Below are 239856 nucleotides of genomic sequence, written 5' to 3'. Positions count from 1 at the left end.
GGAAAGGTCCTCCTGAGGAGCAGACGCCTATGCGAGCGGAGGGACTAAGGGAGACCCAGTGGTGGCTCAGCCAAGGGTTCCGGGGAAGGGACAGAAGTGCCCGGGTGCTGACCGGACGGCCGACATGGCCAGGGCCGGTGGGGGGCGGGGGGGGGGGGGCGGCTGGGGAACCAGCCTGGCTGGGCCCAGGCCAGTCGGGCAGCCCCTGGCAGGCCAGACCTGTGTTCCTGCTGAGTCAGAGTGTGGAGCTGAGGACGGAGCAGGCAGCACACGCTCCAGCCCCCGGGCACCCGGGAGGACCCCGGACTCTGCAAGCGGTCCCCGAAGCAGGGCCTGGCACCCGCCGCTTACACACCAGCCTCCTCCCCGGAGCCCGTCCTCCTGGAGCCCACCATGTAAGGCCTTCTGAGCCATCTCAGCCGCCCCCCTGCCTCTGCTGCGCAGGGGTCATAGGCCCGCACGGGCACCTGGGGAATCCCCCTCCTCCCCTCCATCCTCCCTGCCAGAGGAGCTACGGTGAGCTCCTTCGGCGGCCACCGTGGGTGGCTGAGAGTTTTCCCGTCCCCGTGGCCTGTCTGGCCGCCGACAGGAACAGTGGAGAAGGAGTAAGAGTAAAACAGCACCGCCCGCTCCCGTGCGTGGAGCCCTTCCCGGGCACCGGGAGCTGTGAGGCCAGCATCTTCGCTACGCCCATTTTGCAGATGGACAGACTGAGGTTTCAAGTCCCACATCCGGCAAGGGGCCCATCAGGGACCCCGGCACTCTTGCTGATCGTGTCCTCTCCGTCCGCAGGGTTCTCCCATGATATCTGTCCTCCCCGGAACATGGGGGAGGGGGGGTCTTGTCCACCTCGTGTTCCCCTTGGGGCCGCTGGGATTAGTCACTGCGACCAAGACTTGAACCCAGCTCCACACTGCCCCCTGCGGCCGGTGTGCTGAAGTGCAGACAGGACGGAGCCTGTCCCCGGGCACTGTCTGGAGCACCCGCACCCACGCGCAGACCCCTCCCGCCCCCCCCCCCCACAGACACAGCCGCCATCCCCTCCCCTCCAGCCGAGCGCCAGGGCCCGGCACCCCCTGGCACGGGCCCGAAACTCCCAGCATTTCTGGCTCCACAGCCAGCCAGCGCCAGGGTGACTAATGGTTTCCCTTGGGAGGGACCCCACGGCCAACTGACACAAACACCCCCAGCGCCTTCTCTGAGCCTGGCGGGGCAGTGCCCGGGAGACAGGCCTGCCACCCCCCTGGCTTTGTGACCTCCTGCAGGTGTGTGACACTCCCAGGTGCCTGCCACGCTTCTGCCCCACCCCAGCCTCCACCTGGAGGAACCCGCCAAGGTTCTCCCCCGAGGGACACCAGTGAGCCCCCAAACTCCAGACCCGCAGGGAGCTGCCCCTGCTGCTTTTTCTGCTGGTGGCCTGGGAACGTCAGGAGAGAACTCAGGAGCCAGGGAAGGCTTCTGGGAGGCCCCCCAAGACCCTAGGAATTTGGGGTGAAGAATAAAGCACAGGCAGGACTGTGCTCCGAGTGTGGAGAGCTGTTGGCCCTGGGGGGAGCTGGTGAGGGTGGGCCTCCTGGGCCACAGGCCATAGGTGCCCTGGGGACTCACTTCGCAGGGTCCCAGCCAGGCTCTCGGGGCAGGAACCCAGAGCGCCCTCCCGAGGAGCCTCGGGGCCGCTGTGCTCAGAAGGGACCCACGCTTGCGGCCGTCACTGTACTGAAAGTCTTAATGGTGTTACGCTTGGATCCGTATCCTGGAAGTGACATCCTAAGGGACGAGGGAGCACGCACTGGGGCTTGGAGCCTTGGCTCATGCACGGTCCACCTCCCTCCGCCTCCCCGGTTCTTGACCACCCGACCCCCGCCAGCCCTGACCCAGCCCCTGCAACTGCCTCTGCCCTCGGCACTGGGCGGGGTCCCGGGTACCCGTGAGGGTGAACGCTCATCCCGGGAGTATCCTCGTGCCCAAAGGAACACGGCGTTAAGCCTCGGATAAAAAATAACACGGTCCGTCCGGAGAATCGGGGAGGAAAGAAGCTCTGTCCTGCTTTTTGAACAAAGCCCCCCCCCCATTTTGCACTGAGCCCCACAGATTACCCAGCGGGGTCACTGCCTCCTGGCTGGGTCCCTCCTATGGTGCAAAATGTGCCTGGGCTCCCTGGAGTCACTGTGAGTATTTTGAGCCCCTGTCTCAGATCCTGTTCCCCACTTTGTGGAACCCTTCTTTTGCACCCATCTGGACATGCTCAGCACCCCCAGCCCATCTGCTAGGGCCACCTCCTCCAGGAAGCCCTTGGGACTTCGTTGAGGCTTCTCATGTCGGGCCAGAATGCTCTTCCCTGACCGGCAGCTGAGACCCCACAGAGCGGGGGCCGCTCCCAGGTCACAGGGCATCTTTGTGGGGCCGGCTCGTAGTAGGTGCTCGGTTAACAAAGGGGCGGATGTGTGTGGTGGCTCCTGACGCCAGGGCCCCCTGTCCTCTGAGGTTCTCCGCTCTCCGGAGGCAGAGCTCCCTGCTGGCCTGCTGACGTCCCCCAGGGCCTTTGCCGCATGGAGACCCCACCCGCCACGGGCACACACCATCACCTGTGGGTCCCGGCTGTGTTTTAGGAGACTGTCTTGCCACTGGGGCCTTCTGGATGTCCGAGGAGGAGCTTGGAAGCGGGAAAGCAGGCACATTTCTAACGATGCCAAGCAGGGGTGCGGGAAAAGAGGAGGCAGACCGTGAGGCGGGCTCAGGGAGGAGAAGAGATCCAGGGCACGGGAGGGGCGCGGGGTGCCATGGGGTGACGGGCTGGGGGTGCTGGTGGCTGAACAGTCACACGCGGAGCCAGGCCCTGTGCTGCACGGCAAAGTGTCCAGAGCGGAGCCCAGAAGCATGGGGACCACAGCCAGAGCGTGTGTGAGGCGGGTCCCCCTGCCCCGGCCGCCAGCGGCCTGCCTGCCCTCCTCCTCCTCTCTCTGTCCCCCCAGAGGCGTCCTCGGTGCCTTCTGACAGCAGAGCTTTCCTCAAGGGGCCAGCTTGGAGGTGACCGGCCAGACACCAGAAGAGGACCAGGCCCCCGAGGGCAGCCCCAGCACCGTCATTCCGGAGCTCCGTGAGCTCTGGGGACCCCGTGAGCTCCCTGCCCAGCCCAGGGCAGATGACAACTTTCTCTGCCCCGGGCCCAGGGGCTGGACATTCGGGAAGAACTTCCCCCTGCAGACCACGGGGGTCAGCAGGTGGGAGGCTGGACCACCAAACGGACTTCTTTGTTTCCCTGTCCAACTTTCTCGGCCTTTCTTCTGTCAAGCCAAGGCTCGAGGTTCAAGCGGGGGGACCCAGGAAATGGGTAGACCTCTCTGGTTCTCAGATTCCACAAGAGGCTCCCTTCCACCCAGATATGGAACAGGGAGGGGGCGGGGGGGGGGCGGGTGCATGAGAGGCCCCAGTAGCCTCTGCAACCCCCAGGGAGACGAAGCCCCAAGGCCAGACAGGCGGTCGGGCTGCTGCTCAGAGCTCCACACCACCCGACCCTGGGAGGCAGGGGCAGCGTGGGCTCCATTTTGCAGATGAGGAGACTGAGGCTCGCTGGGCGAGGGGCACACCAGAGCCCCAGAGCCAGGCAGGGGCAGCGTGCTCCGGCCGGCTCACGTGGCAGGTGTTCAGAAGCTGGGGGTGGCTCCGGTTGCTAATTCTCAGCCTGCGGCTGAGGACGACACATGATTGCTCTCACAAGCTCCGTCGCAGACACACAGCGCGGACACACGCGACACGTGCACGGCACAGAGGCCCCGGACAGCGGTCCAGGCTGCGGATCCCAAGGAACGAGCTGGAAAACATCAGAGCCCGGCCCCGCTCCGCAGGTGCGGGCCGCCTCGGTGCACCCCTGCGCAGGGAGCCAAGGCGCAGGGGCCGCCCCGGAGTTCCGGGCCCGGTGTTCAAAGCTGGGAGGACGCAGGCGCAGCCGCTGGCTCCGCTCTCCGGGCGGGCAGGGCAGACAGCTGTCCGGGAGGCGGGGGCTCCGTGCCATTCCAGGCATTTCGGCACCTCTATAAAACCCGCCTGCTCCGAGGCGAGGGGGCGAGGGACGGGGGCGCGGGCGGGCGGCTCCCTGGGGGCCTCCCCCCTCCCCCCCCCCCCCCCCCCCCCCGGCAACCCCGGGCCAGCGCCACCTGCTGGGCGGAGCGGGGATGGCGCCTGGGGCCGCGCAGGGAGACCCCGAGCAGTCTCTGCTCCTCTCCGGGCCTCAGTCTCCTCCCCTGTAAAATGGGCAGCTCTCCCCACCCCCCACCCCACCCTCTAGCAGCTGCCAGGACCCGACAGGACAAAGTAGGAAGAGTGCTTGGCACAGGGCCCTGCACATGGCCGGCGCTGAATAAATGTCTGTGCCTGCCAGTGGTTTTCAAGACACGCACAGTGTGTGTGTGGAGGGGGGGTGGGTTGCAAGGGGGAGCCCACACCCCGCCGGGCGTCAGGAGAGGCTGAGGGCCACAGGGGAAGGCGAGAGCGGCGAGAGCGGCCAGGCCGAAGGAGGGTGTGCGCTCGAACGTGGGCAGATGGGGGCCAGTGGGGGAGGGTGTCCACGGCAGGCTGGCAGGCGGAGGTCACCGAACGCAGGGAAGGGGGGGGGGGGTTGCACATCTGCTGCTCAGGCCGCTGGTTGAGTGGCCCCGTCCCCCCCTGCCCTGCACCTCCGAAGGCAGCTCGACCCTGGAAGCAGCAGCCTGCCTTCCACTCTGCCTCCCCCTCCCCCAGCCCCCAGGCCCATCGCTTCGCCTGCTGCAGGGAGAGCCGAGGGTCATTTCAGTCCTGTTCGGAGCTGGACGCCTTCCCCCGAGCCAGCTGGTCGGTCTCCAGGCGGCCAGGTCTCAGAGGGGAGCCGCACGCAGGCCACCCCCCCCCCCCACGCGGTCCCTGCACTTCCGGCCTCGCTGCAGGGGCTCCTCGGGCTGCCCCCGGACTGGTCACCTGTCCCCCCGCTCTGGGGGCGGCCCCCCTCGGCCCCCTTCTGCCTTAATCACTGCAACACATGTACAAGCGGCCTCACCCTTGCTTCCACCACCTCCCCCTTCTCTTTTTCCCTTCCCCAAGCTCACAGCCCTGGCCCTGGAGTTTACAGCTGCAAAGAAAACACACACACACACACACACACACACACACACACACTCCTGCACAAAACCAACTGTGGAATGTTTTCCTGCTTCTGAGCAGGGTTTATGGCTCCAGAGAGTTCTCGGACACCTGACATCTACTCGTATTTCCACTCCTGGAAGCTGGGGCTGGGGGCTGGGGGCCGGGGGCCGGGGCCGTCCGAGCAGGAGCTGAGGGGCGGAGGGGTGGGCCCGCATGGGGTCGCCTGCCTCCTGCCCCGAGCTGCACGCAGCAGGATCTGGTTTTCCCATTTGGGGCAGGGAACTGGCCGCTAAGTGCCAGACTGAAATGTGCAGCCGCCTGGCCTCCTCGGACTTTCATTCTCTTAACAAAGTCATTCATTCAGCCGGTGTTTGTTGAACTCCGACCGTGTGCCAGGCTGGGGCTCAGCACAGGAGCGCCATCAGCTTGCCTGGGGGCCAGCGCGGGGGGGCAGCCTCCCCACGGATGGCACGGCCCGGACAGCGACCAGAGGGACCAGAACAGGGGAGGGGGAGGTCTGAGAGCACGGTGGGGAGCGGGGTGTGCGGTGGGGGCACCGGGGCCGGGGATGGCCCCGTGGTCTCCCTGACACTTGGACTTCACCCCAACGGCGGTAGATGCCTTGGAAACTTGGCAGGCGCTTACGCAGAAAAATGACACGACCAAATGCATCATTGCAAACAGCAGAAGCGGGCTCCGGCCAGCTCAGGTCAGAAATGAGATTTATGGAAAGGGTTTTTCGGTTGCTCTTCCACAGAAGGAAAAGTGGAGTAGCCAGGCCCCTCTCTGAGACACAGAGATGCGTTGGCAGACCCTCCCCCGGCACCCCCACTGTCCCCGGAATGGTCACACTCCACAGCCCGGCTCCCACGAGAACCAAAGCGTGGCGTACCCGAACAGTAGGACGCTACGCGCCCCGCGACCAAAGGAACCACTTGCCACGACGTGGGCGAACCTCGGGGACATTCTGTTGGTGGGGCGAATGCCAGTCAGACCCACGAGAACGCGTGCTGCACAGCTCTATGTGTGTGGGTTTCCAGAACAGGCAAAATCAGGCAGAAATCAGGCCAGCGCCCGCCTGTGCTGGCAAAGGGCACGCGGGCACATCCTGGGGTGACGGGGACACGGCATGGGTCACGGAGGTGTATGCACTCATCAAAATGCATCAAACCTGTACTTAAAATCTGTACATTTGGGGGGCACCTGGGTGGCTCCGTCGGTGAAGCGTCCGGCTTCAGCTCAGGTCATGATCTCGCGGTTTGTGAGTTTGAACCCCGTGTCGGGCTCTGTGCTGACAGATCGGAGCCCGGAGCCTGCTTCGGATTCTGGGTCTCCCCCTCTCTCTGCCCCTCCCCCACTCACGCTCTGTCTCTTTCTCTCTCTCTCAAAAATAAATAAAACATTAAAAATTTTTTTTAAATCTGTGCATTTTTCATATGTGAATTTTATCAGGATGAAAAAAAATGGAGCAGAAGGGAAGGAATGTTCTTATGCTGACAAGGAATCCATCCATCAGGAAACAAGCGAGCAATCAGACCAGGGAGAAAGTCTGTCTGTGGAGCTCACCACTCCCATCGTTCTTGGGCCAGAGGATAAGGGGGCACCCCGCCAGACGGCTCCCCTCAGACCTCTTAAAACAAGGGAAAGTCACTTCCCAAAGGCCAGCCAAGGGGTGCGGAGAAGGCGAGCGTCAGCCTTACCCTGGATCGTCAGCCTTACCCTGGATCGTCAGCCTTACCCTGGATCGCGTTGGAGACCATCCTTCTCTCTGCTACAGATGCAAGACGACGTAAACAAACAGAAAAAAAAACCGTTTCGTTGGTTCTGTTTTGGGGGAATCTGTGTGGGGCGGGGGGAGAGGGGGGCGGAAAGCAGGCGAGTGAGCGGGACCCTGCCTATGGGCTGGCAAAATATGACACTTGTCTACAGGGTCCTTCAGCGATTAGGATCGACTAAACCTTGGGTTCTCTCACCTCTAGCCGCCAGCGGACATTGGTGCCCTCGTCCGGGGCTCCCGGGTGCCCTGGGGAGAGGGCCAGGACGGCAAGAGGCTGCAAGTTGAGGCTGGTACTCATGGGGACTTTGTCGCCTCGAAGGAAAGAAGGATGGTCTCCTTGAATCAATAACTCTGGTCTCCCAAATTAAAAAAAAAAAAAAAAAAATCCGAGACAAGTGTTGATCACGTGGTATGTCAGCTGTTGGCCTCTGTCCGTGTGCCCTCAACACGTGCACTCAAGTCCCTGCCCCCCTTCGGGGCATTCGAACCACAGCTGCCATCGGAGCCCCCACCGAACGGAGCAGGCCTCGTCCCTTCCGTGTTCTCTGCCCTGGGGACCCGGGCGGCCCGCACCCTCCCCTCCTCCCCAGCCGGCGCCCTCCTCCCCGGCCCATGGGGACGCTCGTGGCAAAGCTGCTCCTCCCCACCCTCAGCAGCCTGGCTTTCCTCCCCACGGTCAGCATCGCTGCCAAGCGCCGCTTCCACATGGAGGCCATGGTCTACCTGTTCACCATGTTCTTCGTGGCGGTAAGTCCGGGCCCCGCGGGAGGACCCACGCGGGGCACCCTCCCCACGGCGGAGGAGAGGGGCCACCTTTCCACCACGTGCCTGTATCGGCGATGAGGAGAAGTGATTTGGAGGTGAAAGAAAGAGCCCGAAGACCAGGAGAAAGGGGTGGGGGGCCCCCCTCCTCCTCCCCGGACCTCAGGTTCCCCGTCTGTGCCGGGAAGTCACTCTGGGGTCGGTGTGCGGAAAACGGGCGAGATCCGGTGGGTCCAGGACGAGCCCCCTCCGGGGTGCCCCTTCTCTCACCGCTGGCAGGCCACCCTAGGCCCCCCACCCCCCTTGTCCCACCTACGAGCGCGGGGCAGCTGAGCCGGGGCGGAGGGGCTGCACCGGGCCCCGGGAGGGGGGTAGTGGGGTTTAGGGAACGTGTAGGGCCTGGGTGAGTCTGATTCCAGGATTCTGGAATTCTGTAGCTGGCCCCTGTTCAGGAGGGCCTGCTCACGTCTGCTTGTCTCTCCTTCTTGGGGCCCACGTCTGTCTCCCTCTGAGTCCCTCTTTCTCCATTTATAAGCCTGGACGGCTGCCTTTTAGTGCTGTCTCTCCCCCCCTCCCCTCCCCATGGGGCTCCTTCCCTCTGCCTTTCTCCTGTTGCTTTCCTCCACATCTGCCCTTCTTTCTTTCACTCTGTCTGCGTCTGGGTCTCTCTGGATTTCTGGAGCTCTGTCTCCATAGAACTCGCCCTCTTCCCAAACCTCCTTGTCTCTCCCTGTCTGGCTTTGCCCCCCTGCCCCTCCACGTGTCTCTTTGGCTCGATCTGTCCCTCTAGTTTCTGTCTGTCTGTCTGCCTATACTCCTACCCACGTGCATCCCTATCTAATCAATCATTGCCCCCTACCTACCCAATCGATGATCCTTCCGTCCACCTGCCTGCCCCCGTCTGTGTCTCATCTCCCTGCCGCCATGTCCCTCTGAGCCCCCCACGATCACGGCTGGCCCCCCTCCCTGGCTCTGACAGTCCTCCTCATCGGCTCCCCTCAGACTCACCCTTCACTGAAGCCCAGCTCCCCGCGAGAAGCACGCACCGCGGGGGCGAGCGTCCCCCCGGACGTGACAAATCGCACGATGCCTTTTGCCGCCGGCCTGGCTCCCCAGCAGCAGGGCCTCGGGGTCCCGGGGGCAGCCGTGGGCAGTAGGTGTGTGAGCACACGCCTGTGTCCGCAGACGTGCCTGCACCTGTGTGTGCACTTGGGCGGGCGCCCCCTTAGGCAGCAGGGACCTGGGGCCAGGGGCTGCCTGGGGCTTGTCTCCACCTCTGGGTGGGAGAGACCCCCGCCGGGAGCCAGCATCCAGGCTGGGGGACGTGCCGGGGGCTCTGCACACAGTGCCTTCTGTGGTCTCCTCGGCTCCCCGTGAGCCTGGGATTGTGACGGGCCCATTTGACGGATGGAGAAACCGAGTCCGACAGAGGCTGAGTCCCATGTCACTGTGAGCACCAGATGTACCTTGGAGCTCCTGGCTCAGTCAAGGCATTTTGTCTCATGCCATTTCATTGGCCCCACAAGGGACCCCTGCTTGGGAGGGCTCCAGGAAGTCGGTTTGGCAGGTGGGAAGCCCAGGCACGGGGCGGACGCGGGACTTCTCTGCGGGTACAGGGGGCTTAGGGCCGGGGAGGGGAGCCAGGGGTCTTGTCCCCAGGCCCAGGTCAGACCCCACCCAGGAACCCACAGACACGGCCAGGCCACCCCTCCCTGCTGGGGCTGGGCTGGCCCCCAGCTGCCTCCGGGCTGACCTCAGCGGCCCGCCCTGGCCCGCCCAGAATGGCAGAGGCAGCTGCCTCCTGTGACAAATGTCCTCCAACCTCAAAGCCACACTCAACCCCTCTCTCCCAGAGCCCCAGGCAACACCACTGCAGCCCCTGCCTCCCATGTGGCTTCTTCTGCGTTCCACCCAGGACCCTCCTGGGCCAGTTGTCACAGGGGGTCGCCTGGCCCACCCCGCGGACCGACAGAGGGGGCCCCAAGCAGGCAGCCAGTGGCCGGGCTCACAAAACAAGGATCCGTGAGGTCGGCCTCTGGAGGCTGTGCGGTCTCCCACCGGGTCCCCAGCTGTACCCCACCCACCAGCACCCTCCGGGCCCCCAATCTGCCCCTGCATTGGAAGACGGAGGCAGGCCTCACAGGCGCCTATCCCTGCTCTGCCCTGCCTCCTTGGCAGGTAGCACTGCTCGGAATCTCACCGTCCCCACCTGCCCAACAGAAATGAACCAAGGGCCTGGCGGGAGAGCCCCCTCCCCCCCCATCTCGGGTCAGCTCTCTTTCAAACCGCTCTAAACCCTGCCTCCCTGACCCTGCATTCACACAGCTGGGATGAGACCGAGTATTCCTGCTCTTGATGGGGGCAGGGCACAGACGCTCCAAGAATCTCTTAGCAATTAAGTCCATAATTCTACACGGTGATCTGTGCTACAAAGGAGAGGTGTGGGTGCAGAGACAGCAGATGATGGGGCTGGGGGGTGGGGGGAGGGATGGAGTTCTAGAAGTAGCAGGAGAATATCCATGTCACTTGTAAGGCCTCGCTCTGCCTGCCGGAGCCACGTGGAGCAAGTGTCCTTCTCCCCACTCTATTCCACAGAGTTCTGAGCACCTTGATCAGGCCTCACCTGAAGCTTCCCTTTCCCCAAACGGTTATGTCCACTCCCTAGTTGTTCTTCTCTATCCTCTCTGCCTGTGTCACTTCAAAGGGTGAGACTCCAAAGTTCAACACAGTCTTCTAGGTGGGTCTGACCCGGACAGAGAGAAGCAGGACTCTGTCACCTCCCTTGTTCTGGGCACTATACCTCTATTAACACCTCCCAGAGGCACCTTAGCTTTAAGACGCCCGTAATTGTAACCGATATGAGCTCTAAATCCACCCCAACTTGCTTGACTCACCGGGTGACCCTGGGCTCCTGCTCCCCCTGTAACATCCCTGGGGCCTCCGGACGTGGACTGCTCTCCTGCACACCTCCTCCCGCCCGCTGAGCTGGGCTCACCAAGAGACGATTGTGCCGGTTTCCGGGCTCGTCTATGCCCGTGGAACCTGTCAAAATAATTACATCACATAATTTAATATTCCTTAAAATGATGAAATGCATATATGCAAAAGGAAAGAGCTGTTTTTGGGAAGAAGTCAGTTGACAGCTCTGAGAATACTCCATAGAGGCATTTGGCTTTAAAAATTGCTAGTAGGGGTGTCTGGGGGGCTCCGTCGGTTAAGCGTCCGATTTCTGCTCAGGTCACGATCTCGCAGTCCGTGACATCGAGCCCCGCATCGGGCTCTGTGCGGACAGCTCGGAGCCTGAAGTCTGTTTTGGATTCTGTGTGTCTCCCTCTCTCTCTCTCTCTCTCTCTCTGCCCCTCCCTTGCTTGTGCTCTGTCTCTCTCTCTCTCTCTCTCTCTCTCAAAAAATAAACATTAAAAAAAAAGTAATAAAAAAATAATAGGTTAGGGGCGCCTGGGTGGCGCAGTCGGTTAAGCATCCGACTTCGGCCAGGTCACGATCTCGCGGTCCGTGAGTTCGAGCCCCGCGTCAGGCTCTGGGCTGATGGCTCGGAGCCTGGAGCCTGTTTCCGATTCTGTGTCTCCCTCTCTCTCTGCCCCTCCCCCGTTCATGCTCTGTCTCTCTCTGTCCCCAAAATAAATAAACGTTGAAAAAATAAATAAATTAGAGGTTAGAAAAAATTGCTATTAAATAAGGTGTCGAGGAGACGACCGTTACGAGTGTGGGAGCGGCCGGGCAAACCGACCGTGCCGTCTGCAGCACAGGGGTCCCTGCGGTGGTTCTCGAAGCGTGTTCCCCACTGGCAGCTGGCTTCAGCCTGAAAAACTCTTAAAAATGCACATCTCCGACCTCCCGCCAGACCTGCCGAGTTAACGACTCAGGGTGGGCTCAGCGATCTGAGGATTCACAAGCCCTCCCCCCCCCCCGGGGGTTCTGGTGCCCACTCAGGGCTGAGGGCTTCCTCTGCAGGGTAGCCCAGTCACGACAGGGGTCAACCGTACAGCAGGAGGGCCCTCAGGCCCCCCAGGAGCCGCCTGGCATCCAGAGAGTAGGCCCTGGCCTCACGTCCACGGCCGCGGGGAACGTGCACCTGCACCCACTGGCGGTAACCCCGGCTGTTGAAGGAACGTGCAGGGCGCGTCTTTGAGCCTCAGCAGAGCGTCGCCCGGCCTGTCTACTCGCGTCACAGAAAGTAAGAGACGCGTCTGAGCCCTCAGCGCGTCCCAGGCTCCGGACCCCGACACGGACTGTTTCCTCGAATCCCCGCGAGACCCCATGAGGGGAGTAGTCGGCAGCACCCCCATTTTTCAGGTGGGGAAACTGAGGCACGGGGCCGTGAAAGGACTTGCCCGAGCTGGTGAGTGGTCTGGCTCAGCTCGGAGTGTGGGTGTGGCTGGGGCCCAGCCCCGGCCCCGGTCCCCGCACCCCCCGCCCCTCCTGCCCTCCCCCACCCGTGCGCTGTCCCTCCCAGCCCCCAACCGCCCTGCGTGTTCCGGCAGTTCCACCACGCCTGCAACGGGCCCGGCCTGTCGGTCCTCTGCTTCATGCGCCACGACGTCCTGGAGTACTTCAGCGTCTACGGGACAGCGCTGAGCATGTGGGTCTCACTGATGGGTGAGTGGCCGCACCCCGAAGCCCAGTTTCCCCGCCGTCCGCGGGCCGGGCCCCCCGAGAAACCCGACCCCAGCGATCCTGCTGCCCAGTCCTCATCTGGAGCGTCTCCTACCCCGCCCCCGGGGCCCGAGCACAGTCTGGTCTAGGAACGCGCAGTCCTCTCACGCCCGGATTCCCATTCTCGAAACCTCTAACGTACACACTTGGTAAAGGCTTGTTGCAACACGCGCATTCTAGAGCAGTGCCGAGGGCCGGCGGAAGGGCTTCCGCTCTCTCCCCCGGGAGACCGCTGTCCCCAGGTCAGGGTTTGCCCCCAAGACGTTTCTTGAGGCTCGCGCAAGCCTTGACGCACGTCGCTGTCAGCCCGGGTCGGTCCGGGGATGGAATCCCTGGAGGCAAGTCGTTCTGCGACTTTGTTCTCACTTAGCGCCGTCTCGCGGCAATGTGAGTCAGGGCACGTGGACCCCGTCGCTCGGGGCTCCCTGCTACGTGCCCGTGAAGGACCCAGATCTTTCCTGTCTCTTAGCTGGGTGTCCTTGTCTCCGTCCCAGGGGTCCCCAGGGGTCCCCAGGGGCGGCCGCGTGCCGCCCGGGCTGCTCCGTCCACGTCTTTCCCTTCAAACCCGCTGGAACAACTCAGACCTCGGAGTGACCGGGCTGGGCCGTGGGCTGTCTCTGGCAGAGGACGCCCAGCATTGGGAGCCCTGAGGGATGCCTCTGGGGGAGCAGTGGCCGGAGGGGCGGGGGGCCCCGCTCACCTCTGCCGGTTCCTCTCCCCGCCCTCCAGCGCTGGCCGACTTCGACGAACCCAAGAGGTCGACCTTTGTGATGTTTGGCGTCCTGACCATCGCGGTCCGGATCTACCACGACCGCTGGGGCTACGGCGTGTACTCGGGCCCCATCGGCGTGGCTGTCCTCGTCATCGCCACCAAGTGGGTGCGTACTGCCTGGGCCTGCCCCCCCGCCCCCCTCACCCCTCCGCCCCAGGCTCTCCAATTACTGCCCGTCTCACCTAAAGCACAGAGGCGGTGAGCACCAGGCACCCCTGCCCCACAGGCGTGATTTCTGTCATCCGCACTCACCGGCTCTGGGCCTAAAACCCAAGTGACGTCACTCCCCTGCCTCAGCTTCCAGGTCTGTGAAGCGATCATTACAGGGACAGTCTCTTCCTTACCTCGTGGGCTTGGTTCCGAGATGAGACAATGCACTTAAAAGTACTAGCTGGCGACTCACTTGCTCAACAAATAGGAGTCGTTAGGAGTATTGCTGTTAATAGTATTGCAGACAGCGACTCCTTTAAAGATGCGAAACCCATCAGAAATGGCCTGGGCTAATCTGGGAAGACTTCCTGGAGGGGGTGAACCTAGAGTTTGGTTCTAGTGAGGAAGGAGGCTGCGGTATGCAGTCGACAGGAAGAGGGATCTGCCCGTAAGCGTTGAGGAAGCTCGAGCTGGAGTTTCTGACGCCAAGAGCCCTCTGCTGCCCACCCCTGGGGGGTATGGCGCCCAGTAGGCCCTTACACACGGCTCCCAGGCCTCCCCTAATCCTCTGTTGTACCGAGGCCCCCGCGGCGGTGAGGCCTGAAACTCACACTCCCCAGGCTGACGAGGAACCTTCGGCAGGATGGACCCAGGGCCATTGCCTGGGGTCCCAGAAGGGAAGTTGCTGAACCTTGCCGGGCCAGAACACAGGTCTGGACTGCCGCAGGCCTGAGGCCGGGCTCACTCTCCAGCCGTGCGGCAGCTCAGGCCCCAGGGGGACGTCCCTCTGCCCCATTTTAGCCCCTCTGGAGCTCCACCTGGAATCTCGGGGTCCCAGCTCCAAGTGCTTGCGGAAGGTCCGGTCCAACCCAGCCCAGGCCACACGTCCACTCAAGGCCCTAAGATTAAGCCAAGATGGCAGGACTTCAGAGAATGGTCTGCTGGGCCACCTGGGGAGCAAGCAGGAAGGCAGTTCTCTGGGAAGAGGGGTCCGGCTGGACAACTGGTTGCAGAAAGTGCCCACCAACCCATTTTACAGCTGCGGGAGAGAACATAAAGTTCTGGTGGCGAGCCTTCCCCACGCGCCCCGGGCTCCTCCCACAGCCAGGGAGCAGAGGGTTTGTTTGGCCAGGCGGTTAATGAAGGAAATAGGGCTCAGAGAGGTCAGCCACCAGCAAGAAGTCACAGCAGCACCGAGCGCGGCCGGGCCTCGACTTTTCAAGCAAGGGAAGGGAAGGAGCCTCTTTCTCACTGGGGCTCAGGGACGCACTGCTGGCCTGGGCCTGACCCAGGAGGCCCCTCGGAGCTGCCTCGGAGGAGGGGAGGCATGTTGGGTCCGCCGTGTCTGGACCCAGGGAAGGACCACATTAATGAACAGGCTGGAATGCATAAACACAGAGCCCTCGATAATGCGCTCACTCCTGGCAGGAAGTAGGGTAGGCTCCTTGGTCTGCCCTGGAGGGCTGTCGTTCCCGCCTCCCCCCCCCCACCCCCCCCCCCCCCACCCCCCCCGCAGATCTTGGCAGGTCTGAATCTGGGCTGCGTTGTAATCCGCCAGAATAGAAGTCACTCCCTAGTGTCCCTGAGAATCCTCACGGGGACTTCCACGGCCTTGGGGGCTGTGGGTCCAGCCACAGGAACCAAGAGGTCTGCCCGGCTCCCTGCATCTGGGGCTCCAATTGTGTTTTGCAGACCATTTAGCGTGGAGTTTATTTTGGATTTTCAAGGGCAGTTGTTTCCTGGAATGACGGTGGATTTTTCTCCCGGAGGCTCGTCCCTTCTCGAGCCAGAGTTGGGAACAGCAACCCTCGGGGAGAGGAAGCCGAGCCGGGTGCGGGGGGGGGGGGGGTGCAGGGCTGGTCAGGCCAGGCCAGGGCACGACCTGGGGCAGCCACGGCCGTGGCCACCCACACCCAGGACGCCTCCAGCCGCACCCAAGCCCTATCTGTGCCGTGCAGGTCCTGATTCCTTATCGGGCGATGGTAAATTACAGAAACCTGAAAACCGGGCTTTGGCGGCCAAAGTTGCCCTGCCCCAGCCCAAGGCTACTCGGGGTCTCTGTGCACTCCACCTGGTGGGCTGGTGTGGGGGAGGGGGGCGCTTCCCCAGCCCCCGGGGGGCCTCCACCGTTCGCAGTGTGCACGTGTAGGCTTGCCACAGGCCTAAACAGCCCGCCCTCTGAAACACTTTGGAACGCCCAAGGGTTCGAGATTTCAGGGTGTGGCCCTACATTTACTGCATGATTTCAGTGCATGTGAACCCGAATTTAAATGCCCGCTTGAGCCTTCCGCTAACATCAGGGCCTGCGAAACCACAGATGTAACGCGCGGGTCAGGCTGTCTCATAAATACTGCGATGGGACACCGGTGAAAGCAACCAAAGGGACTTTTGGAGCACCACACGGGCGCCCCCACCGGCCATACTGGCGGGCAGGGCCAGTGCTCCAACACCACCTTGCTGTGACTGGTGCCCTGGAGGGGTCCCCTCCGGCTGGGGGAGGTGCATGTGGAAGGGTGGCCTTGATCCCGAAGAGGCAGGCAGGGGTGGGGTCCCCATGGGGGGGGTACTGGGCCCGCGGTTCCCAGCTCGGCCGTCCAGGCTGGGGGCTCCCTTGGGTCCTGCAGCCGCGAGGCTGGGCATGTGGGGCGTCTCCCTGCGCCCCAGCCCCTGCCCGAGTGTAGCCAAGGTGCGCATGCCCAGGGCGAGCTCTCCGGGCAGCCCAGGGCGGCGTCCCCCGCATCACCGGCCACTGTCCCCACAGCTGCAGCTCATGAAGGAGAAGAAGGGTCTGTACCCCGACAAGAGCGTCTACACCCAGCAGATAGGCCCCGGCCTCTGTTTCGGGGCGCTGGCCCTCATGTTACGATTCTTCTTTGAGGTACAAGGCCTGAGCCTCCTCGGGGTGGCCTCACATTCCTGTTTTTCTGTCCCTCCGGGTGGGCGGAGGGGAGCCTCCCTCCCTCCCGCCACAGCCTGCTTGGTCCCCAGCACCGGGGCGATCGCTGCCTGCGCGCACCTGAGGCGAGGCGCACAGCCCAGATGGGGCCTGGGGCGGGGGCCGGCACCCGCAGGGAGGAGGGAGGAGGGAGGGGGGCAGGGAGGAGCCCCAGACTCCTTGTCAAAGGCCTAGCGAGTGGGGTTTGACGTCAGGGAAGATGGCCTGGGCCGGACACTGAGGCTCCTTGGAGGAGGCCACTTGGCCACATTCCTGAGTGGGGGCGGGGAGGTGACCGGCAGATGCCCTGGGGAGCCAGGCAGGCCGGCGTGCAAGCAGGGGCCCAGAGCGTTGGGGAGGGGGGCCTGGGGCCCCAGATTGACCCCACCCCCCCACCCCTGCAGGATTGGGATTACACCTACGTGCACAGTTTCTACCACTGCGCGCTGGCCATGTCCTTTGTCCTCCTGCTGCCCAAGGTCAACAAGAAGGCCGGAAGCTCGGGGCCCCCCGCCAAGCTGAACTGCCCCACCCTCTGCTGTGCTTGTATCTGACTCCGCGCCGCGCCCGCCCCCTGCCCCCTGCCAGCCCCTGCCCTGCCGCATCTCCCGCCTGCAGAGAGACCCCCATGGCCCCCCCCCCGGCTCTGAGCATCCGGGAGAAATGTCTCCCCTCAGAGGGATTTGGGGAGCATCCTGCCGAGTGCTGCTGGGAGCCCACTTACTAGGTTTCTACGGAGCACAAACCACCGTGCTGGAAAGAAAAGGACTTCCTGCCCCGCTCCTGCTCCCCCACGGTCAAGGCCAGTCTGCGTCCGCAGGACCCCACAGCCAACATGCGTCCCCCCCCCGTCCCCCTTTCCTCCTCACCCAGCCACAGAGGGACTCTGCCCATGCCCCCCTCACAACACCTGTCTCCTCCTGGACCCTGGTTGTCACCGCTTCTGTCCTGTGCCCTCGGGCTCTGAGCAGACCCACGTAGGAAGCCAAGGCCAGTGGGGGCCGGCTCCGTCCAGGCCTGCTGGCCGTCCCTCCAGCCGGGTCCCTGAATCAAGCCGTGTCAGTAACGGCAGCCCACAGGAAGCTCCTCAACCCTTGACCTTCCCGTGTGCCAGAAGCCGTATGATCATCGCTTCATCTAATTGGTAAAACAGGTCTACATTAAAGGACGACCACTCCGTTCTACAGACAGAAGCCCGAGGCGCAGGGTCCATGGTGTGTCCGAGGCCTCGAGCAGGCGAGTGCAGACCCCGGCCAGGCCCGCCGCCACCAAGCCCGCCCCCTCGCTGTGCAGCTGCCCACGGGCTGGGCGCGAGCACCTGTGTTGGCCCTTCGAGCGGCTCCACCCTGGGCTAACGGCCAGCGTGGGAAGGGGGTCTGGGCCCAGGGACACCCGCGCGGAGGCCGGCGGGCCCGGAGCCGGGCGCACAGGGCAGGCTTGCGGCAGTGCTGAGGGAGGGCGGCCGGCTCCCGCCTACAGCCCATCTGCGCTGGGCCCCGCGAGGGCGGGAGCCGGCCTCCCAGACGTCACCTCACAAACCTGAGCCTCCCCAGCAGCCCCAGCCCACCCCGGCTTCCCGAACGATGTGGGCACATCTGTCAGGCAGGAAGTTACCTACACCTGTCTGGGGCCCGTTTTGTGTTTCCAGACGGTGCACCCCCACCCCCACCGCACGGGGCGGCCCCTTATTTGTCCTGAAGTCACCTCTTGCTCCCCTCAGGGGGCCGGGAGAGAGCTGGGGACAAGGCTGGCCCCTCGGCGAGGCACCCCCGGTCTGTCGGCCTCCCTGACTGTCCAGGGGTCCCACGTGTGGGGCCCGGACGCCCACAGTCTCACTCTGGCTCAGCCCCTTCCTGAGCCTACAGACTGGATGACAGAGCAGCCTCTGGGCAGCTCACACGGGCTCGGAGTCCTGGCCGGGCCCCGGGGAGCAGGCCTCAGCCTCGCTCTGCTTCCCAGTTGAGGAAGCTGAGCCCACAGCTTCGGGGCCGTCCTCCCAGACGGACATGTCCCCGCATCCCCCGCCCGGCGCAGGGACGGGCAGAAGCCGCTTCCGTTGGCTTCTGGTCCGGTTGAGGGGTGTGCACACACAGGTGCCCGCTCACACCGTGAAGAGATAGGGCCCCCCGGAAACAGCATCGTCCTGTCCGGCCTGTCTCCCAGCTCCGCGAGGGGAGACACCGGGCAGGAAGGAAAGGGAAGGCTGTGGGGGCCCGCGGGCATCACTCTGGAAACAGGCCTCTGCCAGTCGCCTCCCTCCCCGTCACCTCCTTCCCATCCCCTCCCCCGTGTCCCCCTCCCACACACCAGGCGAGCACACCCCAGCTCCCAGCTCCGCGGCAGCAGATGGAAAGTTGGAGGCCGCGGGATGCTCCTGAGCAGGGAGGAGGTGAGGGGCCGGCCAAGAGCGTTAAGGACCATACTAACAGGCTACTCACTGCGGCCACGCTGATTTATGAGGCCGTCTGGGAGCCCAGCCAAGTCTGTAAGTCATGGACAATTAGGAGGCTCGCTCCAGCCCTCAGCCCCGTCCGCCTCTGGGGCTCTAGGCCCACCGCGCCCCTCCTCAGCAGGGTCAGCACCGTGGAGACCCCACGGTGCAGATAGGGACACGGAGGGCCGGGAGGCCGGTGGCCGGCCCCGGTGACTTGGACACTGGGTGCTGAGCGGTGGCTGTGCCCAGGGTCTCACTCCTAACCCTAGCGGCATCTTCCTCTGCTTCCAAGGCCCACTTTGACATCTTGGGGGCTCCAGCCAAGGGCCAGGGGGAGAGTGCCCGGGAGGGGGATAGAAAGAGAAGAGGCCACTTGGAACCTCCAGCCCTACACCTCGAGACTAACAAGGAAGAAAAGAAGTCTCATGGGCTTCAGACCAAACACCTCTGAGTCCCAGTGTCCTCGAGCCCGGGGCCTTCGTGCCCTAGAATCCAGCAGTCATGGCACCCGGTGCCAGGAGGGACCTCCGAGGGCTCCCCCCCAGGCCCCCTCGGGCTCTGGACGGGACTCACCTCCAGCCAGCCCTGATGAGGGAAGCCTGGGTCCCGACTCCAGTGTGCGCCTGGAAGCCGAGCCCGAGATGATGGCAGCCCCAGAGCAGCCTGTGCAGTAGAACTTGCTTTAATGATGGAGGCGAGGCGGGGGCGCCCAGGGGGCTCTAGTCCACTAGCGTCCGACCTCGGCTCAGGTCATGATCTCGCGGCTCGTGGGTTCGAGCCCTGCATCGGGCTCTGTGCTGACAGCTCGGAGCCTGGAGCCTGCCTCGGATTCTGCGTCTCCCTCTCTCTCTAACACCCCCCCACACACACACACTCATGCTCTCTCTCTCTCTCTCTCTCTCTCAAAACTAAGTAAACATTAAAAACAAAAACTTTAAATGATGGAGATGAGGAGACCACTCCCACGCCAACTGCCCGCCACACACACGGCCACAGGGCATTTGAAATGTGGCTGGTGCCACGGAGGAGCTGATTAAATGTAAGAAGCCACGTGTGGAGGGTTGCAGATAAAATACAGGACACCCGGTTACACATGAATTTCAGATAAACAAAAAATGATGGTTTCGCCTACGTGTGTCTCACGCGGTATTTGGGACCTATTTACACGAGACGCACTTACAGGAAGACAAGGGTCGCCGCTCATCTGAGATTCAAATCCGATGCAGCGCCCTGTCCTATCCCCGCGGCCGCGGCCGGCGCCTACCACACGGGACGGCGCGCCTGCCAGAAACCGAAGGAACGGGACAGCTCCCTGGACGTGCAGGTTTGGGGGTCCTGAGTGAAAGCCGCGGGCCGAGGGGCTGCAGCGCCCAGGACGCGCCCTCTCCGCTCGCCGCATCCTCCCTGCACCCTGGGGGCTGGGGGTGCGCAAAGGCCTCCCTGCGCCTGGACGTGGCCTCCAGACCCCGCAGAGCAAGGGGCACGGAGCAGTGCCCCCGCTTGAGCACCGGTGCCCCCGACCCAGGCACACACGCGCACACACACATACGCACACGCACGTGCACACGCATGCACACGCGCACGCCCATGCACACATACGTGCACACACACACACAGAGCTCGGCTGCAGGGGGAGCCACACACCCCCAGCGGCAAAAGGCAAACGCAGAAGTATTATAAACACTTACAACCACGCAGACAAAACAGTCTATCGTAGGGGCCCCTCCGCCTCCCTGGAGCTGGGGCGGGGTCCGCCCGGGGAGCCAGCGGCCTCTGTTTGCTCAGAAGGAGGTGTTTTGGTCTGAGGGCAGTCTGTGTGCCCGTGGCCTTTGCCTGCTACCGACATTTCCTGTCTCTGTTATTCTCTTCTTCAGTAAGACCATCTGAAACCCAAAACTTTTATTGCCCCTTTTAAAAAGGCTTTACAGCTCCCCGTCTGCCTCATCCCTGCCGGCTGGCGGGCTGCGATTGTAGTTAGGGAAAGCGGGAAAGCGGCAGCTGCCGCAGGAATTCGCCCTGGGCTCAGCCGCAGGGTCTTGGCCGAGGACCCGCAGGGAGGAGGGCCAGGTATGTGGGCAAGGCCAATTCTGCAGAGTCGGCAGGAAGGCCGTGGGGGCGGGGACGGGGGACCCGGCTGGCCGGTTAGCCGGTGGCCAGAGCTCGCTGGGCGCCCCCCGGGGATCCCTCCCAGCTCGGCGCCCTGGGGCCCGTGTGGTCCCACCTCTGCAGCAGGTTTCCTCACCTCTGACCGGGGACAGCAGCCTCGCCCGCTGCCGCACTCAGCACTCTCCCCGGAGGGGGTGAACTGAGTCAGATGCTGGCTGCCCTGGTCTTGGGAAAGAAAACAAGGCAGAAAGAGGAAGCAGGAGTGTGGGTCGGGAGGTCCGGTGTGGAGGTGAGGAAACAGGCGTGGGCTCCATCTCCCTCTGGGACCCCGGGCAAGCCCCCTGCACCCTGCTGGTCCTCTAGGCCTCAGTTTCCTCCTTCGTAAGGCGCCTGCCTCACATGGGCATTGCCAAGGTTAAATGAGGTAATTGAAAACAAAGCGCTTAGCACGGTATTGTTTAAATGGCGTTTAAAAAACTGGCCTTGTTTTCGTGATCAGTAGTCTTGGGCGAGCAAGAGGGTAGCAGGCAACCAAGTAGAGGGACCCTTACAGTCAGGGGACACGCACCCCAGATATGGCACCAAATGGCAAGAAAATGAAATGCTTCGAACCAAATGTTTATTACGGATTAAGAATTATGGATCAAGGAAGTTAAGCGAGGAAGGCTGCCTGGAAGAGGTGGGTTTGAGACGGAAGCTAGAAAAGCAAAGAGGACTGAACCGTGTGAGCCTGCAGATGCCTGGCTCCTGAGACTCGTCTGTGACGGCTTCACCGGTCCACGGTTCTGAGTCTGACCGTCCTCTAGGCCCGGGCCTCCCCGGGCCCCCTGTGTCCTTCCCAGAGAACCGCTGCTGCCCGGCTGGAGAGAAGGATCTGCCCGGCTGGCCCGTCCCCGCTTCTGTCGCCGGCATGTGACCCAGGATAAGAGGGACATAGATGGGCCTGGCCTGGCGTGCTCAAGGTCCAAAGGTGGAGGGAGGAGGAGGCCGCCCTGGGCTCTCCTGCCCCCCCTGGGAGCTGGGGCGGGCGGGGGGGAGGGCTGCGGTCAACCCAGCACATGAACAGGACTTCAGAGGCAGGCGTGTGCTGGCCTCGGGGTGCGGCCTTGCTCGAGAAAGGGCTGCTGGATGGCCCACGCCTCTGTGCCTCGTCGCCAGTGCCGCTCTGGGGTTTCTGTCTCGCCCCGATGCCTCACTTTAACATCACCCCCTTCCCGGCCGGTCACATTTGCCAAGCAGCTTTCCCAACCTCAGGGCTTCGCGGGGATCTGCCTCCCCGCCTCGCACAAGCAGAGACAGAGGTGAGCAAGGGGGTGGGGGTCGGGAAAGACCCCGCAGAACGTGTGCCGTTCGCCGACCTAAGGAGAAGGGAGCGGTGGTCCAGGGAGAGGGTGGAAGGTCAGCGGGGTCTGTCTGGGCACCGCGGGGGCCGTTGTGGCCGCGAGAGCTAGCGGCGGGGGCCGGGCAGACAGGGCGCAGGCCGGGTGCCCGGGGGCCGGGAGGCTGTTGCTGCCATAGCGGAACGTAAGGTGGGCGCGGGTGACTCTCCACGCACACTTAACCAATATTTGCCAACAAATGGGTGGGCTTTTCCATGTCTTGGTGAGGGCAGACTCCTGGCCCCTTGGAGAGCCCACGCTTGATAAAGGGCTAGTCGGTAACCTGAGAAGCCTCGGCCTTGACCCCTTGCTGACCTGCACACCAGGACCAGGATGTCAGGGCCGAGTGTGGGAAACGGCTCTGGAGCCGTGGGCCGTGGGTCCCTGGACGACCCTCGGCCCCCAACGTCTCCAGAAGCAGAGACCCTTGCTCATCCTGCTGGGGCCATCCAGTGACACAGTGGCCGTGTTGGCACCTCCCCCACAGCCACCAGGCTGCCGAAAACCTGTCCCGCTCAGGAAGGCTGGCAGAGGCGCACGGGACCCTCACTCTGATGGCAAGCCGGCACCACGGGGTCAAGCCGCCATCCGGGCTGGGGTGAGCGGGATCACGAGGTCCGCATCACCACCCGCGGGCGCTTTGGAGGAGGATCCGGGGAGCCCTGGGCAGGGGTCACTGAGACTCCCCACCCAGGAGGCAGCCAGCGATGGCCGTGACCACCCCAAGTTCAGGGCCGGCTGGGCAGGCTGGGCTGTCCGGCCTGGAGGCCGCAGAGAAGGAAGGGGCCAGAAAGTGCCTAGAGCTACATGACCAGGCCGGTCGCCCTCTCTCCCTTCCGAGAAGCCGGGCCCCTGGTGCCTTCGTTGGGGTTTGTTTTCCTAATAGCTCGGCTGACAGGAGTCTGCTGGCTGCGGGCCCCAGCCAGAGCCAGGCTATCGAGTAGCTGCGGCCACATCTGGAAGATGTTTGCAGAGACCCCGGCCCCCTGCCCGAGGTAGCGGGCCTCGGAGCAGCAGGCCTTATCAGCTTGGGCTCCGGGAAGCCGCCTGCCTCAGACCAACAGCCCTGACTTCTGGGACTGGAAGGGGAGGGGCCGGACGGCAGGGCGGTCCGTGGCCTGGGGCCTCCAGCGGGCTCCAGAAATCCCAGAATGGCAGAACCCAAGATGTCAACTCAAGAGACAACCTCAGAGGCCAGCTGATCCTGCTTCCTGCCAACGCTCGCCCTTCCGTATGGGGCCCCACGATGCCCACGTCCTACGAATCGTGTGATCGGCCCCCATGACGGACTTTAGAGCCGAGAAGGGGCTCTCGAACCTGGGATCGCTTCCTCATCCTGGTCCATCGCGGCCACCACGGCTGTCCCCATTGCACAGGTTGGAAAACTGGGGATCAGTGAAGCGTCAGGGTACCTGAGATCTCACACCGACCGAGCTGGGACTCGACCCTGTTTGCGGTGGGGCTTCCTAGCTCTGCGTCCTGTCCGCTGCCCCTCACGGCCCCCCTCGTCCCGCTGTGCGATGGCACAATGTGGCACTGCGCGGTGGACCACCCAAGCCACTGGGCACCGTGTCCTTCCGGGAGCACGCAGGAAACGTGACCGGCGAGGCATTGGTGTCGTCCTTGTTGACCGGGAACTCAGGGAGCCCCCCCACCAAGCCTGGTGCATGACCGGCCATGCAGGCAGCACCAGAACATAAACCGGTTCGTGAGTCAGCAACGGAGTCTGACGGGCAGGGGGCAGAGGGAATAAAAGGCCAACCACCCGGGGCGCCTGGGGGGCTCGGTTGATTAAGCGTCCGACTCTTGATTTTGGCTCAGGTCGTGGTCTTGTGGTCCGTGAGTCTGAGTCCTGCATCGGGCTCTGTGCTCAGAGCCTGCTTGTTTGGGGTCCTCCCTCCCTCTCTGCCCCTCCCTGCCTCTCTCTCTCTCTCTCTCTCTCTCTCTCTCAAAAATAAATAAATAAACCTTAAACATTTTTTAAGTAGGAAAAAAGGGCCAGCCGCCGGCGTGCACGGCGCCTTCCGGACACTTGGGTGCCCTGCTTTGCGTGTCCTGACTCGGGCCTCTCCACCGCCCTCTGAGACAGGCACCATGACTGTCCTCGTTTTGGACTCCTTACGACGCCTTCTTTCCTAATTTTCAAGCTATTACTGACCCCTGGTCCTGAGGTCACTCTGTGAGACACCAGTGTGTAAAAAATGGGCAAAGACTGGCTTTATGCCCCGGCGTGTGGTCGGTTTTTGTAACTGGCCTAAGGTGTTTACCGTCCGCTTCCTGTAGGAGGTCCAGCAAGTTGAGCTCGTTGACTTACTAAGTAGATGCCGTCAGTCACGGAGAGGGAGGTGACAAAACCTCCCACTCGGGAAAAAACAGCTTCTTTTAAAAAACGTTTATTTATTTTTTAGAGAGAGGGAGAGAGAGAGAGTAAGTGGGGGAGGGCAGAGAGAGAGGGAAAGAGAGACAATCCCCGGGAGGCTCTGAGCTGTCAGCACAGAGCCCGATGCGGGGCTCGAACTCACGAACCGTGGGATCATGACCTGAGCCGAAGTCAGACGCTTCACCGACTGAGCCCCCCAGGCGCCCCAGGAACAGCCAGCCTTTAAAACAATGGGTGCTGGCACCAACGAGACGAACCTCAACCCGTTCCTTGCACCACACCCCCAAATTCACTCAAAAAACCCCGAAAGCTTCCAGCGGAAAGCACAAGAGAAAATCCTCGTGACCTTCGGGTAGGCAAACATCCTTCGGAAGGAGAGCACAAGAGTGAGCCATCAAAGACAAAAATTAGTAAGCTGGATTGTATCAAAATTTAAAACTTTGGTTCCCGAGAAGCCATCGTTAAGAAAATTAAAAAGACGTGGCACGTGGGTGGCTCAATCCGTTAAGCATCCGACTCTTGATTTCGGCTCGGGTCATGATTTCACAGTTGGTGAGTTCGAGCCCCGCGTCGGGCCCTGGGCTGACAGCTCGGAGCCTGGAGCCTGCTTCGGATTCTGGGTCTCCCTCTCTCTCTGCCCCTCCCCCCTCTCAAAAATAAACTTTAGAAAACAAAAACAAAAAACAAATCTCCCACTCAAACAGTGAGTTGGTTATTTTTTGTAGCTCTGCCCCATTTTGCTTTCTATATCTTGAGGTTTTTGTTAGCAGGGGCACTCAAGGTAAGAACAGTTATGTCTTCCAATAAATCAAGCTTTTTACAAAATCGTTAAGCAATGGACTGGGTCTGGTGGTTCTTTTGGACAAAGTATATTTTTTCTGGTACAAATAGAGTCTTTTCCAACTTTCCCTGGCCCAGTATTTGCACAAACTTTTCATTTCTAGCCGAACCGAATCCTTTTTATCTTCCTCTTGAGCCTTACAGGACTTTAGAACCCCTTCTTTCCAGTTCCTCCCCTCCTGACTTAAAGGCCATATTACCTTGTATTTCTGCCCTGTCTTCATTCAAAGCCCACACGACATTGCTATCCTCTTTATATGTTCCAATCTGCCCACCTACACAGCCTTCCCTTTGACTCTCTTCCCTTCTGATGCTCCCCCCCCCCCCCCCGCCACCAGCCTGGGTTCATTGTTTTTCCTCCTCAGATATGTCCTTTAGAACTTCCTCAAGTACACGTCATCCGTGGGACAGTTTCTTGATGTTTCTTTGCCTTGATTTTGGCCCCTTTTCCCTAACATTGACTTCTAGCTTGACAGTCATTTGCTGTCTGTGTTTTGACATTATTATTATTATTTTTTTTTTTTAGAGCTCCCTGTTGCTGCTGAAGGGTAAGCTCCTAAAAAGGTAATCTATACTTTCTTTCTCTCCAACTCATTCTCAAGCCTTCTCTGCTCTTGGATGTTCATCATTTTCCTCTGAAGTGATGAGGTGTGGACCCCTTTTCTACTCGTCTTGCTTGCAATACGTTGGGCTTCTTATATTTGTAGGTGGCTGTCTTTCATTAGATCTGAAACAGTTCCCGCCTTAATTCTCTTCAAATGCAGCCCTGTCCCTATTCTATCTCTCCTCAATGGTCAAAACCCCGCTTGGTGACCCGTGTACCTGCTCACTTTATTTTCCATGCTGTTTCACGTTTCCCAGGTCTTTACTTTCTCAGGAGTACAGTTTTCCTAACTTCCTTTGCCTTATCTTCCAGTTCAGTAATTCCCTCTTTGATTATGTTCAAACCGTCCTCTGGTTTTTCATTTCAAGTACCATGTTTTGTTCTGTTTTGTTCTTTGTTTTACTTTTAGGAGAATGCTCGTTCTTTATTAATGCGTTCAAGCCCTCTTCACTTCTTCTATAAAACATGTTCGTTTTGTGTTTTAGGTCGGCTATTCCTAATATCTGATTTTTTTTTTTCTGATCTGATTCTAGCGCCCATTGTTTCTGCCAGCTTTTGCTCGTGGTGCCTTGTTTCCTTGGGAACCATGAATGGGCACCATTCATTTTTTAGTGAATGTTGACTCTGAACTGCTCATTTGCTGTGGAACTTTGTGGAAATTCCCAGAGGCCTGACAGAAAAGCAGCTTCCTTTGGAAAGTGCTTGCCTTTGCTTCTCCTGCACACCTAGCGCTCTCCCAGCCTCAGAGCCTTTTAACCGCAAATCCCTTGTTTGAGGTCGGGGGATACTTGAGGGGATGTGAATGCAGGTTGCACACACATGGGGCCAGCTTGTAATCATGGGTTCCCAGAGCATTTTTCCTCCTCGACCTCGGCACCAGGGCTTGAGATAAGCACTGTCGATGCGACGCCTAAAGAACAGATGGATTTTTCTAGTTTCCCTTACAGCGAGGGGGGACTTGGGAGTCCCCTATTCATGGAGGTGGTCTTCTGTTTCACCCCCAGCATGGCCAGGCTCGGCGCTTCGTCTTCTGTCCCTAGCCCCAAAGGGAGCCAAAACATGATGCTCCAATCCACCTGTGAGAACAGAAAAGTTTCAAGTCCCCATATTCAAAAAGAGAGGACAGGTGCATCTGGGTGGCTCAGTCAACTAAGCGTCTGACGTCAACTCAGGTCATGATCTCACGGCTGATGAGTTCGAGCCCCTCATGGGGCTCTGTGCTGACAGCTCGGAGCCTGGAGCTCCTTCGGATTCTGTGTCTCCCTCTCTCTCTGCCCCTCCCCTACTCATTCATGTACACACACTCTCTCTCTCTCTCAAAAATAAATAAACATGTAAAAAATTCAAAAAGAGAGGACACGTTGCTCTTTGGCCATCAAAACCAGTTAACGCCAGAACCAGCTTCAAATCTATCCCAACCTACTGGTGACAACTTGCTGCGGTCAGCCAATCAGCGGCAGCCAGACTCCTGGGACTACACTTCCTCATTTCAAGACCGTCCAGCCCCCAAACTCCCCGCTGGGGGGGCCTGATGCCACCCTTGATAAAACTCTGCCCCGGGCCAGCAGTTTGCTTTGCTCGGGAGGTCTGTGCCTCCCAGTTGCGGTGCTCCCTGGTTTCACAAACAATACATCCAGGCTTTTGTTCCAGAGGTGGCTTGGTGGCCTCATCCCCCTACATCTCAAAGCAAAACCAGCTTCGGTGCGCCACGTTCCTCCCTGGGGCGCCCCCTTTTCCCATCCTGGCCCGAAGATTCTGCGGCTCCTAGCCAACGGAAGATAGCATCCAACATGGACATCTTTTAGTCTATCCCGAATTTGTAGCGGCTTTTCATACTAATAAGAACAGAAATCTTTTGCCTTTATTTTATACGTGAGAGAAAACTGAGGCACAGGGACGTTAAATAAATGGCCAATCACAGACTCAAACCTCGGAGCCAGGACCCTCTGGCTCCAGGGTCCGTGCACTTAAACTCTGCCATCGTCAACAAATGAGTTAGTAATTGGTGAATTTATTCATTCGCCAGATATTCATTGAGCCTCCTCGAGATGCCAGGCACTGCTGGGGCACCAGACATATGGCAGGGAAGGAGACAGGTGACATCACTGCCCTCAGAAGCTTATATTCCAGTGCGAGTGGGTGCAGCAGTGAGTGGAGGACGTCTGCAGAGGCCAACGGCGGCGGTCAGACGTGCTCCATTCCAGGAGGGACCAGTGCCCACGTTGGCCATTCCGGCTGGACATCAAGGTTGGGACCACTCTTCTAAGGCTGCTGGCATTTCTCTGTGGGGGACCCTGATGGCCATGACGAGGGAGTTATGAGCTCTTCCATTGGAAGACAGGGCCTCCCCTAACTTTACAAGCCTGAGCAAAGGGCATCCCCTGGGCTGGGCCGTGGACAATACTTCTGAGCCCCCGAGTGTACCTGGGAGCCCTCAGGAAGTCAACAGTTTTCCCGGAACTCTGTGAGCCAGGCAGGTCTTGGCCTCTGTCCTGTTACCCCAAAGGTCATAGGTCCCCAAAAGGGCCCCGACACCTGTGTCCCTTGGTCAGCAGAGCTGCTGGGGAGAGGCTGGACTTTCTGGACGATGTCATTTGGGAAACAGCTGGGCACAGCTGTGTCCTGAGGACACTGTCCCAGCCTCGCCTGGAACACAGGCTCAGACGCCATTGCCAGCACGGGCCCTGCTCCAGGAGGCCAGGCCAGGCCAGGGGACGGCGTGTCCCGGGGCTTGGCTGGCCCCCATCCCAGCCTGACAAAGCAGTCCCCCGCCCCCCTCCAGCCCTGTGGGTGGGAGGATATCTCTAGCCCCATACCAGAGGAATGTGTGAGCTTCTTGTCTGGAGGCTTTCCCAAGCTGGGTGACTTCTGTGGGGTAGGGCCATGTGCCGGCGTCCCACGGTGTCTGAGAAGAAGCCTGAAGAGGGGGTTGGAAGCTTCTGGAACCCCCGACCTACTCAGGAGCCACCCCTGAGACCTGAGGACTTGGTGAAGCCTGTGCCCAGCGTCCCGCCCACCGCCCACTGTGCACTGAGACCTCTCTTGGTGAACCGTCCCTCCGATAGCCCCTGCCCAGCGAGATGCTGGGACCGAGTCACCCTTCTCAGCTCAGGTTCCTGCTTCCAAAGTTCACACTGCATCACGCTGCGGGCCTCGTCCAGTCTGCACGCCTCCCAGCAGACTGGCCTCACCTGCTCTCCAGTTTCCCCTCCTGTTAGGTGGCAACCCCACCCCCAGCATATACGGAGGGACCCGTGTGTGTGTGTGCGTGTGTGTGTGTGTGTAGGGACCCGTGCGTGCACACAGGCTGTTCCCTGCACCTGCACACCTTCGTGCACATCTCTGCTCCCCGACTGGTAAAATCCTACACACCCTCCAAGACCCGGCCCTTCCATGAACCCCTTCCTCTGCTCATCGCTCCCTGCTGAGAGGCGTCGTGCACCCACAGATGCGTCCGCACGTGCAGAGCCGCGACCAGTGGAGCCCCTGCCACGCCCCGTCCCCCCCCCCACCCCGGGCCCGTTCCATCCCCAGCCCTGCAGCCAGCTGGCCTCCCATCAGGGACAACGGATGCAGAGTTTTCTGTTTTATTAACTTTTCGTCATTTTTACCACATAGGCCACACACAGGTGACGATTCTAGTTTGTGCAAAGCAACCATTTAACCTTTTCAAAAATGGCCCCCGCCATTCACGCGTGTTGTAGACAAATTCACACGTGCAGATGAGTAAAAAGGCCATCTGAATCCCCTGGAATCTGAGACACCCTCCCCTGCAGACGCCTCCACGGGGCTGTGGCTCAAGGTTCGCGCTCCCTGTGTGAACTCATTCGATCCTCTCCGACGCCCCCCGAGTGGGGGGTGAGAGTACCACCCCAGCTGAGGCACCAGCAGTGTGGGGGAGGCAGGCGCCTGCCCACGGTCCGGGCCAGCTGGAAAGTGACAGGGCAGGACCGAAACCTGCAGAACCCACGGTCTGGCCACCGCGGTTCCGTGTGGGCACCGACATCCATCTCGGCAGGACCAGACCCTCCCCCGACCGCCTCATTGTCTCTCTCTCTAGCACCTTCCGAGCTCTGGGGCCCAGTGTTCTTTCCCGAGCCGTCACATCCCGCACAGGCAGGTCAGCCCCGGGCCGAGACGGGGTGGACAGGAGCTCAAGGAGGGGGCCCGGTGTGGCAGGACTGCGCCCCCAGTCTGTGGCCGGCCCAGGAGCCCTTCCCCCAGGCCAGGCTGCTGCTCCCCCAGCGGCCACCAGGATTGCAGCGCCCTCCCACACGAGGAAAGGCCAGCTCAGCTTCCCAGAGGCGGGAAGTGGGGGGGGGGGGGTGTTCCGGGTCCTCAAGTCTACAGATCAGGCTGGCCGACCTGGGGTGGGGGGAGGGCCGAGCATCAGGAGGCCACGCACAGCGAGGCCGCTGCCCTCAACCTGTCACAGAAGCTGCGGGCAGTTCTAACCGGGCCAAACCCCGCCTGCCCTCCCCGAGGGGGAGCACGAGGTCCTTGGGGTGCATCAGAGAAAGTGCCGGGTCCTCCTGGGGATGCTCAGCCGTCAGCCAGCCTCCTCACTCCTACCAGGGCTGTCGTGGGTGGGGGCGTGGCCTCCGAGCGGCCCAGGGACTCCGTCTGCCAGCATCTGGGAGCTGCCCGGAGAGAGGCGCGGGGCTGGCTCCACCCAGGTTTGGGGGCCACCCGCCTGCCTTTCAGGGGCCAGCCCGCGTGCTCGCAGCTCTTGGCCCCAAGGCATTATGTCTGAGCTTTGAAAAGAAGGAAGAGACATGGCCAAGGCGGGAGCGGGCAGTTTCTCAGAAACAGGGGTCCGGAGGGCACTCAACCTTTATCCTGACAAATACGAGTCTGTGAAATGGAAGACGGCGAGGCAGGAGAGGGCATCCTTGCCCCCCCCCCCACCAGAACGCTCAAGTGCAATGCGGCTCCCCGCCCCCTGGACAGACGGAAGCCGGGTTCCATGTCCCAGCCGGGGGGCAGGATCCCTGAGCCCCCCTGCCCACTCTCAGCCCCACCTGCAGCCCGGCTGCTCCTGGGGACGATGTGAACGTCCTGGATGGCGGGGTGGGAGGGCCCTGACCCCCACAACCGGTAGTCCCTTCCCTCGCCGCCGTGCCCCAGAAGGTCCGAATCCCCCATTTTGTCCAAGCCCACCAGCCAGTCCCTTTAGGGGCAGCGGGAACCGGGTATTCATCCTCCAGGCCTGCAAAAGCAGATCCCATCCTTACTGGCAAGAAAGAGCCCGGCTTCGCAGGAGAGCCACTCGCTTGGGCAGCTGATCTGTCGTCTCCCACGGAGGAAGGCCCGTGAGACCCCAGGCCTCTGTTGGTCTCCTGGGTCACGGAGTTGCTGCGGGCCAAGCTGCGCAAATACACAGACATTCTGGGTACACCCGAGACAAAGCCTTCAAAGGTCAGGGGTGGGTGAGGGCGGGCACCCTAGCTGCTTCTTCCCCTGAAATTGCAGCCGTAGGTCCAAATACATGTGGCCGTCCAGGGCGACAGGACGAGCTGTGGCCGTGTAGCCACAGGGACATAAGATCCTCACACGGGCACACATGCGACATCTACGAGCATCACTGCACACAGGCCAGGTCTGAGCGTCCGAGGCCGGACCCCCGCCCTCCAAGCCTGACTGCTCTCCCTTGGCACCCCCGCTCGGGCTCATGCCGCAGCCACACCTGCTGGTCACAGCCTCCTCCAAACTGGGACCAAGTCACTTCCCACCCTGGGGCCCTCAGAAGGACCTCCCTCCCCATGGCCTCCCCATCCGGCCGGCCCCACATGTTTCTAAGCACTGAGCTCGGGTATCACCTCATGGCCAGGAGGCACGCCTGGTCCCCAAGCTGGGGACCTGAGCCTGCCCCCGTGTGCCGCGTAGCCCAGGTGCACTTCCGTCCGTGCGTCTGTCCTGCCCCTGTCCACCCCGCAGTTTGGTGGACTTTCACTCCCCCAGCGGACCAGGAGCTCCCTCAGGGCAGGGCGGGTCCGGATCCCACTGCCGGCCTGGTATTCCAGAAGCCTTCGGGGTATGAGTGGGCGGGGACCAAGCCAGCCTGTCAAGCAGGAAGTAGGGTCACTTTGTAAAAAGCCTTTTCCTCTCCTGCGAAACAGGAAAAGAAGCCCACCCCCCAGAAGCTTCCAACCCCCCCCACCAAAATGACAGCTGTAAATAAAGTCTCACTCACCCCAGCCCTCCCCCAGCTCGCCAGGCACCCCCAAACGTCCACCCCCGGGGGGCCTGGCCACAGCTCAGCTCCCAGGCCCCCACTGCCCACCCCTGGGATGCCCTCGGGTCTCCCAATGGAACATATTCTACGGATTCAAAACCATCAGCAAAACACGACTCAAAATTCAGTCGTTGCTTTTGGCGGGAAGTCCACGCGGCAGCACAGGGGCCGAAGATAAACTAGAGAGACACAGGGACGGCCAGGGAGGACAGAGCCAGACTGTCGCCTACACACGGCGAGCCAGGAAGAGTCCCCCCGTGCGACCAAATGTAACGTCATGCTTGAGCAAGCAAGGCGGCCGTGTGCTGGCCGGCTGCGTCCCCAGAGAAGGCGCTGGCTGAGGCCGGCAGGGGACATGAACCCCAGGGCGTCTGGCCGGGGTGGGGGACCTGGACTGACCCTTCCTGGCACCAGACAGGGCGGGAGCTCACCTCACCTGCTCAGATCAGACCGTGTCCATCTCCCAGGCAGCCGCCTTCTCTCCCGCAGGCCTCGGGTCCCCGCCTGCCCCATGAGGGCTGACAACAGATGGGCCAGGTGACGAGCGCCCATCCAGGACCCCGGGCGTCCAGCTTGGGGCTCCGCCTGCACCTGCCTGTGCGGACCTCCCCGCTGTCCCCATGTACACATGAGAAATAGAGGCTCACGGAGGGGAGTGGTTCACCAGATCTGCACAGCAAGGACTCAGCCCCAGGCCGTCTGGGCACCCTGCCAGGCCCCCGAGGCCGGAGTGGGTGGGGGTCACAGCAGTGCCCTGAGCAGGGGGTTAGCCGGCGGGGCGGGGAGGGCCTCGCCCTGGCCTTTTCCTGTTCCCTATCAAGCCCGGAGCAGGACGTACCTGATAGTGCGGGCTGGCCGGCACCCCGAGAAGGTCCCCAAGAATATCCACAAGGAGTGTCCGGCCAGGTCTTTGGCGTGGCTCTCTGGGGCCTGGCCCCCAGGACTGGCTGCCGGAGTTATGAAGAAGGAGGCCCATCTGTTCACCTGCCGTCTGCGTGCCCCTCCGTCCGGGCTCCCCCACCCCCCACCCCGCCCATCACCCACAGTCCCCACTGGCTCTTGTGTTGTCACCTCATGGAGGACACGAGGCAGGAGGGCAGTGGCTGGCCCAGGCCCCATGGCCGCGCTGGGTCCCCAGCCACTGCCCGGTTCCCTGTGACCCAGAGCGTCCACCTCTCCACAGGGGGCCCGGCGAAGCCCCCAAACCTCTCTACTCAGGAAACGTGACCCTCCCTGGACACTCCCACCTACAACTCTGGGCCAGAACTAACTCACTCAGTCACCTAACTGCGAGGACAGCTGGAGGACCTTTTAGGAAGGGGCAGAAAAGAACGGAGACAGTGGCGTCACCCCCCCCCCCCCCGGCCCCCCGGCCCTCGCGGGCTGTGTGACCCCCCCCCCAAGGACGCCCGGCCGGAGAGCGGAGAGCGGCCCGTCTCCCACACACTCTCTCCAACAGCAGCAGGGGAGAGCCCCACCTGCCTCGACGGGCCACTCACCCCCTCGCCTTGCAGACCCCCAGCGGCCCTCCACCAGGCTGGGAGGAAGGATGCCCACCTCGCTACCGCACACGCTCCTGCAGGGAGGCCACGGGGACTAAGCACACAGGCGCACGCACACTCACTTGCACACGGCATGGTACACCCATATGCACACTCACATGCATACTCGCACACACGTACACACAGGTAGGCTGCCTGCCCCCAGCGACGCTGACAGCCTGCTCAGGAGCGGTCCGCCAGCCCCACCCCAGGCCCCGGGCCCATCGTGTCACCCTTGGCGACGGGCAACCCACCCAAAGCATATATTTTCTTCACCTCAGGCATCTGGCTGCCCCGGTATCCCTGGAAGTCGGTGGGGGTGGGGGTGGGGGTGGGGGTGGGCGGGAGGCAGGAGCTGGGGCAGGAAAAACCCCAAGTGGAACCTACAGCGTTTATAAAACCGGTCCCTGAACTGGACCCTCCTCGCAGGTGCAGTTCCCGGAGCTTATGGCCCCAGCAGAGCCCTGCCCCTGCCCCTGCCCCTGCCACACGCTGGGCCTGCAGGACAGGAAGTGAAGTGGGACAAGGGGGGCAGTCTCAAAGTCACTGTGCCAGCGGTCAGGCCTCCCGACCCCGGTAGCAGGTACGGGGTCAGCTGACAAGCAGAGCTCCCGAGAGCCGCCCCGAGGTGCTGCTGACAGGTCAGGAAGGCTACTGTCCCGCCCCCAGGCCTCGGCTCCCTCACCCCCACCTGAAGTGCCCACCCCCACTTTTTCAAGAGGCCCCTCCAGACCTCCAGGATCCACCTGCACACCCCTCCACCCGGGAAGTCTCTGAGGCCCCCAGAGCCCCCACTCACTCCCCACCTGCCCTCTCCACTGGGCTGAATCCACGCAGCGGTGGGGGACAGAGGGCATCTGCCGCTCCCGGCACACCAGCCTGGACACACAGGTGCGTGCTTTGACTCTGAGAAGCCGGAGGAGCAGGGGAAAGAAACGTCACCCCCGGAGGGGAAGTCTGTGGTTGGGGCTCGCGCCACAGGCCTTCCCTTCCCCGGGGAGGGCCAGCCCCGAGCTCTCTGGGCGCCCCCGCCCCGTCCACCTTCCCGTGTCTGGCACATGGTGTCTTGATAAGTATTTGTTCAATGAGGACAGAGGGGTCCTGGTGCCTCCCGGTCCTAACCTGAAAGTCCCACGCCCCTCCCATCCTCAGCAACTCGTGCCTTCCTTTGTCAAGGTCCAGGACGGGGCCACCATGGCGCAGCAAGACTCCAGTGACCCCGGGCAGTGTGACCCATTACCACTGCCCCCCCCCCCCCGATGTACACAATTCTCTCCCACCCCCTCCACCCCCTTCCTGAGGATATTTTGGGGGCAAAATTATAGATACAGAACTGAAAGGAACGAAGATAAATAGCAAATGGTAAAAGAAGCTCTCTGTAAGTAACAGGACTTGTGTTTAATCCATAATCTCAAATTTTTTCCAGTTTGAAGAATAAAACACCCTCACCTCCTCTGCGCTGAGGAACCCCCAAAGGGATCGCACCGCAGATGGTGCAATTTTCACTTCAGCCAGCAGGTGGCGGGCCAAGACCACATGGACCGTCACAACCCTTCGTGGACAGAGCCTGGGCTGGAACGCTCATTTCTGGACTCACTTTGATTTCGTTCCACAAATTCCCAGGGATCACCTGGCTTTATTTGCAGCACCCGGATGGTCGTGCAAAGATGGGGACTCCAGCCCTGCGGCAAACCTGGATGAGGTGGATTTGAGCCCCATCTGCCGCAGCACTTTCTGGGGCCCCAGGCTCTTAGCCCACCATCTGCGGCCATCTGGAGGGGTGAGCCTCCAGCAGTGATGTTGGAAAGCAGAGACTAGGGCTCCCCTGGGTTCCCGCTCTCCAGTGGGGGGGCCTTGGGGTCCTCCTGGGGTCCCACGGGGGCTGCCATAGACAGAGGCCACAAGTTTTCCCCACACTCTTACCCTCAACTCCCCACCTCTGCAGACCCCCACCCTCCAGCCCCGTCCCTGGATCTGCTCCTGGAGCTCCACTCCTGACTCCTGCCCAGCCCGGCCAACAGATACGCCACCCTCTGCCTCGGAGGCCACAGCAGCAGCAGACTCAGAGGGGCCTGTGTTACACCAGCCAGGCCAAGAGCAGGAGGAACACCAGGACCAGGGCTGCGGCCAGGGTCACAGAGGGCACCAGGTCCGAGTCCTCGGGACCGAGGACGGCATCTCCAAGGGCATGGTGGAGGGCGGCAGGGGCACCAGACAGCTGGGTGTCAGCGACCTTCTCTCCGGGGGGCCCTGGCCGGCCCATCTGTGGGAAGGGGGACCTGAGGGACAGGAATTCCTCTGGGAGGCGTCCCACTCTCTGCCTGGCCATCCCATGCCTCTCCTCTGGGAGGCCCTCCAGACATAGCAGGTGACCAGAGGTCCCCGAGGGGACCCTGGGCAGTGACTCCCTGAGCCTCAGTTTTCTCCGCTGTAAAACCGAGATGCCAAAGGCCACCAGGGAGGACAGGGACCAGATGAGACAGTAGCGCCTGGGCTATTGGCATCTCCTCCCCGCCGCCCCCCCTTACCTTCTCTCTTGAGACGACTGGGGCTGGAAAGTCAGGTTCGGCACCACAGCCCCCGAGACCTTAGCCCTTGTGCCAGGGGATCTGGAATGCAGCTCTGCTGGTTTCTTGGGCACTTAGAAGCCTAGGACTCATCTGGGGGGAACTTTGTCAAACTGCAGGAGAAGCCCCATCAAGGCCTCCCAGCTGCCCTCTGCCCACACAGTGGCTGGGGCGGTGGGCACCAGATGACATCCATTTTACAGTTGAGAAAACCCAGGTGCAGAGAAGGAAGCACCTCCCTGGAGCAGGGTTCCCGAGAAGCCCCAGAGGTTGGCAGAGGTGGTCACAGCATCCTGGGTCCTCTTGGACCTCAGGCTCTTCGTCTGCACAGGGGCAGACTGTGCATGAACTCGTTTGCTAAGCTCCAGCACCCAGGATCGGCCAGGGATGGAGACAGCCCAGGAGTTGGAGGTGGTCTCCACCCAGCCCCTCCGCACCCCAGGCAGCTCTGCAGGACGTTTACCTTCTGGCCAGGGCGGGAGGCGGCTCCCACGCCCGGGAGCGGCCACGTCCCCCAGTGCAGGGACCTGCCACGTTCCCGAGTGCAGGCAGCGACCAGTGGCAGCTTGATTGGATCAACTAGGGAACCTTCTTCTAAAGAACCCACCCTCCTTGGGGCCTCCCTCGGGGAGGGATTGGAGATGGGGGGCGGGGAAATGAGGGACCGGCCCCTGTTGTGGGTGTGTCCGGGCCAGAGAGGGGAAGCAGAATGGGTGCTCCCACCCCCAGACAAGTGCTCTCTGCTTCTTCTGAGCGGACAACTCCCTGAGGGGGCTGGAAGGGGCTCAGGAAATTGAGCAGGGACCTCTTGGCACCCCTATGTGCCTGCGCCGTGCCAGGCATGGGAAGGGGGGCGGGGGGAGGAGAAGGAGAGCCCCACCCCGTACCGGAGGCCAGGTCCCCAAGCAGCCCATCTAGGGCAGGCCCAGGTGGCAAGAGAGAAGGCCCAAGTGACCCAGTGAGGGAGATGGTAGTTAAAAGAGGTCCAAGGACCAGAGAAACATCCTTGGTGGAGGAAATCATCCTTTAAAGACAAAGATGGCCATTGAATCACTAATTTTAAAAGCAAACATGTTTGAAATAGCCTTAATGCTCATGACAGAAGATTCCTGAACAAACTCGGGTTATATCTCAGTTGTTAAAATACGGTTACAAGGCTTGTGCAACACCAGCGATGAGAGTCACCATTTTTTGGGTGCTGGATCCAAAGCCTGTGTCCTTTACGGCAATAAAAGGCTTAAAATACGTAAAGTGGTCACACAGCGGTATACACACACAAAGAAAATAATGGGAAAATATGAAGATTAGACGCAGGTGGGGAAAGACACGGAAATGCCAGCAGGGTGATGGATGGGGCTTTCCGGAGCCTGTTTTTCCTGTGGGTCTACTAGTTGGATTTCCATAGTAAAAGGGAATTGTACCTTTTTTCCTTTTAACGTTTATCTGTTTATTTTTGAGAGAGAGCAAGCATTTGTGCGTGAGCACAAGAGAGGCGGAGAGAATCCCAAGCAGACACAGCTCGATGCCACAACCCGAGTGTGAGATGGAGACCTGAGCCGCAGTCGAGTCCTACCCTTAACTGACTGAGCAGCCCAGGCACCCCCATATAACACCTTTTTCAAACAACCCACTGTTACAATAGCTAGAACTTGGAAATAACCTAAGTGTTCAACAACAAAGGATCCGTTCAAACATAACACGGGGCACGGCCGGGCAGCAGAAGGGGGTGGGATCCAGCCCCTCCCGGAAAAAGTCCACAGGGGCAGTGGGCCCCAGTGACTGTGCTGTTGTTGGAGGGGGAGCTTCCTGGGATATTCAGTTTCTGCTTTTCTTATCTTGTAATTTTATCTTATTACCTGGATGATTCTCAACAAGCCGTTTATTCCTGCAATCAAAAAAGACCAGAAACGGGGAAAATGCAAGTCTGTGCCGCTGGAGCCACCACCCTCTCTTCTCTGGGTCACACACACACACACACACACACACACACACACTGGCTGTCGGGGATGCGGTTCAGCCCGAATGCACCTCGTCCCTGGAGGGGAGGAAGCAGGGCCAGCGGTGACTCAGGACGCGAGGTAGCAGGGACGGAGTCCTGCCTTCGCTGGAGACCAGGGTTCTCCCTGTGACCTTGGCGAGTCGCTGCGCCCCTCGGGGCTCAGTTCCTCCGGCCTGTAGGAGCCACGGGCGCCGGACCTGAGGGTGGTCCGCCGTCCCCCCACCTGTGCACACGGACGAATCCGCAGGGGCTCTGCCTCCAGGCCCCGCAAGGCTGTCGAGTCTCCTCCTTGGGCGCGGGGTGCCCATCCTCAGGGCCAGCCCAGGGGGTCCTCGGGGGGCTCACGAGGCACGGGTGACGCCCATTTGAAGCCCAGCCACGCCCCCACACCGCCAGCCAGAGCTCCGCGCCCCAGTCCGCGCCCCGCCCCCAGGGCCGCGCCGCCGGAAAGCCCCAACGGAGCCCTGCCCCCGGCACCCGCCCCGCCCCCGGGCTCCGGCCCCGGGAAAGCCCGGCCGAGCCCCGCACCCCGCGCCGTCCCCGGGTCCGCGCCCCGGGAAAGCCCGGCCGGGCCCCGCACCCCGCCCGCGCCCAGCCCCGGCACCCGAGCATCCGCACCGCTCGCGGCTGCCCCATTGGCCCGCGCCCGCTCCGCAGGGCCGCCTGGCAGCCAATCGCGGCCGAGGGGCGGGGCTGCGGCCCGGGCCGGATGCTCGGCGCCGCTGCGGCCCCACGCGCCTCCCGGCCGGAGCTGTCCCCCAGCACCCGGCCACTCTGCGGCGGCGGCGGCGGCACGGACACTGCCAGGAGGGGCCGGCCATGCAGGAGCCGCTGCTGGGGGCCGAGGGCCCGGACTATGACACCTTCCCTGAGAAGTCGTCCCCGTCGCCGGGGGAGAGGACGCGAGTCGGGTGAGAGTCGCTGGGCATGGGGGCTGCGGGCAGGGGCTGGCTTCCGCCTTGGGCCTTCTCTGACCTTCCATGGGTGTCCACCAAGGGTCCATCTGGTCCCCTCCTGCCCCCAGACACCCTCGTTTTATTTAAGGAGCTGCCCCCCACCCCCACCCCCTATACCGGGCCCAGCCCCCAACTGCCTCAGATAGGGTGAGTGAAAGCCAGAGAGGGCGAGGGGCTTGCCTAAGGTCACACGGCAAGCTTCAGCGGCAAAGCTGGCGGCAGAAACCAAGCCTCCTCTTCTAGAGAAGAGCGCTCCTTCACCCGTGCCTCAGCCACCGGGATGGGCTTTGGGGACCGTCCTGGGGAATTCTCCAAGCGAGATGACACTCAGGCTCCGGGAGCTGGCAGTCTGGCCCTGGAGCCAGCCCTCGCCAAGCGCTGCCCTCACAGCCTGAGCAGGCAGCCATTGTTCAGCAGTTGGGGGAGGAGGAACTCAAAGACCTCATCCTTCTGCCCACCCCCCCCCCCACACCAGGGCCCCACAGAACAAGAGGGTGTTCCTGGCTACCTTTGCTGCCGTGCTGGGCAATTTCAGCTTTGGGTACGCCCTGGTCTACACGTCCCCTGTCATCCCTGCTCTGGAGCTGTCCTTGGACCCGGACCTGAGGCTGACCAAAACCCAGGCATCCTGGTTTGGGGTAAGAGCCATGCTCTGAGCTGGAGATGGGCAGGGCAGAGTGAGCAGGGACCCACGAAGCCAGGGACGCCCAAAATCTCAGACGTGGGGCCCCCTCTAGGGCCCTGGTCTTCCCCCTCCCCCATCCACCCCAATCACGCTGGGCCGCAGGAGGGGCAGTGGGTGAGTGAGGCCAGACGGTGGCTCTGAAATAGAAGGAGGAAGTGAGAGCTGAAGGAGAAGGTGTGGGAAGGAACAAGTGGGGAGGTGCCCCTCCAGGTCTCACCCCTGGGGGGGTGGAGGGCTCCCCAGGCTGCCCCCGCCACCCATAGCCGGGCTGTCACAGCAGAGCAGACGCCTCTCTGGATGATGGGGGACAGGGTATCAGATGCCGATGGAAAGAGGGGCCAGCTGGGGCGAGGAGGGTCCCAGGACAGAGTGTGGGCGAGTGGAAGGGAAGAGCAGAGGCCCCAAGAGTCCCAGAATTCTAGAATTACAATCTTTGCAGCCTCAAATGTACAATGACAACATAGTAACTAAGATAATACCCAGTGTGTGCCAAGCACTTAGTATGCGCCAGGGATGTGCTGGATACTTTACGTGAGAGCTGCTTAACTCCCGGGGCCAACCCTAAGAGTGGGTACTCCTGCCCCCCCCCCCCCATAAAACAGCTAACGAAACTGAGGCTCAGATAGACCAAGCAATGTGCCCAAGTCACTGACTGGATCCTATTCACTCCACTCTACAGGGAACCCAAGAATCCCCAAGTCTAAAAATGCCAGGGGCTTTAGGTTATAGAATACTCCTGTCTGCTATACTCTAGACTTTTAAGCGTTCAGCTGAGCAGAACCACCATGGACACACGGCCCCACATCCTCTGCAGAGCAGGCCTCCCTACGGTGGCACCTCTTAAGACATGGCTATGCCCATGCTGCTTGTACACGCCTGGAGATGGGAGGCTCACTACCATTCAGGGCCTGAGTCCTGCACCCCAGGACCCACGGTCAGCCTGGAAAAGCAGCTGCCTCTAGGCTCTGATGGGGGGTGGGGCGGGAGTGCGGGGTGCCCACACATGTCTGCCGTGCACTCCTTTCCTGCAGTCCGTTTTCACCTTGGGCGCGGCGGCTGGGGGCCTCAGTGCCATGGTCCTCAATGACCTCCTGGGCCGGAAGCTCAGCATCATGTTCTCAGCCGTACCCTCGGCAGCTGGCTACGCACTCATGGCAGGCGCCCACGGCTTCTGGATGCTGCTGCTGGGGAGGACGATGACAGGCTTCGCCGGGGGGCTCACAGCTGCCTGCATCCCGGTAAGGCCAGGACCGCCCCTCACTGCCTCGGCACCGAGTTGGCCCCCGTGTTGCTAAAGCCTCCTGACCCTCGAGCCATCTGGGCAGTGGGGGTTATGTTTGCCAGGGAGCCTCAGCTTACCTCCACCAGGGCAACCCATTTCAGGGAAATCTGGCCCCAGCTGACCTCACTCTGGACTCCCCATAGTTCCTACCCCATTTCCTGACAATCAGGCACATTGCTCAATTGGAGAAAATCTGCACGAAGCAAGGGGGGAAGGGGAAGTGTGTGCCCCGAGCCATCCCTCGGACTCCTCCCACAGCTCCCCACGCGCCATGTCGGGCCCAGGGCGAGCCCAGAAGGGGGCAGAGGTGCCCGGGGGCGGGGGTGGAACCAGAGTCTGCTCCAGTTCCCAACCTCAGGCCACCCATTTTCAGAGCCAAGTGCCTCTGCCCACTTGACAGGGAAATGGACTGAGTCCCGATCAGGATAAGAACCCCACCTGAAGCCCCCGCTTCTCACCTCCCGAGGTTCACAGGGCCACCTCTCCCGTCTCGGGCCGGGCCCCGGACCCTAAACTCTCACCAGAGGCCGTGCGGCCCGATGTGTCTTGCAGGTGTACGTGTCTGAGATTGCTCCCCCGGGTGTTCGTGGGGCCCTGGGGGCCACGCCCCAGCTCATGGCAGTATTCGGGTCACTGTCCCTCTACGCCCTTGGCAAGTATTGTCCAGATGAGCAATGAGCACCTCCTGTGTGCAGGCGGGCGGGTAACAGGGCGCCGCTGCTGAGCAGCCGTGGGTGGAAAGGCAGCGGACGTGCCCCAGAGCAAACCCCGAGCTGGGGGACAAGATACTTGCTCAGCCAGCACTGTGCCGTGTACCTCTAGGCAACGCTCTGCCTCTCTCTGGTCACATGGGAAGCCCATGCGGAAAAGAGAGCAGGGTACATCCGGTTGAGGTGGGGTGGGGGTTTGGAGATAGTAGCCCGGGGCCTTGCCTGCTCCGTCTACCCCGCCGTCCCCCTGCCGTGGCCCTTGAGACACTCCGAGAACCTCCTTCAGGCCAAGCCATCCCTGTAGCCCCTCCTGGTTTAGACCACGGAGGCCTGAGGCAAGCAAGGTAGGCTTCCTGTAGGAGGCGGCCCTGGGACTAGCGCTTGAGGACAGAGCAGGTCGCTCAGAGGCATCGATAGGAGGGGACTGGACGTGTAGCCTGGACGCCGGCCGCTCACCCCATCGTCACCTCCAGGCCTCCTGCTGCCGTGGCGCTGGCTGGCTGTGGCCGGGGAAGGGCCTGTGCTCGTCATGACCCTGTTGCTCAGCTTCATGCCCAACTCCCCCCGCTTCCTGCTGTCGCGGGGCAGGGACGCGGAGGCGCTGCGGGCGCTGGCCTGGCTGCGCGGGGCCGACACCGACGTCCGCTGGGAGTTCTCGCAGATCCAGGACAACGTCCAGAGACAGGTGCGGGAGGGTGGGTGCGAGGCCCTGGGCGGTGCAGCCGGCCACTGGGCCCGAGACTTGGCGGCTCATCCTGGGCGGGGGGGGGGGGGGGGGGGGGGGGGGGGGGGGGGGGGGGGGGGGGGGGGGGAGACGGCGGATCCCACCTCCGAGAACGAGGGGAAGGGGAGGCGTTGCCACGACCCAGAGCACGTGCTCTGCGCTGCCGATGCCTGGGCACCCAGAGATCCTGACCAGCAAGCATCTGCCTTGTCCCCCCCGCTCCCCCAAGAGCCTGGGGTTGGGGGGAGGGGGACGGGCGGGGGTCTGTGGCCGGACCGCCTCAGTGCCCAGGGTCTTTTCCTGGAGGAAGGGAGAAGGGAGTCCGGGGCAGGGTGGGGCCTGCCGGAGGGGCGGGCGCAGCCGCCTCAGGAGCAGCTTCACGTTCGCAGAGCACCCGCGTGTCGTGGGCCGAGGCCCGGAGCCCCCACGTGTACCGGCCCATCGTCATCGCCCTGCTGATGCGCTTCCTGCAGCAGCTGACGGGCATCACGCCCATCCTTGTCTACCTGCAGCCCATCTTCGAAAGCACCGCCGTCCTGCTGGTGAGACCCGGGCCCCACACCGCCCCAGCTCTGCCCCCCGTGTCCGCGGAGGCCGTCCCTTACTGAGCACCTGCTCCGCACCTCGGGTCAGGGGCGCATGCGCCGTGTGGAGCCCGCCGGGGTCTCCGCCGTTGTTGTGCCCTGCACCTGTTCTCAGAAGAACGTTTGCGAGTAACCTCACGTGTCTTAAGCCAGACGGGATTGCAGAGGAACCCGCTGTATAGAAACGCAGAGAGAGCCCGGGGGGGAGGGGGGAGCCCGTGGACCCCCAGGTTCAGAGCATCTGCCACGCCCCTGCAGACCTCAGCTTCCGCCTCTGTAGAATGGAGATAGCAGAGAGGGGGCCTCCGTCGGCCGGTCCTGGGCTCAAAGGGAGATGAGATTTAGAGATTAGTGACAGTGCAGTCCCACGAGTCACCGGGATGCCCGGACTCTCTGCTGGCCTTGGGCTCGGGGGCGGGGGCGGCAGTTGCGTGCGCCCTGGCTGAGGGGGCCCGGCTGGGTGAGCAGAGGAAGTGCCCGGCACATGGTACGTGCCGGGCGGCCCAACGCTCCGAAGGAGCTGTGGCCACGGCTTGGCGTCTGAGCGCCCTGCAGCGCCGTGTGCGGGACGGGTGGGACAGGAGCAGCAGGCCAGGGTCCCTCAGCCCCCGGTGGCTCCCTCCCTGCAGCCCCCGAAGGATGACGCAGCCATTGTGGGGGCCGTGAGGCTCTTCTCCGTGCTGATTGCTGCCCTCACCATGGACCTGGCTGGCCGCAAGGTCCTGCTCTTTGTCTCAGGTGAGCACCGGCCTGGCCCCTGCACTGGCCCACTCCTCCCCTGCACTTGCCCACTCCTCCCGCAGCCGCCGCCGATTGTGTGCCGGCCCACGTGACTGGGAGCCCCGGGGCGAGGGCCGGGGGGATGGCTGGGTCAGACCTGCCCTGCTGGCCCTGCCCCCACCAGCGCCCAGCACAGGGCCTGGTGGCCACGAGCTGCTCCAGAAAGACCTGCTGGGGCTTGGGTGAGCAAACGAGCCAGTCGTGAGCCACACGGTGGGTGTGACAGCAGCTCACACGCGGGCAGGGTCAGAGCTCTGCAGGAAGTGTCCGGTCGCAGACGGGCCACGACGGCGGCCTGGATGAGAAATGGGCCGCACGGGGTGCAGGGTGCTGAGGAACCACCGGGCTCAGACGGTCCCGGCCCCTCCGAGGGCCACCGGTCTGTCCACAGCCACCATCATGTTTGCTGCCAACCTGACGCTGGGGCTGTATGTCCACCTCGGTCCAAAGCCTCCGACTCCCAACAGCACCGTGGAGCTCGAGAGTGCGCCCTTGGGGGGCACGGAGCAGCCCCTGGCCACACCCACCAGCTACCTTACCCTGGTGCCCCTGGTGGCCACCATGCTCTTCATCATGGGTAGGTGTGGCAGTGACCCCACCAGGATGGGTGGGGGGCGGGGGCCGGGAGGGCCGAAGGCCAGCCAGAGAGGGGCTGTCTGGGGCTTAGGTGTGGGGGACGTGCTAGGGCACGGGCAGGGCACCGCTGTCCTGGTCTGTCAGGGTGGTTGGGGAGGGGTCTCGGCAGCTCAGTGGAGGCAGAAGAGGCCCCACGTTCCCTGTGTCGGCAGGCTACGCCATGGGCTGGGGGCCCATCACCTGGCTCCTAATGTCTGAGATCCTGCCCCTGCAAGCCCGCGGGGTGGCCTCGGGGCTCTGCGTGCTGGTCAGCTGGCTCACCGCCTTCGCCCTCACCAAGTCCTTCCTGCTGGTGGTGGTGAGTGCCAGGGGCTGAGCTCAGGGCTTCAACGGCACGGCCTCTAAGTGCCACACAGGTCCTCCCGGGCCAGGGCGGGACCAAGCCCAGAAGGCCGCGCTTGTCCACATGGCAGTTTGGGTCTCTCAGCATGGATCTCTGCTGGTCAGCCCACATCCGGCTCTGTGCCCGCTTCCCCCATCACACACACACACACACACACACACACACACACACTTGGTTCAAACCCCTCCCCGGGCAGCTTGGCCGGTGCCTACCCTGGTGGAGCCAGTGGGTCAGGGCAGGGTCGGGGGAACCCAGAGCGAGCACAGCCCCAGCAGACAGGCACAGACGAGCTTGGGGCAAGGCAGGAGGGCGTGTGGAACGCGCTCCCAGCTGTGGTGGCAGCACCGGGCAGCGAGGGAGAGAGGTGGGGGGGGGGGGGGTCTGAGCCGAGGCTGAGACCAAAGGTCCGGGCCCCAGGCCCAGGCCTGGGCAGGCTGCTGCCCTCGAGTGGAGGAAGTCCTCGGGGCCCGGCACCACGGGGAGGCCGCCCCAGACCCGAGGGCCTGGGGGACGAGACTGGGGGGGAATGACTAAAGCATTTGTAGTTCCTGCGGGAGGCTGTGGAGCCCAGAGAGGCCCGCTGGGATAAGCAGGAGCGTGCTGGGAGCCCCCGTGTGACCAGGCATTCCCCCCATGTCCCCAGAATGCCTTTGGCCTCCAGGTGCCTTTCTTCTTCTTTGCTGCCATCTGCTTGGTCAACCTGCTGTTCACCGGCTGCTGCGTGCCTGAGACCAAGGGCCGGTCGCTGGAGCAGATCGAGTCCTTCTTCCGCACTGGGAGGAGGTCCTTCCTGCACTAGGTCAGGGTCCCCACCTGGGAGGGGCCAAGCACTGGACGCCGGGCCTCTGTGCTGGCCACAAGCCTGAACCCCGCGCCCAGGGGGCGACAGCAACACGCCATCAGACGGGGCCCAGGACCAGACAGAAGCACGACAGGCCCCCCCCAAGTGCGCTTCTGGCACTGGGCAGGCTGGGCCCCAGCTCAGCCGTGCCGCACGCTCGTCGGCCAAGACCCGCTGGCAGAGGAGACAGCCATGGGCCACAGGGGAGTACATGGGCCGGGGTCCAGGATGCAGCCGGGGCTGAGCAGAGGAGCACACAGCCCAGGGTCCAGGACAAGGCCCTGCTGGGTGACCCCAGGGCCTTGGCCCTTACTCAGGCTCAGAGGATGCCCCCACACAGGGCTGCAATGAGGCCAGAGCCAGGCAGGGCAAGAGGCATTGGACGGCTCCACACAAGGATGTCGTCGTGCCATTTTGTTCTGATCACTTAGTCACCATTGAGCATCCTAACCACAGGGAGGAAGACAGATCTGCACTTCTGAAAACTGTGGATGCCACAGAGAACGTTCTGGACTCCCAGGCCAGGGCACAAAGCCCAATACAGACCTTCCTCCTACACCCACCCGATCTCTGGGAACAGGGCTCTTAAGTGCCCCTGTCTGTAAACCATGTTCACCCCGTTTGTAAAAATAAATCAGGCTCTCGGCCCTGGCGTGGAAGGGAACGGGGTCTGTCGTAGGTGGGGGAGCCCACGCAGCAGCCAGGCTCGGCCAGACCCAAACTCTCAGCCAAGGCTACCATGGCCTAATGCCCCAGGCAAGGCCCGCTTCGTGGGGTCACAGGGAGGCAGAGAGAAGGGGCAAGGCAGCCTGGGAGGGAGAGCCTGGCCACACGACGGCCCCATCCGACAGGCTCCGCCCCTTCCCAGCTGTGTGACCTCGACAAGCCACTTGCCTGTCTGAGATGCTGCCAGCAGACCTGGGACAGGGCCAGCAGCACAGAAGGTCCTCGATAAAATGGCAGTTCCTCCCAGGACCAGCGATCCCGGCCCCCGTACTTACGGTATCAGAGGGAGAAAGGAGGAGGCAGAGTGCACGAGCGAGCATTCAGACCACAGCCAGGCTTTATTGCTCAGACAAGTTAAACATGGAGCGTGAACGAGGACCCCAAGAAGGCAGAGTCCAGACCCACTGAGGCAGGAGTGGGCCCTGGCAGCCCAGCCCCTTCTGCCACCCAGACAGACAGACGTTCCCTGCGGGCGGCAGCCCACACGGGCGGGGGACAGGATCCCCGGCTGCGGGACTGCTCGGCTGCACTCACTGGGAACCTCGGGCACGTAGCATGTCCATTCTTGCCTGTGACTGAGGGGTCAGAGGGCCCTCCCACCTCTGCACCTGCCTCCAGGGCCCACCCCCATCCCCCCCAGCAGACCTGCTGACAGAACGGAGGTGCAACCTTCCGGGACACACAGCCAGCCCTTCCCCTCCTGCAGCAGGGAGACCCCCGCCAGCGAGGCCCCTGCAGCAGGGGCAGGAGGGCTGGGCAGAAGTGACCCCCACGTCCCACTTCCCAGATAAGAATGAGCCAAGAGGGGCGGGCAGGGCCCTTGCCCCTCCTGGGAGGTAGACGGTCTTGTCCACGGCACACACAGCAGACACACACACACGCACACACACACTCCCGCCCGCCTGGAGAGGCCTGGAGCCCACAGCCCTTTGAACCCTGCGCTGGCTTGAGAAAGGTGGTCCCAGAGGACCCCTAAAGGCACGTGTCCCACCCGCCGGCCACGCCGCATGGCCCGCGCCCCCCTGGGGCTCGGCCTGGTCGGGCTCGCTGGAAGGCTGCTGGGGGCTGCCACAGACCAGGAGCCCTGTGCGCGTCCCCCGGGACAGTGAGTGCTGCTCCTGCGAGGAACGCTAACGAGCCCCAGGGAGGAGGGTTCCCTCTGGGAAGCAAGGATCTGGACACAGCTCTAGGGGTGGTTTCAACAAAGGGGGGCTGGGCCCGAGCTCAGGGTTCTGAGCAGGGCCCAGCCGGGGGCCCTGGGAGAAGGACGAGTGAGAGCTGGGCCCCAGACCGAGCCTTTTCCACACCAGCCCATTTCTCCCAGCACCGCCCAGGCTCAGCCAGGCCCCACCAGACATGCCTGGCAGCTGGGCGCCGGTCGGGCTGGCGGGGCAGGCAGCGGGCCGAGGGAGAAACACACAGGGGACACCAGGAACAGCGGATGGAGGGAGGCCGGGGTGACAGTGCGCATCCCCGCCAGGGCGGCTTCCGCAGGCCCCCCACACGGGCCAGGCACCCGGTGCGCACAGCTCGTGGTGCTGGAGGCGGCTCTGGCCTCTGCCCAGCTCCCCAGAGACCAGAGTAGGGGGCAGGCCAGCAGGAATACGGAGGTGGGCGGAGCTCGGCCCCGCTGCCTGGGCTCCGGCCACGGCCGACACGGCAGGGGCACACAGACAGGTGGACGAGCAGCCCCACGGGGCAGGGGAGAGCCTGCCCTCCGAGCTTCCTTGGCACCGGGCCCTTGGGGGCCGTGGGGGAGGACCCATGACAAGCGTCCCGGAGTGGCCTGTCTGAGGTTCCCGGGAACTGGGGAAGGGGCGCTCCCTAGCCAGCCAGCCAGCCGCTGCACTGGGCACTCGAGGAGCATCCCGGGACTGCTGTGGGCTCCCACGGAGAGCAGAGCGGCGAGGAGGGGCCTGGGCAGCGGGATGAGGCCGGGGGCAGCAGCACGCTGCCCTGCCCCGAGGGAGAGCCACAGGAGGCTCACCCCACCCCTGCCCAGGTTGCCGTGCCTCCCAGCTCACGCCGGGACCGGCATCCCCCAGGAAGCTCCTCCTGGCCCTGCGGCCCTGCGAGCGGTGTGAGTCCGGACACCCACCCGGCAGCCTGCTTCCAGCGGAGCCGGGCCAGCTGCGAGGGGCGGGGCCAGGCGGGCCGCCCGTGCGCAGCCACTGCGGGCTCCGCTCTGCCTCCAGTCCTGCGGCCTGGGTCACCCCGAGGCCCACGCTGCCTGCCTGCTGCCACCGCCAGTCTCCTTGCTGCTGGCCAAGGCCCGGGGCAGGAGACACAGATCTGGAGAGAGGGAAGACAGAGGAGGATTCCAGGTGTAGGGACAGGTGTAAGGGGGCTGACAGGAGCTAGGCAAAGGCTCCTCTTCCAGGCTGTTCTCCAGGGTCAACGCTCCAGGCCTCATCCCTGCAGGCCGTGCTCACACAGAGTCCCAGGGGCGAGCAGGAAGGAGCGGGTCACCTGACCTGCCTCACAGCTCTCCCTCCAGGGTGTCCGTGAGCTTCTCCTCATCAGCCTGCTGCTTCTGCTGCTGGATCCTGGCATAGGAGATCGCGTCGCCCCTGGGGAGACAGCGAGTCAGTGTCACAGGACGCCCAGTCCTCCCACCCACCAGCAGATTCCTGGCCTGTGACCGAGGCTTCAGCTGCAGGGACAGCAGGTGTCCCCAGAGACGCTGCTGCTAGGATGGCCGCCTCTAAGAGAGGCACAGGCTGCCCGGGATCTTGGATTCAGAGTTGCAGCCCGGGCTCTGAAGCAGAGGGCGGCAACTGACTGGGACGCCAGGCATGGGCGCTGGACGGGAAGAGGCTCTGCCGAGCCACAGACCTGCCATCCCCACTGTCGGCTGTGGCGGGGCACAGCCAGGCCACCAGGAAGTCCACGAACCCTCCTGCTCTCATTCCCGTGAGCGGCAAACACCCTGGGGACACTGATGAGAGTCACTGACAACTGCCGTGCCCGTTCCCACAAACGGACACCAGGGGCCCCTCCTGGACCCTCTGCACTGAGAAGACTACAGGAGGTAGGATGTGAAGATCCCTCCCAGGGGCTGGGAGAGGCAAACGCACTTTTTGCCCAGAGCCGAGAGTCCGTACAGCACCCCAGTGGCGAAGGCGATGGCGTTCCCCAGCAGCGTGGTCAGGGTCAGGCTGATGACGATGGGGACGACGGCCATCCTAGGAGAGAAGCCCGGGTCAAGGTGGTACCCCTGCCCTGCGGCTGCCATATGACTTCCAGGCTCCCCAGACCAACCCAGGCCCCCCCTCCCAGAGAGCCAGGTGCAGGAAGGGTCCCCAGAAATCAGTCCAGACACAGGGTCACGGCCAGGCTTCAAAAAGTCCTTAGACACCCGTGCACTTGTCTGCAAAGTTCCGTGTGCTTTCTGAGGCGAGGACCCAAGCCTTCATCAGACCTCTGGAAGGGTCTGTGGTACACAGAGTAAAACAGCGCTGGGGTCATCCACCCACCCCTTCGGGGAATAGGCCGACCCAAAAATCTCCTGTCAGTTCCTCCCTAGCGGCTTTGTGACAGGCCAAGTTCCTGAACTCCTCCCGTGTGAACTCCACACACAGTGCCTGGAACAGCATCAGCACCAGGTAAAGGTCAGCTCTTCGTGGTGCAGTGAAACCAGCCTTATCTCAACAAGAGAGATCCCAGAGCGTGAACCGCACAAGGCAAGGGGTTTCCTTCTGGTCCCCGCCACGGCTGGGCGCCCCCTGGCGGCAGGTGTCCCCTCTGGCTCGAGTGTCCACGGGGCTGACTCTGGATTCCGGCTGGGATTTCCAGACCCGTGGCAGTGGGTTAACTAGGCCAGGGAGATACCGCAGCTGGAGGACCAGCGCTCTGTCCCGTGGCTTCCCTGGGCGAAGCCGTTTGGCCCAGCAGCCGCACCTGCCCACGCACACCCCGCACGCTAAGGCGAACACTGGGCCGCCAGATGGGCCGCCGCAAGTCCGCCTGCCTCTCTACTCAGGCGGGACATGCGATCGTGAGGTTTTGCTGTGCTTATAAAATCTTTCAGTAGTAAAAGAATAACGGGAACTAGAAAGAAAAAAAAAGCCAAGGGGGAAACCTTCTATCAGAACAAAATTGAAGGGAAACCGGCTGGAAAGACGTCTGAGAGAAGTAGAACAAAGGGTTAAGAAATCTTCACTATAGGAAACACAGAACTTGCTAAGTGAAACACTGAGACGCCAGTAGGTAAGAAGTAAACTAGAACATTTTCAGGAGGGAAAATGCAATTAGTAAAAACGTTCAGAAAAACAGCTCAATTGTTAGACACGAGACGGGCAGCACCAGCGGGGTGGAGAGGAGGCAGAAACCCTGCTCGCCTCTTGGGAAAGCAAGTCAGTCGCATACTGAAATCTTTCCAATGACTAACCTACAGCCTAACAATTCCATGCCCAAGGAGAGATCTATCCTAGGGAAAGCACCGCAGGAAAAGTTTTGCTCATCGCTGTTTACTGTGGTTTGATTTAATCTGTACCACTGTTTACAGAGGAAGAAAGCATGACACAGGCAGTGGAATAAATATTCCTGTCAGTAAAAGTAATCTTATGAAGTCTTTACCGGCGATCCTGAAAATGTTTACGCCACGGTATTACGTGAAAACGAGCAGGACACAAATTTACTTATAACGGTCATACTGTGTAAGAAACAAGTTTAAAAAACCTGCAGGGGTGCCTGGGTGGCTCAGTCAGTTGAGCCTCTGACTCTCGATTTCAGTCCAGGTCATGATCTCACGGTGTGTGGCATCGAGCCCCACACTGGCCTCTGCACTGACAGTGTAGAACCTGCTTGGGATTCTCTCTCTCTCCCTCTCTCTCTCTCATTCTCTCTCTCAAAATAAATAACTTAAAAAAAACTATTAAAAAAAAGTTTTTTAATGGACAGAAACATACCAAAATGTTCCAAGCAGTAAAGCTTTAATATTTTCCAAGTTATTTTTAGTAAATGTATATTACTGTTAGTATTTTTAAAATACAGATCAAGGCAAGGGGCATGATGGCAGATAGTATTTTGTGAACCTCTATTTCTCTGTGGTTTAGACCCAGTAGGAAGCGGCTCTAGAATGCAACGCACATCTCCTGCTGTCAAAGCAACTGGCCTCCACGAAGGGAAAAAACCCTGGAATAAAGATCTCCACATTTATTTTTTTTTTAAAGTTTACTTATTTTGAGAGGAGGGGAGGGGCAGAGACAGAGACAGAGAGAGAGAGCGAGAGAGAGAGAACCCCAAGCAGGCTCTGAGCTGTCAGCACAGAACCCGATGTGGGGCTTGAACTCACAAAACCATGAGATCATGACCTGAGTGAAAATCAAGAGTAGGACGCTCAACTGACTGAGCCCCCCAGGTGCCCCAAGATCACCGCATTTATTGCTAAAGATAACCTAAATCGTGGTAACCATTGCCATTGCTGTCAGAAGCCACGAAGGGCCTCCTGTGCACCAGCACTGTTCTAGAAGCTTCCGTGTATGGGACACACCCTGAAATTCGTTCAACCTCATGACTCAGGTGGACAATGCCCCACAGCGAATCTGTGGCTAGAACCAGGAAAATCGAGGGAAGCCTACTGGCAGGTAATACTTTCTGTTCTGCGACCTGCCTTCGTGCCGGGGCGTCGGGACGGACCCCTCGGGCAAGGCTGCACAGAAGCACATCGCTGGGCCTACCAGGGTCGATTTAACAACTCTCAAACCCCGGGCCAGAGGTCCAGGCCCCGCTCACTTTTCTCTAGCCCATAGAGGCTGCAGGGCACGCATTCTCCCTGCGGAAGTGCGGGCGGCCACGGCTGTGGGCTCACCCCCCAGAGGCAAGACCACACATGCCACACCCACCGTCAGAGGAGGACTCTGCACGAAGCCATCGCAGACCCGCCCTCCCCGAGAGGTCCCCCCAGCCCGGCCCGCTGGCCATCGCCTGCCCTTCAGGTCCCTGACTCTGGGAGCCCGGGTCGGGGGCCCTGGAGGGTTAAGTCCCCGCACCGTCCAGCCCCACCCGGGGGCCCCGCACCCGCAGTAGAAGACGGCCTTCTGCCAGGAGCGAAGCCGGTCCACCTTCTCCGCCACCGTGTTGGCAAACTCGATGAACTGGCAGCAGAAGGGCGCCTCGCAGAGCAGCAGGATGAAGGCGTTCATGCTGGAGGGCAGGGAGAGAGGCTGGTGGGCTGACAGGGTCGGGGAGGGGCGCCCCAATGCCCACCAGAGTGCCGCTCCCCCTCCCCCACCTTCCCCTCAGCGCCTCTGCGGAGCCGCTCCCCACCCGAGGACCAGAGCCTTCCCTTCACCCCTCCTGTCTCGGAAGGTGCCCCTCAGCTCTGCCGTGAGCACGCGGAGGGGTTCCTCGACACAGGGCGCTTTGCAGAGAGCCGGCCGCCCCTCGGCCACCCCGTTACCGCCACTGTCACCGACATCGTCGTCTGTGCGGGGAAAGCTGTCCCCGGCAGCGGCTCACCCATCAGGACGGCACAACAGTCACTGGGGGCTGACCCCTGGGAAGCCCACACGGGGAGGAGGGCACCTAGCAGGCCCCGTACCCTGCCCCTCCTTCCTGTGTTCCGGCTGGGGCCAGTGAAGCCACGGAGACAGACCGAGGGGGTCTGCTCCAGTCTTTGTTCTCCACGGCTGGGTCACGGTCACAGACACCGGGCCCTCAAAGAATGCCACAGCAAGCCTGCGTCCACCCCAAGCCTCGGAAGAAAGTGCCCTCATTACCTACCAGGGACAGAACCCAAGCTGAGGTGCCCCGGGAGCCCACATGAGCCCAGAGCAGGGACTCTGCACAACTCACACGCCCCCTGCTACAGGCCAGTCCTCCCAACCCACCCCCCCCACATCCAGGCCGGCCGGCCTCCTGACTGCCTCTGGCCAGCACAGGCCTCCGGGCCCCGCTCCCACAGGCCTCACCACTGGCCTGAGTTCCCTGAGGGCAGGGTCCCACCCTGTCCGCCTCTGTGTCCCTCCCAGGCCAAGCCCCACGTGGGCACCGACGATGCTTGGTGCACAGCCACTTCTCACGCGCAGGTGGCTCAGGCACGGCCAGAGTTTCACCGGCTGATTCTCACCCCACCCCCTCCGCCTTCCCTTCCAACGGGATCAGGCTACCCAGCCAGGAGGGGGGCAGGGAACTCACCTGGGGCCTTCTAGCCCCTGGTCCCACACCAGCTCTAACCTGCCCCGTCTGGCTTGCCCACCTCCGACCTGGAGCCCCCAGCACCTGACTCCAATCCCACCAGACACCAAGCCTCCACCAAGCCTCCTCCAGCAGCCCTGACGGCCCCCGAGCTCCCACAGGCCAGGCCCCTGGTAGCAGACACAGTGCCTGCAGAGTCTCGCTCCGTGGACACTCGGGAGGCATTTGTGACCCCGGCCCTAAACCCAATGGAGGCCTGGGTGAGTGTCCCCCCTGGCCCGGCCCTAATGAGAATCAGGACAAGTGAACACGGCAGGGTGGAAAGGAGGTGAAGACCCCCGCAAGGCGACCAGAAATCCACGTGCCCCCAGCCCCATGGGGCAGGACAGTCACGGGGCTACTCACATCATCCACACGCCGGCCGCGATGTTCAGAGGGTGGATGGTGACGCAGTTGAAGAGGCCCGAGATGGCGCAGGCTTGAAAGCAGACAGGAGCCGGAATTAGCAGGCAGGAAGGGACAGAGCCTGCCAGGGAAGACCCCTGGCAGACCCCTTCCGACACCCAGCACTGCACTCTGCCATCTGAGACAAGCGAGGTCCCTGTAAGTGCCCCACGTCGTGGGTGAGGACCCAGACTGGGAGAGGCGAGGCGGCTTGGCCCAGACCCTGCGGCAAGGGTGTGGCCGGCTGCAAGGGCATCTCACCCTGTCTCCAGTCCAGGGCCTGGAGGGCCGGCCTCCGCACCCCAGCTGTACCAATACCCGCCGCAAGGCATCGAGCGTGAAAAGAGAAGAGGACTCAGGCCTCAGGTTCAGGCAGGTGTCACCATTCACAGGGCCGGCCACACAAGAAGCCTCTGGCGCCAAAAATGAGGCTTGGATTTTGCTGGGGCGAGGCCTGCTGCCCCGCTGGGAACAAAAATTGGGACCAGGTAGACCTGGGTCACAATCCCAGCTGTGACTTGCACACCAGCTGAAGAACCTCGGGGACGTCCTCGTCACTTTTTGAGGCCTGTTTTGTCCCCTGAGTGCGGGCAAGTGCCACAGCCCGGCCCAGCCACCCCTGAAACACCAGGCCCTGAAAGTGGCTTCTCCGGGGTCCCAAGTGTGGAGCCTCGCCCAGTGCTCCCAACCGCACCCCGAGGGGTGGGTGTGCCACGCTCCCCTCGCTTCTCCCTGCAGCCAGCAGCCCAGCTTCACCAAGAACTGGTGGTTCCCAGGCACAGGCTCCCAGCTGGAAGCAAAGCCCTGCCCAGGGCCATAGCTGGGGTGGACTGGAAGCTGGGCCCCGAGGCAGCAATCAGCAGCCAGTTCATTAAACTTGCAGCAGCTCGCCTGGCACCTGATCCCTGCCTGGGCCTGGAATTCTGCCGTTCTCCCAGGTAACCCTATACGGGCTGCAGGGGGAGGATGAAACCAGACGAAGTGACCCCAGACTGCAGGGGGCCTGCCCTCGCGTGGTCCCAAGGTCTCCTAGAGGGACAGAGGTACTTTCTGCGTACTAGAGGCACTCAGCCCGGACACGTCCCATCAGCCTCCAGGCAGCAAGGTTCCCCGGAGACACAGAACACAGACCTGAGTGCCCACAAGACAATGCCCCTGCTGAGTCAGTACTTCTCCTCCAGCTCTGACCCTGCCCCCACTGTCCCACCAACAGCCCACCTTAGGGGAGGACTAGGTTTCAACCCAGAAAGAAGGCTGCAGCAAGGAGTCCTTTAACAATCCAGCCCGGAGGGGGTCTCACCCCTTGGAGATCCGGACGTTCTGCCTAAAGTGACCAGCTGGAAGCACAGCCCTTATCTGAATTCCTGTTTCATCACTCAAACTTTTTTAAGATTTTATTTTTAAGTAACCTCTACACCCAACGTGGAGCTTGGACTCACAGCTCCAAGACCAAGAGTCGCACGCTCTACTGACTCAGCCAGCGGGGCGCCCGGCATCGCATCCCTAAAACTCTCGCCTTGCACCCCACCCTGCGATCTCCTATTTGGTATTTGCGTTAACAATCACCTCCCCCAAATACTCAGGTGAAACCGACACAAGTTTCTCCTGATGCTTCTGGAGTAGCCCCAACACCATGAACTCCTGGGGCGGCCCAGGTACCTCACTTAAAGAAGCACAGAACGGGATGGGAGACCAGGCTTAACCCGGGAGCCAGAAGGGCTGCTGAATCCAAGGCAGAGGGAGGGTGAGGGCCCAGAGGCCACAGGCAGAACCTTTCCTTTCTCCACCACTGGCCCCCTCACTCCCCACAGGACTCCCACTCTCGTCTGCAAGGAAAACAACTAGCCACACTTGAGAGGATCCTATCTAAAGCCTGATCCCGAGCCGCCAGTCTCGCCTACAAAGTCAAAAAGATGCTTGCTCTGACAGCAGTGACAGGCACTCAGGGGCCTTTTTGGGATCCGCAGAAGGGCCTGTCCCATGATCACCTCTGGATAAGGGTGTGCCCTTCTGCACAGCACACGCCTAACCCTGCACCCCTGAACTTCCTTCCAGCACCCAGCCACCTGGGACGACTGTGGGACAGGCAGGGGACCCTGAGCGGTGTTCCCTCCGGCCGACTTGATCAGGATCTGTCCTGCTCCAGCCCTCTGTGCCAAGCGGGCACCGTTCAAACCCACTCCAGTGATTCCCAAAGGTGAGGGCCGCAGGACAGGACAGCAGACCATTCGAACAGACCAGACACGTATTTGCCACATGAGCTTCATTTTACTCCTGCAGCAGGTCTGCCTTCCTAGCGGTGTTCTTTGGGCGGGGTGTGGGGGGGAGATATGAGGAGGGGAGAGGAGCGGTGGCCGACGCAGAGTCGACAGCAGAGGGAATGCACTGGCCTCGGAGTGGACAGTGAGGACCCAGATGCTCACTGCCCGGCCCTCCCTCGAGGACTACTTGTGCCCGGGCACCACCCGCCCATGTTTAAACAGCCTTGGCCCAAAGGTTAAGGGAGCCTCCGCCCGCGCCAACAGGTGAGGCTGCCTCCGGGCCGGGCAGTGCTGCGCTCTCCCGGCAACTTATGGGAGGTCTCGGAAAGCCCCTGGGGCAGAGGTCGCACGCACCGTCCCAGCGCTCAGATGCGGCGCGGGGGGCAGTAACTCGGCCACGGTAGTTCACGTTCCCACCTGGAATGTCCCCAGCGCCGCCAGCCCAGCCGCGGGCCCCGCGGGAGCCCGGGCCGCGGGGCCGGGGCCATAGCAACCGCCAGGGCGTCCGCTCCGCGCGCGCCCACCCACCGCAGACCGCCCCCCGCCCCACCAGCCCCTCCCCGCGGGGGCGCGCCGGAGGGGCGGGGCCGAACACGCATGCGCGGTGGGCGGCGAGGCCGACCCCTCCCCCGGGCCGGGTACTCACAGACGGCCCCCAGCACCCCCGACAGGCGACACAGCCAGCGGTACCACCACGTCATGCCCTCCTCCTGCGCGGGCGGCGCGGAGCTGACGGACGCTGTCGACGCCCCGCCCGAGCCGCTCATGGTGCCGCTGTCTGGCGCAGCCCGCCACCCTCACAAAGGGCTCTGGAGCCGGCCGCGTTGGCCCGGCGCGCTGCCTTGTGGGAGAGGCGGCCGCTCATTAGCATAAGGGGCGGGACTCGCTAGGCGGTGGCGGGTGCGCCCGAGGGTCTCGCGCTGATCAGCATAGGGGGCGGGGCCTGGCGGCACCCGCCCTCCCGGGTGGTCAGGTCCTCCCAGCCGGACCAGCACAGGGGCGGGGCCTCGCAGAGAATTAACGAGTGTGCCAGCGTGGGGGCTCATTCTCCACCCCACGCTCCCTCGTCCCTCCTTCTTGGGTAGAGAAAAAGAAGACCACCATGGGTGGCGTGGGGCTTGTTCAGCTCAGTATTGGGTCTAGAGCCCTGCCGCAGCCAGGGAATTCCGGCAATGCCCTGGGGTGGGTTTTCAAGGCAGATTGGACAGGTTATGTGAAGAAAAACGCTACTCAGACTGCACATTCCGTTTATTGGTACAGAGGGACTGATGACTGCCTTTCCAGACAGAGTCCAGACCCTGCCTCCCGCCGCCTAGCCTTTTGCATGTTGGAGGAGGCCCTAAAGGAGATACTTAAGATTGGACGGAATTCAAATTGGAAAGCACTCAGAGACCAGAGTCAACCCTCTGGGGCTTGCCAGGCACCTAACAGGTGCTCATAAATGTCAAGTTCGTTTCTTTCCTTTCCAGAACCTGGAGGAGACATCCTACTGTGCACGCAGGGCACTGGAGGTTTGTGCTTGGAGAGGAAGCTAGGGTACGGCCCAGCCAGGTTCCTGCACTCGAGATCCGAGGGTCCAGTACAGGCCCCACAGGCTAGCGCCCGCCTCCATGAAACCCTGGCTAAACTCCATCTCAGCCTGGCTTCCCTCGGACTCCCAGTAGAGTGCCTGCTGCCCACGGAATGTCATCGTCTTCAGGCTGTGGATGTCCCGGATCTGAAGGGAAAGGGGCAGCCCCAGAGGGCCAGCCAAAAACGGTAGCTAGCATTTATGGTGCCTTTAATATACAAGGGATCATACACTCAGGGCCACACACAACAGCCCTGTCAGGAAGCCACTACTATTCTACCCAGAAAACAGGTTCAGAGAAGTTGTATTACTTCCCCAAGGACACACAGCCAGGGTGTGAGAGATGGGTTCTGAGCCCAGGTCTGTCTAATTCCAGAAGCCAGGTTGCCTCCAGCAGGGGAGCTGACACTTTGCAGAGGGCAGTTCTCCCAGAACACACAGACCTCATGGGAGGAGGGTTTGATCCACTCTTCTGGAAAAGTTATATCAGGACCTAAAATTATGCTTGAGTTCTGGGTTAACTGTCTACATCAGAAAAGGTCTTGTCTATTTCACTCCTGTGGGGAGCTCAGTAAGCATCTGTTGGTGAGTAAGTGGAGGAAACTCTTCTCTCTCATTCTTTCACAAATGATTTTGAGGTTTGGGGGCAAAGTGGGTACAGCACCCCCAGTTCTCATCCCCAGGGACAGCTGTCTAGACTCATAGCAAAAGTCAACCCATTCTTGTCCCCATCCTGGTAGCCTTACCAAGATGTGGCTGGCATCAGTGCCTGTGCCCACGCTGGTGACCAGGGCATGGATGGCAATGCGGGCCCGTGGAGCCACATTGATGAAGATGCGGCAGCCCCCCAGGTTCCTCCCACGTGGACTCATCGAGGGGCTCACGATTTTACCCCAGGGTCCAAAGAGCTGCATATCACACTCTGCAGAGGAGAGCAGGTGGATGGGCTGGGTGTGGGCCACTTCGGGACCTAGCAGCCCTGGGAAAGACCACTAATGCCAGAGGCCAGGGCGGCTCACAGCCAGGGGGCAGTGAAGGGGGGCAATATGGCATTGTGGTCAAGATCGGGTCTCCGCCACAGAAGCCCTCGCCGAACCCCACCTGTACCACTTTCTGCTGTGAGACCCTAGGCGAAGGCATTAAATGCTCTGAGCTTCACTTCCCTCCTCTGTAAAGTGAAGGTAACTGTCACAAAGGCCATTGACATTAGGAGCCCACGGGAGCCCCGCCTGCCTGCGCCTCCTGCCTGTGCCCCTGGTGAGGCAAGAGCCCATGTGCGGGAGGGAGGCCAGAAGAGAGGAGCCTGAGAAGGGGTGGCCCGCCCTTGAGCACTCAATGCCTGTGCTCAGGCACCAAAAAGCTACTTGCTGAGGGGTGGGGGGGGGGGGGCAGGCAAATCTCTGTAGAAGTGAAGCCTGGGGGGCCCAGAAACCTCTGGAGCTGGCTAGGGAAGCCACCTTCAGCCAGCTTGGGCTGTTGGGAGAGGGAAAGTCCCCTGAGACCTCCAAGAGGGCTACTAGAAGACACCAGTGGGGCCATGGGATGCCATCCTCTACCTGAGGGGTGTGTGTGTGTATGTGTGTGTGTGTGTGTGCGCGCGCGCTCGCTCACACGTGCAAGCATGCACTCACACACCAGCTCTGTGGGGGCTGAGCAGAGAGGACACTGCACCGGAACAGGGCTGGGGGAAAGCTGCTCACAGAGGACCTTGAAGGGTCTTGAGGGACATGAGTGCCAGGGCAGCCACCCATGTGGCTGCAGGGGCCTAGCGAGGGAGGGACGCAGCACACACACCAGGACCTCGTCCTGGCACAGGGAGCTGGTGGTGTCCTCCTCCATGACAGTCAGCCGCCCGGTAGGCGGCACCCGCAGGGACGTGGGGGAGGCTCTGCTCTCCCCCCCCCTGCCCCCGCCCCCGCCCCCCATACCTCTATGGGAGGCTCCCGGGGCAGGCTGGCTCCGGTACCGCAGCACAACTCCGCCTTCCGGCCGCTCACGGCGCTGCCTCACCAGGAGCGTGTTGGCTTTGGAGCTGAAAATCATGTCCGACAGTTTCCCGCACATCTTCCTCCATGTGAGCCTGCTCCAAAGCAGCAACATGTCCCCTAGGAAGTGACGGAGTGGTGAGGGTCCTGCACCCCCTGCTCTGGGCGGGCAGCACGACAGCCCTGGGGTAGACTGAGCTGTGGTCGGGTCCCAACCGTCCCACTTCCTGCCTTTGTGGCTCTAAGTCATCAGACACAGCCTCAGTTTCCTCATCTGCAGAACGGGGACAATCGCACGACAGGCTCGAGATGGCCATGATGATTATGGAGCGGGGGGGGGGGGGGGCTGGAGAATGCACTTGGTGCATCCTGCTGGGAACGGGACAGGCTGGAGTCCTGCTCACCAGTGCCCGAGGCCCCACACCAAGACCGGTGGTGTGTGTGGCCCCAGACGTACCAGTGCTGCAGTTGAGGGAACTCTCGAGGACTTGAACGGTCACCACCTCACCCAGGGGCCGCCCGATGGCCACTACACAGTCAGCCTGCCCTGGGCCTCGCATGTCAATGGTTCCTGTCGGCTCAAGGTGCTGCCGGCCACAGGCGCCTGGAAAGGAGGCAGGAGCACAGGAGAACGGAGCTTCAGGGCGGGGCGTTCCCCGAAGGGAGGCTCGGGGTTTTCCACGCTGGGTAGGACACTGAGAGGTAGGGTGGCTGACAGCTTCCTAGGCCCAGCTGGAAAAACATTCTTAGGTCAGGGGAGGGGCTGCATGGGTGCAGGCAGGGCACAGAGCCGCTTCCAGATGCTCCAGTGAGAGGGAGGCAGTGTGGACAGCAGCACGTGGCCTTGCGTCCCACAGACCTGGGTCGGATCCTATGAAACCTCAGGCTGAGGGTAAGGAAAGCGAGCTTGCACTCGGCCAGCAGAAGCAAAGTGGAAAGAGAGGGCCAGCCTGGAGCCCCGCCTCCCAAGGCCACGCCTTCAGCCCCCGCCGCACCCAAGGGCTGCTTCGCAGGATGACCCCAGGAGGTCCCCACAAGGAGGCTGTCCCAGCTCTCCCAGCTGGGGACGGCTTTGCCCACCCTTCCCGCAGCCAGCCAGTGCCCAGACAGAAAGTTGAAGGACATAACTGGACTCAGCCGGGCTTTCCTGGGGCCCAGGCAGAAGCCCCTGAAGCCGGGGAGCTGGGGAGAGGAGGTGGGCCTGGGGCCGGGGCCGCTCCGGAGGAGCACCAGCAGTGGCTTCCTCGGGGGGTGCCGGGCTGGGGGTCCCCTGCCCAGCGCAGGGCCCAGCCCAGCAGCCCCGCACCGTGGCTGGCTTGGGCAAGTGCTGGCAGAAGTGGGCTGGCACCGGTGCCCGGGACCCGGGTCCAAGGCAGGCATCGTGCCGGTGCTGGATGCCGTCTCCACAGGAGACAGAGCACTGCCGGGAGACAAGAGAGGGAGTTGAGGCTGACCTCGCCAGAGGGTGTCGAGGACGGCAGTGACCGCTGGCCAGGCATGATCTGATCTCATCTGTGCACAGCCCGGGGGGCGGGCACACGTCTCCATTCCACAGGTGAGGAGACTGAGGCTCGGAGGGGTTACCTTGCCGGGTCACGGCACCAGCACCCCCCCCTGCCCTCCTGCCCTGCACTGCCCTCGTCTGAGCTCTCATTTCCACCAGGACCCGACGCCCAGAGTCCTTGTGCCCAACGCCGGCGGTGGCTGTCTGCTTTGCCTCCTCTCCCCCTCCCGACCATGAGCGAGATCTTCCCGCAGGAGACCTAACCACATCTACCTTTGTCTTTCCACTACCTTGCGAGGTGACGGCACCAGAAAGGCAAGAGCGGAGACCTGAGTCACCTTCCCCTTCGTGGCCTGGTGTCTCCAGACCTCGGTCCAGACCCGTCCCGTCCCTCGGGTCTCCAGGCCTCGTCGTGTCTTCTGTCTCTAGGTGCCCTGACTACTTCCTCCCGCCCCAGTCTCCCCCTTCCTTTCAGGGGGTCACGATGAATCCAAGCCCCCAGGTCCCTGCGTATGAGGACCCTCGGCCGACGCACGCCCCAGCTGCCGTGCTCACCTGTGTCCAGGTGCTGACACGCCACCGGTAGGCGCAGTCGGCGGTGATGCAGGGGATGCTGGCCTGCGGCCGTACCGAAGCTACACAGGCCGCCCCGTCCACCTCGACGTCCTGGCCTTGGTCGAACTGCACACAGGCCACGGAGCGCGTGGCGGTGCCAAGGCCACAGCTGGCTGAGCATGGGCCAAGGGACACGATCTTCCACCTGCGAGGACAGAAGACCCCAGGGTGCAGCCCCGAGCCCAGGAAGGGTGGGCCCTTCCCGTCCAGGGCTCACGGATCCTCAGTTATGCAAGTGACAGGGACGGGGGAAGAGACGCCCTTGGATAAGGGAGAACACATCCCAACGTCGGTCGGTCCTGCCCGTGTCAACTTGTGATTAGCCTCAGCACCGCCTTGGCACCACTGACATCTGGGGCCGACGGTTCCGTCGGATGCGGTGCAGGAGGTTCACTCCACCCACTCGCCAGATGCCAGTGGCAACCCCCCTTCCCTAGTCACAGCACTTAACGTGTGTCTGCACATCTGATTCGAAGGGGCACGGGCACCCCCATGTTCATAGCAGCGCTATCGACAATAGCCAAAGGATGGAAAGAGCCCGAATGTCCACCAACGGGTGAATGGATAAAGATGTGATTTATATACACTTGCCGATGAAAAAGAATGGAATCTTGCCATTTGCAACAACGTGGATGGAACCGGAGGGTATTATGCCAAGTGAAATAAGTCAGAGAAAGACAAATATCGTAGGGCTTCGCTCATCTGTGGAATTTGAGAAACTTAACAGAGGAACATAAGGGAAGGGAAGCAAAAGTAAGATAAAAACAGAGAAGGAGGCAAACCACAAGAGACTCTTAAATACAGAGAACAAACTGAGGGTGGATGGGGATGGGAGATGCGGGGGGTGGGGAAAATGGGTGATGGACATTGAGGAGGGCATTTGCTGGGATGAGCACTGGGTGTTATATGTAAGAAGTGAATCAAGGAAAAGAAAAGAAAAGAAAAGAAAAGAAAAGAAAAGAAAAGAAAAGAAAAGAAAAGAGAAGAAAAGAAAAGAGAACCAAGGCTGGGCTCCTGGATGGCTCAGCTGGTTAACCGTCTGACTCTTGCTTTCCGCTCAGGTCGTGTTTTCACGGCTCATGAGTTCGAGCCCCTTAGCATTCTCTCTCTCCCTCTCTCTCTCTCCCTCCCCTGCTGTGCTCTGTCAAAATAAATAAAGAAAAACTTAAAAGAAAAAATGTATCTAGACAATGCCACATTGGGAGGCGAAATCACCCCCGGTTGAGAAACTGCTACGCTCAGTGAAGGAACAGACAGAGAAATCAACAGCGAAATAAACGCCAGGGCGTAGCACATGCTATGAAGAAGAGTGCAGAGCCGAGAGTCACGGGGTGGGCTGAGTGTGCCATTCTGGAGTGGCGCTCAGGGAGGACTCCCCACCTCTCTGCTGCGGTGCTTTGAGCAGAGCCTGGACGAAGACCAGAGAAGACCCATTCTGGCAGCGGGAAAGTAGCCACAGAAGCCCTGAGGCAGGTGCCATCGGGGGAGTAGCCAGAGCTCAGGGGTGTGTGCGACTGCCATATAAATCCCAGATAAATTCCCATACGAATGACTGGGCTGCACGGCCAAGGGACTTCAGCACAAGCCAAGAGACACCGGTGTGGGTGGTAAGTGGACCATAAAGCCACAGTATTTAAAACACTCTGACACAGGGACGGGTGGGGGAATTACAAACAACGGAAGCCGATAAAAAGCCCTGACACAGATCCCAATGTACACAAGGATCTAGGACACGATAAAGGGGCCGTCGGGGGAAATTCAGTGACTGACGTGGAGAAGTAAAGTGTGCTCCCGACTTTGCGACAGACCCCAAATAGATGACAGGTGAGCTAAGCGTTTTAATTGGAACGAATTCTTATCCGTAACGGTGTATTTCTTTGAAGCCAAGGAGACCGACAGGAAGGAAACATGGCAATATGGCGCGTCTATTAAGGCTGGTGGCGGGACACGGGTGTCTGTTCCCTTGTTTGGGTACAGAAAAGCAGTTCAGTGGTAAAAACGCAAAGCTCCCGGGGCGGCTGGGTGGCTCAGTCGGCGAAGCGTCCGACTTCGGCTCAGTCATAATCTCGTGGTTTGTGGGTTCGAGCCCCGCGTCGGGCTCTGTGCTGGAAGCTTGGAGCCTGCTTTGGATTCTGTGTCTCCCTTGCTCTCTGCCCCTCCCCTGCTCACACTCTGTCTCTCTCTCACTCCGTCTCTCTCAAAAACAAATAAACGTTAAAAAAAAAAAAAAAACAAAAACAAAAACGCAGAGCTACGAAGAAGCAGCCGTGGAGGCAGGGCCGACCAACAAGGTGACTGTCTGCTCCTCCCCGTCGGGCTCCCACCCCACCCCTGGACCTCGTTGGCTGCAGCTACTCTGTCCTGTGCCCAGCAGGGACCAGCCGCGGACTCCGTGTCAATGCTGCCCCCTCCCGGTGAAGCCCCCCAGCCCTCCCCACACCCGCGCACCCCACGGGCACGCCACCTGCGTTTTGTTGGAACGTCACCTCGGACACCTAGTGCAGCCTGCCAGGTGGTCCTGCTTCCCGAGCACCGTCTCCCGCCAGAGCCACCCTTTAAGCCCCACCGCGGCCGGCCGGGCGTCCACACGCTCCAGGACCTCGGGCTGCTTGCTGGACACCTGGGGGCTGCTGACCTGGGTGGGCAGGGCTCCGGGCCGCACGGCTCCTGCTGCTCCGGGCGAGGCAGCCCCAGGCACTGGGTATCCGGCAGGATCTCCTCGCCCTCGTCCCTCCCGTGGGCCCGTGCGCAATACAGGATCCTCCGTGCGACCCCTCCTCCACAGCTCACGCTGCAGGCTGCCAGCTTGTACTGCCACCTGGGCCAAACCGGAGTCAGGCGGCGCCCAGAGAAGCAGGTCCCATTTCCCCAGACCGGGAAGGGCCTGGCAAGGGCCTTTCTCCGAGGGTCACCTTCACATCTCCACCGAGAGGCCGGGCCCAGTGGACAGAAAACACGCGGGAGAGCCCATTCTGCAGAACGCAAAGCTAAAGGCAAACCGACGTGTTCGAAGGGAAGTTGGGGGAGAGGCAGGGGACCCAAGGGAGCCTGCAAGGATATCTGTCTCTAGTAGGAACCCCAGCCCCCCACCGCGCCCGGCCGGCACTCCTAATCTTCCTTCCCGCCACGTTTGCCACATCCCCCCATCCGACTCTGTCTCCCATCTCCCCCCGCCCCTGGTGCCCGCTCCGGGAGGGCAGGGATGCCTGTCTGTCCGGCTCCCTGCTGGGTCCCTGCTGCCAGAACAGCACCTGGGCGTGGCAGGTGCCCAGGAAAGGGCAAGCGATAAACGAACCATCAGCCACATGGGCCCACGGCATCCCAGACCCCATGAGACAACACTCACACGCTCTAAACGTCCCTCCCCGCCCCCCCCCCCCCCAGCCTTCCCGGACACCAGTGTGACCTGCTCCCGCAGGCGAGGACACGGAGGGTCAGGGGCTTCCTGGAAGGCGACGCCTAGGACCACCCGTCTTCTTGGGAAGGGGCCCACCTGGCAGGGCAGGGCTCCGGACTGCAGTCCCGGACGGGGCGGGGCCTGGGCAGCGGCCAGCACTTGGAGTGAGGCAGGGGGATGGGGCGGCCGCGGTCCAGCCTCACGCAGCGGACAGCCAGTGGCACCCGCCCCCCTCCGCAGGTCACTGGGCACGGCGCCAAGGCTCGGGTCTCCCACCTGCAGTAACAGGCCAGCGTTCCCTAGGAGGCTACACGCCAGGGTAAGACTCCTTCCTCCCCGGGGGACACAGGCTGCCGCCCCCAGCACGGTCTCCACCCCCACTCACCAAGCCGGGCACGGGGCAGCCTGGCAGACCTCCCGCCGGCTCCCAGGCTTGCTTCCCAGGTCACATAGCTCTTCCTGGACAGGGGTCCCCAGGACAGAGTCCACGCACACGAAATGCAGCTCCTTCAGGCCTGCAGGGAGGGAGCAGAGGCCCCGAGCCCCAAGAGGAGGATTCAGCCAGAACTACAGGTGCCCAGCTCTCTGGAGACTCTAGCGGATAAGGCCTACGTGGGCTCCAGCCCTGCCTCTGCCACTTACCAGCTGGCCAAGTCACGTGTTCGAGTGACTTAACCTCTCTCGGGTTGTTCATCTGCCTAACGTGCAGGGATATTTATAAAGACTTGAACATTTTTGTTAATGTTTCTTTTTGAAGGAGAGAGAGAGAGAGAGAGAGAGATGACAGAGTGCAAGCAGGGGAGGGGCAGAGAGAGAGGGAGACACAGAATCCGAAGCAGGCTCCAGGCTCCGAGCTGTCAGAGCCCGACGCAGGGCTCGAACTCACGAACTGGGAGATCATGCCCTGAGCCCAAGTAGGACGCTTAACTGACTGTGCCAGCCAGGCGCCTCTAAAGACTTTTTTTTTAAATTTTTTTTTTTAATGTTTATTTTTGAGACAGAGAGAGACAGAGCACGAACGGGGGAGGGTCACAGAGAGAGGGAGACACAGGATCGGAAACAGGCTCCAGGCTCCGAGCCATCAGCACAGAGCCCGACGCGGGGCTCGAACCCACGGACCGTCAGATCGTGACCCGAGCCGAAGTCGGACGCTTCACCGACCGAGCCACCCAGGCGCCCCAAGATTTTTAAAGCACAGATACAAAGTGCCTGGCACTTGGCAGGTCCAGAATAGCTGTATGAGAATCTCTTAATGTGTTTCTGATGACGATGTTATCAGGGCTGGTTTCCTTGAATCTCTCCTTTAGGAGCATCCTCGAAAGAAATCTCTGGTCTTGGTTGTACACATGCTCAAGTTTCACGAAGCAAGTGGTTAGCGTTTCGGTTTAAGAACGCGGCATATCTTGGAATTTTGTTCTGGTGTGGCTGCCAGGAAGCTCAGAGCTAAGTTTGGGGCCCTCCTCTTACTGCTTTTCCACACCTTAAGAAATACATTTGGGTGCCAGTGTTGCTGGGTTTTATCATCTTTTCCCATCTTTCAGCCAATCAATGAACACATTTACATGACTGTCTGCACTTTGCCCCGGTCCCCTTGTGTATTATGTTACGTTCTCGTGTAGTCTGGATTCTCTGTAAGCCCACCCAAATGCTTCTAGAACTAGGTAAAATGCGGGGCGCCTGGGGGGCTCGGTCGGTGAAGCATCCGACTCCGGCTCAGGTCATGATCTCACAGCTCATGAGTTTGAGCCCCATGTCGGGCTCTGTGCTGACAGCTCGGAGCCTGGAGCCCGCTTCACATTCTGTGTCTCTTTCTCCATCTGCCCCTCTGCCGTTCACGCGCTCTCTCTCTCTCTCTCTCTCTCTCTCAAAAATAAATAAACATTAAAAAAAAAAAAAAAGAACTAGACAAAATGTAGACAGGTAAGAGTTAGCTAACGAGCCCTGGAGGCCTTACCTCGACTGCAGGAGACAGAGCACGGCCCCGCCAGGGGAGTCCACACGTGTGCGGCACGGGCCCCCAGCCTGGCAGGGGCCGGTGGGGATGTGGCCTCCTCCTCTAGAGACCGGGGGTCTGTCTGCAGGGAACAGGGAACGAGCTGCTGGGTCTGGGTTTCACCCTCTCGATCCCTGGGCACCTGGCTTCCAGCCGTGCCAATCTCTTCAGGAGCGAGCAGAAGCGGTCGGCAGCACCCCCAAAGGCTGCCCCTCCCTGCCGCCCCTTTCTGGGGAGATGTACTTCTGGCTGCCAGAGGAAGCCCTCAGCCCACACCCACCTTGGCCTCTGTATCACTGTAGGGCAGGGCTGAGGCTGGGGCTCGGGAGCCAGATTTGCAGGTGCCCTTGACCCCGCAGCCCCCACCAGTCTGGAGGGGACAGGCTTGGCTTGTCTGAAAGCAACGCCCGTCAGCCAGGGCCCCGGGACGCAGGCAGGAGTGTCTGTGCTGCAGGGAACTGGCAGCATTCTAACAGGGTCTGGGCTTCAGCCTGGCTTGCCGGCCGCAGCGGGGCTTTCCGGTAGGTCCCGAGCCTTTCCCCTAGGTTTTCCCTCTGACCGGGGCGGGGGGATCCTGCGCACAGCAGGACTGCGGAGGGACAACCTCTGCGCTCTGGCCAGGAGGCGGATGGTAACCAGCGCTCCCCGTTCTCTGGCCAGAGAAGCACCCAATAGCCCAGGGCACTCACGTGGCCCTGTGCCAGAGGACATGCCGTGGCCACACACGGCTCGAGGGCAGGCAGCTTCTCGTCTGTGGAGCAGGGCCCGGCTGTGGCCAGCGCGTCCGGGCCACCTGCCCCGTGCACACACGTCCCGTTGTGCGAAGCCAGGTGGACCTCACAGGCTGATGAGCATGCGTCCGACTCCTGGCGCCTGAGGAGGATGTGGGACTCACATCAGGCCGTCTCTGCCGTTGGGCCACAGATACAGCCCAGCCCCTGGGGCAGGAGGCAGCGAGCCTGCGCCCCAGGATCCGAGAGCTCAGAGAGGCACCCCACCACGGAGCAAAACCCGGAGGCCTCTCCCTGCTGCGCGGGACGAGCGGCTGCCGGCATCCACGGTGACACGGCCCTCGTCCTCCTGCCTTCCAGAGAGGACAGCGGGCCTCTGTCCACGTAATAATATCACTGCCATGACAGAATCGGGTCACCCAGATCGGGGATGGCCACTGCGTCTGGTGTGCGTGCGAACCGACAGGTGGCGTCGGGCCCGCGGCACCGTGTTGAGGATTCGGAGGCAGGCGCGGGCCTCGGTGGGACAGAGGGGTGATTCCTACAACTGCCACGGATGAGAGAGGGAAAAAGGAGCCCAAGCCACGCGTGGGCCACCAGTGACCTAGGCCAACCCCCTCGCCGCCGGACAAGCAACAAAACCGGGGCCCCGATAGGGAAGGGACTTGCCCTGGTCACCCCGCCAGTATATGGCACATCAGAATAAGCCAGCTTGGACGCTGAAGGGATGGGGGGGAAGGGGTGCCGTGTGCAGACAACGATACCAGTGACAGAGTGACCCTTATTGCTTTCCATCTGTGGCTTCATCACTTGGTCCTCACAGCCCCTCCATGAGCAGGGACCCGGGGGTTCAGAGAGGGAAATGGCCAGCCCAGGGTCTCTTGGATGGCAATTCTAAAGCTGGCCACTCCGGGCCGCCCCCGCCTCTCACTCAGGAGGGTGGGGCCCAGCCAGAGTCCTGGGGAAGACGGGGCACTCTGGAAGGGTAGGGCTTGGTGCAGGGACAAGCCCTGCCAGGCAGACGGTACCCCCGCCTCCCCCGCCTCCCCACGCTCACCTGCCAGGGCCAGGCTGGGGGGTTGCGGGTTTCTAGCACTGCCGGCTGCAGGGCCAGGGCTCAGCACCAGGCAGGGGGCAGCGTCCTCGGGAGGCTGCCCTGGGCCTCCACGAAACGCACCGCCCTCTCCCATGCGCCCAAGTCTCCAGTGGCCCAGCTGAGGCGGGGAGGAACAGAGCCGCTGGGGGTCTGGCTCCTGGAGGACCGGCCCAGGAGAGGCGGTGGGAGACAAGGCGGACCTGTCCAGCCACCTAAGCCTCGGGACAGCTGTACCAAAGTGCTAGCGGGTGTGCACCAGCCCGGCACCCAACAGGGACAGCCTGGTCCCTCACGTTACACTCCTGCCAACGGTGCATGCCAGCTGCTTTCCACCGTCATCTCTCTGAACCTCACCTCCTCCCTCCCAGGGAGGTGACCACCTCCACCCTGTGCCGAGCTCAGAGCGGGTGCACGCTGCCCTTAGACGAGGTGCAGCGGGAATGGGTCACACTAGGCTGACCCTGGCACCCGCCTTGGCCCAAATCTCGGTGTCCTCGCCTGCAGGACGGGGGCACTGACACACCCACCTCCCAGGGCAGTGTCCGGGACGGCACGAGAACACGCCTGGAAGCGGCCTCACCGAGCCCAAGCTACGTGGACCCCGCAGCCAGCAAGAGCCCAGGGACCACTGCCGGGCGCAGACAGCACTCACTCTGGGGGGCAGGGCCCGGGGGCACAGGACTCTGGCCACGCTGCCGGCCGCTGGCTCCCTTCGCACCGGGCAGCCTCCACCCACTCGTTCCTGGCCTGGTCCAGACAGCTGTAGGTCACCCAGCGCAGCCCTGGGGTCGGGGGGGGGGGGGGGGGGGGAAGGGGGAGGCTGAGCCACCTCACCACAGGGGGCGGAGGGTGCTCCCGGCCAGCCCCACCCTGGGCCTCACCTGCCCCACAGCTCACGGAGCAGGGCCCCCGCACGGCGGCCCATGCCCAGGCCTGTGGCTGCTTCGGCTGGAAGTAGGTGAAGGTGATGTCTGGGCGCGCAAGGTCACCATACTCCGCCCCGTAGCGCCTGTAAACCTGCGTGAGACAGACAGGGGCCGGGCTGGCCCCCCCCGCAAGGTTCTAACACCCGTCCCCACGATGCCTCATTTGGCCACTCAGCACCGGCACCGTGTTGTTAAAACCTGCCTGGTGGGTCCTGCCTCAGCGGCTCTCTCTCGAGCGGCCCAGGAATCTGTATTTTTACCCACAGAGTAAAGGGTGCAGACACAGCTGCCAGGCGGCCACATCCGGAGCAGTGTTCCCGGGGGAGGGGGGGGCGGGATGGGAGCTGGGGGCCGAACCGGGCTGTACGAGGAGGCAGGGAAGGAGTGAACGGCTTACCAGGAGGCTCCCTCCAGCCTGGCTTGCACTCTGGGGGAGCTCCCGGCTGTCTCCCCCGGCGGTAGGAGCAGAGGTGGGGCTGCCAGACCAAAGCCAAGGGCCACCAAGCCTCGGACCCCTCCCTGAGGGTTCTCAGGGCTATTTCAACACATGCTAACTTGCATCCACCCCTCCAGGCGCCTTCCTCGGCAAAGCACACGTGGGGACACATGCAGAGGAGCTCACGCGTGGAGGATGAGCCCGAAGCCCGTGCTCCCGTGTGCCTCTGTCCCCAGCAGAAAGACCCCACATCCACTCGGTGCCAGCGACTGCTGCCCATGCTGCCGGGCGCGTGTGTCCCCTAACCCCGGGAGGCGGGACGGCAGCCTCCTGCCCATTCTACAGGAGAACACTGAGGCACAGGGCGGTGGCATACACAGGCGGCAAGGGCAGGGGGAGAACCTAGCAGCCTCTGCGGAGGACAGCGTGGCTTGGGAGAACATTCGGCTTGCAGGCCTGGCCCTGTGCCCGTCCCTCTGTCCCACGGCTCCCGAGGGTCTCACTTTCCCTCGATTAGGGTGGGGCATGCCCACCCTCTGGCACCTTCGAGATCCAAGCCAGCAAGCCCTTTAGCAGCGGCCACCTTTCAGGACGTGCCCCCCTGCCACACGCTCAATGCGCCTTATTTTTGACAAACGAACCTTGACAAAACTTCGTGATGTAGGCATGCCTAGCCCCATTTCACGGGTGGGGAAATTTAGGCTTAGGAAAGTTCATGGCCTTGCCCAAGTTCTTGGAGAGCCGGGATTCAAACTCCAGTCCGTCGGAGTCCCAGGGCCTGGACCCTTCACCTCTGGGTCACCCTGCATCCGGCTCCTGGGCTGACGCGGCTCCAGGAGGGATGCCCCCACAGTGGGTCTCTAATCAGGGCATCACCGACGGTCTCGCTCCCCATGCCCTCCTCGGGCCAGGTCCGACACAGGCCTGATCCCCACTGCACCCGATCGCCCTGCATAGAGCCCCCTCTGCACCCTCCCTCCCCAACCCCCAAGTCCCCGGGGGGGAAGCCCCCACTCTTCTCATGGCCAGCAAGACCCCTGGAGATCTGTCCTGCCTCCTTGCCCGGGGACGGGTGTGTGTGTCCCCTTTCCTCATCCCTCCTAGTTACCCATCCTGGGCACACACTGTTCCCTCAAGACACGTTCGTCACTCCCTGCTTGGCCCGGCCAGCTCATCTCTGACCTCAGCAGCACAGCCCTCTCCTGGGGAAGCCCCCGACCCCTGCACGCCCACTCTCAGAATGCCAGGGACCCCGTGGGCTGACTGCTGAGCGATACCAGGAGGGGGCCCCACCGACCCCCACAGGCCCTCCTGGTCACCTGGATCTCCACGTGTTCCCGAGTGGGTCCCCGGATGCGGATCTCCTCCAGGTGAGGCAGCCGGTCCTCGGTGAGGGTCACTCTGTACTCGACACGGCTGTCCTCCAGGAGGGAGGGGTAGGTGGTGCTGGGAGAGATGCTAGAGTTCCCGGCCACGATGTAGCGCCCTCCGATCCGCACCGCTGTGGGGGGATCCAGGCTGTCAGCAGGGGGAGCGCCACCCCACCCCACCCCAGCCCTGCGGCAGGTGGCCGCCAGCCCTCACGGAAGAGGTCCCGGTTTAAGGAATGGGGTGGTGGCAACCACGGGACGTGATCTCTGCTGCCACATCTGTAGCCTCCCCCCCAGGGTCCCAGCCCTCCCTGGGGAGCCCATCTGCCTGGCGCCTTGGTGGGTCAGGCGGTCTCTGCAGCCAGCAAGGCACAACCTCCCAGGTGTGCACAGGCATCTGACCACAGACAGCGTCCCCATGGGGCACCTGGGGGGGTTCCGTTAGTTGAGTGTCCAGCTCTTGACTTCGGCTCGGGTCATGATCTCACGGTTCATGAGTCTGAGCCCTGTGTCAGGCTCTGTGCTGACAGCGTCCCCGTGTCGGTGGCTCTGCACCTCTGCCCAGAACCTGGTGAGCACTGTGGACCTGCCGTCTCACCAGGCGCGCTCACATGGAGCTCTCCAGGCAGCTTCAGGGGCCCAAGGACCCCCAAGCGCCCCCACTCTGGATTCCAAGGACGGGTGTAGGCGCCCTCGAAATCAAGAACCACCGTGGCATTGGGTAGTAATACAACTGGTCCAAAGACAGACGTGGCCTTTGCCCTGGGCTTCCAGGCAGGAACTTGCGTCACACCTGACAGCTGTATCTTTGTTTAAGGTGGGGGCTGGCCAAGCCGGCAAGACCAAATATGCGATTTAGACAGCAGCTGTGAGTCAACCGCCTCAGTGAGCCCAGAGATGGAGACCATCCGCGTGAGGAATCGGTCTGCCGGTCAGGCCTCACGTCTACGTGATGAAGCCCTAATTCAAACTGGACGCTGAACCCCGGTGAGCTCCCTGGGTTGGCACTACTCGGTGCATGTTGTCACGCTTCGGTGCTGGACACGGAACCCTCCCAGGTTCTGCCCTAGGCGTCTCTTGCTCTGGCTTTATTGTCTAAGCCATAACTGCGGGTATAAAAGCTCTCCAACTTCTGGGGATCCTCCTAGTGACGTATCCACCCTGGCGGTGGTCAGGGAACCCCCTGAACTTGTAGCTGGCATCCGAAGTGAGGGCATCTTGGGGTCTGTGCCTCGCCATTCGCAGTCTGGCTAACTCTGGGTGAGTGCCCTCTGCCCAGCTCACCCAAGTGTGTGAAGAGAGGTCTCTGGTTGGCGACGTATATGCTGGTCAGGTTGCGGGTAACCGTCAGGAACGTGACATACTCTAGAAGGAAACAGGGGAGGGTGGGTGGGAGGGTGGGTGGTCCCAGGTCACTTACATCACAGTCAAAGGGAGCAAATTTCAGGTGTACAGGAAAAGAGCCTCAGCCCCAAAAGCTACCAATACAATGGGGCTGCCTCGGGCAGTAGAGGGCCCCCTGTCACCCCTCGGACAGTAGAGAGCCCCCTGTCACCCCTCGGGCTGTAGAGAGCCCCGTGTCACCAGGGGCCAATCAAAGCCAGGCTGGGCGGCCACCCTCCAGGGTGCTGCCCCGGCCAGGAGGAGAGACTGAATCCAAGGTTCTGGGCTCAGCGTGTGACCCGCCACAGGGAGGTGGGACTCAACTCCTCACCTGACCTTCTAAGCGCCCACTTTGCAAATGACTTGACCTCCTTTATAAACAAACAGATCACAGCCAAGGGGTTCCCAAGTATAACATCCCTTCTGATGGGATTCCGAGGGTAGGAGGGGCCAGGCCGGCCTCCCACAGACCGCCCAGTATCCGGGTTTTATCTGCATCACAGCTATTGTGAGCAGTCATTCCCAAAACTCCACTGCCCCCCGCGGCGGCCTCATCAGACTCCGAGCTGGGTGGGGAGGCTGGCGAGGTGGAGCGCAGAGGCCGAGGCCCACGAGGAGGGGCCGGGGCTCACTGCCAAGGCTCTGAGCTGCAGGTGTCTCTTGGAGGCTGGCAGGGGCCCGGCCATCCACCCCGAGGGAAGCCCCTACCTCTGGCCCTTCCGGCCGTGAAAGAGCCGTTGCGGGGGCTGCACGTGCTGTTGTCCCCTCCACACACCTGGCACGCGTCTCGCACCTGCTGGGAGTCCATCCTGCCGTCACAGCCGAATGTCTGTGCAAAGAGCAGTGGCAGGTGACGCCTGTCCCCACCGACCCCGCTGCTCTGAGGCCCTGGGATTCACACGACAAACTCGAGGCGTTTTGCAGCATCTGACCTCCATGCAGGAAGCAGGCATAAATGACTCCCCCAAGGTCACAGCGGAGCTCTTGACCCCCTGCTGACTCCAAGGTCAGTTCAGTGCCCTAGCATCACCCCATGCGGATTCCGCGGCAGCTTCACAAGGACCGTGCCCGCAGACCGGGCCCTCTCCGAGCCCCTTAGCATCTGGCTTCCGACGTGACTGGCCGCAGGGCCACAGCGGGTGGGAGGGTACCTCCGCTGCCCGCGCACGCGTACCCTGCAGCTGCCCGACACGCACAGGCTCAGGGTCCCGTCCTCCCGCCGGCCACTTGGCACACACCGGGTCCCATCCAGGAAACTGTCCCCTCGCCTCACAATGAAGGTCTCGCCGATGGCTCGGCACATGTGTCTGCACAGAGCGTCCCCTGGGAAGGTGGAGAGACAGAGAACCCTGACGCGAGGGTGACCGGGAGCTGGGAAGGCGGTGACCCTGCAGAGCACAGCCCAGGTGGGCCTGCCCTTGTCAGGGCCACCTCACTTCATCCTCCGGGTTTGGGGCCGGGGCCCCGCCTCCTGAGGCAGCGATCACGATCACGACGTACCGCTTGTTACCGAATCGAGCCAAGGAGCCCCCCCTTGGTGCTTCCCGGTGTCGTCTCACTGAATCCTTCCAACACCCGAGCAGGGAGACCCTACTCTTATTTCCATTTTACAGATGGGAACACCGAGACTCAGGCCCCTTAGCAAGGGGGCCGAGCCAGGACGCGATACAGAGCCTGAGTCCGAGCCCTGCTCTCAACAGCATCAGGGTGATGGGGGCCAGCCCACCTTGACTGTACTGCTCAGCGGAGCCCCAGCGGTAGAAGGAGGCGTTGCCTGGGGACAGGTGTAGCGGTTTCCTGTCCGTCCGGGAGCACTGCTCAGACATGAAGTCCAGCTGGGTCTTCTCACAGGCCTGGCCGGGAGGAGGCAGAGAACAGGCACAGGAGGGGCCCTGGGATGGGGGGCCTGGGGGCGGGGGATCTAGGACAGGAGCCTTTGCCACTGCGGACGGCAAGGCACCCCGCGGCACGAGGGCCACGATGTGGGTTTGAGCCCGCTCCTGGCTGCGCTGCGGTTCCCCGGTCTATAAAGCAGGGGAGCCAAGAGCCTTTCTCTGCTGAGGGGAGAATCCCGGAGAATCTGCAAGGACACAGGGCAGGGCCTACCACCCAGCAACAAAGAAATAAAGAGCACTGCTCGCCTGCTCCCCTCCCTGAGCCCGTGCTCCAGGTGAGGACTCTGCCCTCCAGGTCTGGGGAGGCCCGTGACCGCCTGGAGAAAGTGGGAGGGAAGGCCTCGCCACGTGCAGACCTTGACACAACGTCAAAGGAGCCATCCGAGCGCCTCACACCCAGGGTACTGGCCATGATCAAAGAACACCGGCAATAGGGGCACCCGGGTGGCTCAGTCAGTTAAGCGTCTGATTCTGGATTTTGGTTCAGGTCGTGATCTTGCGGTTTGTGAGTTTGAGCCCTCAACCCTGACAGTGTGGAGCCTGCTTGGGAGTCTCTCTCTCCCTCTCTCTCTGCCCCTCCCCGGCTCGCTCTCTGCTCTCTAAAAGTAGAAAAAGAAAGAAAGAAAGGCAAAAGAAAGAAAGAAAGAAAGAAAGAAAGAAAGAAAGAAAGAAAGAAAGAAAAAGAAAATCTTAAAAAAAAACTCATGGGCAATAAAGATGGGGAGTGGAGAGGATATGGAGAAAGCGGAACCTTCGCCCACAGCTGGTGGGAGTGCAAAATAGCTGGGCGGCCGTGCAGGATGGTTTTAGAGGCTCCTCAAAGACTTGAACGTAGAAACACCATACAATCCAGCGATTCCGCTTTTGTTTTTAACGTTTATTCGTTTTTAAGAGCAAGAGAGACAGAGCACGAGCAGAAGAGGGGCAGAGAGAGAGACACAGGGGGACGCAGAATCCGAAGCAGGCTCCAGGCTCCGAGCCGTCAGCGCAGAGCCCGACGCGGGGCTCAAACCCACGGACCGCGAGATCGTGACCTGAGCCGAAGTCGGACACCCAACCGACTGAGCCACCCAGGCGCCCCTATCCAGTGATCCCAAAAGAAATAAAAGTTGGTGGGGTGCCTGGGTGGCTTCTGACCTCCGCTCAGGTCACGATCTCACGGTCCGTGAGTCCAGGCCCTGCACTGGGCTCTGCACTGACACTGAAGATCCTCTGTCTCCCTCTCTCTCTGCCCCTCACACCCGCACACGCACTCTCACTCTCAAAAATAAATATTAAAAAATAGGAATAAGAATTGGTACTCGAGTCCACATACACACAGGCCCACAGCAGCACTACTCACAATAACCAAAAGGTGGAAATGGCCTAAACGTCCGTCAACAGATGGACGGATAACATGTGGCCCATCCACATGATGGGCTGCCGTTCAGCCACAAAAAGGACTGTACTTCTCACACCTGCTACACCGTGGGTGACCCTTGAGGACACGATGCTGAGTGATAGAAGCCAGTCACAAAAAGGCCACGCATTGTGTGATTCCATTTGTATGAAATGTCCAGAACAGACGCATCCGCGGAGACAAAAGGTGACTGGTGGCTGCCAGGGGCGGGAGGATGGGGGAGGGGAGCAACGACTTAACGGGTCTGAGGTCTTACTTTGGGGTGACAGAAGCGGTTTGGAACCTGATGGAGGCGGTGGTGGCACAACATTGTGAATGTGCTAAACGCCACTGCATCTCACCCTTAAAATGGTTGATTTTATGTGACGTGAATTTCACCTGCTCTTAGAACGGAGGAATGGTTTCAGGGGGTGCTGGCGGGGGCAGTGGCAGGTGGGGAGGGAGGGGGACACTGCAGGGACATCCTGGAGTATGCATTGAGGTCCCAGTAGAGGTAGAACAGCACCCCCCTCTTTCAAAAGCGCCCTGGTGTGAGCCACGAATTACAGCCGCCCTGATCCTTCCACACCCCCGGCCCCCAGCTGCCGACCTGACGCTCTGGCTGCACCCCGGGGAGGCAGGCCTACCTGGGTGTTGCACATCTCCGCCTGGAGGTCATCGCCCACACACGCACGCCCTCCAAAGGCCGGCCTGAAAATACCCACAAGACACAGGGGGTGACAGGGGAGCCGCTCCCCCCTAGCCAGGGAATGTGGAGGGGGGGCCCTCCCCCCCCAGCCCTGACCTGGAGAACAGCGCCTCCTGCATGCAGTACCTGGGGTTGCTGCACTGTCGCCTCCTGGTGACCACCCCTCCCCCGCAGGAGCGGGAGCAGGGACTGGGGGGACCCCAGCTAGACCAGTGCCCGTGCACCACTCCCACGGGGGTCAGCTCCGCCAGGGAGCGGCAGTGACCTTTGGAGCACCACTGCGAGAGAAGGGCACACCATCGCACACCCAGGACGGCTGGCATCCCCAGGGCCCCGCACACGCAGGGTGGCCACACAGGCATGCACACGTGCTCCTGCCCCGCCCTCCCATCCTGCTCAGGAAACGAAGCTAAATACGAAAGAGGGCAAACCCCAGCGTGTAGGACAGAGGGGTCTGGCCCCCGCAGAGTAGGGGAGAAGGGCAGAGGCACAGAGGTCTGCAGGGTAGCGGGAAGCCGAGCGCCTGGCAGAGCCCGCCAGCCAACACAGGCTCCGTCACTCCCGCTCCGACCTTCTGCTCGCCACACTCTGTCCCATCCAGGAGGGGAGTCAAGAGGCGGCTACAGACGCTTCGGTCCAGGGGGTCCTCGTGGCAGGAGAGAGCCTGGCACACGTCCTAAACGGGGACACAGGGGGCCCGCTGGAGGGGCTAGTGTCCAGCCTTAACTGTCCCCCCGCAGACCACGGGGGCACACACACCGCTCTGTGAGCCCACAAAAATGTTTTCACTTCTTCTCAAAGCAGCAGACAAAAAATGATTCTTTAGGTCAAAGCAGGTGTCCTCATATGTAACGTTAATACGTTTTGTTATAACGACGCGAAGAAAAAAAACTTTGTATGTTTTATTAAAACACTGATAACAATTCTCAGTATTCCGTATTGAGAAAGAGGCCCCGCTAGGGCAAAGGTGCCTGGGGCCCATGGAAGTCCAGGGAGGAAGACCGTCTTTGGGGAGCCGACCCCCCTTCATCTCCCCTTCCCCCGCTAGCTCACACTCCTGCTATAGGATTCAGTGTGGAGGGGACTTCCTCCAGGAAGCCCTTGGTGACTGCCTATTTAAGTCCCGCGTCCATGGGCTCAGGGGCTCCACATAATCTGTGGGGCACAGTCAAAAGGAAAACATGAGCACCCTCGCTCAAAATTTACGCATTTTAAGAGGTGCCTGGCGGCCTGGCACGGCGGGCGCTCACAGGGCACAGTGGAGCAGGAGGAGCTGGGCGCGGGTAGAGGGTGCAGGGGCTGGGTGGCAGAGAAGCGGGACGGCCGGCGGGACTCACCAGGTGCTCCCTGGTGAAGGTGCAGGCCACCGCTGCAGGGCCGAAGGCGACGCGGCACTGCTCGTCCGCGCCGTAGTGGAGGCCGGGCTGCGCCCGGGGAGGGCTCCCCGCCGCCCCGGCCTGCGGCCCCGGCGGGTCCCACAGGCAGCGCGCCCGTCCTGCGCTGCGACAAGGCCCGGCTCAGACCCCGGGTGCACACCGGGGTGGAGGGGTGGGCGCGGGCGGGCGGGCAGGGCGTTCTCAGCGCGCACCCCCAGCAAAAGCTGGGACCGGGCTCGGCCCCGGCGGAGTGAAGGTGGGGCCGGGGCAGACGCCCGCGCGAGGGAGTGGGGAGGAAGGAGATGAGGCAGGGGAGCGGCGAGGAGGGAGGGGTGGCTGGAGGGAGGGGCGGGGATGGGGCCGCATTGAGGCGTGGGCGCGGAAACCGGTGGACGCAAGAGGGTGCGTGGGAGTGGGGGAGAAACAGGATCCGCGCAGGGAAGGGTGGCTGGAGGGAGGGGCCAAGGAGGACGGAGAAGGGCCCCGGGGGGGGGGGGGGGGAGGGGACAGAGCGCGATGGGGATTGAACAGAGAGGGCTGGGGCACAAGTAGGGGTGGCCCCAAGTGGAGATAGGGCGGGGAGGGCTGCGCGGGTGAGGGACGCGGCTACCTGAGCAGGTGCAGAAGTTGCTGGCGGCTGCAGGCGGACCACGAGAGGTCACCCCTGGCGGTCGCCGCGTCCTGGGACGCCATCACGTGGCCGCTGGGCCCACAGCCGCTCCCGGGCGCGCCGTCGTGTTCCAAGCCCAAGCTGTCCCGGGGAGGCAACGCTCAGAGCCCTCGTGCCCCCTCCACCCGCCTGGAGTCCAAGCCTGGCCAGCCCCTTGGTCGGGTTGGAAGCGTTTGCAGACCCCACGGTCCCCTGGCCCCCCCACCAGCGAGCCCTGCCTCCGTTTCCCCCAGAGGGAGTGCTCAGCCAGCCAGCCAGGTGGTTCCTGCCTCTTTGGGCTAATAAATATCAAAAGGCTTTAGTGGCCCTTGGGTGGCTCAGTGGGTTTAGCCACTGACTCTTGATTTCCACTCAGGTCATGATCCCACGGTTGGTGAGATGGACCCCCCCCCCCACACTCTCGGGGCTCTGCACTGACAGGGCAGAGTCTGCTTGGGACCCCCTCTTTCTCTCTGCCCCTCCCCTGCTCATGTGCACGCTCTCTCTCAAAAATAAATAATAAATAAAACATTTTTTAAAAGGCTTTAGGGGCACCTGGGGGGCTCAGTAGGTTGAGCAACTGACTTCGGCTCAGGTCACGATCTCCAGGTTTGTGGGTTCCAGCCCCGTGTGGGGCTCTGTGCTGACAGCTTAGAGCCTGGAGCTGCTTTGGATTCTGTGTCTCCCTCTCTCTCTGCCCCTCGCCGGCTTGTTCTCTGTCTCTCTCTCTCAAAAATAAATAAAAATTTAAAAAAAAGAAAACAAAAACAACATACAGTATAATCCTGATTTTGCAAATAAAAACTATGTGTGTGTGGGCGCCTAGGTGGCTCAGTCAGTTGAGCATCTGAATTTTTTTTTATGTTTATTTAGAGAGAGAAAGAGAAAGAGAGCGTGAGCAGAGGAGGGGCAGAGAGAGAGGGAGACAGAGGATCCGAAGCAGGCTCTGTGCTGACAGCAGGGAGCCCAGTGACAGGCTTGAATTCAGGAACCATGAAATCAGGACCTGAGCTAAAGTCAGATGCTTAACTGACTAAGCCACCCAGGGACCCGAGGGTCCAAGTCTTGATTTCAGCTCAGGTCATGATCCCAGGGTTGTGGGAACAAGCCCACATCGGGCTCTGCATTAGCATGGAGGCCGATTAAGATTCTCTCTCTCCCCTTCTGCCCCTCCCCTGCTCGCTTAAGCGTGCTCAAGATTCTCTCTCTTCGTAAAATAAAAATAAATATGTGTGTGTGTAAGACCTGACTACAATTACGTACAAAAGGTGAACAGATGTTACCTCTAAGGGCTGGGATTTGGGATAATTTTTACAGCCTGCTTTTCCTTTACCTGAATTTCCTAGAAAACATTTCCTAATTGTGAAGTCTGTCTTGCTTTTCCGGGGGGGGGGGGGGGGGTAAAAACAATTTTTTTAATCACCTGGTAATCAAGAAATAGCAGATTTCCCAGCCCTTGCCTTCCTCCCCCCAAGTCCACTGAGGTCAAGGGTACAGGTTCCTTCCAGCAGACTCCTACCCCACGGCAGCCTCAACATCCCCTCCTGGGAGCTCCGGTCGGCTCCTAGACCTCAACTTGGGGACAGTATGCCTACCTGTGCCCAATCTCATGGGCGATGGTGACCCCCAGGTCAAAGCCGGTATCCTCAGTGATGAGGCAGCTCCAGGAGGACGAGCAGACACCCCCCAGCTGGGTGACCCCCCGAACCTGCCGGTTACCATCAGGCAACTCCAGGTCAAACCTTGGGAAGAAAAAAGGCACCAGGCTGCTGCTGAGGCCGGGCCGCCTTTGCAGAGGGGGGGTGGGGAGGGGAGGACAGCTCCCAGGCAGGCTGGCGTGCCACGGGGGCGCTCGGCTACCTGGTGATGTAGAGGACCAGGTCGGCATGCCCAGGATCTGTGTCGTCCTCGGGGTTGACCGTCCTGCTCCACTCACAGACACTCAGCAGTGAGGCCGTGATGTTGGCTGTGATATTCGGAGCATCCTGGGGGTGGGGGGGTCACAGAGTCCGTGTTTATGGGACCGGCGCCACAGTGCTCACCACAACCCTGTCGCTGTCCATGCTACAGACGGGGAGAGCGACAGGAAGAGATAGAACGGAAATGGGGTTTCCAGGGACTCTGGGCTCCCAGCTTGGTGCCTACCTCAGGCTGGGTCAGGGTGACCATCTTCACCAGATGCACTCGGAACTGAGTCCCCAGGGATGGGTCCCTCAGCAGCTCTGACCCCTGTGGAAAGGCAGGAGGGAGAGGTGACTGGTGGGTGGGCGGGGCCTGGAGAGACTGCTCCATTAGCAGTGGGGGGAAATGCTTGTCTGGGGGCTGGCGGCCAGCCACAGAGATGGGCAGACGTGTGCTGGTCCTCCTTGCTCACGGCTCAAGAAGGCCAATCACAAAGAAAAGACAACCTGAAACCACGGGATGCAAATAATTATGAGTTTAGAACATTCCATTCCAACACTGTTTCCTGCTCACCAGACTCACCCCGTCCTTTCTCTTCTCTGTCCATCCGCCTGGAACACCCTTCTCTCCACCTCGGCTTGTTTCACCTGCGCCTCTCCAGAAGGCGGCACGAGGGCCTCCCCTCCCTCCGCAAACCCTTTTCTGGGTTCCCCTGACAGAGCGCTGCCCTCACCACCCCCCAGCCAGGCTCCTTCCTGGCTCTCTCTCTCTCTCAGCACATCTGTCAAGATGCCCATCATGGTTGACTGTCTGTGGTTATTTGCAGCAGCCTGTCCCTGAATTAGACATGCCCCCCCTCCCCCCCAGAGAGAGAACCCTGCCATCACTGGCCTCGGCTGACCTGAGTCTGAATCCGAGCTCTGCTGCGAACTACCCGTGTGCGCGTGATCCTGCTAACTAACCTTGGAAGCTCAGGTTCCTCATCTGTGAAATGGAGGTAAAGCCTTCCGTGGCTATTGGCGGACTCAGAATGATGCCACGGGCACAGGATGGGTGCCCAGCCACGACAGTGGCTGTCACCACGGCCAGCCACCATCCGGGCAGGAGCCAGTCTGGTACCTACCACTGTCCCAGGTCCTCGTAAGACACATCAAGGACCAGAGGGAGTACGGCTTGACAACCGAATTTCAGCAGAGTAGACGGGGGGAGGAACCCCCCCCCCCCCGCCCCACCAAGCTTTCAGGTGACTGAAAGGAAGTGTTTTTCATCTCTGGGGCTGCAGGCAAAGACCTGTGGACTCGGGTCATGTCTGCAAGGGGACAGGACCACACGAGTGTGTCCCTGAGGCCCAGAGAACTGACAGCGGGCAGGGTGGTCTGATGGCCTGGCGCTCTGAGCCCGGGGGGGGCTTTTCCTTTTGCCCCAAACAGGTGGGCACGCCTAAGGCTGGGCACAAAGTGGCGCCAAGCTCCGCGCATTCTTGGAGGGCGGGCTCTGCCACTCTGCACGGCCAACTTGCAGACGGGGGCCGTCTCCTCGTCCCGCCCCCCACCTGGCACTGGTGTCCATCCCCCGACGTGGCAGACACTCGCCGGCGGTCCAGAGCAGTCACCGCGTGTCATATGTGTATTCTCAAACCGCTGGACACGGGGTTTCATGCAGTCCGTTAGGTTACACGCGAGTGTCAGGTTGTTGAAACACCCCTTTCTTTGCTTACCCTGCCCCCCGAGACGACAATCAGTGGGAGCCACTCTTCCCACGCCACCTTTACCCCTAGAAGCCAAGGGAAGGGGGGGCCAGTAGAAACGGGGGTGCCCCCAAGAAAGGGAACAGAGAGGCCAGTGTGGGGTACCCCGGCTGGTGCCCGGGCAGTGCTGGCTGAGGTTCCCATGGAGCAAACGGACTTCAGGCCAGAGGCCAGACCTGAGGGGCCCTTGGAGAGAAGGGACCCAAGGAGCAAGAGGCTGTGGGGTGCACTAGGGAGCCAAGAGGGGTTCCAGGACCTCACCCGCCTCCACTGCAGGTGAGGGAGGGGAGGAGGAGGAAGGAAAGGACAGACCACACCCCTCCCCGCCCCAAAGCCCTGGGCCCCAAGCATGACCCAGCCTTGCTTAGGTTTACACCCGAGTTCAGCCCAAGTTCAAACTACCAGATGAGCCAGCCCACTCACATTCGGCCCCAAGTCCCTGGTGTGGGGCACCGTGTCCAGAGGCTCCCGAGCCCCACCGCTTGTGGTCAGCACCCTCCAAGGGGTCCGCTCCCCAAGGAACACTCACCATGTTGAGGTTGGTGAGCACGTAGCGCTCAGTGTCCTCCTGGTGAGCCTGGTAGACGTCGGGGCCCACGGCCACCAGCAGCTCCAGGTGCAGGACCCTGCCGGCAGCCCATCTCCGGAGGCGAAGGCGAGGGGAAGGAGGACGGCCTGGTGAGGGAGGGGGCAGGGCTCAGAGCGAAGGTTCCAGAAAGCAGACGACCCATAGCTTTGGCCGCCCACGGCCAGGTCTTTCTTGGACTTGGAGACACAGTTGTGAGCTCTGTCCTTGCCCCTTATCACCATGGGTTTACGGAGTCAGGGGGCCCAGTCCCCAGATTTCTCATGGGAAAGGTGGGGAGCAGGGAATGCCTGCTCCCAGGCGGGTGGGCGCTGAGTGAGAGGGCCTGTCCTGGACCCAGTCTCAGCCCCTACCTCGGGCCCTCCGGGAGCCGGCCTCTAGGCTCCTCCAAAATCAATGGTCTCAGAGAGCAGAGGGGCCCGAGCTGTTGAAAGTCACTTTATATTGGGACTGTCAGAAACAGTGGCAGCTGGCCCAAGAGGCTTCTGGGTCCTGGATTTCAGCCCACCCCCAAGGCCAGGTCCCATCAGCGACTAGCCATTTCGAAGCATTGAAAGGACCAGGTGGCAGGGCAGGGCCCAAGGAGGGAGCTGTCGTGTGGCTTTTACGTCCTTGGTGTCTCCCCAGAGTCCCACACTGGCTCTGCCCCCTTGATGTGTCCCTGCTCTGGGCACATGCTGGAGAACGGGGTCATCCCGAGATGAGCCCAAGACAGGACCCTGCTTGCACCTGGATGCAGCTGGGGGCCCGACGAGCAGGCCCGGGCAGCCGCAGAGCCAGCCATGCAAGCCCCGAGTGGCCACCGTCTGTCTTTGGGCCTCAGTGTTCCCATCTGTGGTATCGGATGTCCTGCCAGTCCCGGAGCTGGGAGACCCCAAAAGCACATGTCTGTGAACGTGCTTTGCAATTGATGAGGGGCTGCTCATAGGCTGGAGGCCTAGCTGTCCCCCTCTAGGACAGCTGGGGGCATGGCCGATGGCCACGTGTCCCCCTGGCCTGCCCACTCCCCAGCATCCTGAAGAAGATGGCTCAGCCGGGCTTGTGGCATTCTGCACAGCCACCTGGGCACTGGGGAGAGCTGGCCCTCCCCCAGAGCTGTCCCCCTCTCCCAGGAGCCGTACCTCGGATGACTTGGGGGGCCTCGGGGCTGGGCCTGTGGACCAGGTGGGGCTGCGCACGAACCCAGGGAGGCAGCAGCTCCCAATGCCGCCTCCTCACCGGCTGGACGCGGAACCTGTCTGCGCCCACCAGGATGTCGCCCTCCTGGAGGAGAGACAGCAGACAGGCACGTAGCCCACCGGCCCCACCGAGGGACAGGGCCTCTCTGGGACGTCACGCTCACCAAGTGGCCTGAGCAGTAGGTGACCCTGGCCACTGCGCCCAGGGGCAGCAGGGGGCGGCCTCCCGCGAAGCAGGGATGGGGAGGCCGCCTCTCAAGTCGGAGGGAGGCGTTCAGCACGTGCTCGCTGGTGAAGGAGGCGGTGAGGAGGCTCCGCTCCGGCGGGAAGGAGAAGCCAAAGAGCTGTCCCAGGGCGAGCAGGGAGCAGCTCGGGGCCCTGCAGGGAGGCCCCCCGGGCCCATCCTCACAGATGCAGGTGAGCGGGGCCACGTCGAATTGCAGCACTGCGGGACAGAGGAGGCCACCTTGCTCCTCAACTCCCCCCGGGGCTCAGCCCTCCGCGTCTTCCTGCCCTGGGGAGGGCCCCCCCAACCGATCCGTTCCCTTTGGTGAGTGGGGCGCAGGGCTGGCCTTGGAGCCCGAGAGGCCTGGGCTCAAATCCAGCTCCTCCAGGCACACAGGGTGGAGGACTGAAAGTTTCCTCTCCAATTTGGGCCTCACCCTGGGGCAGACCAGCACTCAGCATGCGAGCCTCGCCCCAGAATAGGGTTTCCTGAGGGGTGACCTGAACCCCAGCAGGCAAAGCAGGTACAGCCACAGCCTCTCTGGCCTTTACAGAAGAGCAGGTGCCCCAGGCCAGCCTCACCACCCTTCTCCACCGGTCTGCCTCACAAAGCAGCCCCCAGGCCCCAGGAGGTCCCACCCCCAATCCCCAGGCAGCCCCAAGCAGTGCTCAATGTGCATGTGACCCAGGCCACAGGGAATTCAGTCATAGATGGGACATCCCCTACTGCTCTCCACCCGGACCGCTAGCCCACCCTGACTCTGGTCCCCAACAGCCTTTATGTCAATGGCCTGACTTGGAAAGGGGGCTGGCACCCCAGCGAAGTCCGCAGGCACGGCCAAGAGCGACACGAGAGGCTCCGGCCGGAGCTTGAGCCAGCGCCTATCTCGTTTCTCACGGAAAGGATAAATAATTCCATTTCCGTCCGTGGCCAAAAGCCACAAGAGCTCCTGCAGCTTGGCCAGCCCAAGGGAGGCCCAGGGGCAAAAGGGACCAGCTAATTAGGAACCATTCCCTGGAGATCTTGAGCAGAAGCCTGGGGTCAGAACCCCAGCTCGGTCCAGGACGCCCAGACCAGCTTTTACGGACTTGGCGGAAGTATGGAGTTAATTAACGGGAACAATGGCAGCTTCTAGGACCTCCTCCCAAGCGGAGCGAAGATGTCCCCCGCCCCCACTCGGTCGGGGGGAGCTCCCTCTGCTGAGAAGACGCCAGGACAGATACCTTCTAAGGTAGCATCAGGGCCAAAATAAGAAGTCACTTCCTCTGGCTCCAAAGCTTGGAGAAATTGCTGCAGGACAGAAAGCACAAGGGAGAAGGCAGGCGGGGAGAGGGGGTGGGAGAGGGGCAAGGCAAGGAGGAGGGGGAAACCAAGGCAGGGGTGGGGGTGGGAGGAGATCAGTACTGAGAAGCCCTTTCCTTCCTCGGTGAGCATGCTCTATCCCCGAAACCCCAAGCTCAGATCCGCCCCTCTCCCAGTGCAAACCTGGAAGCTGAAAGGAGGCCCTCACTCTGCCCAAAGGCCGTTTGGGCGTCTCCATCTCTCCCGGGGGGCACCCCCTTGCAGCACCCAGCAGAGCTCAAGATTCCCAGCTCCAGGGCTCCCAAACACCTCAGCTCCTGCAGATTCGCCCACCTGCTGGAAATCGGAGCGTCCCCAGCAGCCCAGGAGAAAGAAGGCAGAAGTGAGCGTTGTCCCCACGCATCTCCCCCAGGGGCGAGGCTCCCTCATCCTCAGGAAAACCAGCCTGCTCAGAGGGAGAGAGCCTTGTGACTGGAAATCTGGCCGGTGTGGAATGTGGCAGACCCTGGTGGGCGGGAAGAGGAGGCTGTTGTTTACTCTTGGGAGCTTCCTCCAGGGGCAGGGGCCACGGGGGTGGGCAGCCTGCAGGCCCTTGCACTAGGCTGGTCCTTGGTCTGGAGCTCCGGATCCTATACCCCGGAGCGGGGCTGAGCCAAGCAGCAGAGTCTGGAGGAGGGAGCATGGGACTAGGGATCTTAACAGATGTGGACCCAGGCGTGATTCTAGAACTGGGGCTGGGTTACTCACCCTTGGCTGGTGACAGGCTGCACCGGAGACAGCAGCATTCCAGCCTCCAACAACCTGCTCACGTCCACGGACAGCCCATGATCTGCCCTGCTCTCCTGTCCTCAATCCCCTTTGTCAACCTAAAATTGTCCGGAGGTGATAATTACACAAGCACATTTATCTGGGATCCAAGAACCGCAATTCAGGCCACATAGATTTGGGTCACAATCCAAACAGTGCCCCACCAGGGAGCCAAAGTCAGGGGCCTTTACAGCAAAAGTAGACTCGCTCGTGTGCATTGCTTACAGAGAATTTCAGACTGGTGTTGGTGGCCGCAAGTTAAATCCGTGTAAGACACACCTCGACTAACGCTGTCAGTAAACAATCTCTCACTAGCTGATTGCAAGGGTTCAGGCTCGGTCCTTGGAACATTTGCACTTTGGCCCAGTTCAAAAGTGCATGGTTCCACCGGTGAGGATGGCGAGGACGTGAATACGGCCCATCTCCTTAATGGACTCCGGCTCCACTTAAAACCCCTTGACATAAATGGCCCCGTCTCACTTCACCCTCCGCGCCCAGGGCAGATGCCCGGCCCCCCACTGAACTCACTCCTCACTCCCCCCTCCCCCCTCCCGCCGGCCAGGGACGGTCACAGAACCAGGCGAGTGGCACCACAGTCACAGACTGCTTGGCAGCCCACTCCACTTTCTGGAAGGTTCTCAGCCACCCTCTCCAAAGCACTGTTTCACGCTCCCTCCCACCTCCAGGACACCGCCCCCCAACTCCCCTGACAGCTAGAGGGGGATCTGAAGGTCTCCTGGCTTCTCCTCCTCTTTATCAGGGAGGCTGCCCCGACTCCGCCCTGGGCCAACCCGCTTCCCATTCCCCGACCAGACCTGCAGGACCGTCTGAGGCTCTCTCTGTCCATCCTGCTTTTCTCCCTTTCCCTTTCCCAGGTATGCCATCCCAATTCACACTGTGCACTCCTGACTTTCTCTGTGACTGCTCTCTAGAGACCCAGATGGACACATGCCCTAATCCAAGCTGCATCACTGCCGGTCTGGGCATCTGTCATTGGTTCCCTCTGGCCTCCCTGCTTTCTCCCTCACGTCCTCCCCGTCCCGTTTCTCTTAGAGTGGCAGTGACTTGACTTTAAGAACTCAAGTCAGATTGCATCACCCCCCCAGCTCTGGAACAATCGATGGCTTCCTCTTGCCCTTAGGGTAAAACGTCCAAACCCCTTCCTGAGGCCTCCAAGGCTCTGTAATCATAGATCAGACTGGCCCCTGCCATCCCTCCGCCTGCATCTCTAAGCCTCTTCTCCCTGCACACAGAGCCTCAGCCACACCAGCCTGCTTCTCACTGTTCAGATACTGCTCTTCCTTCTGAGCCCTGGCTCAGCTCAAATGTTTCAGCTCAAATGTCACCCGCTCAGGAGGCCTTCCCTTAGGACCTGATCTAAGCGACCTCCAGGTAGGATCGCCACATTTAGAAAATAAAAATCAGGGCACTCTGTCAAATTTGAATTTTGGAGAAACAAAGAATACTTTTTGTTTGTTTCAGTTGATGTATGCCCCAAATAGTGCAGCTCTTGCATCGGGCACATTTATACAAGAACTATCCTTTATCAGAAATTCCCATTCCCCTGGGCCCCCTGCATTTTGTCTGGTAACCACACCCCTGGTCACCCTCTTCCCCAGCATCTCACTTTATCACCTTAGCGACAGTTACCCGCATCCAGAATTACCTGGTTCGTTTGTGATCAGTTTCTCTGAAAACCCCCCACCCCCGCACGACACACATACTCACGGCGAAGCTTTAGGGAAGCGAAGGCGTCATGGGCTCATCAAGGTACCGAGGGGCCACGCAAGGTGTGCTAGTGATTTATTACCACCGCTGTCGCGCAAACTAATACGCAGCATTGCCATCACGCTTTCTCACTGCTGCTGGACGTGGCTCAAGTGCTTCTGCAGCCCCAGGGCGCACGTGCCGCTCTACCAGCGCCCTGGGGCCCTCTTTCCGTCTCGCGGCCTCAGTTTCCCCACTCGGGGAGAGAGGGGCGGGGCCCGCGCGCCTTTCGCTCCGCCCCGCCCCCCCCACCCCCCCCACCCCCCCCCACCCCCCACCCCGGCGGCTCCCCAACCCGGGCCCGTCCGCCCAGCGCCCCCTCGCGGTCGCCTGCGCCCCCGCGCTCTGCCGGCCCAGCTGCGGTGCTACACCGACAGCGGCCCCCCAGTTCTTTCCCGGCGCACGCGTCTCTCGTCCCCCGTCCCGGCTCTCGGTAGGGCCCCGGGCCTACCCCAAGCCTACCCCAGGTCATGGACCCCGGACGCCGCTCCTGGGGTGGTGGCCCTTCTCCCAGGCGGGAGAAGAGCCCCGCCCTGCTCCCGGCCGTGCGGAACCAGGAAGGGAGGCCCGGTTTCCAGCCGGTCCGGAGAGAAGAGCCCTTCCGGAGGCCGGGACGCACGTGCCGGGGCGCGCGCGGGGTAGCTTCCGGGGTCCCGGAGGCTGGTGTCTCTCGGGCGGGGGAGTCGGGGGGCGGTCTGGGCTTGCGCTGGGTGGGCAGAGCCCGGCCGGGGGCGGGATGGCCAAGGCGCTGACCTCCAGGCGCGCCCCCGGCGAGCCCGTGGCTGAGCCGGGGCTTGGCAAGAAGGTAGCTCGGAAGAAAAGCAGGAAGAGGAGATTCTGGAAAAGCCGAGGGCGAGAAGCGAGCCAGACACCAGGCTGCGGCCCCGGAGTCGCCGTGGTCCGACCTCCGAAGGCGCCGGAGGACTTTTCCCGGAACTGGAGGGCGCTGCAGCGGGTGAGGTTTGAGGGGCCGCGCGGACGGAGGCAGAGGAAGACGCGTGGGGCCGCTGTGCGGGCACATGGCGACAGAAACCTTGCCGACAGAGCCTGTCGCGGGAAGGTTAGCCTGTGAGGGTGGACAGCGAGTCCGCGGGAACGTGATAGAACCGGGGTTTGTGAGTGAGTGACCTTGATGGCAGCTGCCCCCCGGGGTACCGATCTCTGGAAATGCGCGGACTCCGCCGGTAGATCTACACGTGTGTTGTTGTTTAACCCCCATACCAACGGTGTGCGGTGGACGCCTGTGTCGTCTCCTTTTGCGGGCGAGGAAGGGGGCCCGGAGAGGTTAGAGAAATTGTCCAGGACTGCAGCCGGGTGGGCAGAACCGGGTGTCCCACACCAACAGCCACTGCTCTGAACCCCCTGTGGTGCCCTACTGCCTTTCTCCGCACTGGTGGCCAGGCCCTTCGTGGAGGTTTCTTTTTCTTTCTCCCTTGAGTTTATTTACTTACTTATTTTGAAAGAGGAAGAGAGCGCAAGCGGGGGAGGGGCAAAGAGAGAGAGAGAATCCCAAGCAGGCTCGATGCAGGGGTCAGTCCCATAACCCTGGGATCGTGACCTGAGCCGAAGCCAAGAGTCGGTTGCTTAACCGACTGAGCCACCCAGGCCCCCCACGTGGCGGTTTCTTTCTGCCCGATGCTGTTCCATGCCGTTCAGTCATCAGTTCTCTACGCCTTCCTCGAAGCGAAGCTGCTGTTGTCATCGCTGTTTTCCAGGTGAGGAAACGGAGGCACAGAGCTTGAAGAGTTTGGCCCAGTGTCACAGAGCTAGTAAAAACACGGCAGATCGGGGTGCAGACTCACCCTTCCCAGCGGGAGTTTGTGTTCTTTGCTACCACCGACCTTCAGAGTCTTCCGCAACGTCTTGGGCTCTGTTTCGGAGCCTCGGGCGATAGAGAAAAGCTTCTTGAGCCTCCTAATACGGCCAGTGTCGTAGGGATGGGAGATCCTAACCGCCTGTCTGGACGGACAGGACTGAGGAGGCTCCTTCAGACAAACCCAGGGTTCTGGACGATTTCTTGAGCTGTGGCTCTCCTTTCCTCTCTTTCAAGAAGGTAAAGCAAAATCAAGTGAGTGGAAAGGAGATTTATTAGGGGGAGAGCTTGTGTTTTCTGTACGTCCTACAAAAAGTCAGCCCTTCCGTGGTTAAACGTTGCAGGAACACGTAAGTAGAAACCCACGTTGTCTCTCAGCTCGGTGCCACCTCCCAGGGTCTTAACTGCGGTTGAGAACCGCCGTGCTGGGGGCTGGGGTGCAAGGGAAGGGACACAACAGCCCTGCTTGCCTGAGCACAGTGTATGGCTGCTGGCAGCTCTTCAGCCGCCACGGGCTTGAACCCGTGGCTTGAACCAAACTCTTGGTTGAACACACGCCCCTCTCTCTTCCTGAGACCCTCGAGGGGTTTGCAAAGGATCTGGTTCCCATCCCCCCTCCTCCCCCACTTTGTTGGCCTGGTCTGCACAGGAGGGAGCTCTAACAGGAGCCCTAAGCAAACGGGAGAACAGCTTGCTCACCATCCCTTAGGCGGAGTGAAGTCATTCGGGAGGCACTTAAGGTGTTGGACAGGCGTTTAAAATTTTGTAGGAATGAGGCAGCAGGTATCAGATCATGCCTTGTAACGAGATAAGCGAAGAAGACCATCTCACCGCAAGTGACCAGGCGTGAATGAGAAGGGCTTTTGCCAAACTGTCAGATGATGGATCTCAGCGATGCCCGTAGGGGTAGACGGGGTGTATACACACGTAAGTTTTTCAGTCTCTCGTGCTTGGTTTCCAAATTAAAACGTGTCGTCTATTTTATTTTGGGTCCTCTTAGCTCCTGAAACAAAAAACACAGGCCCCGGAAAAGCCTCTTGTTATCTCTCAGACGGATTCCAAAAAACAGCCCGGAATTATCCAACCGAACAGAAAAGTCGTCCCAGATAAAGCAAAGAGAAGTGAGACGGGGCCAGAAACAGCGGCCCCAGCGGCCACGGGGGGCTCTGGTCCTTCAGTACCTCCAGCGGACAGGAAGGCGCCGGCTCCCCACACAGAGGTCAGCAGAGCGGGGCACGATGGGAAGGGAGCCGAGAAAAGGACAAATGATGATACTTCTCCGAAAGGAGGAGACACCAAGCGCAAGAAGCGGAAAGCTAAGGAGGTGACTGTGGCCTTGACTCCGGCCGTGCCCACTGAGTGAGTACAGGGGGTGTGTCCGCCTCCCTGTGCTGCGGGTGGCCTCTGTCAGCGCATCCCTGAGCATCTGTCTCCTGGGGGAGGCCGGGGGGGCGGGGGGGGCGGGGGGTGGCCTCTCCGCAGTCTCTCCATCACCTCCTCCCAGTGCTGTCTCTCCGTTTACTACTTTCCCCCAGGACGGAGGCGTGATGAGGGCAGGGCCCGTTTGGTAACCGCTGTATCTCCAGGGCCCAGAGCAGAGCGAGGCCCTTAAGCCTCCAGTAAAAATTTGTGGGGTGAACGGAGGTCAGAGCCAGAAAGGCCCAAGTTTGAAACGATTCCTGCGTCTGGCCAGTCAAGTGCTTTGGTGGGATTCCTCGTGGCCACCTGTGGTGCTGGGAGACGGGGCTTGCGAGATGGGTGGGGCTGGCCCGGTGCACCCTGTGGAGGTCACTCCCACGGTGAGGGCAGGGGCTGGGGTCAGTGGCTGCCTCCAAATGGCTCGGCTGGAGGCAGCGCAGGAGTTCGTAAGTCAGGCTGGTGGCGAGTTACCTGGGCGCCGAGGACATGGCTGCTGAAGCTTCCAGGAGAGAGCGCTGTGAGCGCCGGCCACGTGTCGCTGTGCCGGTCCGCTCTCTGGAAACCCAGGGCCCTCCCCCTGAGGCTGGCGGTCCGGCAGGAGAGGCAGCCAGACGGAAGCTAGGCGGGTAATTCTGTGAGTGTGGGCAGCGTAAATTGGTGAGGACGGAGCTCGTGGGCGCGAACGGCCAGAGGAGTGTGTCCACCCAGTGGGGTCGGGAAGCGGTTTCTAGGGAGGTGACGTTTAGCTGCGCCCGGGAGGCAGTTCACCAGGCAGATGTGTACGTCCTCGCGTGGGCCTCTGTGTGGGCTTGGTGTGCAGGTGCCAGGGGTCGCCAGAGTTTGGGGCGGGGGGGGGGGGCTCGGGGGCGTCTGCGTTTCCATTTTATAGTCGTTGTGTGTATCTGTGTCTCAAGTGTTCGGTGACGAGCTTCCTGCTCTCTCAGTTCAGAAGAGAGCGTTAGCAGCCGTCGCCCGCAGCCCGCACGTCTGCGCTCTGTGTTCTTTGTGTTTCTCTGTGGTTCCTGGGTTTTGGGGTAGCGAGCGCGTCTCCCAGTTAAGAAAAGCGGCAGAAGGACCGCGCTGAACCAGTAGCAGGGGTGGCGGTGTGGGCCCGACCGCGGGAGCCCCTCCGCTGACGCCCGGTCCCTCTGCCTTCCAGGGAAGACATCTGGTTTGATGACGTCGACCCGGCGGACATCGAGGCGGCTCTGGGCCCGGAGGCGGCCCGGATAGCAAGGAAGCGGCTGGGGCAGAGCAAGAGCAGCATCGCGCTGGTGAAGGAGCAGGCCTTCGGCGGGTACGCGGGGCCGGTGCCCAGCCGGGGAGGGCGAGGGTCTCGGGCAGGGGCTCCCCCCACGCCCCTAGCGGAGTCGGGCAGGCGCCGCCCCATCCTACGAGGAGCCCTGAGAGCCAAGCCGGTCTCCGGGCGGCGGGGGGCGCAGCGTTGAGTAAGTGGGACCTTCGGCTCCCTTCAGCCTGACTAGAGCCTTAGCCATAGACTGCGAGATGGTGGGCGTGGGCCCCAAGGGAGAAGAGAGCGTCGCCGCCCGCGTGTCCGTCGTGAACCAGCATGGGAAGTGTGTTTACGACAAGTGCATCAAGCCCACCCAGCCGGTGACGGACTACAGGACGGCGGTCAGCGGGATACGGCCGGAGAACCTCAAGCAGGGTGGGTCCTCCCTGCTGGCGAGCGCGCGAGAGGCAGTGCCTGGGTCCCTTTCTCCCCGTTTATTGTTACTATTAAGTTTATTCACTTAGAGGGGGTGCGAGCAGGGGAGGGGCAGAGGGGGGAGAGCATCTCAAACAGGCTCTGTGCTAAAAGCACAGAGCCTCACACACAGGGCTTGAACCCACGAACCATGAAATCGTGACCTGAGCCGAAACCAGGAGTCAGACGCTTCACCCATGGAGCCATCCAAGAGCCCCCTTTTTAAGTTATTACTTTATTTTTTTGAGTAATCTCTCCACCCAAGGTGGGGCTTGAACTCACGACCCCGAGATCAAGAGTCGCACGCTCCTCTGAGCCAGCCGGGCACCCCCTGTCTCTTCCTTTTGTCCCCTTTCTGTTCTGGACCATTGGCCACAACAAGAGCCCCAGTAGTCCTACGTCTCCCAGGGTGACTGTTTTCAAATGGCTCTCAGGCACATTTGTGTCTTCACCTGTGTGTCATTTGGCAGTAGGGACCCAGAGAGTATGCCGGCGTGGGGGTGAGGAGGGAAGGTGGGGACAGATGGGAGGGTCTCGTGGATCTTCGCGAGGACCTCGGGAAGCCACAGGGAGGTCTGAGCAGTGACAGGCCCGGCTCAGGTTTCCACAGGTTCCCTCCAGCCATGGGATTGAGAAGAGACTCAGAGGCCATGAGGGTGGAAACGGGAAGAGGGAGCGTGTGCCGCCGGTGACCTGGTCATGGTCGGGGGGCACCGTGAGAGGTGACGGGACGTGGCCCAACTCCGGGTGCACCCTGAAGGCGGAGTCCGTGGGGTCTGCTGGACTGGCGTGGGGGAGGAGTCACCCAGGGCGACTCTTGAGGTCAGGGACCTGAGAGGTCCCGAGGCCCCTGCTTTCCCTGGCCCACGCGGCCTCCTTTCCCTGTGCCGCTCAGATCCCCTGTGCACACATAACCAACCAGGCGGTGCCCCGGCCTGACCAGTCCCTCCGGCTCCAGGCTCGGTCAGGTCCTGCTCAGCGTGGGCCGCCCTGGACCTGATCTCTTCTGTCCGGGGGCGGGCACGGTGGCTCCGAGCCTTCCCTTGGCGGGGGAGGGAGAGGACCAAGGGCATCTGCCAGGAGAGCAGGCGGGGCTGCCTCCGGAGCCGGAGGTCTGGGGGAGCACTCCTCGCCGTCTGTGGCGGGGGACCAGTCTTGTTTTTACCTCCGGTTGGAAAGCACGAAATCTAAGACCGATTCTCACTTGAGTCAACAGTAAAAATGACTGTCGGGTCGCTTCCGAAAGGCCACTCTCCTCCCTGCCTCTGTCGTGGCCGTGGCAGGTGTGATGGGCTCAGCAGCGTGGCACACGGCACTAAAATCCACTTCTTCGTTCTCGTCAGGAGAAAACTTCGAAGTTGTTCAGAAGGAGGTGGCGGACATGCTGAAGGGCCGGATTCTAGTCGGACACGCGCTGCATAATGACCTAAAGGTATCGCTGCCTCGTGCGGGCTGCACCCCTGCCGTCACCCACACCGTGTTCTGGACGCATTTCAGTGTTTGGTTTGTGGCACCTGGGTGTCGGGAAGGCCCCCCAACAGCATCAGACGCCAGTCGTCCAGTTCTCCCTGTGTCCTGGGGGAACGCTGGGCGTTTCTCAGTTCTTTAATTTTTTTTTTAACGTTTACTTATTTTTGAGACAGTGAGAGACAGAGCGTGAACAGGGGAGGGGCGGAGAGAGCAGGAGACACAGAATCCGAAGCAGGCTCCGGGCTCCGAGCGGCCCGCACAGAGCCCGACGCGGGGCTCGAACTCACAGACCGTGAGATCGTGACCTGAGCCGAAGCCGGACGCTCAACCGACTGAGCCCCCCGGGCGCCCATTCGTGGTTCTTTAAAAGGCGTCGAGTGGTGCTCCTTTACAGGAGGTAGACCTGAGGCTCTGTGAGTTGAGTGACGTGCCCACAGTGCCCACATGGCAGAGCCGGGCGCAAACCCAGACCTGGGGCCAGGTGCCTTCCCACTGCTCTAGCGCGTTCCACGTGGACAGAGCCAGGCAGCCACTGCCGCAGCTCCACCCAGCTGGGCGGGGCCTGGTGCTCCTCTGAGGTCAGAGCCACCGTCTGTGGGGACGCGTCCCCTGGCGGCCGCTCCCTCCCAGCCGGCCAGTGCAGCAGGTGGCCTGTAAGCTCGTGGGTCCACTCCTGGAGCCCTAGGGGCCATGTGCTCGGCCTCTGCCCCCGGAGGGTCTCTGCTGTGGGCGGGACTGGCCCGCCTGTTCTGAGGAGAGCCGCGGGGCAGGCGGGTGTCCGTGGAGCCCTGGAGTCCTCGGGTGTTTCAGGCGTCGCCGAGTGTTGGTCTTCATGGCCTTTTATTTATTTGTTTTTTTTAATTTTTTTTTTTTTAACGTTTATTTATTTTTGAGACAGAGAGAGACAGAGCATGAACGGGGGAGGGGCAGAGAGAGAGGGAGACACAGAATCGGAAGCAGGCTCCAGGCTCCGAGCTGTCAGCACAGAGCCCGACGCGGGGCTCGAACTCACGAACCGTGAGATCATGACCTGGGCCGAAGTCGGAAGCTTAACCGACTGCGCCACCCAGGCGCCCCTTCATGGCCTTTTAAAGTAACCCGGAAGTACTGAAACGAATATAGCAGGTGCTCTGCCCGCCGCAGCACGGTGCCGAAGTCTCAGTGGCCCCTCCCTGTCGGGCCATGCTGTCTCCTCACACCTGCTCCGTCCCTGGCGACTTGGGCAGGCTCGTGTCCGGCGGTCTCCTGAGACCGTCCTGAGGTCGCGAGATGTGCTGTTAGAACACGTTCTCCGTAACTTCCCCGATGTGCGACACCCACTCAGGACACAGGAGCGCGGTGGTTGCTGGATAATTGATGGCTGTCGGTCTCCGGTTTCCGTGGTTTTGAGATTGTGTTTCTGTTAACGTGGTTCTTGCTGTTGGGCGGCGTCTTTAGTCCGTGTGAGAGTTTTCCATCCCGAGTCCAAGTTCACGTCAATACCCGCTTACCCGTGTGTGTCACCCGTTAGGATTCCTTGTAAGAGGCTGTTTGAAAAAAGGGAGTCCCACCGCTGCACGCTGACAGCGGCTGTGACCGTCGCTGTATTCTCTTCTTCCAGGTGCTGTTTCTTGATCACCCAAAAAAGAAGATTCGGGACACGCAGAAATACAAACCTTTCAAGAGTCAAGTGAAGGTATTTAAATAAGCACGGCTGTGTGCGTCGTAGTTGTTGGCTGGTTCACGTGATGATTGGTTTTGGGTGGCCTTCTAAGTTTTGAAACTGAGAAATGTTTAAAAACAAAAAACAAAACAGAGTTTTACTGAACGTTGCCCTTTAAAAGTCAGTGTGACCAAGGGCCGGCTACCCCGGTCTCCACGGGGAGGCCCCCAGCAGTGGGAAGAAGCTGCCCTCGGATCTGCTCCAGAGGGAGTCAGACACGCAGACCCCTTTCCAGGCCCTCCCCTGCAGGCACACCGGGGTGTCACGTGCCCTAGGTGCCCCGGGCACTTCCGGTGAAGGCACATTGAAGGTCCCTGGGCCGGGGCTCAGTAGGTGACCCCCCTGCTGAGGCCTCCACCCCAGCATGGCTGCGTGCTGTCCCCTGGCAGAGCGGAAGGCCATCTCTGAAGCTGCTCGCGGAGAGAATCCTGGGGGTCCGGGTGCAGCAGGCAGAGCACTGTTCGGTAAGTGTCCTGGGGTGACAGTCCTCAGGAATGGGGGCCATCCCTCACCTTGCTGCCAAGGCACTCTGTCGGGGCCCGGATGACTTATTTTTAGAAGGCTGCCGGTCCACAAAAGATGACATGGTACAGCGGGCTTGCAGAGTGGCCGTTAAGTTCTGGATGTTTGTATGTAGCTTATCAACACTTACACACAAAAAACTGCCACATCACAGCCCTTAGGAGAAAAAGTCCCCCGTCTAGATTGAAGCCTTTACAGACCGTGCGGCCCAGGCCGGTTGTTCCCCTGGGCCTTGGGACAGGCTCTAGTGACAGGGCTGGGGGGTGCTGGCACCAGGCTGCTGGCCCATGGAACCCAGCCCCTGCATCGAGGCCTCGGTCAGCATCCCGCCCGGACCCCCGCTCGCATCTGCATGTCTGCTTATTGCATCCTGTGGGTTGCGGTCCGATACACCTCGCGAGAGGCAGGAGGTCTGTTCCTGCCTCCCTCTGGTCCTTTCTTCCCCCGCAGGCTGGCACCTGAGCTGCCAGAGCCCCACTGGGATCAGACCCCCAGGTGGCTGCTCTGCTTGGCTTTCTCCTTGGCGTGCCCCGCGTGTGGCTCGAGGGCTCGGGTCGTGTGTGCCCTGCCTGTCGCCTGCTGGGACGGTCACAGTGGTGTTCTGTGCCCCCTAGATTCAGGATGCCCAGGTGGCGATGAGATTGTATGTCCTGGTGAAGAAGGAGTGGGAGAGTTCGGCCCAGGACAGGCGCCCCACGGCCCCCATTCCAGACAGCCACAGCAGCTCCCGTCCGCAGGCGGTTGTGACCACGCACAAGACAGCTCGGGTCTCCCCGTAGCGGCAGCTCTGTTGAAACATGTTCACCGTCCTGGTGGCAGGGCGTGGGGGCGGCCGAGAACTGCTTCCTCCCTCTGTGCCATCCCAGACCTGGCGCTCCTGCTGCGGGCAGGCAGCACGGCAGGGCTCTGTCCTGAAGACTGACGGCAAGTCGGGGGGGCGTTCTGCAGTGTGCTGTCCCCACAGTGGGGTGGCATCTTTGCCGGGGATTCGCCGGGTCCCAGGAGCCGGGGGCACCCAGCATCCACTGGGTTTGTAACATCTTCCTGGGAGGAGGCCAGACCCCTTTCTGTGCCTCGGGTCACAGGTCACGTAAAGAACCCCACCGGACTCACGGGCCGCACCCAGCGTGTGCAGTGAGCTGTGCTCCAGCCCCATCTCCCAAGTTTGCCGCGGCCACCTTTGGACTTGGAGAGATTCTCTGAGGGTGCCGATCCTTTCTCACACCCCCAGCCCCACCCCACAGGTCCACCCGCCAGGTTTCAACTTGGGGTCAGGGCCCGCGGCACGGCGAGGGAGGCTCAGCTCGTCTGCGCTGGGTGACCATGGTTTCCCCCAGAGGCGGGTGTCCCTCCCCGTCTGGGACAGATGTGCTGATCCCCAGCTGTGGGGCTGGAGCACTGTGCGGGTCTGTCCCGGGTGTGAGGGTCTTTGAGAAGAGTCGGGAGCCCGGCACACGGCCTGGCTTTACCAAACCATCTGACGTGGCACAAGGAAGCCCCGGACCCACTGAGGAGATTTAACACAGGCGGGCTTTTACTAGAGGTGGAGGGTGGGGAGGTTACTCTTTCCGCGTTTAGACTGGTCTGAAAGGGCCGCTTTTTCCACGAGGGCCACGCTGATGGGTCCAGGGCCGAGGTCTGTGCGGAGCCTGCCGAATCGAGCCCCCGGGGCCCCACCGGTGCTCCACGCTGCCCCCAGGGCGCCTGCGTGAGCGAAGCGGAACCCCCCCCCCACACACACACACACACAAAACCTAAGGAAAATGCCGCTCACCGGGCAGCTCCAGGGCCAGACAAGGAAAGGAAGGGCGGGAGAGAAGGTGCGGGGAAGCGGGAGGCCGTGGGGTGTCTGCCTCCTCAGGGCAGAGCCGACTGTCCTCCCGCGGAGCCTGGTGGCGAGCCGGCCTCCAGCCTCAGGAGTACCTTGTCTGCGTAGGAAACCAGCTCCTGGAAAGACAGCCAGTAGGCACCGTGTCTGTGACACCCTTGGGACCTACTCGTAGGTCTTTTTGTGACCGAGCCTGCTCTTCTGTGAAGAGGTCTGATTGTCCCTGCCCCTGAGGTTTGGGGGGCCCAGAGACACATGTGAAGTCAGACGGGAAGAGAACCATGAAAACCACACACGCACAGTGGGTGCTTGGGTGGCTCAGTCGGTTGAGCGTCTGCCTCTCGGTTTTGGCTCAGGTCGTGATCTTGGGGTCGTGGGATTGGGCTGCACACGGAGCGTGGAGCCTGCTCGGGATTTGTTCTCTCTCCCTCCGCCCCTCGCCTGCTCGTGCCCCTTCTATAAAATAAAACAAAAAAACACCGTACACAGAGCCAAGTCTGTTTGGCACAATGCGTCTCGTTCTGGGCCCCTCTGTGCTACCCAGATCTGGCCGTAGAGGCAGTTGGGGGCCTGGTGTGTTGGGCCCCCGCTGACACTCACCAGGCTGGAGGTGAAGCGCTCCTTGATCTCCTGGGCCAGAGGCTGGATGCCACTGGCCCGCAGCTCGGGCAGGATTTCCTCTGTGGGCAGAGCGGAGGGTCCTGAGGTCAGGGCCCAGCCAGCCCAATGCTTATACAACCCGGGCCGGGGCACTTCTGAGGCCAGCGGGACAGAGCCGGGCGCCATCCCACTCGGGCTTAGCATGACCGCACGCTGCCTCTGGGGCTCAGCAGCCGGTGACCCCCACGGTCAGCGCGGCACCCGCCGCCTTGAGTTCTGCTGTTGAACGCACAGAAGTTGCAGGGAAGGGTTCCTTTCCTTCTCCCCACCAGTAAGAGCTGGGAGCGGGGTGCCTCTGACCACTGGCTCCCTGGGGGGATGACAGGGAAAGGGGGACTCGCACCGTAGGACGTGAGGTGGGCCAGCAGCATGCAGATGGTCGCCACCACCTCCGGGTCATCCTTGTACAGCCGGTACGTCTCCCGGATGAGGCTGAGGCCGCCGCCGCCCTCCTCTGGCATTGCCACCTGCAGCGCTGCCAGCTCTGGGGGTGGGGGGGCGGGATTCATTTCCTGCAGCTGCCTGTGCCTTGGTGTCCTCCAGGAAGGGGGCTGACGGCAGTCCAGGGTGCTCAGGATAGCAGGGACCTCCGCCACTGGCAGAGGAGGCCAGTTTCCTGCCGCCGGGGGAGCTGCTGAGGCCAGCATTGCCCCACGGGTTGTAAAGGTCGCGAAGGCATCTACGGGCCCGCTTTCCTCCTGGCGGGAATGTACGCCCCACCTCCCCCCCAGCAGAAGGCTCCCGCTCGAGGGGCTCGAGGGCTGGCCTCCGCCCGCAGGCGGAAGAGAAGCGCTAGAACGCGATCCAGGGTGGGCCTGGGGGAGCGCCAACGCGGCACACGTACACCCCCAGTTAGGGGTCAGGCCCTGGCTCTCGAGGGGCCGGGGCCTGTGAGATGTTACCGCTCAGACCCTCCCGGAGCCTGGGGGATCTCACACGCAGACTTGAGTTGTCGGGCCGGCAGGTGGCAGAGTCCGTTCCCGCTCACACTCTGGCCCCGGCTTCTGACCACCCCTCCATTGCTGAGCCAGGTCACATCTGCCCTCAGGACCCCAGCTCCCCTTCCTGTCCCACGAAGGTCGGCAGCTGCTGCAGACCCCGTGTCGGGAGAGGACGACCCTGCCGGCGCACTTTGGAGCCTCTCCAGGAAGGAGGGCGGCCCCACTCCCGCAGGCCCGGACCGCCTCAGGCCGAGAAGCAGACAGAGGCCTGGCCGCCTGGCCCCCGTCCAGCCCACCCTGTGTACCTGCCCTGAAACGCTGCGTTGGGACCAGACCTCAGAGGGGCTGGAGCACCCCTCACGCGCCAGCTGGCGGCCTGTCCAGTCTCGGGTCCCAAGCGTCTCCGAAGGGTTATTGTGCCACGAGACAGTCACGGCCCCTAGCACTGCCACCCCAAGTAACAGCGCTCAGGCTACCGGGGGGGGGGGGGGGGGCACCCGTCTCCTGGGTGTTTCCATAAGCTATACCCGTAGGGATACCTGTGCTGACCTAACACCTGTTCAGAGTGTTTATGGGCAGGGAAAGAGAATCTCAGTATAGCATGAAGCTAAAAAACCCCACAAAACCAGTATGTATGTGAAGAGTCTCCACGGCAACTTCTGGACGATGGGACTATCGGTTGCTCTTTTCCTATTTTGACTTTTTGGTCCTGCTTTTGGTTTGTGGGCAGCTGGCAGACACGACTTGTTGAGTCCTGGCCCCCCGCCTCCTCGGAGTAGCCCAGTCCACTCCCTGGCTCACCGGACACCTTTGCGAGGCTGGCCAGTCCCCGGTAGGCGTTGTTCACCAGTGGGATTCTGTCCTGGCAGAGCCGGATGCTTTGGAGGAACAGCGTCACCACATCTGCGAACTGGTGCTCCTTTATGCAGCCTGCGGAGGGCCTAGTCAGGCCTCCTCGCCTCACGGGTGGGGTCCGTGCCGCCCAGCCCAGGCCGCTCACCTAGCAAGGACAGCAGCCAGAAGACCGCGCAGCCGGCTTCAGCCATCTCTGCGTCCGTGGGGTGGGCGGCCAGCACCTCAGCGATGAGGACCGGGGCTCTCTCCAAGGGGGTCTTGTTCACAATGACGGCTGGGACCGGGACAGGATGAAGGAGGGGACACCTAGCCCTTGAGTGCCCGCAGGAGTGCCTGCTGTGTACGCGACTCCACGCCCCCTTCCTCCCACCAAGGACACCAGGGCCAAAGCTGCTGGGAGAGAGTTCAGGCGAGAGGGGAGTTTGGGGAGGGGAGGGACTGTCTGTCCCCAGGGGTTCTCGGGGAATTTTGCACTTTGGGTGTGGGCAGGCCTCTCTGGTTTCCCAGGGTCTCCGTGGCCCGGAGCCCTCTTTTCCTTAGAACTACTGCCCAGGTGCTGCAGGGCCCAGAGGGCGCCTGGAGGAGAGGGAGCAGCCCAGCCCCTTTTCTGAATCCGGAGAGGCATCCGCCAAGGGCACCTTCAGAAACCAGGGACTGCCCAGGAACTCCCAGGGTGGGTGGCAGGTAGACGGGCTCCCAGGGCAGGAGCCACCAGAGTCGGTGTGGGTGGGGGGGCACCCCACCCGGATAGGAAGCCTGCCTCCCCTGGGTGGAGCCCCCCTCCCTTGTCCTCCTCCTCTCCTTTCTCATCCTCTGCTTCCAGGCTCTCGGAAGAGCCTCTCTGTGGGCTCTTGTCCTGAAGTGTTTAAGGGGCAGGACACAGGCCCTCGAAGGCTTGCAGAGGTGATCAGGGAGCAGTGAGGACACCAGCCCCCAGGCAGGAGAGCAGGAGGAGGGGACCCTCACCATCCACCATCAGGGCCCAGAGCAGGCTCAGGCCGTTGATGCAGATGTCCCTGTTTGTGGGGAAGGTACTCAGGTGCTCCAGGATATGCTCGAACAGCCCAGCCTTCTGGAGCTCCTCTGAGGCCGATTCTGTGGGCAGGCCCCGGAGAACCCCGTCCGTCTGTGGTCCTTGCCCCCCGCATTTCTGGGTGCCTACTCTGTGCCAGTCATACCCAGTGCGGGGCCCAGAGGCCCAGAGTGCGGGGAGGACGCGGTCCATCCCCTGGGCCGCCAGTCCCAGTATCGCCCATCCCAGTATTGGGCTGGGACCGGCCTCCCGGGACCACACAGAGCAGGCCTGAGCCTCCTGAGATGACAGCGTGATTGTGTCCCGGTGGGTGAGCCGACACCCAGTTTGCCTGATGGCTCTGATGTATGCCTGTCGTCCTGACGTGCCTCCTCACGGCACCCTTGCCCACTCCCCAAAGGGGGATCCAGCCAGTGTGGTGAGGAGCAGTGCGGGGTCCCTGCCCTTGGCTGGCCACGGGGCTCTAGGTGAGTGTCCCGGGGCTCACGGGCCCAGCATCCCGCTGGAGAGAGGGCTGCTGACCCGGGGAGGAAGGTGGGAACAGGTCAGGTGCAAACGCCCTCGTCGCGGTCCTCCCCATGGCATCCCCCACCTGGCCGCCTACGGCCTGCCTGCCTGGTGGCTCCAGGTGCTCTGGGGAGATGAACAAGGCAGAAGCCGCTGCCATGAAGCCCATGGTGGCACCTGGCACCCGGTTGGTGTTGTGCACATTTGTGGAGGGAACAAGTGACGGTCAAATGGAAGCTCCGTGTTGGGAGATAAAACAGGACGACTGTGTGGGCGACACCCGCCGAAGGCAGTGCAGGTCGGGCCCCATCCGGAGCGGGCACGCCCCCGTGCCCCGGCAGTGCCCCCGCCTCCGCCTGAGAGAGGGAGGGCCAGGCACACCCACCCTGGCTGGAGATGATGGCGAGCACGCTGTAGACCGTGGCCAGGAGCTGCTCTGACTCGGGATGAATCCGCAGGCAGCCCATCAGGACGGGGACGATGGAGCTCTCACTCGGCACCTCGGCCGCGGGGTCCTGTGCCAGCGCTGCTTGGGCCGAGGGAAGACGCCCAGGGTTACCTCCCGAACCTGGGTTCACAGGGCAGGTGGCAGGCAGATGTGCCCCCTCCCTGGCTGGGGTGGGGGTGGGGGGCAGTGCCCCCACTTCGCATGGAGAAAGCCTTGCCTGCCTGGCACGGAGCAGGTCCCCCAAGTGCCCGCTGCACGACAGTGAGTGGCGCTGTGCAGCCAGGGCTGGTTTCCAAGACTCTGCTGGCTCTGGGACGGCGTGCCAGAGTCCACATCTGACACAGGCGTGGCCCGGAACCCACCTTGGCCCAGGGTGCGCAGCAGCAGGGAGCAGGCGTGCAGCTGTATGTCAAGGATCCTCTCGTGTTGCTTCATGATGGCGGTCAACAACTCCACCAGTTCTGTCGGCCACGGCAGACCTGGCAGGGCAGGGTGACGAGGTGAGCCTTGGCATAGGAGCAGGGGTGGGACGGGTGTACAGACCAGACCAGGGACCCCAACTCTGCTAGGAGTCCACAGGGCATCGTGCACGGGGCACCGGAGGGACGCGGAGGCGGGGAAAGAAAGTGCTTATTGGGCGCCTGCCGTGTGTCTGCTGTGGGCATCTCGTTCCAGCAGCTCTTCTTGTCACTCTCGTCTTACAGATGAGGAAACCGGGCAGAGAGAGGACAGCTCTTGCCTCAACAGCCTGACTCTGGAGCCCGTGGCCATAACCGCCCTGAGTGTGGGCATCTGTGGGTGTCGTTGACTCTCCTCAGTGCTGTGTGTGCTGGGTAGGAGTGAGAGGTGGGGGCAGGCAGCTGACGGTCCAGTGCCCACTGTGCCCCTCCACTGCTGCTTCGTTGCCTCGTTCAGTGAGGACAACCAGAACAAGAGTGCTGGCGCCCAGGAGGCCGAATACAACTAGCCCGCCTCCAAATGAGGCTGGCTGGGGCAGGTGTGGCTCCAGGGAAGCCTCCCTCAGCTCCTCCGGGAAGATAAAATCTCCCTTCCTATGGACTCTACTCTGGCCACAGCCTAGCTCCAGAAGGAGTCAAGGGGAGGAATGAGGAAGAGGGAAAGGCAAGTGGCCAGTGTGAAGTCTCTGCTGCTGCCTTAGAGGGCTGGGACTGGGCCTCTGCAATCTCTGATGCCCCAGCCACTGAACGGACCTTTGTGCAAGGACGGATGGACAGATGGTTGATGGATGGGTAGATGGACGGATGGACGGATGGATAAACAGACGGTTGATGGATGGTTAGATAGATGGGGGGGGGGTGGAGGGCTGATGGATGGGTGGATGGATAGATCGGGGGGTGGATGGATGGGTGTGTGAGTGAATGGTTGGATGGATGGATGGATGGATGGACGGACGGATGGATGATTAGATGGGGGGTGGATAGACGGATGGACGGACAGTTAGATGGGCTGATGGATGGATGGATGGATGGACGGATGGACGGACAGTTAGATGGTGAGTGGATGGATGGGTGTGTGGGTGGGTCGGCAGATGGATGGATGGGTAGATGGACAGTTAGATGGGAGGGTGGATGGAGGGCTGATGGATAGGTGGACAGATGGATAGATAGATAGACAGATGGGTGGATGCATGGATGGATGGATGCACGGAAGGATGGTTAGATGGGGGTGGATGGATGGATGGACAGTTAGGTGGCGGTGGTGGGTGGATGAAGGATGGGTGTGGGGAGGGTGGGTGGTACTTAGGTGGGGGAGGTGGACAGGTAGACAGATGGATAAATAAATGAATAGATGGGTGGGTGGATGGATGGATGGGTAGATGGATAGTTAGATGGGGGGATGGATGGAGGGCTGATGGGTGGCTGGACAGGTGAGTGAATATAATATTCACTCTCGTGAGACAAGTTGAATGGAGAGATTTTATGAAACCATGTTTTGCAAAATTTAAAGGATTACGAACACTTATTGATGGAAAGTGTTGGGAAGAAATGCTGTCCTTGATAGGTGGGTAAGTTGGGGTCTCTGTGGAGGGCAGTTTGCAGTATCTGTGAACTCTTCGCACCCCAGACATCTAGGAACTCATCCTACAGAAACGCTCACACAAGTGCACACAGGCATATGCTCCAGGGCATCCACTGTGGGTTTGCTCATGATACTGGACGATTAGGAACAGGTCAGATGCCCGTCAGTAGCAGCGGTGGAAGAGATGGGATGTCACATTAAGAATCCACGAAAAGCGTGTGACGGCAGGCTGCCACAAGCTGCACACCGAACCATCCCATTCCCGCTTTCTGCCGGGTAGAAGGCGCTCACCCGCCAAGAATTCCAGGCTGCCCGTTCCAAGCAGGTGGCAACATGAGCCTCAAAGGTGTAGGAGAGCCCCTCTAGGAGAGCCTCTGGGAGGGATCACCGCTCCCCAAAGGCCTGTGCCACAGGGTGAGCCCCGGGGGAGCTGGGGAAGGGGTTGGGGGCCCTACCTAGCTGCTCTTCAGGCATCTTCAGGAGCCTCTTCAGGGCTTTGAGCTGGACTTCGGGTCTGCTGGAGAAGTTCTGCATGACCTCTGCAAGAGACAGGGCGGCATGGGGAGGAGCCCGGCTGGCTCGGGGATCCTTCCGAGGGCCTGGGGCACGAGGGGTCCATCTGTGGGCACCCCGCTGCTCACGGATACATATGATAGGGCATGAGGGGGCGCCCTTATCCCCACTCAGGCCGAGCAGCCTGTCCAGAGGCAGACCCCAGCCTTAGAGTCTCACTCGAGGCTCAACATGGCCAGGGTTCTGCCCCGAGCCCAGGGCTCTTCCCACTCTGCCTCTGAGCCTCCCTGCAGGGGTCTTTGCCTTTGATTCATGACAAACGCCCCCAGCCCCCAAAAGGAGCAGCAGTCTCCAGGTGTGCCCATTGTAGAGCCCTTCCCTATCCCCTGGCTGACTCAGAGCCCCTCCTGCACCCGTGTCTGGGCACAGGGCACCTCATAAAGGCCCACAGATGGGCCCTGCAGCTCCCCTCGCTCTAGATGAGGGAACGGGCTCAGAGGGGGTGGGTCGCTCAAGGCCACTCAGCTTCAACCGGACCTAGGGACCTGCCTCCAAAGCCCAGGACCGTGAGACTCAGGGAAACAGAAGCTAGGGCCTCGTGAGCACCCCTTCCCCAGAAGTGGGGGCAGAAGCGGCAGACGGGGGAGGGGGTCCCTTGTCACAGCAGCCAGCGCAGGGAGCCACAGATGGGGAGGAGGGCTGGGAAAGTGGAGCTCGAGTGGAAACTGAGGGTGACCTGTAGACCTCATCGTTCACCCAAGACCTCAGGGGTACTGTGGGGAGCCGCGGGGCACCCCCGGCCAGGGGCACTTGGTGGAGATACGGTGCTGTGTGTGCACGGGCACCAGGTGACTGGTGGCACCCCCGACGGAGGCCAGTGTGCGTCACACTGCACGGAGCCCCCACAGGGATGCGCCTGCCAGTCTGGCAGTGTTCGGCACCATGACGGGCATCGGGGCCACCGTGTGCCAGGGTGTGGAAGCAAAAAGCAGGCAGTTCTGGGGGCTGTAAGAATGAGGGGGCTGTTCGGCTATGTTGAGGACCATGGGACAGGAAGGGAAGGGAAGCAGGTGGGGGCCAGGCACCAGGATGGACGCTTAGAGGTGGCGGGGGTGGGGGAGGGGACGCGAGGGGCTGGATGGAGGGGAGTGCCCCGAAACCTTCCCAGCCACCGGCCGCATGTCAGGAGCAGACCAGGGGACTGGGTCTCAGGGGAGGTAAGAGAGCAGTGCCAGGGCCCTCCCCATCCGGTCCCCGCCATCACCTATGATGCTGGCGATGCTGCCCCCTAGCAGCAGGTCGGTGACTGAGTCAGGCATCAGCTGCCAGTGCGGTGACAGAGTGATGCTGGAGGACCTGAAGTTGCTGCCCACGAAGGTGATGTGTATCACTTCCCTGGAGAGGAGCGGAGGCAGCTGGCTGGGCTCACCTGGGGGCTCTGGGTGGCCGGCAGGCGGGCGCACGGGCGCCGGAACCCCACCTTCCCGTTGGGGACCCCATTCGGCGGCACCTCTCCCGACGTTGCAAGCGTGCCCCGCTGGCGCCCCAGCCACTCCACCCCCTGGAGGGGCCCCGGGCTTGCTCCCAGGGCGAGGGAGGACGGTGCTGGGCTCCGGCAACTTCACCTGCGGGGGCTCCCTCCTCGAGAAAACGTATTGAAAGATCAGATGTTACTATTGTGTCAGTATAATGGTGAGTAGGGCCCAGGCTGGACTCGTTGTATATTCCTGTTTTCCTTCTTATTTGCACGTAAATTGCAACGAAGACTGGTCCTGGTCCTCAGGGCCTTGGCACCTGACAGAGGAGCCGGCTCTGTCGGCTGTGAGGTCACCGGTTACCGCGGTTTGGGACGGCCATACTGGGAAAGCCAGTGGTCCGTGGATGGGACGGTGTGTTTGCGGCGTTAAAACGCCAAGTGGCGGGGAGACACTGTGAGAGATCCACGGGAAGATTAAGACACGGCCCCAGCCCCCAGCTCACCTGATTGTTATTCGCTCCGAAGGGTTGATCTGCAGCATTAAAGGCAAAAGGGAACCAAAAGTTTCCGCGTTGGGGATCCTCTTCTCCTCCAGGGTCTCCAGGACGCCCCTGAGGCCATTCGGGAGGGTCCGGAGGGACTTTCTCAGAAGCATGGCTTCTGTTTTCTGAGGGGACACAGACAAACACCGCTGCTTCCCGCGCTGCCTCAACGGCGCCCCAGCTGGGCCCGGCCCCGGCCGAGGACTGGCTGGCCTGTCCCAGGGCCACCCTGAGGGGGCCAGAGGTGGGAAGGCTGGGGAAGTGAGCCTGCACGGCTACCTGGGGGCCCCGGGTGACAGGCAGCCCCTGTGTGTTCAGGCCAGCCTTGGTCACTTTCCTGTGGCACCTGCATCCCACCGCGGGCCGGCTAGTGCACCTGAACGGGGCCTTCTCATCCACAGGAGGCAGTGAGTACACGGGGAGCCCGCTGTGAGGGTTAGCGTGGGGCGGTCTGCCTGTCACGGTCGTGTCCTCCTCACCACGCCGGGGCCCCACAGGCCCAATGTTGAGTGCGAGGGTCCCCCAGCAGCTGGGACGGGGGGTTCCTCACGGCCCCTTGGAGGCTCAGAGCAAGGCAGGAGGATGCAGGTGGGAAGAGTGAGCCCCTTTTGAGCAAGGTGGGCAGGGCCGGCCTTCTGGGGACGTGGGGTGTGGCAGGGAGGGGCAGGCAGAAGGCAGCTCACGTCTGTGAAGGAGCAGCTGGCCATGTCCAGGATGATGCAGCCCAGGGACCAGACGTCAGATCTCTGGCTGAAGGAGAAGCGGAGGGCCTCGGGCGCCATCCAGGACTTCTGACAAGGGTCTGTCGGCAGGAGAAGGTGTCAGATGTGGGAGTCCTGTCTCCCTGGGAAAGTGAGGGGAGGCAGGCAGGTGCTCTCTTTGGGGGGAAAGGAAGAGGGCCCTGGTCAGCAACATCCCGGCCCTGGTCTCAGACAGTGAGGCAGGTGCCCAGCCAGGCTGGCCCGTGTGTGCACACACGCGTGTCTCTGCACCCAATATGGCTGCAGAGGTGGCCCAAGAGCCGTGAGCCAACAAGGCTGAAACTTCCACCCTCTCTGACCATCTTGCCCCTCTAAAGGTCGGAACCCGGAGGCAACATTCCAGTTTCCCCGCCCTAGTTTCTAAAACCTGAACCCCAGACCAGGAGCCAAAAGAGCAGGGTCACCGGTCGGTTAGTCCCTGATAGACCTCAGGCAGCCCCTCCCTCTCCGGGCCTTCATTCCCCAATCGAACGGTAAAGGGGAGAACTTCAAGGACCCTCCTACGTTTCCAGTAGACCCACCCACTCACCCATCCGCCCACACGTCCATCTCTCCGCCCATCTATCCGCCTGTCCGTCCATCCATTTGTCCTCTAGGCAACCAGGACTCTGAAATTCTCAACTACGGTTACTCTCTCCGTCCCTGACAGCTGGCATGGGCTTGAAGCCCAGCTCCCTTTGCCCCACTGTCCTTCCAAAGGAAGGAGAAGCCGCCTCCCCTTACTCCCCATGTCTACCATCTCCTCGGTTATTTTTAGGGCTCAGTAAAGTAACCCAGCCCTCACCGATGCCTGGCACCCACCAGCTCTCCGTCTCCTTCTGAGGCCATTCTTCTCCTTCCACGAAGGCTAACATTTCCTGGGTGTCTTTTGGACCCTGCATGCGCCCCCTCCCCTGCCACGGTGGTACCCCTGCTCAGTTACAACCCGGCAAGGGGGTCTCTTTGGAGCCCACAAAAGCCCATGGGGGTCTGTGGGGGCCTTCTGAACAAGGAGAGGTTTGACCCGTTTCACCAGGGGCCCCGGCCCTCTGGGCTCTGGGAATGACCCCACTGGCAGCGTGGCCCCTCCCCCAGCCTGGGACGCAGCCTGGGACGACCCCGGGCCACCTTCCTCCGCGCGGATGTTCCACTTGGCTTTGTCCATCATCAGCGTGTTGGAGCTCAGGTCCTGTAATTTGCAGTGGTTGCTGCTGCTGAGGACTATGTTGGAGGGCTTGAGATTCCTGAAACGAAGAGGCAGGACTCTCCACCCGCCCCCACCACCGGCCGCCACGGGTGACCCTCCCGGGGCAGGGGCCAGCACCTCGAACCTCCCTCCCTGGTCCCTGCCCCACCCAGTCCTGCTCCACTCTCCAGAAATGCCCCCCTTGCAGCCTGCTTTTTAAATACTGCTTCCTACAGAAATAAAGTCTACTCCGTTCTTCTAAATGGGAAAACCACCAGCCAGCCACAAGGAGGAAAACACCTGACTGTCTGCCGTTTCTCCACTGCCATCTTGCTCACCTCCCTCCAGACCCTCGCTATCCACGCATCTACTTAGGGATTTGGCTTTTGACCATTTGCTGAGGTCCAGTGACATCAACACTAAATCGTGAGCATTCTCTTCGTCCACATGGTCCATGCGGTTCTTCTCTCTTCCTTTAAACCCGACACTGATTCAGTCTGAAGCCATTCCCAGCCCCTTCGGACCATGGATGCCACAGGGTGAGCGAAGCCGTGCTGGTGGCGATCTCAAGCTCAGCCCCGGGGACGGCAGCAGCCCCGCCAGCCGGCCAGAGGCCACGGTGCGCAGCCTAATCTCTTTCCTCCGAATGCTGTTATCTGGCTGCTCTCCCTGCACTTTAGAACCAACCTGCCCCGGTCAGCTTACGCTTCATGAAGCTGGGTGAATCACTGCAGGTGACGTGGAGGGGGTGGCTGTCCCTTTACGCCTGGGAGCTGCTCTGGAAAGGTGCCCGCTCTTATCCTGGCTGCGCTGACCCCGGCCACACCTCTCCGCCCTGCCCCTGCCCCTGGGTACTGACACCTAAGGGGACTCAGTGCCTTTGCTCCTGAAGCAGCCTGGCTGCCCCGGTCACCTGTGGATGATGTCTAAGTGGTGCAGGTATTCCAGAGCGTCCAACACCTGGCCCAGCATGTTCTGCATCCACTGGGGGGAAAATGAGAGACGCCAGGATTGGAGGGGTCTCCCGGCAGCCGGCGTAGGCAGGTCAGCGACCACGCAGAACAGCCGGTGGGATCATGGTGTATTCTCTCCTTCTTTTTTTTTTTTTTTTTTTTTAATTTTTAAATGTTTTTTATTTATTTTTGAGAAGGGGGGGGGAGAGTACGTGTGTGCTGGTGGGGGAGGGGCAGAGAGAGAGGGAGACACAGAATCCAAAGCAGGCTCCAGGCTCTGAGCTGTCAGCACAGAGCCCGACCGGGGCTTGAACTCACAAACCATGAGATCATGACCTGAGCCGAAGTCGGACGCTTAACCGCCTGAGTCCGCCAGGCGCCCCTCTCCTTGCTTCTTAAGACAGGCCCAAAGCCCCACAAAAGCTCAGAGCCAACGCAAGAGGCTTCTGCTTCATGTGCCTTTGAGGCTGAAGTGTGTGCGGCCATCCAGACAGTGACAGCACGTCAGCCAGAGCAATGCCCCAGTTTCCAGACCACCTGCCCCTGCTTCCATCCCAGAGTCCCCGGGTGCCCTGACCCCAGCCCTGTGCTCCACCCCTTGTGGCCCAGGGGCCTTGTGGGGATCAAAGATATTGACATCTTTATTGCCTACTTGAGGTTTGCCTCTCCATGCCATTGGAATGAAGAGTGCTCTGACAAAGAACATTCTAGAAATACTTTGTGTCAGAAACAAGATCCATCTAGTGTCCAGGGCAGTGATTTTCAAACCGTGTTCCTAGGAACCCCGGACTCTACCCAGGGGTGTCAGAGAGGAGCTGAGCGTATAAGACCCCGGGCTTCCACTCTACCCTCCACCAACCCTGCCATGCCCCCTGATTAGAATAGCTTTGCCTTCCTTGCTGGGTTTCTGAGAACATTTTGTGCTTGAAAGGGTTCCACCACTAACAGAAAGTTTGAAACCTACTCCAGAACCGACCCTGAGGCCCACGTTGGGAGAGGAGCTGTGTGCCCCTCAGAACCCCTCAGTGGTGACACGGTGCCCACAGGCCCCCTGAGCAGAGGGGTGCTCACAGCAAAAGCAGGCAGAATTCACTTGGGGTGCATCATCAGCAATGTGAAAGCAAAAATGACCTAAGCAAAAATGACCTCGCTTAAAAGGCAACAGGAAAATATCCTCATGACCTTGGGGCAGGACAGGCTCTCAGGCTCAAAGGTGTTAACCATAAAAGAAGGACAGAGAACCTGACTTCATTACAATTAAGGAGTTCTGTTCATCAAAAGACAAGGTTAAGATAGCAAATCAGGAAGACACAGTCTGGGAGAAGACTCTGGATGCCCGCATCCATGATATGTAAAGAACACCCACACACCAACAAGAAAAGACAACACAACCAGTTGTTTAAATGGACAAAAGACTCGAACAGGCACAACATCCAAACGGCTAAAAAGCACTCACCATGATTACTGAGCTTATCTCAAATTAAAATGTGATTTTTAATTAAAATGGCACAGAATGCCGTGTTGGCCAGGAAGCAGGAACCGGAATGCTCACAGCTTGTGCTGGGAGTAACCCCGAGTCACCCAAACTGTGCTGGACACTGGAACATGTACGGAAGCTACTCACACACACACCCGCTCTGCGGTCCAACAACTGCACGCCCAGGGACTCCTCCAGGAAAGGTGAGCACTTAGGTTGACCAGAAGGCACATCCAGCATTGTTCATGGCAACCGGATTCGTAATAGTCCGAAACTGGGAACAAGCCACGTGCTCACAGAGTGGGGCCACGTGCAGACAGACGTGGCCCCACAATGGGGCGGCACCTAGCCACGCCACGGACAATTTCATGATACATTCGCATAAGAAACCAGACACAAACGGTGACACGCTGTATGAGCCCATTAATGTGAACCCCAGGGCAGGCAGAAGAATGTCTGGACGGAGAATTCCAGCCGTGGGCATGGACAGGGACTTCTGGAGCTCCAGGAGTGTTCTGCATCTCCAAGTGGGGGAGGTTACGTGAGCATATGCCTGGTATGGTGCACCAAGCTGTGCACTGAAGGCCTGTGCATGTTACAGCATGAAAATACCTCTAGGCATAGATGTGAGAAAAGATAAGGCACGTCCGCCCTCCCTTCTGCCCCCGATTGAGGTCCAGGTGGCCCCCAGGCCTGGTGTTCTAGAGAGTCTGTCTCACCTCGGAGTCAATGATTGTCTTTGTCTCCCTCTTCTTCTCAATGACCTTCTGGAAGCTTCCATGGTTGTACTCCATCACCAGGCAGAGGAACAGAGAGGAGATCTGCTGGGGACATGAGGCCTCAGCCAGATGTCACAGTCCCAGCCCCCACAAGCCCAGGCCTGGGCGCCTCTGCGAGGTTACCTCTGTGAGGGCCTCCCTCCACAGGGCTATGGGAGCACTGCCTGCAGTGGGATATGAGCCCCCCGCAAACAGCCCCTGCTCACGCCTCTGGCCTCATCTATCCTCTCGTCCCCTTCCGTCCCTGTTCCATCTGTATGAACCCCTCAGACTTTTCTGAAAGTGGCCCAGGCCTTCTGGCCACTGCATACACAGACCCCCGCGCCTGGGACCCCTTCTTCACAGGTAACCATTCACTCTTTAGGGCTCAGCTTATGGCCATTTCCTCTGTCAGGGGAGCCTGGCCCGGGTGGGACTCCAGCAGACCAGGTCAGGGGCCTCAACTCAGGGCTCTCAGAGGACCCCTGCTTCTGCTTCCACGGTGAAATGCCCTCTTGGCTTTTCTGTGTTTCCTTGAACGCATTACAGGGCGCTCCGAAAATATTCGGGGTGCACACAGTGATGGCCTCTCCCTAAGGCTTTCCTCAGGGCCCAGCTGAAGAGGGGGGTTACGTATGAGGGGACCCTCCACTCCTGCTCAAGCCCTTGGTTGCCACCCGCCCCTCCCCCAGACAGGGACACCAAGGCAGAGGTCTGAGTCTGCCAGGAAGCCTTGTGGCCTCCCTTGACCTCCAGGGCCCCTGCCCCACCCAGCTCAACCCATCTGGGACGATTTGCAGGACCCTGGATCCCTGTAAAGACCAGAAGTCACATGGCCTATGGGGTGAAACACAGGGCTTGGGGACTTACAAGACCCTGATTTGAATCTTACTCAGCTGCCACTGGCTGTGTGGTCTCGGAGAGCTCCTTAACCTCTCTGAGCCCCGGGGAAATGCGGACACTACGTCCAACCTGCAGATCTCCCAGGCTGTAGGGACGGCCATTAGTAAACCTCAGGAGCTGCAAACGTCAAGGGTCCAGAGGCCCAGGACAAACTGATGCCAAATAAGGGGGGAGAGCAGGGACCAGCTTCCTAAAGCCTGCTCCTTCCGTGAAAGTCAAAAGCTACCCCCACCCCAGAGGGCAAACTCACGGAGCCTTTGGCTGCAGGATGAGCTCAGCAGCTGAACACACAGGGCACCGGAGTCAAGCCTTCCAGGCCCGGCCTCCTGGCTGGGCCACGGACTAGGTAGGTAGCCAGGAGGGACTGGTTTCTCTTAGCCTTTCTTTCTTTCCTAAAGTCATATACTAACCCCTCCTCCACTGAGACTCCTGCGGGCTCATAGGAGATGATGCCCACAGAGTCCCCAACGGGCTCCGGTAAGCGCTGAGTCAGGGGCCGCCTCATTTACAGTCCCTGCCATTACTGCTCAAGGGGTTAAATGGCATCGGGGTGCTCTGTGCTCAGCTGGCTTGTTCCTGGAGCCACCGGACGCCAGCTGAGCCCAAAGGTGTCGGCTCTGACCCACCTGACTGTTCCATATGATGAACAGCTCCTGGTATATGGAGATGTGGGCGTGCCGGAGCTTCAACAGCGGCATCAGCTGCAGGGACGAGAGCAGAGGAAGTGGCCATGTGCGGGAAACACTGCTTCTCAGCTAGTGCTTCCGTGTCACATATCCCGACAAAACGCAAGCTTCCGGCTCTGAACGGGGCTGGGCAGCGGGCACGAGGTGGGTATGCAGTCTTGTGCTTCAGAGTCAGACAGCCCCGTGTGGGTCCCGGCTCTCCAGCATGTGCCGGCTGCGCTGTGTGGCCGAGGAGAGGCTCCTCAACCTTTCTGAGCTTCTAGCCTCATCTGAAAATGGCAGGAACAGTGGCACCTGCCTCACGGGGGTGTCGAGGGCCAAAGTGAGCTCGTCCAGGGAAGTGCCTGATGTGGACGGCAAAAAGCACGGTCAGGGTCAGCTGGAGAAGGTGGTGCGGCCACAGGGAGGCGGGACACTGATGCACTTGCCCCCACCTTGCCTCCTGGGTGGCACACACTTGGGGCTCCAATGGCCCACTCCCGGCTGACGGGGCCTGAAGAAGCCACGCGGCTGGGCCACAGCAATGGCAGCCGTAGCCACCAGGAGGCAGGTGGCCAGCCGCTGCTGGTGGAGGGCTGGCTGCCAGCACAGGTGGCCCAGTGGAGTGGGGAAGGGGACGGGGTTGGGCACAGCTGTGGTGGCGTGGGGGCTGCGGGAGGTCTCCCACGGTCTCTGTCTCACTTTGTCAGGATGTGGCCTGGGTCCTGCACTGTGCCTCCCTCACACTGTGGACCGGACAGCTGGGTGCTGGCAAAGCTCAGGAACCGGTGATTCCGGCAAGATGGCCAACGGGTGACCACACAGGAAGGGAGGCATTTGCTTCATGCAAGTTGAAGTTGAAGACAAGCAAAGGAAAACTGCTCGGAGCCTTTGGGCAATCCAAGCGCATGCGGCTGTTAGTGTGATTGTTATAAGTTAGGATGTTATTGTTATAAGTTAGGATGTTATTGTGGGTTCTGACTGGTAGATTGAAGGAACGTAAAAGAACGCACATTTGCTTTCTCAAGCAATTCCAAACTTCCCAGATCTTCTACTGTAACTGGTATTTTAATAATCGAAGGCACAATGTTTTAAAAGATGGTGATTGGTAGATTAGTCTTGGGACCTGGCCAACTTGTAAACTTTATCTTCTTGGGGCACCTGGGGGGGCTCAGTCGGTTAAGTGTCTGACTTTGGCTCAGGTCATGTTCTCACGGTTACTGAGTTCGAGCCCCACACTGGGCTCTCTGCTGTCAGCAGAAAGCCTGCTCTGGATCTTCTGTCTCCCTTTCTGCCTCTGCCCACTTTGCTCTCACCCTCTCTCTCAAAAATAAATAAACATAAAAAATAAACTTTATCTTCTCTGAGAACATATATTCTGGGTTGTCTGCACCAGGATTCAGAAACGAATGTTTGGGGCACGGACTCTCTTCATGACCTTGGGGCTTCTGGCTTTGCAGCACTGGGCAAGAACTGGTTCTGACCCTCCTTGCCTCCAATGAGGTACAGAACAGTCTTTGTGTGTTCTGCATCGGGTCCTCTAGGGAGGGAACCACCCAGAAAGTTACCTCCTCCAAGGCCTCGTTGGCCTGATGCTCATCAATGCACTCCACCTGTAGGGGTACAAGAACACTAACTCAGTAAACATGTAGGAACCCATCTCCACCACCACTCTCATCAAGATCACCATCTCCATGACTACCACCACCACCACCATCATCATCGTCATCACCGTCATCATCATCATCACCATCATCACCGTGATATTATCACCATCACCATCGCCACCATCATCACCATCACCATCATCGCCATCATCATCACCGTCATCGCCATCACCAACATCACCACCATCACCATTGTCACTGTCGTCACCATCATCAATCATTGCCATCATCACCATGATTGTAACCATCACCATCATCACCATCGTCATTGTCATCACCACTGCCACCATCACCATCATCTCCATCACAACCAGCATCATCATTACCATCACCATCATCATCACCATCAACACCATCACCATCACCAACATCACCATCATCACCGTTGTCCCTGTCATCACCATCATCAATCATCGCTATCATCACCATGACTACCACCATCACCATGATTGCAACCACCACCATCATCACCATCGTCATTGTCATCACCACTGCCACCATCACCATCATCGCCATCATCACCATCATAATCATCAATACCATCACCATCGTCACTGTCATCACCATCATCGTCATCACCACTGCCACCATCGCCATCAGTATCACCACCATCCCCACCATCACCATCACCATCATCACCATGATCATGATCATCACCATCATCACCACCATCACCGTTGTCACTGTCATCACTCTCATCATCACCATCATCATCATTGCCATCACCACCATTACCATCACCATGACCATCATCACTGTCACCATCATCACCATCATCATCACCACTATTATTCACTGGGACGGGGGCCAGGCTTCTACCACTCGTGCCCCACCACATGGCACCAGATGAGGCCTGGAGTTGTTCCTAAGGCAGGGATATCCAAAAATGCTTTGAGCAATGAGAACATCTTTACTCCTGTCACAAGGATAAGTCTAGGATAGAATAATATAAACTCCAAACAATCATTAGAGGATCCTCCGGTTGGCCAAGTATCAACCTCACCACTTCATTCCTTATCCAAACTGGGAAGATTGTCCCTGTCACTGAACATGGGGCAGTGGGGGAATGTGGGAGAAAAAGGGTGGTTGATGGAAGGAGCAGCACGAAACTTCGAGTCTACCACATACTTGGTGGGAAAGTATGCATGTATTTTGCAGGAGCATATCATCCCCGCCTCTAATACCAGATTCACCCAGAGCTTCTGCTCATAAGACTTACAGATGACGAACTCTTAGGGGCGCCTGGGTGTCTCAGTCGGTTAAACATCTGACCTCGGTTCGGGTCATGATCTCATGGTTCGTGAGCTCAAGCCCTGTGTGAGGCTCCGACGGCTCGCAGTCTCGAGCCTGCTTCAGATTCTGTGTCCCACTCTCTCTTGGCCCCTCCCCCGCTCACACTCTGTCTCACTCTCTCTTTCTCAAATATAAATAAACATTAAAAAAAATTTAAAAACAAATGATGAACTCTTATAACTGGGGTGATCGCAGGTGAAAATGCAGAGGTGGTGGCTTATTCCCAGATCCCGTAAAGACCCCAGATGGAGCAGCACGGTGAGACTGCCTTCCCTTCCTCCTGTTCCAGGGGCTCATGCTTATCGGTGAATTTGGCCAACACACCCTGAAAGCCTTCCAAATGTCACCTCCTGTGCCCTAGATGCCCCACCCCTAGGAATTGATCCCCAAGGATATCATGGATCCTCAAAAAAGTTAACTAGAAGGTTGCTTATCAGAGTTGTTGACACAGAGTGAAAAATCAAGAACAGGCTAGGTGCTTATCATACACGAAGGGCTCAGAGATCGTTGGGGGCAGTTACAGTCCATCAAGCAGGTGGGGCCACGCTCCTTGATCCCCCAGAAGGCGGTCGGCTGTCCTGCTCCAGGGGCCGGAGAGACAATGGGGGCGGCCCTGCAGCCAGCCTGCAGTGGAGCCAGAGGAAGGTAAGGACTCCAGGCCCAGCCTCCTCTGGTAGAGGCCGCTGAACTGCTCCACAGGCAGGCCGCCTGGCCAGCAGAAGTGGGCCCAGCAGCTGATGCCAGCGAGGCTCTCCCACGTGCACGGTCAACCCCAATTCCACGGTATCCCAGCCGTCACCGTGCACCACGAGGGCGGGGCCGGAACTCTCAGCGCTGCCCTCTTCTACACCTTCTGTGCAGACATCTGAACCGCCCTGGCTCGGATGCACAAAGGGCTTTCCCCCTGCAGGTCCGTACCCACCCTCTGCCATGCCACCCCGGTGAGGAGGTGGCAGAAGGGCCCAGGGCCCGATGATGTCCTGTGTGACCTCGGGCGAGTCCCTGCCCACCCCTCCTCCACCCCAGGCCTGGCTCCCCTTTGGTAAAAAGATGGCCCTGCTGAGGTAGCCTGAATTCGCATCCCCTTGGGAGCTGATGCTGGCCAGCTGCAGCCTCCCCACGCCGCCCTATCCTTGTAGACCAGGGCCATGGCTCCTGCTTGGCAGGGCTGGGGGGAGACTGAATGTGACCGGCTGGAAGCACATGCTGAATAAGGGACTGGTATGGTTGCAGTTGTTGAAGTTAAAATGAGCACTCCTACTCCACGCAGGTGAGAGTCAAGTGTGTCGGGAAGCCCGGGGAGCCTCGTGCCGCCCCCACGTCTACTCTCAACCGGATCTGCCTCCGTGACTGCCGGCAGAGAGGAAACAGCTCTCATCGGGAGGGAGCCCTTCTCTAACAGGGGGGCGATAAGTGTACGTTTGGGGACACCACTCGCGCTAGGATGCCACCGGCGTCACCTCTTACCTGCTTTACCACGTACTTTACTTTGTTTTCTGTTTTCTCCACCACCAGGTTCATCCCCAAGGCCCCAGGACTCAGCTGGTCCAAAATCTAGCAGCAAGAGAAAGAGAAGCTTCCAGCAAACGCACACGGATGGCTTTTCCCTTTCCAAAGCGCGCTCAACTCCGACGCCGTTTCTGACCCCAAGCCCCCTCGCAGACTAGCAGAGCAAGCGTCTCCACCACATTTTGCAGAGAAGGAAATGCCCAGAAGGCTGAGGAGCCCTCAGAAGGCAGAACCTGAGCCCGTCTCTCCGTGGGCCAATTCTGGAGCTCTTTCCACCACCCTGTAACCCCTTCTCCAGGCTGCAGCAGGAAGCAGTGGGCATCCAAGAGCCAGTACCTCCCTGGGCCAGAGCTTTGTTCACTCTCTCTAGCCCCACTGTTATTCCAGCTTCCAGCACCCACCTCCGAACTGAACATCCAAATGAGAAAATAACTGGTCCATAATGGCTGTGTAGTTACAGCTCTGTGTGGCCTGGCACTGTGCCAAGCACTTTACGGCCCCCTCCCCCTGGGGAGTGGCACTATTGTTACGTCCATGTCCATACTGGAGAAAACTGAGGCATAGGGAGCGAGGTCCTTGCCTGAGGCTACAGTGTTAATAAGTTAGACGGCCTGGAGTGGACGGGAACTCTGGGGTCTGACTCCAGGGTCTGCGTTATGAAGCAAACCTGCAGAGATGGCCGCCAAGTCAGAAATCTGTGCAGGGAGGTCAAAGACTATGGGGTAGGCTGGACGATGGAATTACACCTGCCAGGGGATAGAGGAAGCCTGGCAGGACGGAGCGGAGTGGATGTAGGAGGTGGAACCCTGAGTCTAGGGCCTCTCAGAGCCCAGGAAAGTCTTGGATTCTGCAATCCAGCCCCTGTGGGTGGATTGAATTGTGCTTAGGGAATTTGGGGGACAATGTACTACTGAGTGGCTTAAGCCAGTCTAAGGATGCACAGCTGAGGCACTCTTAAGTGGTGGGGTAAACAGTAAAACACTCGTAGCTCACACGGGGTCTCCGGTTTTCTCCCCCAAAAAGTAACTTTGCCTTTAAAATTCTCTGCCCCCCAGAAACTCATCTCCTTTACAGGGCTGACTCCCCCGTAGCCCTCCCACACAAAGGAAGGGAGTTCTCCCAAAGTGAGCAAAATCTTATCTACAAATTGTTTTCAAATTAATGAAATCTTTACAAAGACTGAATCTAACATTTGACAAAGTTGGCATATCATGTATCGAAGCAGTCAATTAAACAATTAAACACTCATTCACTTTAATTTTGGAGCTTTCCTTTTGTTTGGGGGAATTTTTCAAGTCTTACACATGGTCACGGGCCCTGGAAATGGTCCAAGCCCTCCCACCCGGGACTACCGACGGCGTGTATTAGGAGTTTGGAGGCTCCTGATTGTGAACTCTGGACGTTTTAGGGTGTCCTGTGTCCACCGGCAAAACGGTGGACTTCTCTCCCATCAAGTATTCAGACGAACGGTGCTGGAGAGTCATTTCATCCATCATTTTAGAGAAGGGGAAACTGAGGCCCAGAGAGGCAAAGGGCACCCAGGGGGTCATTCCACGCGCTGGAGGCAAACCCTGGCGGGGAGGGGGGGAGGGGGGGGGACTTGGCCACCAGCCCCCTCTCCAGCGGCTGTGACCGGTAAACCGGTAGGGGGCTGGGTGGGGGCTGCAGGAGGTCGTTGGGGTCCCTGGCTCGCCCCAAACCGGCGGGTTCTCGTCGCCCCGGCCTCCCCACCAGGGAACAACTTGGCACCTGGTACTTCTCCATAGTGTCCCCAGGGGAAATTCCCCGCGTCCTCTCCCTTGGCACGGCGCTGGGAGTGCGCCCCTAGCCGGCGCCCTCGCGCGGACCCTCGACTGAGCATGCTCAGTAGAGAGCGCGCCCGGGAGAGCGCCCCTTCCCCCGCCCCGAGGGCGCCCCCTCAGCCCCAGGTGCGCCTGCCTGAACAGTGCACGCGCGGGCAGGGGCGGGGGGGGGGAGGGGGCTCCGACACGCCCCTCCAGCGGGGTGGCTTGGGAGCGCTCGGCGGGCGGGGCCTGAGAACGTGGCAGGCGGGGCCTGAGAGCGCGGAGGGCGGGGCCGGGCGGGGCCGCCCGGGCCAGGGCGCGGCGGGCGAGGCCCCAGCGCGGTGGGCGGGGCTGCCGGCGCCAGAACACGGCGGGCGGAGCCTCGATCGCGGCGGACGGGGCGGCGGCGGGCGGCGCGCGGCCCCTTTAAGGCGCGGCCGGGGCGGGCCCGCCGGCGCGGCCCCTTTAAGGCTTGGCCTACGTGGCAGCCGCTGGAGCCGCGGACGAGGAGCGAGGCCGGCCGCCGGGCACTTCCTGTGGAGGCCGCACCGGGCGCGGGCGCCGACGGGCCGAGCGCCGAGCGAGCGAGGGAGCGAGCGAGCCGAGCCTCCCGCCGCCGCCATGGGCCAGAACGACCTGATGGGCACGGCCGAGGACTTCGCCGACCAGGTGCGGCCTGCGGCCCGACCGGGCCTCCTGCCCCGGCCCCGAGGCCCCTCCCGCGCGTCCCCTCCGACTCCCCCTCCGGGCCTCGGCCCCGAGCCCTCTGCGCTCCCAGAGTCGGGCCCCCGGTCCCCGGCCCCCGAGGGCCGCCCCTGGGTCTGCGCCGCGTCCTCACCCCTCCCGAGCCCGCCGGAGAATCGCGCCCCCTCCCCCAACCGGGGCATTCCTCTCCGGGGCTGGTCGCCTTCCCGACCCGGGGCTCCCCGAAACCCGGCCTGCCCTTGTCGCCGCCTCCCCGCCAGGGCTCCGGGTGGGTTCTCGGGCCCGTGCTTCGGCACCCGGGTCGGTGAGCCGCCCCCCCCCCCCCCCCAGCCTGGCCGGCCCCAGGAGGTGAGGGGTGTGAGGGGCCGCCTCGCCCGGTCCCGAGAAAGGAGCCCGAGGCCTGGGGGCTGGGGGGCGCTGCGGGTTTGGGCCGAGTCTGGCTACTGGGGAGCGTTCTGTCCGAATCGAACTGTTGGGGTGGTCCCTGCACGCTTCTCCTTTCACTGGCACTCTTAGGGGGCGGGGTGGGGAGCTGTGATCCTGAACGGGGGTTGGTCAGAAAGGAGGCCTGGGGGTCCTCCCAGAGGAAAGGGGGCGCCCTGGTATGTACCCCAACTACAGAAAGCAACCGCACTTTTCTTCTGTTACTATTTCCCAGATGTGTTGGACTCATGGGGTCCCTTTGACCCTCCCAGCATTTTCCCTCCCTGTTTGGACTCTGCCCTGGGACTGAATTGGATGGGTATCAGTACACAAACCTGGGAGGAGGGGAAGCCTATCTTCCTGGGTTTTTTTTTTTTTTTTTTTTTTTTTTTTTTTTTTTCTTCCCTGAGTGTACAGGTGGCATTCTGACCACGGGGGAAGCTCTTGAAACAGGCAGTTGACACAGACCAGATGGACAGAATCAGATCCTAGAAAGGGGAAAGGACGGAGCTTCCTGGCGATTTTCATCGAGCTTTGATTATTTAGTGTACCTTTTGCCTGTGAAAGTGTCCCCTTACGTCTACAGATGATCAGCCTTATCCCTGCAGGCAGAGCCACGTCTGGCCCACTGGCCATTTCTTTCCCTTGTGCACTTAACGGGTTTGTGGTTTTTGCCGGACTTAAAAGTAGTGAGGTTACATTTTTTATTTTTATGGGGTGGTATTGAGTAACGAAACTCTGAAGTTTGGGTTTATGGGAAGGCTTGTACGCGTTTGTGTGAGTTAGGAACACAAATGCGTGTGTTCTGATCTGGCATGGGCGAGCTCGATCTTCCCTTGTTCCCCTTGAGGGGTGCCGTCTGTAGTGTGGTCTGGTAGCGGGGTTTTCCATTGCACCACTCTCCTGTGAGCTGGTATTTGAGAACCAGCTTGCGGGGGGGGGGGGGGGGGGCGGCGGGGAAAGTGTGTCCATTTGAAAAAATAGTTTTTGCTAAGGTCACGATTTTGTGTTTAAAGACCTTTTAAAAATCGTATCCTTCATAAACACAATTCATATCAAAAGCTCTCAAGAACCACGTAGGCCTTCCCTGTCCATTTTTCAATGGTTTTAGTGACCGGATTGCACTTCCCCAAGTAGCAACTCCCTGAGAAGATGGCTCCTTTGAGCCACGGGGACCGTGAGAGCTCTGCACACTCACTCTTCAGTCCGGAGAACCCTGATTTTGCAAGTGCATTTCATAACCAAATCTAGATAAAATGTCTCTAACCAAGCTGGTGCCAACTATCAAACGATCAGCTTTCCTACAGAAAAAAAAAAAAAGCTCAAAATCTCTATATGTAATCTTTTCTTCTTTTTCTCCCTGCATTTGGTTTAAATCAAAGAAGCAGGATCTTGGAACCTGAAAGGCCCTTCAGGCAGACACACAGTCTGGCTGCACCTAAGTTACTGGTGGCAAAGATGGCCTGCTGGGGCTTCTGGACTGGCCTGGGGCACAGCCCCGGGGGGAACCCCAGACTCCGACCTCAAAGCTAGTGCCACATACTATGAGCTTCCGAGGCCTGGTGTTCTCCTGGCACAAATGGAGGGGAAAGGGCCTGCCTGCATCACAGTCAAACACCCAAAGTGGCCCAGGGCTGCCTCTTGTCAGGCAGTGTGGGCTCCTGCTGTCAGTCTATCAGGGCCAGGGCCCACCTTGGTGGTGGCAGCGGGTGTCAGAAGACCCCTCCACGCCCTTTTGTGGGTGACTCAGAGGGCAGTGGCCCTCATGCTCTCCAAAACCAAAGTCGGGAGCGTCTTCTGCTCGGGCAGGCGGGACGTGGGCACATAAGAGGGTGCAGAGCCCAAGTGACGGCTTCCCGTGGGTAGTAATCTGGCCAGGCTGGGGTGCCGCTTTAACATTTATCCACACGATATTCAAACAAAGCTGCCAATAATAAAGGTGTTGGAGTCCAGGCTTTTAAAATGAAAATGATCTCATTTGAAGGGCGTGGGGGAATATTGTCAAAGTCACTGATCAGTAACACGACAGACCCATTTTGTCAAACCCTGTCTTCAGAAAACGAAAGCAAAACTCAAGTGACAGGTGTTAACCAGGAAATCTAGGTTGCTGGAGTGGGACCTATAAAGCCTGCGTGTCCCCCAGTAGTTATGATAAGAGACACTAACTCTGGGCCAGGTCCTCCACGCTTAGTACTTTGTTACCCTCTGGACCGCGTGAGGATGGCCACAGTGCCTCTGTCTTCAGGTGTGGAGAGGGCGGTCTTGCATGGAGGGAGGTAGGCTGAAGTTCTGAGTCCACATCTTGGTACCAAAGGCTGGGCTCCTCGCCTCCTGGCTGTCCTGCAGCCTCCCCTTGAGGCCCGCAGAGGTCAGAGCACAGGGTCAGCTGTCCCGTTCATTCTGACTGGCCGGCTCATCCAGAGCTACATACATCTCTGGCATCGGGCTCCTTGCCCCTGGCGGCCAGGAGGCCAGGCGCTTAGAGAAAACGCTGAGCGTGCCCTCTGCAGGAGCTAGGCATTCGGAAGCCATCTGAGACCAGGTCAGGAGGGGCCAGAGACTAACAAACTCAGCAATCCAAAATTACGTCCGGGTCCTGAAGCCGGTGCTCGCTGCCCTTCGGCAGAGCGTAATTGCAAGCACATCTGCACCAGTAAATGGGAATATTAACACCTACTGGGTTCGGCCTGACGGCTCATCTGTCACCAGGGTGACAGATAAGCTGCATGGGGCCTGCTGTCCCCTGTGGCCTTTGGGGTTTTTCCCTGTCTTTTGGCATGATGGAGCCATCCTGGGAGCCTGTGCCCAGGAGCTCCCCTGGGCCTCTGGTCCAGCGTTGGGTAGCTCGGATGGCCCGACAGAACGTGAGTGGGCACACCTGCTCCCCGAGTGTTAGGGCTCTGGATTAACCGTGTGTGGACGGCCATTGGGTATGAGTGGGGCTCTCGTAACAGTGATGGGTTCTGAGCATCATTTTCCTGTTCCTCTGCTCTGTGTCCCCCTCCCTGCCGGGGCTTCCTGCCTTGTACCATCAGGAGTGAGGAGAGAAGGCAAAGAGGGCGCATTCTTTCCTGCTTGCCCTAAGAAGAGCCATCCCGCCTCTTCCGGGGAGCGGGGTGGAGACACGGGGGGCACTGGTCAGCAAGGCTTCTGGAAAGTGAAGCACAGCTGTGTTCTCCTCCATGTGATTTGTTGCTACTCTCCTATGGTTAGGCTCTTAGTCACGTGGATTTCTGGTACGGAAGCCAGGCCATCCCTAGGACCAGTCGACACTTGTTCCTGTACTTGGAGGTGCAGCGTGAACCCACACAGCAGCACCCCGGGAGACCTGCCGGGGGAGTTCTGGGGTCATGGTGAATGCCCATGTGTGAGTCATCGAACTCTTGCTCTGGCCCTGACTCAGCCTGATGTGAGGGAGGCTGTCTGGCCACAAGTTCTAATCTTCTGGGATGTGGAGGCTTGAAGTGGCCCTTGAGAAGGGCAGCCCCAGTCCCTGCGACCAGATGGTCTCATGCCCTTTTTTGCTTCCTCAGAGTTCCCAACCAAGAATTGCAGACAGCTTTCCTCAAGTCCCTTCTGTCCTCAGTACTCAGACAAAGTAGCTTTTCTGTGTCATGTGAGAGCTGCAGGTGGCTGTGTGACATGATCACTGTATTCTCAGAGTTAGGTTTCTTAAACCCCCTCTAAAATCAAAATCATAACCCTTCGTAAATAAATCTCAACTTTCCGTATTTCATAAGTCACCCAGGTCCTGTCATCGCTTGTGAACCGCACCCTGCTTGACGGTGAGCTTCTTGGAGGTTCCAGTGAAAAGCCTGCCCCACGCAGGCTAACCGTCCTCTCCTGTGGCCTGGCCTGCCCCTGCTTGCTGCCCGCTTCCGGCTTTCCCTCCACGATTCTGTCCCAGGCGTGGCCGTCGTGGGTCTCCGTGTCCCCAACGGGCAGTGCCCAGCCCCTGGCCCGCAGGACCCGTTGCACAAGCACGGGACAGGGGACTGCTCCCGGGCTCCCGCGTGCTGCCGGATGCCTGCCTCAGGGGCTCTTCTCTGCTGTGCCAGGAGGATGCGGTCCCCAGACGCCTGACGTGGGTTCAGTGGCCGAGTCTGAATCGCTGTAACCAGCACGCATTCGGAGAATCCGAGTAAAATTGGGTCTGGCCTCGTATTGAAACAGTTTTTTTTCTTTCCTGTTGAGTCCAAACAGGTGCTTATTAGAGGCTGGCTGGTTTAAAGAGGTTCTGGAGCAACCTGGCTTGCAAAATACAGCCGACCCGTAGCCTGAACCACATCCAATTTGGAAATAACCTGAATTTTGGCTCCCCCCCCACCCCCCCAAAGCACAGAGCTGTTTGTCTCCTCAGCCTGTCTCACGGGGAAGGGAGAGTCTCCCTGTTGCTCTTTAATCCTCTTGACCCAGACACTCAAATTAGGCGTACAGACTCATCACGGAAGCTCTTAAACACTGCCTGTGTCTCTTGGGCCGGGCTGTGGAGCAGAGCGCGTGTTAAGCGGGGTGCTTCATGGGTGAGGAGGCTTAGAATGAAGGCCAAGGGCCCGGGCTTGTTTGCTCCTCACTGGTGAGCACAGCAGGCAGCTTTCAGCTCCAGTTTGGAGGCGGGTCAGGACATGTCCCATGTCTGTCTGCCCCTGCCTTTTGGGGTCAGCCTCCCCCAGAATTGTGCCGCGGCCCCAGCCGTGTCCCTGTGGATTAGACTAGGAACGACTCTACCGCCGACCCCGCTGGGGCTCACGACAGCATTTGGGCCATGAGGCAGAAGCAGCAGGGCCAGTGGTCAGCTGTCCCTCTACCTCCCGGTCTGACGTGGGGGCGTGTGTACCCCGAGTGGACAGACATCCTGTGTGTGCTTTACAGAGACTCCAAAATTTGTAGGGGCATTAAGGTTCTTTCTCCTTCCCTTTTCTCCTCCGCTTATTCAAGTTGGAAAGAACCTTAGACCCACCTGGTTCATTGTCCAGGCGTCGGTCTCTCCCTGTGACCTCTGCCCCCGCTTCGGTGAGGGTCAAGGGCTTGAGCAGGCGTGTGCAGAATCGCCACCTTGGGGCTCAGTCAAGCTTGGGAGATTTGGAGAGAAAGGACACCTGGCTTATAAGGGCTTTCTCCCCGCTCTCCCTCCCACGAGTGCCCGGCTGCCATGGCCCAGCGGAGGGGAGGGGAGGCGAGGCGAGGTGAGGCGAGGCTTCTCTGCTGACTGAGCCCAAGTCGACAAACTGGAGGTTGATCTCAACAGCCAGAGGCTCGTTACTTGCGGCCGAGAGCATCAGCTGTTTCTAGGACTTGAAAGCAACTTTTCAAAAACGCCAATAATTAACAGACTCTTCAGACACACCTTAGCTGGTCCCAGTAAGGTTTCGCCAGCCCTGAGAGGGGCAGTGATGTTCATTTGACTGTCCCTTTGCGGGAGGCCAGACCCACAGATGCCCTTTAGACTCGGCTGCCTGACTCGTCACTCCTGTGGGCGGACTTCCCGGAGAGCCTGCTCTTACCGTGTGCTGTAGGGTTTCCTTCCCTTTGCATTTAGCTTGGATGGTGGGAAAGAGAAAGTGGCTGCAGGGCACCCAAGTGACATTTGTGTCTCCACCCGATATATGTTTCATAACCACGCCGTCGTTAACGGCACACTTTGCACGGAGCAGGAGGAAGTTCTAAATGTGCTTTCTCTCCCTTTGGTGTTCACCAGTGATTTTCTGAACTTGACTCTTCACTGCTATTGAGACCGTTGTGCGTCCATTTGTTAGCATGTCTTTGTAAAAGACTCCAGAGCCTTCTAGCCATTAGCCACACCAGTTCCATGTGTGTGCTCACCGCTGCCCACCCCACCCTGACCAGTCCAGGGCTCTGGGAGGGACTGGGGGTGCGTGCACGGCTGCCAGAGCCTGGCCTCTTCTCTCGCTGCTCGGAGGTTTGGGATAAGCGTAGACACCTGAACTTACCGCTGGTGTACCGTGAGGCCCTCCAGGCCTGGGACCCTGGCTGTCCCCTAAGTGGACTGTCCTCTCAAGAGCGTGCTCAGCCCTCTTCCATCTAGAGTGGGTCTGAGCACCATTGGGGGTGTTGGGAGGCCAAGGCTTAGCCGTGTGTGACCGTGTGTGACTGGCAGGCCAAGCCTCAGCGGGCTGTCTCAGGTCCGTGCAGCTCTCAGGGAGCCCCTCTCCCCTGTGGGGTGCAGTCTGCCCACTTGTGAAACGAGAGGTTCTCGAGGGAGTGGGCGCGGTTCTGTGGCAGTGTCTGGAGGCATTTTTGGCCGTCGCAGCTGGAGGGGGGCTGCCGATGACGTCTGGTGGGTAGAGGCCAGGGGTGCCGCGCGCCCCCCTTTGGTGCCGGTCGGCCTAGGATAAAGACGACTCAGTGCAAATGCTGGGGCGCACGGGAGGGGAGACCGCGGGTGAGCCGGCAGGGCCTCATCGGGGTGATCCTGATCCGCCAGGGCCCTCGCCCGAGCGTCCGCGCGGTGTGTCTTGCGTTGGCCCCTCATTGGGTGACCGTAGTTGGCGCCTACACGCCTGTGCTGACAGGGCGGAGGCTGTCGCCCTGGGGGTCCGAGCCTGATGGGACAGGCGGGCGCAGAGACACACAGGGCAGCACGGGGAGCGGCACCGAGGGTCCCGCAGCCCTCAGCCGGGTCTCTGTGGCCCGCAGTTCCTCCGGGTCACGAAGCAGTACCTGCCCCACGTGGCGCGCCTCTGCCTGATCAGCACGTTCCTGGAGGACGGCGTCCGCATGTGGTTCCAGTGGGGCGAGCAGCGTGACTACATCGACACGACGTGGGGCTGCGGCTACGCGCTGGCCTCCGCCTTTGTGCTCCTCAACCTGCTGGGACAGCTGAGTGAGTGGCCCTGATACGCGCTGGCTTACCTTGTGGGCTGGGACGGCAGGTCACTCGAGGGGCTCCCGGGCCGGCGTTGCCGGTCCTTTCCCCCTCCCTGGCGGGTGGGCCAGGCTTGGGCATTGGTTCTGTGGGCCTTCGGGTGGGTGCTGTGCTCACTGAAGACCGATGACATGGGCCCCGCTCTAAGCGCCTGGACCGGGACGCGGGGGAGACTGGGTGACCCGGGTGGGCCGGAGGGGAGCCAGAGCAGGGGAAACGCAGGGTGTCGGAAAGGATGAATCGGAGGCCGGATTCACATGGGCCGCAGATCTGCTCCCTGGCCGCTGTCTGCTGGCGGCAGCCCCCCTCCCTGTACATTTTGGCGCCGGAAAGGGGCCTGCGCTTCTCAGTCCGTCCTGTAGCTCCCACGGCAGTTTCCACTGCACCACCTGCTCCGGAAAACGGCCCATTCTCTGGAGCAAGGGATCCGTTTTCTAGAACGGTATCTCCGATAAGTAAGGTCCCGTTGACTCGTGTGTGGTCCGTGTCTACGATGAATTCTCCCAGGAGTTGCTCTTTTCTCGGGGCGCGTGGCCGGGCCACCAACCGCGCAGGGCTCAGGTGAGGGCGCCAGGTGCTGTGGCGGCGGCCCTCGCCCGGAACTCGCCCGCGGCCCCCTGAGCCTGGCCCTTCTCCTTTCCAGCCGGCTGCATCCTGGTGTTGAGCAGGAACTTCGTGCAGTACGCCTGCTTTGGGCTCTTTGGAATCATAGCGCTGCAGGTACGCGGGGCTGGGTCTCTTCTCTTCCTTGCCGTGCTTGGGGCGTAGCTTCTGCAAAGGCGTCTCTGAGGATGCGGCTTCACCCCCTTGTGTCTCTGCCTGGGTCTCCCTTTCTTTCCTGAGAAAACACCAGATTTTCCCGAGTGCAGGCTCAGGAGAGCTGGAGAGGATGGGGCCCCTGAAAAGGTGCCAAGCTCTGGGCGCCCGCCTCTTTGCCACCTTCCCGAGTTTCCTCTGATGGGGACAAATGACAGGGTTGGCTGCAGCCAGGACGCTGTCTTATCGTTTTACCTCGTGAACACCCAGCTGGCCGCAGGAGCTGTGTGCACCTGGACCAGAGCTCCCGGGCGCCGTGCCGGCACCTTGCAGGCTGGGTGCTCCCAGGGAACGGTGCTCGTTACGCGGGCCCGGGCTGGTCAGCACACCTCGAGAAATGCTGAGCCTGTGGTTGAACTCGGAGCTGTCCTGGGCTCCCAGACTGTCCCGTGCACCTTACGTCTACGCTTCTGTGGGAGAGATTGCCTACTGCTGTTCTCTAGAAGTCCCAGTGCGTTTGGAAACGTGAGACTCAAGTTTCTGTCTCTTCTCTGTTCCCTTCAGACGATCGCCTACAGCATCCTGTGGGACTTGAAGTTTTTGATGAGGTACGTGCGCTCCACATGCTTACTTTTCATGTCTGTCGACTCAGTAACTAGCAGTCGGGAGTGAACTTCTTGGGGTCCAAGCACTTGGAGTCTGTAGGAGGTGTTGGCAGAGGCTCCCTCCCCCCACAACCCCCCCACCCGCACCCCGGGACACAGGTGAGAATGAAGCTGTCCCTCCCAACCCCATGTTCGTGAGGGAGGGAAGGAGGGCCGGAATGGCAGCACTTGCTCACAGGGACCCAGCTGGTCAACAGCAGGGCCAAAGCCGGGCCGGGTTCCGAGTGTGTTCAGGTTAATGTCACTGTTGGGTGGAACAGACCCGTCTGTCTTCAGCCGTGGAGCGGCTGTGAGTCCTGTGGGCTCACACCCAGCTAGTCCGGCACGGTTTAGAGAGAGGGACCTAAGGGCCCTCCCTTCCTGTGCTCCCGCCGAGGTCTCCCGACCTGGTCTGACGGGCGTGCGTAGTGCCTGCCGAACCCCGGCAACTCAGCTGGCGTTTCTGTCCTCAGGAATCTGGCCCTGGGAGGGGGCCTGTTGCTGCTCCTGGCGGAATCCCGTTCCGAAGGGAAGAGCATGTTCGCAGGCGTCCCCACCATGCGTGAGAGCTCTCCCAAACAGTACATGCAGCTCGGAGGCAGGGTTCTGCTGGTCTTGATGTTCATGACCCTCCTTCACTTTGATGCCAGCTTCTTCTCGGTAAGCGCTCCTGCCTGCGTACGTGGACCTGGGCTCCTGTCCTTCAGAAAGGGCCCCGACCTCTCTTCCCCGCCTGTGCACGGAGCCTAGTCCAGGGGCTGTTGGAAGGAGTCGGCTTAAAGGAGGCAAACGTCGGATCCTACTAAAAGGAGTAAACACCCACCAGCAAGCTCTTAGGGGCCCGGAGCTGACAAAGGAAGTCCAGAGTCTCCCTGACCTCACTGGAGGTCCTGGTGTCCTGTGTGCCGGCCTCCAGGCGGTCCACCCGGGCTCTTTGCAGACCCTTGGTTCTTTAGCTGCCCACTGCTCATACCTTTATCGCGTGCTGTGTGCACGCCGGGTGTCTTGTCCCCGGGAGCTTTACGATGCCCGTCTTTAGAGCTGGCTGGGCGCCCTGGCCGGGAAAAGCTCCCAGGAGGGGCACCTGGCGCCATGGGAGGGGGGAGCCCGCTCCTAAGAAGTAGCGGGGACTACCTGGATGGCTTGGGGGCCCGCAGGCCGGGGCCTGAGTGTGTCCTGGTAAATTGCAGCCTGTTCACCGAAGCCCCTGGCGCCTCCTCTTTATTCCTCACTTGAATGCACACCCCTCTGTGACATCACCTGGACACATACCGCAGTGACAAGGGCAGTTGGAATATCTCTTCTTCCTCACCTTTTTTTTTTTTTTCTTACCTTCTAACCTATGCAGATTCTCCAGAACATCGTGGGCACAGCTCTGATGATTTTAGTGGCCATTGGTTTTAAAACCAAGCTGGCTGCTTTGACTCTTGTCGTCTGGCTGTTTGCCATCAACGTGTATTTCAACGCCTTCTGGACCATTCCTGTCTATAAGCCCATGCATGACTTCCTGAAGTACGATTTCTTCCAGACCATGTCGGTGATCGGAGGCCTGCTCCTTGTGGTGGCCCTGGGCCCCGGGGGCGTCTCCATGGACGAGAAGAAGAAAGAGTGGTAACAGACCCCTTCCCTGCCTGGCTAGGACCCGCGGCCATCGAGGACTGGTTCGGGGTGGATTCGACCAAAATGCCAGCATTTATGTGTCCTCTTTCCTTCCCTCCCTTGGTAAAGGCACAGATGTTTTGAGAATTTATTTGCAGACACCTGAAATTTGGCGGCTAAATCTGCTCTGGACCCACAGCCTGGTACCTGACCACTGGGGTGGGCTGGCTGGGCACAGCGCCTCCCTCCCTCCCCCAGGCACGGCCTCGGCTTCCCACGAGCAGCTTGCTGGGCTGTGGCCTCAGTTCCCGTTTTTGTTTCTGTTTTGTGGGTGGGGGGGGCCTTCAAGCTGTACTGTGAGCAGATACATTTGTGTATCCTTCAAAGCGGTCTCCCTCTTACTGTTTTTTAAGTTTACGTTTTTAGCTAAAACTAAATGATTACGGATGGCCCAGCCCAACGTCACACAGTCAACGTCCTGGGCGTAAGCCTCGCCCACGGCTCCAAGTTGTCCCCGTGCCGCATTGTAACGCTCGCAGGGATGACAACGGCATTTGGACCCAAACCCAAAGAAAGAAGTGGTGCCAGAGGGGCCGCCGAGAGTGCCGTTCACTCGGCACAAAACTGGCTCCGATTGGTGCAGCTCGTTGGGTAGGGTAACCCCCCGGGAGCCTCAGGGCGGGAACGGCGGGGCTAGAAGTCCCCAGGTGCACCTGGAGCCTATGGGGACCCTCGCCCTGACCCTGGCCCGGCCACATGCCTGTGCGCGGACTCCCGTGAGGGGCGTGGGAGGAGCAGCAGCCTCGTGGGGCAGGGCAGCGACGAAGCGGGCTCTCAGACCAGTTACCTCACTCCCGGTCTTCACACCGAGCCTGGGCTGCCGCTGTGGGCTCCCGTGGGCTCGTGTCGGCTCCCGTGGGCTCCGACCTGGCCAAGCGCCCCGCCCGCCTCTCCTTCGGCTGGAGGGACTTTTCCCAAGCTGCGCAGCCGTGACTTACCACTTTCTCAAGGCTGTTGCTTGCTCAGATTTGTCTTTGCTACGCTGAATGCAGCCCAAATTACTTTTTACGATTTGTGATGCCTTACCGATTGGATCTTAATCCTGTATTTAAAGTTTTCTAACATTGCCTTACACTGCGTTTCTCTTCTTGGGGGTGCACGCGCCTGTTGGCTCTTCTCCACTTGTCCGTGCTGTAGCGATTGCCACGAGGGGAGAGTTGGACTGGTCTGTGCCTCCCCCAGTCCTTCCCCAGACCCTTGGGGGGGGGGGGGGTAGCCTGACCAAGCTAGAACGAGGACTGCCTGAAGCTGGTTTCTTTTTTCCTGGTTCATGGCTAGATGTGCAAGCCTGAGGGCATCCCTAGGGATGCCAGGGCCAGTCCTGAGCCAGGATCCACATTTACCAGCCAGACCAGAGCCAGCGTGGGGCAGGGAAGCTGCCCCGCTTTTGCCTCCCAGTGCTCCTAGAGCCTTACTTGGCTCTGCGGCCTGGACCCGCCAGACCTGACGGGAGCGATGGCACCCCTCTCAACACCCCACCTCGTGCCCACGCCTCAGCCCCAGATGTTCCCAACCCCCGCCCATTTGCAAACGCCTCCGGCCTTGGAAAAGCAACAGATGGAGAAGGCTTTTCTACTTGGCCACCCGGATGCTCGCCGCATGGGGTGGTTTCTGACTCCGTGCATCCGCCTCGGGGCCACCTCTCGGTCCACCCCTTTCCCCGTCAGCACAGCACCGCAGTCCCATCAGATGACACTCAGCCACGTCCGTCCCTCTGGGACACCTTTGACAGTTCCAACACCTCTGTTGGTTTGCAGGAACGGTCTGACCCCAGGAGGCCAAGGGGTGCGGTCAGAGGGCACCCTCAATGCTGGAGGAGGTTGCTCAGGCCTCCCCTGGCCCTCGGTGGGCTCATGCGTGGGACAGGGGTAGATGCCTTTGCAGGAAGGAGAAAAAAATACCATCTACCAGTTGGCTTCAGCAAAACCATTTCTGAGAATTTTTTGGCTTTATGTGGGAAATAGGTATAAATCTCATTTTATGCTGTATTTTATATCTTAGTTGTGTTTGGAAACGTTTTGATTTTTGGAAACATCAAAATAAATAACGGCGTTTGTTGTATGCGGCGTCATCCTCTGGTGTTGTCCAGCTGGGGTGGGGCCTGACCAGGCCTCTCCTCGGATGCCCAGCGAGCCAGCCAAACCCTCTAGGCTTTGCCGAGGCCCGCTGAGAAGCCACGTCCAGAGAGAGTGCTTCCCTCGGGGTCCCTGGGGGCTGCTTCCTGGGGATGGGTAAGGTGGCCCTGATGCCAGTGGCACAGACTCCCAGCCCCAGCCCCAGGGACAGCATACGTGAGCGGATGGAGAGGACCCTGAGACACCCACCCCATCGGCTGAGAGGGCGCACAGCAGGCGGCTTGAAGAGGACCCGGGCTCGAGGACCTGAAGGACTCCGGAAAAGCTTTCCACACGTGCTTTTCTCCGGCAGCCGTTTATTAACCTGACTGTTTAAAATTGCTGAAGCTCTTGGGTTTACGGTGGTGACGTCTGAACTTCTTCGCTGAGCCCAACTGTCTCTGGAACACGAACACGGAGCTCCGGTTAGTGAGCCATCCCCGTCCTCTCGGAGGGGCACCCCCAAGTCAGGCCAGCTGTCCACCCGTGGCTTCCCTGAAATGCACCCCCCCCGCCGCCCCCAGCCTCCAGAGAGCTCTGGATCTCCTGTAGACCCGAGGGCGACGGAACCTTGGCCATGGCCTAACAAGGCCCTCCCGCGGGTCCCCTGCAGCGTGCGCCCCAGAGTCCCCTCGGACGGGCTGCAGAGCCCAGCGTCCGTGCGGCAGCCCCTGGCCCCGTCAGGCCAAAGCAGCCTCGGCTTCTAGTTTACTCCCGAAACGTTAGCTTGGCATTTTATCTGCCACAGAAAGGTTCTTTAAACAGATTTTGTGAGGAAACGGAGAACCGTCGGCAGGGGAAGCTGCCACTCACCTTCCGGCGCTTGAGGACCGGCTCCTGGTCCCCTCGCGTCTCTTCTCTGCCCCCAGGGCCCGTCTCTGTCAGGCCCCTTGGCCTCTCGTCCTCCCCCTCGGTCAGAAAGTCCTCAGTGCCGTCCCCGTGTTCAGTCCCTCCCGGGTCCTTTCTGGTGAACAGCTCGGCTGAGAGGGACGGAGGGATGGGCAGTTTTAGGTCCGGGTCACCGTCTGCGCGGGGCTGAGGGAGCGCAGCCGGGGCCGAGGGCCCGAGCACACGACGTGGGAGGGAAGGAGGCTGGAGCCTGCTGGCTGCAGGCTCAGGACAGACTGGACGTCCGGGGGCGGGGGGGCCGGTCCCACTCACGCGGGTACAGGTCTGTCATGCTGTCATCACTGTCACTTGCAGCTGCGCCGTCCTCACCGGACGAAGGTTCCCAGAAGGCTTCTCCCCGGCGAGGCGGCCCGGCGCCGTCCACCTGGTCCTCTCTCCTCCTCCTCCTGTGCAGGAGGCAGGCGGCCACGTACTCCGCGCCCTGCTTCTGACACCTTTCATCTGGGAGATGGGCGGGCACGCCGTGTCTGCCCCCGTCCTCCGGAGCAGACACCAGCTCCACCGGGCCCCCAACCCCCCCCCCCCCCCCCGCCGGTCTGCTGGGTAAAATGTGGTGGTGGGAGGTGCCCTGGCTCAGCTCCTACCAGGAGAGGAGAGGAGGGAGGCCGGTGGCGGCGTGGCGAGGCGTGAGCAGACACAGAGCTGTGCCGGGCCCCAGCCTGGGTGAGAGTGGGAGCTTGGCCGCTGCTGACCCTGCCCAGAGCAGGGGGGGCCGCGAGGAGGCCTCCACACTGTCTTGTGTACAGGGGCCTTGGGGAGGCCGGACGCCCGGCGTGGCGGACACAGACCAAACCCCGATGAGGAGCGGGGTGGCACCAAGGGGCCTGGCTGTTGAAGGTGGCCCTCTGTGGGCGGCGCTCTCCTGTCTCAGGGAGGAGGGGGAGGGGACCGGGCCCTGGCCTCTGATGTCCCCCACCGCCAGGCTCTTCTCTCCTGCCTCATCTCTGCCACTCGCTCTGTGGCCCCACACGGCCTCGGGGCCAGTGGACCCCACACCTGGAGTCCCCTCTCAGAACCCCCGGCCAGATTCCCCGGCTGCCGGGCTCTGGCTCCTCTCGGCTGCTGGTCCCGTGAGCCACACGCTCCAGCATCAGGATGACTCTCTTACTGGGGAAAACCCAGTCCCTCCCTCCCTACCCACACCCAGCAGCCCCCAGGCTCTGTGCCAACGTGGGACCCTTCACGGGTCCTTCACTTTTGCCCGTGGGCGAAGACTGGGCCTCGTTTCTTGTTGGGGAAACAAAGCCTTCAGAGTTCTCTCCCTCATCTTGCCTCTGTCTCCATACCCAGATCCACTGGCTCTGCCCCACCTGGCCCTCTCTTCCCCGTGGGGCTCCCGCCGGCTCTGTCCCCACCTTCCCTTCAGGAGCATTTGAGAAGCGTCTACCATTTCCTCCTTGACACCTCCGTCCCAACACCACCCCGCCTGCTTCTCCCCCTCCTGGGGCTCTTCCTTGGTCAGGCCTGGCCCCGTCCCCTCTTCTGTGGCTCTGTGGACGCAAACGCCACTTAGTGTCAGTGGTGTGCATCATCTGAGCACTGGCCCGTGTCTTCAACAGCCACCTTCCCTGACACACGTTGAAGGGAATGCTTCATTTCCCCACAAAGCCTGTGACTCAGATGCCACTCTCGTAAGCACCCCAGTTCTCGAGCCAGGAATCCGGGAGTCACAGCTGACTTCTTCCTCTCCCTCACCTACTGATTCTACCCACAGAACAGCTGCAATCTGTCCACATCTTCCCTGCCAGCACCTGTAGCCCCGGCCACCGTCACCTTCAGCTGGCTGCACGGCCGCCAAGGGTCCCCTGTTCCACTCCTTCCCACCCCCCACCCCTGCCCTCAAGAGCCACAGTGACCTTGACGCACACAGTGACCGCCAGTCCCTGCTTCAGTCCTTTGTGGCCTCCAAGACCCCTGTGGTCTTGTTCCACCTACCTTGCTGACCCCGACCCCGTCTTGCGTGGTGTCACAGTGGCCATCCTTCAGGACCTCCCACAACCAAGTGTTTTTCTGCCTCTAACCTTGCCGGAATCCTTCCTCTAACGGGAGCACTCTTGCCTCTACTCGCTATGTCCCTAAAGTCTCAGCCCAGAAACCCCGCCTCCCCAGGGCCTCTGCATTAGGCAGGCCTCCTGGTGGCCCTCGGCACAAGACCGCCACAGCACTCACAGTTACGTAGGGGCCCACTGCCTGCTTTATCGCAGTCTCCGCCACCACCCCTCCCCTGGGCTGGGCCGGGTGCACCACCAGCTACTGCCAAAAGCTGACTGAGACACCACTTCTGCCTTCGAGGGCACTGGTCCTGGAGAAGAGCAGGCATGCACCCGAAATACTCGTAAACTGAGGCAGGCTGTGTCTGCCCACGGCTACTTACATTCACGCAGAGCTCTCTGGTACCGCTGGCCCTGGGTGTGCCTCAGCACATGCTCGGGGACCTTGTTGATGTGCCGCAGGGTGAGTCTGCAGAACAGCTGGTGCCTAGGGGACAGGCAAACGTGGGCTGGCAGGGATGTTCACAAGGGTCTGGACCAGTGGCTCTCCAACCACGGCTGCATCTTAGAATGATTCCCAGAGTCTGGCAAGGAAGTCTCCGAAGCAGACTGGGCATCAAGATTCTTAAAGGCTGGAAAACAATTCCACTCCGCAACTGGGGTGGAGAACCAGTGACCCGGACGGACCGTGACCTCTCGGTGTTTACCTGGAACACACCTGGTCATCAGCATCCGCTCCCGCACACGGGAATGCAAGTGAAGACCTGGCTTGGCAAAGTCCTAGATGAACGGAAGCATCCCCCGGCCCCCTCCCTTCAACTAGTGCTGTCAACCGTACACGTTCAGCTACACCAAAGTTCTCCTTAAATACGTGGAACTCACCGCATTCAGAGCCTTAGGTGACAAGCCTCAGCTTTACAAAAAGCAAACACGCACCACGGAGAGGGGGCTCACCGGGGAGCTCTAGCCTGCAACCCGGATGTCCAGTCTCCTAACATCTACCTACGAAGGACGGCGCCAAGCCCTCGAGGAGCGCGCAGCCAACGGGGAGGGGCCGGCGTTCCGAATCCACCTCGCGGCAGCGGCCAGACTCAGCGCTAGGACCTGGCCCCACTCGGGGCCCCTCCCGCGGTACCCGGCCTGCGCCCCCTCCCACGTACGGGTTCTTGGTGCTGGGCACGATGTGCGGTTCGAACTCCGCGTAGTCGAAGGCCGGAGAGGCGCTGACCAACCGCCGGTACTTCTTGCCGCGGGTGTAGACCTGGAGCTCGGGCAGACGGCAGGGCAACTCGTGGCCGGTGAGAGCGCATTTCACCTGCGGGGCGGAGGGCGGGCGAGAGGGTCAGGGGGTGCGGGGGCCGCCCGAGCAGGTCCGCACCTCCTCCTCCGGCCCCGCGGACCTTAGCGGCGCCGGGCTCCAGCCGCAGACTCGGGTGCTCGCGGAGGAAGGCGAGCACTTCGGCCGGCGGCTCGCTCATGGCTCGGCCGCCCTCGGGGCTGGAAGCCGGCGCCGCTCGCACCACGTGGGCCGGGGGCGGGGCTGGGCGGCGCCCCGGAAGCAGACGCCTCTCGGCCCGGAAACGCCGGCGGGGCGGGGAGATGGCGGCGGCGGCGGTGCGGTGGCTGGGGCTTCGCGCTGCGCGGCCGGCGCCGGTGAGCGGGGCGCGGGGCGCGGGGCGGGCACGTGTCGGGCGGGCTGGGGGACCCGGACCCGGACCCGGCCTGGGCCGGCTCAGCCAGCCCCTCGGTCTCCGTAGGCCCCGGCGCGCGCCGTCCGGAGGAGCGTCCTTGCGGTCCCCCTGCGCCCAGGTGAGGACTCGTCCGGGTGTGACCTGGGCACCTGGGAAAAGACGCCCCGCTTTGTAAGGGGTGGGGGGCGGCCGCAGGCACTGAGGAGCTTCGAACTGCCGCCCGAACGCGGGCGTGCCTCTCAGCCGAGGTGGCCCTCGGGCCGGCCCCTCTCGTACTCCCGAGTCACGCCCGGCCGGGGACGGTCCGTCACTTCCCAGCGCCTCAGCGGGCTGAGGAGGGGCCATCCCAAGATTGAAACCGGGTGGCCGGGGCCCTAGACGACAGCACAGCCACGGCGTGCGGGTTGCGCGTGCACGTCCGGCAGGGTAGCGTGCTGAGGAAGAAGGAAGGGTGCTGTAGAACCCTCGCTCCAGGCCTGCTTTTTTACCGTCCGCGACGCCCGAGGTGCCCTCATTTGCTGAGGCTCACACTCTGACCGCTGAATTACACTTTCCCTGTACGTGGTTCCATCTTTAAGTTCACGAGCAGTGAACAAGAGAAGCTGTTGGGAGTGCTCTTGCGAGCCCCTTTCCCGAGTTGGTCGCGCTTCTCTCTCTGCATAGCGGGTGCATCTTAATGCGACGGAGTCCGCGGCAGACTATTCTTGTGTAAAAGGCGGGAGATGGTTACACGAATTACCCAGGATCGGGGTTGGTGGCAAAGGCAGGACTAAGCCCTAGGTCTTGCTTATGCAGTCGGTGAACATCCAGGGAGCGTGCCCGGTGGCCACAGGCCGGTCTGTTCACTCTGGGGCAGTAGTGCTCATGTCTCCTTGAGGAATAGGCTGCTCCAGGTCTATTTGCGGGGGGCTTCTGACTCCACGCCAGGATTGGAAACCTTCCTAGGGTTGCCCTGGAGCCCAAGCAGGTGTGGTGGTTCTGCAGCTGAAGCACCTGCCACCAAAGCGGAGGATGACTCCTTTCTCCAGTGGTTCCTGCTTCTCATTCCTGCGACTGCCTTTGGCCTGGGGACCTGGCAGGTAAATACTGGCTTTGGCGCTGATGGCTCTAGCTTTTTTGCTTTTTTTTTTCTTTTTAATGTTTATTTGAGAGAGAGAGAGAGAGAGAGAGAGAGAGAGAGAGAGAGAGAGAGAGAGCGCGAGCACGCAGGGAGGGGTAGAGAGGGAGGGAAACAATTTGAAGCAGGCTCCAGGCTTTGAGGTGTCAGCAGAGTCAGACACGGGGCTCAATCCCATGAAACGTGAGAGCATGACCTGAGCCGAAGTCAGATGGCTAACCGACTGAGCTACCCAGGCGCCCATGGTGGCTCTGAGCTTTTGCCCTTGTTGCCATCTGCTGGGGTGTGCTGTTTCCACAGGTCCAGCGTCGAAAGTGGAAGCTGAAGCTGATAGCAGAGCTCGAGTCTAGAGTTATGGCTGAGCCCATCCCTCTGCCAGCAGAGTGAGTGTGTGGCTGCCCGCCTGGGACCCGTCTCCCTCAAGGTCGGCAGCGGGGCCTGGCTGCTTCCGCTTGCTCTCCTGACCCTCAGACGGGAGCCCTCGAGAGGAGTTGTCCTAATGAGCTTCCTGACCACCGTTGGGGAGTGGCATGACAGATTTAAAAAGAGATCTGTGACTTGGGGTTTCACCTTTTTTTCCAGGCCCATCGTACCTGTGGGGGCACGGTGCTGATGGGCTCCCTGGAGCAGCAATTCTTACCTGGTGGGTGGGGTGGTGTGCCCTCATGTTGTCTTGACAGGAGAGAACCTTGAAAAAGCATCCTAAGTGATTCTATGGTCTCTACCCCTCATTTTGACCCACTGTCCTGGAGGGACAAGAGCTAGTTTAGGGGAGCAAACTGTGCCTTATTTGTGACGCGCAGGGCTCATAGGCTTTGACCTCCCGCCCAATCTTGTTGGGCCTCACGTCTCCCCACTGCTGTGTAGCCCAATGGAACTGAAGAACCTGGAGTACAGGCCAGTGAAGGTCAGGGGGCACTTTGACCACTCCAAGGAGCTGTACATGATGCCTCGGACGATGGTGGACCCGGCCCGGGAGGCCCGGGAGGCCGGCCGCCTCTCTTCCTCGCCAGAGAGCGGGGCCTACGTCATCACCCCCTTCCACTGCACAGAGCTGGGGTGAGTAGGACCGACAGGCCAGAACTCGGGTTGTGGGAGAGGGTCATTCACTGCTTGGATGTTGCAGGAGGCGGCCCAAGGGAGGAAGCGGAGATGGATAGCCAGGGGCCCTGGATGTCTGTCTTCAGAGTTGGTGTTCTGCCAGTCAGGACACGGGCTGGACAGAGGCAGGCCTTCCCAGGGCACACCTGCTCCTGTTCTCCCGGAGACTACCAGCGTTAACCTTTGTCCAAAAATCCTTCTCCACCTGAGAGCATACTTTGTTACTTCAGAATCACCATCCTGGTAAATAGAGGGTTTGTCCCCAGGAAGAAAGTGAATCCGGATACACGGCAGAAAGGCCAGGTAAGGGGCAAGAACCGTCCTTTTTTGTGAGCAGGGCTCTATAGAAACCACAGGCCTTAAGGAGGAATCTCACATTTTCCTTTCTAGATCGAGGGAGAAGTGGACCTAGTTGGGATGGTGAGGCTGACAGAAACCAGGAAGCCCTTTGTCCCTGAGAACAATCCAGAAAGAAATCACTGGCATTACCGGGACCTGGAGGCCATGGCCAGGCTCACAGGCGCAGACCCCATTTTCATTGATGCTGACTTCAGTACGTTGTGATCAGCCCACCCTAGAAGATCACGTAGCTTTTTTGTAAATACCCCATTCTACCTTCCTTTTAGCCCTGGAAGTTTTCTAGTTATTTCCTGTTAGTTACATCGTAGTATTCGTTGGGAGAAAGGGGAATATCTGTCTGGAAAGAGGCAACCCAGGGTTGGTTACAGGTGAAAGGTATGTACTGAACTTTTGGCCGCGCAAAAATCTAAAAAGCTCTGGCCAAGCCGCTGTAGGGAGAAACTGGTGCTGAGAAGCTGGCGGCATAGCTATTGCGGATTGAGTCCGTTATCTCTGCAGAGAGCACCGTCCCCGGGGGACCCATTGGAGGGCAAACCCGAGTCACTCTGAGGAACGAGCACATGCAATACATCATCACCTGGTGAGTCCCCGATACGCTGTCCCGTGGTGAGTCCGGATCTCTAGTCCCCCCCACCCGCTTCAGAATCCTGACTGTTCATCTTTTTGACTTTGACCCAAGGTATGGACTCTGTGCAGCTACGTCATACCTGTGGTTTAAGAAGTTCCTACGTCGGACTTCTGGTGTGTGAGACTAGCAGATGTAGCCCTTCCCCTAAATTGTCAGGAAGTGGCTGATTTCTGGAGATGTTTTCATGTGGGATCAGCAAGCATTGGCATAAATAAATCTCTGTGCTACGCTCTGTACTGTATCCGTCTTTCTACCTGGGCCACTTACGATCAATGTACAACCTAGACAGCAGGTTTAACTCTACCCTACAACAAATAAGGACCTTGCCACCACCCCAAACGTGTGTAAGACGATAAAAATTGCAGTCCACCGCAAATGCCAACGGGCCCGGGCTGAGAAAGAGCCTTTTATTTACTTTTATATACAGAAAAGTCACCTGTGCCCACTCAGCCCAGTTTGGTGGCCAGTTCTTTAGCCTTTGCCTTTTCCAGCTTGGCGATGCGAGCCACCGACTTTGGACCCAGGACGTTGCCTCCCCAGTGGCGGCGGATCTGCAATGACAGGAGAGGCAGTTGGTGTGGGCTGTCATTGTCAGGCTCTCAGAGCCATGCTAGGTCACACTGTCTTCTCCTTGGCCGCTCCAAGTCCTTTGCCCAGTAGGACTGCTCTGGAGGAGCTGGCCAGTCCCCCGGAGACAGGCCTGACTTACCCCAAACATCTTATGCCCTGCTGCTGCTTACCTCATCGTATCTGTCATTGTAATTGGTTCTGACAGCTTCCACCAGCTTAGCCAGAGCTCCTTTGTCTTCCCTGAAAAAGGAGGGACAAGGGGATCATCAGCATGTTACCTTTCCAGAAAACAGGAATAACTTCCTTTCTGTAGCCCCAAACACAAGGCCTTTGCCTCAGACACAACATGACCACACGGCTTATTCAGGTGAAGAAATTCGTAACCATCATCGGCAAAGATTCAGACGAACGTGTTGCTGGAAGGTAGAACATTTGGTCTTTAAGGTAAAATCCCGAGAAGTGAATGAAACGTGTACTGGGGGAGAGGACTGCGTGACCTCTACTGACACCTGGGAGTTTGGGGGCCCCTTGCATACTTACGAGTTAACCTGTGTGAACGCGACAGTGGTGCAGGTCTTCCTGTGGACCAGTCGCCCCAGCCTGGCCTTCCCCTTGATGATGCAGTAGGGAACCCCCATCTTACGACACAGGGCAGGCAGGAAGACAACCAGCTGGAAAACCGCATTAGCTTTAGAATGTGTATTGGCCAAAAGCAGTAATTTAGAAGCTAACTTAGCAACTGCTCAGGGTTAAAAAGCTCATGTTTTGCACTTCAAGGTTCAATTCAGTGAGAAACCCACATCATTGCAATGGCTATCCGTGGGATCCCTCATCAGTACTGTTTCCAACAGAAAGCAGTCACATGCCTACTTGGGCCTCTCAAACCAGACTCCAGCTTACTTCCAGTCTTCCCAGTACTGACATGAGGGCCCAATCTGACTTTAACAGCGTTTAGCAACCAATCAGACACACCTCAATAGGATCCACATCGTGTGCGATCACCACCAGCTGAGCCTTCTTGTTTTCCACCAAGGTGGTGACGGTGTTCACCCCTGGAAGCAGAAACAGTTTGCATGAGCAGTTCACAGGGACTGCTCAGGTCACAAAAGCAGCTCTGCTATGGTGCGCACCCAGCTGTGGCTCAGGGTTAAAAAGCTCGGATTCTGCTCTCCACGGTGTTTCCAGGTGAAATTCATACATCACTGCCAACAGCCTGCCCCACCCCACCACTCTCCCTTTTTAAGGAGGAGCCCACTCACCAGCTCGAAGGACAGGGGGCCTCTTAGTGGGGACATCCCCTTTGCCAGCAGCCTTCTTCTCAGCCCGGGCCAGCAATCTCTGCTTCTTCTCTTGCTTGGTCTCCGGCCTGTATTTGTGGGCCAGCTTGAGCAGCTGAGTGGCTGCAAGAACGTTGTCAGTTTAGCCTCGCGTTTCAAGCTCTGATCTTTGCTACTCTACATGATGCTTTAAGTCACTGTCCCGAATACTATTGTAGTGCAAATCTCAGACCACGGGGCGCCTGCGTGGCCCAGTCAAGTGTCAGACTCTTGATCCTGGCTCAGGTCATGATCTCCAAGTTTGTGAGTTCAAGCCGTTAACAGGGCTCTGCGCTGATGGTGTGGAGCCTGCTTGGGATTCTGTCTCTCCTTCTCTCTGCCTCTCCCCTGCTTGTGCCGCCAAGTGTGTGCTCTCAAAAGAAATTAACTTAAAAAAAAAAATCTCAAACTATGTATGAGATCACTTCAACTATGCCACCTTCATGACCTCGAAACCAGACAAGATAACCTAGATTTTAGTAACCCAGTTTCCTGCAAGTACCCAGAACTCCTTAAAGACCTCAGATCCAGTCCTAACTGCCCAGGAAACATCTTCGTGCTGGTTTACGCAACCTCACCTGTTTGGCGGTCCAAGGCCTGGGTGAACTGGTTAATCGCGGGAGGCACTTTGAGACGTTTATAGAGAATAGCCCTTTGCCGCTGCAGTCGGATGTAGCGGGGCCACTTGACAAAGCGCGTGAGGTCCCTTTTGGGCTGGATGTCCTGTCCTGAGAAGTTAAGGGCAACGATGTAAGTGAGGCTCAAACTCCCGGTCAAGTTCATGCTTAGCGCCACTTGGGAGGGTGTAGGTGCATCAGCGATCTTGGTGGTTTAAAGTGTCATCACCATCTCTCGGATAGCAAATATTCTCTTACATCATCTGCACACAAACACCTATGATCACAGAGGGACTGGCGACGCTCCCCCATCCAACAAGCAGCCCAGCGGTCCTCCCATCAGTGCAGCGGTCAACGTGCCTGTGAGCGCTGCTTTCCCGGCGGCCAAGCCGAATCCCAGCGGAGCTGATACACACTCGGAGGGACGGACAACGAGGCCACGCACCCTGTGGCGGGGTACCCACATCCCAGCCGGGGGGGACCCCACACCCGCTGAAACCTATCAACGGGGAAGGAACACGACCCTCGCTCCGCTCAGCACACTTCCGCTTTTCCGCTGCCGTGCTCCCCTCTCCTTACTCACCGATGCCAAAGTTCTTGGGCCTTTTCTCAAACAGGGGGTTGACCACCTTCTTGGCCTCCTGCTTCTTCACAACGGCAGGGGCCGGGGCCACCTTCTTCCCCTTGGCCTTCTTCCCTTTCGGCTAGGCGAGAAGCGACACCCAGATCAACCCCGCGCTCCCGCACGCGCTGCTCTGGAGGCGCCCCGATCCCCGCCTACGAGCAGAGCCTGACCCCCCCCCCCCCCCCCCAGGCCCCGGCCAAGGCAGCCCAGAGGCGAGCGCGGCGACGGCCCGTGTGCATCAGCGATCTTGGTGGTTAAGAGCGTCCTCACCATCACTCAGACGGCAGATACTCTTCACATCACTTGCACCACCCGGGCTGCCGCGCCCCCCGCGTCCCAGAACTACGCGCCCCGTCTCTAGGCGCCCGGCACACGGCAGCCTCCGCAAACAGCAGCAGTGGACTCGGAACCTCTCGCCCAAGGCCGCCGGGGGAGCCCCCAGGAGCCCGGCCCCGGCGCTCCGAGCCCCGCATTGCGGCGCTGCGCTCCGCGCCGGGGCCCTCCTCTCTCCACTCCCCGACCCAGCCGCCGGGATTCTACCCGGCCCAGTGCCACCCCGCCAGGCCCCGCGGGGCTCCCCTAGCTCTACGCGGTGGGGGGACCCCCGCACGGCCACGCCCCGAAGAGGATGGCAGTGGATAGAAGCCGGACCCAGCTCGACACCGAGAACCACCGGATCACTCACCATCTTGGAAGGCTGGAGGAGAGAGAAAGAAAAAGAGAATTGTGGGTAATATGTAGGCGACCTCGGAGATCGCGAGAATTGACGCCTGAGCGGGATTTCGGATTTAAAGCCACAGGACCGCTCTCGCCCGCTTCCGCCCAGGGGCGGTGCCTACCGCGCCTACCGCGGCGAGTCGCAGCTGTACGGGAGCGAAGCGGCGACGGCGGCAGGGAGCCGGGTCTTACTGGGAGGCACGCGCGCTCGTCTCCACCCCGACTGAGTGCCCGTCGCGCCGGGCTCTGCGGACCAGGTGGGGGCGACGGAGCGGGGTCGCCGTCTTTTCTCGAGTGTGTCCCTCCCCACTAAGCGGCTCCGAGGCCGCGAGTTCCGTCGGTCGGCGGCGCGCAGGCGCAAGGCTCCCGGCGCGGAGACGGAGGTGGTTCGGGCCTACCCCCGGACCCCCACCCCGAGCGAGGGGGCCTTGGGCGCGGCGGTGGCGGTAGAGTCGAAGCGACGCTCCGCGGAGGGGCCAGGGAAGGCTCGGGCCTCGCCCCTGAGCGGTCGGGACACGAGTCCCCGCAGTGTGCCTGTGTGCGGATGGTGGGACAGGTGTGTTTAACGGAGAGGGCCTCTCCCGAGATCCCAGTTCTGCTGGGATGTGGGCGGCTGAGGCTGGCTCCGCTCACCCGGACTCTGGCTCCCAGGTGGCGACCGGTGGCCCCAGATCTCTGTCCCTGCACTGCCTGAGGCCCCCGCCATGGCCCAGCAGAGAGCCCTGCCGCAGAGCAAGGAGACACTGTTGCAGTCTTACAACAAGCGGCTCAAGGACGACATCAAGTCCATCATGGACAACTTCACCGAGATCATCAAAACTGCCAAGGTGGGCGGCCCGGGGAATGAGACCAAGGGAAGGAGCAGGGTCTAGGGATGGTGGTGAGCTGAGTAGCTGACCTGCTGTGGTCAAGGGTCATGGGGTGGGGGGGGGGAGTGATTTCTGCTTTCAGCAGCACCCACTGAACACGGAGCAGGTGCTCTGTGCCCGGTGGTGAGGATACAGCAGTGAACACACAGGCCCGGCCTTTGTCTGCATGGGAAAAACATTTGGGAGGACTGGGGGGGGGGGGGGGGGCGGTCAGCAATGACGAGCAGGTCAACAGATGAAGCTGGAGAGGAGTCTAGTCAGATTGCCAGGGTTGAGCGTCCAGCGCCACTTACCAGCAGTGTGGGTCTGGGTGGGAATGAGACTTCTCAGTGTCTCAGTTTCTCCTGCAACCTAAAGCCCTCTGGCCATTGGCTGACTTTATAAAATGGTTGCTGTGGGGCCCGATGGGGGCCCAGATGTGGTAGCTGTTGCAAGTGAGTGGGGTCAGTGAGAAAAGTTGGGGAGGCTCCTCCAGCAGGGTAGCGTGGCCAGTGTCTGGGTAGGGTTGGATCTTTGAGACTGCTGCCACCCTCCGAAGGTTTTCTGAAGACGATGAAGCTGGCTGGCCTGTGTTTAGTGTTTGTTCACCGTGTCGCTGTATTCCCAAGGCTGTCTGGGTCTCCTTCCGTTTAACCTTCACAGAAACTCTCCACGGGGCAGTACTGTTGTTTCTATTCTTAGAGAAGGAAACCGAGGCTCGGGAGCCAGTGATTTGCCAAGGTCGTTCTGCTAATAACTGGCAGAGCCAGGATTTGCACCCAGGGTGTCCAGCTCCTCACTTCAGAGTGCCCCGACCCCTGCCCGTGCCTGGCAAGACCCCCTGTGAAAGCCCTGTCCAGATGGACGGGTTGGAGCAGTGACAGGCCAGCAGTACTCCTGGCGCCTCTATTTACCGTCAGAGACACCTTGAGTGCACTCTCGGGTCTGCCCTGCCTCAGCTTTGCCCTCCTGTAAACCAGGGATGGCAGTCGGGGCTTCGGTGAGAACGTCGTAAGTTAACGGTGGTCACGTGCTTAACGTGGTGCCCGGCACCCTGGAAACGCTCAGTAAATGGTCGCTTAAGAGAACCACGTTGTGCCTTTACTCGTTTGGCAGTTGGTTCACCGAGCACCTCAGCTAGTGACCCCATTTCACACAGAACAAGGCTCCACACCCCAAAAAAGACTTGCCCGAGACCTCCCTGCACATGGCGAGGCAGTCAACGTACACAGGCATCCACCTGTCCCAATGAAGGTGCCCGTTAGCTCCTTAGAAGATGACAAGAGGGGGTGCGGCTGAACGTCGCCCAAGGTCTGGTTAGCAGTGCCCGGCGGAGAAGGTACAGCGGACGACAGGCAGGAGGCAGCCACTGTGGGTGTGTGCAGCCGGCCAGTCACCTGTGGGCTGGGGCACCTGCCGATTCTGGGCTTTCTTGTTTGTCCTCCAGATCGAGGACGAGACTCAAGTGTCGAGGGCCACTCAGGGCGAGCAGGACAATTACGAGATGCACGTGCGAGCTGCCAACATCGTGAGTCACTAGGTGGAGGGCACAGCCCGGGCTCCGGGAGCCTCGCGGTCCCCACGGGGGCTTTCCAGTGGGGGGTGGGGGGAGGAAAGGCAAACCGATCCTCAGGAGACTCCTCTCGAGAGGAGGGCTGTCTGTGGCAGTTGTGTGAGGGGTGGCAGGTGGTGCGCCACGTCCATCACGTCGAGCGCCGTGCGGTGCTTAGAGAGGGGTCGGCCCTCCTTAGCTGACGAGAAAGCTCCTCGAGATTCACTGGGGGAGAAGTAAATTGCTGAGCGAAACAAGGTGTGCATTTTAATCCCTTCTGGTGCCACAGAACAAGCACATCGACCAAACGTTCCCGTCAGCGTGTGCCTACCGGTGAGAATGTGTGGGGAGAGCCCCGAGGAGTCGCGCCCAGCTGGCCTGCACGCTGCCCCAAGGAAGCGTGGGGCAGGCATCAGGCAGGGCGGCGGTCTTATCTGGGGTTTGAGGCTCTGTGAAGTGGGGGTGGGCTCGAGAAACCCGTGTGATGGGAGTGGAGCACCGCCTGGAGCGGAAGCTGGTGGCCCCGTGGGGCTGGGAAGCCCTGGGGAAGCCTCTTCTGCAGTCAGGGCGGGAGCCAGGGACCCTGCCCTCCCGGGACTCCTCTCTAGTTCTCTCCCTTCCCACAACGACCCTGGGAAGGTCCACATCCTAGTCCCACTTTATAGAGGAAGAAACGGAGACAGGGCCGCCGTGGCCTCCTCACCACCCCTGCCCTGCTCCTGGTGGCCGCAGGTCCGAGCCGGCGAGTCCCTGATGAAACTGGTGTCTGACCTCAAGCAGTTTCTCATCCTCAATGACTTTCCATCGGTGAACGAGGCCATCGACCAGCGCAACCAGCAGCTGCGAGCCCTGCAGGAAGAGTGTGACCGGAAGCTCATCGCCCTGCGGGATGAGATCTCCATTGACCTGTACGAGCTGGAGGAGGAGTATTACTCGTCCAGGTACAGATAGGGCCGGACCCTGCGCAGAGCACACCCGTGGGCCCGCGCCCGGCCGGCAGCCCCGAAGGTCCCGTCTTTCCGAGCCCTTCCTGGTCTTGGCGGCACAGCCCCGTGCCCGGGTTTCAGAGCAGAGCTCGTGGTCAGAGCCACGGTGGACAGACAATATATATTGACTGCCAGGCCCTGGGCAGCAGGATGAAAATCACAGAACTTCAGGGGTTGGGTGGGCCCAGCCCAAGAAGGGCAAGCAGGAGCCAGCATTCCTGGGGGGCTGCTGGCTGCCTCACTCTGGGCCTGTGTGGTTCTCTTAGCTTGTTAGCCAGTATTTAAACATTCCAGCCGGAGCTGGGTGAACTTCTGGCAGCCCAGGTTCACGCCCAGAACGTGCAGGACGTAGTGCCTGCCTAGGGATGCAGTTCCACGGGGGCGTCACCGAAACCTCACAGCACGCGTCAGGGTCCACAGAGGGGTGCGAAGGAGGAAAAAACTCGAACAGAGGATGGCCTTGAAGGCCGGGCCAGGGGTACGACCCCACTGAGTTCCTGTTCAGCTCGGCCTGGTTCACAGACCGGAGCCCTCCTACATGCTAGGCCCGTACTGGGCCACAGGGATACGGCAGCGGGCAGGACCTGTCACCCCAGCCTGCGTGCACGACTTAGAATTCCAAACCCTGAGTCTTCTGAGCTCGAGGGGCCCTGAGAAATCAGAGTCCCTGTGTGATTCACGTGGAGGAAAACGGAGGCTGGAGACTGGGAGGCCTCGCTCCTCTGTGCCCCGTGGCCGGAAAAATCAAGTCTCTGTTCAGACAGAGTCTGTGCCCCCCATGCCCTTGCCCACACAAACCTGTGGGGTTTGTTCTTCCTGGGCTGGCTTTCGAATGCTCCTTCCTGTCCCACGGAGGCCATGCTGGGGCCACAGAGGCCCAGGGCCAGCACTGTCTGCGGTCTGGGCCTTGGTTTCCCTGCCCTGTACTCAATGCCAGCCCTCACTGTCTTGGCCATCTTGGTGTCTATGAGAAGGCATAGTATCTCTCTTTAGCTGGAATGGTTCTAGAGTTTTCCAGCGGGTTCTGGGGCCACCTCTGGTCCCTGATATCTATTGGCTCAACAGATACGTGGCAAGCACCTCTTAAACACCCTTCAGAGAGGGGTCCTGAGTAGGTCCACAGGGGTAGGGGTGTCTCAGACCATGCTGGGACATGGCTTCCAGCCCCACTGGATATTGCATAATCCCTTCATGTCCCTGTGTGTGTTTCCTGATGTTCCCGAGGGCCGGGCGTGTGGACTAAGTGGTTACAGGACAGCAGTTCAGCCCTGCCTGTTGAGGTTGGGAGCCGGGGCCAGGGGTGGCTGTGAGGGACCTGCCCAAGGTCACTTGACAAGACTGCAGGGAACCCAGGGCCTGAGTGGCAGGCTTCCCGTGTCCTGCCCCGTCAGTCTGTGGTTCATCCAGGGGGTTCCTTGCCATCCTTGGAGCCGCAGGAGGCTGAGTTTCTCTCGGCTGTAAACACCTGTAGAAGGCGGGGCCTCTACACGGGGTCGAGGCCCCTAGAGCTCCCAAGCCGGGTTGCCGTGCCCTGCATGCCCGTGGCCGTGCTCGCCTGCTTCCTGTTCACAGCTTGCTCTTTCTCTACCTATCACCCTGCACTCTCCTTGGGCTGCTGCTCTGTGCCCAGACTGCTGAGGGCAGGAGGAGCAGGGGAGGGAGTGAGGGGCGGGGCCGGAGGAAGGAGCAAGCCAGTTAGACGGGTGTGGGGACCTCGGTGCTCTAGTCGCCCCTTTGACAACCCTAGCGAGCCGTGCTGCTCACCCACATCCTCACCCGTATCTGCCCGTGCCCAGGGAGGCTGCCGCCACCGCAGACCCCGTGTTAGAGGCAGGGAGACTGAGCTCAGGGGGCTTAGGCGCCTGTTGGAGACCACACGGCTGGTACAGTGGTACAGAATGGAGCGCCGGGGTCTCTGGTTCTGATCACCTCACCCGGCCATCCCTGCTGAGCGGAGATCCCAAAAAGACCAGGTCTCTGCTTTTGCGTCCTTGCGAAGTGTAGTGAGTGTGGAGAGACCACAGCGAGCTCTGGGCGCTGCTTTCCGGGGTCTGCAAAAGGAGGGCAGCCAAGCCGGGAGGGACACGGCAGCGCAGGCCGCTCAGCCTTGTGGCGGTCAGCTGGGAGGGACTTGCCGAGGTCACACGGGTGGCCGCTCCTGGAAGGCCTCCCTTCAGGATGCTCCGCAGGACCCCGAAGCAGGTGCGGCCGCACATACCCACCCTGAGCCAGGCTTGCCTGAAGAGGGGGCCGCGCACAGGAGGGGAAAGGCAGGTTTGGGGTGTGGTCTGTTTTCTTAACTCTGCTTCTATCTCGCTCCCTGCCCCGCCCCGGCTTCCATCCATCTCTGCCTGCTCCTGTCTCTCCCTGGGTTTCTGGTGGTGGAAAAGCTCAAGTCTTTGCGAAGCTAATGACCTGCCTCTGTGCGAAGCTTACTGGAGGCTGGACCTCGACACAGACTCTGCTGATGGCCTCTCAGCCCCTGTGCTGGCGTCCCCGGAGCCCAGCGCTGGCCCCCTGCAGGCTGCAGCCCCTGCCCACTCCCATGCCACTGGCCCCGGCCCCACAGAGCACGCCTGAGCCTCCCAGGGCTCCCCTCCCCGCAACCCTAGGTTCTTAAGTCTGCTGTGGCCTCCTTGGGACCTTTAGCCCAGGGACAGCACCCCCCAGAGTGTTGGGGAAAATACTGCCCTCAACCGTTTCCAAGGTAGTCCGTCCCTCGGAGATGCCACGTCTGTTCACTGCCCACCTGGCCTGCTGGGCAGACGTTTCCTAGACAGCGTGTCCAGGCCAATAGTGGGGCAGGAGGACGTCCTGCTATGTACAAGCCACAGGGTGGCACTCAGTGGACAGTACTGGCCAAGTCCACGCTCCACCCTCCGGTCTCCTGTGCAGAGATGCACCTGCTGCTTTGTCCTGAGGGCCCCTGGTAGCTGACCGTCCCCGCAGGGTTGTGGTGGGGAGAGGGGTGCTGAGAGCAAGGGACCTTCCTCACTCTGCCACACACATTCCGGTGGGTTTTGTAACAAGACAGTTGAATAAAAACAGCACTGCCATCTTGCATTGGTTGGCTCCTTCTTGGTGGTCCGGGACCAGTCTGGGATCACCCCCGGTTTCCCACTGGCTGTGGGGAGAACAGCTGCTGGGCTCTGCCTGGACAGCCTGGGGCTTCAGGTAAGCCTTCCACCCATAGGGGCTTTGGGCAAGCAGGGACTTGGTCAGTTTGGGGCTAATGGCTGGATTCCCGTTGGCTAGAACTGCCTGGAAGCTGGAAAGTCCTTAATGCTTGGCGACTAAAGAAAAACTGGCATCGTTGCACGTTACAAGGTCCAGCTGCCTGTACTTCGGTCCCATCTAGTCCTCACTGGACCTGGCGTTGGTGTGGCAGCTACCTGCACTACAGGGAGGAACGGCCACGGGCTTGGAAGGGGTTGAAGCGTTGTGTCCGCAGTCACCGAGCCGGGAAGGGAAGCAGCAGAAATTGGGGCTCAACCCAGACGGAATGCTAGGCCCAGTGCCTGGGTGCCAGGCCCCCCCGGAGAAAGGGGGTTTCGAGCCCACGCCCTGTCGCCAGCGTGCCTCCTCACGAGGGAGACAGCAGTTGGTCTACGGAGGAGGTGGCAGCACACAGTCCAGTCTCAGGGACAGGGAAGGATACAAGCCCAATGGTGTTGGGGCCCAGAGACCCCCACGGCCAAGCAGGGGTGCCCCACAGGTGGGAGCTGGGGCCCAGTCCTGGCTCTGGCCCTGGTTTTCTGGGGGTGGCCTGGGGAAGGCTCCGCATCGAGGAGACAGGTGATGATCTCTTCCTGAAATACCCTCATTGCAGAAATAACTTGTATTTGACACTGACGAAGAAAAAAGGACTACAACCAATGGAAGCACGTGTGGGGAAAAGGCTGGACGGAGTGGACCAAACTTAACGGGGGTTTCGACCGTCTTCAGTGTCCTAACACCTGAGCAACAGGCTCTCCGCACCATCAGTGTCTTGTTCTCCTGGGCTGAGGCCACCGTCCCCATTGGAAATGGAAAGCGAAGTGGTTTCTCCCCCCCCCGGAGCAAGGCAGCTCCCCACCACCTCCTCCTCTAGCCCACGCCCCCGGCAGCAGACCTCACTGGAGAAACGGGCTCTTTGTTTCCAGGTCTCTCTCAAGTCTGCTTCAGGCCGGCTTCGTCTCCACGACCCCAGCCGAGCTACGGGTATTAAGGTCCCCTGTGGCCTCCGTGTCACTCAAGCCTGGTCAGTCCTCAGTCCTTCCTGCCTCTGTGTCCCAGGCATTTTATTCCGAGAACATTCAAACCCCTGGCAAAGTTATAAAGGTCGCATAAAGAACACCCACCTGGGTGCTTTTCTGGATTCACTTCCTGCACCTCTGCTTGCTCTCTCATCCATAAAAACCACGCGAACATCAGCGGCAGACCTCATGCCACCTCACCCCTAAATGCCTGTTAGCTTGCCTCTCTAGGAAAAGCAACTCTCCATGGCCCAATGCCAGCATCAGGCCCATGTGAACAATTATCCCATAATATCATCTAATATCATGACACTTTTTTTTCTTTTTTTAATGTTTATTCTGAGAGAGTGAGGGAGGGGAAGAGAGGAGAGAGAGAAAATCCCAAGCAGGCTCTGTGCTGTCAGCGTAGAGCCTGACATGGGGCTCAATCTCAAGAACTGTGAGATCATGACCTCAGCCAAAACGGAGTCGGACGCTTAACCTGACTGAGCCACCCAGATGTGCCTCGTGACACATTCTAACTTCCCCAGTTCTCTAAATGTTTATTTTTGAATGTTTATTTCTGAAAGAGCAAGGGGGGGAGGGTTAGACAGAGGATCCAAAATGGGCTCTGTGCAAGAACTCACAAACCGCAAGATCGTGATCTGAGCCGAAGTCGGCCGCTTCACCGACTGAGCCACACAGGAGTCCCTCCAAACATCTTTTTACGTGTATTTTCGTTTTGCGTTGCAGTTAGTTACTATTTCTTATAGCCTTTTGAAATCTAGAGCAGGATCAGGGTGGCAGTCTGGAACACAGTTCCGGATATACTTTGAAGGGAGAGCCAACAGAATTTGCTCAAGGACCGCATGTAGGGAATGAGGAGGCAGGGTGGCTTCAAGGTCTGACTTCTGTGCCTGGAAGCATGGAGTGGCCTTAACTGAGGCAGAAGGCAGGCAGTGAGGGGAGGTGGGGTCGGGGGAGGCCAGGACCCCTGTTCTGTACATACCCTCGACGATGTGTCTCCTGTCCAAATGTGGGCCTGGAGTTCAGGGGAGTCGGCAGCACCGAGTCACGAGCTCTGAAGGGAGTCACTGCACAGTAAGAGTTAACAGAAAAGGGAAATGAGACCCAAGGAGGAGAGTAGGTGTTCAGGGAGGAGGTAGGATCTGCTGGTGAAACCCTCCAGAAAACTCACAGATGAATAAGGCCCATGAGTCAAGATTCGCACTCAGAACTCAACTCTTCTCCCGGCCCTTTGGCAACGCTGCTGCCGTCAACCACCTCCTGCCCAGACAGGACCTCAGCAAAGCCTCAAACACCCCCCCTGGAGATGGTCACACCCATCTCCTCTGGAGACGGAGAACCCCAGACTGGTGGTGTGGACTGGAAGAGGACACATCATCCCCTCCCCTCCCACATCCCTGTTCCTCTGCGCCTCTGGCTTTGATGGTGAAAACGGACGGTGCCAGGAAGGACACGTTTATGGCTCAGTGAGTGTCCTGGAAATCTACCGTGGGGGACAACGAAGCCATCCTCTCCTCAAAACGTCACCTCATAGCAGAGATCACGGGCAGAAAGTTACATTCTTACTGCTTCGTCAGAAACCTTTTCAAATAGGTTTTGAAATTGTAGTTTATAAATCCAAGTCCCTGCCCCCTCCCTCCCTCGAGGAATAAGGCCTCCCCTACTCACCCCAAGGCAGCCCTTCAAGGGCTGGGTGTTGTGACAAAGCCTGTCACTGCCATGAATTGCGGAACAGGGGTGCGGTGGTCTCCAACCTCAGGCTGAACACTCCCCTCCCTTCCCTCGTGAGTTAAGGGATAGGCCTTGTCCTAAATCTTAGCCTGTGGTTGCACTGTCCAGAGCAAAGACCCCAGTGGGTCTTCCTCGAGCGCCCCAGCATCCTCCCTCCCGACACCTCACATCCCTTCCTCCCGGACCTTTCTCCTTGGCACTCCCCGTTACCCGACTCGTCCTGCGCTTGCCTTACGTGTTGCCGGTGGCCACACACACGCAGACCCGCCGAGGACGCCGCTGCGTGTCTTCTCAGCGCTGACATCTCCCGCCCTTGCAGCCCGCCCGGCACCTGCAGGGCGCGCGGTGCTTTCGAGCGGACCCGCTCTCGCCGGGTCCCGCTTCGGATCTGGGTCCCCAGAGAGCTGAACCACGGCCGATCGGTCCCGTCGCCCCCGGGTACCGAGCGCCCACTGTGTACGCGGCACCGTGCCGGGGGTGGGGCGCGGCAGCCAGAAAGTCACAGCACCGTCGCCATCCCCGCCCGAGGGAAGAGGCCGGGGGCCACGGAAGCCCAGGACCCACAATGCTTTGCGCCCCGCCCCGCGCGTCTCTTCCGGCGGAGCCGGGCCTGGCTAGTCGAGCACCGCGCGCTGGCGGCTCGGCGCTCGGCTGGCGGCGCCCGCGCACGCGCGGCTTCCGGCGAGGGCGGTCCGGCGGCGTGGTGAGGGTGGCGTGGCGAGGGGGTCGCGTGTGTGTCTCCCAGGAGAGTTCCAGAACCCGCGACCATGGCCTCTCTGCTCGCCAAGGACGCCTACCTGCAGGGCCTGGCCAGGAAAATCTGCTCCCAGCCCAGCCCGGAGCCGCAGAAACGCAAGTCCGGTACAGCGCAGCCGGGGTCGGGCCTGGCAGGGCTGGGGGTGGGGTACGCCCCTGCGCCGCCCCGCGCAGCCTGCGGGTGGGTGAGACACGTGGGTGCGTGAAGCAAGCCCGTAAGATGGTGGAAAGACTTATAAGGGTTATGTACAGTTGTCACCGTTTCCCTGCTTGTGGGCATCAGCTCGGGGGTGCCAGGGAACCAGCTGCGTCCGCTCACCGGGCCGGAGGCCCCTGCGGGGCTTGCAGGAGGTGACCCGATGGGATGGCAGAGGTAGGGAGAGGGCGGGAACGGGACGGCTCCTGCCAGTGGGGTTTACCGGGAAGTCCCTACACAAGCAGGTGAGACAGGTTGGCACTTGTGAGTGCTGCCTGGACCCGAAGGGGCAGAGAGCATCAGCGTCTGACAGGCAGCTACACGGAGAACGGCCTTTTGTCTTTATGCGAGGCAAACTTACTCATTACCGGAAGTTAGAAAAATTGAGGTTTCTTAGCACTGGGTTGTAACTTGATACGTTGAAAGATTAGTTTTTCCTCCGTGTGTCTCAGCGTTTTAAAACGTCTCGTTTCGTACTCAGTGTACTCTTTTTGTTAGCTTAAGTGTAAATATCTCTTGATCCCTTAAAAAAATAAAAGCCTGTGTTCTCGTATTTGACAGCTAGGTAGTGCTTTGTAATGTGACAGGTGCCTTAACTTGTCCTTGTAGGTGAGTATTCAGGTTTTTCTAGTTTTTCCCTGCGATGAACATTTTTGAGGTCAAATCTTGGCGCGTAACCGGGACGGATTCTCATAAGCAGACTGCTGGGTCAAGTGTGGATGTATTGCAGGGTTTTACCACCTGTGGCCAGTTTCCTTTCTCGGGTTTGTGGGTGGCTCTGAGCTTTACAAAAGGACAGGGGTCTCTGCATGCTCTGTCCTGATTCGCCTACAGTATCCTGGGACCAAAGGCTTTCCAAAACTTTCATGCAGGTTGGATGGGTCACAAAGGTTAGGACCGCAGCCCTTTATGATTTTGTATTTCAGCCAGCAAAACTCCAGGCTCAGAAGCTTCTGGGCCCCCCAAAAAGAAGAGGAAGAGAGCGCAGAAGAAATCCTGGGAGAGGGAGGAGAAGGCTGTGGAGCCAAAAGCCCAACCCCTAGGGGAGAAGTCTCCAGCAGCTTCCAAGGCCAGAAACCCAGCAGCAGCCACGGAGGAAGAGGCCTTCACCTCCACAGGATCTCCTGCAGGTGGAGATGTGGGGCAGGGCTGACTGAGATCACGTGAAAACGTGGTCCTCTGTGGACATGAGAAAACATGGTGTCATGCACATTTTTGGGGTATTTTGAGACTTTCTAGAGAGCAGGTTTTCAAGGGACAGATCCCAGGGAATACATAGTGGTTCCAGGCCATTTGGCATTGGGGTCTGGTGAGGGGCAGGGTCATGTTCCCCTGAGGACCTTGCCCCGAGGAGGCTCTCACTAACTGCAGGTGTCCAGAGTGGCATCATGAGAGCTGACCTGTTGGGAGAGGTGGGGAAGCCCCGCCTGCAGAAATTGGAAGAAATGAGAGATGGGTTTGTCTGGACCCATCAGAAGCATTTTGTCTTACCGCACAGGGGTGTTCTGTTCTGGGGGCCAGTCCAGCTTGGGGAGTGGAGAGTAGTATTTACTAGAACTGTCCTGCAGGTCGACGAGTGGCCACTTGGGGAGTGGGACAGTGTGTGGGGTTTCAAGCTTTGAAGTTGGACCTTGGGAAAAGGGACGGGAAGGTCAGGCAGGGGGTTTTCTCTTAACTCCCTGCTTCTTTCCTCACAGACGTCGAGGCCACAGAGCCCGAGTCTTTGTTTGCCCTGGATGTTCTGCGGCAGCGGCTACGTGAGAAAGTACAGGAGGCCCGGGGCCAGGTAAGTTGGGGAGGCTGCTGGGGTGTAGGACGCAGTGTGGTTTTCTGCAGTGGTTTTCCTGCTCTGCGTGGAGGAGAAAGTACCTTGGTGCCCTTTGTGGGCTTGGTCCTCAGTTCTGCCAGCCACTGGGGGCAGCCGCTGTTCCCACCCCTGCAGCAGGTCTTGCCAAGGCCACGGTAGTTTTGGTTGGCAGGGGATCAGGTGTAGTGTCCGGCATCTTGGGGAGACTCAGTTCCCACGGTAACCTGCTTTGTACAGTCTGTGCTGTGGGTCCCCTGTGCCCTTGGAGAGAGGCTCAGTCTGTCGAAGGAAGCTGCCTTTGTTGGACACGACACCGGGCAGCGCTGTGTCCTCTTGACGTCACGCTAGCTCTGTGAGGTGGCGAGGGTCTGCGATGAGGTGACCGCCACGGGAAGCACCAGACCTAACCCTCCTGGGTGTTTTGTGCTGAGTGACATAATCTTTCCACTTAGCCACCACCTGCCCTTTCCCTGGGGACGTACCCTGGGCCTCTTGCTGTGTGGGACAGTCCCCCAGCTTCTTTGTGCAGTGCCCTGGGACAAGCCTGGGGATCGTTCCTAAGGGGCAGCCTGAGCTCCAGCCTGGCCTTCCTGCATGCAGGTCTGGGTCAGTCTGGTAGTGTTCTCTTTTTGGTCTCTAGACGGAAAAGGCCATCTGTGAGAGCAGAGGTCAGGTGAGTCACGGGCAGAACAGCGCCATAGTCCGCATGGGCATCGAGCGTCCTGATCTGATGCCGAGTTCCAGATGGTGTCCTTGGCTAGGCCTGTCCTCATCTGCAAAACAATGGAGGACACAGCTATGTCGAATTATTTGTAAAGGGCTCTGGTGCAACATCCGTGTCTGGGAACTGGAAGCCGTGGTTCTTACCTGGGGGTCCTCGTGTCCTTTTTGGGGTCCTTTGGATTCCGGGTGACAGGTCGTCTCCCGGGGGAACACTGAGCTCAGTGAGCACCTTGTCTTGCACAAGCGTTTCCTCACCCGCTTTCCTGCCCTGATTCCACATCCCAGACCGGGGGCCCCAAAATTGGGAGGCCCTCGTAAGGGAGCCCTGACTCTCCTCCTCCTCCTCCAGGGCAGCACCTCGGAGTCGTCTCCCGCGGCTCTGGAGAAAAGACGCCGGAGGAAGCAGGAGCGGGACCGCAAGAAGAGGAAGCGGAAGGAACTGAGGGCGAAGGAGAAGGTGGCAAAGGCCACGGAGGCTGTCGAGCCGCCCCGCGAGGCACCCCGCGAGCCACCCCGAGAGGAGGCACAGCTGGGGCTGCTCTTCAATAAGGTGAGAGGCAGGTGCGGCCGTGCAGTGCCCCCGGCTGGCCACGTGGCCCGTGTCCCGAGGCCGCCCGTTCGCGGAGGCGGGTGGCGGCAGTGCCTGCCCCTGGGGGCGCTCGTGGGGGCTCACGGGAGAGGCGCGCCTTGAAGCTGGAGTTCACTGGGGTTGCCGCCCGCAAGGTGGAGGTGAGCGCGGGGGAGCCGGCCGGCAAGGCCCAGCGCCGGAAGGAGAAGAGGCAGAAGCTGAAGGGGAAGCTGACGCCGCTGACGGGGAAGAACTACCGGCAGCTGCTGGAGCGCCTGCGGGCACGGCAGGGTCGGCTGGCCGAGCTGCGGGACCAGGACGAGGGGAAGGCGCGGGAGCTGGAGACCAAGATGCAGTGGACCAACCTGCTGTACAAGGCCGAGGGCGTGCGGATCCGGGACGACGAGCGCCTGCTGCAGGAGGCCCTGAAGCGCAAGGAGAAGCGGCGGGCGCAGCGGAGGCGCAGGTGGGAGAAACGCACGGCCCACGTGGTCGAGAAAATGCAGCAGCGGCAGGACAAGCGGCGACAGAATCTGCGCAAGAAGAAGGCGGCCCGGGCCGAGCGGCGTCGGGACAGGGCTCGCAGGAAGGGCCGCATCCTGCCCCAGGACCTGGAGCGGGCCGGCCTGGCGTGAGGACCCGGGCCGCGTCCCTGACCGGGGGCTGGGGTGACGCCGGGCGGGGCTCGGTCGGCGCTGTCTGGGCCCCTGGGCACGCGGGCTCCGTGGGCTCAGCTCGCGTGTGGAAGGGACGGTGTCCGGAGTGGAGGTCCACGTCTTTTGGACCCCCGGTAAGGAGTGACCGGGTCCGGGTCCCCGCCTTCTCTTGGGAGGCCAGACAGCTCCTTGGAAGTGTGCAGGGTGGGGGTGCAGGGGGCACCTCCCTGGCCCCTTCTTCTCCTCCCAGTTTACACGAGCAGGGCGGGAATGGCCTTTGGGACTGCCCGTGTCCGTGCGGAACTCGCCTGGAAGGGAGGGATCTCTGTAGATCGAGCCAGAGGTGGAGTCTCTGGTGAGGGTGAGCTGACCTGGGTGTGGCCGGAAGGGAGTTATCTGGGGTTTATTTGTAGGAGGAACAAAAGGTAGCGCTTAGGTGAACACACGGTCAGAGTCTCAGGGTGCCTGCCAGATCTGCACGGTGTGTACTAGGCTGGAAAGAAAGGGGGAGACAAAGGAAAAACCGAAGCTCAGACTCAGCGAGGGAAACGAAAGATGCCCAGTATGGCAGCGGGACTCCACGCAGACCTGCAGGGGGGCAGAAGGGGCGCAGACGTGCAAAACCCCGGGGGCGGGGGGGCTCATGGCACATAGATTCTGTTTGGGTAAAGCTGTCAATAGAATCGTTTTGACTCAGGTTCACTTAAGAAACACAGTGCAGGAGGCCACCTGGGTAGCTAATGACTGAGCTAAGCGTCCAACTCCTGATTTTGGCTCAGGTTGTGTCTCCTGGTTCATGAGTTCTAGCCCCAAGGGAGGCTCCACGCTGGCAGTGTGGAGCCTTCTTTGGATCTTGTCTCTCTTTTCCTCCCCTGCTCGTGCTGTCTGTGTCTGTCTGTTTCTCTCTCACGATAAGTAAACTTAAAACATACCCAGCGGACTGTAACGGAAAGGCTGGTGTGGCCAAAGTGGACAAAGCTGACTTGAGAACGAACGGCACCGTGAGGAGTAAAGAACGCCCGCCCCCTCCCCCCGGTGGAGGGGTTCTGTGCTCCCAGCAGGCAGAGCGGCTCTGACGACCCCGGGACTGGAGCCTTGAGTCTGCCCAGAGCGGGAGATTTCTGATTCCTTTCCTAGGCCTGGAGACATCAGGCAGAACTCTGGTGGATGTAGAAGGTCTGGAGGAGAGTCACGAGCTCGATCTAGCAACACAGAACGGCGTGTCTGGAAACACACGCTTTGCGCGTCTCTGAAGCAGCAATGAGAACTGAGCATCTGGTCTATAAAGGACGTTTTCGTTTCAAGGAGTCAGACCAGGTGTGGTGTCCGGCCACGACAGAGTTTCGTCGTCAAGGTCAAGAGGTGGTCGGAGTTTCACGTTTGGAATTTTAAAAACACACTCTCGAGTTTACCTGTGGGTGGTTGTGGGAGGCGGAGCCTGACTCCCAGGTGTCCGTGCTGAGCGCGTGTCCTGCGGCAGGTGGCAGCAGGAGCAACTCCTCCAGGGACAATAGTGGGTAGTGGGATGTGGCCAAGGGAAACTCCCAGGACGAGTCTGGGAGGCCCGATAGACCCCTGTTGGGTGTCGTCGCCTCCAGTGTGGGAAGACAGTGCAGCATGGTGGGAGAAATCTTCAAGGGCCTGATGTCAGAACGTTTCCAGAGCCAGATGACGGAAGTTCCCCCTCCTGGGGTGGAGGGGATTGGATGAAGGTTGCCCCAAGCAGAACACCGGCTCTGAACAGTGGTTCCAACTGTCCCGAAGGCCATGGCGGTGGGAAAAGGAATAAAGGGAGAAAGCTCACTGAAATGGGAGTCAGGAGGCCGGAGAGAGGAGCACTCGTGCACCGTGCCGACTTGCGTCCATTGTGGGAGGAAGTGTCACCGACCCAGCAGAAGCGTCCTCGACAGGAAAGCGTCGTGATCACAGGCTCAACAGGGAAGGACGCTGTACCTCCTGTGAGACACCCAGCGACCCGGCCAGCAAGGAATGGCCCTCGCCCTGCGCTGTGAGTCTCTGGGTCAGGACAGCCCTTCCCAGCGTCCTCCTCGTAAAATAATCCCCTCTTTGTTGGATTTGCCTGTGGTTTTGCCCTAGTTTGCATGTCCCAGGTTGCAGTTCTCTGCTATTCCTGAATAAACACGTTTTGCTGGTAAGGTAACTGGTAATTGTATTATTATTATTTTTAATGTTTGTTTTTGAGACAGACTGTGTGAGCAGGGGAGGGGCAGAGAGAAGAGGGAGACACGGAATCCAAAGCAGGCTCCAGGCTCTGAGTTGTCAGCACACAGCCTGACGCTGGGCTCAAACCCACGAACCGTGGGATCATGACCTGAACCGAAGTGGCTGCCTAACGGACTGAGCCACCCAGGTGCCCCTGGTGGTTTTATTTTTAAGCTCAGCACTAGTCTCCTTTCTCCACTGGCCCTTTGGGTGAGTCTGGGAAGGAGCAGAGCCTGCCTTCCCTCCTGTCCAGGGGCCCTAGGACTTGAGCTGATGGACATTTAGAAATTCAGTGAGTGGCTGGGACCAATCAGGCAGCTCAAGTGAGGCTTCTCTTCATCAGATCTGGTGAGGGTGGGGCGTGCAGAGAGAGCTTTCTCTAGACCCTGGTGGGTCAGCTCATCCAGTTCACTGCACCAGTCACGGGAGCCTTGCGTACGTGGCCTGTGGGAAGAGAAGTGCTGTGTGTTCCCTGCGGTCGGGTCCTGACACCTGCGTCGGCCCTGAGCTCAGTTCTGGTTTCATCCCAGCACTCCAGCTTCGGAGAAGAGCTGCCGTGTGCTGCTTCTCCAAGATGCCTGAACGCGCACGTGGCAAAGGTGTGCCTCTTGGATCCTTCCCAGACAACCTGTTGGGCAGATGAGCAGGTAACAGGGTCAGTAAGGCCCTTTCAGCAAGCCTACGTGTCCACTGGGGCGTCTGACCTTCCTCTTATTCCAGGGAGTTTCCAGAAGCCTCACTTACCTTAGTGTGCACTTCAGGGGACTCCAGGTTTTGGCTGAGCAACAGAGGAAGTCACCGAATCCTTCCTAGTTCCCTAGCTAGCCTGTGGACTCTTGATTCCAAATGGAAGCCAATCTGAGGTTATATCCCGGGGAGTTGTTTCTAGAGAGCACGTTGTGAGGCCTGCAGGGTGAACGAGGCAGTTGCCGAAACGTCAGCAACGTTCTGGTCTCCAGGCTCTGGAACGCGATAGCTTGAGTTTGGAGCCTCGATCCCCCAGAGGAGAGATACAAAATCGGCTGTAACTTCCTGGCACTCCTCAGAGCTGCACGCGCTCCTGGGTGTTTTCACAGAACCGCCAGTAGATCCTTTGTTTTCTCATTCATACTTTGAACTCTTTAAAAATTATACCTGATGAAATAGAAAAGAACAGCTACGTGTAGTTTGCTGCTGCTGCTGCTGTTTCACTGGCTGAGGCAGCCCGACATGGCTGCTCAGTCCAAGTGTCTGAGAAGGTTTTCTTCGGTGCACAGCTATGGCAGCCCTCCTTCCTGGCCAGGCACTGCCCACATGTTCCGAGACGTTCCCCTGGATTTTCTCCAATACCAAACGGCAAATGTTTCTGTCCGTTTAGTGAATTGAACCTTCCTACTTTGGCCTCGTAACTGGGTGCTCGGAGCCTGTTGGGGTCCGACTCTGCTTGTAGGTCTAGATACCAGGCGGCAAGGTGGCCTTGGGGATGAGGACGCTGGCTCCTTGCAGTTTTGCTGTGAAGTTGAAACCGCTCTTGACGGTAAAGGTTATCAGTTGAGAAAACAGGCCGACCAAACATTGGATCCGAAAGCTTTTGTCTGGAAGTGCCACGTGTTCTCACACTCCACTGGTCACATCACGTGGCTGCACATAACTTCCAGTGGGGACAGAAACGCAGCCCACCTGGTGCCCGGGGGAAGAGCCAGGAAGTTTTGTTTTTCGGGTTGTTAAAAATTTTTTTTTAATATGTATTTTTGAGAGAGAGGGAGCACGAGCAGGGGAGGGGCAGAGAGAGGGGGAGACACAGAAGCTGAAACGGGCTACAGGCTCTGAGCTGTCAGCACAGAGCCCGATGTGGGGCTCGAACCCACAAACCGCGAGATCATGACCAGAGCCGGAGTCGGAAGCTTAACCGACTGAGCCACCTGGGCGCCCCAAGAAGATCCCTGTTCTTTTTTTTTTTTTTTTTCAACGTTTATTTATTTTGGGGACAGAGAGAGACAGAGCATGAACGGGGGAGGGGCAGAGAGAGAGGGAGACACAGAATCGGAAACAGGCTCCAGGCTCTGAGCCATCAGCCCAGAGCCTGACGCGGGGCTCGAACTCACGGACCGCGAGATCGTCACCTGGCTGAAGTCGGACGCTTAACCGACTGCACCACCCAGGCACCTCGGAAGATCCCTGTTCTTAAATGCGTTTCAAAATGGGAATTAGCGTGAGGTCTGTAATAATATCACACGATACAAGAAAGCAAAGAAAAAAAGCAGTCATCTCTGAAAGAATGCCCAAAGTAGAAAAATGACCTTTCGGAGGAGATGGTGAGTCAGCAGACGGATTGAAAACTATGAAAGGGTACCCGTCTGGCTTAGTCGGTGGAGTGTGCGACTCCTGATCTTGGGGTGTGGATTCAAGCCCCATGCTGCACGTAGAAGTGACTTTAAACATCAGACAAGCTCGGAGAAAAAGTGGAAGAAAAATAAGTCATCACGGAAGTAAAATTAGAAGGAACATACGAAGAATAAACACTCCTAAAATTTCACACACCAAGAAGCATAATAAAAGACAAGGAAATGAAACGGCACAAAGCGTTAAGGTGCAAAGAGAAATCCCAAAGTATTGAAAAAACACATCAAAGGAAACCAACCAAAGTGAAAGGTCTTTCAAAGCTATAAAGAGCAAAACAAATTCAAAGAACTTTACGGGACCAAGAGTAAACATCGCCCCAGCTCCCTTATCAAAGGGGCAGAGTTTCCACTCGGACCACAAAGCCAGCCCAAACTCCGTGATGTGGATAAGAAATACACTTTACGAAGATGTGATGCAGATCGGCTCACTGACAAAAGGTTTGCAAGGAATTGGCGTGAAGGCAAAGAAAGAGAAGGCCCAGGTCACGTGCTGGCGGTTCTTGTCGTCCCCGACTTCAGGGACACGACAACAAGCACGTTATGCAAAGTTATGACAACAAAGTTATGACAACAAGCACGTTCTCAACAAAGATACAGTCAATGCGACTATTTGTCCACCTAATGACACGTCATTAACCTGCACAATGAAGGGGAGACACAGAATGCTGAAGGAACACGATTACCCATTCAGGTCTGGTGTGTGTACTGAGAGTGGAAAATACAACTTTTCGAAGACTCCAGGGACGGTCACAATGACAGATGTCCACGAACATTAACTCACTGTAAAATAAATCTTCATAAACTAAAGCGCCGCAGGCAACATTAACCTTCTCAAATTATAGCAAGTAATAATCATACAATAAAAAGTTACTACCCTTCCAATAATTTCTTAAAAATCTCTCAACTCCTGGGAAGAAAGCAAGGGGACGGGGGCATCAGCATGGCAGGCTGCAGCTGGCGCAGTGCTGAGAGAAATGAGCTGATGTAATTATTTAAAGAAATAAGAAATACGAGTAAGTAAATTAGATATCCTGATCAACAATAACGGAGACAAAATGATACGGATAAAAGGAAATATGAGTCAGACATCGTTACCATCAACTATTAACAGAGGAAGAAGGAAAAGAGGAACAAGAAGAAAAAATGCAAAATAAGAAATGAAAAGGGGGAAGCAGGCAAGGGTAGAGGAGAGACTTTAAAGCCCGTGATCAGGGAGCACCTCGACGGCTCAAGTCAGTCAGGCCTCTTGATTTTGGCTCAGGTCATGATCTCGCAGTGTGTGAGTTTGCGCCCAGCACCAGGCTCTGTGCTGACAGCGTGGAGCCTGCTTGGGATTCTCTCTCTCTCCCTCTCTCTTGCCCCTCTCTGCTTGTGCATGCGCTGTCTCTCACAATAATTTTTTTTTTTTAAAGGTACTTTGCCTAACTCTATGCCAATAGACTTGAAAATCTGAACGAAACAGATCGTTTCCTAGGAAATATAATTTGGCAAAGCCGATGTGGGAAGAGGCAGAAGGTTAAAGCAGACTGATTTTCATAAAGGACACGGAGAGAACTTCCAAAGAAGTCTGGCCCTGCCGTAGACAAACAAACAGGAAAAATCAGTGCAGAACTTCCGTGGAATCGTTTTAGTTCTGTTTAAACCGTTCAGAGGATCGAAAAAATGCTGCTTCTAAATTACTTCTATTAATTGAGCGTAACACCGGCAGTGAAATGCCACAGAGCTCAAATGAGAGTGACAGAGAGGCAGCACTTAAGGTCCCGCAGAGCGTGGTGGTGAGGAGGGGCCCCAGTCTCTCCAGCCCCTGGTGTCCCGGCGCGCGGCAGGCGACCGACACTCACCGAGTATGTGAACGAGTCTACACCGGGTCCTGTCGGAGGCACGATGCCAAGATGTGTCATCTTTGCCCGCGGTCCCCGTATTCTGGAGGGGACAGGACGCTCTGTCCGGTGGTGTGGGGAGGGTTTCAGGGGGGCAGCGCCCACTGCACTACGGGGGGACTGAGGCACGGCTCCGCACACAGGGTCATGGTGCTGGGAGAGACACCCCCCCCCCCCCACCAGGGGAGCAGTACACAAGGGAGAGGCCTGGAGAGGAAGCTGTTGTGGCCGATCCGAGGAGGGGTGTCGAGACAGATCTGGGGGTCGGGGAGAGTTCGGTGAGACTCAGGGCCACGGGCGAGAGAGAGCCGGGGGGCGGGCTGGTCCTCAAACCCTGGGGAGCCACCAAGTGTGTGGCAGGAGCCCATGTCCTGAGGTGTGTGGGCGAGTGCCTGATGGCGGGGGGGGGGGGTGGGCAAGAAGGCCTGTTGAGTAAAGACGCGGCTGAACAGACCGGCCCAGACTAAGGGCCAGGCCAGGGGAGTGGTGGCCGCAGGACAGGCGAAGACGGGAGAGGGGTTCTCAAACCAGGAAGAAAGTTTTGAGGAAACAAACTGTACTGTGACTGATGGGTGAGGGAGGCGCTTGTAACCACTGGGGAGGGCTCCCTGCCAGGTGGCCGTGGGCCACACTCCTTCCTTCATTCCCGGTGGACCCGGCTCTGCCCCACCTGCCGGTCTGCGTTGCCGACCTCGGCCCATTGGGAGTGGGGAACGTTTCGTGGGCTCCACGGCTGCTCCTGGCCTGGACCACGGTTCTTGCCGCCTCGCGGGGCCACACGGTGGTCCTCAGGCCCCCACCTCGGGCTGGGCTCCCCCAAGGCCTCACTGTTGTCGCCCAGGCCTACGTCTGGGTCCCGCATACCCATCAGAGGCCCAGCCCTCTCAGGCTCAGCACAAGTGGGGAACCGCCCAACCAGGAACTGGGAGACCGGGAAGCTGGGGTTGAATTGGGGGCAGAAAGTGTCCTTTGTTTGTCGTGAGCCAATGGCAGAAAATACGACACAGTCGATTCTTAAAATTATGAGGATGAAGTTCATACAATGTAAAATGAATTATTTTATTTTATCTTTTCACGTGTTTATTATTTATTGAGAGAGAGAGAGATTGTGTGCGTATGCACTGCGGAGGTGCAGAGAGAGGGAGAGAGAGACAGAATCCCAGGCAGGCTCCATGATGTCGGCACAGAGCCTGACACAGGGCTCGAACCCACAAACTGAGATCAAGAGTCAGACGCTTAACTGACTGAGCCACCCAGGCGCCCCAAAACAAATCATTTAAAAATGCACAGTTCAGGGCACCTGGGTGGCTCAGTCGGCTAAGCGTCTGGCTTCGGCTCAGGTCGGGATCTCAGGGTTCATGAGTTCAAGTCCCGCATCAGGTGAACACGAGCCCCGCCTTGAGGGAGCCCTGCTTCTTTCCGTCGCCCTCTCTCTGCCCTCAGTCACTGCCCACCCCCCGTTGAAAACAAAAGCGTGTGATCCAGGGGCACCTGGTCCATTCACACCATGGTGCCGCCACCCTCTGCATCGGGCCTCAGAACATCCTCATCGGCCCCCAGAGGAAGTCCAGAACCCACAGGGCAGTCTCTCCTGTCCCTTCCTCCCTCCCGCCCCTGGCAGCCCGTGGTCATCTCCACAGATTTACCGCTTCTGGATGTTTCACAGAGGTGGGGTTCTAGAGTTGGCCTTTTGTGTCTCCTGGCTTTCACCGACCACAAGGTTCGGCGATTCTTGCACTGTAGCGCCGGTCAGGATGCCGTGCCTTTTCATGGCTGTGTGATACTCCGTGGTGCGGACGGCCCACGCTCTGCTTGTCGATGGGCCGCCGGTGGGCCGTTGTCAATCCGCTGCTGTGAACGCGTGTGGACGTGGACGCAGCACGGTGTCTGTTTCCGGCCCCTTTGGGTCTGTACCTGAGGCATGGGACTTCTGGGGTCCGCGGTGGTTCTGCGCTACATTTTGGAGGAGCCGCCAGACTGTTTTCCACGGCAGCTTCGCCGTTTTCTGTTCCCACCTGCGGAGTGTGGGGCCCCAGTTCCCCCCGTCCCTTAGCAACACGTGTTGTTCTCTCGATTTTTGATTCTGGCTGTTCCAGTGGGTGTGGTCCTGACTCGCGTCTCCTTGAGGGCCGGTGGCGTGGAGAACCTTTGCGCCCGCTGGCCGTTTGCGTGTCGTCCTTGGAGAGGTGTCTAGCCGAGCCCCTCGTCCGTTTTGAAGTCAGGTGTCTTTTGTCGAGTTGTAAGAGTCCTCCATACGTTCCGGCTATTAGACCCTTATCAGATGCGATTTGTGTTTTAAAATATTATTTTATGTGTTATGAAGAGTGAGACAATTTTCTTTGCGTGGTTTAAACTCCTGTTTAGGCCACTGGCCCATTTTGAGTTAAGTTTTGTGTACAGAGCGAGGTGGGTGTGACAGCTGACGTCTCATTCAGCTTCTGCCGCTGCGTGACCCTGACAGGGGGCCCCCCGTGGGCCCAGCTCCGCAACCCTGCCCTCAGCCGGATGCAGGCCGGGGCATGCCTTGGGGATGATTCGAGGCAAGGGCCTCCCTTCCGACCGAAGTGGCTGGCGCTGAGCTGTGGGGCCGGCCGGTTGGGAGTGGTGTTGTGGTGTCTCCACCCTACCCCGCCTTGCTTCCCTCATCCCTCCCCCTGGGCCGGGTGGGAGCCCGCACGGAGAGCGGGAGCGGGAGGACGGGGCCACAGAGACAGCGGTCCTCTGCCTGTTCCCCGCTCTGCGGCGTGCTGCGTTTAATCCCTGAGTGGTGTCCCTGGTGTCCCTGCACCCCGGTGGCACCCTCTCGGAGGCTTTCACTGAAGCTCATCTTTATCCCAGGGTGTCTGAAATCTCTGCAACCTTTCCTCTGGAGAAAACAGTAAGGCCCAGAAAGTGTCCGAGCCCCCTGGGCTGCGTGGAGCTCGGGCAGGCGATGCACCAGGAGCAAAGCAGCTCCCCACGATGGGGCGCAGGTGAGGAAAGGTCGAGAGCTCGAGAGCTCGGGGAGGGCAGGGGGAGTGGGAGCTAGAGACGTGAGCAGGGGCCAAATCTCCCAGGGCTCGGAGGCCGTAATGCAGGCGGGCTTGGCCCTGAGATCAAGGGAGACTGCCAGCTGGGCCCCTCTGCGATGTGAGGTTGGGAGACTTGGCCTCGGGCACCTGGCTGAAACGTCTGGTGTTTGTCGTGGGACTGACCTAAGCTGGCCACCCCCGCCAGGTTCCTCCCACCCAGAAGGGACAGGTGGGGTTGGGCCCAGGCAGGAGCCGGACTTTGTTACCCGGGTTGGTCTGGCTCTGAGCCTGAGTTCTGAGCTGTGCTTGCAGAGTTCTGCCAGGGTGCCCTCCACCTCCTACCCACCTGGCCTTGGGTCCTCAGAGGAGCCATGGACCCCAGAGGTGAGTGGAGAGGCATAAGGGCTCCTGGATGGGGCAGTGGTCACCCACATGGGGCTCTGCCCATCTCTGCTGGGCTTCCGGCCACCTGGAGCCAGAGGTCGGGTCGGGCTGAGGGCCGGCGGCGGGGAGGGGGGGCCGGCTGGGTGCCGTGGGAGCAGGGAGGGTCTGGGAGCTGCATTTGCTTATGTGTGCGGGCGTGGGGGTAGGCTTGGGCAGGGGTGATGCTGGCGCCCGGGAAAGTGCAGCAGAATGTGGCCAGAGCACTTAGTGTGGAGGGCAGACTTGGGGGAAATCTCTCGATTTGCCATGAAAAGCTCCCTGCCCAGCCCTCCTGTCCCTGTGCCCTCTCCGGGGCTCTCTCTCTCCTTTCTCTACTAGTCTAGGCCCCAGAGGCTGGAGCAGGTGGTCGATGAGGGGATTTCCTCCTGCCGCGAAGCCTGTAGGAGACTCTCAGGAGCTCACAGCTCAGACACAGCCAGTGCTTGGGGTAGGGGAGCCGGCTCACCTGCTGGGGGGCCAGGACAAAGGAGACAGAGGAACGGCGGGACAGAGGAAATAGGCTGAGGGGAGGGCCACCTCCTGTGGGTGCAGGCTGGGTCCCTGATATCACTAACGCTGCCTGTAGCTGGCCCCAGGTCACACTGTGAGGCTGGGGTTTAAGGACAGAGGAAAGGAGAGAAGGGAGAGGGGAGGGGCCTGGAGAGCCAGGAGGAAGGCCCCTTCCTGGCCCAGCCCCCACCCCAAGCCTGGCCAGGATGCTGGGGTCTGCTGCATATTTGCCCGCAGGGTGGTCTCTGCACGTCTGGCCGAGAGAGGGAAGAGAGGGAAGCTTCTGTCCGGCCCTCGGCCCTCTCCCTGCCGTCTCTGCAGCTGCCTGGAAACAATTCAACACAGCAACTCGGGTTCTTACTTGTTAGCAGGACTACAGCCCCTGGCCCAGCCCCCATGGCTGAGAGTAGGTGGAGAAACCCTAGCCCCGTGGGCAGGCAGAGCTCTGGGCATTGGGAGCCGTCGGACACGCCCGCCCCCCCCCACTTCCCCCCGACACGGGGGCATTGACGCGAACCGCACAGCAGGCCCACCAGCTCAGAGCTCCCGCCGGGGCCACCCTGCGCCCTGCTGCCTGTCCTCGGTGACCAGGATGGCGAGGACGTGATCCTGGTTTGTGCACATTTCCTAACGCCCGGGACCTGGCATTGTTTATTCACCTTCTCATCTGTGGCCCTTTGCACGAGCCTGGCACACAGTGTGGCCTCAGTGAAACTTCCAGAACGGCAGTCCAAAGCCCGTGCCCAAAGCTGGGACGTGAAAATGGGCTGTGTGGGTCCAGATCTCCCAGGTACCCTCCACAGCTGGGGTCGAACCCCAGTCCCTGCGGTCTCCCCTTCTCCGACCAGAGGAGAAAGGTAGGTGACCCGGAGACCTCTAGGAAGGCCCCCGGGTCTCTGCTCAGCCGTCTCCCTGAGAGCAAGAGGAAGTGGCCCTGGAGAGACGCTGGGAAGGTCCAGGGAGATCAGGACACAGCCCTAGATTCCTCCCTCCATTCCGTCCTGCCTCCTGGGACTGGGCCTGGCTGGGGTGGGGGGATGCGGGGGGGGGGGCGCCCTGGGGGCACCTGGGAGGAGACACAGAGTGGGAAGGGGCTTCTTCAGCCCCTTAGGGAGACAGGGCTCAGCCTGGGCAGGAGGGCACATGTTTTTCCAGAAGAGGAAGGCAAAGACAACAGTGTGGTCATCAACATTCTTTTGTTGATAAGAGGCAGCCAGACTGGGAGCAGGGCTCCCTCAAGCAACGCTGTCCCCAGCTAGCTGGGAGGGGTCACTGGGCGTCCACTTTTGACTTGTGCCCTGGTTCTAAAGTGAGCAGAGACCCTGTGTGGGTGGTGGCTGGTGGGAAGGACAGCTCCTGGAGCCAGCGGAATCCCACGGCCGCGAAGGCACGAGCTGAGTGATATTCCACGGTGTGGACAGACCACATTTCCCTTATTCCTTCATTCGTTGTTGGACACTTGAGTTACTCCCACTTTCTGGGACCACTGCCACCATGAGCACGTGCGGACCCAGCAGTGGGATTGCCGGACCACGCGGCAGTTCTGTGTACATTTTGAGGAATAGCCGAGCTTTCTCCCCCAGCAGCCGCACCCAGGACCACACTCTGAAGGTGTGACCGACAGGGTGTGCCGGTGCGTTGAGTTGGGGTGGGGAGACCCCTCTGATCTGTCCATGCGCTCTGGTGCCTGGCCATGATGTGGGAAGTGTGCCCCGCGGGGGGCCTGGGTGTTTGGCTGTGAAAGGGCTGATGTGCCTTCAGTGGGGAGGGTCCATGAGTGCTTAGGTCCCCAGGTCCAGGGGTCGACAGAAGGTAAAGGCTGGAGAATGACCGGAGGGGATGGCAGGGTAGATGTCATAGTTCATGCTCCCATGGTGCACGGTGGGGGCACAAGAAAGGCCGGGACCACGCCTGGAGCCTCCAGTGTCTGTGGCCCCCCCCACCCCCCAGGAGGAGGTACAGAGGTGGCTGGGCGGGTGTCACCAGCAGACAGACCAGAGGGAGCACAGTTCAGCCACGCTGATGGGGCAAGTGGACTGAGGGTGGAGGAGAGAGTGCGGGGTTAGGGCTGCAGGGGTCCCAGTGGGGGGCTGGGGTGAAGGCTGGTTGGGGAGGGGGAGGAGAGAAGGGGAGGACGGACGGAGGGTATGGAGACAGGATGATTCAATCTCTCCAGGGCAGGGGAGCACTGGGAGGGCCCCAGGAAGGGAGTGTCCAGGGAGAGCATGCATGACGCAGGCGCGCCATATGTGCCCCGTGCTGTGCAGGATCCCTCTCACCCAAGCCCTGCTCTGATTGGGGCGGGGTCTCCCAGCTCACCTGGGTCAGCCCAGCCACTGCCCCGTGGCGCACCTGATGGGGCAAATCTGGACTCTTCAGTTCAATCTTTCTTGCGCGGCGGTCACCGTAGCGAGGTCGAATGCCTGCGGCCTGAGTTGTCACCCGAGACCCTTTGCCCTTTGTGGGCAGGGCGCCTGGCTGGCTCGGTTGGTGGAGCTCTCAGGTCATGATCTCATGTTCGTTTATGGATTGACCCCCATTCCAGGCTCTGTGCTGACATCACAGAGCTTGCTTGGGGTTCTCTCTCCCTCCCTCCCTCCCTCCATCCTTCTCTCTCTCTCTCTCTCTCTCTCTCTCATTCTCTTTCTCCCCCCCTCCTCCACCCTCTCTCTCTCTCTCTCAAAATAAATAAATAAACATTAAAACAAACCAAAGAAAAAACAGTTCATGGGCGCCTGGCTGGGTTGGTCCAGTCCGTGGAGCGTGCGACTCTTGATCTGGGGGTTGTAAATTTGAGTCCCACATTGGGTTTAGAGATTAAAGATAAAAAATTAAAAAAAAAACCCAATTCAGTAGTTGTTCTTATTTATTAAATCCTAGGAGCTATTATCAAAGGGCTTGGGGGTTTATGATATGAGTTCCAAACTTTAAAAAAAAAATGTTTCTTTGCGTTTATGGTTGTCTTTTCAACTGTGCATGAAAATTTTATTTTCACTGGGTCATATTTATTTGTCTTCATTTAGGGCTATTAAGAAGAAATCTGTGGCCAGACTTAGAAAGGGCCTGACCCTCTCCAAGACCGAAAATGCAGCATCTCTGTCTTATTCTGGTTTATTTGTGGGTTTATCTAATTTTGTTATTTGGAGCGGGCAGTAGCCTTGCATGGTTCAAAGCTAAAAACGGTCCCTCAGGACATGATGGAGAAGTGTGACTGGTGCCTGACCTTTGCTGGCCCCTCTGCCAGCCTCCTGCTCCCTGTATGTAACCGTTTTTAGTCATTCCCCGCGCAGACTTTTAGGTTTTTTAGGGAAGCGTTAACAACATACAAAAGGTAGAGTACTGTCTTCACTGTTCCGTACCTTGCTTTAAACCTGTGCTAAGCGTGCCCCTACTCTCTCTCAGAGCTGCACAGCATCCCCTTTGTTGGTCACGCAGAAGTGGACTTCAGTCCCTAGCCACGGACACTGGGGTCCTTTCCAGGCTCCTGCTGTTACAGACAAAGCCTTCGTGAAAAACAATCGTTTTACGCGTGGGCAGGTGTCTCTGTGGTGGAGATCCCCAGAAGTGGGTTTGCCCGGTCACATGCTGAGTGAGTCTGACTCTGGGTAAACATTGCCTGCCAGATGTCCCTTCCCATGGACTCCCTCCCCTTCCCACTCCCTACAGTGGTGTTTCTGAACCTCACCCCTCCCCAGTTACAGCAGTATAAGGAGGGAAATAAAATTGAATTTAAATTGCCTCCAAAGAGAGGGGGCACGTGGCTGGCTGGGTCAGCAGAGCACGTGACTCTTGATCGCGGGGTCATGAGTTCAAGCCCCACATTTGGCATAGGGCCTACTTTAAAAACAAAAAAAATGTATTGTCCCTAAAGAGAAAAATACTAAGGAGTAAGATTTTGGCGGGTAAAGTTAAGCTTTGGAAGGCCACAAATAATTAATGTCTAAGGTGGTGGTTTTTTTGTCTTTTTTTTTTTTTTTTTTTTTTTTTTTTGCATCCCCAAGAACCAATTTTGACCTTCTCAGGTGATGTCCCTACCTGCCGGCTCCCCACACCCCCTGCCTTGAGAGCAGCCGGCAGACGCGGTGTGTTATCGCCCTCTGGTGGTGGGAAATGGTGTCTCACTGTGGCTTGCTTTTTTTTTTTTTTTTTAAACCAGCTCCAGTATAATTGACCTATAACTACACATATTTAAACTGTGCCTTTAGAGGCACCTGGGTGGCTCAGTCGGTTAAGCATCGACTTCGGCTCAGGTCATGATCTCACAGCTTGTGGGTTCCAGCCCCCACGTCAGGCTCTGGGCTGACAGCTCAGAGCCTGGAGCCTACTTGGGATTCTGTCTCCCTCTCTGTCTGCCCTCCCCTACTCGTGCTCCCCCCTCTTAGAATAAATAAATAAACATTAAAAAAAAAAAAAACCTTTGCCTCATCCAAGGCCAAAGAAGCTACTCTTTATTTTTTGCACACACCTCTGGGATTGCACATTTGGGTACATGTGGGTTTTCACACTTTCACACCCAGAGGAAACGGACGTATCCCTCTTAGACCCAGTGAAACTCTTTGGTAACAGTGTCTGGGCTGCACCCAGGTGTACATGTGCACGTTTTGTTTGTTTGGTTGTTTTCTCAGTCCAGCACTTGGGACCCCCCCAACACATTTGTGATCAATGAGGTTCTCGCCGCTGGGACATCGGGCTTGGGCGTCGTAAAACCCAGCGGTGGGTGGCTCGGGGGAGGAGGCTCTTTATCAGTGGTGGGTCCTGCTGTACCCGCCACCTTCAGCTAAGATTTAACTGATGCACACTGTATGGCTTCCTTCCAACGCGCCCCTTTCCCGTGGTGCTGCACCCCTGTAGTGGGCTCTCCCACCATGATGTATTATTGTATGTAGCTGTGCTGTGAGCCCCCACGGCATTAGGGCTGCGAGGTGCCCGTGGGGTGCGGGGTCCCCTCGGTGAGAGGGTTGGTGCACCGTCATCTGTCACAGCCCTCCTGGGCCTTGTCCTTCACGCTCTGCCTGTGCGGTAATGGCTGCGGTGCGCCCCCGCCTCTGAAGTGTGAAGAGTGGACCCACGTCCCCGGGGGCTTGTCAACAGGGAGGGGCACCAGGGCGGGTGCCCAGGGGCTGTAGGGCAAGGCTCAGGGGGTTATGCCTCCAGGAGAGGTGTAGCCCTCCTTCCCTGAGGGCACACAAGAGGGAGAGGGCTTTGAGCTGGAGCCCACAGAAGCCCCTCCCTGCCCAGTGCCCAGTGCCCAGTGCCCAGTGTGGGCCCCAACAAGGTGATTCGGGTGAACTGGCCCCGGAATAACCCAGGCTTCCTCTCCGCAGGCTTCTGGGGAAGGAGTGCCAGCTCCTGGCTGTGCGGGCTCCTGCTCTTGGCTGCGTGTCTGGGCTTCTACAGGTGAGAGTCTGGGGACGTCCCCGGGGTCCCTGTGGTGGGCTGGGGTTTAGTATAGCTGATTTGACTTTAATTGATGAAAACGGTCAGGGTTTTGGCCCACAGCCGTGGTCCCAGAGAAGGTGTTACCCACATAGTCACTGTCGTTTTGCAGATAAGGAAACGAGGGAACATGGTGGTTTTCTGCCTCAGGTGCCCACTTCGCAGGGACGCAGACCCCCAGCCAGCGCTCGGCTCTGCTCCCTGATGAGTTGTCGGCATTTATAGGTTCCCTGGGGAGAGGTGGGGGGCAGAGGGCTTCTGAAGGCAGTGTTTTACAGCCTGTTAGAAACACCGGTTACGTAGAGCTCACACCGTGCTTTAAATGCATTTACCGAAAACAGATAACACCGTTTTTGTTTTTTTTTTTTACTGCCTTTCATTTGTTTAAAACAAACAGTAAAGTTTATGTTTCCAAACAAACTTAGTAAAATTGCATTCCCTTAAAAAAAATAGAATCTAGTGGATCCTTTTCGGTGCACTGGTTTTTATTCAAGGTGAAACTGCCCCTAGCCTCAACTTTGAGGTGGAAACTGAATGTTCACATGTACAGTCGAGACCACAGGAAGGCATTTTCACGTAGCGGTTAACCTCGAGAGCTATACGCGTTTTCACCGATGACTTCCGTAAAGTAATTTGTTAGGAGTTCACACTTACTGGATGTGGTGTCCTGTGCTGGGCACTGAGCGAGATGCTTGATGGACATTCTTGTACATTCTCTCAACAACCTGTAAGATCTGCATGATTGTCCCCGTTTCACACCCGAGGAAGGTGAGGCTCCACTGAGCCTGGAGCCTGCTTGGGATTCTCTCTCTCTCTCTCTCTCTCTCTCTCTCTCTCTCTCCCCCCCCCACCCCTCTCCCTGACTCATGCACTCTCTCTATCTCTAAAGAAAAATAAAAGAGAGAAATAAACATAAAGGAATATAGGAAGGAGGCATGACTCTAGACTTGAGAGTGTCCGCAGGTCACCTGGGGAACTTGTTAGAAAGAGAGCTTTCTACATACACACCCTTCCTAAGTGCTCAGCACTGTGCAGGGGCCTGGAATTGCATCTAGAAACGACTCCTCAGGTGAACGGGATGCCGCGGTCCTCGGCCCTGCTGTTGGTTACTATGGTGATGGGATTGCGTTACAATGGTCCGGATGACCAGCAGGAATGGGGATGGGGCCAGAAGGGCTCTGGTCGGGCCCCACGTCCATTTTCTCAGGAGCCAGAGGCCAAAAGGGTGAGAATGTGTGTGTTAAAGTCTCAGCCTCGAACCCCCATCCTGTCGGTCCTCCCGCCCAGCGAAGACTCAGTTTCACACTCCTGTTTGTTCCCCAGCAATGTCTTCAGGCTGATTCCCGGACGGAGGCAGATAGGAGAGTCTCGAAGGTAATGGCGGCGTCTTTGGATTCAGGGCGGTTCCTTCTAGAAAGATCTAGAGCAGAAATAGAAATATACATATGTACTGAATTGGAGGTACTTACAACCAGAGACCCTCGGTTCCCAGTGTGACTCCCGAGTCCCTCCCTCCACCGTGTTTTCTCAAACCTTGACAAAGGACAAGGCAGAGAAAGTTCTAGCTTGCGCTGGAGAGAACACGTTTACAGAGTTCACGCGCTGCCCAGCGGGCTGTGCGGCAAGGCCGGGATTCTGGGAGGGATAGCGCCTGGTATGGGTTCCGGGGTCCCTTCAGCCGCTTCGACGGGGCCGAGCGGGGGTGGGGGCCCTCTGACCCCGTCAGGGCCCAGACAGGTCGAGGCTCAGTGTCCTCTCAGAGCTCATTCCTTCCAGAGCTGGCCTCCCTGGCGACCTGTGAACAGATAAGGTGACAGCTCCCAACCGGGACGCGTCACGAGCCCCCAGGGCGTGGCCCGACCCCAGTTCTCCCTCCGTCCAGCTTGGGGGGCCCACACATGCTGGTCGGATGGCCAGGTAGATGGTGGGCTCAGCTGGTGTCACTTTTCTCTCCAGCAGCACTGAGGGCTGTCCCCTGCAGGGCCAACGGGAGAGACTGCCATCGAGGTAGTGATTTCCGCTCTTTCCTCCTCCCTCACAAACACTGGCCTTCGTCAGCCCCCGCTGAACTCCATCCAGGAGCCTGTCTCCCCTCCCCCACCCCCAGGCCTGGCTGGGGTCCCCAGGGGTCGGTGGGGAGGGGGGATGCACACCTAATCCTGGCCTGGGGCGCCCCCCTCTTGAGGGCACGGCTCTTTGTTGGCAATCGCTCCTTTTCGCGAAGTGAGTCGATGGAACCTTTCCTCCCTCAGCCAGGATGGCCGCCGTGTGGTCCCGCAGGGGATGCTGCTGGAGACAAAGCAGTGCAGGTGAGGGGCGGGGAGCGGGGCTCCCGGGGCTGACAGGGTGAGGGGGGCCTGGCCAGAGCTCTCCTGGGGATTCCAGGACCCACAGGGGCAGCCACGGCTCCTGCCTCCTGGTCTCTGCTCCTCCTCCCCAGGTGTGTGTGTGTGTTGGGGGGGCAGTTTCTCCCGAGGCCGTGGTCACCCCCTGCGGGTGGAGCCGTGCACCACGCTCCCAGACACGGTCAGCGTGTCCAGGGTTTCTCGGCCCTGCTTCAGACCCCCGCTCCACCCTCCTGGCCCAGGCTCGGCATCACACGGGAACTTTCTCCTCAGGGGCCATGACGTGGCTGGCCCTGGAGGAGACCTGCCCGCTGGCGCGGGAGCGCTTCCCCCAGGACCCGGCCCTGGGCTGAGTGCTCTCTGTTTCCCTCCCTCAGTGAAAGGGACTGCCCCCCGGACGCCTGCAGAGTCCCTGAAGTCCCCAGGTATGGGGACCACCTCTTCGGGTGTTTCTGTGCCTCTTTCCGAGCAAGTCAACATGTGCCTCCCCATCCCCTTCCTCACCCCCACCCAGTCCAAGGCCTGATTCCCGGGGGAGAGGAGGGTGATGGGAGAGAGGAGGGTGATGGGGGCACAGGAGAACAGGAGGAGACGTTAGATGATGGGAGTCACAGGGGGTTTCCACTTGACCTCCAGCCGTGGGGCTGCTCAGTGTCATGCCCGTGGCACACTCAGCCCCGGCTTCTCAGCCCTCAGCTCAGCTAACACCTGAGGATGATGTGGCCCGGGGAGGGCATGGAGGTGGGCGCGGCATGGGGGCTGGATGAGGTGGGGGTGGGCCTTCGTAGTTGTGAGGTAGACCCGTGTTAGGACTTACAACACGGAGAGAGAGAGAGAGGGGTGGGGGGAGAGAGAGGAAGGAGATGTGGGGAGTCTAGAGCCTTGGCAGTTACCAGAGACCTTGAGGGGTGACCCCCTTTCCTCTGCTTGGCTTTTAGCCTCATCGGTTTATCACTGGGAAGCATGTGGCGTCCCCAGGGCTGGGTGGGCACGTTTGACCGCTGTCTGTCTAGTGAGTGGACAAGTGACTAGTGGACAAGAGGAAGAAAGGAAGGAGGGAAGGAGGGGGAGCAGGAGAGAGGAAAGAAGGAAGGAGGAAGGAAGGAAGGCAGGAGGGCGGGCGGGCAGGCTGGCAGTCCTGTGGTGCTCCTGGCACAGCTGGCCATCTAGACGGGGAGGACGGCACCTTGCAGCTGTGGGCGTAGACTGCCTGGCTCCGAGACGCTTCTGGGTGTGACTGTCCTCCTCCCTGACGCGTGTCTTCTCTGCAGGATGGTTTACCCCAAGGCCCAGCTCCTGCAGCCTGCGTAAGTTGGCACATGCCTGCCGTGGCCACCGGCCCGCCTCGAGTTCTCCTCTCCCTCACTGCCACCTGCCCTGGCCTTTTCTTTTCCTTCTCTTGCCGTGAGAGGGGGCTGGTCCCGGGCGAGGGTGCCAGGGAAGGCGCCTCCAACTCCCGGGTGTCCACAGAAGGCACGGAACCCTCTCTCATCTCTTCCTGGGGACGCAGGACAGGCCTGGGCTGGGTTCCCCCGGCCCCGCAGCCCGGCCCCCGCAGCCCGCACCTCCTCAGCCCTCACCTCCTGGCTGTCCTGCCCCGGATGGCGCTGGCAGCCGGTCCCTGCGGCCTCAGACAGGAAGGTCGCCCTGAGGCCACGCTGGCCAGCCCTCGCTTTACAAGCAGGGAAACTGAGGCTCAGAGAAGCGAAGGTGCTTGCCTGAGGCTGGGCACGGCGAGGGCGCGGTCGGGTTCCGAGCCCAGGCCGCGTGACCTCCCTGCCCGGAGAGCTGTGAGTGCACACTGTCATTTCTGACACCAGTACCCACGCCTCCTTGAGTCCTTAGAGCCACCCGGAGGCCGTGACACCTGACACGTGACCTCCCTGGAATGAGAGGGCTGTCCCTGGGGAGGACACACACACACACACACACACACACACACACACACACACCAGGTCCGAAGCGCTCCATTTAAAATATCTCAAAAATACGAAGTCTCTTATCTTAAAAACCGATCACGTATTGAAAGGATGGTATTTTGGACGTTGCGGGTTAAACAACATACACCAGATTAATTGTAACTTTACCTGGTCACTTTTTTTTTTGTTCATTTCTGAGACAGAGCATGAGTGGGGAAGGGGCAGAGGGAGACACAGGATCAGAAGCAGGATCCAGGCTCTGAGCCATCAGCACAGAGCCTGACGAGGGGCTCAAACTCACAAACTGTGAGATCATGACCTGAGCTGAAGTTGGATGCTCAACCGACTGAGCCACCTAGGCGCCCCTCACCTGGTCACTTTTACCTTTGTGTGCTTACTAGAACAATTTTAAATTACAAATCTCTGTTGGACACAGCCCATCTGGAGGGACGGGCTGGCGTGAGCCTGTTCCCGTGGGTCCTGGAGCCATGTCCCGAGAAGCCACGAGTGAACGGGCACTCGTGAGATGGGATGGGAGGAGAGGGGAGAGGTGTCCGTGCGGGCTAGGGTGGAGAAGGGACAGAGAACATTCTGTGGGGCTACACTGGGGGGAGGGGAAGCCCTCGAGATGGGAGGGGGCTGGAAGCCTAGCTTTGTCCCTGAAGAAAACTCGTGTTACCCCCTACTCCCAGCAAACAGGTAGGTTTCCCACAGGGAACAATGCCGCCGCTCCCCCCAGTCAGCAGCCCCCACGGCGGGGGCTCACGCCCACAGCCCGCCCCCCGCCCCCCACGTGCCAGTTGCAAGTTCTAGGTTGTCACCTGTGCTTTTGACTGACCGGCTGTAGCTCAGGGCTCCCACCGGCCCCTCCTCGGGCTCGATGACTTTCTAGAGTGGCTCCAGAACCCAAGAAGACCGTCTACTCTAGTCTCGGCGTATCACCAAGGTCGTGGGAGCAGCCAGGGGCACAGGTCCCCAGAGGGCGGCGTGGAGAGGCCAGGGAGCCTCCGTGCCCTCTCGGACCCGTCGTCAGGATCTGGTGGAGGCTCCCTCACACACGCACCTGCCGGGAGGATGGGGGCTGGGGCTGCAGTGTCACGCTTCTGACCACAGCGTGGTCTTTCCGGTGGCCAGTCCCCATCCTGAGCCATCCAGGAGCCCCCCTGGGTCACCTCATTAGAACAAAAGGTGTCCCTATCACCCAGGAAGTTCCAAGGGGTTTAGGAGCCCCGTGTCAGGATCTGGGGTCAAAGACTGAATATATGTTTCTTATGGCCAAGTCCCTATTGCTGGGAAAGGGCTTGGCTATTGCTCTCACTGAGATGCAGCTCCTTCTCGGAAATGGGGTTGGGGGCCTCCCAGAAGGAGTGTCCTGTGGGACCCAGCACTCGGCGGTGCTCAGGAGACACTCCACGCGGGGCAGTGAGGGAATGGCAGGGTCAGGGCTCAGGGGCTGAGCTTGTGAGGCAGAGAGCACTGGATTGGGAGTCTGGAATCCCGGCTGCGTCTAACTGCGCTGCTCGTGGACTGTGGACCTTTGGTCCTTCCTTCCCCGGCCCACCTTTCCATACCCTGCTCTAACGCACTGTGACCTGTTCCCTCTAGGAGGGCAGACGTGCTGGTCATGACCCCCTGGTTTGCTCCTGTCATCTGGGACGGGGTCTTTGACTCTGCCATTCTGGACGCACAATTCGAAAACACCACCGTTGGACTGACCATTTTTGCCATCAGAAAGTAAGTGAGATCTGGGACACCTGGGTGGCTCAGCCGGTTAAGTGTCTGACTCTTTGGTTCAGGTCATGATCTCACAGCACCTGGGTCTGAGCTCCGAGCTGGGCTCTGCCCTGATAGTGTGGAGCCTGCTTGGGATTCTCTCTCTCCCTCTCTCTCTCTGGCCCTCCCCTGCTCTCTCTCTCTCTCTCTCTCTCAGAATAAATAAACTTAAAGAAAAAAATAGGTAGGTAAGATCTTGGCAGCTGTGCGGAGAAGGACACGTGCCCAAGCTAAACCAGGAAGCCAAGCCCCAGGTAGGGGGCACTCCTCACCAGATGTCTCTCTTTGCCAGGATGGGGTGCTCACAGGGGGAGGGGGAGGCGTGGGTGGCTTTGTGGACAGGTGAACCTGGTGGGATTTGCACCGGCCACCAGGCACACCCCTGCTCAAAATAGCCCCACACCTGAGAGTCGTCTGCTCCAGAAGTGACCGTATCAACCATTCAGAGGCCTGGCAGCCACTGCTGACCACTTAGCGGGACTAACCCTGTGACCCAAACCCATGAGCAGGTGCTCGGCCGCCCCGATGCGTTCCCCTGGGAGGCTGACTGAGGCTTGGCGTCCCATTTAGCCGGAGCAGGCTTACTATGCGGTGGAGTCGGACCTGAAGGCTCCAAGCTGCATTTACGGCTTTGGGGTTAGCTTGTTTGCTTTGGAAACCGGCTCGTGTTTCACATCCGGCACCTTCGCCGGCATGTGTCGGGCGCCTTTGCACGTCGGCACACGCGGACCTTCCTCATTCTTTCGAACGGCTGCCCACTCTTACTCCAGAGCCACTGCATTCCCTGCTTGAGCTGACCGTTCTGGAGAGCTGCCTCAGGCAGCACCCTTGCAGACAACCTTGCATCGCGAAACTTTTCAGTTGCGCGGCCGAGTTGCGAAAACGTCACAGTGAACGTGTGTCTGCCCACCACCCGGACTCCGCCGCTAACGTTCTTGTTTTTCCCCTTCTCGCTTTGCCTGGTTTTATTGGGATATAATCAATATATAACATCGTCTCGATGTAAAGCGTACAACATAATTGTCTGATGTGTGTATGTGTCGTGAAACGATCACCCCAGGAGGACCTACTCTCGGCAACTTTCAAATATGCGATACGGTATGTCAGCTGCAGTGGCCATGCTGTGCGCTCCGTTCCCACAACTGATTTATCTTATGTCTGGAAATCCGTACCTTTCGACCACCTTCACCGCTTTCCCCAGTCCTGCACCTCTTGCCCCTGGTAACCACTTATTGTCTGTTTCTATGGATTCGGGGTTTTTTGTTTTTGTTTTTGTTATTTAAAGACTCCACATATAAGTGGGACCACACAGTACTTATCTGTCTCTCTCTGGCTTATTTCACTTACATAATGGCTTCGAGTGTCAACCATGTTGTTGCAAATGGCAGGATTCCTTCCTTCTTTTCTTTTCTTTCTTTCTTTCTTTCTTTCTTTCTTTCTTTCTTTCTTTCTTTCTCTCTCTCTTTCTTTCTTTCTTTCTTTCTTTCTTTCTTTCTTCTTTCTTTCTTTTTCTTTCTTGCTGAGTAATATATATATATCTCACACTTTCTTTTTTTTTTTTTGAAATTAATGCTGGTCTTTATTTTTATTTTTTATTTTTTTTATGAAATTTATTGACAAATTGGTTTCCATACAACACCCAGTGCTCATCCCAAAAGGTGCCCTCCTCAATACCCATCACCCACCCTCTCCTCCCTCCCACCCCCCATCAACCCTCAGTTTGTTCTCAGTTTTTAACAGTCTCTTATGCTTTCGCTCTCTCCCATTCTAACCTCTTTTTTTTTTTCCTTCCCCTCCCCCATGGGTTCCTGTTAAGTTTCTCAGGATCCACATAAGAGTGAAACCATATGGTATCTGTCTTTCTCTGTATGGCTTATTTCACTTAGCATCACACTCTCCAGTTCCATCCACATTGCTACAAAAGGCCATATTTCATTTTTTCTCATTGCCACATAATATTCCATTGTGTATATAAACCACAATTTCTTTATCCATTCATCAGTTGATGGACATTTAGGCTCTTTCCATAATTTGGCTATTGTTGAGAGTGCTGCTATGAACATTGGGGTACAAGTGGCCCTATGCATCAGTACTCCTGTATCCCTTGGGTAAATTCCTAGCAGTGCTACTGCTGGTTCATAGGGTAGGTCTATTTTTAATTTTCTGAGGAACCTCCACACTGCTTTCCAGAGCGGCTGCACCAATTTGCATTCCCACCAACAGTGCAAGAGGGTTCCCGTTTCTCCACATCCTCTCCAGCATCTATAGTCTCCTGATTTGTTCATTTTGGCCACTCTGACTGGCGTGAGGTGATACCTGAGTGTGGTTTTGATTTGTATTTCCCTGATAAGGAGCGACGCTGAACATCTTTTCATGTGCCTGTTGGCCATCCGGATGTCTTCTTTAGAGAAGTGTCTATTCATGTTTTCTGCCCATTTCTTCACTGGGTTATTTGTTTTTCGGGTGTGGAGTTTGGTGAGCTCTTTATAGATTTTGGATACTAGCCCTTTGTCCGATATGTCATCTGCGAATATCTTTTCCCATTCCGTTGGTTGCCTTTGAGTTTTGTTGGTTGTTTCCTTTGCTGTGCAGAAGCTTTTTATCTTCATAAGGTCCCAGTAATTCACTTTTGCTTTTAATTCCCTTGCCTTTGGGGATGTGTCGAGGAAGAGATTGCTACGGCTGAGGTCAGAGAGGTCTTTTCCTGCTTTCTCCTCTAAGGTTTTGATGGTTTCCTGTCTCACATTTAGGTCCTTTATCCATTTTGAGCTTATTTTTGTGAATGGTGTATCTCACACTTTCTTTATCCAGCCATCTGTTGGTGGACACTTGGGTTGTTTCTCTGTCCAGGCTGTTGTAAATATTGCTGCAGTGAACGTGGGAGGGCAGGTATCTCTTCAAGATGCTGATTTAGGGGCACCTGGGTGGCTCAGTCCATTGAGCATCAGTCACCTAAAATGATTGCTGAGTGTCCCAGGGTCATGGGATGGAGCCCCTCATTAGGCTCTGAGCTGAGTGTGAGTGTGGAGCCTGCTTGGTGTTCTCTCTCTCTCTCTCTCTCTCTCTTCCTCTCCCTCTCCCTCTTAAAAAAAACCTTAAAAAAGGATATTGGGGTGCCTGTGTGGCTCAGTCAGTTGAGTGTCTGACTTTGGCTCAGGTCATGATCTCACACTTCGTGAGTTCGAGCCCCACATTGGGCTTGCTGCTGTGGGCCTGTCAGTGCAGAGCCCCCTTCGGATCCTCTGTCCCCCGTTCTCTCTTCCCCTCCCCTGCTTGTGCTCTTTTTCTCAAAAACGAAATAAAACATTTTTTTAAAAATTAAAAAAGATACTGATTTAATTTCCTATCTTTACCCCCATCTCTATCATCTATCTCTTTCTACATCTCCAGAAGTGGGATTGCTGGATTGTAGGGTAGTTCTGTTTTTATTTTTATTTTTTTTAACGTTTATTTATTTTTGAGACAGAGACAGAGCATGAAAAGGGGAGGAGCAGAGGGAGAGGGAGACACAGAATCTGAAACAGGCTCCAGGCTCTGAGCTGTGGACACAGAGCCCGACATGGGGCTCGAACTCACGGACCGTGAGATCATGACCTGAGCCGAAGTCGGACGCTTAACCGACCGAGCCACCCAGGCGCCCCTGGGTAGTTCTGTTTTTAACTTTGCAGGGGCCACCCAACCATCTTCCGACAGTGCACAAATGTGCCCTTTTCTCCACGTGCTCTCGGGCACTTGTGTCTCTTGTCTTCCTGAGATGAGCCTTCTAATGGGTGTGAAGGGATGCCTCATTATGGTTTTGATTCGTGTTTCTCTGACGATGAGTAATGTGGAGCACCTTTTCATGTACCCGTTGGCCATTTGAATATTTTCTTTTGTATGATTTCAATCTTCTTAAGTTTGCTAAGATTTGTTTTGTGGCCTAACATATGGTCTATCCTAGAAAATGTTCCATGTGCCCTTGAGAAGAACATATGTTCTGCCATTATTAGATGGAATGTTCTATGTTGTCTGTTAGGTCCATTTGGTCTATAGTCTTGTTCAAATATGCTGCTCCCTTACCGATTCTCTGTCTAGGTGACCTATCCATTTTTGAAAGTGGCTTATTAAAGTCAGCCGTCAATATCGTATTGCTGTTTATCTCTCCTTTTAGTTGTGTTAGTATTTGCTTTATGTGTTTAACTGCTCTGATGTTGTTGGGTGCATAACTGTTTACAATTGTTATATCTTCTTAATGGATTGACCCCTTTATCATTATAGAGTAACCTTCTTTGTCTTCTTTGATCATTTTTAGCTTAAAGCCTACTTTGTGTGATATAAATATATCTTCCCATCTTTCTTTCAGTCAGTGTTTGCTTGAAATATCTTTTTCTATTCCTTCACTCTTAGTCTGGTCTCTAAAGCTAGAGTAGGTCTCTTTTAGGCAGACTATTGTTGGATCTTTGAAAAACTTTTTTTAATCCATGTAGCCGTTCGACATCTTTTGAGTGGAGAATCCTTTTAAAAAAGGTAATTCTTGAGAGGTGTCAAGTAATTCTTGAGAGGTCAGGACTTCCTGTTGCCATTTTGTTCATTGTTTTCTGACTGTTCCGTGGACTCTGTTGCTTGCTTCCTCTCTTGCTGCCTTCTTTTGTGGCTGGATGACTTTTCACTGGTAGCTTTGACTCCTTTACTATTCCTGGTAGTGTATCCACTACGGATTTTCCCTCTGCGGGTAGTAAGGCTTACATAAAATATTTTCTGTTTATAACAACCTCTTTTATGCTGATAACAACTTAATTTCAATAGCTTCTATAAACAATACGTTTACTTCTCTCTCTCTGTCTCACATTTTAGGTGATTGGTGCTACGATTCACATATTTTTAAATATTGTTTACATAAACAGATTACTGTATTCATGGTTGGATTTTTTATGTTTGTTTTTTTAACTCTTAGAGTTGTAAGTGATTTATGCACCGCCATTACAACATCTGACCTTGACTGTATGTTTACCATGACCAGTGGATTTTATCAATATATTAATGTTTTTATCATATTAGTCAGCATCTTCTTCCTTCTGCTGAAAGAGCGTGATGCCCTGTAGCATTTCTTGTAAGGCGGCTCTACTGGTGATGAACCCTCTTAGCTTTTGTTTGGGAACGCTTTCTCTCTCCTTCATTTCTGGAAATCAGCTTTGCTGGGTGTTGTATTCTTTCAACATTTTGACTATATCATCCCTCTCTCTCGTGGCCTGCACAGTTTCAAGCGTCACATGCTCTTTCCATTGAGCCACCCAGGCACCCTCCTTATCTTTGACTTTTGACAACTTAATTATAATGCATCTCTCCGTAGCTCTTTTCAGATTCAACATTTGGGGTCCATTGAGCCTCATGAATCCAGATGTCCGGGTCTCTCATTTGGGAAGTTTTCAGCCATTATTGTTGTAAATGTATTTCCTGCCCATTTCTCTTTCTCTCCTCCCTCTGGGATTCCCATCATGCACATATTATTTCTTTTTATGGTTTCCCATAAGTCCATAAGCTTCACAATTAACATTTTATTGTACTTGCGTGATCAGTAATCTACTCATCTGGTCATCCTTCTGTCCATCTATCCATTCATAGTTGCTTTTGCCATGTGTGAAGTTAAATCTGGGACATCAGCACACTTGCCCTAAATACTTCTCTGTGCATGTCATTAACTGGAGCTTGAGATGTGTTTATAGTTTTTCTTCTTCCCAGGCAAAATGTACATACACGAATTCCCTGGGTTTTGGCGAATACATATCGTTGTGTAACCAAAATTCTTTCTACGTATACAGTGTTCCCATCACCCCCAGAACGTTCCGTCATGCCCCTTTCCGGCCAACCCCTCCCCTACAGCCTCTCCTGCGGCGTCGCTTGTCCTGATTCTTTTCTACTCTAAGATTAGGTTTGCCTCCTGGAGCCCTAAAGCATATCCCGCTTTGTGCTGCCTTTTCTGAGAATCGTAATTTTGAGATTTAGCCGTGATTTTGCGTGAACCGGTAGCCCTTCCTCGCTGCTTAGCGTTCCGTGGGGTGGGCACACCACAGTTGCCTACTGCACTTTCCGTTTTGACGGACACCTGCTTCCAGGGCTTGGACACTATAAGTAAATATGAATTATGTTGGACAGACCTTTTGCGGACACGCAATCTACCTTTTCTCCATTGAACATCTAGGAGTAGAACCGCTCAGGCTTAGGCGAGAGACGGCTTTCCTTTTGTAAAGAACCACTTCGCACGTTTTTCCGGTTTCACGCCCCCACTCACAATACACGGAAACTCCGGCTGCTCTACCCGCCTCACCAGCATCTGACGGCGTGAGTCACCCGTGAACTTTTATACCTGGGTCCTTATACTCACATACGAGTAGATCTGCGGCATAGAGTCCGGGCAGTGGAATCGGGGGAAGAATATACACATTTAAAGTTTGAGTGTATTTTCTCCTATGTCCTCTGAAAGGGTTATACAAATGGTTACTTGACCCAGGGGTACATGAGAGTGCCCGCCTTCCCGTGCTCTCGGCCACACCGACGTATTCACTTACTCATCTGTTAAAAAAGACCTTTACTGAGCAGTTATGACGTGTGCACGATAGGGGTAAGGTAGTTTCCCAAGCAGACACAGGCCTACTTTCATGGAGCTACGTTCTAGACGGAAAGAACATGTAAAGATGGAAAAGACAGGAGAAGAAGTAAAACACAAATACAAAATATGTCAAGGTGGTGATAGGGGCTCTAAAAGAATACCTAAGGCTGGGTAAGGGGTGGAGAGGGATGTATCTTCATATTTATTTGTGTATTTATTTGCTCTTTCTTATTGGGTTATAATCTCCACGTTGTAAAATGTACACCCATTCAAGGGCACAGCCTGCAGCATCCCCTCCCTCTCCCCACCGCCTCATGCATCTGTGTTGATGCTAGCAGGGAGACCTATGACGCATATGCAGTTCTGGACATTGGTCAAGGAATGGAAGCTATTATAGGGGGTGAGCACTGCAGGGAACAGGGTCCCAGCTCCAGGAAACAGGCAGTGTGAGGGCCCAGAGGAGCATGCCTGGCCTGTGTCGGGAACATCAAGTAGCCAGCCTGCCCGGACAAAAAGGTGGACAAGAGGAGAAGGAGACCACATCAGGGGCGGGTCTTGTAGGGTCTGGAGGACCACGGTAGTGTCCTGAATTCGTTTTTAGTTTTTCTTAAGGACAAGGAACCATTTGAGGGTCGTGGGTTGGAGAAATCCATCATCTGGACATTATCTATCATTTGAACTTTTGCCAGCCTTGTGGACTAAGAAAATACCTTGTGGTTGAGACTATCTGCTCAATACCCAAGCAGTCTGAAGGCCTCCTTTTACTATCCAGTTGAGATACATGGTCTTTAGCTAGTCTAGTAGATTGGCTATGGTTTTATTTTTATCTTTCGATTAAGAAAATTTTTAATATCTTAAAATTTAAAATATTAGACACAGAATCGGAAGACACAGAATCGGAAGCAGGCCCCAGGCCCTGACCTGTCAGCACAGAGCCCGACGCGGGGCTCGAACTCACGAGCTGAGATCATGACCTGAGCTGAAGTCCGACGCTCAACCGACTGAGCCACTCAGGCGCCCCGTATCTTTTGATTTTTAATCATGGTAAAATGCACAGAACATTGACCATCTTAACTATTTGTAAGCGTGCGTTTCGGTGGTGTTAAGTGTTCACATTGTGGGGCAACCATCCCCACCATCCGTCTTCAGATGCAAACCTGAAATTCTGTGCCCATTGAACACTAGCTCCCCATTCCCCCCTCCCCCAGCCTCTGGCAACCACCCTTCTGCTGTCTGTTCCTATGAACTTGCCTCTTCTGGACACCTCCGTCAAGTAGATTGACTTTTGCAATTGGCTTATTTCACTTAGCATGATGTCCTCAAGGGATGGCCATGGTATTATAAGCTGGTTTTGCCTAAGTCTGTTTTTCTGCTGCTGTTTGATTGTGTTTAACACCCACCGTCTCTCCTGGGGTGCTTGTTGGTCTTAGATACGTGGTCTTCCTGGAGCTGTTCCTGCAGACGGCGGAGAAGCACTTCATGGTGGGACACAAGGTCACCTACTACGTGTTCACCGACCGGCCGGGGGATGTGCCCCGCGTGCCCCTCGGGGAAGGGAGGCAGGTGGTGGTCCTGGAAGTCCGGAACTACTCGCGCTGGCAGGACGTGTCCATGCACCGCATGGAGATGATCAGCAACTTCTCCCGGCAGCGCTTCCTCCACGAGGTGGACTATCTGGTGTGCGTGGACGTGGACATGAGGTTCCGCGACCACGTGGGCGTGGAGATCCTGTCCCCGCTCTTCGGCACCCTGCACCCCGGCTTCTACGGGGCGGCCCGCGAGGCCTTCACCTACGAGCGCCGGCCACAGTCCCAGGCGCACGTCCCCAGGGACGAGGGCGACTTTTACTACGCGGGAGGCTTTTTCGGGGGGTCGGTGGCCGAGGTCCTGCGGCTCACGTCGGCCTGTCACCAGGCCATGGTGGTCGACCGGGCCCACGGCATCGAGGCCGTGTGGCATGACGAGAGCCACCTGAACAGGTACCTGCTCTACCACAAGCCCACCAAGGTGCTGTCCCCCGAGTACCTGTGGGACGAACATATGCTGCAGAAGCCACCTTTCCTCCGGAAGCTGCGCTTCGTGGCGGTGCCCAAGAATCACGCAGAAATCCGGCACTGATGGGCCGGGGGTGGGGGGGTGCTCCAGGAGGTCTCCCTGCAAGGCCGCGGCCGGCCTTAGCGGGTCTTCCGCTGGGAAAGGGATCGGCCACGGCTCTGGTGGCGAATGAGTCCCCGTGCCTCAGTTTCCTCTTCTGGAGAGACCCCCACTACCCACCAAGCACACACGGCTCTGGTTTTTCATCTCTCCCTAATCCTGCCTCGTATTTAAAGTCGGCTCACCCTTCGTGGTGCCGGTAAGGTCCCCTTCCCCGGCAAGGTTTCTTTGTCTCTTCCTCCTGCGGTTGAGGCCCGCTGCTCCCTGCTCCGTCTTTCTAGCGCGGTGTCCTTCCGGCTCCATCTGCCATCCCGCCCCTATTTCCAACTGGCCTTGCCCATTACGGTGTGAGCTCCTGGGCCGAGAGGCTGAGATCTCTCCGCCTTTGTCCAGGTCGCTTCCTACCACAGGGCCTTGTGCCCGGAGACTCCCAAAACAGGTTCACATTTGAGTTTAAGTGGCCTGTAAAAACCCAGGACACCGTGTGCTGAGACGGTGGGCGAGGCCCAGCCGGGGAGCACTCTTCCGGGTTTGGTCTGGGTCGGTCGGTGGCTTGCGGCTTCGGGTTGTTGGGCTTTTTCTTCTAGGGTTTCTGGCAGTTTGTCACATGCTTTTGCTCTTACTGCTTTTCTCTGACACACGTTAAAAACGCCTTCTTCCGGTTTTTACGTGGCCACTTCAACTCTTTCAGCGTAGGCAAATTTAAGAGATCGCCTCCTGCTTTGAAATCGTGAAGATAGTCTCTTTTGTTATCTTCCAAACACTTAATGTTTTTGCCTCACACTTGAGTCGTTAATCTACCGAAAGCGACCTGTGTGTGCTTTTAACGGAAGGGCTCAATTTAATGTGGCTTTCTCTGCATAACCATCACCCGAGCACCGCTTATCGAACACGTGTTTGAAAACCTACCGGAAAGTTCTTCTCCCTGACATGCACTGTCATCGGCCTCATGCTGGCAGCTGTCCTTCTGTGCCGGGTCCGTTAGGGTCTCTCTATTCTGTTGCATTTGATGCGGTTTTGGCGTGGTGGGGGTCCGGAGCCGATAGCCGAGAAAGAATTCTTGTGTCTTTGGTGCTTAAAGGTGATTTCATCAAAGCACAGGGACCGGGCCCGTGGACGGGAGGAGCTGCCCTAGGGTTGTGAGGAGTGACTGGTTATACACTACAGAGTTGGGGGAGGTCAAGGCAAAAGGAAGCCTCCAGAAGGAGTTTCCCATCGTAAAGAGGACTCCTAGGATAACTGAGGCCTGACTGTTGTCACCCTGAGGTGGTTTTTTCCTCTAGTAAGTCAGTAACATGAAGACAGTAGGGAGTTCCTGAAGGAATGTTCTACTCTGCTTGCCTCAGGAGGCTGCAGGTTATAAAGAAATTTAATGTTATTTGCATTTCCGTCTTGTCTTTGTTCCCCACATCCCTACGGAGGAGAGGGTGGGTGATGTTGGGGCTCCAGGAAACTGAGTCTATGGGTTTCTGGAGGTTAAGCTATTGAGAAGATTGCCTTTTGGGGGGCTTCCTGGGTGGCTCGGTCGGTCAAGCTTCTGACTTCAGCTCAGGTGGTGATCTCACAGTTAGTGAGTTCGAGCCCTGCGTTGGGTTCCACACTGACAGTGTGGAGCCTGCTTGGGATTCTCTCCCCTTCTCTCTGCCCCTCCCACACGTGCTCTCTCTCTCTCTAAAATAAATAAACATTGAAAAGAAAAGATTGCCCTTGTACTTTATTCAGACACGTACGAACTGATGACGACTGTGATGTCTATCAGCCAGCCTTTGGTTTTTCCCTTTCCTTCCTTCTTGGGCAGCCAGGAGAGCCTGAGGAACGTCACACGCATCCCACCTGGGGGCGGGGGGTCGCTTGTGGGTTGTCGGCCTGCCTGATGCTCCCTCGGCACATCGGCCGGATGGTCTGTCCTCGTGGCGCCGACCACCATCTTACTCACTCTGGGCCTAGAAACAGGTCTTGGTATCTGGTGACAAGTCCTCCCCCGACTCTTTAAGGGTGTTCTGATTGCCCTTGGCCCTGGCCCTGCTGCATTTCCATCTTTAATCTTCTGTCACATGGCACCGAGGAGCCTGCTGGAGGTTTCCTCAGAACCGGGGTAAAAATATCTTGTCGATATCGGAGATCCCACCCCGTGAGCAAAGCTCTCGGTTTACTCAGTCCTTCAGTCTTTCAACAGAACTTCGTAATTTTCTCCGTAAAGGTCTTGCAAATCTGTTTTTCAAGACTCGTAGCTAGGTGCTAGGTTTTTTTTTCCCCCAACATTTTATTTTTTTGAATTTAAAACATACAGGGGCGCCTGGGGGGCTCAGTCAGTTAAGCCTCCGATGTCAGCTCAGGTCATGGTCTCGTGGTTGGTGGATTTAAGCCCCACATCAGGGGCGCCTGGGAGGCTCAGTGGGTTAAGTGTTCGACTTCAGCTCAGGTCACGATCGCACAGTTTGTGAGTTCGAGCCCCGCGTCGGGCTCTGTGCTGATGGCTCAGAGCCTGGAGCCTGCCCCGGATTCTGTGTCTTCTCCTGTCTCTGTCCCTCCCCTGCTCATGCTCTGTCTCTCTGTCTCTCAATGGTAAATAAACATTTTAAAAAACTAAAAAAAAAACTTGAAACATACAAAAAATTTTTAAAGAATCACACAGCAAACGCTCCCGTACCTACCGCGTAGATGCCACCGTGAACACGGTGCCATGATTCTACTGCTCACAGAGTGAAAAAGGTCTTCAGCTGCCTCCGTTTTGACCTCACACTTTCTGGTTGGGTTCTTCTCCCAAGCTGGTCTCCTGGCTCAGGCAGAAGACCCTGAGGAGGAAACTTCCCCTGACGGGATCTGAAACTACGCCCTCAATGAGGGGTGCCTCCAGCCAGCAAGACCCCGCTTGCCATTGACTCCAGGGACTGGGGCCGACTTGGCCTTCCCTGCCCACCTGCACGGACCCAGCCACCTTTGCCCCACCCTTTGCTTTCATAGGCCTGAACGATTTCTGGCACTCTGGAGACAGCCTTTGAGACGCGCCAGTCCGCTCTTCCCGGCGCTGGCCTCGCCGAGAGAAGGAACTTTCTCGTCCCACTTGCCACTCATTTCTCTGCCTTTGGATGTTGTCAGCGGCCAGTGGCCCAACCTGGTCGGTTTGGGGCCCCCAGACCCAGAGCTCTTGCACTCCTGCGCCCCGGCTATCATATGTCGTCCATGCACCTATCCGTGCCTCCATCCATCCATCAGTTCATTTAAATTTTTATTCTACATTTAAAAACAACTTGCAGAGGGGAGCCTGGGTGGCTCAGTCCGTTAAGCATCTGACTTCGGCTCAGGTCACGATCTCCTGGCTCGTGGGTTTGAGCCTTGGTGTCGGGCTCTCTTCTGTTAGCACAGAGCCCACTACAGATCCTCTGTCTCCCTCTCTCTACCCTTCCCCCTTTCTCTCACACACACACACACACACACACTTACACACACACACACACACTCTCTCTCAAAAAAATAAACATTAAAAATTAATTAATTAATTAATTAAAAAAATAATAACTTGCAAAGGCACATGGGTGGCTCAGTAGGTTAAGCATCCGACTCTGGATTTGGGCTCAGGTCATGATCTCACAGTTTGTGAGATCGGGCCCTCTGTCGGGCTCTGCAGTGACAGCTCAGAGCCTGCTTGGGATTCTCTCTCTCCCTGTCTCTGCCCCTCCCCTGTTCTCTCTCTCTCTCTCTCGCTCTCTCTCTCTCTCTCTCTGAAAACTAAATAAACATTTGGGGCGCCTGGGTGGCTCAGTCGGTTGAGCGTCCGACTTCAGCTCAGCTCATGATCTCGTGGTCCATGAGTTCGAGCCCCACGTCAGGATCTGTGCTGACAGCTCGGGCCTGGAGCCTGCTTCGGATTCTGGGTCTCCCTCTCTCTCTGCCCCTCCCCCTCCCCCACTCTGTCTCTCTCTCTGTCAAAAGTAAACAAACAATAAAAAAATTACAAAAAAGAAAAGCAAAAAAATAATAATAAAAATTTAAATTAAAAATTGCAGATTTCAGTATCTGTCGCTTCAAACACTCAAGCATATGTACTATGAATTAGAGCTCAGTCTGTACCTAGAGTTCTTTTTGAAATTAAAACTTACATGTGGCCGGGGCACCTGGGTGGCGCAGTCGATTAAGCGTCCGACTTCAGCCAGGTCACGATCTCGCAGTCCGCGAGTTCAAGCCCCGCGTCAGGCTCTGGGCTGATGGCTCAGAGCCTGGAGCCTGTTTCCGATTCTGTGTCTCCCTCTCTCTCTGCCCCTCCCCCGTTCATGCTCTGTCTCTCTCTGTCCCAAAAATAAATAAATGTTGAAAAAAAAAAAAACTTACGTGTGGTAAAGATGTGAAGTGTACCATTTAGTGACTTTGACAAAGGCCTACTCCTGTGTCCCACCAGCCCAACTGAAATAGACCACCAGTATCACTCCGGAAACTTCCTTTTCCAGTCAATTCCTGCTCCCAGTCCCCAGAAGCAACCGCTGGTGTGACTTTTTTTCACCATAGGTTAGTTTTGCCTTTATATCAATGGTATCACAGAATCCCAATTGCATTTATCTATTGACATTTTAGCTATAATTGCTTGCTTTTTTTTTTTTTAAGTGCTGTTCCAGGGATCGCAGGATCCATCCTGAACTTTTCGCGACTTGCTTCGAGTTAGTATTGTACCATTTTACTTTGCAATTGCGTGTGCCCATTCACTGCCTCCGTGTCCTAGAGGACACGTGTCCTGTTGTTGTCGCGTATGTTACACTACACGCTCCAGAACCCAAACTATGGTGTCATAACTCTTGCTTAAAAGACTCATATGTACTCTCAAGAAATTAAGACTATAGATGGTCCTTTTCTACGTATCCAGGTACCTGCCATTTCTGGTGCTTCCCCCCCCCCCCCCCCCCCCCCCCCCACGTATTCAGATTTCAATCTCGTGCCATGTTCCTTCAGCCTGAAAATTTTCCTTCGGCATTATTTTTTAAGGAGGCTCCACGCCCAACACGGGGCTCGAACCTCTGACCCCGAGATCGAGAGTCACACGCTCCACCGACTGAGCCAGCCAGGCGCCCTGCTTCAGCAGTTCCCGTAGTGCAGGTTTGCTGGCAATACATTCTCGTTGTTATGCCTTTATCTGAATACACCTTTTTTTTTTTTTTTGAGTTTCTTTCTTTATTTTGAGAGAGAGAGAATCCCAGGCAGGATCTGTGCTGTCGCGCAGAGCCCGCCGTGTGGCTCCCGTCCCATGAACCATGAGATCACGACCTGAGCTGAAATCAAGAGTCAGATGCTCAACTGACTGAGCTCTCCCAGGAGCCCCTGGATGCATCTTTGCTTTGAGGACAGTGCTATATACCACACAGAGTATTCTGGGTTGGCAGGTTTTTTTCTTTCGGCCCTTTACAGGTGCCAGTTCACCGTCTTCTGACCTCCACGCTTCTGATGAGTGAATGCTGTTTGTTTGTTTGTTTGTTTGCTCTTTTCTCGTACGTGTTTTTTTCTTCGCCTTTTTTTTAAGACTTAGAAAAAAAAACCCCACCTCTGGAATCATCCATTTGATCGTGTCCAGGTGTGTGTGTGGTTTCACTCTGCTGATGGCTAGCTGAGCTCCCAGGCTCCCTGGATGTCTGTGTTCCATCAGGCTCGGGAAGATTTCAGCCATTATTTTTCCAAATATATTTTCCGCCCCAGTCTCCCTCTCCTGTCCCGTGATTCCAGTCACGCATAAGCTGGATCTTTTGATATTATCCCACGGGTCCCTGAGATGGTTTCCATCTCAATCCCCGCTCTGTTCTTCACAAGAGAGGACCTGAGCTGTGCCTGCAGGTGTCCTGCTATCTCCGATCCATTGTTAAGTCCATCTGCCGAGTTCCTGAACTTTCAGATACTGTACTAGCATCTACACTGGGCTCTTTGGTGGTTTCTATTTCTTTCTCTGAGGTTCATGTTTTTCTTTTCTTATGAACATAGTTGTTTTCTTTATATCATAGACCATCACTCTTAACGGCTTCTGTAAAATCTCTGCCCACCGCCTCCAGCCTCGGGGACACCTCGGTGTCCGGTGTCACCCACTGCCTTTCCCCGTGTCCTGTCGGTGTCCTGTTTGCTCATGCTTCTTCTCTTTCTGCATCGCCTCCTACACGGTGACGGTTCGCAGTGGACAGGATTCTGTTACAGTCTTCGGGAAAAGGTTAATTCTTTTGCTTTACTACAGCTTGGCTGGACTCCGGCTCAAGCTCCATCCCGTCTGTGGTGGGCGGCGTGACCAAGTTCCCCGTGGCTCTTTCAGGGTCATCTTGGTGGCTTGGGAGTCCACCCCACCCCCCACCCCACGAGTAGTTGGTAGGTCAGCCCGAGGAATTTAGGACTTGTTGTTTCTGGATCTGTCTCTCCTGGTATTCCCCTCTGGGGCTGGGGCTCACCTCCTTCTTCAAACCAGTGAGATGGGGATTTTTTACTGGCTTTTAGCTGCATGTCGCTGATGGGCACCTGACCTCAGACTAACCACTGCAGGCAACAGGAGTCTCTCCTAGTGTTCGTCTCTCCTTCCAAGTGAAGACTCCCCTCCAAACCTTGTCCTTCGGTCACTCTCCAGAGCCTTCAGGTGTTTGTTTTAAAAATTTCTTTTTAACGTTTATTTTTGAGACGGAAAGAGACAGAGCATGAATGGGGGAGGGTCAGTAAACACGTGAGCCAGACACCAGACACAAGAGCACACGGACTGTTGGATTCTATGTGTGTTACATCCAAGCACGGGCAGTACCCCTCTGTGGTGACTAATGTCGCAAAGTGTTAGCCACTGATGGAGGGGGTGGCAGTTGTCTGGAAAAGGGACTTGATTGAGATGACAGAAATGTTTTTGATGCTATTATAGGTGACTAAGGGTGTATTGTGTGAGAAGTGAGGGAGAGGATTCATTTTGAGCAATACCAAATAAAAGCCGTGCTGTCTAGTTAACAGTAGGTTTACAACCTATTGGAAATATATATGACCCCTCCCCCACCCCGCCCCATGGAGTCCCAAACCGTTAGACACTTCGCTTCCTGGTTCTTCTTCCCTTCTCCGATTGGAGGGCTTATTTTTGCGGGCTTTGCAATGAGCATGCACCGAAGAACAAAGGAAGGAGTGAAAGTCTGCGTCACCTCAGGGAATGTACACTTTTCCAGTCAGACTACTTCTTGCCTTACACGGGCATAGGCGACTTCTGGGGAAGGCTGTAACCTCTGTAGTGCTCAGCCAATGAGGAATCAGGGGAGGGACTTACCTCTGTAGTGCTCAGCCAATGAGGAACCAGGGGAGGGACTTGCAGGCTAGGGGATAAATTGCCTGCTGTAACCACCCTGAGTGTGTCTGTCCATCAGACACCTGCTCTTGCAAGAACGTTGATTAAAGCCTGTCTTCATTGTACTCTGAGTCTCCACGTCCCTCCTTTGATTGAGTTGGTGGGCTTATTTCTAACATATTGCACTTGCCAAACATATTTGGCACGTTATTGTATGTAGATTACGTGCCGATGAGAAGGACCGAGACTCTCCCTGTTTGTCAGTTACAGAATTCTACATAGTGGGGTTTTATTAGTGTTCTAGGATCGTCAAAACAAAGCAGCACAAACCAAGTGGCTGAAAACAACAGAATTTTGTTCTCGCCCAGCCCTGGAGGCCAGAAGTCTTAGATCGAGGCTGTTGACAGGGCTATGCTCCTTCCTAGATTCTGGGTCGAAAAACCCTCCCGGCCCCTTCTAGCATCGAGAGGTGGCCGTCAACCCTTGGCCTTCAGTGGCTCGCAGCTTCTCAGCCCCGATCTCTGCCTCTGCCTTGCGCAGACTTCCCCGGAGTACCCATCTTCAGGTGGCTGCCATCCCTTTGTGTGTCTCTCCTCTGCTTGTGATGCCATCAGTCATACTGGATTAAGGGTCCACTGTACTCTGCTGAGTACTCTGCATGAGATGACCTCATCTTAATTTGTGTCTTTCTTGCACCTGCAAGAACCCTATTCCAGATCAAGCACATTCACAGGTGCCAGGGTTTAGACTTCAACTTACATTTAGGAGGGACACAATTCTACCTGTAACAAGGATTAAATCAGCCTTTCTGTTCAAATGTTCCATATGTCTCCTACCTTTTTTTGTTTTCATTAATAGGTGGGTTTTTTTTAGAGCAGTTTGAGGCACGCAGAAAAACTGAGCAAACAGTACAGAGTTTCTGTGTACCCCCTTTCCCCCCACATAATTTCCCCTATTGCTAACATCTTGCCTTAGTGTGGTACAGTTGTTGTATTTGATATGTAAGTCAACATCGGTGCATTTGCATTAACCTAAGTCCATAGCTTACATTAAGGGGCCTCTTTGTATTGTACATTCCATGGGTTTGGAAAAATATGTAATGATAGGCACCTGCATTACAGCACCAGACCAAGAAGTCTCACTGCCCTAAAAAAACCCCCGTGCTCTGCCTGTTCACCCCTCCTCCTCGCCTGGCCTGAGGCACCCACTGATCTTTTCCATATGCCTACACTTGTGCCTTTTCCAGAATGCCGTGGAGTTGGAATCATACAGAAGGGAGCCTTTCAAGATGGGCTTCTTTCACTTACTAACAAGCATTTAAAGTTCCTCCGTTGTCCTTATAGCCTCATAGCTTTTTTTTTTTTTTTAAGTGCCAAATCATACTCCATTATCTGGAGGGACCTCACTTTATTTATCCATTTACCTCCTGAAGGACATCTTGGCCGCGTCCAAATTTAAGCAATTGTTTATAAAGCTGCTCTAGACATCTGTGTGCAGGTTTTTATGTGGACCTGAGTTCTCACCTCCCTTGGGTAAATACCGAGGAATGTGGCTGCTGGATTGCACGGTGAGAGGATGTCCCATTTTGTAAGAAACAGCCAAACTAGTTTCCAGAGTGGCTGCACCACTTCCATTCCCTCCAGCAATGATGGTTTTGGTTACTTCATCCGTCAGGTGTTGAAGGTGCACAAAACCCCTGCAACGTTAGGCCAGGCGACGCACAGATGCTCCCAAGTACCCCACCTTATCTGTGAATTGTGCTTTTTAAAGGATGAAATATTGCCCTGAACTGTTTATTGTTTTCTGCTTTGAATTCAGCTTGGTCCTAGATCCGTGTTGTTCATACCTGCGTTTTCAGATTGACCTCTTGTCGTAGCCTGGCTCCCCGCTAAAGCTTTGAAAGCCGTCACGTGATCTGTGCATTTCATGCTTATTCTTGGCGTCCTACATCTGTTCTCTGTTTGGCATTAACCGTTGAGGTTTGTAGTTCTACTTCACACACCAGGCATCTTTGTTCTCCTGTGGGATGGCCTGTCTGCCGCCCAGGCATCCCCCTCGCCTGGGCCCCCTGTGACTGTTTCCTCTGCAGCGTCCGTCACCAGCCCACGGCTCTTCTGTTCCCTGCATTTGCCCGTGGTGTGTTCCTTGTGCAAGAGACTTTGGGGTCTTCGTTTCCAGGTCTGGGATCGCCTTTCAGTGTCGTTTGGGTATTTTAGCATCTCATCTCTGAGCCCTCGTTGTTGTGAACTCTTTTGTTATTATTTTCGTATTTATTTATTTAAATGCTTATTTATTTTTGAGAGAGCGAGAGAGAGAGAGAGAGAGAGAGAGAGACAATGTGAGTGCAGGAGGAGCAGAGAGAGAGAGAGACACAGAATCCGAAGCAGGATCCAGGCTCTGAGCTGTCAGCACGGAGCCCGACGTGGAGCTTGAGCCCACGAACCCCGAGATCATGACCTGAGCCGACGTCGGACGCTCAACTGACTGAGCCACCCAGACACCCGTCTAGTGAACTCATCTTAAGTCCACGTCTGACACTCTGGTGTGGAATGCCCTTTAATTCCCTTTGACGTGTCCAGGCTGAGCTCTTCAGCTGCCTCTGCGAGCCGGGGGCCGTGCGAGCGAGGCTGCTGTCACTGTGTCTCCCCATCTTGCCTTTGCTCGGGCCACGGCTTGGGCCACGGTGTCCAGAGCTTCGGCTTGCCCCAGCGCCCTCCAGATGACCTTACACCTGTCCCACCGTGGAGGAGTCCTCTTGATGTCCCAGTTTCCCCAGGGAGCCACAGCTTGAGGGCTGCTGGTCTTGTATTGGCCCGCCCTGACTTGTCGCTGAAGGGCATGAAGACAAGGCCGTTGCAGAGGTTTAGTTATGTGCCACTCCTTCAAGGTCATCCGCTGGCCAAAGATTAACCCCAAGTGGGGTTACGGTGACAACCAGAGAGCGGTGCCGGCTCCTGCCAGGCCCAGGGCAGCGCTGTCCTTCTCACGTTGTGTCTGAGCTGTCCCTGTTAGTGCACAGTATCCCCTACCTGGAGAAGGGTGTGGTCAGAAGGTGGCCACATGGTTACTCATCCAAACCAGGACGCTTGTAAAAGGGGACTCTAGTAATAATTGTGCAGGCCCATGAATCAGGACCACCCCAGGATGCTGGGCCGAGGCCGATGGTGGGAGGCCAAGATGTGTGTGCTTTCAAGGTCGAAGACACAGAGGGGACGGCTAATCGGAGGAGGAGGGACCTGGACTTATGGAAAGCGTCAGGTGGGGTGCGGGAAGAGGTCCGGGGTGGAGAGCACAGATGGGGGAGTCTGTCTCCCTCACCCTAGGGGCCAGGGGAACGTGGAGAGCAGTTCCAAGATGCTATCTTGTCTAGGGCACCCACGGGGCTATTTGCTCGTCACGCACTTTTAGATCTCATCCGGGAACATTGTGGAACACATGGCAAAGAAGACAGCGTAAACCGCTTCCTTCATCTTTGCTTCTGGAAGCCCAGCTGGTTGAAAGTTTGCAGTCCAGGGCGTGGCTCTTCGCTCATTCAAAGGTGCTGAGGTGAAGGCGGTCATGTGCCGCTGGGCTCATTCACTCCTTCTTCCTACAGAAACTCCTGGGGGGTCTACTCCCCACAGCACGGCTCTGAACGCAGGCCGGCCCGCAGAGAGGCACAGATGAGACTTTCATGCCCGGGGCAAACATCCCTCCCAGGCCGTGCTAATGCTCAGAACTGGTCAGACTAGGTTCCTGGAGTTCCGTGAACCAAGTGAGAGGAGACAAACCTCCTGGGGAATTTGTAGCTTTCTGACACTGGGTTGGGACTTGGCACGAGAATACGGGGCTGGTGCCGTGTGGCGCGCAGCGAGGGATGATGTCTTTTGTCTCCGACCTGGAAACCCCATGTCTTCCAGGGCGCAGCGGAGGCTCCGTTGTTAGCCGTTGTTAGTTCGCAGGTGGGGCCGAGTCTCGGGCGTTTCCTGGTTCTCCACGCACCAGGAGCTGCCCCACCAGGGACCAGCTCAGAGAGTTGGGACGCAGAGTTGGGGGTTGAGGAGAGCAGGAAAGGTGTAAGTGGCTTTTTTCTTAGGGACAAGGGTAGGTTTGTGGCTCCAGCTAGTTCTGGGTCATGATGGGGCAGTTAAGAGGGCAGCCTCTGGATCAGATGTCTCAGCTTCAAATCCTGCCTCAGCCTCAGACTTTGTGCAATTCACTTCCTTTCTCTGTGCCTCGGTTACCTTTTATTTTTATTATTATTTTTTTTTATTTTGTATTATTTTTTATTTTTTTTTAACGTTTATTTATTTTTGAGACAGAGACAGACAGAGCATGAATGGGGGGAGGGTCAGAGAGAGAGGGAGACCCAGAATCGGAAGCAGAATCGGAAGCAGGCTCCAGGCTCCGAGCTGTCAGCACAGAGCCCGACGCGGGGCTCGAACTCGTGAACCGCGAGATCATGACCTGAGCCAAAGTCCGACACTTAACCGACTGAGCCACCCAGGCACCCCTCGGTTACCTTTTAAAGGTAAGGTTCAAGTGAAGATCAGTGAGTGGATCCAGGGAAAGCACTGGCCACAATGCCTGGCAGAGTGCAAGAGAAGGCTGTGTGCAGTTGAGTGAGCACAGCAGGGTCCCTGGGGCATGGGAGCACTCATGGCAGGATGGCATGGGAGGTAGGGCAGGTCACCAGGATGAAGAGGCCGGGCGCTGGGATACCCTCCACCTGAGGCCTTGTTACCCAGAAGCTCCCCACAGGGTGAAGGGGCTGCTGACAGGATCCGACCTTTTCTGGGGTGTGTTTGTGGGGTGGGAGGGAGTGGTTGCAAATTTTCTACTGGTCAGGTTAAGAGTCCCAGTGGACCACGTGGTGGGACGGAGAGTGACCCTGAAGTTGGTTGGTGGGTTGGTTTCTTGCTCCAGGAGAAGTGGTCTTCAGCCTGGGGACAGGGTCAGGGCGATGGGGCGCGGGACTGGGGACCCAGGCTGGGGCTAGCCCTTGGGGTCCTGCCCGGGGGAGCGGGGTGGGGGGGGGAGGGGGCGGGGCCGGGGGGTTGAGGAGCACGGTGGGGCGGAGTGGGATGGGGCCGGGGTCGAGGGGGTCGAGCCCAGGGGCGGGGCCGGGGCCAGATGCCGGGCACCCACCTCGCAGGTGCCTGGCGGGGGTCGTCGGGGACCCAGAGATTTCCTCCCCCCGGCTCCCGCGCCTCGCTGTCACTCGCGTGGCCGGGCGTGGGGGGAGTCCGGGCCGCGGGAGCCGCTCCACCCCCCACCCCCAGGGGGCAGCCGCAGGCGGAAGGTCACGGAGGGGCGGGCGCCCTGGCGAAGCCGAGGGGAAGCGAGCAGGCGGCCGTGGGACACGGGGCCATGGCCGGGTTGCTGCGGACGCAGGCCGGTGAGTGGCGGGTCCCGGGCAGGAGGGACCGCGCCCGGATGGCCGCGCAGGTGGGCGCCCCGGGCCGCGGACCGCGACGGGAGGTCAGGAGCCTCCTGGGGCCCTGGTGCTGGGAGCCGGCGGGCCGGGCTGGCGCCCCCGAGGTCCGCGGTGCCGGTCCTGCGGGGGTCGGGGGCCCTGCGGACGCCTGCGCCGCGCGGGGCCCCTCGGGGCCGGGCCGGCGGCACTGCGCCCGGGGCTGGGGTGCGGGCAGCGGAGGGCGGACCGGGAGCCGAAGGCGAGAGCCCGCGGTTGGTGCGGGCCCCGGCTGGAGAACCGCCGCCGCGGAGCTGGGGGCGAGCGGAGGTTCCGGAAAGCTCCGTGGGGGTGCGATGCTCAGTCTCACTGCCCTCAGACACACTCACCGTTTGTTGGTGCTTCCTGTAAGCCCGGGAAAGCCTGGGTGGGGAGGGCTGTTCTCGTTTCACCGGCTGGAAGGCTGGTTTAGGGAGATCTAGGTCGCTGTCCTGGGTCACAAGGCAGGAAGGGGCACAATGGAGTCTGGAATCCAGGTCTCCTCGCCTGCGGCTCATGCTTCCCTGCGCTGCTCCCTGAGCCTCTGTGTGCTCCTGTTGTCGGCTCCCTTTCTCCTCGAGAAATATTTTCCTTTTTCTTTCTTTATTTTTTTAAGTGTATTTCCAGAGAGAGAGAGAGAGGGAGTGAGAGAGTGCGAGGGGCAGAGAGAGAGAGAGAGAGAGAGAGGAAGAAATAGAATCCCAAGCAGGCTGGCCCGCACTGTCAGCGCAGAGTCTGATGCGGAGCTCGAGCCCACAAACCGTGGGATCATGACCTGAGCGGAAGTCAGCTGCTTAACTGACTGAGCCTCCCAGGCGCCCCCTTCTGTAAAAATATGTTAACAGCATCTATGCAATAAACCCCACGTAAGGTGTGCAGCTTAGTCGTAACCCACCGGACACCTGCAGGACAGTTGCTCTGGTCTCCCTGCTCACCTGCCCCCCAGGCCCGGGGTCCTGTGCTGTGTTAGTTGGCCTCAGGCCACAGGGACCAAGGTTCTACCTGCTCTGGGACTCTTGAGGCCCAGGGACTCTGCCCTTGGTCTCCATACCCCTGAGGCTGCAAGGACGTCGGGCCCACAACTGACCCCGTGCAAACCTGAAGACTGAGTTCAGATCTTTCGAGAAAACTGGCAAATAATCCCCATTCTTAGATTCCCCGTTCATTCGTTCAACCAATATTTTAAAATATTGTCTTAAGTTTATTTATTTATTTTTGAGAGAGAAAGAGGGAGGGAGAGATTGCAGCAAGATTCTCGCACAGAGTCTTGACCCCGAGGCTTTTCTTTCTGGAAGCAATGTTATTCGAGCAGGCACCGCTCAGTTGGGTTCTTACCGGAAGAACTGAGCCTACTGCTGTGGGAGGTAGTTTTTTATGTATGTTTTCACTTCTTTGCCTCCCATATATGGTAACACGCAAACTTGCAGTCTGATTAAGTGGTCTCATGTTAAAAGGTCGTGAGATATGTTGTCACTTAAGTGGAGCCAGTTGCCTTGAGGTTTTTTTTTCTTTCCTTAGGGAGGGGACCCGACCACAAGAGAGACTCCCAAACAGGTTCTGTGCTGACAGCACAGCCCAACGTGGGGCTCGAACTCATGGCCTGAGCCGAAGCCGGACGAATAACTGACTGAGCCACCCAGGCCCCCCTGATGGCTCTTGTTTTTAACGGTTTTATCGAAGTATCATTTATATACCGTAGCATTCGCTTAGTCACTTTACAGAGTTTGTAATAGATTTTGGAACTTTCCTCAGAATTCCCTGGTGTCCATTTGCAATCCCTCCCTGTTCCAGTGTGGCCCCACCCACCTCAGGCAACCACTTTGTTTCTATAGCCTTACCTTTTATGGGATTTTCATATAAATAGAGCCTAACAGGGGCCCCTGGGTGGCTCAGTCGGTTGGGCTGGGCGGCTGACTTTGGCTCCGGTCACCATCTCACAGCTCATGAGTTCGAGCCCCGCGTCGGGCTCTGTGCTCACAGCTCAGAGCCTGGAGCCTGCTTCCGATTCTGTGTCTCCCTCTCTTTTCTGCCCTCCCCCTACTCACACTCTGTCTCTCTCTCCTTCAAAAATAAATAAACGTTAAAAAAAATTTAAACAGAGCCTAATAACATCCTAATAACCTGTGATCTCTTGCATCGGACTCCTTTCTCTTGGAATGAATGTTTTAAGGCTCGTCCACCTCGGAGCGTGTATCATTTATTTTTTTTTTTTGCTGAGTCATTCCAGTGTATGGATGTACCCACTCATCTGTGGATGGACATTCCGCGAGAGTACAAAAAGTGGTACAGACCACTTTGTAGTTTTGTGGACAACGCTGTAGTGCACACCGCGTTCACGTCTTTGTGTGGACCTGTGTTTGCGTTTCCCCCCCGGGTGGTTACCTTGCAGAGGGATCGCCAGGTCGTATGGTAAATATATGTTTAACATTTTAAGAATACTACCAAACTCTCTTCCAAAGTGGTTCCGCCATTCTGCGTCCCCATCAGCGGGGTACAAGGGTTTCCGTCTCTCCATATCCTCGCTTGTTCTTGCCACACGTGTCGGTGGAAAGGGGTGTCTCCCAGTGGTATTGGTTTGCGTCACCTAATGACTAATGACGTTGATGGAGCACCTTTCCATGCACTTATCAGCCGTTCAGATGTCTTTGGTGAAAAGTCGGTAAAAAATATTTGCCTTTTAAGAAATTGGAGTGTTCATTTTCTTCGTTGTGTATGAAGAGTTCCTTAATTTGGGATGCCTGGTCCTTATGTATGGTTTGCAAATATTTTTTCCTCGTTCATGGCTTGTCTCTTCACTTTCTTAAGGGTGTTTTTGAATGCCAAAGTTTTAATTCTAGGGAAGCCACCTCACGTTTTTTCTTTTATCGTTGGTGCTTTTGGTGTCCTACGTGAGAAATCTCTGCTTGACCCGTGCTGCAAAGATGTAGTCCTGGGTTTGCTTCTAACGTTTGCCAGTTCGTGCCTTTCAAGGATGTGTGCATCTTATCCAGGCCATCTCAGTTGTTGGTAAACAGTTGTCAGTAGCGTTCCCTTCAGATCTTAATCTCTGTAGTACTCTGGCCTTGGTGCCTCCTCTCCTGTTCCTGATTTTATCGTCATTTGTGTCTCCTCCCCACCCCCAATGAAATGCTTGGTTTCATTGTTTTTTCCCCTTTCTGTTTTCTATTTAATTGATTTCCACCCTAATCTCTATTATTTCCTCCCTTTGCTCACTTTGGGTGTAATTTGTTCTTCTTTTTCTTCTTGTAGTTTCTTTTCTCTTTAGACATTTTTGGGGGGGGTGCAGATGAGCAAGGGCTGGGGCAGGGGAGAGAATCCCACAAGGGGCAGAGAGAGAGAGAAAAGGTGGGCTCACCCAAAGTGGGGCTTGAGCTCACAAACTGTGAGATCGTGGCCCGAGCCAAAGTTGGACGCTCAACTGACTGAGCCGCCCAGGTGCCCTCTCTTAAAGTGAGAACTTCAGTACCGACCTGAGGTTTTTTCTTTTCTTACCTAGGCATTTACAGCTATACATTTCCCTCGAAACACAGCTTTGGCTGCATCCCGTAAAGTTTGGCATGTTTTGCTTTCCTTCTCATTCAGCTCAGAAAATACTTCAATTTTTCTCTTTGACCCATGGGTTACTCAGATGCGTACTGTTGCCTTTTCACGTGTTTGGGGGGTTCCCAATGTGCCTTGGTCATTGCCCTTGGAATCTCACTCCCCTGTGGTCAGAGTGCATGCTCTGTACGACAGCGGTCCTCTTAAATTTGCAGTGACTTTTTTTAGACCCCAGCACATGGTGTCTCTTGCAGGAGGTTTCGTGCACCCAGAGGAGAGCATGTGTTTTGCTATTGCCCGGCTGAGCGTTGTGCGGTGTGATCAGTCAGATCTCATTGGTGTGCGGTGTTCAGCGCTGTCTGCCGATGTTCCAATTATCCCATCCATTACTGACAGCAAAGTAGGACTTCAAAATCTCCAACTTAATTGTCGAGTTGACCATTTCTTCTTCAGTTGTGTCCACTTTTTGCCTCGCATATTTTGGGGCTAGGTTGCAGGTGTACATGAATCTTCAGCATGGTCCTCTGTGCTCATTTCAGCGCGGCCATGTCAGCTTCCCTCCAAGGAGAGTGGGTGCTCGGTGGAAAGAGGCCACAGGGAGGCCTGTGTAACTGGGGATCGGAGGGGACCCTTGGGCAGAGTGCCGGGAGGAAAGAACCGACCTCCTACCCTCCTGTCTGTGAGTGAGAAAGGAGAAGCCAGTCTTGGAGAGGCTCCTTCAGACGCTGCCTGTCACAACGCTCAAACCACCTGCTGGTGGGAGGCGGCCGCCATGGGAGCTGATCTGAATCACATGGGTGGGGGGGGGGGAGAAGTGGGCAGTTTGGGAGGAGCAGAGTGGGGTGATCGGGGTCCCACTGCTGTTTTCCAGGGAAACCAAAATGCTGCTCACTTTGTACTGTGATCTTCCTCCTGATAACACTCGTCTGGGTCCTCTTGGGGTAAGGAACGTGTGCACCGTCCAGGCCTTCCAGGCAGCAACAACAGCGGTCGGCTGCTTGTAGGGTGCCGGGCTGCTCCCCACCCCAGCACCAGCATGGTCATCGCAGGGCTGATGAGCTGTCCCTCCACACACACCCTCCCGTTGGACCCCACCTTGTGTGGGAGCTGTCTTCCCCCAGCTCCTGAGCGAGGAGCCATGTGGCCGGGCAGTGGCTGGGCAGTGGGGAAGGCGCAGGGGAGCTGAGTGTTAGCTTCCAGATGGAGATGGTCTCCGGACAATGGAGTAAAGGCCCGCGGCTGCTTTCCCGTGGCTGTGCTGTCTGTGCATGGGGACCCTCTCTGGCTGCCCCGGGAGCTCACGCAGAAGCACTGTCTTCAGTGACTGCCCTCCTGCTGCCCCCTTGGGTGTCACCCATGCTTTGGGTGACAATTGCTCCCAGCCCCGCCCAAGCCCTGCAGCTGTGCCGGGGGCTCTGGGCTCCCCGCGTGGGCTCCAGCTCCTGCTTTGCATGGGGATGGGTGAACAGCCAACCCACGTGCACCCTCCTCAACAGAGGCCTCTGGTGGCTCTTTCCACAGGGCCGGTTTCCTGAACCTGAGGAACTTGAGGCTGGGGAGGCAGGTAGGGGCCAGGTGAGTGGAGTGGAGGCAGGGTCACATTGCCCAACAGCCTCGGGGACTGGCTGTGTGCTGGGAGGGCAGAGATGGCTGCTGCCCCCACCCCTCAGGCTGATGCACCCGTGATCTGGGCTTCACCCTCTGCCCCCTCCGCTCTGCCCAGAGCAGCCAGGTCATTTCCGGGGCCTTGGTGGGTCACCTGGGCAGGACTAACACCCACCCCACCCCGGGTCTGGCTTCAACCTGTTGGACACTTGGGTGTCCCCACAGTGACCCCCTGCTCCTGCTCTCAAGTCCCTGATTCAGTGAAAGGCCTCACCTCCCCCCACCCAGCCCAAGGTGGAAGCCTGGGCATCATCCTTGCCCCTCCCCCACCCCCACCCGCGCCCCACTCAGAGCAGAAGTGCCGGTCAGTATCTCTCAGTTCACGCTCTTCTCTCTGCTCCCCCCGTCCTGCTCTGGGTGAGGCTCCCCCATCTTTCTGGCAGCCTCCGTGCCATCTCCCCATCCTCCTGCACACGGACCCACTCTCCTCCGTTAGCCAGAGTGATCTTTCCGGAACATATGCATGAGCCCCTCTGTGGTTGGCTCCCTGCCTGCCCGTCCTCTCCAGCCTCACCTCTCCCATGGTGAACCCCACCTCTGCGGTCCACCCGGGGGTCTGTGGTTGCCTGGCACGTGTCATGACTGTGAGGCTTTGCACGTGCTATGTCGTCTGCCCGGACCGCTCTTCTGTCTGTCCCCTGCTGTGCGTCTGGCTTTTCCCCCTTGTAGCAGCCATCTGCTACTGGGTCACAAAATAAGACCATCACAACCACTGAGCCCACATCTCGCCAGATCCTGGGGTTGACTGGGCTCAGCTGGGCAGTGTGGGCCCAGGTGTGTCAGGTGAGTGTAGACCGACGGTGGCTGGGACAGGGGCGGCTTGAAGGCCCCTCACATTTGCAGGGTTGATGCTGGCTCCCGCCTGAGACGGCACCCAGGGCTCGGCCTGGGCTCCTTCCCGGGTCATTCGGAGGTTCCCCGATCTGTGTCTCCCAGTCAGACTGTTCCCCCTGAGCACGTGGCTTCAGAAGACCCACAGCCCCAGCACAGCTGTTCTGCATTTGTCGGGTCCTTGAGACCAAGGCTGCTGTGTGCAGGGCCCAGGGAAGGACCCCCTGATGGGAGGGGACTCGGGATGCCCACATGGTCTGAAACCACCAGCTGCTCAGTCTCCTTCACTCAGAAGCATGAGGTGAAGGCGGGGGTCTGTGGCTGAGCAGAGGCCAAACCTGCCCCCGTGGGGGTCTGACGTCACGTCTGGGGACACGCGGGGACATGGGCCGGCGCCAGGCCCACTGCCCACAGTGACAGCTGTTCTGGCCACTTTCAGACGGACGCCATCTTCATACCCGAGGCCACCACTGTCCCCCCCCCCCTCCTGGGCCCCCAGCCACCATCTATGAACCTGAGCCCTGAACTCTCCCGGCAAAGCCCCCACTCTGTGTTCTCATTCCGCAGCGAGGTGGGTGGAGAGCTGGATGGCCCGCAAGCAGTGACACTGTCCAGGTAGGACGTCTTCCCTGGGTGCCTCTGCCCCCTTCACCTGCTGCACAGCCCCAGGGGAGAGGCGAGAGTGCCTAGACAGGCTCTCTCCTGCACCTCACATGGGGAGCACCACTCTCCTCCCCAAGTCCTGGGTCAGACTTGGCCCTTCCCTTGAAGCCATGGAAAGATCCAGGGGTAGCTGGCGGTTTGGGTTTGACCAGCTGCCTGGAATTTGGCTCTTAAAGAGGGTCACCAACTGGCCTGCTTTGTCTGGGCTCAGAGGGGTTCCTGGGAAGAGGGTCTTCGGAGGGGATGAGACTGGGAAGGTCTCAGGCAGTCTCGTGAACTGCTGTCCGATGATTTTTTTGTTTTAATTTTTTTTAATGTTTATTTTTTTAAAGAGAGAGAGCACAAGCAAGGGAGGGGCAGGGAGAGGGAGACAGAATCTGAACCAGGCTCCAGAGTCCGAGCTGTCAGCACAGAGCCCGAAGCAGGGCTTGAACTCATGAACAGCGAGATCATGACCTGAGCCGAAGTTGGATGCTTAACCGACTGAGCCACCCAGGTGCCCTTGGTGCCCAACTTTCTAAAAAAATTTTTTAACGTTTATTTATATTTGAGAGAGAGAGAAGGACAGAGTGCAAGCAGGGGAGGGGCAGAGACAGAAGGAGACACAGAATCCGAAGCAGGCTCCAGACTCTGAGCTGTCAGCACAGAGCCCGATGCAGGGCTCGAACCCACGGACCGTGAGATCATGACTGGAGCCGAAGTCGGTAGCTCAACTGACTGAGCCACTCAGGCGCCCCTCTCGTGCCCAACTTTAAAAAACAAAACAAAAAAACCCAAAAAAGAAAAAACTTTTAACCATGCAAATATATATGCCCTGAAATTTACCTTCTTGACCATTTGTAGGTGGCATTAGGTGTATCACCGTGTTGTGCAACCATCACCCCCGTCTATCTCCAGAACTTTCTCATCTTCCCAGACTGAAACTCTGCCCCCATCCCCCTGCCACCAGCCCCTGGTGCCCCATTCAGCTTCCTGTCTCCATGAACTTGATTTCTCTGGTCCCTTCTGTAAGTGGGGTCACAGCGTGTTTGCCCTGTTGTCGCTGGCTTATTTCACTCTGCACGGTGTCCGACGTCCGCGGGTTCACCCATGGGGTGGTTTGTTGCAGACTTTCCTGCCTTTTCAAAGCCGACGCCTGCTTTTAAATGCCACCCAGGAAATGCAAAGTGCAGTCATTATGGACAATGCCAGACGGCCCACTGGCTAAGTTTTCCTCGGGCTCCACGACACTTTAGTCTGGGGCAGGACCGCTGCGCACACATTTTCCCAGACCGCACGCCGCTGTCGGGGCTGGGCACGGGTGTCCCTCTCTGCAGACAGGAAGCCTGGGCCCCGGGAGCTTAGAGACCTGCTCCGTCACCCAGCCGGGGAGGCAGTGTCAGGTCCAGGTAGACCGTCTGTGTGTCTGACTGCCGTTCCCTTGGCCCAGCTACTTCCTTGGGTGAAATACCTGGGACACTCGCCACTTCCAGCCCCTCCCGCCACGGTGAGATCTCTCCCTGAGGTTATGAGGGAGGGAATGCACCCCAAGGTCTCCACCCCCAGTTTCGACACAGTGAAACCGAGCCACAGAGGCTCCGCCCTCCTTCAGGCCCTGGGATTGTGTCCAGGAAGTGCCCGGTACAGCCCCCCAGGGTCGCTCCTCCTGGGGGGGACTCAAAACCTCAGTCACCTGCGGCAGCTTGCCAGCCCCACTGACTGCGGATGTCCATGCCATCTTCCTGCAGACTCCCATTGTGCTGTGTTTTTTTTCAGTATGGTTTACCCCCAGCCCAAGGTGCTAACACCCTCGTGAGTAAACTTGCTGAACCCACCCCACCTCCCGCCCTGAAATTCACCATATACACTAAAAGGTGGTTTCACTGAAAACTCGGCGGGAACTTGCTTCGGCAGCTTCTGAGTCTGAATTTGGAGCCCACCAATTATTCTCCGTCCTTTCTCTCTCCACCAAAGAATGCCCAAGGGGCGCTTTCTCCTTCCCGGAGGACGGCCCCCACCCCTCACGGTCAAATCCCAGCTCCCACGCTGAGGTCCAGCAGGGTCCAGTGTTCGCTAAGGGCTGCGAGTGATTTGCACGAGTCTGAGTTTGTGATTTCCATGCCATTTGTTTCTTGCACATGTGAAGGCCTTCTGGAAGGAGGGTCAGCCCTGTGGGTCCCTGATGGGGTGGAGGCTGGGTGGGTGGGGTGGGGTCCCGGGTGGGGGTGGTGATGCACCAGGGCCCTCCGTGTGTTCACTGTCATGCTACTGACACCGGGTGGCTCTCTTGTGCCGCAGTAGGAAAGATGTCCTTGTCCTCACCCCTTGGCTGGCCCCCATCATCTGGGAAGGGACCTTCAACATTGACATCCTGAATGAGCAGTTCCGGCTCCGGAACACCACCATCGGACTAACGGTGTTTGCAATCAAAAAGTAAGTAGGTGACAGGGCGCCTGGGCAGCCCAGTCGGTTCAGCGTCCGAATTCAGCTCAGGTCAGAATCTCGCGGTCCGCGAGTTCGAGCCCGACCACATCGGGCTCTGTGCCGACAGTTCAGAGCCTGGAGCCTGCTTGGGATTCGGTGTCTCCGTCTCTCTCTCTGCCCCTCCTCTGCTCATGCTCTGTCTCTCTCTGTGTCTCAAAAATAAATAAACATTAAAAAAAAAAGTAAGTAGATGAGATGACAGAGGGTGGGGACTGGGATGCAGGAGAGACCGAGGACATCAGGTCTGGCTGTGTGTTCAGCACACGGCTGGTGGGGACCCAGCCTGTCCTCCTAGGGGTTAATGTGAAAGTCCACATGTTCAGCAGTCTTCCCGGGCTCAGTGAGTGGACACCACCTGGCTCCCTTTCCGAAGGCTGCACGTCACCAAGGAAGGCAGCTCCAGACCCACCAATGACCCCAGGTTGCTCCTCTGCTGAGTCAAGGAAGGAGCAGAGCACCCCAACATCCAGGCGGCAGGGGAGCCCTCCTCCGGCCACAGTAGCAGAAGGGAGGAGGCTGTGTGCTTCCTTGGACGGGTAGGAAGCCAGTGCCTGTGGAGCTGGGCTCCTGTGTGCTCCCGTATAGGGTGACGGTCATGGAGGGGGGACAGCCAGGTCAGGCACAGCACTCGGTGCCAGACCCCAGGCTCCTGTGAGGGAGCTGAGCAGTGAGGCCCTGGGACTCCAGGGACAGGTGACTTCCGCAGAATGAGCTGGGCAGCCGCAGGTAAGTGGCGTGGTCTCTCTGAGCCTCTGGAAAGTAGGGCTGACGACAGCATCCTCTCTCGGGATCGCCATGGGGGAAGTGAAAGCTCGTAGGTGCTGGGCCCGCGTGTGGACAGGTGGGGCTTCCTCCCTCCGCAGAGCTCACCCGAGACCCCAGAGGATGGCCCTGAGGCCTTTGCAACCCCTTTCCCAGGTCTTGGCCCCAAGTGCAGGGAGTAAGAAGGGTACAGGGTCGCCTCAGAATCCTACTCCAGTCCCTGAGACAAGTGGCTGAAATCACCAACCAGAAGCTTCACTGCCCAGGCTCCTCGGCCAGTGCCAGTAGCTGCCTGCTGCGCGTGCGCTGGCTGTCCGCGTGTGTCCCCTCTGGGCTCCGAGTGCAGTCCCCAGTGGGGTGGGCAGGTGGTGGACATGTCCTTAGACGAAACCAGACTCCCCGAGTCGAGCTGTGAACCCACGATCACATCGGCTGGGTCTGGACTTGCCCCTGGTGACCTGACTGGTGGCTGGGTAGGGGTGTGTGTGTGTGTGTGTGTGTGTGTGTGTGTGTGCATGTCCCCTATTGACACGGAGTGCCCACCTTCCCTGTGGGAGGGGTTTCTGGGCCAGGCACCAGGAAGTAGCCTTAGGGCCTGCTCAAAAAACTGTCACCGAGGGGCTCACCGCACTTGCCCGATGATGGGGGAGCTGCTGTGTGCAGGGGGGGGAGCAGCCAGCCCCCTCGAAGAGGGACCAGCCATGGGAGGCGGTTGGAGAAGACTTCCAACCTCTTGGGGTTGGGGAAATACAGACCTGGACCCGGAAGCTTACACGCTCGGGTTCAGTGCTGGGGCCCGAGCAAGCCCCCTCTTCCTCCAGGGGCCCTCTTTCGCCTCCCCTGGCCACATGCTGGGCCTGAGTCCTGATCTGGGGAGATGGGGGGGTGACCCCTCCCCGGAATACCCGCCAGTGACTGAGGGCCCAGTAGCCTTCAAGGGAGGGCTCTGCAGGGGCAGACACAGTCCTGGGGGGCCAGGGACCGACCACTGAGCCAAGAGGGGCAGGTGGCCGGCCCTGCAGGTTCTGCGAAGTCTGCGAGGCCACGTTGACCAGAGCTGTGCCCGAAGGGTCTCGACTCCCTCACAGCAGGTGGGAACCTGCAGGGGACTTGCCAGGGGCGGGTCCTGCGGGTAGAGGGGGTCTGCCAGGGGAGCTCGGCACGGGGGTGCGCTGCTGGCTCCAGCATGCTGACTCGTGGCTGCACGGGTTTCCAGCCTCCTCCACCTCAGGCTCGCTCCCCTTTGTAAGATGGGGCGCTGATGGTCCCCCATCCCCTGGGGCAGAGGTTAGGCAGGCGCCGCGGGCACACTCGCCCAGGACAGGCCAGGCCAGCGGCTGTTCCTTTTTTTTTTTTTTTTTTTTTTTTTTTTTTTAATTTTTTTTAACATTTATTAATTTTTGAGACAGAGAGAGACAGAGCATGTACAGGGATGGGGCAGAGAGAGAGGGAGACACAGAATCCGAAACAGGTTCCAGGCTCTGAGTGGTCAGCACAGAGCCCGACGTGGGGCTCGAACTCACAAACTGTGAGATCATGACCTGAGCCGAAGTCGGACGCTTAACCGACCAAGCCACCCAGGTACCCCCAGCGGCTGTTCCTTAAGCAGCCCAGGGTCTGCCTCCTCGGTAAGGCGCACAGGTCCATGGCCCCCGTCTTTGGGCTCCTGCCGCCAGCCTCTGGCAGCGACCCTCCTCCCGCCCTGTCCCCTGTCCCTGCAGATACGTGGCCTTCCTGGAGCTGTTCCTGCAGACGGCGGAGAAGCACTTCATGGTGGGACACAGGGTCACCTACTACGTGTTCACCGACCGGCCGGGGGATGTGCCCCGCGTGCCCCTCGGGGAAGGGAGGCAGGTGGTGGTCCTGGAGGTCCGGAACTACTCGCGCTGGCAGGACGTGTCCATGCACCGCATGGAGATGATCAGCAACTTCTCCCGGCGGCGCTTCCTCCGCGAGGTGGACTATCTGGTGTGCGCGGACGTGGACATGAGGTTCCGCGACCACGTGGGCGTGGAGATCCTGTCCCCGCTCTTCGGCACCCTGCATCCCCGGCTTCTACGGGGCGGCCCGCGAGGCCTTCACCTACGAGCGCCGGCCACAGTCCCAGGCGCACGTCCCCAGGGACGAGGGCGAGTTTTACTACGCGGGAGGCTTTTTCGGGGGGTCGGTGGCCGAGGTTCTGCGGCTCACGTCGGCCTGTCACCAGGCCACGGTGGTCGACCGGGCCCACGGCATCGAGGCCGTGAGGCACGACGAGAGCCACCTGAACAGGTACCTGCTGGACCACAAGCCCACCAAGGTGCTGTCCCCCGAGTACCTGTGGGACGAACAACTGCTGGGCTGGCCCGCCGTCGTGAAGAAGCTGAGGTATGTGACCGTGCCCAAGAGTCACCGGGTCATCCGGGACTGATGACGGGCTGGCCTAGTGTCCGTCAGGGGTGCCACCCTGACCCCAGCCGTCAGAGCGGATGGGCTGTCGCCGCTCCCTTTCTCTGTCCGGTCGGGGGACATCGCCGAGGCCCGGCGCCGCCCGCATCGGGCACAGGCACAGTTAGGGCTCACCGGGGGCCTGCCGGGGGGTGCAGCTCCAGCAAGACCCCTTGCTCTTCGGGTTCCTGGTCAGAGTTGAAATGTCGCTTGCAGCCGCGGGCAGGACGTGAAGGTGAGGCCGGATCAGGACCCCCTTGGCTGGCGCCTGGCTTCCCGGCAGCCTGGGGCACAGCCCGCCGCCCGCTGGGGCAGGACAGCCCCCCCCACCCCCTGACCTCCCTCAGGTCACTGCGGTGTTGTGGGTGTTGCACTTGCCCTGTCACTGCCACTAAAATGTTTCTGGCGGATGACGAGAATTGCGGGTTGTCCCGCAAACCTGCCTTGTGCGCATCCTCGAGGCCCCGGCCAGGGTGAGTGCTGCAGTTTCTCCGCCTTGCGTCTCCCTTCTCACATCAAGGACAGGGCGGTCCGCGTTGCCACTGCTATAGGTACATTCACTGTTCTGCAACTGTCCCCTCCGTCCATCTTCACGACTTTTTCGTCACCCCAAACTCTGGGTCTGCCCACTAGACCCTAACCCTCCCACACCCATCCCCCTCCCCAGGCCCGGCACCCACTGCTCCTCCCACCCCTCTGAATCTGACTGTTCTCGGTCCGTCATGAGCGGGGTCCTCCAATATCGGTCCTTTAGGGACTGGCTTATTTCACGTAGCACAGTGGCCTCAAGGTCTGTCTCCGTGAGCCTGGACCTGACCCACTTTTCCCCCAGAGGAGTTGCTCAGCTCTGTCTTGTCTAACCTGAGCCTCCTCAGTCCCCTGTGCTCCCCTCATCTTCCTCCTCAGCCTGAAGGACCCCGGGGCCCCGTCCCTTGGGCCTCACCGATCCCACCCCATCTGAACCGAACTGTTCAGTCCAGATGCCAGACACACACCCCTGGGGGCCTCGGGCCTCCCCTGCCCACCCGTCCGTGTCAGGTATCTGCTCCGCCCGCAGGTGCCCCCATGTCAGGAGAGAGACACCAGGTCCAGACCCTTGGTGTCATCTGTGACTTCTTGCTGGCCACCAACTCTCCCAGTGGTGAGGTGGCTACTGGAGGGCACTAAATGTTCAAAACATTTCAAGGCATATGTTAGTCTCGGCTGCCTAAGGCAATGGCTGAACCGAGCAGAACGACTGGAAGAAAGGCCGAGTGGTGAGGAGCTTTAGGGAATAAGGACCTAGAACCTCTGGCCCATTATTCCTGAGCCTCTAGGACGCTTGCGTGCATGGGCCGGGTGCATGTTCAGGAAAGACCTGAGAAGGGCCCCGGCTCTCCCCTCTGGTGACTGTCAGACTCTGCAATTAGGAAGTAAAGGTCAAGGCAGAGTTGTAAACAGCCTGGGTGGTGTGGAAGTTGTATCCTGATCTTTGCAGACCATCTCCTCCCCATCTGTAAAGACTGGAGGTTGTTTTCTTCTTTGGGGGTTGGGCGGTGGTTCCGGGTGTTTAAGGCAATGTCTGCCCAATGAGCACTACATTCACAGAACAGACACTTCGGTGACCACACACGACAAGGAATACAGATTTTACACAATTAGTTCAGAAAAGTCACTACAGTAGCAACTACTGCGAGCTGTGCCAGGAAACCCTGGAGGGGAAGACTGATATTTGAGTTGTACATTATACTATTCAAAATGTCAATTTTCAACAAAAAACATTTAAAAATTTTTTAATGTTTATTTGAGAGACAGAGAGACAGAGACAGAGACAGAGTGCAAGTAGGGAGGGGCAGAGAGAGAGGGAGACACAGAATCCAAAGCAGGCTCCAGGCTCCAGCTGTCAGCACAGAGCCCGACGTGGGGCCCAAACGCACAAACCATGAGATCATGACCTGAGCTGAAGTCAGACACTTAACCGACTGAGCCACCCAGATGCCTCCCCCAAAACACTTTTTACAAAAAGTTTATTTATTTATTTTGAGAGAGAGAAAGAATGAATGGGGGGCAGAGATAGAGGGGGACAGAGGATCCTACGTGGGCTCTGTGCTGACGGCAGAGAGCCTGATGCGGGGCCAAAACTCACAAATCATGAGATCGTGACCTGAGCTGAAGTCGGATGCTTAACCAACTGAGCCACCCGGGCACCCCAACTAAAAAACACTTTTGAGGTGTTCAAAGAAACAAGAACATGGACCCCGTAGACCGTTGAAAACAAAGCAATTGACGGAAACCGTTCCTGAGGAAGCTCATGCATTAGACTCTCTAGACTTACTTAAAACCAACTATTTCAAATATGCACAAATACCTAAAGGAAACCACCAGAACAGTATCCCCCAGGGAGAAGATAACAATGGTGAATGCATTAGGAAGTGTCCCCTCCTCTCTTTTTGAGGAATTTGGGGACAAGTCGTGTTAATTCTTTGTCAGATGGTTGGTAGAATTAACCAGCAGTGAATCCTGGCACTGAGATTTTCTTTGTTGGGAGGGTTTTGATTCCTGATTCAATCTCTTACTATAGGTCTATTCAGATTTATTATTTATTCTTGAGTTGCTTTTGGTAGTGTTTTTAGTTCTAGGAATTTATCGTTGTTTTTTTTTTTTTTAGAGAGAGAGAGAGAGAGAGAGAGAGACGGAGAAGTGGGGCTCACTGGAACTTGTGTTTTACCTGAAGTGGGGCTCGAGCTCACCTGATGTGGGACTTGAACACACAAATTGTGAGATCATGACCTGAGCCGAAGTCAGTCTTAATGAATGAGCCACCCAGGCGCCCAGAAATTTACCCATTTTATCTAGGCTGTCTGATGTGCTGGTGGAAAACTCTTTGTGGTATCGTCTTATAATCCTCTTTATTTCTGTAAGGTTGGTAGTGATGTCTCCATGTTCATTCCTGATTTTAACAATTTGAATCTACTTCCCCCCCAACCCCGATCAGGCTAGGATGGGGCTACTATTATAAACAGCAAAGAGAAAAACCAGAAAATAACCAGTATTGGTGAGGATGTGGAGAAATCAGAACCCTCGTGCCCTGTTGGTGGGAAAGTAAAATCTGCCACCGCTCTGGAAAGCAGTGTGGTGTTTCCTCAAACATTAAAAATGGAACCGGCATATGATGCAGCCCTTCCACTTCTGGATACACATGCAAAGAATTGAAAGCAGGATTGTGAAGAGTTATTTGCACACCCAAGTTTGCAGCAGCACAATTCCCAGCAGCCAAGAGGCAGGAGCACCCCCAGTGTCCACCTCCACCAGTGAGTGATGGACGAACAAAATGTGGTAGGAACGTGCATTGGTACATCACCCAGCTTTCAGCGGGAAGGAATTGCTGACACCTGCCATGTGGGTGAACCTTGAGGACAGGATGCGAAGTGAACTAAGCAAGTCACGAAAACACAAACGTTGCATGGTTCCACTTCTATGAGATGAGGTATGTAGGGTGGTCAGCCTCACAGAAGCAGAAGGAGCAGGGTGGTTTTGGGGAGCTGGGCAGGAGAGGGAGACCGGGAGTTGTCCCCTGAATACGCACCGTGATACTGTGCTTCACGGTAAATATATATTTGGTCTTCGCCCCTGTTTGTGGCACAGATTTCCCCAATTTCCTGAGTGATGAAAACCGTGACACTGCCTTTTGCTGTGTTCATGGGTGGCTTTTGGACTCTACCTGAGGGGGGAGGCTGGCTGCTGGGGGAGCCAACCCTGGGATTAGATGGCTGGAAATTTCGATCCCCTCCCCCCACCTCTGGGGAGGGAGAGGGGCTGGAGACGGCGTTCAGTCCCCAGTGACCAGTGATCCAATCAATCGTGCCCGTGTAATGAAGCCTCCCCGAACGCCCATCCGACTGGTGAACACGTGGAGATAGCAGAGAGTGTGACATGCTCGGTTACTGTCACGGGGGCCCGATTGTTCATGGGCACTAGCTTCGAGGGTCCCAACAGACCAGGTTCGGCCACTCACCGCTGACAAAAGCCAAGGGCAGAGAGACACAGGAAAGGGTGGTGACTCAAGAAAGGATCCATTTTGGTGAGGCCGGCGCTGGGAAGACGGGGGCTGACATCTCAAGGTGCTGCAGACAGTCCTGGTGGTGGTTCTCTCTCTCTCTTTTTCTTTCTTTTTTTAATTTTTTTTAATGTTTATTTATTTTTGAGACAGGAGAGACAGAGTGTGAGCAGGGGAGGGGCAGAGAGAGGGAGACACAGAATCGGAAGCAGGATCCAGGCTCGGAGCTGTTAGTACAGAGCCTGATGCGGGGCTCGAACTCACAAGCTGCGAGATCATGACAGGTGCCCCCCCCCCCCTTGTGAAGTTTTATTTGTTTCCTAGGATTTTACATGAGGACAATCTAGGACAATGGTCATGGGTGCTTGAGGTGGACAGTGAAGGTCGGGTCGATCGCTGTCTTGGGGTCAATCCCGTGGGGTCTTGCTGACGTCAGGGACGTCCGTCCCTGTTGCTTGAGGGTTAGTTTGGCTGCCCTCAGGGTCTTTGGCTGGCGTTACGAGATGAGCTGGGAGGAAGGACCCGATCGGTCAGGAAGCACAGATGATGGGCAGAGAGCAGGGGGGCTCCGAGCCTCCGCTGCACCTTGCCCTGTGCTCCCCATCCCTTCCGCCCGGCTGGTCCCGAGTGCTGTCCTGTGTGACAAACGGGCGATCTAGGAGGTGACAGGCTTGTCTGAGTTCTCTGAGCCGCTCCAACATTATTCGAACCCGAGGGCAAGGTTGTGGGAACCTCCTCTCTATAACTTAGAGACGCGGGCGACCTCTCTGCCAGGCCGCTGAGGGACCCCTGAGTTGGCCGCACAGAGACTCCAGGGGCCACACACAACAAAGGAAACAGACCTCACGCGGCTCAGACAAGTCACAGCCACGGAAAGCAAACAGTAGCAGCTTCACAGAGCAGCAATGATGAGGCTCGGGGAGCGGGGGCTGCAGAACTGAACGGTGGGCGGGTCGCCAACCTTCGACTGGAGCCAAGCCCCGCCTCTGCAGGGCCGCGTCCTGGTGGCTGCCAGATGTTCCACCTGCTTCTCCGCGACTCCACGGCCGGCCGGACACAGCGACGTCACAACGTGGGTCAGAAACACAAACATCTCTGGGCATCCACCACCACCTGAACTATTGTCCATTTTTGTAACTTGAGGTGGGCAGAGAGACTGGGGGCAAGGCCTTGAAGAGGGTGGTTCCTGGCCCAGACTTTGTGTTTGGGGGTCAACGCCATGCAGACGGGCCTTTGCTGGGCCCGAGGAGGGGACAGGTATGGGGACCCCAGCCGCAGGCACCGCTGTCCCGGTGATGCCACCTCAGGGCGCCCGAGTCCACCTGCCCCTTGGGGAGCACTTGCGACCCTCCGCTCTGCCTGAGGGCTCTGTCCTGCCCCAGAGGCACCTCCTCTCCTGCCAGCCAGGGCCACGTGCCCCAGGGAGCGCGGGTACCCCGACGGCGCTGGGGACAGAGCCAGTCTGGTTAGGACACCGTCTCCCAGAAGCCCTGAGCTCCAGGCCACCACGGTGCTCCCCTTCCTCCTCCGGGCTGCGTGGGCCCAAGTCCTCCTCTGCTCAGGGACCACCCTCTGTCCAGGCTCCACACGCTGACAATTGGGGCAGGTCGTCTGGACCTTCTGGACTCGTGTTTCCTTGCCGGGAACATGGGCAGAGGCCTCCCTCCCAGACTCGCCAGAGGGAACACGGCCAGGAACATTCAGACCGTGCCAAGGAAGATGCCACGTGGGGGACCCCGTTGGGTCGTGCAAACCGATGAGGTCACGGCGGTCGGCACACGGCAGGCACCTGAGATCGCCTGCTGAATTACGGAAGGAGGGAGGGAAGGAGGGAGGGATGGAGGGAGGGAGTGAAACCACAGAAGCAGGGTCCACACCAGGTCAGGTCAGAGGGCGTCACAGCTCGGGCCCTGGAAGGGGGCACGGGACACGTCCTTCTGTCCCTCCAGCGCTGACCTTCCTCCACGTAGGACCTGCTGACCTCCTGGATCATCTTCACCTCCTCTGCAAACAACGCTGAGTGTTCCCAGAAGGGGGACAGCAGGCAGGGGCCAAGGAGGGGCTTCCGGAATCCTGTTCCCTGGGGGACTCTGGGACAGCCTTCCAGGTGGCCCTTTATGTCCTCCAGGCACCAGGCCACGATTTCACCTCATGTCTCAGGGAATGCGACAACCCATCTGAAGGCCCGTTACGTCCCCATGTCACAGATGGGGGACACCGGGGCTAATAGCACAGCCTGAGTCACTAGTAAGACGAACTGGGTCAGGAAGCCCATCTCCTTGACTTTGGATTGTCCTACCTGCAGGCGTGCATCTTGGCGTCCTGGGGCTCGGGGTCCCTCCTCCTGGGGGATCTCACCACCCGGTGAGGGCCCTCCTGCACTGATCTCAGGGGAGCAGAGCTGACCAACCTGCCTGGGGCCGGGCATGGGTCTGGGGAAGGGCCGACTGGGGCTCTGTGGGCTCTCCCAGTACTGGGCCAGCTGGTCCCCTGCAGGACAAGGACTTCTCGCTGGGGATCGGCTGGGGCCTCAGCTTCCTCACATTGTCACCTGGGCTGCCAGTCCCTAGACCAGAAACCTGCCCGTCTGAAGGTGACCACCAGTGCCTCCCTCGGGTTTCACTTGCCCGAGTCCCTCCCCGGGACGACCCGCATCTCTGACGCCTGCTCCCGTGGAGGTCGCCTCCTCTTGGACTGGGACAGGTCTGGCCTCCATCCCGGGGAACGCACTGGCTTTGGCGCATTATTTGGCCCAGAGGCCTGTGAACTGTTCTGGCCCTGGATCGTGAGGGATGCTCTCCCCACTGTGGTGTGACCGTCCACCCTTCTGCATCTCCCGGTTTCTGTTTGGGCCACGGGAGGACCAGCCGTGTCCTGTCTGGCTTCAGGCTGTGGTGTCACAGCACGCACAGGGTTCTCCACCCCGAGACCGTGCCCATTGTCACCGAAGGGGCCTCCACATTCCCACCTAATCCTTAATCCATTGTGATTTCAATATCAAACGAGAAAAAGTCTATTTCAAACGACCACAAAGTACAAAAATGAATCTGTCCCATCTGAAAAGTCGGTGCGGACCCAAAGGTATCTCTTACAAGATTCCACTTGAAGGAAACCTCCAGACTAGGTAACGGAACACGGAGAGAAAGCAGACTGGGGGTTCCCAGGGTCTGGAGGAGGCACGAAAGAGGAGTGAGGTCTGGGTACACGGTGACCCTTGGGGATCGAGATATTCTGCAGCAAAATTCTGTGGTGAGGTTCACAGCGTTGTGAGCGTACCCAGTGCTCAGGAATTGCACAACGTAAAATAAATAAAACATTTTATTGAAGATTAATATAGATTATAACTAATGAACAAATAACATAACAGCTAAAAAATAGAAGAGAAAAAGGATAAGGGAGAAGAGGAAGAGACATTTTGGTGGGGGGTATCGGGGTCAGGGATTGGAGAATGCATTTGAAATAAAATATAATAAACAAAAAATGAAATAAGATAAAAAAAGCACCCTGTATAGGTCTTCAACCCCTTGATTTTTGGCCGACATCCATGTGGGATCAAGGGCAGTGGCAGGGGCGGGGAGAAGGGCGATGGCAGGAGCAGTGTTGGGAGCAAAAGCGGGAACAGTGGAACCAGCAGAAGCAGGACCCAGCTGACTCTGCTCAGGTGCCCGCTGTCCCCGCACAGGTCCCAGGTCACCTGCTGGCTCCCGGGCCCCTGCAGGAGTCGCTCCAGATACCTCGCCTGCCTGCAGATACGCCGAGGCCCCTGATGCCTTTGGGCCGGGCTCTGGAGCCGACCCGGCTTTTGCTCCTGCACCGGACTCTTGAGAAGAAAACAGAGTGATGGTTGCAGCGGCTCCAAGGCCTCAGGGTGAGAGGAGGGAAGGTCCCCCACCTCACGCAGCGCTGGCCTCTCCAGGGACTTTTGCAGAGACACAACTCACCCCGGAGCCTCCCCGAGAAGCCGCGGCCAGGATCCCACACGAGGACCTCTGCACCCTGCAGTCCGCAGCCCGGGGCTCTCAGTCCGCTCCTGGCCCCACACCAGCCCGCGGGGGCTCCTCCCAGGGTGGCCCAGCACCACCCGGGCCCCGTGCACCCCCATCGCCCACCCCCAGCCTTCTCACCCTCGGGCTCTGACTCCGGGGACTCCAAGTACTGGTCCCAGGATCGGTGAACGAAGACCTTACGGCGGGGCCGGGGCGCTGGAGGAGGCCTTCCCAGGCCAACTCCAGGCTCTGCTTCCCAAAACCTCAGTGCAGCCACTCTCTCCACGGGTCCAGGGTGGCCCTCCTGGGCGACGGGGCACTCACACAACTCTGTAGGGCGGGCGAATCCAGATTCCGCCAATCGTTTCCCGATTTCATCGGTTGATTTCTGTAAAGACAGTGACCCGCGGACGGCCCGGAGACATCACAGCCCCGCCCGGCCACCTCAGTGTCCTTCCGCCCTCTCCCCCTGCAGCTCTCAGATCGGACACAGACCTGAGTGTGCACAGACCTGCACCTGGAGCACAGTGACATCCACCTACAGGGCTCGGGATGAACGTTGGGGACAAGAGGGCCACCCCAGCACACCCTGTTCCTCCTAGCCAGCCTTGACCTGGGGTGTGAGCATGACCCACCCACCAGGCATCTGACCCCTTCATCAGCCTGCTCCTGCTCAGGTGGGCCCTCCACACACGACCCCTCCTTACACACACACACACACACACACACACTCACACACGGGAGGGGACGTGGGGCCGCACAGGTCAGATCAGAGCGGTGTCGGGCTGGACTGGATGTCTCTGGGTCTCCTGTGTTACCTTTGGGTCCCTGCGAGCTAGAGACCTGAGGCATCCTGTGTACGACCTGACCCACTGTCTCCAGGGTCGGGAAGGGTCGCGGCCACGGGCTCCCCTGAGCCGGCAGCCGCGGGACACGGGCACACAACAGGAGAACATGTTCGTCAGGCGAAGGTATCCCAACGAATGAGCCCAGTCGGGCGCTGTCTCCAGAATGTGGGTGCCTGGTGACCCGGGTTCCGAGTTCTGTTGGGCTCTGTGACCAGGGAGGTGAGGTCACTTCCTGGGGTCCCCTTACCCGGCTTCCTGCTCCTACAAGAGCCCCTCCCAGGCTGCAAAGGGGCTCCCCTCCACCCCATGCCCTGTCCCTACAGTGACACCAACACAGCCCAGACACGTCCCCGCGAGGCCTGGTGCAGCCGGGGCCGCGGCTTTGGGGCCGCAGAGCTGGGTTCAGACCTGGGTTTTCCCCCTGACCAGTGCTGGGACCCTGCATTGTGCCTCCCGGGGCCCCCGGTCACCCGTCTGCACAGTGGGGTCCTTGTGGCATCTACTCGTAGGGGCGCCATCAGGGAGCCACCTGTAGACACGTCCCATGCCTGCTATCCCATGAGGCTCGTGGGCACACGTGATCATGGAAGGATGAGGAAGGGGTGGGCCTGGCACGGAACACACTCACGCGGGCCTGGGTCTTCTCTGGGTCCAGGTACACCCACCCCTCCTGCCTGGGTCCCAGGCCCGGGGGAAGGTGGAGGTGAACTCGTTCACAGCCTGTGCCCTCCGGACATGCACTCCAGGGGCCCCATTACATTTGGGCTCAGGTCCCAGTGCCTGGTCTGGGCCTACGTGCTGGGCGGTCCCCACTGTGGCTCCCCGCCTTCCCGAATCCTGGTCCCACGTGCTTCTGTCAACCCCTCCCCTCCCGGGTGGACGGCCCGTGTGACCGGGTTCTAAGGGCTAGAATATGATGACCGGGTGTCATTTCTGGGCCGATTCATGGAATTTCTGGTTTCCTCTCTCGTGGGTCCATTCTCTGTCTCTGCCTCGGACTCTGTCTCTGTGTGTCTCATAGGCGCAGGTCCTGTGGGCTCCAGGTGACAACCCTCAGAAGCCTCCCTTGTGGCCCATGTCCCTCCCCAGGCCCGGTGCCCAGCTCCCTCATGAGGCCTCCTCGGCCCAGCCAGGGCACTGCCTGGGGAACTACTTCCTAATGAGGGCCCAAGGCTCCATCAAGGACGGTCTTGACCTCGGTCCCCACACCAGGGGCTGCTGCTCGGCCACGTGCTGCAAACCCAGGTCCTCGGTCCTCCAAGCCCCCAGGCTGCCCTCTGCTTGGAAGGACCTTGAGGGAGTAGGAAGCATTTTCCCAGGAGGGGAGAACAGAGGGCCAGGAAAGAAGATCCCAGGACACAGAGTCGTCTATGAGCCTGTGGGACCCTTGGGACACTGTCGACGCAGCCCAGTTTAGGAGGAGGAAGCTGAGTCCTTCTGTGCCGTAGCCCCGTCCACACTTCCTAGCTCCAGGGGCCCAGCGTGGTGGACACAGGAACCCAGGCCCATCCTCCCCTAGTTCCTGGCAATCCCCCCGGACACCTTGGGGACCCCTGACCCTCAACCGGCACATCTGCCCTCCCTATGTGGTGGGTCCCGGGCTATTGCCAGGAATCCTGATGTCCCTGCCCCATGGCCCGACTGCCTCCAGCTTTTCTCTTCTTTCCCCCTATTACCCACGCCCTCCCAGTGTGGACTCCCCTCTGATCTCCAGTGGGACAGTCAGAATGTGTGTGTGTGTGTGTGTGTGTGTGTATGTGTTTGTGTGTGTGTACATGCGCCATTCTGGAGATGCCCAGAGGTCACAGCCTCACAGGGACGGGGTGGATAGGGACCCCCGAGCATCTCAGGGGCTCTCATTCCCAGGGGGAACCCCATGGGGGGTAGAGGCTGGCCTAGGACAGGAGACCAGCCCTGCTCCTTGGACCCTGCACACCTCACTTGTCCTGGGCCAGTCCTTGCCTCTCCTCAGGGTCCCTCTGTCCCTGGGGGTCAGACGGGGAAGTGCATCAGTGTGGCCACGGCCCAGGCTCGCCCCAGGGGTAGGTGGAGGGGAGGTGCCCCGGGTACCCAGCCTACTTCCCCAGGGCCGGATGGGTCATGCGGAGGCCAGGTGTGGCCAGGGACCCGCACTCAGCACCTGTAGATGATCCAGACGGACCGGTGATGTGCATGAATCGAACCGTTCCCCACCAGGCTGGTCACCCACATTCCCACCTCTGCCAACTGCTCTGGGAACCAAACCTCTCCTGAGCCTCAGAACCACGCCCGCCCTTGCCAGGCAGGCCTCAGGGTGCGAGGCAAGGTGGGTTGGACATCTGGGGACACGATGGCCAGTGACTATACCCATCCCACCCAGGTGACCTGGACCGCAGACTCCACCCCGGGGTCCAGGTGCATGGACCCTGGGGCATGGCTGGGCCAGGGCTCCTGGAGGCAGCAGTGGAGGCCGACTCAGGGCAGGGAGAAGTCGGTCCGCCCCTTGCCCTTCTCCTTTCCTCCTTCCGCCTTGTCTTCCTGGCAGGACGTTGGACACGGTTCCAGCCTGTGCCTGGCTGCAGCCCTGTGAGGAGTCAGAGGGTGGCAAGCTGCCCGGGGAGGCCGGGGGCCAACTCCAGGATGACCAAGTGTCAGGGAGCTACTGTAACTGGGCATCCCCCGGGCACTCAGTGATTTCAGCCCTTTGTATACATGAGCCGTGACCCCGGCACCGGGTATCAGCCTATTCCTCACCCCAAGAGGCACGTATCCTCCCCAGCCGAGGCCCCGTCGGTGGCCAGTCCTCCCTTCAGCCCCAAGAGGTCCAGCTGCTCCACAGGCTGGACCCCAAGCAGCCATCAGGGGCCTGGATCCGGGCCCTGGAGTTCCTCAGGGAGGACAGGTGAGACTGGGCAGGAGCCAGGAGAGGGCCGAATGGAGTCTCCTTGAGGTCATGGCCTCCTGCTCAGCCCAGACCCTGGTGTGTGCCGACCCCTAGGGCATCTGGGCCCCAGCTGCCGGGCAGGTTCAGGGACAGAGTCCACAATGTGGCTCCTGGTAGCTCACAGGTGTCCCTGTGCCCTGTAGCTACACCTGTCCTACCAGCTGGACTCCCTCCTGGTCGGCAGGCAATACCCATGGCCAAAAGGAACAGGCCACTGTCAAGGTCTGGGAAGAATGAGTGGCCAGGCAGAAGGGGAATGCTCGTCCTCGGCTTGGGGGTCCCTGCCCGGGCTGGCGGGGGCTCCGGAGGTGGTATTCCAGCTCTCTGCTGACCAGCCCTGTGCCCAGAAACAGCTGCCTCCCTTCTCTGGGCCTCACTCTCCTGCTCTGTGAAATGGGTGATGCAGAGCGATCACTCCAATGGCAGGAACAAGGTGGGTACCGGTGACGGATGGAGCACCCGTACAGGACCCGGATCGCAGACCGCAGTGGGGAAGGGGGGAGGGGACGCCAGTGAGGCCCCGCCCCAAAGCCATCCAGCCTTTCCATGCAGCCACCAGGGCCTGGCATGGCCCCAGGAGCGGTGGCCGACCAGACTCCTGACACAGGTCCCTGTGGCCTCTTTCTCAGCAGTGGGGACCCGGGGGCGGGGACACCCAGGGTGCAGGGGTGCTCGGGGCAGCTCCTCCCTTGGAGGGAAAGAGAACAATGGAGACAGAGAACAATGGAGACGTTCTCTGGGGTCCCCCCAGGCCAGGAGAAATGGGAGGAGCGCTCCCCCAGCCCAGAGAGCTCTTCCCCGTGACGATTTCCCTGGCGATGGTAGGGGGTCAGTGGGTTATACTGGCTGTGACTCTGCACTTGAATGTGTGAGCCCCCAAATTCACCATATACACTGAAAGGCGGTTTCATTGAAAACTCGGCAGGAACTTGCTTCGGCAACTTGTGAGTCTCAATTTGGAGCCCCGTCCCTGCCAGAGTCCCCAGGGCCGTTCTGTCCTCCCAGTCCCTCTCAGAGACCCCAGGGCCCGCGCTGTCCTCCCATTCACCCCCAGAGACCCCAGGGCCCAGGATGTCCTCCCGGTCCCTCCCGAAGACACCAGGTCCCTGGCTGTCCTCCCGGTCCCACCCGGAGACCCCAGGGCCCTGGCGGTCCTCCCCGTCCCTCCCGGAGACCCCAGGGACCTGGCTGTCCTCCCGGTCCCTCCCGGAGACCCCAGGGCCCTGGTTGTCCTCCCCGTCCCTCCCGGAGACCCCAGGTCCTGGGCTGTCCTCCCGGTCCCTCCTGGAGAGTCCAATGCCCTGGGTGACCTCCTGGTCCCGCCAGGGACCCCAAGGACCAGACTGTCTTTCCGGTCACCCCCTGGAGACCCCAGGGCCCAAGCTGTACTCCCAGTCCCTCCCGGAGACCCAAGGGCCCGGGCTGTCCTCCCAGTCCTTCCCAGAGACCTCATGCGTCAGCTCAGCCTCAGCCTCCACACGCCCCGGGGCAGCCTTGGGCGCTCACGAGCTCTGTCTCTCAGGGTCCGCAAGCACAGCTCCTAACTGCCCCTGTCCCCCCAACCGGCGATCGAGACCGCATCACCGGTGCCGGACTGGATGTGAGGATCAGCAGCTTGGACGAGAGCATCCGCCGAGCTGGCAGGGGGAACGTCCCTTGGTCCTCTCTCCGAGACCACCGAGGTACAGACCTCACTTGAACAACTCCTCTGACAGGAGATCATCTCTGGACCTGCCGGGGAATCCAGCCCCGGGAGGAGGCGACGACCTGCTCTGCTCTACAGAGGAGGAGACTGAGGCAACATCATCCTCCCAGGCCGGTGCCTGGAAATCCATGCTTATCTGGGGACAGATACCAAGCCCGCGAGCTCCCTCCAGATCTAGGATGCCGTGGCTCTGACGACACTGCCTGGTCACGTCCCCTGCACCTGGCAAGCTGTGGTGACCCCCGACTCCTTACCTGACGTCCGAGCCCCGAGTGAACTGGGCCAGATGCCCTCCCCAGGGTGTTCCCCTCCCCCCTCCCTAGTGTTTTCCTCCCCCAGGGAGCCCACCATCCCTGCCCCTCGAGCCCCCTGCTACCACCGCCCCGCTCCATGGCTCCCATCCAGAACACCCTCATCTCTAAGGCTGGCTTCAGAGGTCACCTCCTTGGGGTCCTGAGAAAGCCCACGCTTCGGGTCAGAGCGACCCGGGTTCACACCCACAGCAGGGCCACGTCAGAGTCCTGTGACACGCAAGCTCTATGCCAGCTTCTGGGACCTCGGTGCTCTTTTTTGAAGATGGGGTCGGCGGCTCCCACCTCCGGTGGGTGTGTGGGGGATGAAAGCAGGGAGGTGAAGGTGTCCGAAGTGGGGGAGCTTGTGGGGGGAGGGGGCTCTCGGGAAGGCAGGGGGAGGAGATGGGGAGGAGGGAAAGGCGGCCTGACCTCTCCCTGCCCAGACTCGTGTCCACCTCCCCCTCCCCCTGCTCAGCGAGATGAACAGTGCCCGGATGAACAGTAGAGTGGAGTGTGGGGGCCAGGTCAGCAGGGTGGGGGTCTGTCTCATTTCCCTCTTGCCCCCATGTCTCCATACCCACTGCGTCCAGCCGCCCTGCCTGGGTGGAGTGGCCGTGGCCCCAGGCCTAAGAGGATATGAGGGTCACTGAGCGGGCGGTGGAGATCGGATACGTGCGACCCCAGGTGTCTGTGGGCTCCTGCCGCGAGGTGGTCCCGTGCGCAGTCCCATGGTCCCGGTGCACCTGTGCAGGCTCCACCTGCCTCGACCTTTGCTGGGAGCACCTCCCCGCCCACAAGGCTCCCGCGCCACATCCTGCCCGAAGGTGGGAGCCAGGGGCCACTCTAGCCGGACTGGTGAAGCTCCTCCTCCAAGCGCTCATGGAACAGTCGGGAACCTGAGGCCAGGAGAGGCAGGGACTGGCCGGGGACCCACCAGGTGAGCAGAGCCTAGAGGGGCTGGGGGAGGTTTCGGGCTCCTAGGCCAGGGCTTCACTTTCCCAGGGGGTTTTCGAGGGAATGAGAGCCTCTAAGATCCTGGAGGACCACTGAACCCATCCCGTGTGGGGTCCTTTCCTGTGGGCATCCCTGAGTGGGCACAGGTCCACGCAATTGCATGGAAACACAGTCCCCCGCCCCCCAGTAACTAACCACCCGCGTGGGGGTCAAAGGATGAGTGGACCCTGGAGGTGACAGGGGTTGGGGGAGAGAAGAGGTGTGGGGCGGGGACATTGTCTCCAGGGAACATGCCCATGAGGGGAGCCACGCCAGGCCGATGGCCAGGGGATCCCCAAATGCCCCCGTGTGTATCACAGGCACCCCCATTCTAGAGAAGCACCCCACTCAGCCCCTGTGGTTGGAGACCTTCGAATGCGCAACGTGTTCTCATGCTGTGTCCTGATATCTCGAGGCTGTGGTCTCAGGAAAGCCCACAGGGAGAGCCTTTTCCCACTTGCAGACGGTGGGTCCGGTCTCACCCCCGAAGCCTCTGGTCACGTGCCCGGAGGGACGCAAAGGTGACACCGGGAGGCCAAGGCCTGGCCGGTCTAGCCTGACCCGGCCCTGATCCGACTTGTGAGTCGCACGAGCCTCCCTGTGTCTGTGAGTGTGTGTGAGGCTGTGTGTGCTTGTAAGGATGGGACGTGGGGGGGAAGCCACCCAGAGCAGGAGCAGGGTGATGGGAGGGTCATGTCCACACCCCAGGTCAAGGGTGACTGGGAGGGACAGGGTGAGTTGTGTAGAGCTATAGGACACAGGGACACATTCTGGTGTCCGTCCCTGAGCCTGGCCGGCAGCTGGGGTCCAGGTGCCCTAGTGGTCGGCACACACCAGGGTCTGGGCTGAGCAGGAGGCCATGACCTCAAAGAGACTCCACTCTGCCCTCTCCTGTGTTCCGTGCCAGGCGCACCCCTTCCTCATCCTTCCACGGCCACGTGTGCCCACGAGCCTCACGGGATAGTAGGCACCGGACGTGTCTACAGGTGGCTCCCTGATGGCGTCCCTACAAGGAGATGCCACAAGGACCCCACTGTGCAGATGGGGAGACTGGGGGGCCCCAGGAAGCACGGGTTCTGTGCGGGGTCCCAGCACTGGTCAGGAGGAAAACCCAGGTCTGAACCCAGCTCCGTGGCCCCAAAGCCGTGGCACCGGCCGCACCAGGCCTCACGGGGATGTGTCTGGGCTGTGTTGGTGTCACTGTAGGCACAGGGCATGGGGTGGAGGGGAGCCCTTTGCAGCCTGGGAGGGGCTCTTGTAGGAGCAGGAAGCCGGGTAAGGGGACCCCAGGAAGTGACCTCACCTCCCTGGTCACAGAGCCCAATTGAACTCAGAACCCGGGTCACCAGGCACCCACGTTCTGGAGACAGCGCCCGACTGGGCTCATTCGTTGGGACACCTTTGCCTGACGAACATGTTCTCCTGTTGTGTGCCCGTGTCCCGCAGCTGCCAGCTCAGGGGAGCCCGTGGCTGCGACCCTTCCCGACCCTGGAGACAGCGGGTCAGGTCGTGCACAGGACGCCTCAGGTCTCTAGCTCGCAGGGACCCAAAGGTAACACAGGGAGACCCAGAGACATCCAGTCCAGCCCGACACCGCTCTGATCTGACCTGTGCGGCCCCATGTCCCCCCCGCCCCGTGTGTGTGTGTGTGTGTGTGTGTGTGTCTGTGAGGAAGGAGGGGTCGTGTGTGGAGGGCCCACCCGAGCAGGTGCAGGCTGATGAAGGGGTCAGATGCCTGGTGGGCGGGTCAGGCTCACACTCGGTCAAGGCTGGTTGGGAGGGACAGGGTGTGCTGGGGTGGCCCTCTTGTCCCCGATGTTCATCCCGAGCCCTGTAGGTGGATGTCACTGTGTCCCAGAGGCAGGTCTGTGCACATTCAGGTCTGTGTCCAATCTGGGAGCCACAGGTGGAGAGGGTGGAAGGACTCTGAGGATGGCCGGGCATGGCTGTGATGTCTTCCGGACGGCCGCGGGTCACTGTCTTTACAGAAATCAACCGATGAAATCGGGAAACGTCTGGCCGAATCCCGATACACCTGCCCTACAGAGTTGTGCGTGTGCCCCGTCGCCCAGGAGGGCCACCCTGGACCGAGGGAGAGAGTGGCTGCAGGGAGGTCTTGGGAAGCAGAGCCTGGAGATGACCTGGGAAGGCCTCCTTCACCGCCCTGGCCCCTCCACAGGGTCCTGGTTCACCGGTCCTGGGATGAGGACCCGGAGCCCCCGGAGCCAGAGCCCGAGGGTGAGAAGGCTGGGGTGGGAGTGTGTGTTCACGGGGCCCGGGCGGTGCTGGGCCACCCAGGGAGGAGCCCCCGGGGGCTGGTGTGGGGCCAGGAGCAGAGACTGAGAGCCCCGGGCTGTGGCCTGCAGGGGGCAGAGGTCCTGGTGTGGGTTCCTGGCCTCGTCTTCTCAGGGTGGCTCTGGGGTGAGTTGTGTCTCTGCAAAGGCCCCTGGAGAAGCCGGCGCTGGGTGGGTGGGGGACCGTCCCTCCTCTCACCCTGAGGCCTTGGAGCCGCTGTAACCATCACTCTGTTTCCTTCTCAAGAGTCCGGGGCAGGAGCAGAAGCCGGTGCGGCTCCAGAGCCCGACCCAAGGGCATCCGGGTCCTCGGCGTCTCTGCAGGCAGAGGTGGAGTCTGGAGTGACTCCTGCAGGGGCCGGAGAGCCAGCAGGTGACCTGGGACCTGTGCTGGGAGAGCGGGCACCTGAGCAGAGTCAGCTGGTTCCTGCTTCTGCTCCCGACACCGTTCCTGCCACCGCCCTTGTTCCCCTATGGATTCCGGCCACAAATCAAGGGCCCAAAGGCCTTCGAGGGGTGTTTGTTGTATTTCTAATTGTTGCTCCAGTCCCAGTCCCCGACCCGTCCACCAGAATGACTCTTCCTCTTCTCCCTTATCCTTTCTCTCCTCTACTTTTTAGCTGGTACATTATTTGTTCATGGTATGTTTAAAATCCACATTAATCTTCAAAAAAATTTTCTTTGTTTTACGTTGTGCAATTCCTGAGCACGGGGTACGCTCACGATGCTGTGAACCACAGCACAGAATTTTGCTGCAGAATATCTCGGTCCCCAAGGGTCACCGTGTACCCGGAGCCCTCACTCCCCATTCGTGCCCCCGCCAGCCCCTGGGAACCCCCAGTCTGCTTTCTCTCCGTGTTCCGTTACCTATTCTGGAGGTTTCCTTCAAGTGGAATCTCGCCAGAGATACCTTTGGGTCCGCACCAACTTTTCATATGGGACAGATTCATTTTTGTACTTTGTGGTTGTTTGAAATAGACTTTTTCTCCTTTGATATTGAAATCACAATGGATTAAAGATTAGGGGGGAAAAAGAGGCCCCTTCGGTGACAATGGTCTCGGGGTGGAGACCCCTGTTTGTGCCGTGACACCACAGCCTGACACCAGAGAGGACACGGCTGGTCCTCCCGTGGCCCAAACAGAAACCGGGAGATGCAGAAGGCTGGACGGTCACATCACAGAGGGGAGAGCATCCCTCACGACCCAGGGCCAGAACGGTTCACAGGCCTCTGGGCCAAATAATGCTCCAAATCAGTGCGTTCCCCGGGATGGAGGCCAGACCCGTCCCAGTCCAAGGGGAGGCAGCCCCCATGGGAGCAGGCGTCAGAGATGCGGGGCCTCCCGGGGAGGGACTCAGGCAAATGAGAGCCAAGGGACGCAGCGCTGGTCACTTCAGACGGGCAGGTTTCTTGTCTGGGTACCCACACCCCAGGTGACAATATGATGAAGCACAGGCCCGAGCCGATCCACAGCGAGAAGAGTGACCGGCACCCCTCTCTGGGACAACAGAGCGCAGCTCCCATCCACAGCCGCAGGCGCGGACCCTCCCTCAGCAGGGCTCATACCAGGACCAGCGGAGAAACTCTGGTGCAGCGTGTGAGGTGAGGCGGGCATGGGGTGTGTGCTCTTCCCGAACCAGCTTTCCCCGGGGCTGGGTGCTGGCCACTCAAGTCTCTTCCTCTGCATCCTGTGTCCCCACATCAGAATTTCCAAAGCGCCCAGGCCCTGGAACATGGGCCGTTTCTGAGTTTTCACTCCCAGCTTCCTCAAGGGATCAACCGTGTCCATAAATCTCTCCTTTTTCAGGACACAAGCCGTCAAGTGGAGTTTCTGGGTCAAATTTTATATCATTTGTCAGGTACAAGCCTCGGCTTTCAGCCTCCACGGTCTCCTGGACGACTGAGAGCCTGGCTTGGGAAAACGGGGGTGCAGAGCCCCCAGGACTATGATCTCCAGGAGGGATCGGGCAGGCGAGCTCTGAGTGGAGTGACCAGGGTACCTGGGGTGACCGGCCTAGCAAGGACCGTCCTGACCCCGGCCCAGTACCGGGCCCCACGACGGTGGCGTCGAGGAAGGAGCGGACATTCGTATGGGTAGTTCCACAGCTGGTGCTGGAGCTGCTCTGGCTCGAACGGGGGCTCTAATCCCGGAACTGGCCCCAGGGCTGAAGCTGGAGCTGGCCCCATGTCTGCAGCTGGGGCAAGAGGCGGTGCTGGACCTGGCTCCAGCTCTAGGGAAGGTGCTAGAGCGGCAGGCACCTCCAGAGAGGACCCAGACCTGCTTCTGCAGCCGGATATAGCTCTGGAGCTGAAGCTAGAGCTTCTGCTGTAGACTCTGGCTCTGGCTCTGGCTCCCGAGTGGGTGCTGAAGCGGCTTCAGCTTTGGCCCTGGAACTGCAGTTGGTCTTGAAGCCAGTGCGAGCGACACAGCTGGTGCCAGAGTCCCGGGGGATCCAATCCCAGAACCGCTGCGGGAGCTGTCCATGGTGCTGGAGCTGCTCTGGTTCGGAGCTGGCTCTCGTCGCGGCTGCTATGCTGGACCCGGTGCCGGGCGCCCTGCTTGCATCGCCGGTCCTGGATCTGGCCCTCCGGCTGGTGGGGAAACCGGCGGGGGAGCTGGTCGGAGCCCCGGCGTTGGCTCCACCTGCGGAACCGGTGTCCGGGCGGACGCTGACACCAGAGCCAGCACTAGAGCGGACATGGGCGGTGATGGAGCTGGTGCCAGAGCAGGACGTGGCTGGGATGTCGGCGCCGGAGCTGGTTCTTTGTCCGGAGGTGGCATCGGCTCTGCGTCTACCACTGGTGCCCAAGGCAGCTTTCGCTCTGGAGTTGGCGCAGCAGCCGGCACTTGCGGGGGCTTCTGCTCCGGACCCGGTATGAGAACTGTTGCTGTCGCAGGCTCTGACCCTGAACTCGGTCCTGACTCTAGTTCTGGAGCCGATGCTGGAGCCGATGCTGGAGCTGGCTCTTCCTTGCAACCTGGCACCGACGCTACATGGCCTCGAGCAGCTTCTCTCTAACGTGGGCACTGGTACGACCACCGGGGCTGACACTGCAGTTGGCGAGAGAGCGGCTGCCGTCTCTGGAGGCAGCGCTACAGCCGGCATCGAGCCAGGGCTGCTGGTGGGAGAACACCGACCCTGACCTTGGACCTGGCACCGGAGCCAAAGCTGGAGCGGCCTCGATCTCGGCAGTTGAATCAGTGCCGGACCTGGAGTTGACTCGAGCTGGGAAGGGGCTTGACCTCTGGCTCTGGAGCCGGTTCTGGCTCTAGTTCTGAGCTGGTGACAGAACCGGCTGTGGCAGTGGCTCAGACGCAGAGGCCGGGGCTCAGACCGACTCTGAGTCTGGCACTTCGGTGGGAGCTGGCTGGCTCTGCAGGTCTCTCAAGCTCTTGAGCCGGTGCCGGAGCTGGCTCTAGGGCGGGATCTGGCGCTGAGGCCACTTCCGGTGCTGACGCTGGCTCTGGAGACGGTTCCAGCCCTAGAGATGCCTGTAGCTCTAGTCGTGCTGCCGGGAGCGATGAGGACCAGGTCTAGTTCACTCCTGCCTTGTCCGTTGCTCTGGAATGTACGTCGGTCCGACCCAGACTCCAGAGCTGGCTGGTGCCGGACCTGGCAAGTCGGTTGACGACAGAGCTGCCTCTGTCTCTGCAGCCGGTGATACCGCGGGTGCCTGTGCTGGTTGCAGCCCTTCCGCTGGTCCTGGAGCCGGTGCTGGAGCTGGCTGTGGTTCCGGGGCTCTCACGTGAGCTGATGTTAGAACAACGGCTCTGGACTTGACACTGGATCAGGTGGGAGAGCCGGCCCGCGCTCCGTGGCTGCCGCTCTGTCTGCTGCTGGGCTTGTGCCGGAGAGGGCTCTAACTCCGGATTCGGTACCAAAGAGCTGGCCCTGAAGGCGGTGCGAGCTTTGGAGCCGGGGGTCGAGCCGGCACCGTGGTCGGCACTGGTGCCGCAAGAGGACGAAAATTGGCCACGTGAGCGCCTTCCCACGTGCCGTTGCAAAACCAGAAAACGTTCCAGCACCATGCAGAGAAGCCCCAGCCCGAGGATCCACACCAGGGCGTCTTCCTCACCTGTAGACCGTATGCATGAGCATCAAATACCTCTCTTTTCTTCCCTTCCTTGTCTTCTTATCGTGTAACATAAGATGCATTAATAACGGCTCACTTCACATCATAGGATGTAAGTCACAGGATATCAAAGACAAGCGTGGACGTCCCCTGAGAGCTCAGCATCCTCCTCGGGGAGAGGATTTGTATGGTTTGAACTGTACGTGGGACAGCTGTGCTACGTTAGGAGGGAGGATGACTTTCTCACTCTCTTTATTTGGAGCTTAACCTGGAGAACCTCAACTACCACAGCACTAAACTGCCTTCCCGTTCCCACTTTAAGAGTCTCTGTCACTTGCGGGCCTTAGAGACCGAGCGCCACGTAGCGTGCAAAGTGCCTCCCCGGTCCAGGCCTCGCGCTGCGTACTGGGCTCTGCGGGCACCTCCTGGGAATGCCGAGAAGTGCGTGGCTGATGCTTTCCTGGCTGAGGACACAGGTGACCCCCCAAGCCCTCTTACCTGGAAGAAGCCACAGTGTGGGCTCAAAACTGCCGCTCGTGAGACCGGCCAGAAACACCGTCAGCACCCAGACTCCCGGAAGAGAAAAGCGGGCCTCCCGACGCGAGGCCTCAGAAAACAAGCCAGAAACGGTCTTTTCGGAACGTGGACTTCCACAAAGGAAGTCAGTACAGAAGATGCTGTATTCCCTCTGACATGCGTCTCGGGTGAGCAGGGGATTTTGCCTCCTGGTCATTACCCGTTAGACACATGCTTGATATGCTCTGTTTCCCGTACAGTTGTCTCCTTTAATGCTAAAAGTTCTCACTCTACAGTCGGGACAGAGAAGAGGAAATTATGGCATACGCATGCCAGAGGCAGCCACCACCTGGAAGATTATCATTACTATTTTGATTTCTAGTTGTCCCTTGTGGGGCGTGTCCTCTGAACGGGCCCACCCCCAGGCACACAGCGGCCCGAACGAGGCTAACCAGGACCCAAGAGCTCCCATCCGGATCTGATGAGCTTCCAGAGAAGTTCTGTGTGTTTGTGTGAGGGAGAAAGACAGAAGAAGATGGAAAGCAACGCGACTTTGTGGCTTTCAATCTGCTGTAAAATCTGATCGCCACTAAGTACAGAAAACCCTTGACAGAATCCAACACCATTTCGTGATACGAACGCTCAAAGCAGAAACAGAAGGGAACTTCCTGAGCCCTCCTACAGGCCACCTGCGAACAAGCCACAGCTCCTGTCACCCGGAAAGGAGGAAAGACTGGAAGCCTTGGCCCTGAGGTCAGGAGCAAGACGGACGAGGCCCAAGCCCCGGCTGCAGCCCACCCTGTCCTGGAGGTCTCGGCCGTGTCGACGAGGCAAGAAAGGGGGATAACAGACATCTAGGTCGGAGGGAATGAAGGAAAGCCGTCTCTACTTGCAAACAACATGACTGGGTATACAGGAAATCGTACAGAATACACAGAAAATCTTCCGAAGTAATAAAATAGTTCAGCAAGGCTGCAGGATACAAGCACAGTACCAAGAAAGAAATTGTACGAGACAGTAAACTGGTGCAGCCGATGCGGAAAGCAGCATGGAAGCTCCTCAAGACATCGAAAATAGAAACACCATGTAACCCGGCAATTCCACTTTCGAGTATTTATAGGAAGAAAATGAAACACTCACGCCAAAAGATATCTTACCCCCGCTCCCCAGCATTACTTACAGAGTCAAGACGTGGAAGGCACCCAAGCGTCCACGATGGATGGACGGATAAAGAGGATGTGGGAGTGTGCGCACACAGAAACGTACATATCATAGAATACTAGTCAGTCATAAACAAGGAGGAAACCCGTTTGTGACAACACAGACGAGGATATTATGCTAAGTGAAATAAGTCCGACAGAGAAAAACAAATATCATATCTCCTTTATAAGTGGGATCTTAAAAACAGAGCTCAAAGAACTCACAGATCGAGCGATCACACGGGTGGTTGCCAGAGGCAGGGGCTAAGGGATGAGCGAACCGGGGAAGGTGGTCGAAAGGTACAATCTGCCGGTGATAAAAGAAATAAGTCTAGGGACGTGATGTGCAGCATGGTCACTATAGTTAATACTGCATTGCACGGGTGGAAACTGCCAAGGGGTAAATCTGAAAAGTCTCTGTAACAAGAAAACATGTGCAACTACGTGTGCAGATGGACGTTAACAGGACCTGCTGTGTGATCACTCGGCCATACACACAGCTACCCAATCATCGAGGTATATACGGAACTGACTGAATGCCACGCGTCAGTGAAACAAAATCAGGGGCGCCCGGGGGGCCCAGTCGGTTAAGCGGCCGACTTGAGCTCAGCTCATGATCTCACAGTTCGTGGGTTCAAGCCCCGCATCGGGCTCTGCGCTGATGGCTCAGAGCTGGAGCTGCTTCGGATTCCCTGTCTCCCTCTCTCTCTTCCCCACCCCCACTTGCACTCTGTCTTTCTCTCTCTCTCTCAAAAAGAAACACTACAAGTAGGTGAACTGAAAGACAGCATCACGAAGGCTAGAAGGCACCCTACTGAATGGGACAATGAATCGGCTAAGGACATATATCCTAAGAGACTTGCATGTGGAATGCATATTAAATCTTACAACTCAGTAGGAAGAAACTACGCATCCAATTTAAAAATGGGAAATGCAGGGGCGCCTGGGTGGCTCAGTTGGTTGAGCGGCCGACTTCGGCCCAGGTCATGATCTCACAGCTCGTGAGTTCGAGCCCCGCGTCGGGCTCTGTGCTGACCGCTCAGAGCCTGGAGCCTGCTTCTGCTTCTGTGTCTCCCTCTCTC

General features: G+C 59.1%; 15 protein-coding genes and 5 non-coding genes across 26 annotated transcripts; 9 read left to right on the top strand and 11 right to left on the bottom strand.

The window, feature by feature from the left end:
• Positions 1 to 7329: 7329 nt before the first annotated feature.
• On the top strand, positions 7330 to 17369 carry MYMK (myomaker, myoblast fusion factor). Its single transcript, XM_043565662.1, has 5 exons — positions 7330 to 7639; positions 12157 to 12271; positions 13058 to 13206; positions 16012 to 16128; positions 16590 to 17369. The coding sequence occupies exons 1-5, from the start codon at positions 7505 to 7507 to the stop codon at positions 16737 to 16739; spliced, it is 666 nt and encodes a 221-aa protein (XP_043421597.1). The 5' UTR covers positions 7330 to 7504; the 3' UTR covers positions 16740 to 17369.
• Positions 17370 to 38961: 21592 nt separating this feature from the next.
• On the top strand, positions 38962 to 46475 carry SLC2A6 (solute carrier family 2 member 6). Its single transcript, XM_043567273.1, has 10 exons — positions 38962 to 39181; positions 39702 to 39864; positions 40943 to 41149; positions 41746 to 41845; positions 42377 to 42588; positions 43017 to 43169; positions 43841 to 43949; positions 44383 to 44568; positions 44780 to 44925; positions 45614 to 46475. The coding sequence occupies exons 1-10, from the start codon at positions 39090 to 39092 to the stop codon at positions 45767 to 45769; spliced, it is 1524 nt and encodes a 507-aa protein (XP_043423208.1). The 5' UTR covers positions 38962 to 39089; the 3' UTR covers positions 45770 to 46475.
• Positions 46476 to 46852: 377 nt separating this feature from the next.
• Positions 46853 to 57239, bottom strand: CACFD1 (calcium channel flower domain containing 1). Of its 2 annotated transcripts, XM_043567275.1 has the most exons (6): positions 57029 to 57239; positions 54083 to 54155; positions 52559 to 52684; positions 49615 to 49722; positions 49012 to 49107; positions 46853 to 48829 (listed from the first exon to the last, which is right to left on the bottom strand). In XM_043567275.1, exons 1-5 carry the CDS (start codon positions 57147 to 57149, stop codon positions 49017 to 49019), a joined length of 519 nt encoding a protein of 172 aa, XP_043423210.1. In that variant the 5' UTR covers positions 57150 to 57239; the 3' UTR covers positions 46853 to 48829; positions 49012 to 49016. The 2 variants fall into 2 exon arrangements, with proteins under 2 accessions (XP_043423210.1, XP_043423209.1); XM_043567274.1 differs by having other exon boundaries at positions 46853 to 49107; positions 57029 to 57238.
• Positions 57240 to 57615: 376 nt separating this feature from the next.
• ADAMTS13 (ADAM metallopeptidase with thrombospondin type 1 motif 13) lies at positions 57616 to 89159 on the bottom strand. The gene is given in 35 exon segments (XM_043566874.1): positions 57616 to 58099; positions 58699 to 58874; positions 59881 to 60057; positions 60395 to 60541; positions 61066 to 61357; positions 61997 to 62201; positions 64692 to 64874; positions 65550 to 65729; positions 65839 to 65968; positions 67408 to 67528; positions 68136 to 68319; positions 68514 to 68639; positions 68641 to 68724; positions 69926 to 70055; positions 70155 to 70290; positions 71955 to 72136; positions 73290 to 73370; positions 74097 to 74217; positions 74563 to 74711; positions 75115 to 75241; positions 77309 to 77372; positions 77497 to 77648; positions 77942 to 78046; positions 78708 to 78870; positions 79357 to 79497; positions 80991 to 81137; positions 81256 to 81380; positions 81541 to 81624; positions 83574 to 83719; positions 84752 to 84893; positions 84973 to 85253; positions 86258 to 86324; positions 86670 to 86841; positions 87084 to 87202; positions 88872 to 89159. Coding segments are annotated over 34 exon segments (4944 nt in total). The 5' UTR covers positions 87122 to 87202; positions 88872 to 89159; the 3' UTR covers positions 57616 to 57913.
• Positions 89160 to 89616: 457 nt separating this feature from the next.
• Positions 89617 to 99086, top strand: REXO4 (REX4 homolog, 3'-5' exonuclease). 3 transcript variants are annotated; one of them, XM_043566861.1, is made up of 9 exons: positions 89617 to 89865; positions 91724 to 91870; positions 91907 to 92082; positions 93302 to 93439; positions 93618 to 93811; positions 95194 to 95282; positions 96921 to 96995; positions 97412 to 97486; positions 98159 to 99086. In XM_043566861.1, the coding sequence occupies exons 1-9, from the start codon at positions 89647 to 89649 to the stop codon at positions 98321 to 98323; spliced, it is 1278 nt and encodes a 425-aa protein (XP_043422796.1). In that variant the 5' UTR covers positions 89617 to 89646; the 3' UTR covers positions 98324 to 99086. The 3 variants fall into 3 exon arrangements, with proteins under 3 accessions (XP_043422796.1, XP_043422795.1, XP_043422798.1); XM_043566860.1 differs by having other exon boundaries at positions 91724 to 92082; XM_043566863.1 differs by lacking the exon at positions 97412 to 97486 and having other exon boundaries at positions 91724 to 92082.
• On the bottom strand, positions 99058 to 121447 carry STKLD1 (serine/threonine kinase like domain containing 1). 2 transcript variants are annotated; one of them, XM_043566858.1, is made up of 19 exons: positions 121289 to 121445; positions 119498 to 119584; positions 116639 to 116683; positions 115032 to 115106; positions 113464 to 113565; positions 111228 to 111298; positions 110257 to 110372; positions 109072 to 109190; positions 108350 to 108513; positions 107634 to 107764; positions 106312 to 106395; positions 104179 to 104295; positions 103754 to 103894; positions 102795 to 102923; positions 101974 to 102102; positions 101775 to 101903; positions 100376 to 100516; positions 99973 to 100052; positions 99058 to 99491 (listed from the first exon to the last, which is right to left on the bottom strand). In XM_043566858.1, the coding sequence occupies exons 1-19, from the start codon at positions 121301 to 121303 to the stop codon at positions 99402 to 99404; spliced, it is 1965 nt and encodes a 654-aa protein (XP_043422793.1). In that variant the 5' UTR covers positions 121304 to 121445; the 3' UTR covers positions 99058 to 99401. The 2 variants fall into 2 exon arrangements, with proteins under 2 accessions (XP_043422793.1, XP_043422794.1); XM_043566859.1 differs by lacking the exon at positions 102795 to 102923 and having other exon boundaries at positions 121289 to 121447.
• A 272-nt stretch (positions 121448 to 121719) lies between these two features.
• On the top strand, positions 121720 to 134457 carry SURF4 (surfeit 4). Its single transcript, XM_043566868.1, has 6 exons — positions 121720 to 121992; positions 129109 to 129295; positions 129981 to 130057; positions 130658 to 130701; positions 131211 to 131397; positions 132086 to 134457. The coding sequence occupies exons 1-6, from the start codon at positions 121945 to 121947 to the stop codon at positions 132350 to 132352; spliced, it is 810 nt and encodes a 269-aa protein (XP_043422803.1). The 5' UTR covers positions 121720 to 121944; the 3' UTR covers positions 132353 to 134457.
• On the bottom strand, positions 134317 to 138921 carry SURF2 (surfeit 2). The gene is made up of 6 exons (XM_043566871.1): positions 138811 to 138921; positions 138571 to 138725; positions 137794 to 137897; positions 135672 to 135860; positions 135324 to 135490; positions 134317 to 134911 (listed from the first exon to the last, which is right to left on the bottom strand). Exons 1-6 carry the CDS (start codon positions 138886 to 138888, stop codon positions 134831 to 134833), a joined length of 774 nt encoding a protein of 257 aa, XP_043422806.1. The 5' UTR covers positions 138889 to 138921; the 3' UTR covers positions 134317 to 134830.
• On the top strand, positions 138887 to 142536 carry LOC122475151 (surfeit locus protein 1). Of its 2 annotated transcripts, none has more exons than XM_043566867.1 (9): positions 138887 to 139063; positions 139168 to 139219; positions 140047 to 140180; positions 140519 to 140601; positions 141086 to 141277; positions 141550 to 141622; positions 141710 to 141872; positions 142178 to 142259; positions 142359 to 142536. In XM_043566867.1, the coding sequence occupies exons 1-9, from the start codon at positions 138887 to 138889 to the stop codon at positions 142426 to 142428; spliced, it is 1026 nt and encodes a 341-aa protein (XP_043422802.1). In that variant the 3' UTR covers positions 142429 to 142536. The 2 variants fall into 2 exon arrangements, with proteins under 2 accessions (XP_043422802.1, XP_043422801.1); XM_043566866.1 differs by having other exon boundaries at positions 140029 to 140180.
• Positions 142537 to 142683: 147 nt separating this feature from the next.
• On the bottom strand, positions 142684 to 146225 carry RPL7A (ribosomal protein L7a). The gene is made up of 8 exons (XM_043566869.1): positions 146121 to 146225; positions 145394 to 145514; positions 144772 to 144921; positions 144137 to 144277; positions 143850 to 143929; positions 143418 to 143548; positions 143048 to 143117; positions 142684 to 142858 (listed from the first exon to the last, which is right to left on the bottom strand). Exons 1-8 carry the CDS (start codon positions 146121 to 146123, stop codon positions 142754 to 142756), a joined length of 801 nt encoding a protein of 266 aa, XP_043422804.1. The 5' UTR covers positions 146124 to 146225; the 3' UTR covers positions 142684 to 142753.
• LOC122475505 lies at positions 143207 to 143273 on the bottom strand. Its single transcript, XR_006295201.1, has one exon. It is a non-coding gene; the product is annotated as a small nucleolar RNA SNORD36 (small nucleolar RNA).
• On the bottom strand, positions 143616 to 143687 carry LOC122475503. The gene has a single exon (XR_006295199.1). It is a non-coding gene; the product is annotated as a small nucleolar RNA SNORD36 (small nucleolar RNA).
• Positions 144014 to 144085, bottom strand: LOC122475504. The gene has a single exon (XR_006295200.1). It is a non-coding gene; the product is annotated as a small nucleolar RNA SNORD36 (small nucleolar RNA).
• On the bottom strand, positions 145004 to 145078 carry LOC122475506. Its single transcript, XR_006295202.1, has one exon. It is a non-coding gene; the product is annotated as a small nucleolar RNA SNORD24 (small nucleolar RNA).
• On the bottom strand, positions 145670 to 145743 carry LOC122475507. Its single transcript, XR_006295203.1, has one exon. It is a non-coding gene; the product is annotated as a small nucleolar RNA SNORD24 (small nucleolar RNA).
• Positions 146226 to 146253: 28 nt separating the features above from the next.
• MED22 (mediator complex subunit 22) lies at positions 146254 to 152599 on the top strand. Of its 2 annotated transcripts, none has more exons than XM_043566872.1 (5): positions 146254 to 146409; positions 146804 to 146979; positions 148448 to 148528; positions 149285 to 149493; positions 151929 to 152599. In XM_043566872.1, exons 2-5 carry the CDS (start codon positions 146857 to 146859, stop codon positions 152116 to 152118), a joined length of 603 nt encoding a protein of 200 aa, XP_043422807.1. In that variant the 5' UTR covers positions 146254 to 146409; positions 146804 to 146856; the 3' UTR covers positions 152119 to 152599. The 2 variants fall into 2 exon arrangements, with proteins under 2 accessions (XP_043422807.1, XP_043422808.1); XM_043566873.1 differs by lacking the exon at positions 146254 to 146409 and adding an exon at positions 146493 to 146708.
• Positions 152600 to 154466: 1867 nt separating this feature from the next.
• Positions 154467 to 156279, bottom strand: LOC122474446. Its single transcript, XM_043565316.1, has 4 exons — positions 156270 to 156279; positions 155746 to 156120; positions 154762 to 154846; positions 154467 to 154669 (listed from the first exon to the last, which is right to left on the bottom strand). Exons 1-4 carry the CDS (start codon positions 156277 to 156279, stop codon positions 154537 to 154539), a joined length of 603 nt encoding a protein of 200 aa, XP_043421251.1. The 3' UTR covers positions 154467 to 154536.
• SURF6 (surfeit 6) lies at positions 156170 to 162377 on the top strand. The gene is made up of 5 exons (XM_043566865.1): positions 156170 to 156371; positions 157389 to 157592; positions 158160 to 158248; positions 159342 to 159542; positions 159716 to 162377. Exons 1-5 carry the CDS (start codon positions 156278 to 156280, stop codon positions 160193 to 160195), a joined length of 1068 nt encoding a protein of 355 aa, XP_043422800.1. The 5' UTR covers positions 156170 to 156277; the 3' UTR covers positions 160196 to 162377.
• Positions 162378 to 169059: 6682 nt separating this feature from the next.
• On the top strand, positions 169060 to 192235 carry LOC122475149 (histo-blood group ABO system transferase 2-like). The gene is made up of 9 exons (XM_043566864.1): positions 169060 to 169672; positions 175969 to 176041; positions 177404 to 177454; positions 178037 to 178087; positions 178333 to 178389; positions 178803 to 178850; positions 179697 to 179732; positions 181950 to 182078; positions 190134 to 192235. The coding sequence occupies exons 1-9, from the start codon at positions 169633 to 169635 to the stop codon at positions 190819 to 190821; spliced, it is 1173 nt and encodes a 390-aa protein (XP_043422799.1). The 5' UTR covers positions 169060 to 169632; the 3' UTR covers positions 190822 to 192235.
• Positions 192236 to 207966: 15731 nt separating this feature from the next.
• Positions 207967 to 215996, top strand: LOC122474550 (histo-blood group ABO system transferase-like). Its single transcript, XM_043565477.1, is given in 7 exon segments — positions 207967 to 208039; positions 208620 to 208673; positions 210162 to 210209; positions 211101 to 212048; positions 212535 to 212669; positions 215204 to 215528; positions 215530 to 215996. Coding segments are annotated over 4 exon segments (1107 nt in total). The 5' UTR covers positions 207967 to 208039; positions 208620 to 208673; positions 210162 to 210209; positions 211101 to 211764; the 3' UTR covers positions 215893 to 215996.
• Positions 215997 to 239856: the final 23860 nt, after the last annotated feature.

This window comes from Prionailurus bengalensis, chromosome D4 (genome assembly GCF_016509475.1).
Source record: "Prionailurus bengalensis isolate Pbe53 chromosome D4, Fcat_Pben_1.1_paternal_pri, whole genome shotgun sequence".
Lineage (NCBI taxonomy): Eukaryota > Metazoa > Chordata > Mammalia > Carnivora > Felidae > Prionailurus > Prionailurus bengalensis.
This window is presented reverse-complemented; position numbering and strand designations above follow the sequence as displayed.

Bases quoted from the DNA above. Each gene is read 5' to 3' on its own strand.
- MYMK (XM_043565662.1), top strand. From the start codon at position 7,505: ATGGGGACGCTCGTGGCAAAGCTGCTCCTCCCCACCCTCAGCAGCCTG. The intron at 7,640-12,156 runs GTAAGTCCGGGC...GTGTTCCGGCAG, and splicing joins TCACCATGTTCTTCGTGGCG to TTCCACCACGCCTGCAACGG. The intron at 13,207-16,011 runs GTGCGTACTGCC...CTGTCCCCACAG, and splicing joins TCGTCATCGCCACCAAGTGG to CTGCAGCTCATGAAGGAGAA.
- SLC2A6 (XM_043567273.1), top strand. From the start codon at position 39,090: ATGCAGGAGCCGCTGCTGGGGGCCGAGGGCCCGGACTATGACACCTTC. The intron at 42,589-43,016 runs GTGCGGGAGGGT...TCACGTTCGCAG, and splicing joins AGGACAACGTCCAGAGACAG to AGCACCCGCGTGTCGTGGGC. The intron at 44,926-45,613 runs GTGAGTGCCAGG...CCATGTCCCCAG, and splicing joins AGTCCTTCCTGCTGGTGGTG to AATGCCTTTGGCCTCCAGGT.
- CACFD1 (XM_043567275.1), bottom strand. From the start codon at position 57,149: ATGAGCGGCTCGGGCGGGGCGTCGACAGCGTCCGTCAGCTCCGCGCCG. The intron at 52,685-54,082 runs GTGAGTAGCCCC...CCTGCCCTCCAG, and splicing joins GCGGCCGGCGTGTGGATGAT to CATGAACGCCTTCATCCTGC. The intron at 49,723-52,558 runs GTGCGGGGCCCC...CTTCTCTCCTAG, and splicing joins AAGGCCGTCTTCTACTGCGG to GATGGCCGTCGTCCCCATCG.
- REXO4 (XM_043566860.1), top strand. From the start codon at position 89,647: ATGGCCAAGGCGCTGACCTCCAGGCGCGCCCCCGGCGAGCCCGTGGCT. The intron at 93,440-93,617 runs GTACGCGGGGCC...GGCTCCCTTCAG, and splicing joins AAGGAGCAGGCCTTCGGCGG to CCTGACTAGAGCCTTAGCCA. The intron at 96,996-97,411 runs GTATTTAAATAA...GTCCCCTGGCAG, and splicing joins CTTTCAAGAGTCAAGTGAAG to AGCGGAAGGCCATCTCTGAA.
- STKLD1 (XM_043566858.1), bottom strand. The intron at 108,514-109,071 runs GTGAGCTGCCTT...GTGTCCCCTCAG, and splicing joins CCAGCTGCTCCTTCACAGAC to AAAACAGAAGCCATGCTTCT. The intron at 100,517-101,774 runs GTGAGCCAGGGA...CCCCACCCCCAG, and splicing joins CAGCCTCGCAAAGGTGTCCG to AGCTGGCAGCGCTGCAGGTG.
- SURF4 (XM_043566868.1), top strand. From the start codon at position 121,945: ATGGGCCAGAACGACCTGATGGGCACGGCCGAGGACTTCGCCGACCAG. The intron at 130,058-130,657 runs GTACGCGGGGCT...TGTTCCCTTCAG, and splicing joins TTGGAATCATAGCGCTGCAG to ACGATCGCCTACAGCATCCT. The intron at 131,398-132,085 runs GTAAGCGCTCCT...TAACCTATGCAG, and splicing joins TTGATGCCAGCTTCTTCTCG to ATTCTCCAGAACATCGTGGG.
- LOC122475151 (XM_043566866.1), top strand. From the start codon at position 138,887: ATGGCTCGGCCGCCCTCGGGGCTGGAAGCCGGCGCCGCTCGCACCACG. The intron at 139,064-139,167 runs GTGAGCGGGGCG...CGGTCTCCGTAG, and splicing joins GCGCTGCGCGGCCGGCGCCG to GCCCCGGCGCGCGCCGTCCG. The intron at 141,278-141,549 runs GTGAGTAGGACC...TTGTTACTTCAG, and splicing joins TTCCACTGCACAGAGCTGGG to AATCACCATCCTGGTAAATA.
- SURF2 (XM_043566871.1), bottom strand. From the start codon at position 138,888: ATGAGCGAGCCGCCGGCCGAAGTGCTCGCCTTCCTCCGCGAGCACCCG. The intron at 138,726-138,810 runs GTCCGCGGGGCC...TCCGCCCCGCAG, and splicing joins TGGAGCCCGGCGCCGCTAAG to GTGAAATGCGCTCTCACCGG. The intron at 135,861-137,793 runs GTAAGTAGCCGT...CCCATCTCCCAG, and splicing joins CCAGAGAGCTCTGCGTGAAT to ATGAAAGGTGTCAGAAGCAG.
- RPL7A (XM_043566869.1), bottom strand. The intron at 144,922-145,393 runs GTGAGTAAGGAG...TTAACTTCTCAG, and splicing joins GCCCAAGAACTTTGGCATCG to GACAGGACATCCAGCCCAAA. The intron at 143,549-143,849 runs GTGTGTCTGATT...GCGGTTTTCCAG, and splicing joins ACGATGTGGATCCTATTGAG to CTGGTTGTCTTCCTGCCTGC.
- MED22 (XM_043566872.1), top strand. From the start codon at position 146,857: ATGGCCCAGCAGAGAGCCCTGCCGCAGAGCAAGGAGACACTGTTGCAG. The intron at 148,529-149,284 runs GTGAGTCACTAG...TGGTGGCCGCAG, and splicing joins ACGTGCGAGCTGCCAACATC to GTCCGAGCCGGCGAGTCCCT. The intron at 149,494-151,928 runs GTACAGATAGGG...GTGGTGGAAAAG, and splicing joins GAGGAGTATTACTCGTCCAG to CTCAAGTCTTTGCGAAGCTA.
- SURF6 (XM_043566865.1), top strand. From the start codon at position 156,278: ATGGCCTCTCTGCTCGCCAAGGACGCCTACCTGCAGGGCCTGGCCAGG. The intron at 156,372-157,388 runs GTACAGCGCAGC...TTTGTATTTCAG, and splicing joins GCCGCAGAAACGCAAGTCCG to CCAGCAAAACTCCAGGCTCA. The intron at 157,593-158,159 runs GTGGAGATGTGG...CTTTCCTCACAG, and splicing joins CTCCACAGGATCTCCTGCAG to ACGTCGAGGCCACAGAGCCC.
- LOC122474446 (XM_043565316.1), bottom strand. The intron at 154,847-155,745 runs GTAAGGCAAGCG...CTTACTGTGCAG, and splicing joins TGTGTGGCCACCGGCAACAC to TGACTCCCTTCAGAGCTCGT. The intron at 154,670-154,761 runs GTATGTACAGAA...CCATGCTTCCAG, and splicing joins CAGGAGACACATCGTCGAGG to GCACAGAAGTCAGACCTTGA.
- LOC122475149 (XM_043566864.1), top strand. From the start codon at position 169,633: ATGCACCAGGAGCAAAGCAGCTCCCCACGATGGGGCGCAG. The intron at 177,455-178,036 runs GTAATGGCGGCG...TTTTCTCTCCAG, and splicing joins CAGATAGGAGAGTCTCGAAG to CAGCACTGAGGGCTGTCCCC. The intron at 178,851-179,696 runs GTATGGGGACCA...TCTTCTCTGCAG, and splicing joins AGAGTCCCTGAAGTCCCCAG to GATGGTTTACCCCAAGGCCC.